This window comes from Panthera tigris, chromosome B2, assembly GCF_018350195.1.
Source record: "Panthera tigris isolate Pti1 chromosome B2, P.tigris_Pti1_mat1.1, whole genome shotgun sequence".
In the NCBI taxonomy this organism is placed as follows: domain Eukaryota; kingdom Metazoa; phylum Chordata; class Mammalia; order Carnivora; family Felidae; genus Panthera; species Panthera tigris.
The window spans coordinates 106552194-106790981 of NC_056664.1; the positions used below are offsets into that span (position 1 = coordinate 106552194).

Here is a 238788-nt window from a genome sequence, read left to right on the forward strand (position 1 = left end):
CAACTAATCTTTTTATTACCTCCATAGTTTTCCCTTTTCTAGGATGTCATATGCAGTTGACCCTCAAATAACACAGGTTTGAACTGCTTGGGTCCACTTATATGTGGGTTTTTAAAATAGTACTGTAAGTGTATTTTCTCTTCCTTATGATTTGCTTAATAACATTTTCTCTAGCTTTATTATAATAACACGATATATAAAGCATATTCAAAATATGTGTTGTTTATGTTATCAGTAAGGCTTCTTGTCAACAGGCCATTAGTGGTTAACTTTTTGGTGAGTCAAAAGTTATATGCGGATTTTTAATGTCTATGGGGGAGTCAACCCCAACCCCTGTGTTGTTCAAGCGTCAACTGTAGTTGAAATCATACAGTAGTTAGCCTTTTCAGACTGTCTTCTTTCACTTAGTAACATACGCTTAAGTTCCCTCCATGTCTTTTCATGGCTTAACAGTTCATTTCTTTTTGGTGGTGAATAATAATCCATTATCTGGATATACCACACTTTATTTGTCCATTTACCTACTAAAGGATATCTTGGTTGCTTCCAAGTTTTGCCAGTTATGGATAAAACCAATATGTACATCCATGTACAGGTTTTTGTGTAGGTATAAGTTTTCAGCTCTTTTGGGTAAATACCAAGGAGCATGATTGTTTATTGAATGAATCCTATGGTAAGGGTATGTTTAGTTTTGTAACTACCCCCAAAATGTCTTCCAAAGGGGTCGTACAATTTTGCGTTCCTGTCAGCAATGAATGAGGGTTTCTGTTCCACTTCCTCTCCTACATTTGGTGTTGTCTGTATTTTGGATTTTGGCCATTGTAGTAGGCATGTAGTGGTATCTCATTGTTGTGTTAATTTGTAATTCCCTGATAACATACGAAGGTGAACATGTTTTCATGTGCTTACTTTTCATCTGTATATCTTCTTTGATGAGGTGTAGGTTCAGGTCTTTGTCAGTCTTTAAATCAGGCTGTTTGTTTTTCTTATTGTTGAGGTTTTTTTCTCCTTTTTAAGTTTATTTATTTATTTTGAGAGAGAGAGAGGAAGAGACAGAATCCCAAACAGGCTCTAACCCTCAGCGCAGAGCCCAACATATGGCTCCATCCCACAAATCTGATCATGGTTTTGGATTATAACCTGAATCAAAGTCATGAGATGCTTAACTGACTGAACCACCCAGGTGCCCCGACTTAATTGAGTTTTAAGAGTCCTTTAGCAGATGTGTCTTGCAAATACTTCCTCCCAGTTCGTGGCTTTATCTACTTTTTCTCTAGACATTGTCTCTCACAGAGTAGATTTTTAATTTTAATTATATCCAGCTTATCAATTGTTTCTTTCATGTGCTGTGCTTTTGACATTGTATTTAAAAAGTTATCACCATTCCCGGAGTCATCTAGGTTTTGTCCTGTGTTTAGGACTTTTATAGTTTTGCGTTTTACACTTAGGTGTGTGATCTACTCTAATTTTTGTGAAGGGTGTTAAGACCTGTGTGTGTGTATGTGTGCATGTGGATGTCCAGTTGTTCCAGTAACATTTGTTGAAAAGACTGTTTTTGCTATATTTGTCAAAGATCTGTATTGCCTTTGCTCTCTTGTCAAAGATCAGTTGACTATATGTGAATCTATTTGTGGGCTCTCTATTCTGTTGCATTGATCTATTAGTCTGTTTTCCACTAATAGCACACTGTCTTGATTACTGTAGCTTTATAGTGAGTGTTGAGGTCGGATAGTGTCAGTCCTCTAAATTTGTTCTCCTTCAATATTGAATTGGCTATTCAGGGTCTCTTATTCTCCATATAAACTTTAGAATCTTTTTGTCAACATCCACAAAATAGCTTGCCGGGATTTTGATTGGGATGGGGTGAAACTATAGATCAAGAACTAATGTTTTGACAATTTTGAGTCTTCTTATCTATGAACATGAAATATCTATCTCTCCATTTATTTAGTTCTTTGATACCTTTCATCAATTTTATAGTCTTCCTCATATAGATTTGGCATGTATTTTGTTAGATTTATACTTAAGTATTCCTTTTGGGGGGTACTAATGTAAATGGTAGTATGTTTTTAATTTCAAATTCCACTTGTTCATTGCTCATATATAAGAAAGCACTTGACTTCCACATATTTGTATCCTGCAATCTTTCTGTAATCACTTATTCGTTCTAAAAGTCTTATATGTAGATTCTTTCAGATTTTTTAATAGATGATCATGTCATCTGCAAATAAATAGTTTTATTTTTTCCTTCTCAATCTCTGTGATTTTTCTTTTTCTTTTTTTATTGCATTAACAGTGCCTTCTAGGATGATGTTGAAAAAAAGGGGACACTCTTGCTTTATTCCGGATCTTAGTGGAAAATCAAGTTTCTCGCTAATAAATATGATGTTAACTGTAGAGATTTTTGGTAGATGTTCTTTATTGAGTTGAGGTAGTTTCCCTCTCTTTCTAGTTTGCTGAGAATTTTTATCATGAATGAGTTAGATTTTGTCAGTTGCTTTTCCTGCTTCTCTTTATATAATCCCATGATTTTCCTTCATTAGCCTGTTGATATGATGCATTACAGTAACTGATTTTCAAATGTTGAAAACAGCCTTGCATACCTTGGATAAATCCTACTTGGGTATGGTGCCTAATTCTTTTTATACATTGTTGGATTCAATTTGCAAATATTTTGTTGAGGATTTTTGCAGCTATGTTCATGAGAGATATTGGTATCTGTTTTTCTTGTAGTGTCTCTGTCAGATTTTGATACTAGGGTAATGCTGGCCTGAAAGACTGAATTAGGAAATATTCCCTCTGCTTCTGTGTTCTGCAAGAGATTTTAGAGAGTTTGTATAGCTTCTTTCTTAAATGTTTGGTAGAATTCACTGGTAAACTCAAGTATGCCTGGTTCTTTCTGTTTGGGAAGGTTATTAATTGTTGATTCAATTTGTTTGATAGATATGGACCTATTCAGATTATCTATTTCTTCATCTGTAAATTTTGGCAGATTGTATCTTTCAAGCAAATGGTCCATTTCTTCTGGGTTATCAAATTTATGGGCATAAAGTTATTTGTAATATTTCATTATTATCCTTTTAATTAACAGGGGATCATTAGTGATAGCCTCTCTTTCATTTTTTTTTTTATATTAGAAATTTGTGTCTTCTCTCTTTTTTCCCTTAGTCTGGCTAGAGGCTTAATGACTTTATTAATCTTTTTAAATAAGCAGCTTTTGGTTTTGTTGGTTTTCTCTTTTGATATCCTGTTTTTAATTTCATTGATTTCTGCTCTAATTGTTATTATTTCTTTTCTTTTGCCTACTTTGGATTCAATTTGCTCTTCTTCTTTCTGTTTACCTAAGGTGAAAATCTTAGATGACTGATATTAGATCTTTCTTCTTTTTTAGTATATTCATTCAATGCTATAAATTTTGCTGTAAGCAGTGTTTTTGCTGCATCTCACAAATTTTATTTTTTTCTTTATTTTTTTTCAATATATGAAGTTTATTGTCAAATTGGTTTCCATACAACACCCAGTGCTCATCCCAAAAGGTGCCCTCCTCAATACCCATCACCCACCCTCCCCTCCCTCCCACCCCCCCCATCAACCCTCAGTTTGTTTTCAGTTTTTAAGAGTCTCTTATACTTTGGCTCTCTCCCATTTTAACCTCTTTTTTTTTTTTTCCTTCCCCTCTCCCATGGGTTTCTGTTAAGTTTCTCAGGATCCACATAAGAGTGAAAACATATGGTATCTGTCTTTCTCTGTATGGCTTATTTCACTTAGCATCACACTCTCCAGTTCCATCCACGTTGCTACAAAGGGCCATATTTCATTCTTTCTCATTGCCATGTAGTACTCCATTGTGTATATAAACCACAATTTCTTTATCCACTCATCAGTTGATGGACATTTAGGCTCTTTCCATAGTTTGGCTATTGTTGAGAGTGCTGCTAGATATCTATTCTTTTAAATGTGTTAAAGTTTGTTTTATGGCTCAGAATGGGTTGTGTCTTGGTGAATGCTTCATGTAAGTTTGAGAAGTAACAGCAGAAATAATCTGTTGCTGTTGGATACAGTAGTCTGTAGATGTTCATCATGGTTTTACTGATTTTCTGTGGGCTGGAGCTGTCCATTTCTATAGAGGGATGTTGAAGTCTGCAATAGGATACACCCATTTCTCTTTGCAGTTCTCTCAGTTTTTGCCTCGTATATTCTGAGGCCCATACACATATGTCTTCTTGGAGTGTTGACCCCTTTATTGTTATGTAATGCCTCTCTATATCCCTGATAACTTCCCTTGCTTTGAAGTCTGCTCTGTCTGAAATTAATATCGCTACTCCTGCTTTCTTGTGATTAATGCTTGCATGGTATATCTTTCTCCATCCCTTTACTTTTTTTTTTTTTTTACTAAAACAATTTTTATTTATTTATTTATTTACTTATTTATTTTTAAATATAAAATTTATTGTCAAATTGGTTTCCATACAACACCCAGTGCTCATCCCAACAAGTGCCCTCCTCAATGCCCATCGCCATCCCTTTACTTTTAATCTATAGGTCTTTACATTTAAAATAGATTTCTTGTAGATAACATATAGTTGCATCTTGTTTTGTTTAATCTGCCCTGACAATCTCTGCCTTTAATTCATATATTTAGACCTCTGATCCTCAAAGTGATTATTGATATAATTGGATTGGAATCTACTATATTTATTAATCTTTTCTGTTTGTTGCCTTTGTACCTTTTATTGTCTTCATATTTTTTCTGCCATTTGTGGCTTTAATTGAGCATTTTATGTGATTCCATTTCTTCTCCTTTCTTAGCAAATCAATTATGCTTCCTTTATTTTTTTTAACTTTTTTTTTTGTTGTTGCCCTAGCGTTTGCAATATGCATTTACAGCTATCCAGGTCCATTTTCAAATAGCACTATATCATTTCTAGGGTAGTGCAAGTACCTTAACTGTGACAAAGTAATCCTATTTCTTCCCTCTCATCTCTTGAAGAATTGCTAGTCATTGATTTTGTTTATATAAGCTTTTAAGACACAAGCATACACAAATACATTGTTTCTATTATTATTTTTAACAAACTGTTATCTGTTAGATTAAGAATAAGAAAAATAAAAGTTTTAGCGGCACCTGGGTGGCTAAGTCAGTAAAGCGGCTGACTCCTTGATTTCAGCTTGGGTCATGATCTCATGGTCGTGAGATCCATCCATCCTCTCTCTCCCTCTCTCTCTTTACCCCTCCCCCACCTGCCACACACACGCATGTTCTCTCTCTCACACAATAAATAAACTTTAAAAAACAAAACAGTTTTTATTTTACCTTCACGTAGCCCTTCTTCAATGCTCTTCCTTACTTTTTAAGATCTGACTTTCTGAGCTATATCATTTTCCTTCTTACTAAAGAACTTCTAACATTTCTGACAAGGCAGGTTGGTGTGCAACAAATTCTCTCAATTTTTGTTTATCTGAGAACGTCTTTATTTCTACTTCACTTTTGAAGGATAATTTCTCAAGGTACAGAATTTGAGGTAGGTGCGGGCTTTTTCTCAATACCATAAATATTTCACATTCCACTCTTTCCTTGCTTGCATGGTTTCTGAGGAGGAGTTGAATATAGTTATCCTCTATAGGTGTTTTTTCTCCTCTGACGCCTATGAAGAATTTTTCTTTATGATTGACTTTCGATAGATTGAAAATGATATGCCTATGTGTAGTGTTTTGACATTTATCCTGGTTGCTATTCTCTGAGCTTTCTGGATCTTTGATTTGGTGTCTGACTTTAATTTGGGCAAATTTTCAGTCATTATTTCTTCTCATATTGCTTCTTTTTCTTTTTGTCTTTCCCCTCTTTTTGGTATTCCCATTACATGTATGTTACATGTATTGTAGTTGTCCCACGGTTCTTAGATATCCTGGGGGTGCTTTGACTTTTTTCTCTTTTCATTTTTGGAATGTCTATTGACATATCCTTAAGCTCAGAGATTTTTTTTTCCTCAGCTGCATATGATCTACTAATGAGACCATCAAAGGCATTCCTCATTTCTGTTAGAGTTTTTAATCTCTAGTATTTCTTTTTGGTGCTTAGAATTTCTATCTCTCTGCCTATGTTTCCTGTATGTTCTTGCATGTTCTCTATCCATTAGAGCCCTTAGGATATTAATCATAGTTATTTAATTTATTTCTTTATTTGAGAAAGAGAGAGGGCACAAGTGAGCAAGGGGTGGGGTGAGAGAGGGAGAGGGAGAGGGAGAGGGAGAGGGAGAGGGAGAGGGAGAGGGAGAGAGAGAGAGAGAGAGAGAGAGAGAGAGAGAGAAAAGCGGGGCTCATCTGGGTGTTTTTACCAGAAGTGGGACTCGTGTTCACCCGAAGCAGGACTCAAGCTCACGAACTGTGAGATCATGACCTGAGTTGAAGACTGATGAAGCTTAAGGACTGAGTCACCCAGGCACCCCAATCATAGTTATTTTAAATTCCCAGTCTGATAATTCCAACATCCCTGCCATACCCGAGGCTGATTTTAATGCTTGCTCTGTTTCTTTTCAACTCTGTGTTTTTCGTCTAGTATGTTTTCTAATTTTTTGTTGAAAGATGGATACGATGTGCTGGGTTAAATTGCCGTAAATAGGCCTTTAGTAATGTGGTGGTAAGGCATGGGGTGGGAGGGGGAGTGTTTGATAGTCCTATAATTAGGTCTTGGCTCTAGGTAGCTTTTTGCCTCTGGACTGTGAACTTCTCTTGTTCTCAGTCCCCACCTCCTGTAGGTGGGACAGCATGGTTACAGTGGGCTGGAGTTACGTATTTCCCTGCCTTCCTCTGAAAGGCTAGAGCCAAGTGGAGTTGAATGTTTCTTTTCCCCCAGGTCAATTAGGCTCTGATAAACCCCAACAGGTTAGGCTCTGGTTAACTAGTTTCACCTAGGGCAGAACTTTTTCAGAAAACAGAATGCTCTGGGGTCTTTCAAAATGGTTCCCTTTCCCCAAACCCCGTTGGAAGAACAAAGGGATTTTTCTCCAATATTCGCTGTGAAAACCTCATGAACTCTTAGATGTAAAACTCTCAGAAGTGTGAGTAGACCCCTCTGTAGTTTATATCTTTTTGGACTTGCCCACACTAAGCCTCCAGTAATTCATCAATTACAATTGAAGTTTACCTACCCTGGCATCCATTCTTGTGGAGGTTTTCAGCTCAGTTTCTGCTCTGGTAAGTTGTGATTCTCTGTGTCAGCCTGTTGTTTCTCCAGTTTGGGGGGCAGTAGTTTGCTCTGTGACTTCACTTTTTTTTATGGATCTAAGAAGAGTTGTTGATTGTTTTAGCTTTTCATGTTTTTACTTTGTAGGATGTAGTGGCAACTTTCAGGCTTCTTAAATGCTGACCAGAAACTGAAGGTCTCAATTATCTTTTAGAGAGAGTTAAATAACGAACAAGAAAGTAATCATGTATATTTACTGATGTAGTTATGATTTCCAGTGTTCTTCCGTTATTTCTTCGAATATTTTCTCTACCTCTCCCCTTTGGTGACTTCAATTACACATGTGTTTTTTAATGTAATTTTCTTTTTTTTAATGTTTATTATTATTTTTATTTAATTTTTTTTACCATTTATTTATTTTTGAGACAGAGAGAGACAGAGCATGAACAGGGGAGGGTCAGAGAAAGAGGGAGACACAGAATCTGAAACAGGCTCCAGGCTCTGAGCTGTCAGCACAGAGCCCGATGAGGGGCTCGAACCACAGACCGTGAGATCATGACCTGAGCCAAAGTCGGACGCTCAACCAACTGAGCCACCCAGGTGCCCCTAAATGTTTATTATTTTTGAAAGAGACAGAGTGCGAGTGGGGAAGAGGCAGAAGGAGAGGGAGACAGAATCCAGAGCAGGCCCCAGGCTCTGAGCTATTAGCTCAGGGCTTGAACTCACAGGGCTTGACACAGGGCTTGAACTCACGAACCATGAGATCATGACCTGAGCTGATGTCAGACACTTTAACTGACTGAGCCACCCAGGTGCCCCATTAATGTAATTTTCTTTTGTCTGTCTGCCATTGATATTTCTTCTAGTAGAGATATTTTGGTGATGAATGCATATAGCTTTTGTATGTCTGAAAATGTCATGTATATATTTTTTTCTTATTGAGGTATAATTGATATATAGTGTTATATTAGTTTCAGGTATACAACATGATTTGATATCTAGATATAACATACATCCTTTTAAATTATAGTTGACACACAATGTTATATTAATTTCAGGTGTAAAACAGTGATTGGACAAGGCTGCACATTATGCTATGCTTACCACAAGTGTAGTCTATTAACATACAATGCTATTACAGTACCATTGACTATATTCCCTATGTCATACCTTTAATTCTATGACTTATTCACTCCATAAGAGGATGCCCGTATCTCCCACTCCCCTTCATTGATTTTGTCCATCTTCCCCACCCTTCTCTTCTCTGGCAACCATCAGTTTGTTCTCTGTATTTATGGATCTGTTCCTGCTTTTTGTTTGTTTATCCATTTGTTTTTTTATTTTCCACACATAAGTGAAATCATATGGTATTTGTCTTTCTGTGACTTATTTCACTTAGCCTAATATTGTCTAGGCCCATCCATATTGTTGCTATGTGTGTGTGTGTATACACACACACATATATACACATATATACACATATATACACGTATACACACACACATATACACACACACACACACACACACACACGTCTTTATCCATTTGTCTACGCATAGACAGCTCGCTTCCATATCTTGGCTATTGTAAATAATGCTGCAATAAACCCATGTGTGCATGTATCTTTTTGAATTAGTGTTTTTGTTTTTGGGGGGTAAATACCCAGTAGTGGAATTCCTAGATCATATGGTATTTCTATTTTTAATATTTTGAAAAACCTCCATACTGTTTTCCATAGTGGTGCACCCATTTACTTTACCATGACCAGTGCTTAAGGGTTACTTTTTCTTCACATCTTTGCCAATGGTTATGTCTTTTGTTTCCGATTCTGACTATTCTGACATGTGTAAGGTGATACCTCATTGCAGTTTTGATTTGCATTTCCCTGATGATTAGTGATTTTGAGCATATTTTCATATCTCTTTTGGCCAGCTATATGTCATCTTTGGAAAAATGTCTATTCAGGTCCTCTGCCTATTTTTAATCAGATTATTTGGTTTTTTGGTGTTGAGTTTTGTAAGTACTATATATATTTTAGATGTTAACCCCTTATCAGATATATCACCTGCAAATATCTTCTTCCATTCAGTAGGCTGCCTTTTCATTTGTTGATGGTTTCCTTCAATGTGTGAAAGTTTTTTATTTTGGTGTAGTTCCAATAGTTTTTGCTTTTGTTTCCCTTGCCTCAGGAGATGTGTCTAGAAAAAAGTTGCTAAGCCTGATGTCAAAGAAGTGGTAACTCTTTTCTTTGAGGGGTTTTATGGTTTCAGGTCTCACATTTAGGTGTGTAATCCATTCTGAGTCTACTTTTATGAGTGGTGTGAAAAAGTGTTCTAGTTTCCTTTTATATGCAGCTGTCCAGTTTTCCCAGCACCATTTATTGAAAAGACTAGCTTTTCCCCAGTGTGTATTCTTGCCTCCTTTGTCATAGACTACTTGACCACATAAGCATGGGTTCATTTCTGGGTTCTCTATTTGGTTTTATTGATCTATGTGATTTTTTTTTCATTTTGAGAGACATTTTTTATTCATTTTGAGAGACAGAGAATGCAGGAGAGGGGCAGAAAGATAGGGAGAGAGAGAGAATCCCAAGCAAGCTCCATCCTGTCAGTGCAGAGTCCATTGCAGGGCTTGATCTCACGAACTGTGAGATTATGACCTGAGCCGAAATCAAGAGTCGGGCACTTAACTGACTAAGCCACTCAGGCACCCCTATGTGTCTGTTTTTATGCCAGTACCATGCTTTTTTGATTACCACAGCTTTGTTAGATATAACCTATATTTTTGAAAGACAATTTTACTGAGCATAAAATTGTAGATTAACTGATTATTGTTACTGTTTTCAATAGACCTTGCTGTATTGTCCTTTGTCTTGCACTGTTTCCAGTGACAGGTCTGTTGTCATCCTTATTTTACTTTATTTATAGATAACAGCCTTCTTGGGGTGCCTGGGTGGCTCAGTTGGTTAAGCGTCTGATTTCGGCTCAGGTAGTGATCTCATAGTTTGTGAGTTCAAGCCCAAGTTGGGCTCTCTGCCATCAGCACAGAGCCCACTTTGGATTCTGTGTCTCCCTCGCTCATGTGCGAACACATGCTCTCTTTCACTCAAATAAATAAACTTTAAAAAATGTAAATAAATAACACCCTTCTTCTTGGTTCCTTTGAAAATTTTCTCCTTATTACCTGTTTGAGCAGCTTATGATTTGCCTTGATGTATTTTTCTTCATATTTTTTTGTGCCTTGGATTTGTTGAGTTTCTTGGATCTCTGGGTTCATAGTTTTCATCAAATTTGGAGAATATTTTGGCTTTTATTTCATCTACTATGTTTTTCTACCACTTATACCTCAGTCCTTTGGGAATGCTCAATTATACATGTTTTTATCCTATTTGACATTGCTTTACAGACTCGGGGAGAATTCCGTTAATTTGTTTGGACTCCTTTTCCTCTTTTATTTTGGAAAGTTTCTATTTCTATGTGTGCATGTTTACTAATCTTCTGCAATGTCTACTCTGCTAACCCTAATCCGTTTATTTTACATCTCAGCCATTGTAGTTTTTATCTCCAGAAGTTGAATTTTGGTCTTTAAACATTTTTCTATCGTGTCTCTACTTAACATGTTTTTCTACCACTTGATCCTTCATATTGTTAATTTTGTGGTTTTGAATCCTTTACTTGGTTTTATGTCTATAAATTTCTAGTTGTATAGTTGGAAATTATTTTACTGTATTACAATAGTTCTTTCTGGTTTTGTTCTATTTTGTATCTTCTTGTATTCCATTTTATCTAATAACTCAAATTCTGCTAAAATGTGAGCAGGAATCTTTGTTACTTTCAAAGCTCTTAAAACACTGTCTTTCACATAGTAGAGACTGAATGTTTGTTGTATTAAATTTTTGTCCTATGACTAAAATATTTCTTTATGTAACTTTGCTTTAGTCTTTTATAATTTTTTTAAGTTTATTTATTTATTTGGGGGGGGAGATGAGAGAGAAAGAGAGAGAGAGAGACAGAGGGAGGGGCAGAGAGGGAAAGAGAGAGAATCTCAAGTGGGCTCCATGCTGTCAGCAGGGAGCCCAACCCAGGGCTTGAACTCACAAAACTGTGAGATCATTACCTGTGTAAAAACCAAGAGTCAGGCACTTGACCAACTGAGTCACCCAGGTGCCCCTGCTTTATTCTTTAAATATCTTTTTAAGCTTTTAAAACTTGCATTAATTTATTGCATATCCTATTATTCTCTTCCTGTGCTCACTCCAGTACAGCAACAGTGCTCTTCTTCAGATATTCCTGGTTCTCTTCTGCCTTAGCACTTTGCATTTTCTGTTACTCCAGCCTGGAATGGTTCACATCCCCATGGCCTACTCCACAGCCCCACTCCCTGCCTTGTACTCCTTTCTACCCTCCTTTATTTTGCTCCATGGAACTTATCACTCCCATATGACAATATACATTCATGCTTTTTCCTTATTTTTATCATATATATGCATGTGTATAACATTTTTACAAATATGCACACATACTCCCACAAGAATATAAGGTCCATGGAGCACACAGAGCAGGGATTCCCCTTCACCCCCACTGGTATATCCCTAGTCCTAAAACAGTCCTCAACACATTGTATGTGTACAGTAAATGATGGAAACATTGCTGTCTTTATAATATTTTTAACAATTTACGTGTGACTTTTGATTTTACAGTTTTTATAGTGAGACTAGTTCACAAGATTCACATGACCTCTTTTCAGTGTTTTGTGCTCTGCAAACTTAAACTATGCTGCCTAAAAGATTCTAGCTGTATTTTCAGAAAAGAACTGGACTCTATTTTTTTAAGTTTTTATTTTAATTCCTGTTAACATACAGTGTTATATTAGTTTTAGGTGTACAATATACTGATTCAACAGTTCTATACATTACTAGGTGTTCATCATGATTAGTGTATTCTTTTTAAAAAATGCTTATTTACTTTGAGGGGAGGGGGAGAGGGGAAGAGAGAGAGGTAGACAGACAATCCCAAGTAGGTTCCATGCTCATCACAGAGACTGTTGCAGGGCTCGATGTCATGACCGTGAGATGATGACCTGAGCTGAAGTCAACAGTTAGATACTTAACTGACTGAGCCACCCACGTGCCCAAGATAAGTGTATTCTTAATCCTCATCACCTATTTCACCCATTCCCCCCAACCTCCTCCCCTCTTGTAACCATCAGCTTGCTGTCAATAATTAAGAGTCGGATTCTTGGTTTGTCTCTCTCTCTCCTTTTTCCACTTTGTTCATTTTGTTTCTTAAATTCCACATATGAATGAGATCCTATGGTATTTGTCTTTTTCTGACTTATTTCACTTAGTATTATACCCTTTAGGTACATCCACGTCATTGTAAATGGCAGAATTTCATTCTTTTTTATAACTGAATTATATTCAGGGTAATGCTGGCCTCATAGAATGAATTTGGAAATTTTCCTTTCCCTTCTATTTTTTAGAATAGTTTGGAAAAAAATAGATATTAACTCTCCTTTAAAATTTGGTAGAATTCATTTGAGTACGATTCTGCTTCTTTGTTGGTTGTCTGTTCAAGTTTTTTATTTGTTTCAGTTTTGATAGTTTATATATTTCTAGGAATTTATCCATTTTTTCTAGGTTGTCCAATTTGTTGGCATATAGTTTTTTATAGTATTCTAAGTGTTTGTATTTTTGTGGTGTTGGTTCTTATTTCTCATTTGTGGCTTTATGTTTTTAAGTCCTTTTTTTTTGCTTGATAAGTCTGGCTAGAGGTTTATCAATTTTATTGATTTTTTTTTTTTTTTTCAAAGAACGAGCTCCTGGTTTCATTGATCTGTTCTATTGTTGGTTGTTGTTGGGTTTTAGTTTCTAACATTTATTTCTGCTCTAATCTTTATTCTTTCTGCTGGTTTTAGATTTTGTTTGTTGTTGTTGTTTTTCTAGCTCCTTTAGGTGTAAGGTTAGGTTTGAGATTTTTCTTGCTTCTTGGGGTAGCCTGTATCATTAAAATCTTCCTTCTTAGAACTGCTTTTGCTGCATCACAAAGGTTTTGAAGCATTGTGTTTTAATTTCCATTTATTTTCATGTACTTTTTAATTTCCTCTTTGATTTCTTGGTTGACCTATTGTTTAGTAGCCTGTTATTTAACCTCCATGTATTTTTCCATATTTTTTCTTGTGGTTGACTTCTAGTTTCGTAGCATTGTGGTCAGCAAAAGTGCATGGTGTCTCTTTGATCTTCTATTGTTGAGGTTTGTTTTGTGGCCTAACATCTGTTTTGGAAGATGTTCCATTTACACTTGAAAAGAATGTGTATTCTGCTGCTTTAAGATGGAATGTTCTGAATATATCTGTTAAATCCATTTGTTTCAGTGTGTCATTCAAAGCCATTGTTTCCTTGTTGATTTTTTGATTAGATGATCTGTCCATTGATGTTATTAGGATATTAAAGTACCCTACTATTGTTTTACTATCAACCAGTTCCTTTATGTTTGTTATTAACTGCTTTATATGTTTGGGTGCTCTAATGTTGGGTGCATAAGTATTTACAATTGACATTTCTTCTTGTTTGATTGTCCCCTTTATTATGATATAGTTTCCTTCTTTGCTTCTTGTTGCAGACTGTTTTAAAGTCTACTTTGTGTGCTGTAGGTGCTGTTGCTCTGGCTTTCTTTTGACTTCCATTTGTATGATAAATATTTCTCCATCCTCTCACTTTCAACCTGCAGGTGTCTTTAGTTCTAAAACGAATCTCTTGTGGACAGCATATAGATGGGTCTTGTTTTTTTATCCATTCGATCACCCTAGGTCTTTGGGTTGTAGCATTTAGTCCATTTACTTTCAAAGTAATTATTGATAGGTATGTACTTATTGCAATTTTGTTACTTGTTTTGTTGTTTCTGAAGATTTTCTCTGATCTTTTCTTGTCTTTCATGGTTTTCTGGTTTTCTTTAGTGATGTATTTGGATTTCTTTCTTTTTATTCTTTGCATATTAGTGATTCTTGATTTGTGGTTACCATAAGTTTTATATATTAACATCTTCTACATATAGCAGTCTATATAAATTGATGGTCATTTAAGTTTTAACCTGTTCTTTACTCCTCTCCTCCCCACATTTTAGGTATATGGAGTCCTATTTTACATCCTTTTATTTTGTGTGTTCCTTTACTGATTTTTTTACAGAAATATTCATTTGTACTGCTTTTGTGCTTCTCCTACCTTCATTCTCTCACTTTTGGACTCTCCTTTCCATTCAGAGAGTTCCCTTTAGGGGCGCCTAGGGGGCTCAGTTGGTTAAGCATCCTACTTCATTTCAGGTCATGATCTCACGGTCTGCCGGTTCAAGCCCCGCATCAGGCTCTGTGCTGATAGCTCAGAGCCTGGAGCCTGCTTCAGATTCTGTGTCTCCCTCTCTCTCTACCCCTCCTCCACTCACACTCTGTCTCTCTGTCTCTCAAAAATAAACATTAAAAAAAAATTTTTTTTTAAAGAGTTCCCTTTAATATATCTTGCAGGGCTGGTTTAGTGGTCATGAACTCCTTTAGTTTTTGTTTGGGAAACTCTTTATCTCTTCTTCTATTCTGAATGTTAGCCTGCTAGATAGAGTATTCTTGGCTGGAGATTTTTCCTAATCAGTACTTTGAATGTATCATTTCACTGACTTCTGGCTTGGAAAGTTTCTGCTGAAAACCCCCCAATAGCCTTATGGGGTTTCCTTTGTATGTTTCTATCTTCTCTTTTAAAGAGATTTTAAAATCTTTTCGTCACTATATTTTGCCATTTTAATTACAATATGTCTTAGTGTGGATCTGCTTTTGTTGATTTTGTTGGGAGTTCTCTGTGCCTTCTGCATCTGGATATCTGTTTCCTTCCCCAGGTTAGGGAAATTTTCAGCCATTACTTATTTAAATAAATTTTCTGCCCCCTTCTCTCTCTCTCTCTTCTGGGACTCCTATAATATGAATATTATTACTTTTGATGGAGTCACCGAGTTCCCTAAGTCTTTTCTCGTTTTGCATAATTTTTCTCTTTTTGTCAGCTTGATTACCTTCCGTTACTCTGTCTTCTAGGTCATTAATTCATCCTCTGCTTCTCCTAGTCTGATGTTCATTGCACAAGAGTGTTTCTCATCTCATTTATTGCACTGTTCATCCCTGATTTGTTCTTTTTTTATTTGTATTGAGGATGGATCTCCCTCATGTCTTCCATTCCTTTCTCAATATCCTTATAATCATTGCTTTAAATACTCCATCAGTCATGTTACTTATATCTATTTCACTAAGATCTCCAGCCATGCCCTAGTCCTATTCTTTCATTTGGGACAAATTTCTCTGTCTCTTCATTTTGTCTAAGTCTCTGTGACTGTTTCTCTGTGTTAGGACAGTCAGCTATATCATCTGTTTTTGAGGGTAATGCCCTATGTGGAAGGGGTTCTATAGTGCTCTGCAGTACAGTGTCCCCTTTTCCCCAGGACCTTGCACTTCTGGGAGTGTCTCTGATGTGTGCTGCATGTGCTCTGTTGTTTTCTCCTGGCAGTTTTATCCTTCAGACCAGTCATCTGCAGAGTCTCTCCTTGCCTGTTGTGGGTAATGTTTGGTCCCTGGCCTGAAATGTGGCACATTTTAACTAGGTATGCTCTGGTCTTTTGTGAAATAAGACCTATCGTCACTGCTGCCAGAACCAAGGCTCCACAAAACTCTGGGATCAGGGGGTGTGGGGGGAAAGGTTGTGTTGGTCTTCTTGGGGAGGGGGCCTGTAGTGCTGGGACTGAGGCAAGCATGACTGGGAAAGGAAGTTCCACCAGAGTGTGGTGGGCAGGTCTTGGTGTAAGCATGTTAGGTAGTGAGTGTCTGCGTGGTGCTGGTTCCTCCAGGTGACCGTGTGCCTATGCTGAGACACTAGGGAGGGAAATGACACCGGCCAGTTCCTTTGTTCCTGGAAGCGTTTTTCTGAATGTTGCCTCTCTAGGATGCACTCTGAGATGAGCAAGTGACCTCCCCACTATGTGCCACAGGTGCTCTTCAGATCCACTCTTTCCATGCTGTATGTCTGTGGACAGTTTGCCCTGCCTTCTCTTTAAGGGCAGCCCCAATGCCTCTGGGCTCTCCCCACACCATGCCCTCTGACCTTTAGTACTCCAGGCTTTAAGCCCCACCATTGCCAGAACTCATGAAATTTGTTCCCTCTCACATTCCAAGCCAATTGCTATGAGGAGTTGTTGTCCCCATGTGATCCCCTGTATGTTCGACTGACTTCCTTCTCTGTGACTGTGCTCCCTCCCTACTGCAGTGACCACAATCTATTTTTCTCCCAAATCCCACCTCTGCACTTCCCACCTTCTTTGTTGTGGCCTCTTCTTTACCTTTAGTTGTGGAATTTGTTCAGCCAGTCTTCAGGTTGATTTCTGAGGTATTTAGGATGATTTGATAGTTTTCTAGTTGTATTTATGGGATGAGGTGAGCCTAGGGTCCCCCTGTTCCATGGCCATCTGTTCCTTCTCTAGGACAGGCCTCATTAAACTCAAGGAGTATTAAGAGGACCATACTGAGCTTACAGATTCATTCTCACTAGATTTGGTTTCCCAGCAGGGATATTAGTATGCTTAATATTTACATCCTTTCTTCCAGAGGGCACATTTATTGCTTTGATGCTTGTTCTTAATTCAACAGTGATGTTCATATTTATCTCTGGTCATCTCAGTGCAAGGGTAGGCAGTGGTGTTGCTAAATCCTTTATAGAATGTGGGTTAGAAGAACTTTTCCCACGGATCACTTCTCAATGAACTAAAGAGAAAATTTTAGGCTCTAATTCTATTATTTGAAAAAGCAAGTTATGGAAGTCTTAGAGAAACTTTTGTTTGTAGTCTTGAGGCAGTAATGTTCAACCTCAGGGGGTGTGCAAGATGAACCACTGTAATGCAGAGACATTTATTGGAACTTCTATTTATATATATTCTTTTTTTTTTAGTTGAGAAGGTATATATTCTATTTTTGAGTCTAAAAATAAGACATTTAGGATTTATTATAAAAATTATCACTGGATCCTTGTCTATGTCACATACTTATTAGGTACAGTTCTTGAGTTCTTCTAAGGAAGGAGAGAGAGGTCTACAATGAAAGGGTTAGACAGTAACTCTATAACTCAATTTCTTTTGTTTTCTGTTGGGAATGTTTTGTAGTTTGCATATAGCCCCTACAGGTTATATATATTGTTCAGATATATATATTTAATTAACAAAACATGTTGATATATTGGGGCGCCTGGGTGGCTCAGTCAGTTGAACGTCTGACTTCAGCTCAGGTCATGATCTCACAGCTCGTGAGTTCGAGCCCTACGTCGGGTTCTGTGCTGACAGCTCGGAGCCTGCAGCCTGCTTCAGATTCTGTGCCTCCCTCTCCCTCTGCCCCAACCCACTCACATTCTGTCTCTGTCTCTCTCAAAAATAAATAAACATCAAAAAAAATTAAAAAAAAATGTTGATATATGAATATATAATTATTCAGATGTATGTTAAGTCACCCTACAGATTATATATTTTTCTTTTTTTTTAAGTTATTTATTTTGAAAGAGAGAGAGTGCTGGAGGAACAGAGAGAAAGGGTGAAACAGAGAATCCCAAGCAGGCTCCACACTATCAGTGCAGAGCTCAACATGGGGCTTGAACCTATGAACTGTGAGCCACTCTTTGTTGTGGTTCACAAGTGCCTGCTTGAGTGGCTGCTCAAGAGTGGCAAGAGTGGCTTGCTTAACTGATTGAGCCACCCAGGTGCCCCAGAGATTATATATTTCTCATTTTAACTAAATTAGCATTGAAAAACTTAGATTTTAATCATCCGCTGTCATTAGTCTTGAAGTATAAAAGCCATCAGCATAGTAATGGTTCATCTTTCTACATAATGACTTCCAGTAGCATGATAGATAGTTCTCCATCCCCTCACTTTCAATCTGAAGGTGTCCTCAGGTCTAAAATGAGTCTCTTGTAGACAGAAAATAGATGGGACTTGTTTTTTTTTATCCATTCTGATGCCCTGTGTCTTTTGGTTGGAGCATTTAGTTCATTTACATTCAGTGTTATTATTGAAAAATATGGGTTTAGAGTCATTGTGATGTCTGTAGGTTTCATGCTTGTAGTGATGTCTCTGGTACTTTGTGGTCCTTGCAACATTTCACTCACAGAATCCCCGTTAGGATCTCTTCTGGGGCTGATTTAATGGCAATAAATTCCTTCAGTTTTTGTTTGTTTGGGAAAACCTTTATCTCTCCTTCTATTCTGAATGACAGATTTGCTGGATAAAGGATTCTCGGCTGCATATTTTTTTCTCTTCATCACATTGAAGATTTCCTGTCATTCCTTTCTGGCCTGCCAAGTTTCAGTAGAGAGATCGGTCATGAGTCTTATAGGTCTCCCTTTATATGTTAGAGCACATTTATCCCTAGCTGCTTTCAGAATTTCCTCTTTATCTTTGTATTTTGCCAGTTTCACTATGATATGTAGTGCAGAAGATCAATTCAAGTTACATCTGAAGGGAGTTCTCTGTGCCTCTTGGATTTCAATGCCTGTTTCCTTCCCCAGATTGGGGAAGTTCTCAGCTATGATTTGTTCAAGTACAACCTCAGCCCTTTGTCTCTCTCTTCCTCTTCTGGAATTCCTATGATACAGATATTGTTCCGTTTGATTGCATCACTTAATTCTCTAATTCCTCCCTCATACTCCTGGATTTTTTTTATCTCTCTTTTTCTCAGCTTCCTCTTTTTCCCTAATTTTATCTTCTAATTCACCTATTCTCTCCTCTGCCTCTTCAATCCATGCTATGGCTGCCTCCATTTTATTTTGCACCTCATTTATAGCATTTTTTAGCTCCTGATGACTATTTCTTAGTCCCTTGATCTCTGTAGCAATAGATTCTCTGCTGTCCTCTATGCTTTTTCAAGCCCAGTGATTAATTTTATGACTATTACTCTAAATTCTTGTTCCATTATATTGCTTAAATCGTTTTTGATCAATTCGTTAGCTGTTGCTACTTCCTGGAGTTTCTTTTGAGGAGAATTCTTCCATTTCGTCATTTTGGATACTCCCTGGAGGGGCGTGGAACTGCAGGGCTCTTCCCCTGTGCTGTCTGGAGTAACTTGTGTTGGTGGGCAGGGCCGCAGCCAGACCTGATGTTTGTCCCCAGCCCACCTCTGGGGCCACAGTCAGACTGGTGTGTACCTTATCTTTCCCTCTCCCAGGGGCAGGACTCACTTTGGAGTGGTGTGGCCCCTGTCTGGGCTACTTGCACACTGCCAGGCTTGTGGTGCTGCTCTGATGGGATCTGGCGTATTAGCTGGGGTGGATCCGCAAGGTGCACAGGGGCGGGAGAGGCAGGCTCAGCTCTCTTTGCCATGGGTGGTCCCCTGCGGAAGGGGCCCTGAGGCACCTGGAGGGAGGCAGACCCGTTGGCAGGATGGATCCACAGAAGCACAGCCTTGGGTGTTTGCGTGGTGCATGCAAGTTCGATGACGGGAACTGGTTCCCTTTGGAATTTCGGCTGGGGGATGGGAGAGGGAGATGGCGGTTGCCAGCACCTTTGTTCCCCACCGAGCTGAGCTCTGTCTTCTGGGGCTCAACAACTCTCCCTCCCCGTGTCCTCTAGCCCTGCTGCTCTCTGAGCAGAGCTGTTGACTTTTAACATTCCAGGTGTTAAGTCCTGCTGGCTGTCAGAACTCACAGAGTCTGGCCCCTCCGCTTTTTCGAGGGGCTCTGCCTTGCCCAGCAGGCTGCCCCTCCACCGCCCCGGCTCTCTTCCGCCAGTCCATGTAGGTGTACCACCTCTCGCCCTTCCTACCCTCTTCTGTGAGCCTCTGGTCTATGCTTGGCTCTGGAGAGTCTGTTCTGCTAGTCTTCTGGTGGTTTTCTGGGTTATTTAGGCAGATGTGGGTGGAATCTAAGCGATCAGCAGGAGGAGGTGAGCCCAGCGTCCTCCTACGCTGCCAGCTTCCCGAAAGAAGGATCTACATAATGTACGTATCAATACAGTAATATATGTATCTATATAAGTTAGTTACTTTAGCTACTACTTTGATATTGTGTGCTCAGAAATGTTTTTGCTATGCGAGTGTGATAAAACATTGCTCTAGACTTTGCTGTAGGGTGAAAATTTATGAAAAAGCCTGTCCCTTTTTTTCTATTATTGAGGTATACTTAGCATACAATGTTATATTAGTTTAAGGTGTACAATAGTGATTCAACAATTCTATGTGTTATATAATGCTCACCACAATAGGTGTAATTACCATACAATGTTATTACAATATTATTGACTATATTGCCTATGCTGTACTTTTCATCTCTGTGATTTATTTTGTAACTGAAAGTTTATACTTCTTAATCCTTTTCGTCTATTTTGCCCGTCCCTGCACCCACTTCTCTTCTGGCAAACACCTGAAGAGTGTACATGGGTGTATATGGGTCTGTTTGATTTTTGTTTGCTCATTAATTTGTTTTTTTTTTTTAGATTCCAAATATAAGTGAAATCATATGGTATTTTTCTCTCTCTGTCTGACGTATTTCACTTAGCATAATACCCTCTGGATCTATCCATGTTGCTACAAATGCCAAGATCTCATGCTTTTTTATGGCTGAATAATAGTCCATGGAGAGTTAGGTTCTTTCCATTATGTTGTCTATTGTAAATAATGCTGCAGTAAACACAGGGGTGCATATCTTTTAGAATGTGTTTTCATTCTGTTTGGGTAATACCCTAGTGGTAATACCCAGTATTGAATCATATGGTTTTTCTATTTTTAAGGAACCTCCATGCCATTTTCCACAGTGATTGCACCAGTTTACATTCCCACCAACCACAGTGCATGTGAGTTCCCTTTTCTTCACATCCTTGCCAACACCTGCTATTTCTTGTCTTTTTGATACTAGCAATTCTGACTGATGTGTGGTGATATCTCATTATGGCTTTCATTTGCATTTCCCTGATGAGTAGTGATGTTGAGCATCTTTTCCTGCATCTGTTAGCCAGCCATATGTGTTTTTTGGGGAAAAAAATTCTACTTAGGTCCTCTGCTTATAATATTATTGTTTTTGGTCTTGAGTTGTATTAGTTCTTTATGTAGTCTGGATGTTAACTCCTTGTTGGATAGGTTATTTGCATATGTCTTCTCCCATTCATTAGGTTGCTTTTTTTGTTTTCTTGATGATTTCCTTTGCTGTGGAAAAGCTTTTTATTTTTGTGTAATCCCAATAATTTATTTTTATTTTTGCCTGAGGGGATATATCCACAAATATGTTGCTGATAATGATATCAAAGAAGATACTACCTGTGGTTTCTTCTAGGCGTTTTATGGTCGAAGTCTCACATGTAGGTGTTTACTCAATTTTGAGTTTATTTTTTTATTTATTTAAAAAATTTTTTTTTAATCTTTATTTTTGGGAGAGAGAGAGAGACAGAGACAAAGCATGAGCAGGGGAGGAACAGATATTGAAGGAGATCAGAATCAGAAGCAGGCTCCAGGCTCTGAGGTGTCATCACAGAGCCTGATGCGGGGCTCAAACCCACAAGCTGTGAGATCATGACTTGAGCCAAAGTCGGACGCTTAACCAACTGAGCCACCCAGGCCTCTGGCCACCCAGGCACCCCTTCAGTTTATTTTTAGATGGCATGAGAAAGTGGTCCAGTTTTATTCTTTTACATGTGGCTGTCTAGTTTTCCCAGAACCATTTATTGAAGACATTATCTTTTTCTCATTGTATAGTCTTGCCTCCTTTTGGTAGATTGTCCAAGGTAGAGAGATGTCGGTTTGTTTCTGAGCTGTCTATTCTATTCTGCTGATCTATGTGTCTATTTTTGTGCCACTACCATGCTGTTTTGATTACTATAGCTGTGTAGCATAACTTGAAATTGGAGATTGTGATACCTCCAACTTTGTTCTTTCTCAATTTTGCTTTGGCTATTTGAAATCTTTTGTTGTTTCATATAAATTTTAGTATTATTTGCTCTACTTCTGTGAAAAATGCTTTTTATAGGGGTTGCATTTAACTTGTAATTGCTTTGGGTATTATGGACATTTAACAATTTTAACTCTTCCAGTCCATAAGCATAATGTACCTTCCTATTTATGTTGTCTTCAATTTCTTTCATTAACGTCTTACAGTTTTCAGAGTATAGGTCTTTCACCTCCTTGGATAAATTGAGTCCTAGGTATTTTACTCTTATTGGAATAATTGTAAATGGGATTGTTTTCTTAATTTTTGTTTCTACTAATTCATTATTAGTGTATAGAAATGCAACAAATTTTTGTGTATTGATTTTTGTATCCTGCAACTTGACTTACTTCATTTATTCTAATAGTTTTTTGGTGGAGTCTTTAGGATTTTCTATACATAGTATTCTGGTATCTGCAAATAGTAACAGTTTTACTTCTTCCTTATCAACTTGGGTGCTTTTTATTTCTTGTCTGATCACCACGGCTATGATTTCCAATATTATGCTGAGTAGAAGTGGCATCAGTGGACATCCTTGTTTTGTTCCTGATCTTGGAGGAAAACGTTTATCACCATTGAGTATGATGTTAGCTGTGGGTTTGTTATATGTGGCCTCTATTATGTTGAGGTATGTTCCCTCTAAGCTCTCTTGTTGAGAGTTTTTACCATGAACAGATGCTATATATTGTCCATGATTTTTCTGCATTTGTTGAGATGATCATATGGTTTTTATCCTTACTCTTTTTAATGTGATCTATCACATTGATTAAATTTTAAAAATAGTTAACCACCCTTGCATTCCTGGAATAAATCTCACTTGATCATGGTGAATGCTTTTTTAATGTATTGTTAAAGTTGGTTTAGTAATATTTTGTTGAGGATTTTTGCATCTGTGTTCATCAGGGATATTGGATATTGGCCTATAGATTTCCTTTTTTTTTTTTTTTTTTTTTTTTTTTTGTAGTCTTTGGTTTTGCTATAAGGATAATGCTGGCTTCTTAGAATGAATATGGAAGTTTACCTTCCTTTTCTATTTTTTGGTATAGTTAGGAATATTAGGTATTAATTCTTTAAAGGTTTGTAGAATTCACCTGTGAAGCCATCTGATCCTGGACTTTTATTTGTTGGAGGTTTTTGAGTACCTATTCAATTTCATAACTACTAATTGGTCTGTTCAAATTTTCTTTTCTTCCTGATTCAATTTTGGAAGACTGTGTGTTTCTAGAAATTAATCCATTTCTTCTAGATTGGTTGTATTTGTAGGTCTTCTCTGTCCCTTTCTTATTCTCTTGCTCTCTTCCCTTGTGGTTTGCTAGTTTTCTTTATTGTTATATTACGTTCCTTTCTATTTTTTGTGTATCTGTTTTATGTTTTCAATCTGTGGTTACCACTGAGTTCTTCTATAACATCTTATGTGTGTAGCCATCTACACTAAGTTTATAGTTGTTTAAGTTTGAACAAATTCTTTTTTTATTCTTTATTTTAAAAAAGTTTTTTTAACAAGTCTTTTTGCCTAGTGTGGGGCTTGAACTCACAACTCTGAGATTGAGTCACATGCTCCACCAACTGACCCAGCCAGGCACACTGAACACATTCTAAAAGCATTAATTTTTTACTCCCCTTTTCCATTTTTTGCATATTGTGTCATATTTAGTATCTTTTTATTTTGTGTAACTCTTGACTAGTTTTGGTATATACTATAATTGATTTTACTATTCTTGTGTTTTAACCTTCATGCTGGTTTTAGAAGTGACTAATCTGCCACCTTTACTGTGTATTTGCTTTTACTTTTGATCTTTGTTTCAGTTAAATAATTCCCTTTAACATTTTTTGTAAGGCTGGCTTAATGGTTACAAACTCCTTTAACTCTTGTTTGAGGGGCTCTTTATCTCTCCTTGTATAATAACCATGAGATCATGACCTGAGCCGAAGTCAGATGCTTAACTGACTGAGCCACCCAGGCACCCCATAAATTTAAATCTTTAAAAAAAAATTTATTAAGTAATCTCTGTGTCCAATGTGGGGCTCAAACTCAACCCTGAGATCAAGAGTCACATGCTCTACTGACTGAGCCAGCCAGGTGCCCCTGTAAATTTAAATCTTAATACCAACTTGTCAGCTTCAACATTAACATGTAAAAGAAATGGCCTTGAGAGGGTACAGACTTACCTGGATTAATAAAGATAATGTAGTTATTAGTTCCCAGTGTACATCTTTTGAATGAGTTCTTGGTTGCAAGTAACAAAATAAGTCAAAATAGCTTAAACAAAATTATTGTAAGGATGGAGCCTTTTATGGAGGAATGAATTCAAGCCTCAGGGAAGGGCTTAACCAAGGAATTGAAAGCTGTTAGGGATCTCTGCATTCCCCCTCTTCCTTGTACTTATCTGTTCTATGGTTTTCTTTACTCTCAGTTTAGTTGGAGTTGGTAAACTCTAAGGCTTATATTTTACAGGTGCAGCTATCTGATAAAACTAACTCAACTTTTTTTGTACCCAATTCCAAATTCTTAATGAGAGAATTAGATTTGTCCAGTTAGAGCTCTGTGTTGATCTTTGGTCCACTTAGCTATCCTTAGGTTGGCCAAGTCATACAGTTAATGATGGCTGCCAGAGGCCAGCCCTGTCGATCAAGGAGTGTTTGTAGGGAGTGTTTTTAGAGAAAACAAAAGGGTTATTGATTTTCTAGGTGGGCACAGATCTAAGTGGGTTAATTCTCAGGTGCCTCCAAATGTCTGTAATTTTTTCGGGACTAGATATCCACTCACTTACCCAATTCTGGGACCTGAAACTCCTCTTGCCATAATTCATTTTATTAAATTTTATTTAATTTTTTATTAAATATCCAAATGGAGCAAATTACAGAGTAATGATCATTTATTACTTAAACACTTTAAAACCTATTCTGATTGCTGGATTATCTTTCTGGATGTATCAACCTGATACATGGCTAGCTGTCATAGTCAGTAAAAGCACACATTTGCCATATTTGCTGATAATGATTTTTTTTTTTTAACCTGGGATAGTTTATTTCTTTATTTTTTATTTTAATTCCAGTATAACATACAGAATTGTATTCATTCCAGGTATACAATGCAGTGTTTCAAGAATTCTATGTATTACTCAGTGCTCAGCATGATAAATATATTCTTAATCCCCTTCACCTGTTTCACCCATCCCCCCTCCCACCTCCCCACTGGTAACCTTCAGTTCTCTATAGTTAAGAGTCTGTTTTTTGGCTTTTCTCTTTTTTCTCCTTTGTTCGTTTGTTTTATTTCTTAAATTGCACATACGAGTGAGATCAAATGATATTTGTCTTTCTCTGACTTATTTCACTTAATATTATATCCTCTAGATCTATCCATGTTGTTGCAAGTGGCAAGATTTTATTCTTATTTATGGCTGAATAGTATATATGCCACCTCTTTGTTATCCATTCACCTGTTGATGGATACTGGGTTGCTTCCATAATTTTGCTATTGTAAATAATGCTGGAGTAAACATAAGGGTACATAGATCTTTTTGAATTAGTCTTTTCATATTCTTTGGGTAAATACCCAGGAGTGGAATTAAGGATCATATGATAATTCTACTTTTAGTTTTTTGAGGAACCTCCATAGTGACTTTTCCAAGTTTGCATTCCCACCAATAATGCATGAGGGTTCCTTTTTCTCCACATTCTCACTAACACTTGTTGTTCCTTTTTTTTTCTTTTTTTCTTTTTTTTTAGACATTCTGTCAGGTGTTACTTCATTGTGTTTTTGACTTGCTTTTCCCTGATGATGAATGATGTTGAGCGTCTTTTCGTGTATCTGTTGGCCCTCTGCATGTCTTTGGAGAAATGTCTGCTCATGTCTCCTGCCCTTTTGTAATCAGATTATTTGGGGTTTGTAGAGTTGTATAAGTTCTTTACATATTTTGTATGCTAACCCTTTATCAGATATGTCATTTGCAAATAGTTTCTACTATTTAGTAGGTTTTCTTTTAGTTTTGTTGATTGTTTCCTTTGCTGTGTAGATTTTATTTTGATGTAGTCCCAATAGTCTATTTTTACTTTTGTTTTCCTTGCCTCCAGAGAGAGATCTAGCAAAATGTTGCTATGGCCAATGTCAGAGAAATTACTGCTTGTGCTCTCTTCTAGGATTTTATGGTTTCACACCTCACATTTAGATCCTTAATCCATTTTGAGTTTATTTTTGTATATGGTATAAGAAAGTGGTGCAGGTCCATTGTTTTGCATGTTGCTGTTTAGTCTTCTCAATAACATTTGTTGAAGAAACTTTCCCATTGCACATTCTTATGCTTTGTTGAAGATTAAATTGACCACATAATCATGAGTTTATTCCTGGGCTCTCTATACTGTGCCATCAATCTGTGTGTCTGTTTTGTGCAAGTACCATAGTGTTTTGATTAGTACAGCTTTGTTGTATAACTTCAAATCTGGCATTGTGATACCTACCTCCAATTTTACTTTTATTTTTCAAAACTGCTTTGGCTATTTAAGATCTTTTATAATTCCATACAAATTTGAGGATTGTTTGTTCTAGTTCTATGAAGAACGCTGCTGGAATTTTGTAAACAAATCTCCTTCTGTATACCCCAGGCATTTTTCAAACTGCTACGTCTATGCTGTATCTCAGCTGTGCTGTCTCTTTAAGGGTGGGGACTCTACTTTTATGGTTCTCTTAGAGCTGAACGCGTTGATTTTTAAATTTCCAGATATTAAGTCCCACTGATTGTTAGGCCCCTCTGGTTTTCAGAGCCAAATGTTATGGGATTCATTCTCCTGTGCCTGGGGTGCTGGGTGTGTGGATCTGCTCCTCTCCCCTCTCTGCACCTGCTAGTCCTTCCTTCCCACAGACAGTCCCATGAGTCCATTTGGTTCCTAACCACATCTGGTTCTTTCTATCCTCTTTGATGTGGCCTCTTCTTTACATTCAGCAGTGGTGAGTCTATTCTGCCAGTCTTTGGGTCACTTTCTGAGTTATTTACACTGATGTGGGTGTTCTCTAGTTGTATCCTTGGGACAAAGTGAGCTTAGGATCCTCCTACTCTGCCATCTTCTGCAAAGGTCTCTCTGATTTTTAGGAAAAATGAATTGTGGTCCTATTTTTAAATTATTAATAGGAAAACGTGGCTCAACCCCAACACAGACAGTAACTGACACATAAAGGTTACTTAATGAATTTATTAACTGAAAAATAAAATCAGTGACTTTTGCACAATACATAGTTGGTTTATAGCGTTGCCACACAGCAAATTGAATTTTAGTTTTCTGGAAAGACATTTTGTAGTTATACACCGGGAAGTCATGAAGCCCTAAACAGATGCTTTAGGGATGCATGACTGAGGCTATTCTTTGGCTATTGTGGGTGATACCAACAGCTGCTTTGAAAGCATTTCAGCCAAAATTATTTCAGCTATGCCTTATGACATGGCACTCTGGAATTCCAGTAAAAGGTGATTTTAAGAACTAAAATAGATTCAATTAAGAGCAGCTTATTGAGGAAAATTTTCATTTTGCTCAAAATGAAATGGCCAGAGGAGGTAGCCATAACATAGTTTATCTCAGATTTCAGGATTTGATGTCCGTTCTGCCATTTCCAAAGCATATGGTTCTATCATTGGTCAGAAATAAAAACTAGCAGCATTCCAAGTCTTATCAGTAGTAGCTTTTGTCAGATTATAACCTCCTCCGGCTAGCCAAGAGCCTACATGAGAAAAATGGTATTTGAGGAACATTGTCTGAGGGACTTTTCAGTCTTTTATTCTCAGTTCTATCCTAGGATCAAGTTGTGGAATTTCTTACATTGAGTTCTTCTTAAATACTATAATTTTCCTTTTTATCAAAGTTTACTTCAAGAGAACAGTTTTGGGAAAGTCACCTGTTTTGTTGTAATAATAATTTAGAATATCATTTGCTTCTTTATCCAATTGTCTTTTATAATGAAGTTCTGTGAAAATTCCTTCCACAATTCAAGGTTAGGAAAGTTTTTTCTCCTCCCTGGAAGCATTCCTCTTTTCTGATAATAAAAATCAAATAACCACACATCTTATCAGTCTCGTGTAAAGATGCATGAGGCAAGCACTGAAGTTTAAGTCATTATATTGGCCTTCAATTACATGTTTCTATTCTCATTTAGTCCTGACTTTCCACTCCTATTTAATTAGTAACTTTAATAAAGAATAAATATTTTTATCCTATGTCTTCTTTTCAGTCACGTCTAATTACTTTTTTAAATGAAGCAGTGTGTGTATATACTTTTAACATATACATAAATGAAATATAAAATAGCAATGAATTTAGAATGTAGAAGAATTTATGTGTATGTACAACCACACACGAGTGTGAATATATGGATATACACAGAGTTCGTAAATACAGACCTATTTCATTTAATTTATTTGATAACCGACTAGGAGTTTGGTATTGTACCAGAAGGGAAAGGCCAAAGATAAATTATATGGTAATTGACTTTAAGACTATTTGGGGAGACTGAGAACAGATCTTTGCCCGTATATCATCTTTTAACGAGGCTCACCCAGACTATTCTGTTTAATACTGAAACATGCCCACCTTTTCCCATCTCCTGCACTGACACCCTACCATCCTTTTACTCTTTTCTGTATCACTTACCACTTTCTAACATTCAGTGGTTTTATTATGTTTATTGTTCATTGTCTATTTCCCCTGATTCTAAGTTCCATGAGGACAGGGATATTTGTACATTTTGTTCAATGACATATTTATCCCAATCACCTTAAGGAATGCCTGGCACATAGTAGCTACTTAATAAATATTTGAATAATTGTAATATAAATGCTATAGGTAGACATAGAAAAGAATGTCTAGTTCATTGTGAGGGCCTGAAAAAAACTTTCACAGAAGAAGTGACAACAGAGTTCTGTAGAAAGGTATTTCAGGCACAAGCCCAGAAAACTCAGGGATAAGAAGAGTAAATGCTTTGGTAATACTAAAGATAGAACTCATGTGTTGGTCTGTATGTGACCTCCTAGCATCTCAGGTAATCTTCGGTCCTTCTCCACTTCTCTGACTGTATGTTCTAAGCATCTTCTATTCATATATTGAGATTTAAACATATGCTGAGGTGCCAAAGGGCACAACATTCACATAGAAAATGGCATATAGAAAAAAGCAAAAGGAATGAATCTTTATTTCTTTTTAAATTTTTTAATATGAAATTTATTGTCAAATTGGTTTCCATACAACACCCAGTGCTCATCCCAAAAGGTGCCCTCCTCAATGCCCATCACCCACCCTCAGCTCCCTCCCACCCCTCATCAACCCTCAGTTCTCAGTTTTTAAGTTTTCACCATATATATACAAATATCTGCATTAATGCAGAGTCACTGGGATAGTACTGAACTATTTAGTCTTGATTTTTTTTTCAATATATGAAATTATTGTCAAAATGGTTTCCATACAACACCCAGTGCTCATCCCAACAGGTGCCCTTCTCAATACCCATCAACCACCCTCCCCTCCCTCCCACCCCCCATCAACCCTCAGTTTGTTCTCAGTTTTTAAGAGTCTCTTATACTTTGGCTCTCTCCCACTCTAACCTCTTTTTTTTTTTTTCCTTCCCCTCTCCCATGGGTTTCTGTTAAGTTTCTCAGAATCCACATAAGAGTGAAAACATATGGTATCTGTCTTTCTCTGTATGGCTTATTTCACTTAGCATCACACTCTCCAGTTCCATCCACGTTGCTACAAAGGGCCATATTTCATTCTTTCTCATTGCCACATAGTACTCCATTGTGTATATAAACCACAATTTCTTTATCCATTCATCAGTTGATGGACATTTAGGCTCTTTCCACAATTTGGCTATTGTTGAGAGTGCTGCTATAAACATTGGGGTACAAGTGCCCCTATGCATCAGTACTCCTGTATCTCTTGGGTAAATTCCTAGCAGTGCTATTGCTGGGTCATAGGGTAGGTCTATTTTTAATTTTCTGAGGAACCTCCACACTGTTTTCCAGAGTGGCTGCACCAATTTGCATTCCCACCAACAGTGCAAGAGGGTTCCCGTTTCTCCACATCCTCTCCAGCATCTATAGTCTCCTGATTTGTTCATTTTGGCATTTAGTCTTCATTTTTAAAGAAATTAATTGAAATTGAGGTATAATTTTCATATAACATATTAGTTTCAGGTATACAACATAAAGGATTTGATATTTGTATATATATGGTGAAATGATAACCACAACAAGTCTAATTAATTAACATCTGTCACCTTACATAGTTACAAATTTTTTTATGGTAACTTTTTAAAAACATTTGTTTAACGTTTATCTATTTTTGAGAGGAAGAAGATAAGCGGGAGGAGCAGAGAGAGAGGAAGACACAGAATCTGAAGCAGGCTGCATGCTCTGAGCTGTCAGCACGGAGCCTGATGCAGGGCTTGAACCCACAAACTGTGAGATCATATAACCTGAGCTGAAAAGTCAGATGCTTAACTGAGTGAGCCACCAAGGTGCCCTTCTTATGGTAACTTTTAAGATCTACTCTCAGCAACATTCAAATATGCAATGCAGTATTATAAACTAGTTACCATGCTGTACATTACATCCCCAACACATTTATAACTGGAAATTCTCAACTTTTGACCTCCTTCACCCATATTTCTCCCCCCATATCCCCTTTTGCACCCGTCTGCCTTTTGTTTTTTGTTTTTTTTTTAAATATTTTATTTTTTTTAAATTTTTTTTTTATTTATTTTTTATTTTTTATTTTTTAATATATGAAATTTACTGTCAAATTGGTTTCCATACAACACCCAGTGCTCATCCCAAAAGGTACCCTCCTCAATACCCATCACCCACCCTGCCCTCCCTCCCACCCTGCCCTCCCTCCCACCCCCCATCAACCCTCAGTTTGTTCTCAGTTTTTAACAGTCTCTTATGCTTTGGCTCTCTCCCACTCTAACCTCTTTTTTTTTTTTTTTTTTTCCCTCCCCCATGGGTTTCTGTTATGTTTCTCAGGATCCACATAAGAGTGAAACCATATGGTATCTGTCTTTCTCTGTATGGCTTATTTCACTTAGCATCACACTCTCCAGTTCCATCCATGTTGCTACAAAAGGCCATATTTCATTTTTTCTCATTGCCACGTAGTATTCCATTGTGTATATAAACCACAATTTCTTTATCCATTCATCAGTTGATGGACATTTAGGCTCTTTCCATAATTTGGCTATTGTTGAGAGTGCCGCTATGAACATTGGGGTACAGGTGCCCCTATGCATCAGTACTCCTGTATCCCTTGGATAAATTCCTAGCAGTGCTATTGCTGGGTCATAGGGTAGGTCTATTTTTAATTTTCTGAGGAACCTCCACACTGCTTTCCAGAGCGGCTGCACCAATTTGCATTCCCACCAACAGTGCAAGAGGGTTCCTGTTTCTCCACATCCTCTCCAGCATCTATAGTCTCCTGATTTCTTCATTTTGGCCACTCTGACTGGCGTGAGGTGGTATCTGAGTGTGGTTTTGATTTGTATTTCCCTGATAAGGAGCGACGTTGAACATCTTTTCATGTGCCTGTTGGCCATCCGGATGTCTTCTTTAGAGAAGTGTCTATTCATGTTTTCTGCCCATTTCTTCACTGGGTTATTTGTCTTTCGGGTGTGGAGTTTGATGAGCTCTTTATAGATTTTGGATACTAGCCCTTTGTCCGATGTGTCATTTGCAAATATCTTTTCCCATTCCGTTGGTTGCCTTTTAGTTTTGTTGGTTGTTTCCTTTGCTGTGCAGAAGCTTTTTATCTTCATAAGGTCCCAGTAATTCACTTTTGCTTTTAATTCCCTTGCCTTTGGGGATGTGCCGAGTAAGAGATTGCTACGGCTGAGGTCAGGGAGGTCTTTTCCTGCTTTCTCCTCTAAGGTTTTGATGGTTTCCTGTCTCACATTCAGGTCCTTTATCCATTTTGAGTTTATTTTTGTGAATGGTGTGAGAAAGTGGTCTAGTTTCAACCTTCTGCATGTTGCTGTCCAGTTCTCCCAGCACTATTTGTTAAAGAGACTGTCTTTTTTCCATTGGATGTTCTTTCCTGCTTTGTCAAAGATGAGTTGGCCATACGTTTGTGGGTCTAGTTCTGGGGTTTCTATTCTATTCCATTGGTCTATGTGTCTGTTTTTGTGCCAATACCATGCTATCTTGATGATGACAGCTTTGTAGTAGAGGCTAAAGTCTGGGATTGTGATGCCTCCTGCTTTGGTCTTCTTCTTCAAAATTACTTTGGCTATTCGGGGCCTTTTGTGGTTCCATATGAATTTTAGGATTGCTTGTTCTAGTTTCGAGAAGAATGCTGGTGCAATTTTGATTGGGATTGCATTGAATGTGTAGGTAGCTTTGGGTAGTATTGACATTTTGACAATATTTATTCTTCCAATCCATGAGCAGGGAATGTCTTTCCATTTCTTTATATCTTCTTCAATTACCTGCATAAGCTTTCTATAGTTTTCAGCATACAGATCTTTTACATCTTTGGTTAGATTTATTCCTAGGTATTTTATGCTTCTTGGTGCAATTGTGAATGGGATCAGTTTCTTCATTTGTCTTTCTGTTGCTTCATTGTTAGTGTATAAGAATGCAACTGATTTCTGCACATTGATTTTGTATCCTGCAACTTTGCTGAATTCATGTATCAGTTCTAGCAGACTTTTGGTGGAGTCTATCGGATTTTCCATGTATAATATCATGTCATCTGCAAAAAGCGAAAGCTTGACTTCATCTTTGCCAATTTTGATGCCTTTGATTTCCTTTTGTTGTCTGATTGCTGATGCTAGAACTTCCAGCACTATATTAAACAACAGCGGTGACAGTGGGCATCCCTGTCGTGTTCCTGATCTCAGGGAAAAAGCTCTCAGTTTTTCCCCGTTGAGGATGATGTTAGCTGTGGGCTTTTCATAAATGGCCTTTATGATCTTTAAGTATGTTCCTTCTATCCCAACTTTCTCAAGGGTTTTTATTAAGAAAGGGTGCTGGATTTTGTCAAAGGCCTTTTCTGCATCGATTGACAGGATCATATGGTTCTTGTCTTTTTTTTTGTTAATGTGATGTATCACGTTGATCGATTTGTGAATGTTGAACCAGCCCTGCATCCCAGGAATGAATCCCACTTGATCATGGTGAATAATTCTTTTTATATGCTGTTGAATTCGATTTGCTAGTATCTTATTAAGAATTTTTGCATCCATATTCATCAGGGATATTGGCCTGTAGTTCTCTTTTTTTACTGGGTCTCTGTCTGGTTTAGGAATCAAAGTAATACTGGCTTCATAGAATGAGTCTGGAAGTTTTCCTTCCCTTTCTATTTCTTGGAATAGCTTGAGAAGGATAGGTATTATCTCTGCTTTAAATGTCTGGTAGAACTCCCCTGGGAAGCCATCTGGTCCTGGACTCTTATTTGTTGGGAGATTTTTGATAACCGATTCAATTTCTTCGCTGGTTATGGGTCTGTTCAAGCTTTCTATTTCCTCCTGATTGAGTTTTGGAAGAGTGTGGGTGTTTAGAAATTTGTCCATTTCTTCCAGGTTGTCCAATTTGCTGACATATAATTTTTCATAGTATTCCCTGATAATTGTTTGTATCTCTGAGGGATTGGTTGTAATCATTCCATTTTCATTCATGATTGTATCTATTTGGGTCATCTCCCTTTTCTTTTTGAGAAGCCTGGCTAGAGATTTGTCAATTTTGTTTATTTTTTCAAAAAACCAACTCTTGGTTTCGTTGATCTGCTCTACAGTTTTTTTAGATTCTATATTGTTTATTTCTGCTCTGATCTTTATTATTTCTCTTCTTCTGCTGGGTTTAGGCTGCCTTTGCTGTTCTGCTTCCATTTCCTTTAGGTGTGCTGTTAGATTTTGTATTTGGGATTTTTCTTGTTTCTTGAGATAGGCCTGGATTGCAATGTATTTTCCTCTCAGGACTGCCTTCGCTGCATCCCAAAGCGTTTGGATTGTTGTATTTTCATTTTCGTTTGTTTCCATATATATTTTAATTTCTTCTCTAATTGCCTGGTTGACCCACTCATTCGTTAGTAGGGTGTTCTTTAACCTCCATGCTTTTGGAGGTTTTCCAGACTTTTTCCTGTGGTTGATTTCAAGCTTCATAGCATTGTGGTCTGAAAGTATGCATGGTATAATTTCAATTCTTGTAAACTTATGAAGGGCTGTTTTGTGACCCAGTATATGATCTATGTTGGAGAATGTTCCATGTGCACTCGAGAAGAAAGTATATTCTGTTGCTTTGGGGTGCAGAGTTCTAAATATATCTGTCAAGTCCATCTGATCCAATGTATCATTCAGGGCCCTTGTTTCTTTATTGACTGTGTGTCTAGATGATCTATCCATTTCTGTAAGTGGGGTGTTAAAGTCCCCTGCAATGACCACATTCTTATCAAATAAGGTTGCGTATGTTTATGAGTAATTGTTTTATATATCTGGGGGCTCGGGTATTTGGCGCATAGACATTTATAATAGTTAGCTCTTCCTGGTGGATAGACCCTGTGATTATTATATAATGCCCTTCTTCATCTCTTGTTACAGCCTTTAATTTAAAGTCTAGTTTGTCTGATATAAGTATGGCTACTCCAGTTTTCTTTTGGCTTCCAGGAGCATGATAAATAGTTCTCCATCCCCTCACTCTCAATCTAAAGGTGTCCTCAGATCTAAAATGAGTCTCTTGTAGACAGCAAATAGATGGGTCTTGTTTTTTTATCCATTCTGATACCCTATGTCTTTTAGTTGGCGCATTTAATCCATTTACATTCAGTGTTATTATAGAAAGATATGGGTTTAGAGTCATTGTGATGTCTGTATGTTTTATGCTTGTAGTGATGTCTCTGGTACTTTGTCTCACAGGATCCCCCTTAGGATCTCTTGTAGGGCTGGTTTCGTGGTGACAAGTTCCTTCAGTTTTTGTTTGTTTGGGAAGACCTTTATCTCTCCTTCTATTCTAAATGACAGACTTGCTGGATAAAGGATTCTCGGCTGCATATTTTTTCTGTTTAGCACACTGTAGATATCGTGCCAAGCCTTTCTGGCCTGCCAAGTTTCAAAGGAGAGATCAGTCACGAGTCTTATAGGTCTCCCTTTATATGTGAGGGCACGTTTATCCCTTGCTGCTTTCAGAATTTTCTCTTTATCCTTGTATTTTGCCAGTTTCACTATGATATGTCGTGCAGAAGATCGATTCAAGTTACGTCTGAAGGGAGTTCTCTGTGCCTCTTGGATTTCAATGCCTTTTTCCTTCCCCAGTTCAGGGAAGTTCTCAGCTATAATTTGTTCAAGTACCCCTTCAGCACCTTTCCCTCTCTCTTCCTCCTCTGGGATACCAATTATGCATATATTATTTCTTTTTAGTGTATCACTTAGTTCTCTAATTTTCCCCTCATACTCCTGGATTTTTTTATCTTTCTTTCAGCTTCCTCTTTCTCCATAACTTTATCTTCTAGTTCACCTATTCTCTCCTCTGCCTCTTCAAGCCGAGCCATTGTGGTTTCCATTTTGTTTTGCATTTCGTTTAAAGCGTTTTTCAACTCCTCGTGACTGTTCCTTAGTCCCTCGATCTTTGTGGCAAGAGATTCTCTGCTGTCCTGTATACTGTTTTCAAGCCCAGCGATTAATTTTATGACTATTATTCTAAATCCACTTTCTGTTATATTATTTAAATCCTTTTTGATCAGTTCATTAGCTGTTGTTATTTCCTGGAGATTCTTCTGAGGGGAATTCTTCCGTTTGGTCATTTTGGAGAGTCCCTGGCGTGGTGAGGACCTGCAGTGCACTTCCCCTGTGCTGTGGTGTATAACTGGAGTTAGTGGGCGGGGCCGCAGTCCGACCCGATGTCTGCCCCCAGCCCACTGCTGGGGCCACAGTCAGACTGGTGTGTGCCTTCTCTTCCCCTCTCCTAGGGGCGGGATTCACTGTGGGGTGGTGTGTCCCGTCTGGGCTACTTGCACACTGCCAGGCTTGTGTTGCTGGGGATCTGGTGTATTAGCTGGGGTGGGTAGGCAAGGTGCACGGGGGCTGGAGGGGCAGGCTTAGCTCGCTTCTCCTTAGGTGATCCACTTCAGGAGGGGCCCTGTGGCAGCGGGAGGGAGTCAGATCCGCTGCCGGAGGTTTGGCTCCGCAGAAGCACAGAGTTGGGTGTTTGCGCGGAGCGAGCAAGTTCCCTGGCAGGAACTGGTTCCCTTTGGGATTTTGGCTGGGGGATGGGCGGGGGAGATGGCGCTGGCGAGCGCCTTTGTTCCCCGCCAAGCTGAGCTCTGCCGTCCGGGGGCTCAGCAGCTCTCCCTCCCTTTGTCCTCCAGCCTTCCCGCTTTCCGCGCAGAGCTGTTAACTTATGACCTCCCAGACGCTAAGTCGCGCTTGCTGTCGGAACACCGTCTGTCCGGCCCCTCCGCTTTTGCCAGCCCGACTCGGGGGCTCTGCTTGGCCGGCGAGCCGCCCCTCCGCCCCGGCTCCCTCCCGCCAGTCCGTGGAGCGCGCACCGCCTCGCCGCCCTTCCTACCCTCTTCCGTGGGCCTCTGGTCTGCGCTTGACTCCGGAGACTCCCTTCTGCTAATCCTCTGGCGGTTTTCTGGGTTCTTTAGGCAGGTGTAGGTGGAATCTAAGTGATCGGCAGGACGCGCTGTGAGCCCCGCGTCCTCCTACGCCGCCATCTTCCCCCGTCTGCCTTTTGTAACCACCAATATGTTCTCTGTATCTATGAGCTGGGTTTTGCTTTTGTTTTTGCTATTTTATATATATATATATATTTAAAGTTTATTTATTTTGAGACTGATTAAGTGCACATGTGAATGGAGGAGAGGTAGAGAGACAGGGAGAGAGAGAATCCCAAGCAGGCTCCATGTTGTTCGTGCAGAGCCCCACACGGGGCTCAGTCTCATGAACCATGAGGTCATGACCCAAGCTGAAATCAAGTCAGACACTTAACCATCTGAGCCACCTAGGCGCCCCTGTTTTTGCTATTTTAGATTCTATATGTAAGAGAGATCATATGTTATTTGTCTGTCCCTGTCTACCTATTTCACTTAGCATAATGCCCTAGAGGTCCATCCATTTTGTGACAAATTGCAAGATTTCATTCTTTTTTTATGGTTGAATAGTATTCTGTTGTATAGTGTGTGTGTGTGTGTGTGCGCGTGCGTGTGTGTGTGTGTGTGTTCATTCACCCACTGAGGGAGAGTTAGGTTGTCTCCATGTCTTGGCTATTGTAAATAATGCTGCTATGAACATGGGGGTGCGTATATCTTTTTGAGTTTGTGTTTTGATTTTCTTTGGATGAATACCCAGAGTGGAATTATTAGATTATTTGATAGTTCCATTTTTTTAATTTTTTGAGGAACCTCCATACTGTTTCCATAGTGGCTGCACCAATTACATTTCCACCAACAGTGCATGAGGGTTCCCTTTTCTCCACATCCTTGCCAATATTTCCTATTTCTTGTCCTTTTGATAATAGCCATTTTGACTTGTGTAATATCTCTTTGTGATTATGATTTGCCTATCCCTGATGATTAGTGTGGTTGAGCATCTTTTCCTGTGTCTTGGCCATTTGTATGTCTTTGGAAAAATAAAAATGTCTATCCAGATTCTCTGCCCATTTTTTAATCAGATTTTTTTTTGCTGTTGAGTTGTATGAATTTTTTATATATTTTGGATATTAGCCCCTTATCAGCTATATAATTTGCAAATATTTTCTCCCATTCAGTAGGTTGCCTTTTTGTTTTGTTGATAGTTTCCCTTTGCTGCACAGAAGTTTTTTTTAGTTTGATATATAGTCCACTTATTTTCCTTTTGTTACTTCTTGTTTAAAAAAATTGTGATAAAATCTGTATAACATGAAATTTATCATTTTAATGAGTTTAAGTATACAGTTTGTGGCATTAAGTATATTCACAATGTTATGCAACCATCACTACTATCTTTGGAATTTTTTATCATCTCAAATTTTATACCCATTAGACAATAACTCTCTTTTACTTCCTTCTCTTCATTTCTGACAAATTCTGATCTTTTTTTCTGTCATTGTGAATTTATCTATTCTAGCTTCCTCACATAAGTGGAATCATAACATTATTTCTTCTTTTGTCTGGCTTATTTCACCAAGCATTTTTTTCAGGGTTCATCTGTGTTGTAGCACATGTGAGATTTTCACTCCTTTTTAAGGCTGAATAATATTCCATTATATGTATGTGGCACATTCTGTTATTGTAAGATAATAAAAAAATATATATATTGGTCTCTGCCCCAGATTCCTGGGTGCAAAGCTCCTAAACTCTTGTAATTTCCTAAATTATAAGAACACTATGAGCAATCTTGTTTTAATATTTGGTCTTTGACCTCATCTGTGACACAGGGCTCCTAAAACTCTTTTAAGTTCCTCAGTGATAAGAGCACCACCTCTTGGTCTACTAAGGTACCTTTAGGTGGGCTCCTGGATAGAGGACTGGTCACCAGAAAGACCAAGCCATGATTAGAGGCTTGGAATTTTCAGCCTTACCCTCCATCCTCCAGAGAGATGAGAGGGGCTTGAAATGACATTAATAATTGATTATGCCTATGTGAGAAAGCCTTCTTAAAATCCCAAAAGTATAGGGTTTAGACAGCTTCCAGGTTGGTGAACATGTCTATACTAGGAGGATAATGCACCCCAACCCTATAGGGACAAAAGCTCTTGCATTTAGGAACATCTAAGACCTTGTCCTATGCATCTCTTCCTCTGGCTTTTTATCCTTTATCCTATCCTTTAATCTGGTAGACATGTTTCCTGGAGTTCAGTGAGCCACTCAAGCAAATTAACCAAACCCAGGGTCATTAGAGCCTCCAATGTATAGCTAGTTGGTCAGAGGCACAGGTGACAACCTGGACCTGTCCCTGGCTTCTGAAGTGTGCATATGTGTAGGGAGTGAGTGAGAGGAATGGCCTGTGGGACTAAACTCTGAAGTTGTGGAAGCCAATGATGTCTCTGAGTAGATAGTATCAGAATTTGGTTAAATTGAAGGACACTCAGCTGATGGCAGAGATTTACTTGTTGTTGGCTGGGGAGGGGTGGGGAGGGGAAGAAAACACACACATTTGTTGGCCAGAAGTGTCAGAAATGAATGTTTTGTATGAGGAGATAGACTGAATTGAAGTATTTTCCTACAACAGAAGGGAAAGATTGGGTTTTTAATTTTAGTTATCTGTTCATCCATTGATGGACATTTGGATTGTTTCTACCTTGTGGCTATTGTGAATAATGCTGCTATGGCCATGGGTGTGCAGGTATCTGTTCGAGTTCCTATTCAAAATTTTGCCTTTGAATGTATACCTACATGTGGAAAAGCTGAATCATATGGTAATTCTCTTTAATTTTTTTGAGGAACAGCCAAACTATTTTCCACAATGGCTGTATCATTTTACATTCCTACCAGCAGTGCCAAAGGGTTCCAGTCTCTCAACATCCTTGCCAACTTATCCCTCCCACCTTTTTATTTTTTTAAATTCCATTATAGTTAACATGCAGTGTTATATTAGTTTTATATGTACAATATAGTGTTTCCAGAATTCTATACATTACTCAGTGCTCATCAGGATAAGTGACTCTTAATCTCCTTCACCTATTTCATCTAACCTCACTCCCACCTCCCCTCTGGTAACCCTCAGTTTATTCTCTATAGTTAAGAATCTGTTTTTGGGTTTGTTTCTTTTTGTTCATTTGTTCATTTGTTTCTTAAATTTCACATATGAGTCGGGGCACTTGGGTGGCTCCGTCAGTTAAGTGTTCAACTTCCACTCAGGTCATGATCTTGTGGTTTGTGAGTTTGAGCCCCATGTCAGACTCTGTACTGACAGCTCAGAGCCTGGATTCTGCTTCAGAATCTGTGTCTCCCTCTCTCTCTGCGCCTCCCCCCTCATGCTCTGTCTCTGTCTTGGTCTCTCTCTCTCAAAAAACAAGCATTAATTTTTTTTTAATTTCACATAAAAGTGAAACCATATGGTATTTGTCTTTCTCTGACTGACTTATTTCACTTAGCATTATACCCTTTAGATCCATCCATGTTGTTGCAATTGCCAAGATTTCATTCTTTTTTTATGGTTGAATAATATTCCATTGTATATATACTACATCTTCTTTATCCATTCATCAATTGATGGGCATTTGGGCTACTTCCATAATTCAGCTATTATAATACTGCAGTAAACATAGAGGTGCGTATATCTTTTTCAATTAGTGTTTTGTGTTCTTTGGATAAATGCCCAGTAGTAAAATTATTGGATCATAGGGTAATTATCTTTTTAATTTTTTGAGGAACCTCCATACTGTTTTCCATAGTGGCTGTACCAGTTTGCATTCCCACCAGTAGTGCAGGAGGGTTCCATTTTCTTGGAAAATCACATCCTTGCCAACACTTGTTTCTTGTGTTTGTTATTTTAGCCATTCTGACAGGGGTGAGGCGATATTTCATTGGGGTTTTGATTTATACTTCCCTGATGATGAGTGATCTTGAGCATCTTTTCATGTGTCTGTTGGCCATCTGAGTGTCTTCTTTGGAGAAATGTCTGTTCATGTCTTTTGCTCTTTTTAAAAATGGGATTGTGTGTGTGTGTGTGTGTGTGTGTGTGTGTGTGTGTTGAGCTGTATAAGTTCTTTATATATTTTGGATGCTAACCCTTTAGTGGATATGTCACTTTCAAATATCTTTTTTTCCATTCAGTAGTTTGCCTTTTAGTTTTGTTACTTGTTTCCTTTGCTGTGCAGAAGCTTTTTATTTTGATGTAGTCTCAGTAGTTTATTTTGCTTTTGTTTCTTTTACCTCAGGAGACATATTTAGAAAAATGTTACAACTGATGTCAGAAATTACTGCTTGTACTCTCTTGTACTCTTGCATTTATTTTTCTGCTATTCTGTGCCATTGATCTATGTGTCTGTTTTTGTGCCAGTACTGTACTGTTTTGACTACTACCGCTTTGTAGTGTGACTTGAAATCCAGATTTGTGATATCTCCAACTTTGTTTTTCTTTTTCAAGATTGCTTTGGCTATTCAGAGTCTTTTGTGATTCCATACAAATTTTGTAGGATTATTCTAGTTCTGTGAAGAATGCTGTTGGTATTTCAATAGGAATTGTATTAAATCTGTAGCTGGCTTTGGGTAATATGGACATTTTAACAATCTTTGTTCTTCCAATCCATGGGCATGGAATATCTTTCCATTTGTTTGTGGCCCTCCCACCTTTTAAAAATAAAAGTCAGCTTAATGGGTATGAAGTGGTATCCCATTATGGTTTTAACTTGACTTTTCTAATGACTAATGATGTTGAACATCTTTTCATGTGTTTATTGGCCATTTGTATGTTTTCTTTGGAGAAACATTTAAGTCCTTTGTCCATTGTTGAATTGGGCTTTTTGCTGCTGTTGTGTTGCTGTTGAGTCTTAGTAGTTATTTATATATTCTGGCTATTAATCCTTTTCAGATATATGCTTTGTGAGCTTTTTTTCCCCTTTTTGAGGGATTGACTTTTCACTTTGTTCATAATTTCTTTTGATGCACAAAGGCTTTTAATATTGATGAAGTCCTATGTGTGCTTTTGTTAGCTATGATTTTGGTGTTATAGCCAAGAAATCATTGCCAAATCTAATTTCATAAAGGTTTACCCTGTTTTCTTATAAGAGTTTTATAGTTTTAGCCTTTATGTTTCAGACTTTGATCCACTTTGTGTTAGTTTTTGTATATGGTGTAAGGTAAGGGTTCATCTTTTTTTTTTTTTTTTTTTTTTCTTGTGGATATCTGGGTTTTTCAGTGCTATTTGTTGAAAAAAACTGTCCTTTCCCCATTGAATGGTCTTGGCACTCTTGTCACAAATCATTGAACTATATGTGTGAGAGTTTATTTCTGGGCTATTTTATTTCAAAATTTTGAATACTAATAAAATTAAAATTATATTGTTAAAATTAAATATAACTACATTCAGAAAATTAGAGAGATATCGTAATTCCAAGGATTACCAGAGGTGGTTCATATGTAGTAACCTTCCAAACCAAAATTAAATGGTATAGTCCATTGTCACAGTGGTATCATGTAATAGAGAATATTAGAAAGTTTGTGATAACATAAAGGAAGTTATGCATATCATTATTTTAAAAGAATATGTCTATTCCAAAATATGTTGTTGTTCTCCATTTCATATATGAAAATAATACTTAAGAGACTTCTATAGATATTTTTTAGCTGGATCCAAAGCAATATACTGCTCTCAATATTTTTATATGCTTTTATCTGAATATTTAACTCAGAAGCTTGTTTGTGATATATTTCCAAATATCTTATTTGTATTGTTTTTCTTCCAAAATTTTGCATTTCGTTCCTGTGAACATGAATAAAGCATTCCAAGCATGTTATATTATAAACTTCTCCTTCTCTACCCCCTAATCCACATTAATACTCTCTACAACATGAAGAAAGACACAGAAAAATAAACCAATCATGGTTCAGCTGTTCAAGAAGCACTTCTCACAGCATGCCATATGTGTGCTCATGCTCTCTCTCGCTCTCTCATTTTCATTCATGTGCTCTCTGATTCTTTGTGATTCCCCCCGTAGGACCTATCTCTTTACTCCAGATTTAAAATCAGTGTTGGGGAAAAGCTAACAGCTAGAAGCATACTGTTTGATGATGAAAAGCCTTAAGTAAATATGTGAAGATATTATGTTAGGAACAGAAACAAGAGTTTTAATCATACCTACATACATGATTGGTTATGAAGGAAGTGACCAAATGAGATAAAAACTAAATATCTCAACCTGTATGTAAAAATCAGCTTGACCAAAGTAAAAGTGATATTGTGATTTATAATAAGAAATATTTGACCTTTGTCCCATTTCTGGCACAGAGCTTCTACAACTATTGGAATTTCCTAAGTGAGAAGAGGGTTGAAGGTGTCTTTTGTTATGTTAATCAGGTGATGTTTAGACCCCACCTAAGGATGGGTGCTCTGCCAGGGAGGCCAACCCTGTGATTACAGGGTTGGAACCCCTAGGCTTCCAGGGAGGGAAAAGGAATTGAAGATTGAGGTCAGTCACTAATGGCCAATGAAGCCTCCATAAAAACACAAAAGGACAGGGTTCAGAGAGCTTTCCGGTTGGGGAACCAGGACACTTCCATTTGCCATTGTGCCAGGCCCCAAACCCCAGGATCCCAAGAGGATCTTGTCCTATGTATCTTTTCATCTGGATGTTCATCTATAACCTTTAATATCCTTTGTAATAAACCAGCAATCTAATGTGTAAATAGGTTTCTTGAGTTCTGTGAGTGGCTCTAGCAAATTAATTGAACACAAAGAGAGGGTTGCAGGCACCTTTGATTTATAGCCAGTTGGTCAGAGGCACAGATAACAACCTAGCCTTGGGATTGGGGTATAAAGTGGAGAGCAGTCTTGTAGACTGAGCAGTTAACCTGTGGGATCTAATGCCATCTCCAGGTAGTTTCAGAATTGTAGGACACACAGCTGGTTTGGAAAATTGCTAAAATATGTGGGACAACCCCATCCCTATCTCTGACACATATTGGAAATTGGCAATCGGAACTGTTAATAAGGCAATTGGTGGTATATGTCCACTGTGGTTTTACTTCTAAACTCCTGGCATAAAAATAGTGTTAACATAATAAATAGCATTTTTATCATTGTTCTCACATCTCTGCAAACACTCTTCCTCCTTTGACCTCCCTCCTGTTGTACTTACCTAACAAAATCCTAATCCTGGTGAAGTATAATTTACCCATTCATATAAACCTGTATCCAAGTAGCTGAAGATGGCCAAAGAGCAAAATCATGCTGATGGGTTTCAATATAAATATATATAGCCTCTGATCTCAGTCACTTCTTGATAATCCTTTTATTCTTTAGTATATTTGCTCTTCTACTTTCGAACACAACTATTTACTCACCTATCATAATTTATATCTTTCCCAAACTATCTCATATTATCTTTGCAGGAAGGTAGGGTAGAAGGTATTTTATTACCCAGACCTGAAGACTGAGTCACAGAGGTTCTTTAAGATACTTGTCAGTGGCAGAGCCAGCACCAGGGAGCCTCAGAGGAGGTGAGCTTCCTTCACTGGAGTATCCAAGTTCAGTCAGGGTTGTTATAGGGGAGATTTAAGCATTCTGTCAGAGATTAGAACAGATGGCTTTTAAGGACTCTTCCAACTCCAAGATTCTAGGATTCCATGTTGCTTTTTCTATCAAAATAAATGTTTTGCTAAAACTGTTTTTCTTCAGTGATAGGGTTAACCCCATCTGTGGGGTGGGGGGAGAGCAAGAGAGAGGTAGAAAGGCTTTAATCTCATCCTAGGGTTCCTGTCACTCTGGAGACCAGACCTCAGAAAGGGAGGGCAAATCCAAACCCTATGTAGGACCTCTTTGGCAGAGTATCATGGTGGCATAATAATGGCTCTAGGTATATGATCAGCAAGGACAACATTGTCACTGCAGGAATGACAGGCAGTTCAACGGAGGTTTCCTGGACCTACCTTCCTTTGAGATGCAGTCCTATTTTTTATTTTTATTGTTTTCTAAGGAAAGTATTTATCTAATGTTTTTATTGGTGTATAGTTGATACACAATGTTACATTGTTTCAGGTATGCAACATAGTGATTTGACAAGTCTGAACATTATGCTATGCTTACCACAAGTGTAGCTATCATCTGTCACCATACAATTAACATACTATATTCTGGCATTACAATACCAGACTATATTCCCTATGCTGTACCTTTCATCTCCAAGACTTAATCATTCTACAACTAGAAAACTATCTCCTATTTCCCTTCCCTTTGTCATTTTGCCCATCCTCCCACCCATCTCCCTCTGGCAGCTATCAGTTCTCTGTATTTATGGGTCTGTTTCTGCTTTTGGTTTGCTTATTTATTTGTTAGATTCCACATAGAAGCAAAATCATATGGTATTTGTCTGACTTCTTTCATTTAGCATGATACCTTCCTAGGTCCATCCATGTTGTCACAAATGGTAAGACCTCATTCTTTTTTATGGCTGAGTAGTATTCCATTGTGTGTATATATGTGTATATGTATCATATCTTCCTTATCTCTCCATCTACTCATGGACATTTAGGTTGCTTTCATATCTTGGCCATTGTAAAAAATGCTGCATTAAACATAGGAGTGCATAGATCTTTTTTAATTAGTGTTTTTGTTTTCTTTGGGTAAATACCCCGTAGTAAAATTATGGGATCATATGGTAGTTTTGTTCTTTATTTTTTTGAGGATCCTCCATGCTGTTTCAGTAGTGGCTGCAGCAATTCACATCTCCACCAACAGTGCACAAGGGTTTCCTTTTTTTCCATACACTCACCAACACTTGTTTCTTGTCTTTTTGACTTGTGTAAGGTAATATCTCCTGGTGGTTTTGATTTGCATTTCCCTGGTGATTAGTGATACTGAACATCTTTTTATGTGTCCGTTGTTCATCTGTATGCCTTCTTTGGAAAAATGTCTATTCAGGTTCTCTGCCCATTTTTAATCAGATTATTTGTGGGGTTTTTTGGAGTTGTACAAGTTATTTTGGATGTTAGCCTCTTATTGGATATGTCATTTTCAAGTATCTTCTCCCATTCAGTAGGTTGCCTTTTTGTTTTCTCGATTGTTTCCTTTGCTGTGCGAAGGCTTTTTTAATCCCAATAGTTTATTTTTGCTTTTGCTTCCCTTTCCTGAGGAGACGGATCTAGAAAAATGTTGCTAAGTCTGATGTCAGTTATTGCCTATGTTTTCTTCTAGGAGTTTTATGGCCTCAGGTCTTATTACATTTAGGTCTTAAATCCATTTTGAGTTTATTTTCTTATATGGTGTAAGAAAGTGGTCCAGATTCATTCTTCTGTATGTATGTAGCTGTCCAGTATTCCCAACACCATTTATTGAAGGAGGTATCATTTTCTCATTGTATATTCCTGCCTGTCTTTTCATTGATTAATTGACCATAAAGCATGGACTTATTTCTGGACTCTCTAGTCTGTTCCATTGATCTCTTTGTTTTTGTGCTAGTACCATAGTGTTTTGATTACTACAGCTTTGTAGTATATCTTGAAATCTGGGATTGTGATACGTCCACCTTTCTTGTTCTTTTTCAAGATTACTTTGGCTATTTGGGTCTTTTGTGATTTCATACAAATTTTAGTATTGTATGTTCCAGATCTGTGAAAAATGCTATTGCTATCTTGCATTGAATCTGTAATTGTTTTTGTGTACATTTAAACAATATTCTTTTTTAAAAATATTTTTTAATGTTTATTTTTGAAAGAGAGAGAGAGGGAGGGAGAGGGAGGGAGGGAGGGGGCAGAGAGAGAGGGAGACATAGAATCTGAAGCAGGCTCAAGGTTCTGAGCTGTCAGCAGAAAGCCCCATTTGGGGCTCGAACTCACAAACTGTGAGATCATGACCTGAGCCGAAGTCAGATGCTTAACTGACTGAGCCGCCCAGGCACTCCTAAACAATATTCTTCTAATTCACGAGCATGGAATATCTTTCCATTTGTTTGTGTCATTTTCAATTTCATTCATCAATGTTTTAGTGTTCAGAGTTCTTTCTAACTAACCTCCTTAAGATTATTCTTTTTAAGATTTTATTTCTAAGTAATCTCTACATTGAATGTGGGGTTCAAGCCCACAATCCCAAGATCAAGAGTCACATACTCTATCAACTGAGCCAGCCAGGCACCCCTATTTTATTCTTTTTGGTGCTATTGTAAATGGGATTGTTTTCTTAATTTCTGTTTCTGCTACTTATTAGTGCGTAGAAACACAACTGACTTCTTTGTATTGATTTTGTATCCTACAAGTTTGCTGAATTCAATTATTCTAAGTTTTTTGTTGGTGTCTTTAGGGTTTTCTATGTATAGTATGTCATCTGCAAATAGTGAGTTTTATTTCTTCCTTATCAAACTGTATGCCTTTTATTTCTTGTTTGATTGCTGTGGCTATGACTTCCAATACTATATTCAATAAAAGTGGTGAGAGTGGACATCCTTGTCTTATTCCTAACCTTAGGGAAAAATCTGTTTTTCATCATTAAGTATGATGTTAACTGTGGGTTTTTCATAAATGGCCTTTATTATGTTGAGGTATGTTCCCTCTAAACCTACTTTGTTGGGAGATTTTGTCATGAATGGATGTTGTACTTTGTCAAATGGTTTTTCTGTACCTATTGTTGACATGATTTTTACCCTTTGCTTTGTTAATGTGATATATCATGTTGATTGATTTGCTAGGTTGAACTACCCTTGCATTCTTGGAATAAATCCCATTTAATCATGCTGTATGATTTTTTTTAATGTCTTGTTGAGTTTGGTTTGTTCATATTTTGTTGTGGATTTCTGCACCTGTGTTCATCAGAGATATTGGCCTGTAGTTTTATTTTGGAGTGTCTTTATATAGTTTTGGTATCAGGGTAATGCTAGCCATATAGAATGTATTTGGAATCTTTGCTTCCTTTTTTTTTCAGAATAGGTATTAACTCTTCTTTAAATGTTTGGTAGAATTCACCTGTGAAGCTAATCCTGGATTTTTATTTGTTGAGAATTTTTGATTACTGGTCAATTTTGTTACTGGTAGTTGGTCTGTTTCAATTTTCTATTCCTGGTTCAGTTTTGAAATGTTATATGTTTCTAGAATTAATCCATTTCTTCTAGGTTATCTAATTTGGCAACAAATTTTTCACATTATTTTCTCACAATCCTTTGTATTTCTGTAGTGTCAGTTCTTTCTCCTTTTTTCTTTCTTACTGGATTTACTTAGGTCTTTTTTTTCTTGATGAATGTGACTAAAGGGTTATCAATGTTGGTTTCATTGGTCTCTTCTTTGTATTTCGTTTATTTCTCCTGTGATTTTTATTATTTCCTTCCTTCTCTTAACCTTTGCTTTTCTTCTTCTAGTTCCTTTAGGTGTGAGATTAAGACTATTATTTGTTTCTTCAGTTAAGCCTGTATTGCTCTAAATTTCCCTCTTGGAACTGCTTTTGATGCATCCCAAAGATTTTGGACCATTGAATTTTCATGTTCGTTTGTCTCCATGTATTTTTTTATTTCCTCTTTCGTTTCTTTGTTGAGCCATTGGCTGTTTAGCAGCATGTTATTTAGCATCCATGTGTTTGTGTTTTTTTCTAGTTTTTTTTTTTTTTTTTTTTGGTCTTGTGTTTAACTTCTAGTTCCATACTATTGTGGTCAGAAAAGATGCATGATAAGATTCTAATCTTTTTAAACTAATTGAGATTTGTTTTGTGGCCTAACATGTGATCTGTCCTGGAGAATGTTCCATGTGCCCTTGAAAAGAATGTGTCTTCTGATGTTTTGGAATGGAATGTACTGTATATGTCTGTTGAGTCTATCTGATCTAATGTGTAATTTAAAGACACTGTTTCCATATTGATTTTCGGTCTGGATAATGTATTCATTGATATAAGTGGGGTGTTAAATTCCCATGCTATACTGGCAATTTTTCCCTTTATGTCTGTTAATATTTGCTTTATGGTTTAAGGGCTCCAATGTTGGGTGCTTAGATATTTACAATTATTGTGTTTTGCTGGATTGATTCCTTTATCATTATGTAATGTCCTGTTCTTTTTTTTTAATCTCCTGTTACAGTCTTTGTTTTAAAGTCTATTGTTTGATAGATGTATTGCTACTCTCATCTTTGTTTTTATTTGTATGGGATATCTTTTTCCATCCTTTCACTTTCATTGTCTGTATGTGTTTTTAGGTCTAAAGTGAGTCTCTTGTAGGCAACATATATGTAGGTCTTTTTTCTTTTTTTTTTGCAGCCAGTATGGCAATTTAAAATTCTAAATCAAATCATGCTATTTATTACATGCTCAAGATTCTAGAGGATTGAGTTGAATTCCTTACTAAGCATTTCAGGCCCTTTGTAGCACAATGGAAAGAGCACAGGTTTTAACCTTTACTAGTTGTATGCTTGTGTTTTTCATTTGAGTTGTTAATTAAAAATGTTGAATTCTAATAAAAGGCTAGATGCTCAAGGAATGGTTGCTCTCTTATGCCATGTTCTCTAGCCCTTACACATTGGACCCATAGGATTGCACTTAATTCTCTGGATGTAGCTGGCCCGTTCTTTCTTGACACTTGTACTAGTTTGTATGTGAAACAACCCCGTCCCAGGTCTGGTTAATTCTTACTCATCTTTCAGTATTACAGCTGGGCACCATTTCCATGTCAAGCTTTCCATGTCACCATTTAGGTAGAATCAATGACTTCCTCCTCTCTGTTCTCATGGTACACTCCATAAATCTTATCTGTGTGCCTTCTGAGGTTGCTTAAAAAAGAAAAAGTGGTCCTTGGCTATTTCAGCAAGTATATGGTTAGCTCTTTGAGAACAGATGTTCATCATCTCTGTATATCTGTGTCTAGCACAGTCACCTGCATGAGTACTAATCATCAATTCCTTGGTAAATAATCTCCAAATAGCAGATATATACAAGTTAGGTATGGGAATAAGTGCTTATAACTAGATTTGTTTTCTGAAATAAGCATTAACCACTTTTCTTAGAAAATTTATTCTCAGTTGAAGAAAAAAATTCAGAGCAAGTATTTTATATAAACTTTTTTTTCCAGGATAACTTATAAGAACATGCCAACTGTGCACACTCATACACAGTGGTTTGTTTCTTGAAGATTTGGTGAAGATTAAATAACATGATCTTTCTACTGCCCCGGAGCACAGTGTCTGACACATAGTAACCATTTAAAAAATTGGCCTTTGTTGTTGTTACAATCATTCATAGACCAGGTATTTGTATTTATCTTGTTCACCCAGATTTTTCTAAAATCCACATTGCTTAATCAACTAAATTTGGCACTCCAGTTGTTGAGTAGTAGTTGAGTCCATGTGTCAGTAACAAACTAATTCCTAAGACAAATTACGATAGAACTGTCTCTACCAAATAGCCTTTGGCCATAAATATTAATCATAGATACTAACTGTATTAGAAGCTCTAGATCCCCAACTATCAGAGTAGTAAAATACACTATAAATAAGTCAGCAGTATTTTCTATAGTTGAAAATCTACAATTTCCACAAGTGTTTTCATTATAGTCTTGTAAATTTATAGGACACAGTTTATATTACACATGGTAATGGAACAAATCAGTAGATTTACCTATCCTGATTTTGTTTTGATTATTGAAGTCAAATAATTTGATATTTTGTTATTATGCAGGAAAACTTTTTTCAGAAAACACTTTTTGGGTAAGTCTTACCTAGAATTAAAAAATACTTAAAAACTCAAACTTACTAGAAAAAAATGAAAAGCACTGTTTGTTCTAACAAAATTTATTATGCAGTAATTACAAAGGTTAAAGACTCTTCCATCTCAAATAAAAATAACTGCTATAATTACACACATAATATAGTAGAGTGATTCCAGTAAATATCACAGGAAATAGTGTATTTGCAAATTGGAGAGACAAATACTTTCTCATTCACAGTGTCTGACATAGGAAAGCCTGTTCACATAATGGTCTGTATAAGGTCATGCTCTTAGGAACAGTCCACACAGAGCTGTTGCCAACACTACTCTTTCAGAACGTGAAGTACCGGGCAAACCACTCCTGGCGCTGGGGATCGGGAGAAGCCACCGGGGAAGCTTCACTCTGAGGAGGACTGAATTCATAAAAAAAGAGAGACATGTAACCCAGCATTAAGCTGTTTTGCAAAACGAAGGGAAAAGCACAAAGAAACACCAGTGTAGATGACCACAAGTGGTTCCCTGCATTAGATGTGTTTTGTAGACCCCTCTACACTAGATTGGGTTCTCCACTCCATGAGAGCGTGAGAGTGCATCAGCAGCTCAGATGAAGTCAGTTAAGGAGGAGCCACATCAAAACAATTACAAAAAATTACAAAAAACCCCCCAAAATCCAGACAGTTGAGAAAAATAATGTCACCTTCTTTGAATAAAGAAAATTCAGGAGGAATTGTCAGAAATAAGAATAAGATAACATTCCTCTTTTTCAGCACCTTTTCTTCTAGTTAATTAAAATTTCAGAATCTGACAGAAGCATTTGGTTTTTACAGATGTATCCTCAAATATAACTAACTTAAGTAACTAAGCCATGGTTCAGTATTTTTACTACATGTATATTTATATTGAACTATCATAATTCCATAAGCAAATACTCTAGGGGGAAAGGAGTACCACTCAGAAGCCAGTTTCCCCTCCATCTTCAAAGTTCAAATTTATACTTAATTCTAACTAAAGAGTCTTTGGGCTAGTTGAGAAAATAAAAGAATCCCTACCGTCTTTGGGGGAAATTACAAGGCACGCAACAATGTGTAATGGAAACTCCAGTAGTCATGTTCCTTGAGCTCATGCACATGCATCTTACTGATACCTGAACATACCCATGCACAAGGGAAAATAAGCAACACAAAATATTTAGCAGGAGACACATTCAAAACGTATTTGACTATTTTCATTCTTGCTATTTTTTCTCTTTAAAATAATTTGTCATTAACTATGTAATCACTTACCCTAGAAAAAGATAGTCTACCTGTAAGGCTATTACTGGTGACACAGCTGAGATTAGTAGGAATAAGTTAAACAGTAAATTTAAAGCAGCACAGAATCAGTAATAGTAAGGTAAACATTTACCAAAAACCAGTACTTTCTGACTTTATTTAATGGATAAACAATTGGGTTTCATTCAAATTCTCCTTGTGAATGCATTTAATCAAGTCCGAGTTTAACTTAAAATTGGAATGTCAATGGTAAAATTTTTTTTTTATTTTTTGCTTACGTAGATCATGAAGTTCCCAGAGCTTACATATATTTTATTTTGGCAGTAAGCATATATATTTGTAAATAAGCCTGGCAAACAAGAGAGTGAAAAAATATAACAGAAATAAAAAATAATTTAAAGTTCTGTAATAAAGATGATTAGTGAAAAAATTGGCTACAATACTCAAAATGAAGCAACTATCCATAAATATTAAGAATTAGCACTTCTTTCAGTATATAGAAAAACTGACAAGAAATTTTAAAAAATCTTAAGAGCCAAAAAGAAGTTCTCTAGAGAAGTGATAAATATATTTTGAAAAGATTTCACAGTAATATGTTTTTTTCCCTAGGCTGTCCTTAAAGTAGTGAATTTCTGCAATGTAAGAAGGTAAATTTCTCAGGTTAAAAAAGAAAAGAGAAAAAAAATCATTGGTGAGACGGGGCTCACCTCAAAAACGTCTTGGGCTCTTTAGGTGGCACTGGCTGTGGAAGTGGTTTGCTGCTGTTGAACTCGGTATCGTGGACTGGAGAATTAGGAATGGGAGCCAGGCGGTTAGGATGTCCGTTGCCCACTCCACCAGATTCCAGAGCACTTAGATTGGGAACACTCACAAACCTGTTTGTTGGTGATTTATCATTCTTCTTCTTTTGCTGCATTAAAAATAATACATGTGAGGATAGTCCCTGTATAAGGACAAATGAGAAAATAGGAATAGAAGATATAAATTTGGCATGGAAAATTTTCGGAAGCTTTACATTAAATTGGGATGTTAAAATGAACCAGTGTCACCCAAAGTGTGGTCTGGGGATCCTTGGAGGTGTTCTTTATGTACATGGAATCCTCACAGACAGACATGCTCCTGGGCCAGAAAAGAATGAGGATTGGTGTTCATGGGGAGGGGAGGAGATGGAAAGAATGCCAAAGGGTAAAGAATACTGTGAGGAAATGGGGAAGGAGCAGGTCTTGCAGATACCACAAGGCTAAACGGATTTGGGCTCAAATTAGGAGAAGAAGGTATAAAGTTAAACAGTTTTAAAGAGATGTCCGTGAACTTTAGCCTTCTGTCAAAGGGAGGCAGTCCTTGTCTGGAAAAAAGAGGAAGTGAAAAAATACTTGGCACAATAGTTTGAGACATATTCCACATTTCCACTTAAGACCCAAAGCTGCCTTACGAGAGAAAATTAAGTCTGCATAATTAAATCTCATTTCCCAGTTGGTAGTATCACTAATTGGCTCATAATCTTTTAAAAGCATTTAAAGGATATAAAACAAAAGTGATCCATCTTTTTTTATTTTCTAGTTGGTCTTTAAAAGCAGATAGCAAGAGGAATATAATCGCAGAGTATCAAAACCTATCAGTTTACAAATCATTAAGTCTCTATTTTATTCGCACTCATCTTGCTGTGCAGAATAAAAATTCACAAGTTGCAAGATATTTTTAATACTCCCATCTTTTACTAAATGTGTACTAGTTAAATTTATGAACTATTTTTCTGCAAAATGATTCGAGTGTTTAAAAAAAAAAAAGCCTAATTGGCCTTTTTCCTTTATTTACAAAGTAATGATCTTGCTATCTACAGATTGCCCTCTGTCATATTCTGTCAGTCATGGAGTCTCTGACAAAGAGTCTTTAGCATAACTGAAAACAGAAAGGATATCTTCTAGAATCACAATATTAGTGAAAGGTGAAGTCATTCAAAAATTAACAAAGATGTGTGCATTTTCTTGTTCTGGTCACCAGAGGGCATTAAATAAACCCATTTAAGGTTACTATTTGAAGAAATAAAAAATATTATTATTATAAAAGTGTTATTGGTGTTATTATAAAAGTATTATTATAAAGTTCTACGGTAATGGTTTTATAGCTAAAACTGTAATTCCGCAAAATATATTAGAAATATTTTCCTTTTTATGATCTTGTTTCAGCAAGTCTCATAATCTTGCTCTCTAATTAAAAGCTTATTTCACCCTAAATTATGGACTTAAAAACTGAAACTAACTATATTAATTCATTCACCAGTTATTTACTGAGAACCTTCAATGTGCCAGGCAGTATTTTAGGCTCTGAAGCTATATGCCTCCCTACTTTAGTCATTCTGTTTCATAAAACATTTAAGTCACTCTATGTTAAAGGTTTAAGTTTAAAGTTTGGAGCACTTTAACTTGTGAAGGAAGGATAGAATCCCATGTTCTTAACAGAGAAATTTTTATGAGCTTTGAAAGCAAAAGTTTCTGGCTAAGGGCCTAATAGAAATTAGGCATGATGGGCAAATTAATTAAATCTGAATCAAAAGACAGCTTTACCACTAGTACTTTATTTCTATTACTGATGTCTTCCAGAAGATATATAAGTTCCTGTGAAGCCAATATAATTATTTATTCTTATTTGCTTTATTCACTTACCTGTGGTAGCTTATAGAATATGTGATAAAGTTTGCAACTGAACAAATATTTATTGATTACCTACTATACCCAAAGCACTATGAGGGGAGCCACAGGAAGCTGGGGTACAAAGATGTGTAAGACTTAGCCATGCCCATCTCATTTGTCTACAAGGCTCTTCTATCTGTCCTAAGAGAGTAACAAAGATGGCCCAAAAAATGGGTCATCTTCAATTTTAATTGTCATGAGAGGTCCTAAGACTGAGAGAAGTAAAGCCTTTTTCCAAAGACTAGTAGGCAACAAAATACATGTCCAATGCAAGGTCCATTAAGATGGCAGGCCTTAGGCTTTACGTTAGGGAGAGCTGTTGTGTCTACAGGGCTGGAGTACCTTTAGGATCCCACAGAGAATAGTGAACACCAAGAAAATGACAAGAAATTATCCTGAGGAGATTTAAAAGTTAGTTTTCTTTGGAGATATGAAAAACAAAATGGTAGAAACCAAGGGTTTATAATTAATAAAATGTTTTAAGGAATAAGAATTCTCAACAAAAATATTAGCCTCGTTCAGTGAAAATGTATACATAAAGAATTCATAGATTTTAGTCCTAAATATTAAATTGAAAACATTGTTTGTAAGCTTTATCCTATGCTGCTCTAAATATTAAAATTTTTAAAGCAAGTTTTAAACTACATCCCTATTTTATGGTGTTTATAGCACATACCTTAGTCAATGGATTAATAACACCAACAGAAGGGCTTGAGTTAAACATTTTGTTGAAGTTAGTTTCTCGATTGACTAATTCCAGCTGATAAAATTTATTATCCTCCTATGCAAAAGAATTATAAACGTCACTTAGACATTTTCTATTGAAAATTTAAAACTGTAATGTATAAATGCCATTCCATTCAAAATTTAATATAAAACCTGAAGATTTATATACCTTGTTCATCAAAGATTAAAAAAAATTTTTTTAATGTTTATTTTTGAGAGAGAGAGAGAGAGAGAGAGAGAGCGAGCATGAGCAGGGGAGGGGCAGGAGAGAGGGAGGCACAGAATCCGAAGCAGGCTCCAGGCTCTGAGCTGTCAGCACAGAGCCCCACGCGAGGCTCACTCACAAACCGTGAGATTGTGACCTGAGCCAAAGTTGGACGCTTAACCGATTTGGCTACCCAGGCACCTCAAAGGTTTCTAAATCTGATTGCCAGTGTCTTAAGGACTGCTGGTGGGATGGTTATCAAAACCTTTCAATACCCTATGCTTTGAGACTCTTCTCTACCCTTTTTTATTTTTTTTTTTAAATATGGAACGCTTCACGAATTTGCGTGTCATCCTTGCACAGGGGCCATGCTAATCTTCTCTGTATCGTTCCAATTTTAGTATATGTGCTGCTGAAGCGAGCACCTTCTCTACCCTTTAATAACTTTTCCCTTCAAGATTGGATCGAAATGGTTTCCTTGGTCCCATCTCTATTCCAAACTGCAGGCTGTGCAGTTTGAACATGCTTAACTTACATTCATGGAGTTGTGTGCATGGTTTTGTTGTTTCTATAAAGGTGATACTGATACAGCATTATCTTCAGTACTGCAAATACATTTCATCTTGCTTAATCTCCTCTCTGAAACCTCAATGTTCAGTTAACTTTTGAATAATACAGGTTTGAACTGTGTGGGTACATTTACACACTGATTTTTTTTTTATATAAATACAGTATAGTACTGTAAATGTATTTTCATAGTGACATTTTTCTTTCTAGCTTACTTTATTATAAGAATACAGTAATGATACATATACAAAATAAGTGTTAACTGACTTTGGTATCGGCAGGGCTTCCAGTCAACAGTAGTCTATTAGTAATTCAGTTTTGAGGGAATCCAGTTATATGTGGATTTTCAACTGTGCACAGAGTTGGTGTCCCTAACCCCTGCATTATTCAAGGGTCAGCTGTATTACAGCAATGGTAATCACTGACCAGAGAAACAGTGACCTACATAGAGATAAATCTTTGCCTTTCGCATGACCAGTATATGTCAACTGAACAACTAAACTTTAGGAAATAAATACATGAGTGTGAAATGCAGGACTGTGCTCTAGTAGAACTAGATTCTTCATTCCCTTCTTAGTTACCACTACCTTTTGTATCATTAATCTCAGCCCACGTACTTCAGAGTCCACAGAATCAAGGTATAGTGGAAAGCATGTAGAACAACCCTTAGCTGGATTCCTAGTCTGTCACCAACTAGGTGTTGCTTTGAGTTTGTTTTATTCTTTGAAGTCTGATACCTATCCTGTTGTGAGGATAAAATACAACTATATCTGTGACGTATGCTCACTAAGAACTGGAAAAGCTGTTTCTACCATGGATGAAATATACTTAATATATTTGCTAATAACTTCATGTGTGGAATGTAAGGTGATCAAAGCAATCTATGAGGGCTGTGCTCATGTTCACAATGCCTGGGAAATCTTGCCAATGTCTGCTCCTGGCTCCATAATGAACCCCAATCTATGACCTGCTGCTTTTGGCAGGAACTTCTAGTCCCAGCCAACAGGATAGCTTTCCTAGATGCTAACATAGATAAGTTAAAGAAAAAGGACTTCAGAAATAAATGCTTCTAGGCTCTCTTTTCATGCTAATGTCCATAGTTTTCAGTTGAAGAGATCAGTGAGCCAATAGAGTGATTAGCATTCTATTTTTAGTTTTACTCTGAAGGATTTTTCTTTTTTAGTGATAGTAAAAAACAATACTTTAATTATGGATCAGAAGACTCTAAAATGTTTCATGAATTATGAAACATTTGTGTATTTCTTATTCTTGAAGAATAATAGCTTCAATGAAGGCAGTCTATTTATTGTTAAATCTGTGTTTTCTTCCCTGATGGACTGGTCAGAGACCCTAACACCTCAGTTTGGACCGAGACTCTTAAGAGAGAGCCTGAAGCCTTTCTTAGAACCCTAACAAAATGGAACCCTTTTCCCATGGAATATCCCTTTGGATCAGGGTAAGTTAACATGACTAACTGGAAGTATACGGTACAGGATGATGCATGCATGTGTTGACTCTTCTTTCCTATCCAACTCTAATTCTACATGAACAATATGCATATTGTTCATATAGTATATTAGCTGTACATTGTATATAACTTCAAACGTATACTAACTGTACATTGGCAATGACATATTATTTAAACATATGTCCTAAAAAAGACTCTTAAAAAAATACTGAAAAGAAGCACAATCCCTTTACCCTAATACCAAATTTAAAATTTTTAATTACTTTGTATTTCTTAATTCATGAACATTTTAATAAACTTTCAATCACAATGCATATAGTTTATACTTTCAATTTTCACTTAGCATTACTTAATACTTTTCCATGTTTTGCCAACCCAGTCTATTGATTACTAACATGGTTACAACCTCCCCCTCCCCCCACAAATCTTACAATTAGTTTCTTTATGACTTGGTCTCTTTCTGTAAGCATGGCTTTTAATTCTGTAATCATCTGTATATCTTCTGGTTTTGATTCTCTCATTAGATATTTTTCTTCCATTTCTTCTAGTCTGAAAACAAGAAACCTTTAGTTCATTGATAGGACTCAGACACATCCTTTTTAATACCTGCAGTTTTCAAAATAGTCCAGCTGAACACATACAAAATTTAAAACCAAACTTTTTTCCTTAAAACTTTTCAGAATAACATGGTTGCCTCAATAGCTTATTAAAGCTATTAAAGCTAAAATATCTTATTAAATAGCCTTATTAAAGGCTCTACAGGGTAGAGGATGTTTATTAAAGACTTTGCAGGTTACTTTTGGAAGAATTCACTCATTGTAAGTCATTCAACAGTGTGTGGGGATGAGGTGAGGTAAGTTCTGTAGAAGAAATGATATATTGAATAATACCTCTAAATACAGGTTTGATGCTGGAATTGTAGGCTCACTATCAGGAGAACTTACCAAAATTATACTCCTGTGTGATGACATAAGGATTGGTAACATATCGAAAAGGGACAAGGGACAAGAAAAGATACAGAGGAAAGGGAAACAAAGGACACATATAATAACATCATTCTTTTCCGGTTTATGGGAAACTCAACTTAAAAATTCTGTATTATCAGCTAATACATTACACTCCAAAAAAGGTACATCAGATAATTTCATTTTTCCCTTTTTCTGCCCTGAATGAGACGAGAAGGCAACAGGAATGAATGCCACTGAAGACTCCAGGATAGAGGCCACCCTTTATGAGCAGAGGCTCCACAGACCATGCAGGGTCCAAAAATATAAGACAAGGCAGAATGAAGAGGATGCAAATGGAAACTGCTACAGAAGAAGTACTTTCAATTTTAGAAAATTTTAGTAGAACGACTTAAAAATTCACTCCTTTGAAAATAAAAGGATAGAAATTAAGCTCAATAAAATCATGGTGGATGAAGACACACAGAAAAACTTATTCACTCAACAAATACTGAATAACTTGTAGACAATCTGTCTTCTAGGATTCTGTGATCTACTCCCACCCCCTAATTCTAAAGGAGTACAAGAATCTCTGTGTACTTTAGGAATTTTAGTAAACTCCTACACTAACTCACTCCAAGCTAAAGTTCTAATCTAGAGGGTTTAGGGAGGTGTGTGGGTGAAGGGAAGTGTGGGGTTAGGAAGGGGCAGTCTCAGAATCAGTTGGTCTTTGTCAGTTCAGTTTGAGGTTAGTTTCACTGTCTTTACTTTTGTTCTTTTGTGACCATGCAGACTGAGTGAAAGATGTGATTTCACTGGGCTCACATAAAGGGACTTGCATTTTATAGTGATACGGTGTTTTAAGGGCAACAGTTTTAAGAAGCTTGAGAAACAATAATCCAGTCAAGGAAAAAGGCATTGGGTTTAACACTGGAGTAGCCACAAGATGTCACTGTAGAACTTTATCATTAAACACAAAATACAAGATTTTTGAACTGCTTCCTGCAGCTAAACAAGAATACTTGGCAGTAAATGGTCACTAAAAAACTCAACTTAACACCTTATTTAAAACTATTATGGAAAAAAAACCCCAAAACAGAACAAAATTAAAAAAAATAAAACTATTATGTCTATTATTTTAGTTCTAGTACAATGAGAAGTTAAGGAAAAGTGAGTCTAAATCACTTACAACCCGTGACCCATCTTTTTTGCTCTGAGCCTCAATTCTAGTGTAAGTTCTCATTTAGGTTAAGCATGCTTTACCTACAAAACGGTCATCAGTTAATCCTCTCCACAAAATGACTTTCTCTCTCTCTCTCTCTCTCTCTCTCTCTCTCTCTCTCTCTCTCTCTCTCACACACACACACACACACACACACACCTTTTAAAAGATACCTGGATATTAAAGGGAAAAAATAATTGATTAAATTGAAGAAACCATTCATATAAATATAAATGGGAAAGCATTAAAGGAGAGAACAAGTAAAATGATCTAGATTTAACTTGCAAATATATTTCCAGAATTACCAAGTCTTTCAAAATTCTAACAGGAAGAACCCTCGGTGTTACTCTGATCCATTTCAAGCCAACGCTGGTCAACAATCTCTTTCTTCAGTTGCCCCTGTGACCTCTAGGCCAGCACTGCTTCCTAAAGACTAGGTGTGAACAACTGGTGGTACAGGAAATGATCTTAGTTTATTCTCCTTTAATCTTTCTGGTCACAAGAAGGAAAAAAGTCACAGTTTTGTTCTATGTATCTTAAATGGCCTTTATAACATATGCTTATTACCCTACTTCATACCACTTGGGCAGGCCTGCAGCATCAAATAGCTAGCTAGGATCTAATAACATTGTGGTATTTTCACAGAATTTACATTTGTATAATTACAGCCTAGCTTCTATTTATTTACTTATTTTTAAAGTTTATTTATTTTGAGAGAGAGAGACAGACAGACAGACAGAATGGGTGGGGGAGGGCCAAACAGCTCTGCACTGTCACAGCATGGAGCCCAATGTGGGGCTCAAACTCAAGAACCCACAAGAATGGTAAGGATGCTTGACCAAGTGAGCCATCCAGGTGCCCCAGCCTAACTTCTATTTAGAAAAATGGATACGGGGCACCTAGGTGGCTCAGTTGGTTGAGCATCCAACTTCAGCTCAGGTCATGGTTTGTGGGTTCAAGCCCCCTGTTGGGCTCTGTGCTGACAGCTCAGAGCCTGGAGCCTGCTTCTGATTCTGTGTCTCCCCCTCTCTCTGCCCCTCCCCTGCTCACACTCTGTCTCTCAAAAATAAACGTTTAAAAAAAAAAAGAAAAATGGATACGATTTTTCAGTAGTGATAATGGTTTTACTGCAGAAATAATCAAGTTTTCCTGTTAAATTTTTTAAGTTATAATGAGTCAATTAAAAATATGAAAACCGTATCAAAGGTAGCTGGTAGCCAGAAATGACCAAATTCTGAAAGGTTAATAAAGCCTGGGAAACACTGCCTTGAGGGGAAATGTACAAGTTTGTATAGTCTTTTACTCAAAATACAGATTCACATTAAAAGTAATACTGAGAACAGAAGACTATGGGGGAGGAGAAAGGGGAAAAAAAAGTTAAGGGAGAGAGCCAAACCATAAGAGACTCTTAAAAACTGAGAATAAACTGAGGGTTGATGGGGGGTGGGAGGGTGGGTGATGGGCATTGAGGAGGGCACCTGTTGGGAGGAGCACTGGGTGTTGTATGGAAACCAATTTGACAATAAATTTCATATTAAAAGTTTTTTTAAAAATTAAAAAAATACTAGAGAAAACAGAATTAAAACATATATAATTACTAATTAGGTCACTGTTGGATTCTCCCCAGGCATGCATGCCCTGATTTTTTTTGGCTCTGAGAATATATAGGTCAATGTCTAGGGTTCATGAACAACACAAACCAAAAATATGAATACATAAAAAATCTGTATAAAACATATAAAAAACTTTTCAAGGTGGCAGTACTCCTATGCTTTATAAAAATAATTGACAAAGTCAGCAAATTGAGATTATAGGCCAAACAGTATTGGCACACATATATTTTAGAATCTTAACTATATAAAAATAAACTCTATTATACCATCCTTCTCTACAGTTTAAGGAAAGGAAATACAATAATTGAAGAAGTTTAATGTTGAACCTTTCTTTCCCCATAATTTATGGGCACAGACTACTATCTCCTTACCTCACAAAACTTATGAACACAACCTGAATGGTAATTTAAAAATCAAACAACAACAACAAAAGATGATTAGAGTAGTATAGATAAAAGAACTCTTTTATCAACAACTTTTAAAGAGTGGTAATTCCAATATGGTGGAGTGTTTTTTCAATTAGGGATTACTTACCTACTTAAAGGCCCCATACAGAAAACTCTGCTTCCCCCAAGAAGAAACTCTTTTTGATTCAGTACAGTGAGAAGTTAATGTAAACTTAGACAATCAATAATAATCTCTGAACTCCCCTTTTTGCATAATAAAGATGTCATGACCCCATCCACATTCTATATAGATTTAGATTTGGCTTAAAGTTCTTTAAAACAGCCATTCTCTCATTTGTTTCTAAAACAAACAAAAACTATGACATATTAGACACAAGGGTTTTACTACTATCCCACTCAGGAAAATAAAACAGTTTCTATAGAATATCAGAAAATCTAAGACTTGAGTACCTAGCACTAGAGAGGGGGTTTTCTAGTAATCATTCCATAACTACAGAACTCATCACCATTTCTACAATGTTTAGAGGGTACCTTTCCATTCTTTAAATTTCCATTCCCCTCTTCCCTGAAGTCCAAACAGGGTTTGGGGCAGGAACAGAAATAAAGCTTCCAGCTGCTCGAGAGGCCCTTCCACTTCAGGCTTCAGCCTGACCCATAATGCTGCAGCCCTTCCACTACCACCCACTTCTATGATTCCACAGGGCTTTTCCAATTTCAAAGACTTAAAGTTAGCATGCAGTTGATTAGGAACTTCAGTAAGGTGTCCGTAGTCCTTTGCAATAGGCTAAGAATAGTTCAAATGTTGTCCCCCCAGCTCCTTAACCTGGAATGCAGTCTCCCTGCTCACCACCACTGATGAAGGCATTCAGCAGATCCAAGCAGGCTGCATTTAAGGATATAAGGCAGAAATATCTCAACTGTCTAAAATTGTGCTTTCCAGGGGTGCCTGGGTGGCTCAGTTGGTTAATTGTCTGACTTTGGCTCAGGTCATGATGATCTTGCGATTTGTGAGTTCGAGTGTCGCATTGGGTTCTGTGCCAACAGCTCAGAGCCTGAAGCCTGCTTCGGATCCTGTGTTTCCCTCTGTCTCTATCCCTCCCCTGCTTGCAAACTCTGTCTGTCTCTGTCTCTCTCAAAAAAACAAAAACAAGAAACTGTGCTTTCCCAATATGGTAGCCACTAGTCCATATGTGGCTATTTACATTTAAATTAATTAAAATGAAATTAAAAATTCAATTCCTTGGTGGCACTAGCCACAATTCAAATGGTCAACAGCCATTGTGGCTAGTAACAACCGTACTGGGCAGAGCAGATACAGGACATTTTCGTTATCGTAGACAAATCTGGGCAGCCCTGGTCTAAATACATTTATTTGTGTGTGTGTTTGGTTTCAACTAAAAGAGTAAATACCTAAACTAGAGACTAGTTGTATGATAGCAACTAGTCTTTTTCTGGTGGAAAAAGAAATACAGTTGGTTAACATGGATCTAGCTGAAGTATAAAACAAATGGTAGACCTAGAAAAGCAGATAAAATATTTGACTCATGAGTAATACTAATTCAATTAAAAATTACCATAATTAGCAAAACTAAGTTATTTACTATCTACTGAAAATTCCTAATGTGTAAAACCCTATAAAACAGAATAAAGTAGAAACAAATCTTTAATCTTTGTAAATTAACATTCCTAAGGAGACAGGACACACGGATAGACACAGGTTATTTTTGTGAGCATGTTTTTTCAGACTGTGAAGAGGGAGATACCAGGATTTCAGCCTCTGCCCAATGAGTAACACTGAGGCCAGGAGAAGGGAAAGCCAAAAGTGGGGTTTACTGTAACTAATTTTTGCAAAATGCCTAAGGTGATGGATGCACTCTTCTACATGGAAGATACCTGAGCTCTTACTGTAGCTCAAAAGGATTTAAATATTACCTCCAAAACCAGGAAACACCAGAAATCATCGTGACTGGGAAAATGATCTCACAGGTCTCCTCATCATTTCAAGTATAACTTCATAATGTGATAAATGTTAGAATTCTCAAAAAATGCATTCAGGAAACATTCAAGTGCCTACTAATGCGAAAATCCTGTGTGTCCATTGCAGAGTACCTCACTTCAGAAGCCACCACTGAAGTAAATGCCAACAACTGGGGTCTGTTTTTTGTTTCAGCTGAAGTGAATGTGGTTGTATATGTTACATATACGTAATAGCAACTATGAAGCTTAATCAGTTAAATGAATAAAATGTGAGGAGATATTTAGATGGGGATAGGTAATCGGGTAGTAACAACAGATTATTCTAGACTGTAGAGGAAACATAACAGAATCTCAGAAGGAAACTGTCAGTGTGGTGGACACAGGTGAATAAGGCACAGTGACACTAGGAGTTTAAGTTTCACTTTGAGACTAAGGTTAACGGGATTAGTCACTATTTTGACTTTACTGAACTATGTGGAGATATTTACATATTTTTATTCAGCATTTTAAATTGACTGGAAGAAGATAGACTAAAGGTGAATAAACCATTTGCAGCCGCAGCAGTTTAGAGTAGATTAATTAATTCTAAAATAATTTAAGTTGGACCAGGGTTTAGGGCACAGAGATGGAGTGAATGTTATTTGCACATTGGCTATAAGAGTTTAGAAATGTGGAGAAAAGAGAAAAGCTATTAAATACTTTCTTAAAACATTAGGCAACAGTGATAAATCTTGGTTTTAACAATACTGGAGTTACTATGTATGAATAGTAACTATCTGTGATGTTTAACTTGCACTAATTTTTCAAATCAATATTAAATGTTTGTATGAATTCCAACAGTCTCTCTGTAGAGTATAAAATATTTTTATAGTTTTTGCTCTTCCCCACCTCCAATACCCTGTAATCCATTCTCTAGATGGAAGTACTGTCATTAAAATTCTGTATTTGTTTTTCAAGATTTTTTGATATTTGTATATAAAATATGTATTATTAGTTTATGTATAGGATCATAATATTCCTTTGGGCCACAATATGCCCTTTGTATTTAATATTATATAATGGACATCTTTGGAGTTTTCACCATGGCATGTCGGTTCAAGATCCTGAGGGACAGGCTTTAGGCAAGGACTGTCCTAGCAGAACCAGAACAGTGGCAGCTGAGAAACAATCATTCAATTGCCTTATGCTCATTAAGTAAAATATCATACTGCAATTACCATCTGGAATATAGCACTTATGTTTTCTTTTTTAAGTATCCCTTAATTAGATTTAAAAAGAATAGCTAATCTGAGGTTAGACACAGTCTCCTCAGTTTATGTCCCACATACGAATTTTCTTTAATATAATATGACTTACGACACTTGTAAAGCTGCATTTATTTCCTTGAGTAGCTCGTTAGTCTTATTAAAATCTGCCCGCATGATATTTTTCTCTCTGAGGTGGTCTGCTGTCATGACATCCAGCTCTTTTTCAAGTCTCTTGTTTAAATCTTGTTCATGCAACCTGTTTATTTTTGGTTAAGAAAATGTTATTCTGAAATCAAGCTTTCAAAACTTTCTATATTCTACAGATTTGAAATGGTTTTATGTATAATATAGAGAAAATTAATGGAAATAGCCTAAAATAACTTACTTTGCTCCTATCTTCGAGTTTGTTAAAGTTGTCTCCTTTAATGCTTTTTAAATTACATTTTATAAAGATTTTAGTTAATTGTATAGTTTCCAAAGTTAATGAATACATACCTATTATTCAAAATACCAACATTTTATCTATGTTCTAAATTACAGCCATCAACAAATAAAGGAGTGGTCTTCAATATCTATGAGAAGGCAGTCTAGTCATAAAAATAAGCATGTATTGCTAACTACTATTATAGCAGTCTTTCAGGTAACACTGTATATTATGTCTGTTATGATTAATGACATACCTCATCTGTTGGTTAGATTCACTTCGTATTCTGAGAATTTCTTTCCCCTTAAATTCCAATTCTTTGGTTAGGGCACTTATATTTTCATGAAGGTGCTGTACCTCCTTATCCAAGTCTGAGATGTGATGCTCTCTGTGCCTTAATTCCTCTTGTAGATCTGTTATTCTACACATATGTTCCTTACTCTGCAAAATACAAATAATTATTTTTTAAAGTAAGCTCTATGCGGAACTTGGACTCACAACCCCGAGATCAAGAATTGCATGCTCTACCAACTCGGCCACCCAGGTACCCCTACAAATAATTCTTAAACGTATTCTAGTATTTGCTTTCTGCATTTATCTAAAGGAAAGAAAATGACATACTGGAATGTCAAATGTAATGACACTGCTTCGAAACAAACTGCTGAAAAAAATCTAAAGGCTCTTCTTTTTCCATATATATATGAAGTGTTTATATGGATACAGTTTGTATGGATAATATCAGGGTGACAAGAGGCCCAAAAGACCATAAAATGCAATTTCCCACACATTTTACAGACAAGGAAACCAATACCCAAGAGATACCTGTTCAAGGAGGATGTATATGAATGGCAGAGCTGAAATTAGAATGCAGGGCTCCTACATACTCACCAAGTTACATGGGCTTACAGTAAAATGCTGGCACCACTGTCCTTTGATCTAAAAATTCCCTGCATCTAGGGAGGCCATCCCGACACACACATATCATATGGTTTAGAAAGCAGACTTTGTCTGCTTTGTGCTGATCTAACAGTTACCTTGTCTGAAAGATAAGTTCCCTTCCATATTCCTAGAAGTCACTGTTTTTCACAATGTCTACTAGATATTGTCAATTTCAGTGTTAGCATAGTTGAAGATAGAACTTCCCTCCATGATTATAAGGTGGCTCATTTAAAACTTCATAGCAATGAAGAGAAAATTTGAGCTGATCATTTAACATAGCTAAAGACTAACAAAGTAAAAGTCTTAAGTCTAAAAAATAATGGACTTCATTACACTATGCCTAGAAATCCATCCACCTGGATAGACATATATTCAAGATCATAAATTCTCTAATTAAAGGAAGTATACTTCATTAAAGAGCAAAGTTTAAAAAGCATAAATATTACCTGTGCTAGAGTGGTATGGAAATATCTTTTTTTTTTTTTTTTTTTTTGAGGACCTACTACTTCCCTAGCTATGCTATCCAGCATGACTATTTAAATTCAAGTTTAAATGATTTAAAATTAAACAAAATTGAAAATCCTGGTCCTCGGTCACACTAGACCTATTTGGCCCATGTGGCCAGTGACTATCACAGTAGATAGCAGATACAGAAGAGGTTCGCCTATAGACAATGCTGTTTTATAGTATTCTGTCTTCACTCTTTGTGTTATTCATATTTCATTGATCGCTTTCTCAGGATGCAAGTAAAATTCAATATATTCAATTAAAAAGTCATAAAATGTAATTTTATGACCGATATAATAAGTCAAATTACCTTATTTCCCTTTAAAAATAAAGCTCTTCAATATAGGTAGCAAATAGTAACTAATGTAAATACTAGTTATTACAAAATTTTCAGAAAATTGTGAACATTCAGATCTATCCACATTTAGGGAATCATCACATAACATGTTCTTCTTTACCTGTCTTCTGCTAATATCTACGCTTCGCTCTAATTCCATTTTAGCAGCTGCCAATTCTTGATGATGACTGTGCCGTAACAAATCAATTGCAGCTGCATGTTGATGGTTTAGTTCTGATCGTAAGGAAGCTGGAATCCGAGGGAAAAAAGAGCTTTAGTATATTGAAAAATATTACTGATACTTTACGTAAAAATTATAAAGGTCACAGAATATTATTTTTAAAATTAGGACACTTGTATATGCCCATTAAAATATCATAGACTGTCATAGAATGTCATGAATTTAAAGGTCATCCAGCTTTGATAAGAACAAGAAAATTTTCATCTGCTCAACAGATCAAGGAATTTCCATATATGCTTTGAGTTTGGCAGTAAGGTGCTAATGGAAATGAAATATTTTTAACTTTTCTCATTCACTACTGGAATAACATCATTTTAAAGCTGAATAATACCACAACATATATTCATTTAGGAAGCAACTTCCCACCCAGGTAAGAATTCTTCCACAATATTTCTGAAAGATGTTAAGCACTGGCTGGTGAGTGCTCTTAGTGATTTGTAAATCATCATTTTTATTTGAATTTGAGATTATTTGATACAATTCACATTTACTGAATGTCAGGTACTATACTAAGGGAGAACAAAATATGACCCTGTTCTAATAACTGCATAGGCTACAGGGAAAGGCATCATGCCAGGGAATTAAGTGGAATATCAGAAATGTATATTAGTTATAATGAAAGCACAGCAGTGGAAGCACCATTTCCTAGGAGAAGAAAATTAGGAATGCTATCACAAAGGAACTGTCACAGGGCCTCAGTCTATAGCACTGAGTAGGGGTTCTCCAAGTGGAGAAAGAGAAAAGCATAAATGAGAAAGGGATAAGATATGCAAAAGCAGAGAGAACCTAATTTATCAGGTAAACTATAGGAAGATGGTGTGGCAGATGCCCACAGAACATGTGGTCATACTGGAAAGAAAATGGAGCCCAGTCTGAGAAAGTTGTAGCATAAAATGCTTTTTACTTTATGTTTAGGTTCATGGTTCTCAGTCTGGGATACGTGTGGCAGTATATCTGAGCGACTTTTAGGGTATACAATATCATCATCTGAAACATGAACTGTACTTAAAGATTTAGGGGAAAGTCATTACTTTCATGTTAATACAAAGGAGATGTGAGTAAAATGCAAATTATATATTCTAAAGCTAAAACATAAGATGACTTCAAAGAAATGCTGTGCTTGTAGCTAGTCAATTTAGGCTCTTCCTGAGGCCTCCACATAGGGCATAAGTTTAGTCTCCCCTGGTATGAAGGGCGGCTTCAGTGGAAAAACTTGACAGGCAGTGAGGTGGTACATGGGAATCAGTGAAGGATTTAAAGTTGGGAAGTTACATGGTGAGATTTGAGTCTTACACAGATTAGCCAGACTGGAGTCTGAAGGATGAACTGAAGGAATAAAGATCAGCGAGAAGGTTATGACAATAACCCAGGTGAAAAATGATATGACTATGAAAAGTGGAGGAAATAACAGAATGTGGAAGCAAAAGAAAATAAGTTCTCCTAGCTTCCTGGCTTGGGCAACTGGGTAAACAGTGACACTCTTAGTTAAAATGGAAGGTACAGGAATGGCAATACACTTTGGACTTCAGAAAGATGGTAAGCTAATATTTAAAAATATAGAATATAATTTGCAACATCTAACTTTCTAATATGCAATATGAAATAGAAATCTAATTCACAAGGAAAGGAGTTCGGTCTCGAAATACATATTTGGAATCACTAGCACAATAGATAGTAGTTGGAGCCATAGCTGTGAATCCAATCAACCGGGAAAAGCCTGAAGACTGAAAAACAGACCAAAAGGCTGGGGACTAAAGATTGGGAAACAGCCATATTTAACAGATGCACAGAAAACAGGACCAGCAAGTGAAGATTCTTAAAAAGCAGAGGTCAGAATGCAGTGCGGTGAGTATATGATCATGGAGACCAATGGGAAAAGAAGATTCAAGAAGGTCAAAGAGGTCAAATGATGCAGACAGAGCAAATATGATGAGAGCTAGTGAGAATATATGAATTTGGAATTTCAAAGTTCAATGGTGACTTCAGGGACAGTAATTTTAATAGTATAAGGGGTGCAAAATGTAGACCTGAAGGATCCTGACAAAGGACTGGTACCTAGAATACACGAAGAACTCCCAAAACTCAACAGTAAAAATACAAACAATCCAGTTAGAAAAGATATACAGATGGCAAATGAATACCTGAAAACATGTTCAACATAAGTAGCCATTAGAGAAGTGCAAAGTAAAATTCACAATGAGGTAATACCACACTCCTATCTGAATGGCTAAAATACAAAACAGTGACATCAAATGCTGGTAAGGATGTGAAAGAAACTGTCACGCATTCATTGCTGGTGAGAATGTGAAAAGGTACAGCCACTCTGGAAAACAGTTTCTTAACTAAACCTACAATCATCATATGATCCAGCAACTCTCCTCCTAGGCATTTATCTCAGAGAAATGAAAGCTTACTCTTACACAAAACTGAAAACACCAGATGTCCTTCAATGGGTAAAGAATAACCATTGTCCTTCAGCAATAAAAAGGGACAAACTATTGATACATAAGACAACCTGGATGAATCTCCAGAGAATTATGCTGAGTGAAAAAAAAAAAAAAACAATCACCAAAAGGTGATATGTTATTCCATTTATAACATTTTTAAACGACAAAATAATAGAAATGGATAACAGATTAATGGTTACCAGGCATCAAAGGTGGGGAGGAAAGGGAAGTAGGTGTTGCTATAAATGGGATCCTTATGGTAATGGGAGTGTTCTGTGTCTTGACAGTATCAATGTCAGTATCCTGGTTGTGATATGAACTACAGTTTTGAAAGATGTTACCACTGGGGGAAACTGTCTAAAGTGTTCAGAGGATCTCTCTGTATTACTTCTTACAAGCTCGTATGAATCTATAATTATCTCCAAATAAAAAAGTTTAATTAAAATCACAAAAAGTCCTTTTGTCAACAAAGAGGCATTTAATCAAGTTTCAATGGACTAAACAATAGTGCTAACACTTGGCCTGTTTCTACTTCTTTTCATACAGTTGTGGAAAGTCTGTGCTTCCCTTGGGCCAGAATTCTCCAAAGGCTACCTCTGCATTGGACTGTATGCTCCTTGTATGTAAAGACAGAGCAGCAGTTTACTTTTTAGTTCTCCTTGCTCAGCAGTTTCTGTAGCATGTAAACAGGTATTCCACAAATGTTTGATAAACATTCTCACTATGATTTTCACCCTGGCTATCGCAGTGTCTTGTCACAGAGGAAGAGGAGAGAACTATGACGACCTGGCCTAGGACTCCCAGCAATAATAGAGATGATGTATTGGGTCAAATGGCTTTGCCTTTGAGGCCTAAAGTATTCACAACACTTTGGGCTTCTCTGTTTCCAATTCCTACTTGGAAAGCATATGCCACTGAAATGTGACAACATACAATAAAAACTTATATTAAGAGATTTTGGGGAAAAAAACAAACAGAAGGAAAATGAGATGGTAGGAATAAAGTTACCAAACAACACCAAATCCCCCACCCCCAAACTCTTTAAATACCTATGCAGTATTTCTTCAAAACTCAACTGATCTCTTCATAAGAAGGGTAGTGATTTGAACACTTCAAAGATTAAAATCCCAATAAAAAATATCTGAAAAATACCTAAACAAAAAGTCAGACCTAAAGAGTTTTCTCATACAAACAAAATCCTGAAGTGGAAAAAAAAAAAACAAACAAAAACAAACAACCCATATGACTATCATGTCTAAGGACGTGTGCCTCCATACTTATCTACTCCTTTCGGTCACTGGAAAGTCAGGGCAACTCCTTTTAGTCTCTTAATAGGTGGAAGCCCCAGTGAGTGCTGCTTACATAGCCAGAGTACGGAGAAAGGTGAGGGGACCTCACTTCATTGTGTTCTATCCATTCTACTCCTCCATACTCACCTCTTCATCTGGTAACTTCAAATATGCAAAACACTTAGATACTCATTTTGGTGTGTCAAAAATTAAAAATAAAACTTTGTCATTTCATGTTGAATTTTAAAGACGATACAAATAAATATGACAAGATTATAATCCTTTCAAAATACCAAGCATAGCCTTTCCTTCATCTTCTAATTCAAACCGAAGAGTCTGAAGTTCCTGTTCCATTTCTATCCGGAAGCCCTCCATTGACTCTCTATGTGCATCTTTTAATGACTGAAGCTCTGCAGAATGTTTTTGTTGTAAATGATTTTCAAGAGCCTAAAACAGGAGAAATGTATTCAATTTATTATGTTAGAATACAGGAAAGAAAATGAAAGCAAAATAAAAAATTGTGGGGGGAGGCAAAAAATAAATTACTAAAACTCAGTTATTTAAGAAAAACAAAGCATTTTTAATTCATCTTTAAGGATATTTTATATATAAGATAACAACCATTAGAAACTAAATTAATAGGGTCACTTCAGTAGAACAATCCTTATGAAACCAGTTGATCCAATGTATTGTGTTTAAATTGGGATGTCAGCCCTCTACCTAAGGTAGTTTTCCACTAAAGTCATTTTCTGAAGTTGTTGAGGGGTGTAAGGCACCTAAATGAATGAATATTTCCTCTGTGTGCACAAACTTAGGAAGAGAGGAGGAGGGCATTAACAAGAAAAGATCTCCTTCTGATCAGGAAAAGAAAGATGACAGATGGCTTTTACAACTCCAACCTTATCAAATATTTTGTAATGACTTTCTACAGGCATTTGGGAACAGAAGAAAATCTGTGAGAGTAGGGAACTGGAAAAGTAAACAAACCTCTCACATGATTAGTTCTAAAAGCCTAACCAGAGAAAACAGACTACATATATGTGGCTAAAACTAAGAGAAGTTATGTAGCCACGGGAGAAAAACAGAGCTCAGCGTACCTCAAGGATACAGACTGAACTGACAAGAAGGGTTTTTCTTACCATATCTGTAACATGAAAGGTTTCTGAGAAAGATACCATGTTGTAACTAGGGCTATATTTCCCTAGCCATTACTCTAAAATCCTGTTTTTATAAGTTAATATTTGGCTACTTATGCTCACTGTTTCTCAAGTGTTTTATTTCTGAAAAATAAAGCACAGGTTTCTTTAAATATAGTAAAATATGGAACTTTTAATCTAGACAACTTTAGTTACTTAGGTAGCTTAGGTACCTAGTGATGCACAACTTTTGAAAAATGATTAATGTTCTAAAGAGACTGAATGTGTAAAATTAAAGTACTGATACAAGAGGTTATATGTTATTCTCATTCACAAATGATACCAACAAAAAGATTATTTAACAATCAGGTCTAATTGTGTGTGTGTGTGTGTGTGCGTGCGCACGCACATGCACCTTTGTTAAGGTACAGATAACATACAATATTAGGTTCAGATACAACATACTGATTCAACATTTACGAACACTATGAAATAGTCACCAGAAGTGTAATCACCATCTATCACCATACAAAGTTATTATAATATTACTGACTATATTGCTTATATTGTACTTTACTACATCTCCAGGTCTTCTTTTATAATTGGAAGTTTGTACTCCTTAATCCCCATCACCTACTTTGCTCATTCTCACCACCCCCATCTCCTCCCATCTGGCAACCACAAGTTCATTCTCTGCATTTATTAGTCTGTTTAGGTTTTGTTTGTTCATTTGTTTTGCTTTTTGTTCACTACATACAAGTGAAATCCTACAGTATCTGCCTTTCTCTGACTTATTTCACTTAGTATAATACTCCCAGGTCCACCCATGTTATCACAAATGGCAAGATTTCATTCTTTTAATGGCTGAGTAATATTCCAGTGTGTGTGTGTGTGTGTGTGTGTGTGTGTGTGTGTGTGTGTGTGTGTATCTTTTCATACACACACACACACACCTTTATCCGTTCATCTACCGATGGACACTTAGGTTGCTTCTATATCTTGGCTATTTTAAATAGTGCTGCCATGAATACAGGAGTGCAGATATCTTTTCATTTTCTTCAGATAAGTACCCAGAAGGGAAATTGCTGTATCACACAGGAGCTCTATTTTTAATTTTGGGGGAACCTCCATACTGTTTTCCACAATGGCTGTACCAATTTACATTCCCTTTTCTCCACATCCTTGCCAACACTTGTTATTTCTTGTCTTTTAATACCAGCCGTTCTGAGAGGTGATATCTCATTGTGGTTTTGATGTGCATTTCCTTGATGATTAGTGATATTGGGTATCTTTTCCTGTATGCATTGGCCATTTGTATGCCTTCTTTGGAAAATGTTTATTCTGGTCTCCCACCTGTTTTTTTTTTAATCAGATTGTGGTTTTTTGGTGTTGAGTTCTATAAGTTCTTTATATATTTTGAATAGTAATTTTTTATTGGATAAATCATTTGCAAATATCCTCTCCCATTCATTGAGTTGCCTTTTTGTTTTATTGATGGTTTCCTTTACTAGCAAAAGCTTTTTTACTTTTAATTAAAAAATGTTTTTTTTCTTCTTTTTTTTTAGAGAGAGAGCAGGAGAGAGGGGCAGAGGAAGAGAGAGAGAATCTTAAGTAGAATCCATACCCAGCACACAGCCTGATGCAGGACTTGTTCCCATGACCCTGGAATCAGGACTGAGCTGAAATGAAGAGTTGTATGCTCAACTGACTGAGCCACCCAGACGCCCCAGGTCTTTAATCCATTTGGGGTTTATTTTTGTATATGGTATAAGAAAGTGGTCCAGTTTCATTCTTTTGCACATTTTTCCGAGCATCATTTATTGAAGAGACTGTCTTTTTCCCATTATATATTCTTGTAAACTAATTAACCATGGGTTTATTTCTGGACTCTGTATTCTGTTCCATTGGTCTGTGTTTTTGTGCCAGTACCATACTGTTTTGATTTCTATAGCTTAGTAGTATACTTTGAAACTAGGAAGAGTGATAGCTCCAGTTCTGTTGTTCTTTCTCAAGATTACTTTGGCTGTTCAGGGTCTTGCAGTAGTTCCATACAAATTCTTAGGATTATTTGTTCTAAATCTGTGAAAGATGCCATTGCATTTTTAAAAAATGAAATTGCTGTTTATTTTCAATTCACATTATATACACAAATATTAACTTCTGGGGAGAAGGGATTTTTTTTATTGTTTATATTAAACACTCAGTGCTCATCATGACAAGTGAATTCCTTAATCCCCATCACCTATTCCACCCATCTTCGAACCCATCTACCCGCCTCTGGTAACCATCCAGTTTGTTCTCTATACTTATGAGTCTGTTTCTTGGTTTGCCTCTTTCATTTCCTTTTGCTCATTTTTCTTTTCTTAAATTCCACATATGAGTAAAATTATATGGTATTTGTCTTTCTCTGATTGACTTATTTCACTTAGCATTATAGTCTTTAGCTCCATCTATGTCACTGAAATAGCAAGATTTCATTCTATTTTATAGCTGAATAATATTCCACTGGATATATATACCACATCTTTATCCATTCATCTATCAATGGACACTTGGGCTGCTTCCATATATTGACTATTGTAAATACTTCTGCTATAAATATAGGGGTATATGTATCCCTTTGAATTAGTGTTTTTGTATTCTTTGTGTAAATACCCAGTAGGGCAATTGCTGGATTATAGGGTAGTTTATTTTTTTTAATGTTTATTTTTTTGAAGAGGGCAGGGGAGAAGGAGAGAGAGAATCCCAAGCAGGCTCCATGCTGTCAGCGCAGAGCCTGATACGGGGCTCAATCTCACAAACTGAGATTATGACCTGAGCCAAAATCAAGAGTCAGATGCTTAACTGACTGAGCCACCCAGGCGCCTCAGGTACTTCTGTTTTTAATTTTTTGAGGAACCTCCATACTGTTTTCCATAGTGGCTGCACCAGTTTGCATTCCTACCAATAGTTCAAGAGGGTTCCTTTTTTTAAAAAAGTTTTTATTTACTTATTTTTGAGAGAGAGAGACAGTACAAATGGGGAAGGGGCAGAGAGAGAGGGAGAGAGAGAATCCCAAGCAGGCTCGCACTACCAGCACAGAGCCTGATGCAGAGCTCAAATTCACAAACCATGAGATCATGACCTGAGCCAAAACCAAGAGTCACTTAACCGACTGAGCCACCCAGGCACCCCAAGGGTTCCTCTTCCTCCACATCCTTGTCAACACCTGTTGTTTCCTATGTTACTGATTTTAGCCATTCTGACAGGTGTGAGGTCATCTCTCACTGTAGTTTTGGTTTGCATTTCTGTGAAGATAAGTGGTGTTGAGCATCTTTTTATGAATGTGTTGGCCATCTGTATGTCTTATTTGGAGGAATGTCTGTTCATGTTTTCTGCCTATTTTTAATTGAATTATTTCTTTTCTGGGTGTTGAGTCATAGAAAGTTCTTTTTATATTTTGGATACTAATCCTTTATTAGATATGTCATTTGCAAATATCTTCTTCCATTCAGTGTTTCCTTCACTGTGCAGAAGCTTCCTTTTTTGATGCAGTCCCGAGCTTATTTTTGTTTTTGTACCCCTTGCCTCAGGGAACCTTTCTAGAAAAAAGTTGCCATGGAAAGTTGTCAAGAGAATTATTGCTTGTGTTCTCTTTTAGGATTTTTATGGTTTCAGGTTTCATGTTTAGGTCTTTAATTCATTTTGAATTTATTTTTGTGTATGGTGTAAGAAAGTGGTTCAGTTTAATTCTTTTGCACGTTGCTGTCCAGTTTTCTCAATACCATTTGTCAAGGAGATATTCTTGGATATTCTTTCCTGCTTTGTCAAAGATTAATTGACCAGAAAACTGTGGGTTTATTTCTGGATTTTCTATTCTGTTCCATTCATCTGTAGGTCTATTTTTGTGCCAGTCCACACTGTTTTCATTACTACAGCTTTGTAGTGTAACTTGAAGTCTGAAATTGTGATCACTCCAGTTTTGCTTTTCTTTTTCAAGTTTGTTTTGGCGATTTGGGATCTTTTGCAATTCCATAAAAATTTTAGGACTGTTTTTTCTAATTCTGTGAAAAATGCTGTTGGTAATTTGATAGGGATTGCATTAAATGTGTAGATTTCTTTGAGTAGTATACATATTTTAACAATATTTGTTCTTCCAGTCCATAAGCATGGAATGTCTTTCCATTTCATTGTGTCATCTTCAATTTCTTTTGTCAGTGTTTTAAAGTTTTCAGAGTATAGATCCTTCACCTCTCTGGTTATGTTTATTCCTAGGTATCTTATTATTTTTGGTGCAATTACAAATGGGATTATTTTCTTAATTCCACTTTCTGCTGCTTCATTATTAGTGTATAGAAATGCAACAGATTTCTGCACACTGATTTTGAATTCTACAACTTTACTGAATTCATTTTCTCAGTTCTAGCCTGTGTGTGTGTGTGTGTGTGTGTGTGTGTGTGTGTGTGTGTGTGTGTGTGTGTGTGTAGTCTTTCAGGTTTTCTCTGTATAGTATCATATATATCATATCATATCTGCAAAGGATGAAAGTTATACTTCTTCCTTACTAATATGGATGTCTTTTATTTCTTTGTGTTATCTGATTGCTGTGTTTAGGACTTCTAGTACCATGCTGAATAAAAGTGGTGAGAGTGGACATCCTGGTCTTGTTTCTGACCTTATAGGATAGGCTCTTTTTTCCCCATTGGGGGTGATGTTAGCTATAGGTTTTTCACATAAAGGCTTTATTTAGTTGACGTATGTTCCTCTAAACTGAGTTTATTAAAGGTTTTTATTATGAATCAATGTTGTACTTTGTCAAATGCTTTTCCTCCATCTCTTGAAATGATCATATGTGATGTATCACGCTGACTGAATATTGAACCCTTGCAACCAGAGAATAAATCCCACTTGACCATGAGAATGATTTTTTTTACTGTATTGTTGGACTCAGTTTGTTAGTATTTTGTTGAGGAGTTTTGCATCTATGTTTCATCAGAGATACTTGCCTGTTGGTCTCTTTTTTAGTGGTGTCTTTATCTGGTTTTGGTATCAGGATAATGCTGGCACCATAGTATGAATTTGGCAGTTTTCTTTCCCTCTCCATTTTTTACAATACTTTGGGAAGAGTAGGTATTAACTCTTTAAATGTTTGGTAGATTTCACCTGTGAAGCCATCTGATCCTGGACTTTTGTTTGTTGGGAGTTTTTTGATTACTGATGCAATTTTTTTGTTGGTTATCAGTCTGCTCAAATTTCTTTATTTCCTCCTGTTTCAATTTTGGCAGGTTACATGTTTCTAGGAATTTATCCATCTTTCCTAGGTTGTCCAATTTATTGATATATAGCTTTTCATAATATTCTCTTATAGTTGCTCACATTTCTGTGGTGTTGGTTGTTATTTCTCCCCTCTCACTTCTGGTTTTATTTATTTGGGTCCTTTGTCTTTTTTTCCTTCATAAGTCTGGCTAGAAGTTCATCAATTTTATTCATTTTTTTTTCTTCAAAGAACCACCTCCTGGTTTCAGTGATTTTTTTTTTTTAGCTCTATTATCATTTATTTCTGCTCTAATCTTTATTATTTCCTTCCTTCTGCTGGTTTTAAGTTTTGTTTGTTCTTTTTCTGGTTCCTTTGTTGTAAGGTTAGGTTGTTTATTTGAGATTCTTCTTGATTCCTGAGGTAGGCCTGAATTGCTATAAACTTCCCTCTTAGAACCACTTTGCTGCATCACAAAGGTTTTGAACTGTTGTGTTTTCATTTTCATTTGTTTACATGTACTTTTAAATTTCTTCTTTTATTTCCTGGTTGACCCATTCATTGTTTAGTAACATGTTATTTACCTTCATGTGTTTGTGGTCTTTCCAGATTTTTTCTGGTGGCTGACTTCTAGTTTCATAGCGTTGAGGTCAGAAAAGGTACATGGTATGACTTCATTCTTGTATTTTTTGAGGCTTGTTTTGTGGCCTAATATGTGATCTATTCTGGAGAATGTTTCATGTGCACTTGAAAACAGTGTGTATTCTGCTGTTTTAGGATGGCATGTTCTAAATATATCTGTTAAATCTCTCTGGTTCAATGTGTCATTCAAAGCCATTGTTTCCTTGGTGATCTTCTGTTTAGATGATCTATCCTTTGATGTAAGTGCAGTGGTAAAGTTCCCTATAATTGTTCTAGTATCGATTAGTTCCTTTATGCTTGCTATTAACTACTTCATGTATTTGGGTGTTCCCATGTTGGTTGCATAAATATTTACAATAGTCATATCCTCTTGTTGGACTATGCCCTTTATTATTATGTAAGTATCCTTCTTTGTCTCGTTAATCTTTCTTCTAAAGTCAGTTTTGTTCAATATACGTATTGCTACGCCAGCTTTCTTTTGACGTAACATCCATTTGTATGATAGATGTTTCTCCAACACTTTCAACCTGCAGAGGTCTCTAGGTCTCAAATGAGACTCTTGTAGAATGCCATTGCAATTTCAATAGTGACTGCATTGAAGCTGGAGATTGCTTGGGTAGCATGGAAATTTTAACAATATTAATTCTTCCAATCCAGGAGCATGACATATCTTTCCACTTATTTGTGTTATCTTCAATTTCTTTCATCCATGTCAGTTTTCAGAGTACAAGTCCCACCTCCTTGGTTAAATTTATTCCTAGGTATTTTACTCTTTTGATGCCATTGTACATGGGATGGTTTTCTTAATTTCTCTGATAGTTGTTATTACTGTATAGATATCCAACAGGTTTCTGTATTCAACAGGTTTCTATATATTAATTTTGTATATTGCAACTTTACTGAATTCATTTATTCTAATAGTTTTTTGGTGGATTCTTTAGGATTTTCAATGTATAGTATCATGTTATCTATAAATAGTGACAGTTTTACTTCTTCCTTATCAATCTGGATGCCTTTTATTTCTTTTTCTTGTCTGATTGCTGTGGCTGGGACTTGGAATACTATGTTTAACAAAAGTGGTGAAAGAGGGCTTCTTTGTCTTGTTCCTGGTATTAGAGGAAAAGCTTTCAGCTTTTCTTTGTTAAGTATGATATTAGCTGTGGTTTTGTCACTGATAGCCTTTATTATATTAGGGTGTGTTCCATTTATACGCACTTTGTTGAGAGTTTTTATCATAAATGAATGTTGAATTTTGTCAAATGCTTTTCCTTGCATCTACTGAGATGATCATGTGATTTTTATCCTTCATTTAATAATGCAGTAAATTACACTGATTTGCAGATATGGAACCATTCTTGTATCCCTGGAATAAATCCCATGTGATCACGATGTATGGATTTCTCTAAATGTATTGTTAATTTTGGTTTGCTAATATTTTGTTCACAGTTTTTGCATCTATATTCATCACGGATAATGGAAATAAGGCCCAATTTTTAACCAATGAAACTTCCTTAACTTTCCAGATAAGATCGATAGACTATAATTTATTGGAGAGGCTAGTCAATTGTTTTTAATGGAATGTGATTTTGTTTTAACAATTTCTTTACAGCCTACTACTTCTTAAAATAGTTGCCTGCACCCAAATAAAGGATTGAAAACAACCTATATTGGGGCGCCTGGGTGGCTCAGTCAGTTGAGCGTCTGCCTTCACCTCAGGTCATGATCTCACCCTCCATGAGTTCGAGCCCCATGTCAGGCTCTGTGCTGACAGCTTAGAGCCTGGAGCCTGCTGTCTTAATACAGTGTTAAGAAATAAACTGAACCAAAATTAATCACACTACGACATGTCAAACTAGTGTCTTACACAGAAGAAGAATAATGTATCTATTTGATTTAAATCTCTTTTGTATGATCTTTCTGTATCACTACTTATTCACATAGCCTTTGGGGAGGTATACAGGGAATTGTACTATTTTAATTTCATTTTATTGTGAATTTTTTATAGGAGGGTCAGTAGTCTGAGGACAAAAATATGGGATAAAAAATATAAATTCCTTAGGTATTTGTGCCTTTTGTAGATCCAACCTGAGAGAGAAAACTGAAAAATTTGATGAAAGGCAATTATAAGTTCAAAACAGTATTAAGTGATTACAGTGGTTACAGCTCAGTAGGACCATGCTAAATTTATTTAACCACCATCAATTATATGACAAACCAGATGGTGTATCGGTCATAGCATGAATTTGGCATTATGGTGGGAAACAGAAATAAAATGTTGGCCCTAGTTTAATCTGTGTAACTAGTGTGTATGCTTAATTATTCTGACCCCCACAAGAAAAATTCTAGAAAACACAATGAAATAAAGCAATATATAATTTTTTGGAGGCAAAAAATGAATTCTTAAGAACATGAAGGCTTATAATAATATATTAGGCTGTCGGATACCTCAGAACATATATCACATTAAACTTACTCTTTGTTCCTTTTCCTTTTCTTCTTCCATAGTTTGAAATGCAAGGACATGTGCTTCTTTCAAAGATTTATGTCTCTGTTGATGTTGTTCCTCTAATTCTTCAAGCTCTTGTGTAAGTCGTTGTCGCTCTTGTGTGAACTGGGCTTGCAGTTGCTGCAAAGAAGTCTGAGACTGGGAAAGCTGCATCTCCAGATTCTGTTTCAGCAAGGAAATCTATGCCACAGAATGGTACACAATGAAGAATAAATACAAGGCATACTTCACAACAAATTTCCAATCTAAGGGAAAAAAGCATTTCCAAGATATTAACTAAAGTAAAATAATTGCCTTAAGTATCCACTTAAAATGTTTTGCAATATATTATAAATATTTAATATTTAGGTATCACCACTTGTAATTCTATTTATAATATCCTAAAAATAGACAGTTTTATTGGTATTTAGTTTGTGGACTAGCTAAAGAACACTCGACATTTAGAAATACAGTGAACACCTGTGTTATAGTGCGATAAAAATTCATAATATGAAATAAAAACAGGACAACTAATGTTAATGTATTTATTAGGTTACAGTCCTTCAAGGAGATAGTATAAATAGTTAAACTGCTGATTTGTGAGGTGGTAGAATTGAGTAGTTAAGAATGGGGGCTCTGAGTTAAAATCTTAGCTCTGTCACTTACTAGACCAATACCTCACCAGGCCGTGTGAGCTGAAGTGTGTTACTACACGTAGTTCACTTAGAACAGCCCCTGGCATGTAATAAGTGCTCAATAAATGGTAACTAAGATTATGTGAGGATTTAAAAAATTACTCTTTATAAAAGATTTTTCCATTTATGGTTTAGAATCCTTATGTAAAAAAAAAAAAGATGTTCACTTTTGAATTTTGATTTAATTCAAACAATTTGTAAACTTCAAGCTTTTTAAAACCACAAACATCCCACAGTCCTCTATTTATATCCTCACAATGTCAGGTACTTTTCTTTACTGATGGAAAACTGATTTGTCACTCCTTTTGAAACAGACATCACCCTTAATGTCTGCATTGCTTCTGAGTCCCTTTTAAAGAATAAAAGCACAAACGCATGTATACACATATATACATATTTCATTTGTTTGTTTGATATAACCATTTAATTTGATCTATTTCTCTTCTCATACACAGGAAAATCTAACTTGGAACTAGATAACTCAACCATATTGTAATAGAAGTTTGAAGCTAAGGAACATAGGAGAACCAGACAAAAAGTTGTCAATTGTATTCCATTAATTTAAGATGCTATATGTGTTTATATACAAGTAAAACAGTTTCTGTGGCCAAGAAGACTAAGGGAGAGAGGAAAGTGAGTTTTGTAAATGGGATAAGATATTCTTTTGACTGATGAAAGGCAGGTATAGGATGCCTCACATGTCTCACAAAGGAAAAGGGACCTGGGAAAGAAAAAGGGTGGAGAATCATCAGAGATGCAAAAAATAAGGAGAATGTTACAACAGCAGCTAAGGACATACTTGTAGAGTAGGAAGACTAAGACAAATTATACCATGTGACTTCTCACCATTTTATGCAAAGAAAATCAGGATGAAATGAATATTAAGATGAATATTAAGGACAGTCCAGAAAGAAAAAGTACATTACAAAAGGGTAAAATGCGTTGTTTGTGAACACTAACGTGTAACTGGTAGTCATTTTCTTCCCAGCTAGCTGGCCCTTGAAACAGAAAAGGCACCTACCTGCCCACTCTCTTTCCAAGTTCAACCCTTGTCTCATACCCAGCATGGGGACCCAGTGACACCCTTGTCTCTAGTGATAACTTATTAGAACATATATGGAAATGTTAGGAAAAGACCATGTTACATGTAGAATAATGACTGATATTTTCAAATCGATTAATTGGCCCCTGGCCAAGTAAGGACCAGTGAACAAACTGCTCACTAAGCTATCTGCCCTCGTATGCATCTGCATACACTCAAAGAAAGTGGGCATGTTTTTCAAACTTGCACACAGGTACCATATGGACTAGTAGTAGCCCTGGGTCCAGTCCTTTAATTAAGTGTGCACTTAGATTAGTAAGAAGCCAATCAGTTCATAGCAGTGCATCTTATTTTCTGCAATACCCACTTCAAAAATTCACTGCATCAAAAAGAGCTCTCCCATATGTTAATTGGACTAAAGTGGACTCACACTTAACTATTTAAGGATGAAACTTATGAAGAAATAGAGTATTTAAAATGAGAAACCACAGTAATAGAACAGTAACATATTTAAAATCTAAGGACACTTTTGGGGCACATGGGTGGCTCAGTCAGTTAAGCATCCGACTCTTGATTCTGATTCAGGTCATGATCTCTCAGTTCCCGAGTTTGAGACCCATGTTGGGCTCTGTGCTGTGTAGAGCCTGCTTGGAAGTCTGTCTCCCTCTCTCTCTTGCTCTCAAAAATAAATAAAGTTTAAAAAAAATTATAAAAGAAAAAAAAATCTAAGGACACTTTCAAACCTCTCTAGCTTAAAAGAAATACATTTAAATATTTTACAAAATAATATAGTTTACCTTGAAAAAATTCCAAAGTATTATTTTTCATTTTGGGATATAAGATCAATTTTTGTTATCTATATTCAATAAAATATAAAGTATATGCAAAAGACATTATCATGCAATTTAGTGTTCAAATATACTTAGATATTCTGTATTCTTAACTTTAAAAGCACACCAAAATAATATTAAGGCTATATAAAATCTCTAGATTCATGCTCAATACCATAAGATGAATCATATGCAGAAAGCCTTTATCATGCAGTGCAGCATCAAAACTTATTTCGCTCATTTTATAAATAAGTTAGTAGCATTGCATTAAATTATCAGCCTTTATTCAACGTGACAGTGACATGGCACTTTAAAACACAGAAATAATGAGCAAAGCAATGTAAAATGAACTAATGTTTTATGTATAGCTATAACTTAAACAGCTGAGTATATTTTATGAAAATACATAATTAATATGAAACTTCATTAATTCAAAATAAAAGAGAACAAAGATAGACTTCACATCAAATAGTATAGGCAATCTTTATCAGTACTTTTATTACAGAATTATAGAAAGCCATTTCTCATAAATGAATGAGAATGGTTCAAATTATATATTCAAAGTATCTAGTTATGTGGTATTAGTTTATTTACATGTGTTATAATTTTAAATTTTAATGCTTTTTGCTTTGTTGGTTTTAAATAAACCAAAAGAATCCTTATTTCAGAAAAGAATTTTAGTAATTTAAAAAATTCTTACCACAGGAGTTGGATATGAATTATATAGTATATTCTATTGATTAATAGCTACGAGATATTTTGCAAACAATTTTAAAGGCCAATAGAAATTGCTACCCTCGGACCTGTACCACTTAAAACGCTGATATCTTTTCAAATATAAAGTGTTGTAAACTTTTCAAAAAGACTAAAATTAAAAACATATGGATACATTTTTCTGGAGAATGGAAAGTTTTATCTATTTCCTAGGGGCAATTTCACAAGGATTCTGTACCTTCACAATGGTGTATGAAAAAACACCCTCAAAATAGAAAATGAATCAAATCTGAAGTACTGGATGTGATAGGATGTCAACATGGGATATGGAATTATGTTAGGCCAAAATACTTAACAATTTTGACAAGAAAAGTCAACACAAATTATAAGAAAGTCTAAACCATATGATATCAGTTCAATACTTTCAAATATATAAAGCAACATTAAAAACTGCTAACAGAGGCTTAGAGAAGACTTATTACTATATCAACAACTTCTATAAATGTTCATGTAAAACATTTGAAGGTCCCTGAATATTTTAACTCCTTTTTTTGTTTGTTTGTTTTTAACCACTAATTTGCTATTTTTGAAGAGTCTAGCTAAAAAAGTAAATTTAAGCTTAGGAAAATTATGACCATTCTGAGAAAATTCTCAATTGTTCATAATTTCTTGGTATTTTTCTAAGAAACCCTATAAACTGAATTTATCAATTAAGAACCCCAAAAATGCCTACTTAATGTCCTTAAGATATTTCTGCAGTATGTTCCCAATCACTCATTCTTAGTTGAAAGAAAGTAGACAGCTTTTATAAAGGACAAAGGTCTCAATAACCACTTGTCTTTTAGAACAAGACAGTATATAGCAGACAACTGTTTGCATGGAAGGCTGGGCAAGAATGTGTGGAGGGGGTGGGTAGGTGCTCACTCTGCTGAACAACACTGACACGGTCATGTTTTGTTTGGATGAGGACAACTTAGAAGAGCTGATCCTCAATGACTGATGTTACCAAAGGGAATTAATTAATGGGGATTTCATTGTGTCACCAACTCCTTTTACCTTTTATATGGATGAATCAAGGCATTCTCATTCTAGTTACTAATTGATTTAACTTCAATTTAAGGTTTTTCCATTTATACCTATTTAAGTAAAGATGACTATGTTGTCACAAGTATTCTGAAGTACAATTCTGACAATAATCTTACCTTATTTGGGTTCTAATCTCTATCCCAATCAGTATATTTGTCAAAAAGACTGGATTAATATAGTGATCATGCCCAAATCCTTATTAGGTTATATGTGAATTTCTAACTGTAGTCTTATTTCACCAACATTGGGATAAATATCTTTGTTGCTTATTTTTACATACATTTTTTAGTGGCACTAAGGTAGCTCAGTCGGTTAGCATCTGACTATGGCTCAGATCATGATCTCACAGTTGGTGAGTTCAAGCCCTGTGTTGGGCTCTGTGCTGACAGCTCAGAGCCTGGAGCCTGCTTCAGATTCTGTGTCTCTGCCCCTCCTGTGCTCATGCTGTCTCTTTCTCAAAAATAAATAAACATTAAAAAATTTTTAAAAATATAATTTAAAAATGATGTTCAATGTATTCATGTATTTCTAATTATGTTTTAGGTAGAAAGCAAAGTTTAATTTTTTTAACTTTCTATAATTTATTTATTTTTTACAATTTATATCCAAGTTAGTTAGCACATGGTGCAATGATGATTTCAGGAGTAGATTACTTAAGGCCCTTACTCATTTAGCCCATCCCCCCTCCCACATCCTCTCCAGCAAACCTCTGTTTGTTCTCTATATTAAAGAGTCTCTTCTGTTTTGTCCCCCTCCCTGTTTTTATATTATTTTTGCTTCCCTTCATGTTCATGTCTTTTGTATCTTCAAGTCCTCATATGAGTGAAATCATATGATATTTGTCTTTCTCTAATTTCGCTTAGCATAATACCCTCAAGTTCCATCCCTGTAGTTGCAAATGGCAAGATTTCATTCTTTTTGATTGCCGAGTAATACTCCATTGTATGTATATACCACATCTTCTTTATCCATTCATCCATCAATGGACATTTGGGCTCTTTCCATAGGCAAAGTTTAATTTTAAAGGTAGATAAAGTTGTCTTTTCTTGCATAGTAGAAATAATTTAGAAAGGTATGAGGAAATAGTTTCACTCCAGAAGTATCAAAATTTTATAGGACATCTCTAGACTCAAGCTTTGAGTCCTCTAGGACAGGAGTTGCCAAACTGCAGCCTGTTGTAAATTAAGTTTTACTAGAACACGGCCACACAGATTTGTTCACATATTGTTATGGCCACTTTCATCCTACAACAGCAACAGAGTCAAGTAGCTACCAGAAAAACTGCAGAGCCTACAAGGCCAAAAGTATTTACCATCTGGCGCTTTATAGAAAAAGTTGGTGAACCTCTGGCCTAGGATATCAAAAAAATATTCAAAGATCTTCAGCTCTGTTTTTTTTAAAGAACAATGTTGGGAACGGTAAACATAAATTTCATTTTTTCTTTTCATATTATATATGAAAATTTTTTAAAGAGGTGCTTATATTGGAATATTACTTTGAAGCTTAATTTCTGCATATTTAAGTAAAAACAATAGCTTTGGCAATTCCTAGGAAAGGGACTTACTTCATTTCACTTAAATCTTTTCATAATTACAACATCAAAATATAAAATATGTCCTGAATCTCATGAACCTTCACAACTAACACCTGTTAATTGATATTACTTTTTCAAAAAATAAACTAGTTTACCAAAAGAAAAAATATATTTACACTTATTTCCATTGTTTTGACAGTCAAGTAGTTAACAGTTTTCAAAAATATTTTTCAGAGTAATTTAAATAACGAATTCTATGTTTGAAAGGTAAAATCTTGCTCGGCTTTGTAATAAAAATTTGCTTATTAATACAATGTGGTAGAGGTATGCACATACACAAACAAATGGCTGAAAGTTAGAAGCTTTTGTTACCCATATATGAAACATAACTTATTGAATACCGAAGTGTATTTTTTATATTGTAAGTTAAAGCTGTAAAGCAGTGATGATATTTATGCAAAATCAAAAGTGCAACATGCCCTTGTGTACAAATTGTAAGTGCCGTTCACTTACATTGTTGATAGATTTATGCAAAGCTTCACCCAGAGAGTGCCGCTAGGAAGAAAAGATCAAAGGAATAAAGGGAAACATTCAGAAATCAACTAAGTGAAAGAAAGAGGAATATAAAAGGGAGAGTAAAACACAGAACATTAGTTATAATATGCTCAAGAAAAAATAAGTTGAAAACAGTTTTTCGGAAAGGAATTAGACCAAAAAAATTAAGACACACAATCTAAATTATCTGTAGTCCCTTAAGACAGTATCTGATGTTTGTGGGATGGCAGACTTACCTATGCAAAATACTGAAGGCCAGTACATATAAATCAGAATTCAGTTGGAAAGAGAATGGTTATTGAAGGATGTAGAAGAAATCTTACTGTTCTAAATTCCTCCCAGAAATCTACAATATAAAATGCTTCAAAGCATTATACTCAGTACTGATATAAGCTCATGAAAGACTTCTCAAGAGAAATGAGCAGATGAGAACTGAAACACTAACTTGATTGACTATATAATTTGGGGGCCAAAAATAAATATGAGATAATCATTAAAAATGTGAACATTTACTAATAATCTGATTTTATATTTAGGGGAAAGAAAGAAGAGATGCTTTTATATCTCTTCAGTCCTATTTTCTAGGATATATTTGGCAAAATTATTTATGATCTGGGTTCATTTTTCAGAAGTTCATTGAAATTTTCAGTGATATAAAACAACTGGAAATACCCACACCCTCTCTTTCCCCAAATATGAGAGAAAATGTGATTTCATTTTCAATTGCCTCATTTTTTTTTTGCTTTCTAAAAATACAAAATAGTATTTTAAATTTATATTAGTAATTTAAATAAGTGCCTGTGGAATACTTTCTACTTTGGACACTATAATTAAATTTTCAGACAGAAAATAATTCTCTCTTTCATAATGTGATTATTCCTTGGTGTGTCATAAGCTAAAACTAGTTTTTATTTGGTAAACAATTTATTTAGACTAATATAAGATACAGTTTAAGATACAAATATATCAGAGTTATAAAAATAAGCTGAGAAAAAAAAGATTAATTTCTATTTAGTTATTCCATAACTGATCAATTTAAAGTTTCTCATTGATTTAATACATAAAATTACATACAGAATACATAATATACATAATACATATTTTGTAAATGCATATATACTTTTTCTTTTATATACATGTCATATTAATTTTATTTACTTTTTCTTCATGCTTTCTCATACTCAATATTCTTTATATACTAAAAAGACACTTCTCCAGACTTTACAAAATTTACAAAAAGCTAAGGGACGTTTAATTGTTTTTCTTGTTTGTTTTACTTCTTTTATTTCTCAGAAGTGATGTTCTAGTACTAGAAGTTAATCTAAAATGTATGGCATTTACTTAGGACGTAGATTTGATTTTTCATTCTTTAAGATATCATCAGACAAAAATATGTATGTTATTTAGGATTCCTGAACTAATTGATAAGCTAGGCTAACACAACATATCAAAATAGCATGCCAGGTCTTCCCTTAGGAATTCTAGACTTTAGATTCTGTACAACAGAAGTGTATTTGAACACTTGGAATCTAAACTCACATGGGTACTGCCTCTGTCAACACACTGTTACAGGCCATGGAAATATCTAAACCAAAAGATATGGTCCCTGAGCTGTGACCTGGGGTGACTTACATCACAGACTTGGCTGCAGCAATGGGGAAACGCACTAGTGCTATTGGGTCACAATACCCTAATTGGTTAATACATAAATGAAGTAAGATTAGTTTTTCAACTAAAAAATCTTTATTGGGGTACTATTAAATTCCAGGAAATAATCTTAAGTACAGAGTGATATAGAGAGTTGAATAAGACCATAAAACAAACATACAAAAAACAAATTCAAAAATAAGAAGTTGATGACATTGTAGTATTCTACAATAAAAAAAAAAAAAGATTGCTGTGATAGGAAATGACTGGAAGTGATATTGGGTAGATGGTAAGGAAAGATCTTTTGAAAGAAGTGAAATTTGAACTTGAAATCAATGAAAAAGCCAGCCACAAAATGAGATAACTGATCCTGGGGAAAGTGTGTCCAGGCAAGTGGATTAGCTAGCACAAAGAGCCTGAGGTGGAAGTGAGCTGTGAGTGACTGGATGTACATGTGTATATGATATGTGTGCCGGGGGGGAAGGTTTGTGAGGATGACAAAAGATGGGTGATTTTTCAGGGGCCAGATGTCTTAGGGTCTTATAGGACAATAAAGGAGTCAGAATAAGAGCCTTAATTCAATGAAGCGCCTCGAGAGAATTTTAAGGAGGGGAATAACAAGATCTGACTACATCATAAAAGACTGCTTTGAGTACTTCTGAAGAAAAGTGACATTGGGGAGGCTGGATAGGAAGCTTGGCACAGTATTTACTAGGGTAGATAAAAGCTGATGGTATGTTTTAGAGGTGGAATAAATAGGATTGACAGATTACATGAGAGATAAAGGAAAGAGAAATCAAGGATGACTCTTCGGTTTCTGTTCTGAGCCACAAGCAGTGCCAAGAAATGAAGATGATGGGTTGGCAGACGGAGATTGGGAATCAGTATTTCTGAGTCAGGCAGGTGAAATTTGAGATGCCAATTATCCAATCAAATGATTTTGAGTTCAGGTGAAGATATCAAGGCTAGAGATTTAACTTTGGAAGTCACTGACACATAGATGGTATTTATGCCACAACACAGATGAGATTCCCCAAGTAAATGTCTGCTTGAAAGAATATTGGATGAACTAAAAGTCTGTATGCAAAGATGTTACTCAGCAAGCATTCTATATAAGCAAGATCCATGTTGATAAAAACTGATGCCCTATATAATAGTCCATTTGTTTTAAAACAACTTAAGCTTCTTGTTAGTTTTTGAGATGAGTAAAAAGGGCCTCAGGACATCCTCTTCCGCTGATAGCACTCTGATTTCTCAACATCGAAAGCCTAGTGAATGTGTTTCAGAATTTCTTTTCTTGAAAGATGAATATAATCAGACTTTCAGATAAGTGAGAAAGAAAACAAAATAAAAAGTTGCTGTGCTTAATAAGAAATTTAGAGCTTTGTATGTAAGAAACTATGCTCTTAGGAGTCATCACATTTATTCTAAACCTGAGTTTATTCATTTAGAAAATAGCACAAGGTTTTACATGTTTGCAATTTGTAAACATATTGGTATATAAATATTAAAATCCACTGAATTACAGGCTTTTGGAGGACAATGACTGTCTTATTCACAGTTTGTATCCAAAGTGCCTAAAGGTATGTGGCAAAATGTAAATGGATCAATGAATGCTTATTTAAAGACTGAATGATATGGAATTTTATTATTTAGTTTTTGCTACTCTCTACCTTACTTTTCCTTTCCCCCATAATAACATAAGCAGTAAAAAGAAAGCTTCAAAGTTAAAAAGAAAAAAGTTATTTAGAAAAAATACATACATCCAAATCATGCAGAAATCCTGTTGACAGAGGCCAAAAGATTCTAAGACTTCGAAACGTATCCTCTCACAGAAATGAACTAGTGAGTATACCAAATATACTATTTGTCCTCAAAATATTGATCAAAACAAAGACCGACAAGAGGGAACGATATTTGTTGAATGGCACCTAACTTGTCCCACTGTATTCTATTCTCCATTCTGCAGAATTTTGAAATTATAATACTTGAATATTTCATACTCCTGATTAAAATCTTCCAACAGCTCCTCATTGCTCTTTAGATAAACTCCCAGCCTTGGGGATCACAAGACCCCAAGTGATCCAACCCTGCTTACCTCCCCAGCTTCCTGGCTCTCTACTCTCCAGAGCAAAGGTGTTTGGGGGCTGCCTGAGGGCCTTTGCACATATGTCCCCTTCTGCTTAGGATGCTGTTCTTTTCCTCTTTCCCTGATTCCTGCCTCTCTTCCAGGTCTTAGGTAAAGGATCCTATAGGCAAAGAAACCTTCCCCAAGTTTCCAGACTATGTTAGGTTCCCATGGTACACATGTGTACTACAGTTATAATGAGTTAATGTATCCAACCGTTATTTCTATTTTCCTTCCTTTCTAGATTATAAGCATTGGGAAGGCAGAGATTATTATGACTCCATTATGGGTCTAGCACACTACATGGTGTTATCAGCACTAAATTTTTGACAGATGTCAAAATGTCATCAAATGTCGACAGAATAAAATTCTCATTACTAAAACAAGAAACGTCATTTATCAAATTTTTGATTACCTTGAAACAATAGGTACAATGATCTTACACTGCAATTCAAGTAAAATACGTTAAAGCCTAATGAAATGTTCCAAAATTCAATACTTAATATATAATATGGTAAATTTTTAAAGCAAATTATGTAAAGTCCTTTTCTAATATTAATTTCAAGTTTTACTAATATCTACAGAAAAGCAACCAACAACCTTAAGTTTTAAGAGTGAAAATCACAACTTTAATAATTATCCTAGGGGTGCTTGGGTGACTCAGTCGGTTAAGCATCCGACTTCGGCTCAGGTCATGATTTTGTGGTTCACAAGTTCGAGCCCCTCATCAGGCTCTGTGATGTCAGCTCAGAGACTGGAGCCTGCTTCAGATTCTGTGTCTCCCTCTCTCTCTGCCCTTCCCTTGCTCGTGCTCTTTCTCGCTCAAAAAAAAAAAAAAAAAAAAAAAAAAAAATAATTCTCCTAAAGCAAAAAATTGAAGAAAAATTCATGAATAATTGTTCAGTATTTAAACTAAAGTAGTAATAACAGGCACACAATAAATGAAATTAAAGTAGAGACAAGCTAATGTTAGATAATTTTTAACACTTTCCTCAGAGATTATCTTAAATAACTGTATAATCATATACCCATTGAAATTTTTCAGATCCAAAATGCTTTTTTTAGTACCTTGTCATATGAAATACAAATATATTAAGTTGATTTGTTACTACAGTGCTATCTCAATGTTCGTAAGTATTTTTCAGATGTGTTCTGGGTCCTGCTACCTCTGAAAGAGGCACAAACTGCTCTGCATTTCATCAAAGGTCTTACTATGGTATTTTGCAGAACTTATATATATGCTTAGTACACATTAATCACTACCCAGTATTTTAAGCATCTCTTTTTAAAGCCAGGTGTAGGCATCATTGTTCCATCTCTTCAGTCTCTTCTCCTAAAGGTACCAATTTAAGAACTGGATAAACTTCTAAAAAGGGAGGTTTGGGTAGGGAAAAGAAAATGAAACACTTTTAGATTTGCGAATTAATTCAGAAAACAATTTAGTACTATTTATCTTGGAAAAAAAATCTCAAGATGAAGAACACTAACAACTTAAGTCTGATAAAAGAGGATATAATATAGTTAAAATAATGTCATTATTATTTTTTTTTTAAAGAAAGAGAGGGTGCAAGTGAGCAACAGGCAAAGAGAGACAGAGTCCCACGAGGGGCAGAGAGAGAGAGAGAGAAGCGAGGCTCACCAAAGCAGGGCTCGTGTTCACCCACGGTGGGGCTTGAACTCACCCTGTGTGGGACTCGAACCCACAAACCATGCGATCATAACCTGAGCCAGTCAGATGCTTAACTGACTAAGCCACCCAGGGGCTCCAACATCATAAATTTTTTTTGACTGAAGAGAAACAAGCTTCCATATTTACTAAAGAAAAGACTGCATATTAACTTTGAATCCAGGAACTAAAAGTATGGAAGATAATGGATGTTGGCTGGGTTTTGGTAGACTTTAATTCCATTGCACATTTTCTGAGAAAGCAAAATTGGGTCCTGCCTGCTATTCTCACTCTCTATTCTAGGTGGCTTTTCTCTATGTTTTATTACACTTCGGTCTTCTGCTTTTTCCTTTGACTTCCCTTTTCCTTACTCCAGTCATCTCTTCTCCCCGGGCTCAAGCTAGATCTCTGATGTTTTTCTAAATAGTTTCCTGCTCTCCTAATTTCTAGGGAGAGGGTTCAGAACCTTCAGGGTCAGCTTCATTGATGTCCTATCACTGCTCAGGGCTCTGTCAAGGTCTTTGAGCTAGCTGGGAAGAGATGATTATTCCAGCTCTCTTTCTAATCTCTACCTCAGAAACTACTTGTATCTGTTCTTCCATTAAAAGGCAGTATTGTTATTCTTTTAAAACAAACATAAGGGGCGCCTGGGTGGCTCAGTCGGTTAAGCGTCTGACTTAGGCTCAGGTCATGATCTCGTGGTTTGAGTTTGAGCCCGACATTGGGCTCTGTGCTGACAACTCAGAGCCTAGAGCCTGCTTCGGATTCTGTGTCTCCCTCTCTCTCTCTCTCTCTCTCTCTCTCTCTCTCTGCCCCTCCCCTGCTAGCACTCTGTCTCTCCCTCTCTCAAAAAAATAAACATTAAAAAATTAAAAAAACATAAAAACTGATGTAAATATAATCTTTTTTTCAGTAGGCAGAAATGCAGTTTTTAAAGAGAATTCCTTCCTAATGTAAAACTTAATTTAAGAGTTAGGAGATGGAGCTAGCAAAATGAGCACTGAGCCAAATTTACTTTGAATTTTTGATCTAAATAGTCTAGACCATTGCTGTCTAACAGCATTATAACTGAGAGCCATGTGTGTAATTTTAAAAGTTTTCAGTAGCCAGAGGCACCTGGGTGGCTTAGTAAGTTAAGCATCTGACTTCAGTTCAGGTCATGATCTCACAGTTTGTGGGTTCAAGCCCTGGACTGGGCTCTGTGCTATCAGCAAGGAGCCTGCCTTGGATCCTCTATCCCTCTCTCTGTCCCTCCCTTGTTCTCATGCTCTCTCTCAAAACAAACAAATAAATGTTAAAAAATTAAATTTTCTTATTAAAAACAAAGTTTTCAGTAGCCATATTTTTAAAAAGGTTAGAATTATTTCAGGGTGCCTTGGTGGCTTAGTGTGTTAAGTGTCCAACTTCGGCTCAGGTCATGATCTCATAGTTCATGGGTTCGAGCCTTGCATCAGGCTCTGTGCTGGCAGGTGGAGCCTGCTTGGGATTCTCTCTCTACCTCTCTCTGCCCCCCACCCTCCAGCTAATGCTCTCTCTCTCTCTCTCTCTCTCTCAAATAAATAAATTAATTAACAAATTAATTAATAAATATCAGAACACAGTCTGCAACAGCCATAGGAAGCTGGCTTCTCAGTTGTTCTTGATCAACAGCACTTTTTTGAAATATTAAAAAAAATTTTTTTTAATGTTTATTTTTGGGAGAGGGAGAGAGACAGAGTGTGAAGGGGAGAGGGGCAGAGAGAGAGAGGGAGACACAGAATCCAAAGTAGGCTCCAGGCTCCATGCTGTCAGCATGTAGCCCGATGTGGGGCTCAAACTTAGGAACCACAAGATCATGACATGAGCCAAAGTCGGATGCTTAACCAACTGAGCCACCCAAGTGTCCCCAGCACTTATTTTAATGCTCTACTTCTCATTCATGTCATTGATCTTTCCAATTGAGTGTGAAGAATTCCAAAATTTCCTCTGATGGTAGAATCACTACATCTAAAACCAAACTGACCATCTCATCATCCCCCTTCTCCCCAGTTAAGGAGCTCATGACTTCCCTCTCTCAGATGATGCTTTTCCTTTTGATTATTCTGGCTTCAAATTCAGTCAACTTTAACATTTATTTCTCCTTTACCAAAGTATTCCATCAAATTACATGTTTTTTTTCTTTATAGTTTCCCTTGTGTTCTCAATGAAATAAACTTAATTCAGGTCCTAAATGGGTAGAATTATTTGTGCTTCATATGTTTGATAAATGCCTCTTCAGTAGCCGTGTCTGTTTTTGTTCACTCCATCAAACAACTATCAAGTGCTTGCTATATGCCAGGGAGTTTAAGCATCTGGGTGTGCAACAGTGAATAGCACAGATAAAGGCCCAGCTCTCATGGAACTACATTCTAACAGTGTAAATAATATGATGCTATACAGTAATAAGTGTTTTGAAGAAACACAAAGCAGAATAGGAGGACACAGAGTGATGGAGGATGCTATTTTAGAGAAAGTGGCTAAGGAAGATCTTTTTGAAGAGTTAAGATTGAGCAGAGAATTGAACAAAGTGAAAGAAAGCCATAAAGATCTAGGGAAAACGGGTTCCATGTGGAGGCAGGTGCAAAGGCCCTGAGATGGATTAAGCTTGGTGTGTGTGTGTGTGTTCCAGGAATTCCAAGTCTTCCAGCAGGACTGCAGAAAAGGAAGGGAAGGAATGGCAGGAGATGATGTTGGTAGGGGACAAATCATAAGGCTACTACAGGCCACAGTAAAAGTGTGGATTATAATCTGATGGTGGAAAGTGTGAAGCAAGAGAGTAACATGATCCAACTTAACATTTTAAAAGCATCACTCTGGCTGGTTGGGAAATAATATGTAGGCGGACAAGAGAAGCAGCAGGAAGACCAAGTGCAGATTCCATTTGCAGTGTAGGAGAGAACTGCAAGTGGCCTGGACTAGCTGGTAGGGGAGGGAATGCTGGGAAATGATCAGATCCTAGGTGTACTTTGAAGGGAGAGCAGCAGGAAATGCTGATGAATTGATTGGCGGCACAGCACGAGGAGTCAGAGATGGCTGAGCAGTGAATGGACAGCAGAGTCTAGGAGGAGGAGTCTGGTTTCTGTTGAGGGGTGATGGTTGGGTGCATCATGTGTATTCAAGAGTTCTGTTTCAGACACTGTAGATTATTGAGATGTTTCCATTTCATCCTCACTTCAAAATCACAACCACATTAAGCTTCCTAAAATGAAATTTTCAACATGGTACTCTCCTATCCATAAACCTTTGACAGAATCCCATAGCTTACTGAGTGAACTCTGAACTCCTATGCTTGGAAGTCAAAATTTTTCACAATGACCTATCTCCCCAGCTGTCCACACCTCATTTTTCTGTACTCCTTATACACTGTGCTTGGGAAATAATAGTATATTCAATAAAACATAGAATGAGTAAAAATATTTGTGTTCATCCTTTACCGTATTTGAAAGTCACATTAAAGCTGACCTCTTTAATGAAAATTTTCCCAATCACTTTGGCTATGTCACTCTTTCTCTACTCCATATTCCCACCAAGCAGTAAGCTGATAAGGATGTAGGCTCTCTGAAAAATAAAGCCCTGATATGTAGCACATGCTGATATTTGTGGTGTAAATACTCCCAGCCACCAACATGTCCCAGAATATGGAGCTGAGAAGGCCTGTACACAATCACAACTATGTGAGCTGGTAGGAGCCAGACCCAGCATATCATTGCTCCTATAGTACAGACTCTCCAGACCATTTATAGTCACTCACTGCAGTGACTTTTACTGTAGGTATCTGTATACAAATCTTCCTCTATTACACTGTAGATATGTGGAGGGTAAAAACTTTGTCATATACAATGGTGGCTATCACCAGCTAAATAACCTTGGGGCCTCAAAGTTCAAACTGGAGAGTCAGACCCAAACAACAAAGTTCCACAGTTCTATGTCTGAACAGTCCATGTCTCTCCCAAATTTCTCAGTCCACTGATCTGAATGAGAGAATTGGAATATAAAGTCATCAAGTTGGACCCCAAATAAAATCTGCCCTGAAAACAAGGTGAAATAAATATATCACGACATTTTAGGATCACAAATAGAAAAAATATGATCACAGATGACTCTATATAATTACTTTTCTTTACAGTTGAAGAGTAAATGTAGTTCTTTTATTTTAAAGGAATTTAAATGTACACACTGATTAGCCCAGGAAGCATACCTAGTTTTGGACTAAGGTGTAATCACTGGACAGAAAAAAGAACACCATGAAATATTAAAACTAAAAATATGAAATTAGAGCACAGAATAAAAATAATAGCTTTGAGAAATTTTGATAAAGTGAAAAACATCTGAAGAAAAGTGAAATTCTTAGGCCTTTCTTTACCCGTTTCTTGATAAGTTTAAATCATATTTAACTCTCAAGAGACTAAGTTCACAGGAAAGAAATTATTTCTTCTTTGCTCTAAGCAAAATGAAATACAGGTAAACCATGGCACAAAAATACTTATTTTCAGTTCACTCAGAAATAGTTAAAATATGTGAAAACACAGATCTCTGATACTTTTCACAATATATGTTTCTGCCTAAGGTCTGGCTGTTCCAATTCTGTTCCCCACTCTTACTCTTTAAATGTCACAAACCCCAAGGTGGGTCTGTTTTCCCTAAATGCAAAAGGTCCTGGCAGTGCTAGGGATAAGGGGATGAGTGAGGCCCGCAGAGTGAAATGGCTGTAGGGCTCAGGGCTGGGGGTGGAAAGTATGAGGAACAGGGCTTGGTAGGATCAGGCACGGGGAAAGCCGTAGAGCAGGTGTAGGGCACAGGCTCTAGGAATCCATCCAAAATAACCAACAGAACAAGATCCAAAGGGCCAAGAAGGAGGAAAAGGTTCTTTTGTCCATAACAAAGTTCCATTAAAAAGCCTGCTGGTCCTGGGGCGCCTGGATGGCTCAGTCGTTAAGCATTACAACTCTTGGTTTCAGCTTAGGTCATGACCTCACACTTCATGGGATTGAGCCCTGGGTCCAGCTCTGTGCTGACAGGGTGGAGCCTGCTTGGGATTCAGTCTCCCTGCCCTGCCCCTGCACTCTCTCTCTCAAAATAAATAAATAAACTTAAAAGAAAAAAAACAACTTGCTGTTCCTGCTAGAAGTTTTTGTCCTCCCACATAGCTGGAAAAAATGCAACTTTGATAGCATAATACCATTTTCACTTCAATGTAGAATCTTTTGTTCAATTGTTTTCTTAACTTTCTTCAGGCACAGAAGATCCTGAGCTGCAACAGCCATTTGCCAGTTTTACCTAGGGTAATGTGTATGCCCTTTGTATTTTAGAAGGGGGGAGAGGGGAAGACATTATAATTTTGGAAATGGACCGATGGCATAGAGCAGCACAGATCAGTTTCACCTTTGGAGGCAATTAATTCCTGGTTATATTGATATTTATGGTTAATCTGCTTTGAAAATTGATCAAAAAAATTCTTTCTGTAAAGCTGGCAAAAATTGGAGCCATTATGTAATAAATTATTTTATGATACACAGAACTAAAACCATATGCAAAGCATTATTTCCTTTCAGGGATAAACAACGCAGACCAGATATCGGGGTGCGGGGAGGGGAGAAAAAAATGTCAGAGAAGCATGCATGAAATATGATAATTATAAGAGAGATTATAGGAATAATAAAATAATAATAGAAAACAGGTGGGAGAAGTGGTAGGTCCTCTTTACATTGCTAAACCCAGCCAAAAAATGTCTATTAGTCAATACTTTGTGATTGAAAAACAAGGCAGACTTTCAGTGGGGGGGTTATTTTTTACCATATATTTGAATTAATTGCATCTTTTTAAGTAGAGAACATCACAGAGGGGTAGTACCACTGTACCCAGAATCTGTCCTTCTAGGTCTCTAAATAGGAATGTAAAATAAGTGTACAGAAGGTAGCCTAAGCAATGCTAACATGGTGCCCAACTTCTAGTGAGAGTTGTTTCCTTCTGAGTTTCAAAGGTTGCAAATTTATTCACAAAAACTCATAAATATTCATGTATATACTCCCTTTTTAAAGTAACATTACTAATTATGAGAGAACAGACACAAATTGGCAGGCCCCAAGAACTCTTGAAAGATACTATATGTATGTACCTATGTAATAAATTATCTTACAGAAAGCCTTTCCTGTTTCTTGTGAAATTCATCATGATCACAAATAGAAAGATAATAGTAGATTTCTAGCACTAAATTATGGAGCTGCTTCTCGTCTAAGCTCTGCACTTGCTTATCAACTGGTGACTCATGCAGTCAGTCTTATTTAATAACTGGCTTTGCAGGAGAATGCTAAGAATTCACAGTTAGAAGTTGTATAAAATGAGTGAAAATGTGCACATTCGTTTAATTATAGTTAAAAATGGAAATAAGTGAGCCTGACATAAGAAGATAGATTTAGGAATATCACTACCTTTTGTTGATAACATTTTGAAGCGTAACAGGCAATATCCTTTTAGTGAGAAAGAAGGAAATTGCTCACTTCTGGTATGGTTTTAGGCAATCAGGATGCATTTAATAAATTTTACCTTCCGGGACCCAAATGATATCTGATGGCTTAAAAACATTTTTTATACTCTCAAAATATGGGTAACCTTCCCATTTAAAAATTCCTGATGTGTTCAGTTCAAATATTAAACCAAAAACATGAAATTCTTTTCAGAATTTAGGGCTCCCGATGTAACATTATTTAACACAACATTTCACAAGTTAACGAATATGTCTCCTTGATTTTATACATTAAAAAATTTTTAAATTTGCCCTATAGAAAAAAACCCAAAATACAATGAAATTAACAAACAATATTTTTTTTTTTTTTTTTTTTTAACGTTTATTTATTTTTGAGACAGAGAGAGACAGAGCATGAACAGGGGAGGAGCAGAGAGAGAGGGAGACACAGAATCTGAAACAGGCTCCAGGCTCTGAGCTGTCAGCACAGAGCCCGACGCGGGGCTTGAACCCACGGACCGTGAGATCATGACCTGAGCTGAAGTCGGACGCTTAACCGACCAAGCCACCCAGGCGCCCCAACAAACAATATTTTACAATATTTCCCTAGCTAGGGAATGTCAAGGAAAATGAACTTCCATAATGTAAAGACTATTGATTACCTGGTTTAAGAGATCTTCTACTTTCTTCTGCCATGAATCCCTGGCTGCATTTTTCTCTCTCTCTTTTAATTGCAAAAGTTGAGACATTGCTGACTTCTTATCCTCTTCATGTTGTAGTCTTAACTCTTCACGAAGTTTAGAACACTCTTGTCTAAAATAAAACAAATACTTTTACTTTTTAAAGAGAATTATTCCTCTCAATAGCTATAATACAGTTGTTCGCAGGTTTTCTACATATTTAATTAATCCTCCTCAAAAGTCAACTCAGAATAAGAGTTACTAATGATTTTAGTCAGGCTTACAGGACTATACAGCAAGTTGGTAACTTACCCATGATCATTGATTTGTCAGTTAACAATGGCAGAACAGGTACTAGAATAAGATTTCTGACTTGAGGTTAGTATTTTACATTCAGGAAAATAAAATGAGAAAAAGTATTCAAGCAGAAAAAAAGAGTTCCAATTTCTCTGCATCTAATCATGAAAAAAATTCATTAAAAATACTGTCCCTATGATTTTAACAATAAGACAATGTAAGCCATATAACAGAAAAACATCTTTGCACATCGTTTTTTTTTTTTTTTTTTTTTTTTGAGAGAGAAAGCGAGAGAGAGACAAAGCACAAGCAGGGGACGGGTGGGGGGCAGACACAGAATCCGAAGCAGGCCCCAGGCTCCAAGCTGTCAGCACAGAGCCCGACGGATCATGACCTGAGATGAAGTTGGACGCGTAACTGACTGAGCTACCCCAGGCGCCCCTGCACATCTGTACTGATTAGATTACATCACAGAGTAAGAAATGTACCTAAGGTTTTCAGTCCATTTTACTTCCAAGTCATGGGCCATTCTGTCCACTCTGAGCTTCTCTTCCTCTTTCATGACAGCAAGCGTTTCTTCATGCTGTTGTCTTTCTTGTTCTAGCTCACCCTGAAAAATAAAAATTTTTCAATGAAAACAAGTGTTCAAAAGCAAGGTTATTGCTGGTTATTTCAAATAAGCAGCGTGCTTGCATCATCACTTTTAAATTCTTACAGCACAATAACTGATAGTGCCATCTATAACAATTACTCAAGATTTTCTGACAGTATGTGGCACACATTTTATATTTTAAATGTCCTTGTGCAAACTATGTTTTATCAAGGCTTCTAATTTTACAAATTATTTTAAATAGCTTAAAGTTAGCATAATTAATAATCTTTTTAAAAATGTTTATTTATCTACTTTGAGAGAAAGAGAGAGCTGGGGAGGGGCAGGGAGACACAGAATCCCAAGCAGGCTCAGTGCTATGAGCACAGAGCCTGATGCTGGGCTCATACTCACAAACCATGAGATCATGACCTGAGCCAAAATCAAGAGTCGATGCTTAACTGACTGAGCCACCTGGCACCCCAATAATCTTAACTAAACTTTCCATATCATGGGTATCTATTATCTTCATATATGTACACGTTACATAGATACGTTCTTCAAATTCATTCATATTTATAATCAAAAGTCTGCTATTTATCCAAAGCTGAAGCATTACAATTATACTTCACTGACATGATTAAAATAACTATAAGACATTTTGGCTACTATTTTTATTATGTAACTTCAAAACAGTGATCCATGTGTTTAGTGTTATGGAAACATAATATGCTATATATGAAATCCCTGCAGATTAGCATCAATCAAGTGGCTCTCCGGAGCCTAGGGCTAGACTGGACGACACTGGCAACCATCAGTCCCCGCCAGCAGTGGAGCTGCTCTCTGCCTCCCACAGAAGAGGAACAGATGATGGTGCTTCCTTCTGTTCTAACAGTGACCCTTTCTGGATCACCCCCTTACTAATGGCATGTGCTGTAACACTGCTGAGGGGCATGTCCAGATTAATGGGAGAGAAGCAAGTCAATGTTGAAACTGCCATTCTACACTGGTGACCCGGCTTATAGCAGTAAATTCCGAAAATTGGGTTTGGCCATCTTAGCCAACCGTCCTTTTCACTAAGTATTCTGCCTCTAGGAACTACTACTTTTTCCACCACAGGCAGCATTAAATGAGGTAGAAGTACTTAAGAAGTATTTCTTTTACTGACTGCAAAGTACTTTAGCAGACATTAGTGGGGTAAGAAAAGAAGTAAAGAAAATACTTGCTTTTTTCCCCCAACTGTTTTCACATCCATCAGCTCATGGGATCCTCATAGCAACATGGGGAGGTTACAGGTGAGGAAACAGGCTCAGAAAGATTGAGTAATGGGAGAAACTATAAACTCCCAACTACAGATTTACAAATGTTAAACTAATATTATCATCACTGTCATCAGAATCTTACTCCTTATTTCCCAACTGTGGCCTAAAATGTCCTAAGTGCAGAGAGTCATGCCTTATCCGTGTCTGGATCCCTCACAGGTTATCAACCAACAACTGGACATATACTCAGGGATCAATATCCATTTTATGATGGGTTCATTTATGTAATACACAACCGAAACTCAGCAGGGAGGAGGGGAAAAAACTCACATCCAGAGAAAACACCTGCTGTTGAAGAGCTTACCTAAAGCTGAAGTAAACTGTGATGCAGTATCTGTATTTTCTCAATCAAAACTGTCCAGCAGAACAAAAAAAATGGACAGTTGCTAAGGTTTTGCTTACAACACTTAGTATATTCCACTACTTGATAGAAGAGCAATGTAAATATGAGCAAGGACCTTAGAGAAATGAAACGGATTCCAATACTAAGCTACAAAAATTAAATTTGAAATAATATTAATAAAAGGCAATGTTTCCTGAATGCTTGATATTTTACTAAGCACTGTGCTGTAAATGGTTTACCTCATTTAATTATTACAGTAGTGGTGTGAGGTGTATTATTACCCTCTCCTGCAATATGCAGATGAGTAAATTGAGGCTTAGAATAAGTAACTTGCCCAAAGTGACACACTAAGCGATGGATCAAGAAATCACACCCAGCCAATCTGACTTCAGAGCCCACACTCTAAATCACCTCTCTGAAGGAAAAGTAAGAACTCTCTGGAAACTATACGCTTAGTTGTTATGGATTCTTTTCTCCACTTTCTGAGGGAATCTAAATATTTGCTCTGCTCCGTGAGAATGGAAGGGAGCAGAGCCTTTCAAAATTTGTAGGTGACAGAGCATTGTTTAGTTGCTACATATGAGAGTTTGAATGCTTACCAATAGAAGAATTGTGCATCCTGATTGTTATGGGTTGAATTGTGATCCTGAAGAGATATGTGGAAATCCCAACCCCTGTACCTCAGAATGTGATCTTATTTGGAAATAGGGTCAGTGAAGATGTAATTCCTTAAGAGGTCATAGGGTGAGCCCCTAGTACTATGTGATGGGTAGCCTCATAAGAAGAAGATGTGGGGCAAAAAGGGGGGAAGCCTGGGTGGCTCAGTTGGTTAAGCATCTGACTCTTGATTTTGGCTCAGGTCATGATCCCAGGATTGTGAGACTGAGCCCTGAGTAAGGCTCCATGCTGAGTGTAGAACCTGCTTAAGATTCTCTCTCTCTCTCTCTCTCTCTCTCTCTCTCTCTCCCTCCCTCCCTCCCTCCCTCCCTCCCTCCGCCCCTTCCCCTGCTTGCGCTCTCTGAAAAGTAAAAAAAAAAAAAAAAAAAGAATATGTAAGGACACACAGGAAGAATGCCACTGAACACCAAGGAGGAAACTGAAATCTGACACAAGCCAAGGAAGGCCTGGGGCTACCAGGAGCTGGCAAAGGTGAGGAAAGACCTGCTTTCTAGGTTGAAAAGGAAGAATAGTCTTGAGAACACCTTGATTTTGGACTTTCAGCCTCCAGACGGTGAGAGGATAAATTCCTGTTGTTTTAAGCCACTTAGTTTTAGTACTTTGCTAGGAAAGCCCTACAAAACTAATATACTATATATAATGTCTATTTACAAGAAACTTTAAGCAGAGTAATTAAATTATATTTTTACCTTGCTAATGTTTATAGCAGGACTATAAAATTACCTCAACATTCAGTAGCGCATCCTTGGTCTCCTTCAGCCTGCCTTTAGTCAAATCGAGCTCATTTTGAAGTCTTTCCTGGGAGTCCTGAAGACTAGCAATGAGTCCTTCTGCAGAGCCAAGACCTTGTTCACTTTTCCTTACCAGATCTTGGAGGCGGCCAATCTGCAAGTAAATACAGTACTTTTAATATACCTCACTGTTATCGATTAGCAAAAGTCACGTTTGTTTTCTTAAAGTCTTTTCTTTAATGGTAGTGTTACTGAATGGGTCTTTTTTGATGAATTTGGAAGAAGCACTTAAATAATCATGATAGACTTCATCTGTTGTTGTTTTTTTTGTGAAGACCTCCATATTTATGATTTCCCTTTTTTGTGACAACCATGGAAATAGGTGGATAATTCAAAGCCCTGTTTTAACAAAGAGAATTCCCAGTTCTATCAAAGGAACTGAACCAAGATGATTACATCAAAGACAGGGGAAAAAAGTATTTTTTTTAGATAAAAAAGTACTTTTAAAATTTCTCTTCAAAATTCAATCATTTATACTTCATTTGAACCCAGTTCTCCTACCATTTATAAAGTGACTGATTTAGGTCAATAGTGATAAGCTGGTAAATGTGTATTAGAATAAATTGTGATTTCTTTGTTTCCATACAGTATCTATAATTGTTAAGAGTTGATTTATATATACTCTTGAAATTAGGAGTTAATAAGACTATTTGTTGATTAGGAAGATCTATATCCTCGAGTTATGAGAACTAAAATCAATAAATGAAATACTTTAAATTATCTAGGAAACCAATATGAAGTAAAAATCTCATTTTTATAAAATGGCCAAGCTGATCAAAACTCGACAGAAATGAAAACTGCTAATTTAAAAATAACACCTGAATATTTCTCATTGTAAATACAGACACCATAAAGAAAATTATAAACATTTTCCTTCAACCTCCTCTCAATTCAGCACCCCTTTTCCTGTCCCCTTTCCACGCAGATGTTTATATACTGGACAATTCTGGTGATGGATACCAACTTCATAAAATGAGCTGGGAAGCTTCTATTTTTTTCTGTACTCTGAAATATTTTCATAGTTAAGATTTATTTGAAATTTTAAGTTTGTTTATTTGAGGTGGGGGAGGGTCAGAAAGGGAGGAAAAAAGACAGTGCCAAGCAGGCTCCACACTGCAGCGTAAGCCCAATTAGGGGCTTGATCCCATGAACCATGAGATCACAACCTGAGACAAAATCAAGACTCAGACCCTTGGGGCACCTGGGTGGTTCAGTCAGTTAAGCTTCTGACTTTGGCTCAGGTCATGATCTCGTGGTTCATGGATTTGAGCCCTGCATCAGGCTCTGTGCTGACAGTTTAGAGCTGGAGACTGCTTCAGATTCTGTGTTTTCCTCTCTCTATGCCCCTCCCCCACTTGCACTCTCTCTGTCTCTCAAAAATGAATAAATGTAAACAAAAAAAATTTAAAAGAAAAAAAAGACTTGGATCCTTAACCAAATGAGCCAGCCACCCAGGAGCCCCTCTGTTTCTTAAAATTTTTAATGAAATTCATCCATTAAAATCCTCTGGGCCTGGTGCCTCTCTAGATACATGTTGGAAGTCTTTATTTCGTGGTTATAATTAGTTCGGTCAAGTTAATCAACTACTCTGAGTCATTTCAGAAATTTAAAATTTTATACAAAGTCATCTTTTTTCCTAATTTAAAGAATAGAATATGATATTCATTCCATGTTTTAACATTTTCTCTGTCACTGAATTTATGCCTCCTTTCTCTAATCAATCTAGCTTATTTGTATCTTTACTTTTTGTGTTGATCCGGCTTGCCAAAAAAATTTTGTTTCACAATCCAGATAATTTTCAAATGAATAAGAGTTACATGCACAAATGGAATACATGAAAAAACTGATAGGGATGCTTGGATGGCTCAGTCAGTTAAGCATCTGACTCTTGGTCTCAGCTCAGGTCATGATCTCACAGTTTGTGAGATGGAGCCCCACAATGGGCTCTGTGCTGATGGTGCAGAGCCTGCTTGGGGTTCTCTCTCACCCTCTCTCTCTGCCCGTCCCCTGCTCACATGCTCTGTCTCAAAAATAAATAAATAAGGGGCGCCTGGGTGGCGCAGTCGGTTAAGCGTCCGACTTCAGCCAGGTCACGATCTCACGGTCCGTGAGTTCGAGCCCCGCGTCAGGCTCTGGGCTGATGGCTCAGAGCCTGGAGCCTGTTTCCGATTCTGTGTCTCCCTCTCTCTCTGTCCCTCCCCCGTTCATGCTCTGTCTCTCTCTGTCCCAAAAATAAATAAACGTTGAAAAAAAAAAAAAAAAAAAATTAAAAAAAAAAAAAAAAAAAAATAAATAAATAAATTGCAGAAAAGAAAAAGAAAAAAGAAAAAACTTAGTATTGTAGTTATTACCATAAAGAATAGAGAAGATTTGTTCAAGAAACTAAGAATATAATTAGACAGAATTGATATGTTTAAATGGACAAAAACCTTAAAATGCTGCACAATTAAACATTAGAAATAAATAATAACTGTTTATGGTTCACCAAGGCATTATAGCTTGTATACCAATATGACCCTACTTATACTAATCTTCATACCCATACCGTCTTTCATCATTCTTACAGCTGGAAAATTTACACCCACCTTTCAAAGACTACCTCCCATACCACATTTAAAAATTCTCCAATATCACATTCTCCAGAGTTTTTATGAACACTTAATGGTAGAGAATCACTCCCTCCTCTGAACTTTAAAAATACATTGTATTTATCACCAATTCATAACAGTCACTTGAAACTATGAGTTCCTTGACATTTTGTCAAAGTATCCCTACCATCTAGAAGATATCATGTAGTCAATAAATGTTTCCCAAATCATAAAAGATATACAATATTACTGATGTCACCGGACTGTAGTTCCAACTTTTCTGGAGACCAATTTAGTAATAAATAACTTGACGTATAACATTATTCTTACTCTGACCCAGTAATTTCATTGAGGGCAAGAGTTACACAAAAAGGAAGTAATTTTTAAAAATGAACAAAAGTATTAATAGAACTGATAATTTATCCAATTACCAGTAAAAATAAGACACTGATAAACAGCATTCAGAGAAGTCTTCTCTAATACCCCAGGCTCCTCAGGGTTTCAGGGCTGATGGCTGAAATACACCTTGGTTGGTCACTGATGAGGACAAAGTACTGGCCTTAGGAAACTGCAATCCTGCCATACTGGCCATGGCCTTTGCACGATCATCCTTTCTCCTCAAGTTAAGAGGGAGCAACTCCTTAAAATTATCTTTATAATAAAATATTTAAAACATTCAATGCTCAACAAAGAAAATGTTTAAGCAACTATGGTAAAGATATATAATGGAACACTATATGAATATTTTAAATGACTAACATGTAGACAAAATTAAATGTAAATATTTATATGTAAAAAAGTTTTATAAATCAAGTACACAAAGTACTGTGAATATAGATTGCAACCATACTAAAATGCACATACACATATTAAATACCATTAGAAAATCTGGAATTCTGAAAACATTCCTCATGTTCTTACTTTTTTTTTTTTTTGTAAAATTGCTTAAGTTCATAAAGAGCAATGTTCAAAACTTTAGCACATACCAATCAGTGCCTTTGAAAGGAATATATTATGGATATTCCAGAACAGACTTTAGAAACTCAATCCTGTTCTCTAAATCATCACAATAAATAACCTGTTTGTCTTCTATTACCTAAATGCTAGTGTAGCCACTACAGGAGCCAGAGAAATTAGTTATTTGTGTGTTGCAGTAGGCTGAATTCTAATATGACCCCTCTCTGACCCTCACTTTCCCTGGGACTTAGGCATATATGATGGGATTTGCTCCCATAATTGTATTATGTTATTTAGCAAAAGGGATCTTGTAGATATAATTAAGATCCTTAACTGTAGTTGACTTTAAGGTTATCCAAAAAGATACTACTCTAGGTGGGTCTGACATAATTGGGTGAGCCCTTAGGAGAAACCAGAGAAATTCAAAGCCACTGAAGTTTTCCTGACAGCCTTGAACAAGTAAACTGCTATGTTACAAGAGGAGGCAGTCATGTTGCAAGGGCTTGAGGGGGGCTTTTAGAAGTAGAGAGCAATTTCTGGTCAACAGCTATCAAGAAACAGGGACCTCAGTCATACAGCCACAAAGAAATGAATTCTGACAACAACCAGTAAGCTTAAAAAAGGATCCTGTACCTCAAATGGGACTGCAGTATGGCTATCACCTTGATTTCAGCCTTGTGAGATCCTGAACAGAGGACCCAGCTAACCCATACTTGGACTCCTGACCCACAACACCATGAGGTAATAAATATGAGCTGTGTGATGCCACTAAGTTTTTGGTAATCTGTTACACAGCAATAGAAAACTAATAATCTTATTTATTATTATTAAACTAAGTTGACTTAGTTTTCAATGAGTTTTATTCATTCAACAAATATTTCATTTGCAAATACTGATCTCTTATGTGTCAGGTAGTGTATCATCTGTGATACAACATTTTATAATAAAGCCAAATGATTTTTATTGTAACAAACTACTGTATGTATATGCTTAAAAATCTTATGTCCAGAAGAAAATCTACAACTTACATCAGAACATTTAAAAAGACTGTAACAGATTTTATTGACCAGTCTAGTATTTTGTCCTCAAAGGTGACCCCAAATAACATTTGATAGGATAACAGGATTATCCTCCCCCTGAGATTTTAGACTCACTAGCTTCCCTTAATATATCTTCATATGATTTGGGCATTCATGAATTTATCACTGAAATCCCTAGCTGACCTACTTATGTTTTTAGGTTTTATCAATTCTAAGAGTATCAAGATCCATCTTATGAAGATAATACATTCATTAATTTTTTTTCTAAAACAATCACTCTCAGTCTTTATGAAGTACCCCTTAATTCTTTCCCCCTATCTTTCCATAGATATATCTACTTTCCATACAATAAATGTAAATGGAATAAAATCTCTATTTAAAAGGTACAAACTTCAGGTGTGCCTGGGTGGCTCAGTCAGTTGGGCATCTGACTCTTGATTTAGGCTCAGGTCATGATTCTGCTGTTGTGGGATCAATCCCTGTGTTGGGCTTTGTGCTGAGTGGAGCCTACATGGAAATTTCTCTCTCCCTCTTTCTTTCCCTCCCTCATGTGCACTCTCACTCAAAATAAATAAACTTTAAAATAAAGTAAAATAAAATAAAATAAAATAAAATAAAATAAACTTAAAACTAGATAAAATGCAGCTATATGTGGTTGGCAAGAGGCACATGTAACCATCAGTAGATGGAAAAAGATATACCAATCATAACAAACCAAAATAAAGCTGGTGACACAATATCAAACAACACAGACCAAACCACAAATCATGATTCCATGATTTGTGTAACCATGAGGATGCAGAAAAACAAAGGGTCAGTAGATGGAAAAAGATATACCAATCATAACAAACCAAAATAAAGCTGGTGGCACACTATCAAACAACACAGACTAAACCACAAATCATGATTCATTAAGTAGCTAAAAAAATTTTATATTTGTATGCACATAACAAAACTTTTAAATATTTAAAGCAAAAATTGAAAGAATATAAGAAATAAATCCACCATCAAAGTATCAGTTTTTAGTAAATGATATATAAAAAAGATAAAATTCAAAAAGAATACAATATTTGGAACACAGAATATTGAAGAAAATAACTTAAAATCTTGTTTAATGAACTGGGATACAAGACTACATTGAAAAATTGGACACACCCAGAATATTAAATTTCTCTGATGAATTTAAAAATTTAAAAATTGCTTTCATACAAACAATATTTAACCATGATGCAGTTAAAGTTTAAAAAGCATGTCAATCTCACACAAATCTCCCATAGAACAGAAAAGGATATAAGTCTTTCATTTTAAGAGGCTAATAGGACCTTGATTTCAAAACTAGAAAGGACGGTATTAAAAGGGAAAAGTACAAAGCAATATTAGTTGAACCTAGGCTTAAAAAACTCCCAAAATGAATATTAATAAACTGAATCTAGTTATTATACACAAAAAGATATATAGAATCTATTATGACTACCTTGGGCTTACTTTAGAAATCCAAAGTTGATTTAATACTTGAAAATTAATACAAGGTACCACATTAACAAATTAAAGAAAAAAAGTATGATCTCAACAGATGCAGAAAAATCAACATCAATTTGTGATTTAAGTTAGGAAACTAGAATTATAAGAGAATTCCTAAACCTGATAAAGAACATTTACAAAATAAAATTTTAGAGAAGCATGATAACTACCTATAAGATGTTGACATCCTTCACTTTAAGAGCAGGAAACAAAACAAGAAAACTTATTATCTCTAGGCATTTTATCCAGCAAAGTAGGACAAAAAAAAAAAAAAAAAAAAAAAAGATGTCCAGGCTGAAGGAAAGGGTAGGTACATACAGAGGGATGAGCCAGGCAAATTCTTGGGGAGTGGTTCTTTTTTTATTTTATTAACTTAAATACAAGATAGTTAACATATAGCATAATAATGTTTTTAGGAACAGAATTTAGTGATTCATCACTTACATGTAGCACCCAGTGCTCATCCCAAAAAATGCCCTCCTTAATGCCCCTTGCCCATTTAGCCCTTCCCCCTATCCAACACCCTTCCAGCAACCCTCAATTTATTCCCTATATTTAAGAGTCTCCTGTGATTTGTCTCCCTCTCTGTTTTGTTTTATTTTTGCTTCTCTTCCCTTATATTCATCTGTTTTGTATCTTAAATTCCACATATGAATGAAATCATATGATATTTGCCTTTGACTGACTTATTTTGCTTAGCATAATACACTCTAGTTCAAGCCACATTGTTGCCAATGGTAAGATTTCATTCTTTTTGATCATTGGATAATATTCCATTGAATATATATACCACATCTTCTTTACCCATTCATCAGTCAATGGACATTTGGGCTCTTTCCATACTTTGGCTATTGTCGATAATGCTGCTATAAACATTGGGGTGCATGTGCCCTTCGAAACAGTATACCTGTATCCCTTGGATAAATACCTAGTAGTGCAATTGCTGGATTGTAGGGGAGTTCTATTTTTAATTTTTTGAAGAATCTCCATACTTTTTTCCAGAATGGCTATACCAGTTTGCATTCCCACCAGCAGTGCAAAAGATCCCTCTTTCTCTGCATCCTTGCCAACATCTGTTGTTGCCTGAGTTGTTAATTTTAACCATTCTGACAGGTGTGAGTTCATTGTGGTTTTGATTGGTATTTCCCTCACGATGAGTGATGTGGAGCATTTTTTCATGTGTCTGTTAGCCATCTGGATGTCTTCTTCGGAAAAGTGTCTATTCATGTATTTTGCCCATTTCTTCACTGGATTATTTGTCTTTTGGGTGTTGAGTTTGGTAAGTTTTTTTTTTATATAGATTTTGGATACTAACCCTGTATCTGATATGTCATTTGCAAATATCTTCTCCCATTACATTGGTTGCCTTTTAGTTTTCCTGATTGTTTTCTTCACTGTGCAGAAGCTTTTTATCTTGATGAGATTCCTATTGTTCATTTTTGTTTTTGTTTCCCTTGCCTCTGGAGACATGTCAGGTAGTAAGCTGCTGGTAGAATTCTCCTGGAAAGCCATCTGGCCCTGGACTCATGTTTGTTGGGAGACTTCTGAGTACTGATTCAATTTCTTTACTGGTTATGGGTCTGTTCAAGTTTTCTATTTCTTCCTGTTTTGATAGATGTTTCTAGGAAATTGTGCATTTCTTCCAGATTGCCCAATTTGTTGACATATAATTGCTCATAATATTCTCTTATTATTGTTTGTATTTCTGCAGTGTTGGTTGTGATCTCTCCTCTTTCATTTGTTATTTTATTTATTTGGGTCCTTTCCTTGTTGATAATTTGGCTGAGCTTTATCAATTTTGTTACTCCTTCAGAGAATTAGCTCCTGGTTTCATTGATCTGTTTTACTGTTTTCTTGATTTCGGTATCATTGGTTTCTGCTCTACTCTTTATTATTTCCCTTCTTCTGCTGGTTTGGGCTTTATTTGCTATTCTTTTTCCAGCTCTTTAGGTGAAAGTTTAGGTTGTGTATTTGAGACCTTTCTTCCTTCTTTAGGAAGGCCTAGATTGTTATATATTTCCCTCTTGTGACAGCCTTTGCTGCATCCCAGAGGTTTTGGGCTGGTGTGTTTCCATTTTCACTGGCTTCCCTGTACTTTTCAATTTCCTCTTTAATTTCTTGGTTAACCCATTCATTCTTTAGTAGGATGTTCTTTAAGTATTCAAGACCTTTCAAAATTTTTCCTTGTCATTGATTTCAAGTTTCATAGTGTTGTCTGAAAATATGCAAGGTATGATCTCGATCTTTTTGTACTTGTTAAGGCTTGATTTGTGTCCCAGTATGTGATCTATTTTGGAGAATGTTCCATGTGCACTCAAGAAGAATGTGTATATGCTGCTTTAGGATGAAATGGTTTGAATATATCTGTTAAGTCAATCCAGTCCAGTGTGTCATTCAAAGCCTTTGTTTCCTGTTGATTTTCTACTTAGATGATCTGTCCATTATTGTAAGTGGGGTGTTAAGGTCCTCTATTATGGTATTATTATCAGTGAGTTTCTTTATGTTTGTGTTAATCACACAATTATAATAAAACATATGTAAGTTTATATATAATGTAAATATATAAATGTGATTTATATATTTGGGTTCTTCCACATTGGGACATAAATATTTACAATTGTTAGATCTTCTTGGTGGATAGACCCCTTAATTATGATATAATGCCCTTCTTCATTTATTGTTACAGTTTTTATTTTAAATCTAGTTTGTCTAATATGAGCATGGCTATTCAAGCTTTCTTTTGATGACCACTGGCATGATGGATGGTTCTCCATCCCCTTACTTTCAATCTGCAGGTGTTTTCGGTCTAAAATGAGTCTCTTGTAAGCAGATATAGATCGGTTTTGTTTTCTTATTCATTCTGATACCCTATGTCTTTTGATTGGAGCAATCAGTCTATAGACATTTAGAGTGAGTACTGAAAGATATGAATTTAGTGCCATTGTGGTGCCTGTAGACTTGATGTTTCTGGTAATGTTCTCTGGTCCTTTCTAGTCTTTGTTGCTTTCGGTCTTCATGGTTTTGTTTCATCTTTTCCCCAAAGAGTCCACCTTAAAATTTCCTGCAGGGCTAGTTTAGAGGCCACGAACTCCTTTAGTTTTTGTTTGTCTGAGAAACTATTTCTCCTTCTATTTCAAATGACAGCCTTGCTGGATAAAGAATTCTTGGCTGCATATTTTCCCAATTCAGCACGTTGAATATATCCTGCCACTCCTTTCTGGCCTGCCAACTTTTTGTGGATAGGTCTACTGCAAACCCGATCTGCCTTCCCTTATAGGTTAAGGACTTCTTTCCCCTTGCTACTTTCATAATTCTTTCCTTGTCTGTGTATTTTATTTATTATTTATTTATTTTTGAGAGACAGCGTGTGTGCAAGCAGGGAAGGGGCAGAGAGAGACAGAGACAGAATCTGAAGCAGGCTCTAGGCTCCGAGCCACAGAGCCCTACACGGGGCTTGAACTCACAAACTGTGAGATCATGACCTGAGCCAAAGTCAGACGCTTAACCAATGAGCCACCCAGGTGCCCCCTCCTTGTCTGTGTATTTTGTGAATTTGACTATGATATGCCTTGGTGATGTTTGGTTTTTGTTGAATCTAATGGGAGTTCTCTGTGCTTCTTGGATTTTGATGTCTGTGTCCTTCCTCAGAGTAGGAAAGTTTTCCACTATCATTTGCTCACATAAACCATCTGACCCCTTTTTCTCTGTTCATCTTCTTGGCCTCCTATGATTTCGGTGTTATTCCTTTTTAATAAGACTCTGAGTTCTCTAAGTCTTTTATCATGTTTTTTCACCTTTGTTTTCCTCTTTTTTCTGCTTTGTTATTCTCCATAATTGTGTCTTCTATATCACTGATTTGTTGCTTTGTTTCATCCATCCTTGCTGCCGTGGTATCCATTCAAGATTGCATCTCAATTATGGCATTTTTAATTTCATCCTGACTAGATTTTACTTCTTTTATCTCCAGAGAAGGGGATTCTATGCTTTTTTCGACCGCAGCTAGTGTTCTTACTATAGTGATTCTAAATTCTAGTTCAGACATCTTGCTTAGATCTGTGTTGATTAAGCCCCTGCCTGTCATTTCTTCCTGTTTTCTCTTTTGGGGTGAATTCCTGCTGAGTTCTGTGGCTCAAGTTATGCATATCATTGTGTTAATCCTCATATCAATTTCCTAGGTGTGCAAAATGGTTTGGTGCTGATCTACCTGTGTTTCAGGGATGAGATGAGCTGAGGGTCTCCATGCTGCTCCACCATTTTCAATTCTTTCCTCTTGGGGCATATTCTAATATGGTACCAAAACATTACCAGGGTACTAAAGCATAATTGAGAAAGTATCTAAAAGGAAAATCAATTACATGTTTATTATAGCTCTTCTCAGTGAGATTACAGTGTGTAGACTGCAGGAATGCTTAAACCATTTGCAACTGAGAGGAGACCCTGGGGGAGCTTAATGAGAAACACAGATGGTCACTAAACTGCCTTCTAATGAGAGCAGGACACCATAACTGCAAGGATCATATCCTGCCAAGAGAAGTATGCAAATATGGAGTAGCAGTGAATTATCTTGGACACGAGAAGAGAGGCTGACCTAATCTAATATAGCTAAAACACCTGCTTTTTGAAAGTTCATTTTATGCTACTTCACTTTCACAAAATACCTACAGTAGTACCTATTTTTGCTAACAGAAATAATCTGGAGAGATTTTCACTTTTACAAAAAAAAAAAAGGCAAAAAATAAAATAGCATTCAGCATCTGTTTTGCAGTGAACCCTCACAGAAACAGCACGCACCCCAGGAAGTGAGAGGGCCCCACCTAGTTCCTTCCTTCGGAACTGCACTCAGCATTTCAGTATCACACTACCATAGCTTTGAACTGTGTCTGTGAGCATCTGTGCAGTTGCTGGATATTTTTTGTGTGTATCTGTTAGCAAGATGGGTCCTAAGGTATCAGAAAAGCCTAAGAGAGGTTAATTTTGGGGTCTTGGAATGCTCAATTTTCCATATAAATTAATCATAACTGCTTATTCACCTTACACCATTTCAGCTTACAAAAGGTTTCTGAGGACACTCTACCTACAGATAAGCAGGGGAAACCCGCAACAGTCTTAATTCTATCATTCCCAAACACAGTGATTGGTGCCTTCTCTGAATAAATGTTTAAAGATAAGTAAAGAAGACTGGGTGCAAATGATTAGCATGCCCAGGGGCACTCCTGTGTTGGCATGGTTTCTGTGAGCAGCAGCTGAGTGATGAGAAAGCAGGACTTAGACAATCTTGGGAGAGATGACGCTATTGAGGCAGGAACAGCTGACAAGATGAGAAATGTCAAGACAAGAACTTGTCTTAGGAAGAGCACTCTGCAAGACAAGACTGTCCACACACATGAAGGATGAACTGGAATGGAAGGGAAAAAAAAGACAACAGATGTGGCTATTCTAGGGTACAGGTGAACCTGGGCTACAGAGAGAAAGGAAAAGAACAAACAATATTAGAATTTTTAAATTGTCTTTACATTTATTTTATTCACAACAGAATTTGTGAATTCACATTCTTTTTATACTCTTAGCCTTTTCTAAGCTAAAGAATACTATTTTCTTATAGCACTTAAAAATTATTTTAGATGTCACTCTCCAGATGTTATAAAATCTCTCTTTTTAAAATGGAGATACAGTGTAGAGAATACTAAGTCTGTGTTTTACAAAAGGGTGTATAAACCTTTTCAATTATCTTTCATATGGTGACATTATCCTTTGTTTTGCTTTTCCCCACAAAAGCACCTGGGTCTAATGTTTTGGGTAGTAAATTTTTACCTGGTAAGATATAACCAATGTATTATGAAAAATTCAGCATGAAGCAAAGTGATTATTTTTACTCTAGATATTTTACCATCTCTGGTACAACATTACCAAATAAGGATGTTATGGATAAAACATAACACAGGTGATAAGGCTAAAGAATTCTTGCCTCTTGATTGGCTGTATTCAGCTTGTCTTCCAGCTCTTCCTTCAAGTTTTCCAGCTCTCGTTGAAGTTGACTTTTATCCTCTTCCAGGTTTAGTTTCTCCTTTTTATACTGTTCCTCTAATTCCTTAGGAAGAGACATTTTTAACCATTAACAAAATTGCAAACATCATATACCTCAAAGACCTCAAGAAAAAGACTACTATTCTGTTTTATATTTTGATATTTTGCTCTTCAAATTAGCCTTATTGTTAATTAATAATACTGGAGTTATTAGTCAACCTAACTAATCCTAAGGGATTAGATTCTGTCATTCTGAATCACTTATGATGTGGTTAAATAATTATTTTTTTTAAATGATAAGAATATTTGACTTGTCTAGATCAAGCTGAGTCAGTAACAGGAATGTATGCTATATGTGATAATGTGGGGAGATAAATAAAAATTCTAACTATCTCTTGAATACAGAATTTTTTATATTTATATAAAAAGAGCCAAAATCCAGTAACATTTCTGGAACACGAGAACATAGTCAAGAGTTACCAAGTACAAAATTAAGGCATCTAAAGAAACAATGCCAGTAAAACTGATACTTACTGAAGAACACCTACTATCTGGCATGCTACTTGGGATGTGTACTTGGGATACACAGGTATTAACACATGGGGCCTGCCCTTAATAAGTTCAAGGTAACAAGCAATTAAAGAATATGTGATTGGGGCGCCTGGGTGGCTCAGTCAGTTGGGTGACCGACTTTGGCTCAGGTCATGATCTTACAGTTTGTGGGTTCAAGCCCCGCATCGGGCTCTGTGCTGACACCTCGGAGCCTGAAGCCTGCTTCAGGTTCTGTGTCTTCCCCTCTCTCTGCCCTCCCCTGCTCATGCTCTGTGTCTCTCTGTCTCTCTATAATAAATAAACGTTAAAAATATTAAAAAAAAAAAAAAGAATATGTGATTAAAATTAAATATCCATAGGGACTACAGGAGTGCATGGATGGAGAACTGGTAAATTCTATCTTGGTGAGGAAACCTTCACAGATAATGCAATTCCTAAGTAGAGTTTGAAGGAGTGTACTAGTTAGGAACAGAGGTGAAGCAAGGGGGAAATATAACATGTTCAGCAGAAGAAACCCGTGCAAAAACCATGGAGGTGCAAAAGAGCCTGGTATGTTACAAGCAGTTCAGTATTTCTATAGTGGAAGGTGAGAAGAGTAATAAATGCAGTTCTGTGGAGCTCCCAAAACAAACTCTGGGTTTGATGATTTGCTGGGATTACCCACAGGACTCAGAATATAGTTGTCCTCACAGTCATAATTTACTTTATAGTAAAAGGATACTAAGCACATTCAGCAAAGGAAAAAGGCATATGGGGTGAAGCCTGTAGGAAGCCAGGTACAAGCTTCCAAGAGTCCTCTCACACAGGACTCTCTAGCAAGTTGTGACAATAATGTGAAATGTTGTCTTCTAGTAAAGTTCATGAGAGACTCATTGCCTAGGTTTTTTATTCGGGGCTAATCACATAGGTACTTGATTACCATGTGCCAAACACCCAGACTTCATGAAGGAAAGTGGACGTTCAGCAGAAACCATATTGTTTGCATAAACACCTTAGGCATATGAGCTGTTGTTATCAGGGAATGGTGGAAACCCTCCCGAAATTCAAGTTCCCAGATACTAGCAAGGGCCAACCTTGCACCATGTGCCTTTCTAAGGATAGCAGCTTCAGGCCTGCAATGGTAACTCTTTTCTGCATGTATTCTCTATATAGTCACTTTCAAATGGGGTGGGTAAACTCAAGTTATGAAAAAAAATATAATCCTTTTTGATAACTAAGTAATAAGGAATGAAGAAGTCACCTTTAGGTAAATGTTCTTTAAAAGACAATGTGACATGAGGCGCCTGAGTGGCTTAGTCCTTAAACAGCCAACTTCAGCTCAGATCATGACCTCGCAGCTCGTGAGTTCATGTCCCGCATCAGGCTCTCAGATGACTGTGCTGACAGCTCAGATGGAGCCTGGAGCCTGCTTCAGATTCTGTGTCTTCCTCTCTCTCTGCCCCTTCCCTGCTCATACTCTGTCTCTCTCTGTCTCTCAAAAATAAATAAACATTAAAAAAATAATAAAAGATAATGTGACATTGGAGAAAGACTATTCTAAAAGGAGGCTGGTCTGAGCTGAGGCTCAGACATGAGCTAGCTAGGCAAGAGAGGAATGAAACAGCAAGTGATGAGTTATTTTGAGAAAAGGGAAGGGGATAGATAAAGCTATCATGAGTTTTGACTATGTTCACACACAGGAAATGCATGTCATGTGTTTTATAGCAACCACATTTTAAAGAAAGATTGCAAGAAATGTAAGTAGCTTAAAGCAGATTTTTAGGTGGCTCAGAAATTGAAATTCAGTGGGCAAGGGTATAATTAAGAGAGAAGTAATGAGGTAAAAATGATATTGATGAAAGATGCCTAGATTCTAGCACTTAGAACTTAATATAGAGGAGTAAAGAGAGGCAAAAAGCAGAACACCTGCAGGTTAAATATCACAATAAGGGAGAAGGCTAAGGTGAATAAGGGATGTAGAGATGAAAAAACAAAACAAAAAATAGCTATGGAAGAGCTTACTGAAGCAGCAGTTACCACTGAATACTTCACTATAAATCCCTGAACAACTGACACAGACATACAGAGTCAGTAAGCATGTACATGCACCACGTAATTAAAGCTGTACAAATTCGTTCTGGAATAGTGAGCTGGCACACAGAAAATAACAACCACAATTTTGAGAAATGACATGTCATTAAGATTTGTCTCCAGCTACATAAACATATAGTAGCAGGTTTGAACAGAAATAACATTTTAACAGGAAGTTTTATTTGAATTTTTAATTAAGTTCAAGTGTTGAATATTTTTTCCAACTAGTTGTGTCACAAAAGGAAGAGACATAGAGGTGAATCTCTCAATTCATATCCTGCTTCTTCTATATACTAGGTTGGTGGCACTGAATACATCATTTAGGTTTATTAAAACTATTTCACCACCTGTATAATAAAAATGACATTAATCTTCAAGCCTTAAGTAATGAGGAGTATACAAGAAAGCTCTTAATAAACTTTAAAAAGCTATTATGTAAAACATACAACAATCATCATTAATACATGCTTTTATGTGGTGGTTAAGTGCCTTAGAGTTTGACATCTGAAACCTGAGTTCAAGACCTGACTGATTCTTACTAGCTGCATGTGATTGAACAAGTGTTTCACCTCTTTCCTCTATCTCCTTTTCAGTAAAGCGGGTGCAGCAATTAAACCTATGAGTGTGGCGGGAATGAAGTAAAAAAACAGATGGAAAACACTATTGCAGTGCCTGGCACACTATAAGAAATACTAAAAACTAACATTTATTTATCACTATATGCTAGGACATGTCTGAGTTCTTAACATTTTATTTCACTTAACCTTCACAGGAACATTATAAGATGGATCTCCTCTTCATCTGTCACACGAGGACAGGCATGGTTTTTGAGGCCCAAATTTAGGCAGCCAGTAAACAAAGAGCTCAGTGTAAATCCCAGATCTGTCAGACACCTTGTTTCTTCTACTATGCAAAAGGAAACATCTACAGGAGCGTAAGTGCTTCAGCTAGTTGAGGCTTCCCGAGGAGCACACTTAAGACAGTGTCTCATGAAGAAACAGCTCAAGATCAAGGGAGTATTACCATGGCTCATACAAAGTAGGAATGCCTCCTATCAATCTACACACAGGAGATATCAAGAATTTTTAAGTATATTACTCTCTGAATCATGATTTACAGATTATGAGAGAGCAGCCATCAGAATGAAGTAACCCATTACTCTACAATATGGGTCATACTGGATCATTACAGAAACCCTTCCAGTTCACGATGCAATGCTACCTTGAATTTATACTCACCACTTGTAGTTTTTTCTTATCCTTAACTGCATTACTGTGGACAGCTTCAATTGCCATGTGGTGCTTCCAAGCTAATTCTTCCAAAGTCTTAGAATGAGCCTCATTTAATTGAGCAACCTCTCCTTCCAATCTATTTTGCAGATTTTTTAGCTCCATCTCATAATATTCTTGCTGAGTTTTCTTTGCTTCATTTACTTTCTAAAATTAAAGCAAATAAAGATCAATAATTACACCTGCTTTTTTCATTACTGCTATTAGTATTCTGAATACTCAAGAAATACATACATTTGAATGAACTGAGTACTATGGAATTTAGACTTTGGACATGAGATTACATCATTGGTGTTCTCAGAAAATGACAGGGTAGCACAGACAAAATTAATAATTTTAACACAAGTAATAAAACAGGCTAGGTCAGAACCAAGTGTGAGTTAGCACATCTGTGAGCTTAAGACAGAAAGCCTTCCTGTATGTCAAAGCTGTACACAAAATGGCTTACCAATTTACCACTCAGATGATATTCAATACAATTTCACTGAGTGCCAATTATATGCCTTTTAAGCAGTCACAGTCTGGAAAAAGGCAAAAGACAATGGAAATATAATTTTATACATTCTATGAAAGGAGTGTACATCACACATTGTAAGAGTATACAGGAAAGGAGACTAACCTGGATGGGGTGGGAAAGGGTGTGTGTGTGTGTGTGTGTGTGTGTGTGTGTGTGTGTGTGTGTGAGAGAGAGAGAGAGAGAGAGAGAGAGACAGAGACAGAGAGAGACAGAGAGAGAGACATACATACATACATACATACATCAGGGAAGGCTTTCCAGAAGAGAAAACATCTAGGCTGCTGATGACACGTTCTCATTTAATTCTCACAAGTCCATCAGGAAATGAAAGAGGAGAAAATTTCAAACCTAGATCTGGTGTCAAAAACCTGCATTCAAAACCATTTCCAGCATTTTGAAAAATGAGCAGTAGCCAGCCAGGTGATGAAGTTCAGATAAGATAGGAAGACCATGTAGCTGAGCGGTGTGGACGGAACAGCAGATATGAGGCTGGCAGTGGTAAGGAATGGGGCTCAGCAGGGGGCACGAATCAAATGATGAAAAAGGGTCTTTTATGCTAAGGACTCTGACTTTTATTCTGACAGGAATGAGAAATCACTGCAATTTATGTAACTGACATATTTTTAACAACAGTCATGTTGACAGTAGGCTAGTGAGCTGAGGCAGGGAGAGCACTGAGGAAGCTGTAACTGAAATCCAGGCAACAATGATCTAAACCTAAACCCAGAATCCGCGAAAGGGTATGAAGGGATATGATGGAATAAAAATATATTAAGGGAGCAAAAAGCCAAGAGGACTCCATAACAGGTAAGAGGGTTAAGGAAACAGTAATCAATAACGACCAATTTACCAAGCTACACACACAGTAGTGCTATTGGTTGAAAAAAGGAATGGGGAAAAAAAAAAGTACTTCTGAGGGGAGAAAGTTCTAGGCATGCTGATTTGACACGTTTGTGAGAAACCAACATATCTTGTGGGAGTTAGACACACACGGCACAAATTTAGGGAAAAGATGGGGCCTAGGCCAACAGATTTGGGAGGGATCACTTAAGTGACAGCTGATGTTACCAGAATGGAAAAGCATATAGAATGAGGTGAAAATGCTGGGGAACGTAAATGGTAAGGGAACAGACATAAGGAAAGCTCACAAACAAGACTGCAAGGCCGGGCAGGCAGGAGGAAAATGTGGGAGAATGTGAAATACCAAAAGGGAGATGTTGTAAATCAGAGAGAAATAAGTAACACTGTTGGATGAGATTCATCAAGTGCAGCAACCAGGATGTCCCCGGAGGCTGGGGCAAACACACATTCTGTGGAGTCGTCATAAGAGAAACCACATGGCACTCAGGTAAGGCGTGAATGGGAGGTGAGCAAAGGGCAAGGAGATCAGACTTATTTTTAATATGCCTGGTTGTTGAGGGAAAGAAAGATTCCAAAACTCCCATTTGATATCTGAACAACTGCAATAAATATTCAGCAATTACTCTACAAATGATAGGTCTTATTTGTTTAATCTAGAAATTCAATATGTTGGTATATGAATTTTCAGAGCTCAATGATTGCCAAAAGTTTTACCGAAATTTCCTAGGTGTATAGGCAATAATACATTTCATCAGTACAAAAACATATGATCAACCACAATGTACATTCCACTGAAATAAGAGTTTCACAGTTTCTGGTTGAAATACGTTGAAATGTCTTAAGTTTTTACATTATAAATTGTTAATAATATTCTGAATACATGGGAATGCCAGCTGGTGCAGCCACTCTGGAAAACAGTATGGAGGTTCCTCAAAAAACTAAAAATAGGACTACCCTACGACCCAGCAATTGCACTACTAGGCATTTATCCAAGGGATACAGGTGTGCTGTTTCAAAGGGACACATGCACCCCCATGTTTATAGCAGCACTATCAACAATAGCCAAAGTATGGAAAGAGCCCAAATGTCCATCAATGGATGAATGGAAAAAGAAAATATGGTATATACAGATACAATGGAGTATTACTCGGCAATCACAAAGAATGAAATCTTGCCATCTGCAGCGACGTCGATGGAACTGGAGGGTATTATGCTAAGTGAAATTAGTCAGAGAAAGACAAAAATCATATGACTTCACTCATATGAGGACTTTAAGAGACAAAACAGATGAACATAAGGGAAGGGAAACAAAAATAATATAAAAACAGGGAGGGGGACAAAACAGAAGAGACTCATAAATACAGAGAACAAACTGAGGGTTACTAGAGGGGTTGTGGGAGGGGGGATGGGCTAAATGGGTAAGGGGCACTATGGAATCTACTCTTGAAATCATTGTTGCACTATATGCTAACTAATTTGGATGTAAATTTTTTAAAAATCTGAAAAAAACATTTTGAATACATGTACAATAGATAGTCCAGCTTTATATCTTTTTCCTCAAAATAAAGACAAAAACTTACTAGAATTAAGAAATGGACTGTTATTGGAGCTCCTGGGTGGCTTAGTTGGTTAAGCATCTGACTCTTGATTTTGGCTCAGGTCATGATCTCACAGTTTTGTGAGTTCAAACCCCATGTGAGCTGCTTAGGATTTTCTCTCTCCCTCTCTCTACGCACCACCCCCACTCTCTCTTTCTCAAAATACATAAACATTAAATAAAAATTGACTGTTACTGTGAAGTAGAAGTAAACACTTTTTAAATCAAATCTGAGAAAACCGAACTTTTTTTCTTTTCCTTTCTTTGTTGTGGGACAGCGGGTGGGGGGCAAACTCTACTGCTTTTTACCTTCTCTAGTTCCAAAATCTGCTGCCTCTGCTCTTCATCCAGACTCTGAGTTTTGCTTTGCAAAAAAGCTCTTTCTTCTTCAAGCTGAGATAATCTCTCGTTGGTTCTTGATTTTTCTGATTCTAGATCTTTAATTGTAACCTCTTGGGTCATCTGAGTCGCTTGAAGCATTCCAATATGACCTATACCCCAAAAAGAAAAACTCTGCAATTTAAAATTTGTTGCACTGAGTGTAAAAGTTTATATTTAATGACACAATTGTACTTAATACCGGAGTGAAATAAATAGTCTGCATGTACAAACAGTACTTTGGTTTGTTCACCGTATAAAATGGAAATATTTACCATGGGAATGTTTCTTATCCAAGTAGAATAATTTAAACGAGGAAAAGGTGTATTTTCACATCACTACATCACTGTACCCAGGACCCTTTTTTAAGATTGCACACTAAACAAGCTGAAGTAGAAGCAACTCTCAGAGATGCATGTAAAAAAAAGCCTTGGGAGTCAAACAAAGAGGATGGCACTACAGTGCCAAAATGAGCAATTTGTTCTTTTCTAATCTCTTTTTTCAAATTCTCACATAAAGAGAAAGAAATTTAGGGGCGCCTGGTGGCTCAGTCGGTTGAGCATCCAACTTCGGCTCAGGTCATGATCTCACAGTCTGTGAGTTCAAGGCCCGCATCAGGCTCTGTGCTGACAGCTTGGAGCCTGGAGCCTGCTTTGGATTCTGTGTCTCCCTCTCTCTCTGCCCCTCCCCCACTCATGCTCTGCCTCTCTCTGTCAAAAATTAATAAACATTAAAAAAAAATTTTAAAGAGAAAGAAATTTGTACACGGGTAGTAAATATGGAAGGCAGTGGTTTGGTTGAAACTGAATTTGTTTTAGACAAGAAACCTGATAAAGAACTAAGGTGGATTAAGAGATTAAGTCAGCAAGTTATCAAAGAATAAATAAATGACAACAACAAAAAAGGGGGACGGGCAATAAGAGAGACAGAGAGATGAAAAATGAGTGTGAGATAAAGGTCTCAGAAAGCATGTGTTAGGTAGGCCAGTGGTTCTCAAATTGCCCTGGACCAGCAGACCTGGGAACTTGAGCCCGCAGTGAAGATCATCTCAGACCTGCTAAATCAGAAGCTCTGAGGCTGGAGCCCAGCATCTGTGGTTGCACAAGCCCTTTGGGTGATTTTCATACACACTAAAGTTGAAAAACTACTACTTAGGAGAAAGGTCATCTGGGAATTCACAGATGAGCCAATCAAATCAAATGACATTCTCAAAGAATTACTTCAAATGGCTTCATCTGGCACACTAAACACTTGGGCAAAATGTAACTTCAGAACTGACATGAATCACCCACTTCCTCTAGTACAGGTTATAAAATGAGAACGTTAGCCATATTAGGATAGGCAACTCAGCTTTAGTATGTAAATGATCCTTATTAATAAGCCAAATGAAATGAGGCACTATAATTCACATATAGTTCCACTAATTTAAATACTTTAAAACATGTTTTTAAAGAACAAAAAAACTTCTTAGAATGCTTCTTTGTTCTTTTAGTGAATGATTTATTGGTGATAAAATACCTGCTCTTAATTTTTGTATAAAAATATATATCTTAAAAATAAGTTATTATTTGCTTATCTTACGATTAAAAAGAAATTAGAGTCCTTTAAAATATTTAGAATCTAAATAATGTTAAAGTATGAGAAGAGAAGGCAAATTTTGTCTTGAGTAAACATTTTAGTGTTGGTTTTAGCTAAGGAATACACCAAGAACTGTGGTCACACATACTAGCTTTGAGGACAAGGTCTGAAGCCTGTTGTTGTAAACGTTCTCTGGCCGCTGCTAGCTCACTTTCCACTTCCTTGTGCTTGCTTAGTAAGTCCATCTCTCCCTCCTTGGCATCATCAAGCTGTTTTTGAAGAACCTAAGAATGATCAAATAGCCATTACTAATATGCAAGAATGATGCGAAGCTAATTAGCTAAGCTAATGATGCCAATTCACTTAAATTACAAGCATCAACTTTCTCATATTCAAAAGTTGCAGTTAATGATACCTAGTTTTAAATCTGTTTTGATAGCACTTAGAACTTACCTTCATAAATCATATGACCCAATCATGAAAGGCTATTCAACCTTTTTTAATCCACTCAAATGCTACAGATATTAAAAACAGCTACGAAATTTTCTATACCTATTTTCAGGTTTAGAAAACAAATTTTTGATCACTGTGCAGACCATTATTAATGAAGGTAAAGGAGAAAACATAATTAAAACTAAAGCCCAGTATTTTAACTCTCCCAAGTCACTTGTGAAAAATATCAACACGTTATTTCAATAGAAACCTTTCTTTATCAGGTTTTAAGTTATCTTTATGGGCCTTTAGTATTTGAAATTCTAGTAGTAGATAATAACTACAGAGTAGTAAAAATTGCCCCTTTATTGATTTTTCTCACAAAGGAAAAGCAGAAGAAAGCAAAATGGAAAAAAAAAAAGTTAAAGTAGTCTAATTGAAAAGAAAAAGACAAAACTGGGGAGGGAGAGAGAGTGGGTATCCATAGGTTGAAAGTGAGAGGCTTTACTTACCTGAACATTGTTCTCTGCTGTAACAAGTGCTATCTGAAGCTTTTGGCATTTGTCGCGAAGACTTCCAGCTTCATCCTGTACCATCTGTAACTCTGTCTTCAATTTTCCTATAGTTTTTCTTAAAATTGCTTCTTGTCCCTGAAATTCTTTTCTAAGATCAGCTTCCTTTTCTTTGCTAGCCTGGAGGCTTTCTGCTGTAAAAAGCTGTGACCTTTTCAAAGTATCAAGCTCGTGCTCATAAAAGGACTGAGCTTTATTCAACTTGCCTTCATAATCCTCAATTAGCTTTTTCCGTTCAAGTCTTAGCTCCTCCAGTGTTTTGTTTAATGTCTCTACCTCCACCCTGTGCAGTTCCTCTGCCTTCTCCTGCCCTTTACTGACCGAGGCACTGTGATCCTGCTGGGACTTCAACAGCTCTTGGATTTCCCGTCTATGAGCAGTTCGCAAATCTTCCAATGCCAACCGTTTGTCTTTTTCAAACTGTACTTGGAGTTGCCCAAAACTCCGTAATCTTTCCTCAAATTTCCTTCTGATCTCTTCAACCTCTCTAGACATGGTTACTATGCGTTGGACATGCTGGGCTTCTGCACAAAGTTGCATGTCCTCAACTCTGTGCTTATAAGCTTCAAATTCTGTCAAAGCCTGCTGCTTCATTTTTATGTGGTCTTCTAATGATGCTTCTAAAACCTGAATCTTTCTCTTCAGGTCTAACTCCTCTGTTACTTTGCTTTTATATTGCAATATTTTTTCTCTTGTTTCTGCAAGAATCTGTTGGATTTCTTCTTCATGAGCATCTTTGAGGGCCTGAATTGCAGATTCATGCTCATCATTTTTAGTATTTAAAGCATATATTACCTGCATAATTTAAAAAAAGGGAAAGAATTGAGCAAACCATGTTCTGTTCTTACTGGAAGTTAATTCTTCCATTTGGATTGATATTTTTCAACACACAAAATTGGGTATGGTAAATACTAAATACTGAGCTTCATGCATTGTTTTAGATTCATAGATTGATTTACGTAGCAAAGTTTTACCTTAGCACAACCTGAAAAGTTGCATCTGAAGATTCCACTATAAATGAAACAGTGAGGAGAAAAGAGACAAAGGAAGCCTAGAAGAAAGGAGTTCTCCATAGGGTCCAGTCTAGTTTGGGGTGAGGATCAGCAGAAAAGCCTCAAAGTATCTGCCTTACTCTAGTGCTTTGCATGAGTGGAAGTTCTAGGCCTTAAGTCTTCTTAAAGGCTCTTTCATCTGATTAATGTCCGGTACGTTCTAAATTTAGAAATTTCCTCTTCTAATTCTCCTATGGTCAGTTTTTAAAGCTGATCCTCTTCTCTCCAAGTTCCTAGAGGTCTCCTTACAAAATCCAGTTAGTACTTTTCTGCTCACATATTAAACACTATAGTTTTACTCACTGCCTAATTTTCCCTCTGAATCCAGGCAAGCCAGGTTTCTAGAGCCAGAGTATCTGGGCAAAGGTCTTTATTTTCATTTTAGTCCTTGGATTTTAATGATTCCATTGACATTTCCCCAACCTTAATTACAAATGACAACATACTCCCTTTGTAGTGATGCTCCCATTCTTGTATGTTCTTTGATACCCTCCATCATACCACTGTGGCCAAACAGTACAATATTCATGACTATTACTTAAGGCTTACAGGTTCACCCACTTTCTTCTGAAGTAAAAAGAAATGAACACTCTCCAATCCAAAAATCCAGAAGCTAAAAAATCAGTGTCCTGGAGCTTTGCTCGTTTCAATGTGATCTTATTCTGGCTTTAGAAATGGATTCCAGCCCCAAAAGTCAGAGGCAATTAAGATGCAAACGTGTTGCAATTTTTGTAGAGAACTTGTTCATACAGTCTGAGGCAACAGAAACAAACTACCTGGCTCTTCACACATCCTGGTGACACCAGATGCTATTGCTAAATCTAGGTGGTCACCTGCTAGGCCTGTAGCTGTACTTGTGGAAGGAGAAGACACACTGGAGGCTTACCCCACTGAAGACACATTGGAGGCTTACCCCACTGCAGGGGCTTCACTCTCTCCACACAGGGCTTTGTCTTCCAGAATCAGGCCCCCATTCATATACTCACTTGGTCTGCTCTAACTATTGAGAGATGTAATCATAACAAAGGTGAAAAGATTGAGAGATGGCAGGACTCCATTTGTCTTGCCAGCTACTTCACCTGCTAGCTACTGCCAAAGGGAAATATGTGCACAGAACAGAAATAAATGCTCACTTCCAGTTTCTCCTTTTTTAAATAACCCTAATTCCAAATCCCAGGTTATGTCCCTAATGAGCTAGACAAGATCGCCATAGAGGACTCCTTTCATTTACACATTTAAACCTAAAGGTAGCCTATAACCCAAGAAAGTTGGTAGACTCCTACAACCTTCCTCCAGGGTCTTACCTACCCATCATGTTGATGCCCACAAAAGACTGAAAGAGGCACTAAGGGAAAACAATGCCAACTATCTGGAGAGAAGTCCATTTGTAGAATGCTTAGAGCAGAGCTGGTGTAGGCCACAGGTCTCAGACCTTCCCAGGGAATCTGCACAAATCCCCTAACTATCTTACTAAGCACATGGAAGGAAAAGAAATGATACAAGAGATGGAATCCCTAGAGAATAATAAGTGACACTTTTCATCATTTTATCCCAGTAAATGATCTTGAAAAGGACCACTCCATGGTGGGATTTCATATAACAAGGGATGAAACACTATGGGAAGATGTGAGCTTCCCCTTGTCAACAATTTCTCAACAATACTCTTCTCTTTTTTCTAATACTTGATTTCCCTGCAGTTTTTGAAGCATCAGCTCAAGTCCTGTATCCTTTAATAAGGCTTCCAAGACCACCCAAATTCACGGGAGTCTATCTTTTCTTTATATCCAGCACCTTCATTTCCTTACCACTATTCATTCTTGTAAATCAGTAAATGTTCAACTGGTTAAAAATGGGGGTCTTGACAACAATTTTGGCAAGCTGGGTTAGGATGTTAGAGAGCCTAGAAAAGTAGCTGAAGATATAAAAGCACAGTAACATACAAAAGTATGGATTAAAAGGTGAAATTAGAATAGAATTTAAGAAAAACAAACTAAATGTCTGACCAATAATAGGGAAATATGGTGAGGAACTCTATTTCACTTGATATTCTATTCCAGACATCAGCAAACTATGGCCTGCAGGCCCAATATGGCTGCTGCTGGTCTTTGTAAATAGTTTTACTGGAGCACTGCTCTGCCCCTTTGTGTATGTGTAGTGTACAGCTGCTTTCCTACTACAACAACAAAGTTGAGTAATTACGGAAGAGACCTTAGTAGTGACTCCTGTTGTGATGTACACTTGACAATTTATCTTTCAAAAAAATTTTTTTAGGGGCGCCTGGGTGGCTCAGCCAGTTAAGTGTCCGACTTCGGCTCAGGTCGCGATCTCGCGGTCCGTGAGTTCGAGCCCCGTGTCGGGCTCTGTGCTGACAGCTCAGAACCTGGAGCCTGCTTCTGACTCTGTGTCTCCCTCTCTCTCTGACCCTCTCCCCATTCATGCTCTGTCTCTCTCTGTCTCAAAAATAAAACATTAAAAAAAAAATTAAAAAAAAATTTAAATGTTTATTCATTTCTGAAAGACAGAGAGATACAGAGCACAAGCAGGGGTCGGGGTCGGGGGGACACAGAATCTGAAGCAGGCTCCAGGCTCCGAGCTGTCAGCACAGAGCCCCACACAGGGCTCAAACTCATGAACTGTAAGATCATGACCTGAGCCACAGTCAGACTCTGGACCGACTGAGCCCCCCAGGCGCTCCGCACTTGACAACTCATCAGCCAAAGTTGGCAGCCAAAAATAAAAAATATTTGCACTAGCTTTGTTTACCCTCTAATAAATAGTCCAGGGTTCTTACCACTACAGCTTCTTAAGACATTAAGAAAACCAATTATTTGATTCTGAAAGTATAAATATAAAAGAAAGAAAATATTATACTGGCCATATAATAGTATCTTCCAAGACAGCAATGTTAAAATAAAGTTTCTAAAATCTTAAAAAACAACAATAACAAACTAATAGTGTCTTTAAATAGCCATTTAAAATATACCACTATAAATGAGAATGCTATATATGAATTTTCAACTTGACATTAACAAGATATCCCGACTGTTCACTTTTCTACATAATTACAAAGGTAACCATTTTAAAGTATCTTTCTCTGATTAATTACTCTTTCTCAGACCAAAGAAATAGAAATATTCTATGTTCTTTGAACACACAGAAAATATGACTTGAAGTAACAGAACTGATCCAAACTGGATTTCTCATTCTATGTAAAATAACTTAATTTCTCCAATTTCTTCAAGTTTCTCAATATTAAATAGAGATCATATTTATTCTATCCTAGTGACATCATTATTATAAGATCAACCTATCATTGACATTTAAAAAATACTATATAAATATTTTTCAAAAAATATAAAGCACTATGAAATGATAAATCTTTTTTTATTCATTGTATCATTTATTTATGGAGAAAATAGGAATAGCTTTAAAATTTGTCTTTAATGTTTATTCTTTTTTTTTTTTTTTTTTTTTTTTTTTGAGAGACAGAGGACAGAGCACCACAAGGGCAGAAAGAAAGGGAGTCACAGAATCTGAAGCAGGCTCTAGGTTCTGAGCTGTCAGCACAGAGCCCGAAGCAGGGCTCAAACTCACAAACTGTGAGATCATGACCTAAGCCAAAGTCGGACATCTAACCGAGGCTGCATTTAACCTGAGCCGCCCAGGTGCCCGAGAATAACTTTAAAAGAAACTTTGGTGAGTGATCATAATCACCCATAAAATTGGCTATTATTTTCCACATGGGAAAAGGAAACTCTCTAATATCTCTTTTCATAAAGTATTTTTAAAGACATTAAGAGCCATTTGCAGTTTTTCTGGGACTATAAGCACTCAGAGAATGGGAGAGCACAATTATTACCACAATTTCATGTAATTTCGCAGCTCCAGCTTATGCCAACAATGCACGATTTAACTACATATTCCAGGGTGAAAAAGGAATAGTCAGTAATTTTTACTTTTTCTATGAAGATTTTCAAATAATCTTACCCACTAATAAAATGAGAATAAGTCTAGATCTACTCTTTAAAATGCTACTTAGGTAACAACAAACAGTCTCTGAAATAGTTCTTGTTGTTGGCTGCTATAGACTGTATTGTGTCCCTCTCCTTCCCCCAACAAAATTCATCTAACTGAATGAAGCCCTAACTGCCAATATAATGGTATTTGAAGATGGGGCCTTCGGGAGATAATTAAGTTTAGACAAGATCATGAGGGTGGTGCCCTCATGATGGGATCAGTGCCTATAAGAGACATCAGTGAGCTTGCTTCCTCACTCTCTTTTAGCCATGTGAAGATACAGTGGAAAGATCTACAGTACTTTGTTTTGGCAGACTGAAACAATACACTGGCAATATAAAAATATATTCCCACTAAAATCTAGCTCATTAGCAATAAAGTACATTCATTGAAAAGTATGTGTGTATTAGCTTAAAATATGTTAAGCTAAATTGTTGCATATTATACCACCAGTTTTAGCAACATTAAAGTTGCTAAGGGAATCATTGAATAAATGATGCTAAATTCATACAATGTAATATAATGAAACCACTAAAAAGCACATCTCATTTAGGAGAATATTTCATAATATAAGAAAAATCTTGTAAGAGAAGACAAATACACAATACTATATCAACAAGATCCAATCTTACAGAGAGAAAAATGTAAGTGTGCATGTGTGTGCGATACATACTGAAGGTATATAAAGAAATAAACCAAAAAAAAAGAAAGAAAGAAAGAAAGAAAGAAAGAAAGAAAGAAAGAAAGAAAGAAAGAAAGAAACCAAATTTTAACTGGGGATATTCAGTATTTCTAAACCTTCTATAATGAATGTATGTTACTATTACAGTCAGAAAACATTAAGCCCTTTTAAAAGATTAACACTAACAATATTAAAAAAAGAATATTCAAAATGCCTTCATTTTAGGAAAAAAACAATCAAAATTCAAAAAGAAAATTAAAGGAACATTCATTAATTACCAACAGACACCCTGAAAGTTTCCTTTAAAATCACTCAATAAAACATTTATAAAAATCACACTAAATATTTTAAAGAATTTTACTTATGAAATAATTTTACTTATGAAAAAGATCACATATTTTGAGAAAAAGTTTAAAAATCTAGTTACTTAGTTAAAATTTGATAACATACTGGCAAATCTATAATGGTCAATTCCTACTTCATTTATTCTTCCCTTCAGCAAAAATATATTGCACACCTGCTATGTGCCAAGGTCTATAACTGGCAGAGTAAACACAACTGTGAGCTGGATGCATATACATGGTATCTATTCTCATGCAACTTGGTGGAGACCAATCTTAAATATTTACTCCATTAGTCAAATAAAATTTTGATAAGTTACACAAAGGAGAATAAAGACAAAATGAGTTTTTGCAAGGGATGGGAGTGACAGTGGTAATGTAGGGGTTTCCCCTTATTCTCAATGAAATGCTTACTTTATCTCAACCAGAATCTCTTCATTTAGTCAAAATGTTATGGATAAAGTACAGAGAGAGAATTGTGAGCTGAGGGCTAAGAGTAGAAGGCACAGAAATGGAAAGCACAGGATTCTGTGAGGGGAAAAATGGGTTCCAGAGCTACAAAGGTAGACATGCAACACACTGCAGAGGTACTTGCATTGTAGCTGTTGCTCTGGATGGGATCCAGAAGGGAGAAACTACTTAGAAAGAGTGAAAAAGACTGAGGACAGGCCTTGGGCAGGGTTCAGGGGCAGCAGGGAGGATGAGGACCCACAGACAGAGGCAACATGCTGGACAGATGAGTAAGAGTGGAATGGAGGCAGAGCATCAAGGTCTAAGATGAACAATACATCTTGTCAAAGGCTGAATAAAAATCAAGAAAAATGAAGACTCAAAGACCCTGAATTCAGAATCTAAATCTCAGAAGTAGGTCTTTGAGAGCACATTTGGTAGAGTGGTGAGGGCAGAGCTGGAAGAAAAATGGCAAAAGTGGGTGAGTGGATGGTAAGTGAATGGAGGCAGTCCATTAGTAGAGAAAAACTCCAAGAAATGGTGGCAAAAGAAAGGAAACAACTAGGGACAACTAGGATAATGGCTTAGGAGGCATCAAAGTCCAGGGAGAGTACTTTTCTTAAAAGAGAGATTGAAAATGTGACCCAGAAAGGGTCAATTGTAGAACCGAAGTGATGAAGAAAGTCTGAGGCTGGGCTTGCCTGACGCAGTGGAAAGACTGGTGCTGGCTGACAGTAGGAAAAAGTCCTCCCAAGAGAGCAAGGCTGAAGACCGAGATCTTTAGGTAAAGAGGGAAGATGGACAACTCCTGTCTGAGTCATAGTTCTCCTTAATAGGGAGATGAAATTATCCTCACAGAGTGCAGTAGGGGTGCTCTTCTCCACTGGACATAAACAATGCTGCTAATGTTCGCTGCTGAGGCCAGCCCCAGCCTTCTCAGCATGTCCCACTGAAGACAGCCTCAGACACACAGCAACCATGTGCAGACCCTTCTCATCACTACTCCTCCAGATGTTTCCCAGCCAATCTCAATCTTTAGTTTTTGCTTATTTGAAATTTCTGGGAACTTGTTCACTTTCCCTTTCTTATCAATGTCAGAGACACATAGACTAATAGCAGAGAGAGAAAGAGAGAGAGAGAGAGAGAGAAGGAGGGAGGAAGTGTGGATTTACCCTCAAGTACACAAGTACTATATGAGGCACAAGGGAACTTACAAAGTAATAAAGGAACAATCTCAGATTCAATATTTTTTTTAAAAAAGATCCTGTATAAGGAAGAATAAAATATATTTTTACTATTAAACACTCAGTCCTTCTAATTGAGCTACTCACCAAAAGGTTACTTTGGGCCTTAAAGCACCAAACTTAAAGAATACTGAAAAGAGACACTCTAACTTCTCAAAATTAGTGGGTTATTGACCTCTGCCATGTAGGTTCTATTCTATCTGTTCTAGAGCAATAACACAGACCATTGCTTTAAACCATAACTTATATTCAATAGTACTCACATACCAGTCTTATAAGTAACATTTTCACATATTATCAAGTAACATTGATGAGCTCTAGGTGGCTTACCTAGGGAATCTAATGTTTCTATGAAATGGTTCACCTTTTTGGAGTCGGTATAGTATTAGCATACTTGCTACATAAGAGCATGTTAATAAAATGTGTTTAAAACATTTTCTTAGAATCTTGGGCTCACCTCCTCCAGGACACTCTTGATATAGCAGCTACATATGTGCAACTAACTCTGAAAACTGGAAGAACAAACCTTCCACAACTAATCTTAGAGAGGAAGCCACATTGAAAAGGGTAGGAGGGGCATAGACATGACTGGGAACCAAACTCCCTGTGAAACTAACCACAAACAGGAGGGACATCATAAGCACAAAGAAGCAAGAGGATAGACCCCACACCAGGCAGCCTAGGCACTAGGGACCTGAACTAGGAATACAAGTCCCCATAACATCTGGCTTTGAAAACCAATAAGCCTTAACTCTGAGAGTTTTAAAAATCAGTGGGGTTAACTCTAGGAAATCTGAAAGGTAGTAGAAAACTGAGTCCCCACTCTTAAAGAGCCAGCATAATAATTAACTCAACCAAAGACACAGGACCTAGGATGTATGTGTAGATTTATTTACTAATCTCAGAATGTGCACTGGAGCAGCAGGAATATTCAGATATCTCCAGGAATAATAGTACTGACAGGCACCATTTCTCTTCCCCTCCCCAGCCTAGATAGCTGGACACTTGATGGAGTCAGAGCTCACACTCTCCATCTATGTTGCTAGCACTACATTCTCCTGTGAATCCACCTTAGCAGGCATCCTCCAAAGCAGCTTCTGTCCCACCACTTCCTGCAACCAGCCCCAGCAGGGACATGTGCCACTCCAAACTGACTCTTGCCCAGAGGAGAAGGTGAGATAACCCAGATCCAGCAGTTGACCCTTTTAGCTGGCTGCACAGGGAGCAAGCCCTGTTATTCTATGTACCTGTAGTTATGGCAGAGAGGCTGACTGCAGATAAACAGCCTGACCCCAACCTCGCCCACCAATGAGCCCTAGGCAACCTCAGAGAGACCTCTCAACAGTGCAGGGAGCAAACCCTGCCCAGTACACCCACAGGAGGAAAAGCAGGTCAGTGCAGCCAGCTCGGCTGCAGGCAAATATGGCTCAGTCACAACAGCAGGGGGAACGTAGCCCACACAAGAGATACCCAGTGGAACACCTGGTTCTGGTCACCAGGGGGTAATGCATTACTGGACAACACAGGACCTCTTTTACATAAAGCCACTACTTTCAACACCAGGAGGTGTAGCTGACCTCTCTAATACACAGAAACACAGAGAGTAAGACAAAATGAGGAGACAGAGGAATACTTTCCAAATAAAAGAATAAGACAAAATCACAGTATAAGACCTAAGTGAAATGGAGATAAGCAATAGGCCTGATAAAGAATTCAAAATAATTGCCATAACAATATTCAGTGGACTTGAGAAAAGAGTGGAGAATCTCAGTGACAACTTCAACAAAGAGAAAATATAAAAAAGAACCTGTCAGAGAGAAAGAATTCAGTAACTGAAAAAATACACTGGAGGGAAAAAGCGGCAGACTAGAGGAGGCACAAGAACGGATCCACAGTCTGGAAGACAGGGTATGGGAAAAATCAAGCTGAACAGCAAAAACAAAAAAGAATGATAAAAAATGGAAACAGGGTAAAGGAACTCAGTGACAACATCAAGCATACTAACATTCACTTTACAGGGATCCCAAAAGGAGAAGAGAGAAAGAAGGGGTAAAAAATCTATTTGAAGAAACAATAGTTGAAAATACCCTAATTGGGGGAAGGAAACATTTAGGTCCAGGAAGTACAGAGAGCCCCTAACAAGAGGAACCCAAGGAGGTCCACTTAAAATGGCAAAAGGTAATAATAAAGAGAGAATTTTAAAGCAACAAAAGAAAACAGTTACATACAAGAGCAATCCCAAAGGCTATCAGCTGATTTTTCAGCAGAAACTTTGCAGGCCAGAAGGGAGCAGCAAATTCAAAGTGATGAAAGGAAAAAAGCCTGCAACCAAGAATACTCTACCCAGCAAAGTTATCATTCAGAATAGAAGGAGAGATAAAGAATTTCCCAAACAAAAGTTAAAGGAAACCATCACCACTAAGGCAGCCTTACAACAAACATTACAGGGTATTATTTGACTGGAAAGAAAGGGCCATAACTAGAATAAAATTATAAAGGGAAAAATCTCATAGGTAAAAGCAAACACAGAGGAAAGGTAGTAGATGAATCACTTATAAATCCAGTATGAAGTTTAAAACACAAAAGTAGTAAAATCAGTTATGTCTACAAAAATTAGTCAAGGGATACAAAAAGTAGAAAGATGTAAAATATGACATCATATATATAAAATGTGGACAGTGGGTAGTAAAAATTTAGAATGTGTTCAAACTTAAGAGACCATGAACTTAACACAGACTGCTATATGCATAACATGTTATATACAAACCTAACGGTAACCTCAAACCAAACTCTGGTAGTAGGACATGCAAAAAACAAAGAGAAAAGAATCCAAGTGTATCACTAAAGAAAGCCAACAAGCCATGAGATAATAGAGCTAGATAAGAAAGGAATACAGAAGAACTATAAAAACAACCACACAGGGTACCTGGATGGCTCGGTTGGTTAAGCATCCAACTCTTGCTTTCAGCTCAGGTCATGATCCCAGAGTTCTGGGATCAAGCCCAGCATGGGGCTCCATACTAAGTGTGGAGCCTGCTTCTCTCTTTCCCTCTCCCTCTGCCTCTCCCCCATTTGTAAGTATGTGCGTGCCACACGTATGCTCTCTCTCAAATAAAAAAAAAAAAAAAACAAAAACCAGAAAACAACTAACAAAATGGCAGTAAGTACATACCTATCAATAATCACTTTAAATGTAAATAGACAAAATGCTTCAATCAAAAGACATAGGTGACTGAATAAAAAAAAAAAAAAAAGACCCATCTATATGCTGTTAACAAGAGACTCATTTCAGACCTAAAGAAATATACAGACCTAAAGTGAAGGGACAGAAAAACATACATCATGCAAATGGAAGCAAAAAAAACAAAATAAAAAAAGGTGGAAATACTTATTTCAGGCAAAACAGACTTTAAAACAAAGACCGAAGCAGGAGACAAAGAAGGGCATTACATAATGATTAAGGGATTAATCCAACAAGAGGATATGACAACTGTAAATGTCTATGGACCTGAGATAAGAGTATCTAAATACATAAAGCAATTATTAATAGACATAAAGGTAGAAATTGACAGTAATACAATTAATAGTAGGGATGGTACATTTACATCAATGGATAAATAATCTAGATAGAAAATAAATAAGGAAACAGTGCCTTTGTTTTCTTTTTCTAATTTTTTTTTTTAAGTAGGCCTCATACCCAATGTGGAGCCCAAACTCACAACCCTGAGATCAAGACTTGAGCAGAGATCAAGAGTTGGACACTTAACCGACTGAGCCACCCAGATGCCCTGGGAAACAGTGCCTTTGAATGACACATTATAACAGATGGACCTAACAGATTAATGTATAGAACATTCCACCCTAAACAGAAGAATACACATTCTTTTCAAGTGCACCTGGAACATTCTTCAAGATAGATCACATGTTAGGCAATAAAACAAGCTTCAATAAATTTTAAAAAAGTGGAATCCCATCAAGCATCTTTTCCAACCACAAAGGTATGAAACTAGAAATAAATTACAAGAAAAAAAAAACTGGAAAGAACACAAACACATGAAAGCTAAACAACATGCTACTTAACAACCAAAGAGTCAACCAACAAATCAAAGAGGAAACCAAAAAAAAAAAAAAACCCAAAACATGGAAACACACGAAAATGAAAACACAATGGTACAAAATCTTTGGTATGCAGCAAAAGTAGTTCTAAGAAGGAAGTTTATTTTTTTTAAGTTTATTTATTTATTTTGAGAGAGAGAGAGAGAGAGAGAGAGAGAGAGCGAGCATGCACATGAACATGGAGAGGGGCAGAGAGAAAGAGAGAGAGAGAGAATCACGAGCAGGCTCCATCCTGTCAGTGAGGAGGCCAATGTGGAGCTCGATGTCACCAACTGTGACCTGAGCCAAAATCAAGAGTCAGCTGCTTAATGAACTGAGCCACCCAGGCGCGCCCCATAAGAGGGAAGTTTATAACATTACAGGCCTACTTTAAGAAACAAATCTCAAATAAATAACCTAACCTTACATGTAAAAAGAAGAAACACAAAGGCCAAAGCTAGGAGAAGAAAGGAAATAACAAAGATTAGAGCAGAAATAAATGAAATAGAAACTAAGAAAAACAATAGAAAAGATCAATGAAACCAAGAGCCAGTTCTTTGAAAAGATCAACAAAATTGACAAACTTGTAGCCAGCCTCATCAAGAAAAAAAGATAAATAGATAAAACAAATAAATCAGATACAAAGGAAGAGAGGTAACAACCAACACCACAGAAATACAAAGGACTGTAAAAGAATATTATAAAAAAGTATATGCCAACAAACTGGACAATCTAGAAGAAATGGATAAATTCCTATAAACATACAATCTTCCAAAACTGAATTAGAAAAAAACAGAAAATCTGAACTGACCAATTACTAGTAACAAAATTGAATTGGTAACTAAAAATTTTCCAACAAACAAAAGTCCAGGACCAGAAAGCTTCACAGGTAAATTTTACCAAACATTTACAAAAGAATTAATACCTATTCTTCTCAAACTATTCCAAAAAAATAGAAAAGGAAGAAAAAGTTCCAAATTTATTCTAAGAAGACAGCATTACTTTGATAGCAACACCAGTACAAAAGAAGAAAACTATAGGCCAATAGCTTTGATGAACATAGATGCGAATGTCTTCAAGAAAATATTAGCAAACAAAATTCAACAATACACTAAAAAAATCATAAACAATAATCAAGTGAGATTTATTCCAAGATGTAAGAGTGGTTCAACATTTGCGAAAGTGATCAATGTGATATATCACATTAGCAAGAGAAAGAATAGAAACCATATGATCATCTCAATAAATGCAGATAAAGCATTTGACAAAATTTAACATGCATTCATGATTAAAAAAAAAAAAAACTCTCAACAAAGCAGGTTCAGAGGGAATATACCTCAACAGAATAAAGGCTATGTATGACAATTCCACAGCTAACATCATACTCAATGGTGAAAAACTGAGAACTTGTCCTTTAAATCAATAACAAGGACATCCACTCTCATCACTTTTATTCAACATAATACTGGAAGTCCTAGTCACAGCAATCAGATGAGAAAAAGAAGTAAAAGGCATCCAGATTGATAAGGAAGAAATAAAACTGTCACTATTGCAGATGACATGATACTATCCATAGAGATAAGACCAAAAACCTACTAGAACTAAAATATGCATTCAGTAAAGTTGCAGGATACAAAATTAATACACAGAAATCGGTTGCATTTCTATATACTAATCACAAAGTAGCTGAAACAAAAATTAAGAAAACAATCCCATTTACAGTTGTGCCAACAAGAATAAAATACCTAGGAGTAAATTTAACCAAAAAGGTAAAAGGCCTATACTCTTAAAACTGTTCAGACACTGCTAAGTGAAATTGAAGATGACATAAACAAATGGGAAAGTATACTATGATCATGGGTTGGAAGAATATCATTAAAATGTCCATAGTACCCAAAGCAATCTACGGATTCTATACAATACCTATCAAAATACCAATAAGTATTTTTCACAAAACCAGAACAAATAATAGTAAAATTTGTATAATACAAACAAAAGATCCCAAATAACCAGGGCAATTTTGAGAATGAAGAACAAAGATGGAGGTATCACCATCCCAGATTTTATGATACACTCAAAGCTGCAGTAATCAAACCAGTATGGGTCTGGCACAAAAACAGGCTTGTAGACTAATGAAACAGGATAGAGATCCCAGAAATAAACCCATACCTATATGGTCAATTAGTATAGGACAAAGGAGGCAAGAATACACAGTGGGAAAAGACAGTCTCTTCAACAAATGGTGCAGGGAAAACTGGACAGCTTCATGTAAAACAATGAAACTAGACCACTTTCTTATACCATATACAAAAATAAACTCAAAATGCATTAAAGACTTAAATGTAATACTGAAACCACTAGATTTCTAAAAGAAAACATGCAGTAATCTCTTGAACATCAACCTTAGCAATGTACTTATAAATATATATTCTCAGGAAAGGAAAACAAAACAAAAATAAACTATTGGCATTATACCAAAATTAACAACTTTTGCACAGAAAAGGAAACCATCAACAAAACAAAAACATAACCTACCAAATGGGAGAGGATATTTGCAAATGACATATCTGAAAGGGGTTAATAACCAAAATACATGAAGAACTTATACAATTCAGCACCAAAAAACAAACAATCCAATTAAAAAATGAGCAGAGGACCTGAGTAGACATTTCTTCAAATAAGACAGACTGATGGCCAAGACACAGAAAAGATGCTCAACATCATTTGGATCCTCAGGGAAATGCAAACCAAAACCACAATGAGATATCACTTTAAACCAGTCAGAATGGCTAGTATTAAAAAGACAAAAAATAAGTGTTGGTGAGGATGTGGAGAAAAGAGAATACTTGTACACTCTTCGTGGGACCGTAAATTGGTGCAGCCACTGTGGAAAACAGTACAGAGGCTCCTCAAAAAATTAAAAATAGAAATTACATGTGATCCTTTAATTCTACTATTGGGTATTTACCTGAAGAAAACAAAAACACTAATTTGAAAAGATATATGTACCCATATATTTACTGCAGCATTATTTACAACAGCCAATATACATAAGCAATACAAGTATCCACTGATAGACAAATGAATAAATAAGATGTGATATATGCACACAATGGAATATTACTCAGTGATAAAAATGATTAAGATCTTAAGATCTTGCCATCTGTAACAAGAATGGACCTAGTGGGTATTGTGCTAAACAAAGTAGTTATACTATATGATTTCACTTAAATGTGCAATCTAAAAAACAAATGAGGGCACCTGGGTGGTTCAGTTGGTAGAGCATGCGACTCTTGATCTCAGTATTGTAGGTTGAGGCCTATGTTCGGTGTATATTACTTCAAAAAATTAAATCTTAATAAAAAAATACTAAGAAACAAATGAATGAACAAACAAAAAACAGACTCAATACAGACAACAAACTAAACTGGTGGCTGCCAGAGAGGGTAGAATGTTAGGTGGATAAACAAAATAGATACAGGGGATTAAGAGGTACAAACTTACAGGCATAAAATAAATAAGTCATGGAGATGTAAAGTACAGCATAGGGAATATAGTCAGTAATATTATAATAATATTGTATGGTAACAGATGGTTAACTACACTTGTGGTGGGCACTGAATAACGTATAGGATTGTTGAATCCGAATGTTGTACACCTGAAACCAATATAACATCATCATGTTAATTATACTTCAATTTAAAAAACTTTTTCTTTTAGAGGTGATGAAATTGCACAAATCCTTCCATATTTTCTGACCTATTCTGTTGGTAATCAATAATAGCATGTATTTTTGCAACCTAGATAACAGGATTAATCATTGCAATGTAAGAAAACAAACAGTTTAAAAATAAATTCTAGGTTTCTAGAACTCAATTCAAGAACTCGTCCCAAGTAGCTCCACACTAGCAAAATGGACACAAGGGAAAATAACAATTAGGAAGTCACAAATGAGCACGCATCCTAAAGAAAAGAAAGCAAGAGGCAAAACCCACAGGACATCACTTAGCGTAAAACAAATGTATGAAAGAGAAAACCCCTCTTTCAGCACTAAGCATGTGCACTCACGTATGTGTGCATACACACACCCACACACACCCACCCCATACATTTTCTTTTCTTGAACCATCTTGAAATAAATTGCAGATATCAGGACTAATCACCCTTAAATACTTTAGTATATATTTCCCAAAATCAAAGACAACAGCATTATCACACCCAAGAAATTTAACCTAATGAAACACACAACTTGTATTCAAGTTTACCAAATTATTCCAATAGTGAAATTTATAGCAGCCTTTCTCTACGGATGCAGATTCAATCAAGGATCCCACATTGTACTGAGCTTATTACTTTAATATACAGAAGTCAAAATATAAAGAAGACAAAAAACAAAACTAAGCCTTTTTTTTCCCCCATGGCAGTGACTTTTTTAACAGACCAGGCTAAGGTTGTCTTGCGGAATAAATATGAGAAACTTTTGGGGAACCTGAATGGCTCAGTCAGTTAAGTCTTGACTCTTGGTTTTGGCTCAGTTCATAATTTCGCTATTTGGGAGTTCAAGCCCCGCATCGGGCTCTGTGCTAACAGCACAGAGCCTGCCTGGGATTCCGTCTCCCTCCTTCTCTCTGCCCATCCCCTGCTTGCTCTCTACCTGTCTCTCTCTCTCACAAAAAGAAATAAACATATGATAAAGACTTTCATACAATTACATCAAGTTCCTCTTTGGGGAAATTTTATGTTGTGTTTTCTCAACCCATCCCGTTAGATTTTATGGTAACTAATGCCACAATACAAGGGCACATTTGTCAGTCTCCTTTTTGTTCCTCCACCCTCTTCCAATGCAATCTCCCTTTTTGATGATGTCCTACTCACAGTTTAAAGGCCATTTAGAAAGGAGGAAAATAATTACAAAACAAATTTAATTTTGTTTACAAACGGTTGAGTCCCTAAGATAAAGCATCTTACCTATATGTGGCAAGCCCTTCAAGGGGGCTTGTGTGAATAATAGCTACTCCCGTGGGCTCCTTGTCCTTTCTTTTCCTGAGTAGAATTTGTAAACCAAAGGCCAGGCTTGAATTACTCAAAACAGTGGAGGGGATTTTTCTAAGAGTCTGTGAGAGTGGTGAAGAGATAAACAGGCTGGGTATTTAGAGAGGATCTTAACATGAGATGTTATATGATATAATTGATATGCAATATATATATTGAGATGCAATATACAATGTGATGCAAACCCTCTTTTTTAAAAAAAATTTAAAAGTTTATTCATTTATTTTGAGACAGAGACAGCACAAGTGGGGGAGGAGCAGAGAAAGAGAGAGAAAGAGAGAGAAAGAGAGAGAAAAAGAGAGAGAGAGAGAGAGAGAGAGAGAGAGAGAGACAGACAGACAGGAGAGAATCCCAAGCTGACAGTATGGAGCACAATATGGGGCTCAAACTCACGAAACTGTGAGATATGAGCCAAAACCAAGAGTCACACGCTTAACTGACTGAGCCACCCAGGATTCTTAAGATGCAAACCCTCTTATTCCATCTTCTCACAAAATATTCTGCCACATAGCATTTGACACTAATGACTATAGAACTAGGGAAATACACTGAAGTAGTAGAGTTCAAGGTGAGCGGAAAGGGAAGAGATGCTATCTATTCAAGAGTAGTTTTGGTCCTGGCAATCAATTACTTCCATTTTTTCCCCCTTTTTTTGGTCCAGGTTCTTTTGTTTTAAGTTAGAAAGAAAAATAAAAAACAAAACAAAAAACAAAGGCTATTCTTCATACATTATGTAATCAAATTAATTCCAGCAACGACTTATGTCCAAATGAAACATTTATAAGGCAGTTAACAAAAAAAGCTCATTTGGATTTATTTAAGCCGAGGGCACTATAAAACCCTAATTTAAAAAGAGCTTTAGAATCCAACTGCTTTGAGAAAGAATTACTTTTAGAGATATGTTTGTTCTCTATGATATCTGTAATTATTGTTGGAAAAGTCTTTTGAAAAATATTTATAAAGTCTAGAAACAGTAGACATATTTTTCTCTATGGTAATGTAGAATATATCTATTTCCCCAGGAGATTTAACCTGACTTCTGAAATAGCAAATAGCAACTCTAACAACCCACTGTAAGGTTTATTGTTTAGGGTTTGTGCAATGGGATCTGTGCTACTGAACAAGAACAACAACAAAAAAAAATTAAAAATCAACAGACTCTTACTCAATATCTTGCTATGTGCTCAGTACATTTTTTATATGTATTCTGGCAAAGAAATGTATATGTGTTCCTACTTAATCCTAAATAGAACTACTTAAAATAAAGCATACATAAAATAATGGCAGACAATTTTAGATAATATGTATTCAGTGTCAAGCTACAGAGTATAGAATACCACGTACAGCAGGAGAAGTTTTGGGGGGAGGAGTTTCACTACATGAAGGCTGCAGTAAATGGGAAGAAAGCAGCCCAAGTTAAGGCACAAGACAGGAATGAGGGTAACTCATATCATGGAAGGTATGGTCAGATCCTGAAGAGAGAGAATGGTGAGTGGTAGGGAAAGCCAGTTAAAGTTAAAAATAAAAAGTTCCTGGTGATTAGTTTTCTCCCTGAAATTTAATTGGGAAATAGGTCTCTCCAGTAAATTTAGATTTAGAATCTATACATAATTTTCTGTTTCTATGTTCACTATAGTGCTGGACAATGGTTCCAAGACATACTTTTTTTCCCACACACTTAAACATCTAAGTTGGGATGAATCTTGCAATCAATTTGCATCATAGTTGGACAGTACATTTTTTGCCCCCCTTAGTGGTACATAAAAACAATAATGCATCTTAAAAATCAACCATTACTATGAACTGAGAGCACTATGAAGCCATTAGGAAGAATGGATGAGGGGGGGGAAAAAGTGTTTTATGTTTAAAGTAGAACATGATCAACTTGCAACTCTATAAAAAGTTGCAAATTCTTACTTCTTACTCACAAGAAACAAATGACCAGAAGATCTACAGCAGGAAGGGGTAGGAACATATCTAAATTGAATCCCTACAGAAAGTGAAGAGTTCACAACAGAGAGACCAGAGGATAGAAAGCAAATGTAGAAATGATAAATTATTTTTCAGAGTAGAAGTTGAAAACTTTTCCAGAGCAGAGGTCTGGAAAGCATGGGGTAGAATCATGGTATGATGATAGGGAGGTTGTTTCCAAGTTTGTCAAGAGCAGTTAAACCCCCAAGTCATCACTTGGATCAAGCAAACAGTTAAGTCACTTCTATACTGGTACAAAATAGAAGGGAATTGGGAAAAGTGAGCTAGAACAGCTCCAGACTGGGGAACACTGGGCACAAAAGAGGGCAGGGATGAGGCATAAAAAAATCTAACAACCCATCGACCAGAAGACAATCTTTACAAAAGACATACCTGATGAAGAAGATGGTTATCCAAAATATACAGAGAACTCGTAACAGTAAGAAAATGAATAACCTGATTAAAAAATGGGCAAGGGGCACCTGGGTAGCTAAGTCTGTTAAGCATCTGACTCTTGGTTTTGGCTCAGGTCATGACCTCACAAACCATGAGGTCAAGCCTCGAGTCAGGCTCTACACTGACAGCACAAGACTGCTTGGGATTCTCTCGCGCGCTCTTTCTCTGACCCTCCCTCCCTCTCTCTCTCTCTCAAAATAAATAAATGAACTCAAAAAAAATAAGCAAAAGATCTGAACAGACACCTCACCAAAGATATGCAGGAAGTAAATAAGCATATGAAAAGATGCTCAACATCACATGACATTTGGTAATTGCAAATTAAATGAGATACCACTGGGGCGCCTGGGTGGCGCAGTCGGTTAAGCGTCCGACTTCAGCCAGGTCACGATCTCGCGGTCCGTGAGTTCGAGCCCCGCGACGATCTCGCGGTCCGTGAGTTCGAGCCCCGCGTCAGGCTCTGGGCTGATGGCTCGGAGCCTGGAGCCTGTTTCCGATTCTGTGTCTCCCTCTCTCTCTGACCCTCCCCCGTTCATGCTCTGTCTCTCTCTGTCCCAAAAATAAATAAAAAACGTTGAAAAAAAAAAAAAATAAAAATAAATGAGATACCACTGCAAACCTGTTAAAATGGCCAAAATCCAGAAAACTAATAACAACAAATGCTGGTGCTAATGTGGATCAATAGGAACTCTTCACTGATTGCTGGCAGGAATGCAATATTGTATAGCCACTTTAAAAGACAGTATAGACTTCATATAAACTTAGTATCACTTAGTATAAGCTTGGTATAACTAAAGTTTAGTACAGACTTGTGCAATCACAACATTGCACACCTGAAACTAATGTAGCACTGTGTGTCAACTATATTAAAAAAATTTAGCAGTTTCTTACAAAACTAAACATGCTCTTAACATGATCTAGCAACCTTGCTCTTCAATATTTACCCAAATGAGTTAAAAATATGTCCACACAAAAACTTACACACGTTATGTTTATAGCAGCTTTATTTATAACTGCCAAAATTTGGAAGCAACCAATTAATACTTCCATAAGTGAATGGATAACCCAGTGAAGTGTATACCCAGACAGGGGGGATACTACTCAGTGTTAAAAGGAGATAAGCTATCAAACCATGAAAAGGCACGGAAGAACTTTAGATGCATATACCTAAGTAAAAGAAGCGAATCTGAAAAGGATACATAGGACGTTCTGGAAAAGGCAAAACTATGGAGACAGTAAAAAGGTCAGTGGTTGCCAGGGAGAAGTGGCAGATGAACAGACGGAGCACAGGGGATTTTTAAGTCAGTGGAAGGATTCTGTATGATACTGTAATGATAGATACATGTCATTACACATTTGTCAAAATCTAAAGAATGCACAACACCAAGAGTTACACTTACCTACTGTAAACTCTGGAATCTTAAGTAATTATGATGTGTCAGTGCAGGTTCATCAGTATAACAAATGTACCACCCTAGTGCAGGATGTTTATAGTGGGGGGTGCTATGTCTTGTATAGGAATGGGGTACATGGGAATTCTGCACTTTCCACTCAGTTTTTCTGAGAACCTAAAACTGTTCTAAAATATAAAATCTATTAAAAACAAAATCCGCATCCTGAAAAAGGAGTCCCAGTTTCCCTGTCCTTCCCAGATTCCAAATGCCAGGAGTCAGACTTACAGGTCCCTGGCAACAGATTAAAGAATCCTCTGGAGGGGCATCTGGGTGGCTCAGTTGGTTAAGCATCTGACTCTTGGTTTCGGCCCAGGTTCTGATCTCACAGTTGTGAGGTTAAGCCCAGTGTCAGGCTCCTGGCTGAGCATGGAACCTGATTGGGATTCTCTCTCTCTCCTCTCTCTCCCCCCTGCTCTCTCTCTTAAAAAAAAACAAACATTTAAAAAAATTAAAAAAGAAAAAAATCCTCTGGAGAACACAAACTACTCAAAGAAAAGTCATACTGACATTGGGTGTGTTCAATTAAAAAAAAATATTTATATATCTATCTATCTATCTATCTATCTCATCTGAAGGACTTCCAGTTTCCACGTAGGATATAGAAAGAGAGAAGGAGCAATGTACACAGTAACAAAAAATACCAAACACCTACAAAATCACAAGTTTTCCTGAACCTTTTAGACAGCTGAGGTCACTCTAACAACACTCTCATAGTTTTTCATCACACGAGTGCAGAAAAAAAAATCCTTTTTTGTGACCTTCGAAGTTGTACCTGATCTGGTCCCTACTCCTAACCTAAGCCTAAAGCCAAATGAATCAACAAATATACCCCCAGAGACAACAGAGGAAGCAGCACAAGCTGAGACCAGTACTACACAGGCTGTGTTGAGAGGCACGGGGTGCAAAACTCATGAGGAATTTGAATTTCTATGTGCGTTTTCTTAAAGAAAGTACCCCCAGCATAATGAATGAATCAAAAGCCAAGGTACCAGTACCTTCTAAGGAGTTCAATAAATATGCCTTTCTTTGTAAGTAATGGGAGAAGTGAAGGCTTTTAAGCAGAAAAATAACTTGATCTTTCATTTTAGAAAGTAAAATTCTGACTGCACTGTGAAAGATACATTAGATGGGGTAAGACTAAAAAACAGCCAAAATGTATCAAAATAACCTGAGGTTCCTAACATAAACTTTGGCAGGGAGAGACGAGACCTGATTGTTTAGAGGTATTTAGGAAATCATACACAGCAAGGGAATCTGGTGGCTGATTCAAAGTGGGAGGAGAGATACCTCTCCCAGTTTTCAGTCTGTCTGGGAGGTTATGTACCTCTATAAATTTCATTCTATCTTCACAGGGTTCATTCATACCTGATGAGTTACTGGGGACTTGTATAGTGCCTACTGAGATTACTCACATGTCCCACCCCTCTACCACCCACCCTTACCCCCAGACAGTGACCTGCTGTTTCAAATAGACCTGGGCTGATAGAACTCAGGAGCCTCTGACTCCCAAGTCTACAGTTCTGTTCTTTGCTTCTATCTTCCCAGAAGACCAGGCACTTCTAAAAATGCATCATCCCAAATTTCTGTAGCCTTCTCTTGGGCTATTTGTGCTTAATCATTTTTCGGCCCCATAACCAAGAGGATATTACACTCCCATAAATAACATTTTTTTAAATGTATTTTATTTTTCATTTTTATTTTTGAGAGAGAGAGAGCACACAGCCACAAGCAGAGGAGTGAGGGGGGGAGAAGGGGAGGGGGAGAGAGTGAGAGTGAGAGAGAGAGAGAGAGAGAGAGAGAGGAATATCTTAAGCAAGCTCCATGCTCAGTGCGAAGCCCAACAAAGGGCTCAATGAGAGAGAGAGAGAGAGAGAGAGAGGGAGAGAGAGAGAGAGAGAGAGAGAGAGAGAGAGAGAGAGAGGAGGAATATCTTAAGCAAGCTCCATGCTCAGTGCGGAGCCCAACAAAGGGCTCAATCCCATGACCCTGGGATCATGACCTGAGCCAAAACCAAGAGTTGCATGCTCAACTGACTGAACCACCCAGGTACCCCAACTTTTTTTAAGAGAGAAAGCATATGCACAGACAAGTGGGGGAGGGACAGAGAGAAAGACAGAGAATCCAAAGCAGGCTCCAGGCTGTCAGCACAAAAACCCATGCACTGTGAGATCATGACCTGAGCTGAAGTCTGATGCTCAACCGACAAAGCCACCCAGGCGCCCCTCATTTGATCACTACGGTAGACATTCTTACTTTGCTCTAGGGATAGGATGCAATCAAGAATCACCAAGTGGCCTTTTAAAACTACACACTCATTCCCCTCTCCCTTTCTGACGGGTACCAACACACTCACCAAGGGGTGGGATTGAGTGGAAACAAGATTAAGAACCACCTACTGCTTTCCTAACCTGTTTTATAAGAATAAGATTCGGATATATAACAGTAGTGTCCCAAATTGAATTCTAAGAGAAGTTACTCTGTGGTTTTTGAAATATCTTCTCTGTTGTTTCCTATGGTGATAAACATTTTCAGGTCTCAATCTACTTCTCAGCAGGAACTACACATAGTTTAACGAGATGAATATTATGATGCTCTCCCTACTGTGAAAATCTCAGTGCCATTCTGAGAGGATCTGAAGTTAAGAAAGGTAATGAAATTTTAGGAAAGAGCTTTAATGCTGTCAATATTCAAATTCTTTAGAGAAAAAAATTAGCATTTAATTTAGTGACCAAAAACAAACAAAAAAGCACCTACTCCTTTACTAAGCCATGCATCTTTACTTTTGTAACAGAATTTTTTACTTTTTTTAACGTTTATTTATTTTTGTGACAGAGACAGAGCATGAGTGGGGGAAGACCAGAGACAGAGGGAGACACAGAATCTGAAGCAGGCTTCAGGCTCTGAGCTGTCAGCACAGAACCCGACATGGGGCTCAAACTCATGAACTCGGAGATCATGACCTGAGTCGAAGTTGGATGCTTAACCAACTGAGCCACACTGGGGCCCCTTATTTTACTTTTTGTTTGTTTATTTTTGAGAGAGAGAGAGAGAGAGAGAGAGATAGAGAGAGCGCGCGAGCGAGCGCACACATGAGGGGGATGGGGGGAGGGTGGGAGGAAGAGAGAGAGGGGGAGAGGAGGAGAGGGGGAGAGAAGGAGAGAAGGAGAGAAGGAGAGAAGGAGAGAAGGAGAGAGGGAGAGAGGGAGAGAGGGAGAGAGGGAGAGAAAATTTCAAGCAGACTCCATGCCCAGCGTGGAGCTGGACACGGGGCTTGATCTTACAAAAGTGAGATCATGACCTGAGCTGAAATCAAGAGTTAAAGAATGCTCAACCAACTGGGCCATCCAGATGCCCCTAACATAATTTTTTTAAGAAAATACTGGGGGCGCCTGGGTGGCTCAGTCGGTTAAGCGTCCGACTTCAGCTTAAGTCGCGATCTCACGGTCCGTGAGTTCGAGCCCCGCGACGGGCTCTGGGCTGATGGCCCGGAGCCTGGAGCCTGCTTCCGATTCTGTGTCTCCCTCTCTGCTCCTCCCCCATTCATGCTCTGTCTCTGTCTCAAAAATAAATAAACGTTAAAAAAAAAAAAAGAAAGAAAATACTGTATGTAACCCTGAAAGGGAAACTAAGCTAAATGAGTGAATTACAACAAAATAAAGCATGCTAGCTTTCCAACTGCATGCAATAATCCAGATTTTCCCAAAATGGGGCACAGAGGATGACTTTAAGGAATCAATACATTTACTTTAATGGTCACTAATAGTAGCTCATCAAACCTGTGAAGTCATACATTTTGTTTTAGGCAAGACTAAAGCAGGAGGAATTCACACAGACTTCTTATAGGCCCTATGTTCAAAAATGGTCTTGTTGAGCCCTGAGTAACTAAACATTGTGACTTTTTTTAAAACAACTGCTTTGAGATATAATTCACATACCATAAAATTTACCCCTTTTAAAGTAAACAATTCAATTGCTTTGAGTGCATTCACAAGGTTTTACAACCATTACCACCATCTAATTCCAGAACATCTTCATCACCCTAAAAAAAACCCATAACCATTAGTTATTCCCACTCCCCACTGGCCCCTGTCAACAACTAATTTACTTTATGTCTCTATGGATTTGCCCATTCTGAATACTTCAGAGAAATGAAATTATACAATATGTGTCCTTTTGTGTTGGGCTTATTTCACTTAAATGTTTTCAAGTTCCATCTGTGTTTTAGCATGTATCAGTACTTCCCATCTTTTTATGGCCAAACCACATTTTGTTCCCCTGTATCAGTTGATGGACATTTGGGTTGTTTCCACTTTTTAGTGAAAATAAGTAATGTTGCTATGAACATCCATGTACGAGTTTCTGTGTGGACATATTTTCAATTTTCTTGGGTATATACCTAAGAATAGAATCGATGGATCATATGGTAACTCTACATTAGCCTACTGAGAAACTGAAAAACTATTTTCCAAAGTGGTTGCATCATTTTATAATCCCATAATATATAAGGCTCTGATTTCTCCACATCTTTGCCAACACTTTCCTATTTTTGTAAATTATTATACCTGTCTTAGTGTGTGATCTCACTGTAGTTTTGATTTGCATTTCCCTAATGACTAGTGATGGCAACTAATTCTTTGTTAAATATGCATGGTACAGATAACATATCTCTAGTGTCAAATCACATACTACATTTCTTTGGGCATTATGACATGATTTTTTTTTTTTAATTTCTTAAATGTTTGTTTATTTTTTGAGAGAGAGTGAGAGACAGAGCATGAATGGGGGGCGGGTGGAGAGAGAGAAGGAAACACAGAATCTGAAGCAGGCTCCAGGCTCTGAGCTGTCAGCACAGAGCCCAATGTGGGGTTCAAACTCACAAACCGTGAGATCATGACCTGAGCTGAAGTCAGATGCTTAATCGACTGAGCCATCCAAGCACGCCTATGACATGCTTTTTTATCCTCTGCTACTGTCTGGAGTGGGTGTGATTATTATGAGTTCCTTCCTCCCTTTCAGCTCCTGTCTTGGTAACCTCCCCAAAAAGCCATGCTCTTTGTCTATTACCCTGTTCTCTTCTTTCTCCTACAAAGCCTATACTCTCCACTTCATCTCTGAGGCCTGGTCCTCATCAGGTTCCTGCTCCCACTTGGACAACACATACTTAGCTTTCCTTCACACAGCCTTGCCCTCATCACAGCAGCCTCTGTCAGCCCTACCTCTGTAAACTTCAGCTTTTCCCTCTCTCTCAATTCCCTCTTCTGTCTCCCACTCTCACATTCCACACTTCCAAAGTCCTTCGTAATTTTTCCACATTCTAAACCACCTCTCCCTTTGACTCCAGCCTCCTCTCTGCCCCTCCAATCCTCTCCATGTTCCTCCTTCCTAATATGCCTAGGCTACAAGCCCTCCAGACCTACTCCTTCACCTATGGTTTGTCCTGGCACTATTAAATGTTGTCCCATTCTCTTTCTCTATTCCTCAGTTTGTCACTGTAGTCTGCAGTCTGTCTGCCATTTGATTTGTGAGTAAAAGCAATGACAGAAGAAAACCTTTCCAACTGAAGAGCTGTGATTGTGAATTTTATGTGTCAGCTTGACTGGAACATGGGGTTTCCCAGGTGTATGGTCAGACATTATTCTGGTTGTCTGTGAGGGGGTTTCACCATGACTTTAACATTTGAATCTGTGGGCTGAGTAAAGCAAACTGCCTCATCAATCAAAGTGAAGATCCAAATAGAACAAAAAAGGCTGAGTAAAAGGGAACTGCTTTGTCCATTTCAACTGGAACATTGGTCTTTCCTGCCATGGGGCTGGAACTACATCATCAACTCTCCTGGGTCTCCCACTAGCTGACGACAGATATTGGGTCTTCCCAGCCTCCATAACCACATGAGCCAATGCGTCCTAACAAATACTTATGCTTCCTCACACACATCGCTATGGCATATTTAAAATTTTAAGAGTTTATTTGAGCAAAACCTAATTCAAATTGGGCAGTGTCAAACCAAATGTGGTTAACAGAGCATTCCACTGACAGGAGCTAGTGATGACTTTGATAGAGAAGAGGTGGAAGCAAAGTAAGGACATTATCTGATTGGCTACAGCTTAAACTCTAGTTGGCTCTTTGTGATTGGTTTTCTGTGTGTTTTGATTTCATAACCTTGACATTTACAGGCTTAGATTTTGGTTTGCTTACATAGAGTATATACATATATGCAGACTCACACACACACACACACACACACACACACACACACACACACACTCTATGGGCTCTGTTTCTCTGGAGAACCTGACTAATACAGATGTTTAAGCCATAGAACCCCTTAACTCACAAATAGGAAGATAAGCAAAAGTCATGGAGAGGAATTTAGATTTGGTCCAGTGAACAAAAAAGAGAAAATGACTATTTGTGCGGGGGTTATGTTTATTAATAGTACAATAGACTAAACAAGGCAAATTGAAATAGGGACAAAAGTCAAGAGACTACAAAAATAAGGTCTACATGGATTCCTGCCTGGGGAAATGCAAATGAAATGAAATACCAAAGAAACAAAAATGCAAGAAAAAAGAAATAGAAAATTTAATTCCAAAGTTCCACTCTAAAAGGAGAGTAGGGTCAGACAGAAATGCTATAGTTAAGAAAGGAAACTAGGTTTTTGGTTTATTTCTTTATTCTTTGGCATGTGGGAGAGGTCTGATGGAGAAGATGATTAATTCAATTTTGGACATGTGGCATTTGAGGTGATGGCAGACATCCAGGTACAGATGACAATCTTAAAAGATGAAATGGACAGAAGCTTCCTAAAATTAATTTAGGCTTCTACCATCCCACAGCAACATTTTACACTCACCAGAATATATCCCTTGTCTTATTCAAGGGCATCACTTGGCATTGGACACCAAAGTAACTGGTTAATGAACCTTGGTTCTATGATGCAGTTAGTTTCAGTTCTATCACTAAAATCTTCAAATATCTCCCAAACTAATGTTATTCATATGATCTACTAAGAACTTCCTTCCTCTCCAAAGTGATGTAAATTTGAGCACTCACACATGCTGGTCATTTACATTGTGATAAAAGGAACCCAAGAGACAAAAACTATCATAAATACTCAGGATTCAAACCACAAGATCACTAAAATCCCCTTAAATCCTCCTAGAAATAGGACTACGTCCTATGTAGGTCTGGTCTGGAGGGCACTCACCAGTGTGCTAAAGATTTTGATTTCTTTCTTCCTGACACAGCCACTACATCTGTCACCATATGCCCCTCTCTTAAAGGGGCTAAGAGGATAGAAACAAGAGCTTAGTCAGAGGGAGAACTTCTTTCCACAATATGGTTAAAAATTAATGTAGCATAACTTGAAACCAGTGAACGCTGTTGCCCCAATATACACATACACTATTATCGCTGAAGCAAAGATCCAAAATCCCAAAGATCTCAAATCCAACATCTCAAAAAGTCTTAAAATTATGGTCCTCTTGCTTACTGTCCCAAGAGGCAGAAGATGACAAGTGGTTAAGCAGTGACAATATCCAAAGTACACACCATTACATAGTGTAAGCTCTAACTTTCTGCTATGCTTATAATAAAAAAGCTTTTCTTATTACCATATATTACCATAAATCTAATAATGCCTTTTTAAAATGCTGCGGGGAAGTGTCTCTGCTAATCTGAGGATTCTCGATTTGTGTTCAAATGGCAGGAAGAGCTCTTTCCTAATAATTTATATTAGGTAACCATCTCTCTTATTTTTTACACCCTTAAAAGTCTGTGGCTAATTACTGAAAAAGCTATAAACGTGGATTACTTTTCTCCCCTATTCCCAGAAAGTATACATTTTAGCAGTCTGTGTTTTCCCAAAGTGGTCACAATATTTCCCATCCCACATGCTCTTCTGCAATATGACCTTGCCACTCCCCTACCAAGGAGTCCAATTCTCTCAAATCTAGGCTGGCTTTAATGATTCACTTGTAACCGACAGATGTGGCAACAGTGATAATGAATGACTTCTGAACTTAGATCTGTAGAAGCCTTGCAGCTTCTTCCTCAGTCTCTGGAAGACCCAGGCTGTCATGCTGTGAAAAGCTAACACCACATGGAGAGGGCATATAGGTCCTCTAGTTAGATTCCCCAGATGGGCCCAGCCTTCAAGTCACCCCAGTCCAGGCACAAGGTGAAAAAAGAAGTCATCTTGCAAGTAGATTCTCCAAAGCCAGCTGTTTCAACTCCCAGCTGAGCAAATCACACTCATCCATTCTAGTCTTCCCATCTGAAAACCCAGACATCATAGAACAGAAAAACCAACGCTTCCATCTCTTCTCCGAATTCCTATCCCAAGAATTTGTGAGAATAAAATGACTGTTGTTTTATGCAAAATTTTTGAGTGGTGTGAAAGGCAGATGGATAACCAGGGCAGCAACAAGTAACTGGAATGTATATGCTGAGCAACGTGGCCATCCCCTCACTTTAGTGACCATATTCCATGTTTTTCTTCCTTCGTGTTACTGAAACTTCCATTCTTAAAGAAATTTTTTTTTGCCAATTTTGTTAATTTCCCCATTTATTTTGACAGTTCAACTTTAAAAACCATCATATCCAATAAAATAATTTCCTAGTGTTTGATTTCCAGCTTATTGGTTTTAAAATCTTATTTCTAACATTCTCTCCAGTTACTAGACTTAGTCTTTTTCACCCTTTTATTACAATTTATGTTTGAATTAGGTCATGTCTAAAGACATAATTAGTTGAAGATGTTGTGCACCCAACTATAACCATGATAAGTAAACATTCTGTCAAGCACAAGAATTATTCGGCACTTATCATAAACAAAGAACTATACCAGTACTTCAGGTTTTACCATTATAAACGCTTTATTAATGAGTTAGCTATTTTGAATTCTATATATCTACTCTCATCCGAAAGCCTTATTTTGCCAGAAAAAGCTCATTTTACTGTTTAACAAAAAGAGTATCCTTTATATATAATATTAATATGAAATCTTCAAACCACTGAATTTTCATAAATATAGTCTATTTTATAACTTGCTTTTATATTTAATAAGTACAAATTGGTCACTCACAAACCATAGCATAAAAAAATCGAGCTCTTCATTTTCCCAACAGAACATCTTTTTTCTTTTAAAACTTTTTTTCTTTGTTCTTTTTTCCCTTTTTAAATCTAAATTTTAGTTAACATACAGTGCAATATTGGTTTCAGGAGAATTCAGTGATTTGTCACTTACATACAACACCCAGTGCTCGTCACAAGCGACCTTCTTAGTACCCATCGCCCACCCACCTACCTCTATATGCTCCCTACAAGAGAGTCATTTCAGACCTAGAGACACATGCAGATTGAAAGTGAGGGGATGGAGAGCCATGTACCATGCTAGTAGACGTCAAAAGAAAGCCAGGGTAGCCATACCTATATCAAAACAAACTAGATTTTACAACAAAGACTTTAACAAGAAATGAAGAAGGGCATTATATCATAATTAAGGGATCTATCCACCAAGATCTAACAATTATAAATACTTGTGACCCCAATGTGAAAGCACCCAAATACATAAATCAATTAACCACAAACAAAAAGAAACTCATTGATAATAATAACAGTAGGGGACCTTAACACCCCACTTACAACAATGGACAAATCACCTAAGCAGAAAGTGAACAAGGATACAATAGCTTTTTTTTTTAATGTTTTTATTAATTTTTGAGAGAGAGAGAGAGAGAGAGAGAGAGAGAGAGAGATGGGGAGGGGCAGAGAGAGAGGGAGACACAGAATCTGAAACAGGCTCCAGGCTCTAAGCTGTCAGCCCAGAGCCCGATGCAGGGCTCAAACCCACCAACCATGAGATCACAACTTGAAGTGGAACACTCAACCAACTGAGCCACCCAGGCGCCCCCCCCTTTTTAATTTTTTTTTAATGTTTTTATTAATTTTTGAGGGGGGAGGGGAGAGGGAGAGAAGGAGGAGGAGGAGGATAAAATAGCTTTGAATGACACAGTGGACCAGATGGACTTAACATATATATTCAGAATTTCATCCTAAACAGAATACACATTCTTTTCTAGTGCACATGGAACATTCTCCAGAATAGGTCATGTGCTGGGTCACAAATCAACCCTCAATAAGTACAAAAAGATCAAGATCATACCATGCATATTTTCAGATCACAATGCTATGAAACTTGAAATCAACCACAGGAAAAAATTTGGAAAGCCCTCAAATACATGAAGGTTAAAGAACATCCTACTAAAGAATGAATGGGTTAACCAGGAAATTAAAGAAGAATTTTTTTTTAAAAATACATGGAAGCAAATGAAAATGAACATACAGCAGCCCATAACATTTGGGGTGCAGCAAAGGTAGTCCTAAGAGGTAAGTATATTCCAATTCAGGCCTTTCTCAAGAAGCAAGAAAGGTCCCAAATACAGAACTTCATTTTCTTTATGAATTTGCAACTACTTGGTAGAGAAAAACTTAGTCCTGTTGTTTCTAAGTATTTAGTCATTTCTAATTAAAGTTTTTTGTTTGCAGAAGATATTCAGTTAAAATCAGATATTATCATTCCAGTTACAGTTGGAAACTCCATCCCCTGGACCTCACTTGCGTCATCCAAGCATTCCCACCTAGTGTTTCTTCTGTTTTCACCCCACTCAGCTGGGCCCTTCTAGGGGCGCTTACATGGACATTCTGCTTTCTTATTGACATATGCTAGGTTGAACAAGCTGCACATCTGGCCAATATTATCCTCTTGCTGGTCTGGAAAGTGTAGTGGAAAAACACTGGGCAAGATAGTGGCAGCAGTAATAATACAAGCAGTCTATGACAGATAAAGAACAAAGTGAAGCAACGAAGGGCTGATGAATAGAAAGAAAATGAAGACACAAAAGAACCACAGGGTCTGGAGAATGGGTAAAATGTGAAAAAGGAAGGGAGAAATGAAAAGTTAAGAAGTCCATCGATTTAATCAACAAATTTTTACAGTGCCATCCATTTGGTTATTCTGGACTTTAAAACTGAGAGGAAAATCTATCAAGTAGCTTGAGTAAAGTTAAAGACCACAGAATCTGCAAAGGTCAAGAATGTGAGACTAGGATGTTAGATGGGTCACCCATGGACAGCAACTCTCTGCTAGCATGGGAAGCAACAAAGAGAGAGGTGCAGGAGGAAGAGACAGCTGTCCTACACCTCACGAACTGTATTTACAGAAGAGTCTAGGAGTAATGGTTTACAGGCTGCAATGAGAGCTAGAAGAAAGATGTCTTCAGGACCTTCGGTTGATGAGGTGTGTGAAAATGAGTAGTGGTCACCTACAAAGGCAGTGGGAAAAGCAGTATCCTAGGGAGAGAGTCAGGTTTTCAAATAAAGCAAGCAGATAGAGTATTTGATGACAAGATATGGCTGTAGAGACGTTTGTTCAGTAGGGAGCAAGAGTTCTAGACAGCAAGTATAAAAACCCAACAAGCATCCAGGAAAAGGAAGCACACAATTGCCTGAGGATAAGCTAGGTGACCCCGGGACCTGCATTTGGAGCTAGGGCCCAGGGACAGAGATATGAGGTAAGATAGAATGAGCTGGCTTGAAGCTTCTATATGTGCTCTGTTCTTATTCTGAATCCACAGGATTTCCAGAATGTCAGAGACAGGTAACCAGGGTTAGCCTTACTTACAACTAACTTTAAGAAAGTTACCTTAAATATCTCTAAGCCTTAGGTTTCTTTCCTGTAAAGTGAAGAGAATAATATCCAGTTGATGAAGTTAAAATGATGAAACAGAATAGTGTATCTAAAATGCTTAACACAGTGCATGACACACAGTATTGCACATTTTTCAGTTTAATTGTTTTGCTTATTGATATGTCCTTCCAAGAACCAGTAACCCGTATGCACGGGACAAGCGGCTTAGGCCCACCGTCTCCCATCTTGTAAAAACAGTTGTGTTCAGTAGAGGAAATGAAAGGATCAGAAGGCTCTTCTTACTGATCTGGCCAGTTTTGCTCAGGTGACATGAAACATGAAGAGGGTTGCCAAACACTGCTTTGTCTCAGGTATGTTCTGTTTCAGGTATGTTCTTGTACATCAGTTAGCTTATATAAGCTCCTGAAGGATGAGCTCCTTGACCTATGTGTGTCCTCCACAGTGTCCAGCACTTATTAGACCCTCAAAATGGCTACTGCATGACTACCCATATAGGAATAAAGTAAAACAGGCAAAGTTCCATACCTCAGACATGGAATTCCAGAGGTTATATTTGGCACGATTCTCTTCTTTTGTTTAATAACTTCTATTCTAGTTTTCTAAAAGATGTTTAGATTGTGTAAAATGTGATTTTCAAGTCTAACCTTTAAAACTTTTTTTCAACAAAAAGGCAAAAACCTGAAAAAATACCCATATTTATTTTAGTAAATAAAATATTGGTATTTTTATTCATTCCTTAATTAAAAAAATTAAGGATGACAAACTATGCAGAAATTTTATATAAATTAATAATCAAGTTAGAAAAGACAGTTTGGTCAAATAATTCACAAATATATCACTTTTTTCTTAAAAATTCTAGTGTCTTGTTTAATATTTATTGAAGACCTATAGTGTTCTAGTTGCTAATAAAAAAAGAACAAGCAAAATAAGATTCTGCATTCTAAGACAACATATTCCACCTTATTTAGCCATATGACTACAGAATAGCTGCAAAAGCTAAATTCCAGTATCCATCTTCACCCCCTGGTTCCTCCACCACTGCCCATATTATTATACTCTTTGCAATCCCTGAGCCGATAATTAAATATCAGATCAAACACCTACTACCCACCCACACAAATAAAACTAATTCTTAACATCCTCAGAACCCCTTTCTGCCCTTCTCAGCCAAAGACATAGATTCTCTTCCAACAGAAGCCATATCCTATGCTGCACCCAACTTATCATGGGATGTGGAAGTGATCTGGGCATTCACCTAGCTACTCAATGCTGCCTTCTAAAAAGGGCAACATGCCACAGTCAGACAAACTGTTCTATTAGTTAGCTTCATCACTGCACCTGCCTCATGATAGTAATAAACCAGCCTCCAAGTCACTGCCCACATTTAGTATATATTTAGGCATGGGACTCATAAATTTCCCTCCTATCCCAAATGTCATTACATTTGGAGATTTCAAAAATTATCTAGAATTGGGATGCCTGGGGAGCTCAGTCAGTTAAGCATCTGACTTCAACTCAGGTCATGATCTCAGAGTTTGTGGGTTCAAGCCCTGCGTCAGGCTCTGGGCTGACAGCCCAGAGCCCTCAGCCCAGAGCCTGGAGCCTGCTTCAGATTCTGTATCTCCCTCTCTCTCTGCCCCTCCCTCCCTCCCTATCCCTCTTTCAAAAATAAACGAACACTTTTAAAAAATTTTAAAAATTCACGTAGAATCTGAAAGACCAACTCTAACAACTGTCACTCCGCTATAAACATTCTCAAGACCGTACTCTGCATCTCATTTTAACTTGTTCCACCTCAGAAATAGCCCCCCTCCCATGTTATAACTCCTTGCTGTAAACCTTCAACTTCTGGGAATTAACTACATTCACACCAATGGTCCTCTCAATTCCTAAATTTTCCTTAATCTATCAGCTCCGTCCTAACCCCACTTCCTTCTCCGTGCAGCATGCAGCCCAAGGGTAGATTAACTGAACTACTATCTATCAAAGCTTTTTTTTTTTAATTAAAAATTTTTTTAATGTCTTTATTTATTTTTTAGAGAGAGAGAGAGAGAGAGACACAGAGCATGAGTGGAGGAGGGGCAGAGACAGAGGAAGACACAGAATCTGAAGCAGGCTCCAGGCTCCAAGCTGTCAGCACAGAGCCTGATGCGGGGCTCGAACTCATGAACCGTGAGATCATGACCTGAGCCAAAGTGGGACACTTAACTGACTGAGCCACCCAGGTGCCCCATGAAGTTAACTCTTTTAACCTCAGTTCTTCCGTTATACCCATCAGTCAAAACAAAGACTCTGGATTAATCATTTAAGAACTGCCTTCTTCTCTTCTACATTTGGTGAACAATGGTCTTCTCCACAGGACTGCATAGGACTTTACAGAAAACTGTGATGCATTTAAACTGAGACCAAATACCACATCTAATTTCCTCTTGGGACAACAACACATCTCACTGGATCCTTTCACTTGTCTCTGGTCAGTGATTTTCTCCTTCTTCCCCCAGCAACTATACTAAATATTTTCTATTCTGCTTAAGGCCCCAATCACTAATGATTTTAACTACCACCTATATGCTAATGACTTGTAAATGTTATTTCTAGTATTGATCTCTCCTTTTGGCTTAAAATGAATATCCAAATGTTTGCTCTTTCTATCTGGATATACATGGCCATCTCAAACTGTGAACTCATTATCTCTCTCCCATCAATTCTGCTTCTCTCTTGGGGTAACCAGCCACTAAAATGGCCCCCACTGATCTTTGTCTCCCAATATTCAAATCTTTGTGTAGCTACCACCTCTAGTATACCATGGTTGGTGTAATCAAATAATATATGGCAAAGGTGGTGATATGTCACTCTATGATTATGTTACGCAGACTATAGCTTCCACCTTGGTCTCTTTCTCCAATCCCCGTGGGTCACTTAATGTGGAGAGGCCCACGTGGTGAAGGACTAAAGTCTCCTGCTAACAGCCATAGGAGTGAACTAAAATATGAAGCCTCCAGCCTCAGTCAACTCTTCAGCTTCACTGTAACCTGAGAACCACCCAGCTAAGTGACCCCTACATTCCTGAACCTCAGAAACCGTGAGATAATAAATGTTGTTTTAACCTGCTAAATTTGAAGGTAACTTGTTACACAGAAATAGATGTCCTTCCCATATTCTTATCTCAGTTGACGTTAATATCTATCTAGTCACTCAATCATTAACATTCATTCACGAGTACCTACCATGTGATGAAAGACCTATTATTCTTAATCTTCCACTACAACAGATTGTCACAAAGTCCCGACAAGTTTACTTCCTGTTTCTTTAATCTGCCCCTTAAGATTTTCCAAATCTCTCTGCTCTCTCTACTACCACAGTCCCAATCCAGGTCCTCATAATCTCTCATCAATACTATATTCCAATACCCTCCCAATTAGTTTCCTTGATTCCCATCTGTCCCTGTCAAGAGTGAGCTACTTAAGACACAGAAAAACAGCATATACATGACAGTTAAAGTGGCAGGACCAGGAGAAAGTTCTCTCAAGGAATGAATGACCCCAGTATCCTTATAGACAAGTAACTGAAGTTTGGTAGTCTTGGCCGTTTTAGTAAAATAGAAAGCAGCTTATCTACATGATGTGTATACATTAAGAGGAGAAGAAGCAACGGTGGGCAATTCAGAGAGACAGCAACATAAGTCAGCAACACAGTGTGATCAGGTAAAATTGGATCATATGATGTTGCACAGAGCTATCAATGTCCAAGCCTTAGTTTCCTCTAGCTGCTATAACAATTTGTCACAAAACTAGGGATATAAAGCAACATACATTTATTAATCTTACAATTCTGGAGGTCTCAAAAGAGTTTCACTGGGCTAAAATCTGGAGGCTCTTGGGGATAATTTGTTTTCTTGCCTTTTCCAGCTCCTAGAGGCCACCTGTATTCTTTGGCTCATGGCCACCTTCCATCTTCAAAGTCAGCAATGGCTGGCCAAGTCTTTCTCATGTCCCATCACTCTGGCACTGATTCACCTACATCCCTCTTTCACTCAGAAGGATTCTTATGACTATACTGTCCCGATCCAAATAATCAAGGATAATCTCTCCATCTCAAGATCCCTCACTTAGTCACATCTGCAAATATAAAGTAACATATTCAAAGATACCAGAGATTGGGCTGTAGACATCTCTGGGGTAAGGAAGTGAAGGGTAGCATTATTCTGCGACAGTCCAGTTCCAAAATTTCTCTGGCAATGCTCCACAATCCAGAAACAGAGAAAACAAAGAGGAAAGGTGACTCGGGATTGAAATTAAAGATATGCAGGGTCAAGAGAACAATATCAAAATGGCAGGCGTGGCTTGAATTCAAAGTCTTACTTTTTCTAGGCCAGTTAACTTTGCTAACTCCTTCAAAACCACAGAGTGTTCTTATCTGGGCTCCTTTCTCACCGGTAGTTTCTGATAATCACGAGGGGATTGGGACAAGAAGGTATGGATAAATATGAACATACGCTACTATTAACAACATTGCAAATACACATATTCTAGGTCATTTAAGAAAGGTATAGGTCAAGATAAAAAAAAAAAGTCTAATTATATGCCAAAATATTCTATATTTGAATAGTTAAATTTTCTGCACATTGTATAGTTAATTCAGAAACTTCCAACCAAATGTGCTGAATCCCAGAGAATATAAAATTTGTAGTTATCTTTAGATACCTATACAAAGGCTTTTAACAAAAACAACTCCCACACTGACAGTTTATGCTGAGAAGGAAGTAACTGCAAACATATTTTAAACAATGAATATAAAAAAAATAAGACTATTTTAATTAAAATAAGTCAACATTATATTTTCAAAGGTTTCACTCCATGCCATAGAATATTTTTTATATTTGATTCCTTTTTCTGACCTAGAGCAATGTGGTAGACTCAAGTTCAGATTGTGAAGATCACAGTTTATATACAAGGAGAATCTCTGGGTGCAATTTTGTCCCATGTTTATGATTATAGGCTGGCTACTAGGTGACTGGCAACTCACACAAAAGATAAGTATTCCTGCCCCCACTATCCTTTCTACCCCTTTCATCTGTGGGTGCTTAGAGGGATAATAAAAGTCAAAGTCATACTCATGTGAGGGTGTTCAGGGTGTTAATAAGAGTCATAGTCATACAGGCCCAAAACAACAGCTGAAAACCCAGGGCAGGGGCTAAGTAAACAGCAGATGCAGTTCTGTATCCATTCTTAGATACAGTAGATGCTCATCATTCATGGATTCCATATTTCCAAGTTTGTCGACTTGCTAAAATTTGTATGTAACCTTACAATTTAACACTCACAGTTTGTAATCTTCATTCACACGTGAGTTATACACTGTTGCCTATGAGTTCACTGTTAATGAATCAATTAGGTGTATTTAAAAAAATTTTTTTAATGTTTATTTATTTTTGAGAGAAAGAGAGCCAGACAGAGTGTGAGCAGGGGAGGGTCAGAGAGACAGGGAGACACAGAACTCAAAGCAGGCTCCAGGCTCTGACCTGTCAGCACAGAGCCCAACGTGGGGCTCAAACCCATGAACCACAAGATCATGACCTGAACTGAAGTTGGGTACTTAACCAACTGAGCCACCCAGGCGCCCCAATAAGATATATTAAATAAGGTGCCGTTAAACAGAAACACACATAAAACAAGGCTATGTGTTGACTGGTTGATGAAAATGTGACCAGAGGGTGTCAGGAACATAACCCTATATTTCCCCTAGAACATAACTTCATAGAATACAACCATCTCAAATAATAAGAACCAACTGTATTTTATTTGCTGTTAAACCTTTACTTTTGATAGCTGTGGTCTCTAATAATGTAGAATATATCTCCATCAAAAGAGAAAATATATACAAAAACATACTCATTAAAATTGTATCAGCAAACGCTAAGCCAAGGGGTAGGGGTGTGGAAAATGGGTAGAAATTGGCATTTACTGACCTCCTCTCCTACACAAATTATTTCATTTAATCTCTACAATAATTCTATGAGATAGGTTTTGTTATTCTCATTTTACAGATGAGGAGACTGAGGCTCTAACAGGTTAAAACTTATTAAAAGTAAAACACTAATACATAGTGAACCTGAAATTCAAACTGGGGTCTGTCAAACCCACTGAACCACACCTCTGACCTATAATGATGGGCACTGCTGCTTCACTGGGTCATATGGCTATGGGACTGTGGCTCTCTGGCCTGCCCATGAGAGACCTAAAGCTAATACAGTCCCATTAACTCCTGGGTTTCAGAAAACTGAAATTTCCCTTGCAAGTCCTCTACCGCCTGGACAAATATGTTATAAATCTGTAACCAGAGAATGTGTTGATGTTACTCTTTAAATTATTATTAAAAGCCTTATTAAAGAGGACACTGGAAGGGACTAGCTTAGTTTATCTAAGAAAATGAGATCTATAAATTCTACCCAAAACAAACCAAAAAGCTGCCCATAATTAAGCATTTAAAATTATCAGATTAATCTGTTGATTAAAATGTTCACCTATTTCATTCTGGTCATATTTTCTCACAGATCTATTGGAACAAAATTAAAAATATATATAGTCCAAAAGTGGAATGATAAATGAATAGTATCAAATAATCAATAGTACCTAGCACAGCATCTTTCATGGACGAAGCATTCAACAAAAGTTTACCAATCCTATGGATCTATATGCTCTATTTTAGTCGTATTTAAGTAGATCTTCAGGGGCGCCTGGATGGCTCAGTCAGTTAAGTATCTGACTCGATTTCAGCTCAGGTCATGATCTCACAGTTTGTGAGTTTCAGCCCCATGTCAGCCTGCATGGGATTCTCACTCTCCCTCTCTCTCTTAAGATGAATAAATAAACTTAAAAAAAAAAATTTAAGTAGATCTTCTTTTGTTATTGTGGGTAGACCATTATATCAAACATACATACGTACACACACAATTTCCCCTCAAAATTACATATGCTTTGTTTTTAAAGTGTTTCACTAGGCAAAACATCTAAGAATAAGATTGAGATGGTATTTAGTGTTTCAGTTATGAAATGTTTTCTGAAAGACAGGACATTCTGTTACCACCATGCTTAAGAAAAAACAGGATGAAAAATGCAAATACCTGTGAGCACACAGACGCACATTCAGCAGAATAAACAACATCTTCCCAACCAGAAAGCCAATGTCTAGAATTTGTGCACAAACTTTGCACTTTGTTTTATGAGGAAAACAGGGTAAATAAAACAAGAAGTAACAGAATTTATTCAGAAATAAAATTTCAGGGGCACCTGGGTGGCTCAATCGGTTAAGCATCCGACTCTTGATTTTGGCTCATGTCATGATGTCATGGTCATGAGGTGGAGCCCCGCGTCAGGTTCCATGCTTAGCACGGAGTCTTCTTAAGATTCTCTCTCTCCCTCTGGCCCTCTCCCCTGTTCTCTCTCAAGAATAAATATTAAAAAAAATAAATAAATAAAATTTCAGTATTTGCCACAGGATTAGTATAGGTTTAGCCTAATCTTCTATGCATATACTGAAATTGTAACACTGATGGAGAGGTAATAAAGGACTCTGTGGAACTTATGAAGGTATGGTTTAAATGTAAATATATTATTTTGGAAGATGGAAAATTATTAATCCCTATGGTAACTTCTAGTTAACTAAAATAACCCCTCCAATAATTTTGAATAGGGGGTTATCTTAATATTTTACTAAAATTGTGAATTTTAGAGATAACTTAAATATTAGCAATGTACTTTGTATACCAAATTTTCATTTTTAAATCTCAAAATAGAAATGGTACATATAAATAAAGAAATATAGATTCATAATTTTTAGAAGTCATTAAAAATACATCTCCTCGGGGCACCTGGGTGGCTCAGTTGGTCAGATGTCTGACTTCGGCTCAGGTCATGATCTCATGGTTCATGAATTTGAGCCCCACATTGGGCTGCTGTCAGTGCAGAGCCCACTTTGGATCCTCTGTCCCTGCCACCTCTCTCTCTGCCTCTCCCCACTTGCACTCTCTCTCTCTCTCTCAAAAATAAATAAACATTTAAAAAAAATACTATATCCTTTGTAATAAATTAGGTGGCATATTAGGACCTGAATCTAAACTGTTCAAATCCCAAATATTCTGGTTGACCACTAAGTCTTTTGTTTTTCCATCTACTATAGGTCCTTTGGTAGTTTCAACCTCCCTTTATATCTCAAAATGAAGGTAAAAGATATAGGACAAAAATTTACATATTCAACTTCACTAATTGTGTACATTCTCATTAAGGTTTAGTGGGAAAGATGTAATCAGTAATGAAATAAGTTTGAGACCTACAAATGACAGTATTCACTGTTGTAGTTTAACTTTAGAAAGCTAAGAATAAAAAGTTTATTTTCTAAAATACTTGCTTTGGTCTCAAATGTTAAGTATACCAAAATACGGACCATAATTGGTAATCCCCAACTTGCAAAGACCGGTGTTTCCAAAATTCACCTTTATATATTAATTGATTGGCAGTCAGAGCAGTCAGAGACTATTTTCAATACTTCAAAGAACTGTTAAGTTCCCAGTTCAATCTAAAAAAGCCTCTGTGGCTCAGATCACGCTTGGGATATAAAATATAACTCTGATAATAATATTTCCCCACATCAAACTACCATTTTTAACATCGCTTTTATTTACCAAAAAAAAAAAAAAAGTCCTGAATTAATTTAGCAATTGTCTCCCACCTTTCCTCAGATGTTTATCTGCAAAATAGACTGAGGGGCATACCAATTCTGACTGGCTTACTTAATGTCCTTCTCGCTCATAAGTGGTCTACAAAATAGAAACTTCCAGTGGTGAAAAAACAAATACGGCATTACAAATTTTCATTTTTCACATCAATCCGATCTCATGGCATAATATTCAAGTTTATTTGAATGCTCAAAGATTAGAAACTTTTTCCATCTCCCAAGATAAGCTGAAAGGACAGAAAATAAGTTGTTGGTTTTCTTTTTTTATTCCTCCATTCCCCCTCCCCCCACCAATTACCTCCTATTATCATTCAGAAGCTAAATGATTTTACAGACCCAACTTACTCTGCATTCTCATCTCAAATTTATGAGGTACAACATTTTCAGAAATACTAATAATTTTCAAAATTAAAGTATAGGGTTTTACTTACTAATTCAATTAAAATGACCAGACTGTTTCACTAACATTTTGCTGAACCTCCTCTTTCATACCATTTTTTAAGAGGTTGGCAATTAAAAGACAGCAAATAATTTTCATAAACAAACAACTAACACAGAGAGAGGGGTGAAGGGAGAAAAACTGGTAAACTTCCAACTTCCTGCCTTCAGGAATGAGACCTAAGCAACAATCCAATTAAGAAAGCAAGCAGTGTAAGGAAAAAAATTTAAAATAACCCCCTAGTAGTAACTTTGACACCAAGCATGACAGTCTCCAAATCAAAGTAATTAAAACATTTTTTAAGTCTGGAATGACTAAAGCTGTTAAAGAAAACATAAAAATATTATGACATTTACCTGAGAATACAAAAAATAGCTCTGTTACAAATTTGCCAAAGCCACAGTTGCAAACTGTACAACCTGTAAATACGGAGAGACAGCACATCACATGGGTTCACTGTCCCAAGAAATCTGTGATTCAGATGGTGGACGAAACATGGTTCCAACATGACAAAACCACCACCAAAACAAGTCTCCAGCTTCTTAGAAAATGAGTGAGTAGTATTAGTTAGAAAGAAGGAAGACATAGGGAAAAGAGACCTGCTAGCACAGCTGCCCTTCTCTCTGGGTTGGTGTTCAGGTTCTGCCGGGGGCAAGCTGTACAATCTTCAAATGACTCCGGCCCTCAACTCCCACACCTATTAAATGAGAGGGTTAGGCTGGTCAGAATCTGTGGTTTCTTCCAGCTCTAAATTTTTTTAACTCTAAAGGCGTCCCTTTATAAAAGTTTGGACAACTGATAAACAGTATATCAAGTTTTTGTGCCTATTAATAAAATACAAGAAATCAATTCAAACCACTCAAATATGACTAACATTCTTTGGACAAAGAATGAATGCTCCCCATGGACCAAGGTGGGTCCTATGGGAGACAGAGTAAGCTGGGGTGGCGTCACCTAGGTGTATCCAAGAGGGTTACCTGAAGCTTGAACAGACCTCAGCAAAATAAACATGAAGACCCTGCAACATCCAAGAGGCTGAGGAAGGAGTAAGCAACAAGCCAGAATACAGATGCATTCTCACTGTCAAGCAATCTGAAGTGAGGAATCCTGAGCAATGGAGGCAGGAGGTAGAAGACACAGGAGGAAAGAATGAGCTTTAAATGTGTGCCAAATCTATAACAGCACTGAAGCTAGATCACCATGCACCATTCAAGTGAAGTTTGCTACTAGTCTTTCCTCTCTTCCCTTCTTCCTTTTCCAACAGGGATGGGAGGGTAGAGGGGGTGTTAAGTCAGGAACAGCAAGACAAAGCAAGAGTAGAAAAGCCCAGGCAGAAGAAAAAAAGTCATGATGCCCCCCTTCCTGATTATTGGCTTCCCGCTCATAGTGGGCAGAGCTGGGAATGGGCATGGGGGAGAAGCACTGTCCTTAATTTAGGTTTGGTTTCGGGTCTTTATTTGTTGGCACTGAACATTTTAATAATCAAATTGAGACTTCTGCAATTAGTTACTGAAAGACAACTTGTATTATCTAACAGCCACCAGAAAAGTCAAGTTTATCTACAGGCAGATGAGCCAGCCTCACAAACTGAAAGGGACAATGAGTAACACACAAAAAAAGCTGTTTGATAATTACATTACATATATTGCTTTTCACCCTAATACAATAAAGAGGCAACACAGCAGAGAGTAGAGAAGCACACAAATGTGATCCTATTAAACATAACTCAACCCACCCAGCTTCTCTGCCTATCCTAAGATGGTTCAGCCACTAACAATCCCAGAAACCTGCCATAACATGACTCAAGAATCTAAAACTGATTCTTAAAATTTGCTGGAGTGGCCTGAATATAACAGATTCACTTTAAAAGGCAGAGACTGTGTCTTGCTCCATGCTATATCTCGAATGTTTAGGATAGTGCCCCTTATATAAAAGGTGCTTTAAAAACTACTGTTCTTCTTTCTAGGAGATGGCTGCTATGTTAGGTTCTAGGGAAATAGAATCTGAACAGATATGTCTGCAGCTGAGCTGGCTTTTTAGTTAAAAACATATTGAGTCTTACTATGTACAAAATTATAATACAGAGGGGCGCCTGGGTGGCTCAGTCGGTTAGGCATCCAACTTCAGCTCAGGTCATGGGCTCACGGTTTGTGAGTTCGAGCCCCGCATCATGCTCTGTGCTGACAGCTCAGAGCCTGGAGCCTGCTTCAGATTCTGTGTCTCCTTCTCTCTCTCCGCCCCTCCCCAACTTGCGCTCTGTCTCTCTATGTCTCTCAAAAAATAAATGTAAAAAAATTTTTTTTTAATTATAATACAGATTACTTTCATCCTTATCCTTTCATAACTAGTCAAGTATTTGAAAAATGCATGTATTTTCAATACTGTTCTACAACAATGCAGAATACATGTGAAAAATTTAAACTCGGCGATTCCAATAGAATTAATGTATATATTTTTAAAAACTTAGCAGAAAACCCTCTAAATAAATACAATATAATAATACTACTAAATGCAAACTAGTTTATTTTAAAAAGAGAGGAAGAGTTTAAAAATATATTATCCACTATTTTATTAATATTCTGTTGGCACAGATTCTCTCTTTTCAGTGACAGCCAGAATTAAGAGCCTACTATCTTAGAGAGTTATAGTATCATCATCCCTCTCTTAAAGATTAGGAAACTGAGGTCCAGAATTTAATGACTTGCCCAAGGTCATATTACTAGTAATCAGTAGAGCAGGAGTTTTAATTCAAGAAAGTCAGATTCCCAAGCCACGCTAATTATAATGCTGAAGAGCTGAGTACTACTGACTCTCTCCAAAAGATAGAATATCCTATTTTAATGATTATAATGTTTAATTCTGAAATATACGCTAAGCTTCCAACCTACTTCTACTAATGTGAATAAACCCTTCCTGAGTGAAAATTCTATGTAGCAGATACCAGTAAAGTTTCTAACAGTTGATATATTAATCATATTGTCCTGATTGTACAGTATTTACAAGAAGTGTTTGTGACTGTAAAATTGGACAGTTTCCAAAATGGTACATAAGGGATGCATGTCTTACTGTAGGTTTCAAGAACTAAAGGATGTTGGCTCCGGTAGAGTCCTATTATCTTATTATTTCATTGTCACATCTTATCTTAGTAATAAATGCAAGAGACAGGGTGGGATAGATATTCCAGTATAAGTCAGTGCTTCTCAACATGAGAGGAGTCCCCCCACCTCCCGGGGACATTTGGCAATGTCTAAAGACATGGTCATTGTCATGATGGTGTGTGCAGGGGGGGAGTGCTACTGGAATCTACTAGGTAACAAGAGGAATGCTGTTAAACATCCTATAATGCACAGGACAGCCCTGCCTGCTCCCAACAAGGAATTAGCCAATCCAAAATGTCAACAATGCCAAGACTGAGAAACTCTAGTGTAAGAGATTAAATGTCCGAGGCACTTAGCAGAGAAGGTGGTGTGGGTGTTTAGAGACTGTAACTATAAACACTAAATCAGAGAGTCCAAGTAACACTCAGTAAAGATTATGAATAGTACTGGAGCCTTGAGGAGCAATGGTATGGGGGCAGCTTCCTGCCTCATTAAAGTAAAGGTGAGTAATCAGAGAAGGTGATAGCAGCTTCTATCAGTACTCTCAGCTTTAATAGTTGTACTAATATTTTTGTCTGATAAAAGAACAGAAAATCGAAAAAGGTAGGTAGTAAAAATAAAAGTAGTTTACTGGAGAGATGAGAAACTTTTTATTCAACTGCACACAGTTCCACTACCAACTTGTTTCTATTACATACGGCAGGAACCTAGAGGGTTACAATCTCAAATAAGAACAATGGGTGTTGTGGACATACCATAAGAAAAGCCAGAATAAATATATAACCATGTGCTTCATTCTGAACATCAGTATTCTGAAGACCAAACATGATTTCAGGAAACCCGGCTTTGAGCTCCCAAACGTATAAATGCCCTGATGGTATACTATTGTTTCTTCCTGGGCTTTCCTTCCTCTGAATATGGGAATCATCTGTCACAAGATTAGGCAGTAAAAACTGGGCACATAGTAAGCTCTGAGACAGAGTGGACCTAAAATGAAAACCAAAACACAAAATTTCCCCCAGTGTTGCCCTGCTTTGCGTGGCTGACTTTTACCATCATGTTCTTGCTCCTTTTTCCTTGAATGCTCTTCTGTAGGAGACCTCCTTCGTCATCCTATCATGTTAGTTTTCTTTCTACCCTCAATCATACTTCTTCACCAAAATCATTTTACCCTCTTTTCATTCCCATTTCACTCCTGTTTCCTTTCTTCCAGCTCTGTCTTACTCTACCTTCTCAATAGTGCCAACTAGTACTGGAATTATAAAATGAGAAGTTTGGAGTTGAAAGAGTCAGACTTACTATTAGTACTTACTATTAGCTCTTACTATTAGTAAACGCCCATGATACCCACCTCTCTTCATCATACCCACACTACTAACAAGTGGTTAGCCAACTCAGCTTAAACACATTGAGATCACCTCTACTAACTTTCTGAAACCACGAATCACTTGTTCTCATTAACAGGTATTGAAAGATTGCTCATGATACCTAAACAGAGCAATAGAATTGGTCTGAAATTGCTCTTGCTTCACAGATATCAACTTCTCATTATCAACATTAACTAGAAAAAAGCTCACCATCCTAACTACAGTTGGCCAAATTTGCAGACTTATGCGCTTTGAAAATTATCTTTTGATAGACTGAAACATTTAACTAAGCGCAGACACATGATTCATCTAACAAGCCGTGTTTGACATTTTGTCAGGGTAAGGAATGACTCATTAAATCCCCAAAATGGCACGCAAGGTATGTTTTACCCTCCTACATTGTTCAGGTTTATTCTCCCCTAAGTACGTATCCAACAGAAGATACTGATTAATTGGGAAGATTCCGGGTCTTGTTGGGTAAATACGGTACTGTACTTAATACAGTAGTATAAAGGCTCGTGAAGTCTGGGCAGATACATGAGAGCAAAACTAAAGTGATTTATTATTGTGCAATAAAGGAAGTAGATCCTAATTTGTTCTGTGCTGGCTTACCCCCTAAAGGGCAGCGGGGTGCGAGTCCCATGAACCCAGCCGTGCGGGTGAGTTATCTAGTTTAAATGAACGTCTCCGGCGTTCCACCGAAGTTTGAACGGTTCTTGGAGCTTAGTCTCTGGCTGTTGCTTCCCCACAGAAGCCCCCTTCAACTCGCCCCGGGCGCGAGGCTCGCAGCCTCCCTGCCTGGCAGCTGAGCCCGTCGCGGCCCACATGGGGTCCCCGCCGTGCTGACCCCGCCGCCGCGCTCTTACCTTGGTGAGCTGGGCGATTTTCTTGCTCATTTTCAGGTGCAGGTCCTGGCTGTAGTCCATGCTGTGCCCCGCCTGCTGCGCGGCGGCCGGAGAGGGCACGAATTTGGCCGCCCCGGCCGCCGGGCCGCCGTAATAGTGCTGCTGCCAGCTCATGCCCGGGGTCGCCATCTTCCCGATAGACCCCGGCCCGGGCACCCGTCCTCGCGCTCCGGGGGCGGGCCGAGGAGCAACAGCGTCTGGGAGGCAAGAACCCGGGCGGCCGCTTCCGGACCCGACCCCCGGCGTTTGACAGCCGCGGCCGCAGGCGCCCTCCGGCCCACGACCCCCCCCTCCCCGTCACTCCCGTCCAGGGACGGGGCAGCCCAGCCGGCTCGAGGCCGCGGACGACACCGGCGCGGGGCAGACGCCCGGGGTCCAGCGGCGGCGGTTCCGGGCCCGACCCGCTCTTGCCAGCTTTCCAGCTGGCTCCTGGCGGGGGCGTCGTGGGCAGCGTGGCCCCGTAAGTCCCGCTCCCACCCGCAACCAGGGACCTGGCAAGACGGCCGCCGCCGGGGCTGCGGAGGGAGGAGGAGAGGGGGCGGGCTGGTGCGGGGGAAGGCGGGACATGGAGGAGGACGCGGGAGCCGCGGAGCCGCCGTTACCAGGGCGCGCGGCCCGCGGAGCGCGCGGGGACGACTACGTCATTTCTCCGCAGCCAAGCCCCGCCCCGGGCCGCCGCCACCGCCAGCCCCGCAGCCTCGCGGCGGGTAAAAGGCGCCTCGGGAGGGCCCGCCGGGACCGCGCCGCCAGGTGCTTCACCTTGCCGTGGGGATCCCTGAGCCCCCAACTGGGCGGCGAGCCCTGTGTGCCGTGCGTGGGGCTCTACGTAAAAATTTCTGCGAGAGTGGATGAAGCTGTGGTCCTTTCGACTTGCAGAACGCGTGCCGATTTACTGACGGTTTTCCACGTGTAACATCGCGTGCGCTTGGGCTAACTAGCTTTTCCCCAAGAAGGGCGTCAAGCTCACATCCAGTTCCCTCCCAAAGCTGGCCTCAGCACCGCAGAACGTGGGTAATGAAATAGCTGGGAATGGAATAATCCCTCCCTTAAACCTTTCAAATTCATGCAAATATGATGGTTACAGTGTAGTTGGCCGACCTACTAAGTGCCAGGCATTTGTCCTTCATTCAACGTCAAGTATGTGTGTGTGGAGAGATCATACCTCATCAGTCAATAGCAGAGCACTGCACCCTTACTTTTTCCCAGTCTTAATGGAGCCCGAGGCAATTATATATGGAATCTACTTTACTTCCAGACAGCGGGGAAAAACAGAAGTTGGAACAAGATGCCAGCTCCTTAAGGTTTTGGGGCTGCGCCAAAATGTGTCATTACTTGTGCATTTTCACCTCTCTAAATGTGTTATTTCCTACTGATTTTCTCCTAACATCTCTACTCCTGTAGATCAAGTGATTTTTTTTAAAAAAAATTTTAAGTGTATCCTGTGTTAAAGTAAATAACTCGTTTTAGGGCGATCTTAACAGAAACTTTAAAAATGTAGAATTGTGCCTATTTTAGAAACTCTGTTCTCTGGGCAGTTTTGCAGAACTGAATTCCCCCACATTATAGTATGTAATTTCTCTTTAGGATGCAACTAACCATTGTATAAACTTGAAATTATTAACAAATCCGACTGGGGACAAGATTATCGCAAAGTATCTGACTGTAACAAATCTAAACCAACAAGGTGAAGATTGAAGAGCATCATGAAATAGTTCCAGAACTGTTGGAATGCCAGAAAAGAAGACTGAAATTGGCTACATCTTTTCCCAGGTGCTAGGTACTCAGCCCACCCCACCCCAAGTCCCCCAAAATAAGTGGTCTAGTTCCAAGGTCTGAATGGAGCAGATGCCCAGAAACAAATATCATGTAAATTTTGCTTTGCTCTTAAACTCTAATGATTCAATGAAATTAAAGAGAATTAGGAGCTAGTGCTATTTCATCAAATTCTAGGCATAGAAGATGAACACTCATTTTTGAACTCCTATATCCTTTACATGCTAAGCAAAAATGTATGCTCAAAAGACTCCCCATTTCCTTAAATTTTTATAATTAAGTCTTGCTAGGGCAAAGAAGGTGTTTTTAGTTTTGTCTCTATAATATAGTGGAAAGTGTATTATAAGGAGATCAATGTATAGCCTCAGCTGAACCTGTTTGCTCCTCAAATTCCTCCTCTGAAAAGAGACAGTATTTATCAGTCTCTTCGCACTCTAACTGTGCAGTTAGAGGTTGCGGCCCTGGTTTACGCTGAACCCTATCACATGAGATCCTGGCGTCACTGTACAGCATAGCCCAAGAGGAGCCTTATCCTAAATACTATGCTCACAAGACATCCAGTGTCATTCCATGAATTTAATATTTTTGCCCTACCACAATGGGATAACACAGGTCATCTTGTATAGGATTCTATGCAATTATAAATAATATAAACATAAAGAATAATATAATACACCCATAATCCTATTACCCAGAATCTCACTTTTTAAAAATCCAATAAAGGAGGTATGCAATAGGAGAGAAAACAGGAAAAGCTAGTTAGGCAAGAAATCTTTATTTAGTACCTGTTTCTCTCATGAGATGGTTTATGCAGAAATATTTATTGAATACTTATTGTGTTCCAGGTGCTGTTAGGTGCTGAGGTTGCAGTCATGACTAAGAATCAGTCTCTGTCCTCAAAAAGTTAGCAGTCTAGCGGGAAACACAAAGAATAAGGTGCAATGCAATGTGGTGTTAAAGGAACTCACAAGAGGGGCACTTAACCTCGCTTGAGGTGTCAGAGAAGACTTCACACACACACAAAGGCAATAATTGAACAGACTTCTGAAGGATGAATTTTTCAGATAAAAAGGGTAGGAATTTTTCAGATAAAAAAAAAGGTGGACTACAAACTCTGAAGGTGAGAGAGAACATAATCCACTTAGGGAGCAGCAAGTGGTATGGTATGGCTGGAGCAAAGAGCTTGATGGGATGTCAAAATATGAGATAGAGCAGATATCAAGATCATGCATGGGGGTGGTGCTTGACCATTCATAGGGGTGGTATTTGCCTTGATAAATAGTTGGGACTTTATTCTGAAAGCAATAATGAACTAATGAAGGGCTTTACACAGAAAATGAAACAATCAGATTTGCTCTTTAGTAACATAATTCTTGTGACTGTGGAAAATGGATTCAGAGGCAACTTTATAGGCAAGGAGACTAGTTATGAGGCTCTTGCACTTATTCAAGTGAGAGAGGATGGAACATTGACCTAAATTATGACAGCGAGAATAGAAAGAAACGGATGTATGTGAAACATCCCTAAAGTAAAACAGGACATTGAGGCCGAGGAAGAGAAAGCAATCAAGAGCTCCACCTGAGATGGCCTAGAGGAGAAGGGACAGGTGGGAGAAAGTGATAAGTTCAGCGTAGAACCTGTTACTTTTGAGGTGCCTATGGGACATCCAAATGGAGTTGTTCAGTTGCAATCCAATACAGAGTAGAAGAGGTAATATGGTAATCAAGTTTGAATACAATAGGAGAAGGTTGCTTACAAAGAGGAAACCAGAAGCTATTAGTATATGAAAAGAAGCATCTGTCTAGGCACGGTTGTTATCTATGGTATCCTCAAGCTTCTCTCTGAAGAAGAGTCATAACCCATGGATGGAAGCATCAGGCCAAAGGAAACAATGCTGGAGACATGGGCTCATAGTAAAGCAGAGGTAGAGGCTGGTACAAGGGAGCAGTCACTGAAAACAGGTAGAGGAATAAGCTGGAAGTAAGAAGAATTATTGCCTGTTAGAGCTGGAATAGAAGTTCAAGTCCAAACCTATTACTTTATACATATTGAATATAAGAAAGGTAGAGTTGTGGGGTGCCTGGGTGGTTCAGTCGGTTAAACATCCAACTCTTGATCTTGGCTCAGTTCATAATCTCACAGTTCTTGAGTTCAAGCCCCGCTTTGGGCTCTGTGCTGATGATGCAGAGCCTGTTTGGAATTCTCTCTCCCCCTCTCTCTGCCTCTTCCCTGCTTGCGCACCCACACTCTCTTTCTCTCAAAATAAATAAACTTAAAAATTTTTTAAACAAAACATTAAAAAAAAAAGAAGGGTTAAGTTGCACAGATTTTCAAAACCAATTAATAATAAAGCTAGAAGACAGACCTAGATATTTTATACCCAGTTCTTTCTGGTTTACTAAACAATAGTTTAAAGCTATTCATAGGAGAATCTCTGCTCTGATGTTCTTTGACTAGAAATTTCTTATTCTAAAACCTCCAAGCTCTGATTTTTCAATTATGATTTATATTTGGAATGATGCCTCCCAGGCTCTCAAATTCCCTACACACTTTCTGAATTGTTAGAAATGGTAGGGGGAGGGAAGAAGAAAGTGGTAATGGGGGCTGTAAGGGCTGATTAATGAAGCTAATGCAGTGTCCATGTCTCCTTCCAGGAGGGGTCCTAACTAGTGATAACATGGTTAAAAATTTACTAAAAAATTATGAAAATAACTTTTTTGTGTTTTTCTCTCAAGACTCCCAAATTGTATATACATCAGACTCCAGAAAACCTAGATTAACCCAAGCAGCAGTACCTGAAGTTAAGAATTAATATTAAGATTGGGGTGCCTGGGTGGCTCAGTCGTTAAGCATCTAACTCTTGATATTGACTCATGTCATGATCTCACATTTTGTGAGATTGAGCCCCATGTAGGGTTCTGTGCTGACAGCATGGAGCCTGCTTGGGAGTCTTTCTCTCTCTCTGCCCTTACTTCCTTCTCAAAAATAAGTAAACATTTGGGATACCTGCGTGGCTCAGTTGGTTAAGCGTCCAACTTTGGCTCAGGTCATGATCTTGCAGTTCATGAGTTCGAGCCCATGTTGAGCTCTGTGCTGACAGCTCAGAGCCTGGAGCCTTCTTCAGATTCTTTCTCCTTCTTTCTCTGCCCCTCCCCCACTTGCACTCTGTCTCTCTCCCTCTCTCTCTCTCAAATATAAATAAACATTTAAAAAATAAAAAAAAATAAACATTTTAAAAAAAGAATATTAGGATTTAAATGTGTCTTAAAAGTTAGGGGGCGCCTGGGTGGCTTGGTTGGTTGGGCGGCCGACTTCGGCTCAGGTCATGATCTCGCGGTCTGTGAGTTCGAGCCCCGCGTCCGGCTCTGGGCTGACAGCTCAGAGCCTGGAGCCTGTTTCGGATTCTGTGTCTCCCTTTCCCTCTGCCCCTCCCCTGTTCATGCTCTGTCTCTCTCTGTCTCAAAAATAAATAAACGTTAAAAAAAAATTAAAAAAATAAAAAGTTAGTAGACCAAAAGCAACAACAACAAAATAGCTGCACTGGACTTCATTAAAATTAAAAACTTTTGTGCATTAAAGGACATCATCAACAGAGTAAAAAAGCATCTCATGGAATGGGAGAAAATATTTGCAAGTTATATATCTGATAAGGGAATAATATTCAGAATTTATTTAAAAACCCCCATAACTCAATAACAACAAAACAATCAGGTTAAAAAATAGGAACAGGCACCTGGCTGGCTCAGTCAGTAGAGCATGCAACTCTTTTTAAAATTTTTTTTCTTTACATTTATTTACTTTTGAGAGACAGAGACAGAGCACAAGCTAGGGAGGGGAAGAGAGAGGAGACACAGAATCCGAAGCAGGCTCCAGGCTCCAAGCTGTCAGTACAGAGCCCAGTGTGGGGCTCAAACTCACAAGCCGTGAGATCATGAGCTGAGCCAAAGTGGGACACTTAACCAACTGAGCCACCCAGGCGCCCCTGGAGCACACAACTCTTGATCTGGGGTCATGAGTTTGAGTCCCACATTGGCACAGAGACTACTAAAAAAAAATGGGTAAAGGACGGAAGTACACATTTCTCCAAAGAACATATACAAATGGCCAATAAGCACATGAAAAGATGATAAGTTGCTCCAGATCACTAATAGAGTAACGAAAATCAAAACCACAATTAAATACTGCTTCACACCCATTAGAATGGTGATTATAGAAACAAAAGAGAAAATAACAAGTGTTATGTGGAGAAATTGGGACACTTGTACATTGCTGGTAGGAATGAAAAAATGGTACAGCCATTGTGTAAAACACTATGGTAGCTCCTCAAAAGATTAAACATAGTATTACCATATGATGTAGCAATTCTGCTTCTGGGTATGTACCCAAAAGAATAAAAAGCAAAGACTCAAAGAGATATTTGTATAGCAATGTTCTTAGGAGTATTATTAACATAGCCAAAATGTGGAAGCCAAGGTGTCCATTAATAAATGAATGGATAAACAAAATATGGTATATACATACAATGGCATATTACTCAGCCTTAAAAAGGAAGGAAATTCTGACACATGCTTACCACATGGAAAACCCTTGAAAACCTTATGCTAAATGAAATAAACCTGTCACAACAGGACAAATACTGTATGATTCCACTTATATGAGGTGCCTAGAGTAATCAAACTCAGAGATATAGAAAATAGAAGGGTTGTTGCCAGGGGCTGGAGGGAGATGGGAATGGGAAGTTATTATTTGATGGGCACAGAGTTTCAGTTTTGGAAAATAAAAAAGTTCTGGAAGTGGATGGTGGTTATAGTTGCACAGCAATGTAAATATACTTAATGCACTGAATGGTACTCTTAAAAGCGGTTAAAATGGTAAATTTTTTGTTATGTGTATTTTAACACAATAAGAATATTGACACTGACTTCTTCAATGAAATATACTCTCATTACCTTTGGGAAATCTATTCCAGAGAACAGATAAACAGAAAATACTGTTCCATCAACCAAGAAGTATCTATTGAATGCTTCCTTCATGGAGTGAAATAATCATTTCCTATCCCAGGTCATGGTTAGCTATAGAGGACATCTAGATATGAAGTTTGAAAGAAGAACGAGGTAGGGGAATGTTCTTCTTTCTCCATTTTTCCTTTCCCATCCTTCCCATCTGGATCAGAAGGGTCATAGAATTCAAATCAGAGAGTAAATTGAGAGTGGAACCAAATATCTACACAAAAATGCCTGGTTGGGCAGGTGATCTCTAAAGAACCTCCTAACTCTCCTCTCTTCTGCATCACATTGTTAAGCCTCTTAGGAACATTCAGTACTTGAATGAAACTTAATCTAAGGTTTTACAACAAAGCTTAATAGCATAAGGAACTCAGAATTAATAAAGAATGTGTACAAGCAACTGAACTCCAGTGGTACCAATAAACACACCAGATCTCTGTAAAACTTGACACATGTACAGAACTTTTTTTGTATTAAACATTTTCCAAATGACGTCCATTACTTTGGTGACAGTCTCTAAGGATAATGGAATCCAAATCCTTCTTCTATTCCAGGACTGATTGTGGCACTAAACCACCTCTTTTTCTTCATCTGTAAAGTTAGGATATTGAACTAAGTGATCTTGAGGATTTTCTGTATTTCCCATATATTACATGTTGAATTATTTCATATTTTTAGAACACATAATTTGATTATATTTATTTGGATATACTACAATCAGTCATATACCAACTCTTGTGTTTACTTCCTAACACATCCAAATAAGTGGTAAATCCATTTGGCTGCAAACTGGTAGACATTACTATAAAGGAGTATGACTCCTGTTAACTGTTATTTGTTGATGTCTGGGACTGTGTTCCTTTCTCTTTCTCTCTTTCTCTTTTTTCTGTTCCTTCCCCATGAATTTAGAAAGCTCATTGCTGTCACATCAATCATTTGAAAGTGGTATATAATACTTCTAAAATGTTTGATGCACAAAAAAATCCTCACTAAATGTTCCCAAATTTTAGTTAATTTTACTTTCTCCACCAAAACTATAATTAGCTTTTCCTTTATGAACAAAGCTAACCCTTTCTATAAAACATAATCAACGAGCAACTAACTAGTTTATCCATCCACTTTGTTTGGATTCCTCAGAAAGCAGACTGAATCAGGTAGTTTACTTAATAGGTAATCTTGGGAAGCAGAGAAACTGAGAGAGATAAGAAGGAAAAGGCATTTGACAATACATTATTGAGCTGGCTACCACATTGATCAGTTGGGACTCAGTTTTACTAAGGACCCTCTAAGAAACCATATAGAATGCATCTCAGAATTTTCCTGCCCAAGGACAAAAGGCTGATGCATTTATCAATTGACTCATTTAACTCATTAATTGAGGGCAGCTTCCAGAGGAATAATCCTCTCATATGTCTGGTCATTCAGTGTAGGCTTAGTGAGCTCCTGTGGGTTTGTAAAGAGAGGTGAGTCAGAAAGGCAGAAAGATGCAGCAGACACTTGAGTAGGAACTGTGGCATGCATGGGAACTGTCCAACACCTCTGCAGCTGAAATCAAATGAAGTGCCACAGGACACCAAAAGTATCTGCTACAATCTATCACTGAAACTTTTCAGATCCATTTTTGCCCTATATAAAATCCATTCAGTCATCAATTCTTTAAGGTCACGGCTGGCTTCTCCAAAGGACTTAAGGCGACAGAGTTAGTGTAGCAAACAGATGTCCCATGCTGCAACTGGTCAAAAGACCTCAATTTGTATTCATCAGGTCCCTTCTCCACCACCCATTATAGATTTTCCTTACTCTTGGCAAGCACGTTAGCTGGTCTGAATTATTTGTTTGATGGATAGACCCAGGTTTCACCCCCTGAGGAGGCTATGCCCATGCTCAGGTCAGGCGGAGGTTGCTACAGTTTTTCATTCAGTGCTATAGGGGAATCCCAGTGAATCTTTTGTGATCTAGAAATACTTCTCCTTGTCCCCATTATTTAGCCAGGTGCTTATGACAACATATAAATTTACCTTCCAGTATAAAAAATGCCTTTATTTATCTGCATGTACCCTGGCATAAAGAGCCAAAGTGAACAGGTGGCAGTCATAGCTATCAATTTTGTGAGACTGTTGTAGTACTCCCTGGTAGTAGAGATTTTCTCCTTCCCACCAACAGTAACCAAGATCTGTAAATTAACAGAGCCTAAGGATGTGAGAATAGGAAGCACAAATTCTATAAGAGGCTTACTGGGTATGATGGTGAGAGGAGTCATTCCTACTTCCCTAGTTTGGTGTCCAGGCTCATGTATTCTAACTATTGAGTACACAGCACCACGTATTTGTCATGGGCTCAGCGCATATACCTCCTCATGTAGGACAACTCCCAATCATATAGGGTGTTGTCCCCAAACTAACTGAACCCTTACTAGTCCATTTTAACACTCTATCAGATCAAATTCTTCTAGATAATATGGTGTATGGTAGGAATAGTGGATCCTATTGTCTTGTGTCCATTATTGTCTTGTTGTATCTCTTTTACTATGGGTCTTTTAGTCCAAAGTGATGTTATTAAGGATACCATGTCAGTAAATAAATCATTCTGTAAGCCCTCAGATAATAATCCTGAAAGAGATGCTATGGGTCAGGAAGCCAAGAACATATCCAGAATAGGAGATGCTTCCTGTAAGGATGAATCACTTCTTCCCCCAGAGAGGGGTGAGGGATCCAATGCAATCAGCTTGCCATTAAGTACCTGGCTGGTGTCCTTGAGATTTGGTACTTTACTGAATGCTCAGTATTGGTCTTTGCTGCTGACAAGTCAGAACTTCTGCAGAAGCAGTAGCTATTTCAGTTTAGTGAAAAGGAATCGATACTACTGGAGCCATGCATGGCCTCCATACCTACTAATAGGGCTACTGTGTGCATGGGCCTATTGTACTAGCATTGGGGTAGTAAGAACAGAGGCTGGTTGACATTTACATGAACAGAATCTTGTCTACCTGGTTGCTCTCTGGGAGACAGTGTAAGACACAAGGATGTGCATGTTCGTTTCTACTCCTACACTTCATATGCCTCTCTCCCAAGCTTTATACTTGATAGTATAGTTTTATTCATCCTAGGCCCCTGATCAATCAGCCAAGTAATTCACCACTGCACAGAAGAGCATATATATCCTTATATCAGGCTAGTTCTTCTTCCATATACCAAGTGCCCGCTCCAATCTCTGCCCACTATGAGACTTTATTTTTAGCACAGGCTTTTAGTGGTAGTAATCCTATGAATGGGATATAGTACAATAGCAGACCATTTTCACTTGTACCAACATATAGAACCAGGCCATGTTTAAAATAGGCTTAGATTTTTTCCGTTCTGTCAGTTGGTCACAGGGAACATTTCATGAGGCCATAGGTGTGGAATGACAGAGAATCACTGATGCAACAGAAGGTGGTGATGTGGGAGTCCGGTCATCTGTTTGTGAAATTTACTTGTGCCCTCTGGACTTCCTCAGACCTGATCCTGTATGTATCATTTCCATCATATGATGGATTACTGCTGTGCAAGCTCACCTTTACTTAGATTATTTGACAATATACTTCCATTTGCAGTCACTTGATGTCTCATAGTCAGGTGCTCAGTCTCAACTAGGACCCTGTAGTATAAGGAAACTTATTTTCAAATGGTGGGTGGTTCTTTGTAGCAGGAGGCATACCTTGACTCAGAATTATAGAGCTCTGAATTGTCATCTCTGTTGGATACTTATAGCACCACTGAATCTATTGGGTTGTATAGTCCTAGCAACAAGGAAACTTGTATTATTGCCTGAACTGCTGCAGAGTCTTCTCTTCTTTGAGTCTCACTAGAAAGTGGAAAATTTCTGCATCACTCAATTTGGTTTGGGGCAGTATCTGTTGCTTCTAAAATTAAGAGACCAAACTTGTGCTGTACTTCTTGCCAAGTGTTAGGAATGCGAAATTTAAGAATGAAGCATATCCATCCCAGTTATGCATTTGGGGCTTGGGAGAGTACCATAGGATGGCCTGCAAACACACTGGAGATGTCATGTATCCTGGTACTCCATTTATCCCCTGGCTTCTTTAAGCCTCCACTTTATTGAGGAGGGCATGATGGCATTTGGGCCCCCTGTTATGATTGGCATCTTATTTTTTAATATAATTTATTGTCAAATTGGCTAACATACAGTGTGTACAGTGTGCTCTTGGTTTTGGGGGTAGGTTCCCGTGGTTCATCGCTTACATACAACACCCAGTGCTCATCCCAACAGGTGCCCTCCTCAATGCCCATCACCCATTTCCCCCTCTCTCCCACCTCCCATCAACCCTCAGTTTTCTCTGTATTTAAGAGTCTCTTATGGTTTGCCTCCCTCCCTCTCTGTTTGTAACTATTTTTTCCCCTTCCCTTCCCCCATAGTCTTCTTTTAAGTTTCTCAAGTTCCACATATGAGTGAAAACATGATATCTTTCTCTGACTGACTTATTTCACTTAGCATAATACCTTCCAGTTCCATCCATGTTGCTGCAAATGGCATGATTTCATTCTTTCTCATTGCCAAGTAGTATTCCATTGTATATATAGACCATATCTTCTTTATCCATTCATCAGTTGATGGACATTTAAGCTCTTTTCATAATTTGGCTATTGTTGAAAGCTCTTCTATAAACGTTGGGGTACATGTGCCCCTATGAATCAGCATTCCTATATCTTTTAGGTAAACTCTCAGTAGTGCTATTTCTGGGTCATAGGGTAATTCTATTTTTAACTTTTTGAAGAACCTCCACACTGTTTTCAAGAGCAGCTGCACCAGTTTGTATTCCCACTAACAGTACAAGAGGGTTCCCGTTTCTCCACATCCTTGTATGATTGACATCTTAGATTCTGTATCTAATAGTCTTTGAAAAGTCTGAGTAGATGGCTATAGGTTCCCTTGTTGGAAGAGTTAACGTATATACTTATGATGGGGCTGCATGGTCTTTCCTTGACGGAATTAGGTTTCCTTTTCAGTCATTGCGTTCTTGGGATGGGAACTACCTCAGATCTGGAAACTCAATGAAGCATTATGATTTTCTATGATCAGGATGTTGACCCCAGCCTGCTGTTCACCTGCTTTTGATTTTTTTCTATTTATGAAAGTCAAGTAATACTTTCATAGGCTGCCTATCTATCTTATCTCTAGTAATATAAAGGTCTATTAGCCATTACCCCAAATCTCTAGTGTAGAGGAACCCTGAATTACCCCTCTAGTTTTGTTGCCTATTACAGTAATTATGCCTTTGATGTTTAAGTACAGCTGCCTGTCCTCTAATGTCATGAAATTCTTTCATTCTCATGGACCCTCAGAACCAAATTCTATGGTAACATTTTCTTCTGTGAGCCCTGGTTCATAGAGTATACTGCCACCGAAATTTAAAAAATGCTATCACATTTCTTATTGCCCTAGTAAAGAGAATAGTCTAGGAAATATAGCCAGGCAGGGGGTCTCACATAAAAACCAAATTCTAATATATATACCTCTTTGAGGCTTCTGATCTGTTCCCTAATACTGTGATAGGCAGTTTTGGCATCTCTACATTGTTGTTATGTCCTAACTTCAAGGCACCATTTCAGCAGTGTGTTGGGACAATCCAGGTGTCCCTGACAGGATATCAATCCCTGAGTCATGTTATATATTCCAACAAACTCCCCCCTATTCTGCTTTATATCCCACTCATCCTATTTTATATAACACCTTCAAATCCATTCCCATAGATCTTTCCCTCATTCCTGTCAGTATATATTAGCCAGATTCTCTAATTCTTTCAGTAAGTTATTTCTTCCCATAGCAGACTCTACCTTCCCTCATATAGTACTCTGGGACCTGACTCTCATTATTAAGCTGCACAGCAATCAGAAGAGTTAGTGGAGAAGATCCCAAGGAGGATAAGCATCATGTTGCCAGGCATTCAGCTCAGGGCAGTGCCCATCCTCTCAAGGCAAGCGAAGACTGCTGTTTTCTAGTGGGGGGGGGGGGAGAGACTGGCTTCTACAGCCTCCATTATTCAAGAGCATCCAGGGTGTAAGGTCCTCACATATCCTCACAGATGCCTTCATCCCAATTCTCAGAGTCCCTGTCTTTCTCTGTCAAAGCCATGATGTGAGCACAGATCTTAGACCTGCACGTTCAATCTCATTTGTCATTCTGCTACTTTTAAGATTACATTCTGAACCTGATTTTTAGCACAGTCTGCTCTTTTGCTATAGGGTCTCTTTACTTTCTGTCACAGAGGACGTCTGACTTTCACAGAATTCCTTGAGTTGATAATTGGGTGAAATAAATTTGTCTCTCTTTCTTTAAGGCATTCGTTAAGGCTTCTAAGGCAGTTTACAAAAGCTACCCAATACTACTGCTTGTATAATTATCATAGACTCTTTTCATTCCAGTATTAGAGATACTGGATAAGCAAAGCTTTCCCTTCTACCACATCCTACTGCAGTTGAAAGTTTGATATTTATGCCAGAGGTATGGGCATCACAATTATCACCAGCAATGGGGTTTTTGTCTCCATCTGTCTGGTGAGTAAACCATTTCCAGAATACTTTTTGGGGTTCACTTTTTAGGGTTATACCTGTCTTAATTTGAGTCCCTTCAAGAGCAGAGCCTTAAGTAAGGACATGAGTTTAGGTAATTTATTTGAGAGATGAATCCAGAAGTTTGGAGAGAGGAAGTGAGCTTCTCAACAGAAGGAAGATGGAAAAACCAGAAAAGGGTATGCTATTGATCCAACTACCACAGAGGGCAATGGCACTCAAGTCTTCTGAGGATCCTCTGAGGAACCATGTAGGATATACCTCAGAATTGCCCTTCCAAAGAATGGGAGGCTAAAAACTAATACCCTGGCTTCCACACTCCATTGTTCGAGGCATGCCTGGAGGCCTTTCTTCCCTACACTTTGGGCTTGCCCTGCACACAGCTATAGAGGCTCCCACTGCTTAAGAGAAAGACTTAGAAAGAAAGTCAGAGGGATGAGATGATGGGACTCTGTCAATATGCATGGGAAAGCACACTACAGCTGTAGCAGAAAGCAAAGGTGGGCTAAGTGGAGGCAGCACAGGTTAACAAGAGCATCTGCTTCATCACCAAAGCCAATCCCATATACCAGTGAATGGTCTCCTAGTGTCCTTTAATTAAATGTCCCCATCTCCTCCTTGTTAAGAACCCTAAATTATAGGCCCTATCCATTCTTACCAGAATAACTTTTATCTCCTCACAGGCAGTGAGTGAGAAAAGAAACAATCTACATTATTAAGTTAGTGCTAAAGTTAGGAAAGATCCTAGCAATAAGATTTGTGTGATTGTGATTTCCTGTCAGGTATATATGTGTGTTTTATGTGTGTCAAATTACTGGGGGAAAAGATCTAAACAAATTACCAGTTGTTCAGTCCTCACCTCTGGCTCCAACATCGAGTGCCCAGGAGATAGAATTTTGTCTTACTTTTCATGGCATTCTCTGGGAGGGTCTCTGTAAGAGAAGATATTAAAACATCTAGAGGAGTAATACTATACATTCTTCTACTGTTTTGTGAACTTCTGGTGCATCCGTCCAGATAATGGGAAGACTAGGAAGAAAGAAAAAGGTAATATTTAAGGGTATTATTAGTATTGATATTCTTTGCAAGGCTGAGGTTCAGTATGGGAGTGATAGCACACTGGGTAAATGTTTGGGTACATGTCTATCTCTCCCCTTCCTCCTTCAGTCCCCTTACCCCCCTCCAACTTGCTCTTCTCAGGTACCAGCATGTCATTGGCATTGGTTAATATGGGCTGGTCTCTAGACAACCCATTGAGGTCCAGAATTTAGAAACAAAACAGTGCATTTTGGCACCATCCTGCTTGAAGCTCCCTCTCTTTTCTCATTTGAAAATTTTATTGTTTCACTCTGGAGGATGAGAAATGGGGTTAAGAAGGAAGAATTCAGGGAGAACAAAGAGTGGGGGCCAGATGAAGCAATAACGAGAGGAGTCCAGATTTAGAAAAGTTACGTCTAAAGGAATATTGGGGTCAGAACAATGACAACATTATTTTCTATCCTTTCCATCTAGTGCTTGACACTTTTTTCTCTCACCTCTGCCTCATGATTGGTTTTATTCACAACTTGAAAAGTGCTACTTCCTTTTTTTCAAAACTGTTTATTCACTTAAGTAAATGAGCTTAGCTTTCACTTCTCAACCTCTTTTCCTCTTTTTTCTTCCTGTCTTATTCTTTAATTTCTCACACTATCTTTATAAAAGAACAGTGAAAAGCAAAAACTGAAACAAAATATGAGGCATCATCAATATACACCTGTAAAACAAGTTTTATATATCCACATAACTGAACTAATAAAATGAATAACTGAGATGTCTTCCTTTAGGTTTCACCCCAAAGTTAAATCTGCCACAAGGATTTGTGTACAAGTAGTTTATTTGGGAAGTGGTCATAAGAAGCACAGGGGAGGAGGGGAAGCAGGACAGGAAATGGAGGGAGACACGCCACAGGTGGCACATTATTACTAGGCAGGTTATTGCCATGAGCAACTAGATCACTACCACTGTAGACCTTCTGAGAGATTGTGTAAAACACATCTGATGAATGGATAAAGAAGAGGTGAGGGGTGCCTGGGTGTCTCAGTCAGTTAAGCATCTGACTTTGGCTCAGGTCATGATCTCACAGCTCATGAGTACAAGCCCTGCATCGGGCTCTGGTAAGCTCCAGCTTAGAACCTGGAGCCTGCTTCGGATTCTGTGTCTCCATCTCTCTCTGCTCTTTCGCCCACTCATGCTCTCTCAAAAACAAATGAACATAAAATAAAGAGGTGGTACACACACACACACACACACACACACACACAGTGGAATATTACTCAGCCATAAAAAAGAATGAAATCTTGCCATTTGCAATGGCATAGATGGAACTAGAGTGTATTATGCTAAATGAAATGTCAGTCGGAGAAAGACAAATGCCATATGATTTCATTTATATGTGGAATTTAGGAAACAAAACAGATGAACATATGGGAAGGGGAAAAAAAGAAGAGAGAGGGAGGCAAACCATAAGAGATTCATATACAGAGAACAAACGAAGGTTGATGGAGGGAAGGAGGTGGGGGGATGGGTTAAATGGATGATGGGTATTAAGGAGAAAAGTTGTTATGATAAGCACTGGGTGTTATACATAAGTGATGAATCACTAAATTCTACTCCTGAAACCAATGTTACACTATATGTTACCTAACTAGAATTTAAATAAAAATTTGGAAGAAAACAAAAACACCTCTGAAATGCTCCCAACAAAAGACAAAGAAGCAGGAGTATTTACCCATCAATATTCACCCATTACAGTGGCTCCCTTTTTAGCTGTAGGGGACACATTCCAAGACCGCAGGTGGATTCCTGAAATCAAGAATAGCACCAAACCCTAGATACACTATATTTTTTTCCTATACATAGGAAATACATACCTGGGATAAATTTCAATTTATAAGTTAAGCACTGTAAGAGATTAACAACAATAACTAATAATAAAACAGAATAATCATAGCAATATACTGTAATAAAAGTTGTGTGAATATGATCTTTCTCTCAAAATATCTCATTGTACTGTACTGACCCTTCTTATTGTGATAATGGATTATCTGTTTTACTGGGGTTGAGTGCAGGTAACTGAAACCATTGAAAGTTAAACTTTGGGTAAGCGGGCACTACTCTATGGGTTGAAGTTAGCTCCCAAGGCATTTACTCCCCAGAAGCCTTCAAGCAGAGAAATCTTTAAAGTTAAGGTAGTCATTGGAGGTAAGCAAATTTTCTACCCAAATGAAGCTGACCTCCAGAATGAGCTGAGGAGATGTGAGCAGAGCATTGATGTCGGAGTTGCATATTTTTGTCTCAAAAACCATATGATAATTTAGCCTTTTTTTCTCTCTGTATTGACTGTTTTAGTTTTCTTAAAACATTAAAAGTACTTTTCTATATTATGTTTTTGTAGGCTCCATCATAATAGTAATATTCTATAATGTCTCATGTTTCTCACAATACACTTCCAATTATTTCTTTTAACCTCAAAATAGCTCTTGAAATGAATATTATTAGCTTCACTTTACTGTAAAAGAACTGTGGCTAACATAAGTTAAGTATTACCCCATAGGGCCATCAAGTAAGTTGCTGATACTCAAACGTGGCTCTCTCGATTCTAATCTTGGTGCTTTTCCCACGATACTCACTTGTTTCCTATAATAGCACAGAATTTCTTGAACATAAGCATAAGATGTACTATACTAATAATGCTTAAACATTAAGTAAAAATCATTTTACCATTCTTTATGTGACTCTCTCTTACTCATATCCCTAGCTGGTGTACCCAGAATACATAATAGAAGATAAGGAACCACCATAAAGATACAAATGAAGTTAAAGAATAAAGGGTGTGAATGGAAGCAACACAAGTGCCCACAGGCAGATGAATGGATAAAGAAGATGTGATGTACACACACACACACACACACACACACACGATAGAATATTACTCAGCCATAAGAAAGAATGAAATCAATGACCTGGATGGATCTAGAGGGTATAATGCTAAATGATATAAGTCAGTCAGAGAAAGACAAATACCATATGATTTCACTCATATGTGGAATTTATAAACAAAACAAATGAACAAAGGAAAAAGAGACAAACATGAAAAAAGACTCTTAACTATAAGAGAACAGACTGGTGGTTGCCAGAGAGGAGGTGGTTGGGGGGCCGGGGGAAATAGGTGAAGGGGATTAAGAGTACATTTATGCTGATGAGCACTGAGTAATATATGGAATTGTTGAATCGCTATGTTGTACAGCTAAGACTAGTATAACACTGTGTGTTAATTATACTGGAATTAAAATTAAAAAAATAAATGCAAATTAAAAAAGAATAAACAGTATGAATCCGTTATAAATACAGCAATACTAGCAAGAAACTGAACCAGAGTCTAACATGGATTGGGTGTCAGGGCACAGGAAGGAAGCTGCGCATCATTGTCCTTCCCACTTCAGAAGATCAAGAGTGTCATGTTCATGAAAAGAGTGAATTTGATTATACACATAAGGTACCAGTCACTTAGGATTTGCTGTAGACCAACAGTGGAACTCTTAATTCCCCCAAGTATTATTGACAAGGTGGGGAGAGTATTTCTGGGGTGATAATTGTTGAGGATGAGTAGACTTCATAGGCAACAGAGCCATTTCTGTTCTCAAGATGACTGTGGCTTGCCTACATTGAATGTCTAAGGCAATGTCAAGAAAGTATACAAATTTAAGAAGGTATATATAGTGGTTTCTGAAAGCATGTAACAATAAAGGGTTTTATGTTTCACTGTTGAACATCCAAAACACCTCTCTCACCCCAGATTGGAAATGTCCAATGCGTCTTTATCTATCAGTTCTGATCATAGTAGTGGACTTTGTGGAAGACAGAACACAGAGGGGGTGGGTCTCATCTGTGAGAAGTTAAAGAGAGTTGGCTCCATAGGGTAGGTACTTTTTTTTGAGCTAAAGTGAAGGGGAAAAATTACCCAAGAAATTATCAAAGACCCAGAAGGCACAAGAAAGAAGGCCTATGCCTAAAATAATCTCTATTTGGAGTCAGGTTTACAAAGTAAAAGGAACTATAGCAAAATTGAACTCCAGTATGTAACAGGAAAGCAGAGAGCTACTACCCTGGAGAAAAGCATGATTTAACAAAGTCAGAGAAAACAAATATGAGCTCTAAAAGCAGGCTTAAATCAACACATCTGCCAGGAAATATTGGGAAGAGGACATAGCAGTTCTTGGGTTGCTATAAAAGATCCATTCCCCTATTCTCTCTCAACAGGACCTCAGTTTTGTTTAGATATTCATCTATTCCACATGTGATTCTGGAGTAATCCTCAGCACAGGCGTCAGTGCTAATTGGTCTGAGTCAGTTATGATATCCCTATTCTCCTGCCAGGAACTGGTTTATGAGTATGTGGTCCAGGGACCTGATACCCATGAAGAGGATGGGCAAGAGCTTCTGGGTGAGGTTGCCTGTGCTAAAACACAGCCCCCTTTCCACCTCTCGACCTTGCTGTGTCTGTATGTGATGCTGAAACTGCTACAGCCATCTAGTCACCAGTCTGAGAATGAGGCCAAGACACTGATCATATATTGGGAAGTGGAGAGATGAAAAGAAGCTGGGTCCTTCATGACATTAGTGGGTAGCTATATCAATCTTCTGAAACCTGTTTACTGTTTCAGGACTTTCTGATATACGAATTGATGAGTTTCTATTATTTAAGTCAATTTGGGATTTATGTAACTTACAACCAAAAACACCTTATCTTATGTAAAAGTGAGAGCAGTGGTGGTATATCTTCCATCCCAGCATGCAGACTTTGCCCTTTCAATTATATAAGAGGAGCAGGACAAAACTAGGAGGCAGTGCAAATAATATATTTCTACTTTATTTGTTAGAAAAGATTCAGGGAAAGTCTACTTCCAAGGAATCATAGCTATGATTTCCTGAAGCAGGAAAAAAAAATTTTTTTAAAGAAATGGAGAAAAAAATAATTAAAAAAGAGGGAGAAAGGTTAATTCTTTTCCCCAGTAATAATGCATTATGCCATATATTTGAAAATGAGAATTTTTTTTTCTCATCAGATTTATTGGTATATAATTGACGTATAACATGGCGTAAGTTTAAAGTGCATAACATAGTGATTTTACATATGTATATATTGTTAAATGATTACCACAAAAAGATTAGTTAACACAGCCACCACTACATAGTTATATACTTTTGTGTATGGTCAGAACCTTAAAAATCTATTTTTAGCAATTTTCCGATATAAAATACTGTATTGTTAACTATAGTCATCATGCTGTACACTATATATCCAGGACTTATTTATCTTATAATTGGAAGTTTGTGCCCTTTGATCATCTTCACTCTTTCCCCAACCTCTCACCCCCTTCCCCTGGCAAGCATCAATCTGCTCTGTTTTTGTGAGTTTGTTTGTTTTTTTTAGATTCCATATGTAAGTAAGATTCTTTAGTATTTGCCTTTCTCTGACTTAATTCACTTTGCAATATGCTCTCAAGATTCAACTATTTTCTCACAAATGGCAGGATTTCCTTAGTTTTTATGGCTGAATAATATTCCATTATGTATATATATTTTCTTTATCCATTCATCCACTGATGGACACTTAGGTTGTTTCTGTATTTTAAGTATTGTAAATAAATCTGCAGGGAACATGGAGATACATCTATTTCTTCAAGATAGTGATTTCATTTCCTTGGGATATATACCAAGAAGTGGGATTACTGGATCATATGGTAGTTATATTTTTAATTTTTCTGAGAAATCTCCATACTATTCTCCACAGTGGCTGCACCAATTTACATTCCCACCAACAGTGCACGAAGGTTCCCTTTCTCCACATCCTCACCAGCATTTGTTATCTCTTGTCTTTTTATAACAGCCAGTCTAATATGTATGAGGTGATATCTCTGTGGTTTTGATTTGTATTTCCTTAATGACTAGTGATGTTGAGCACCTTTCCATGTACCTGTTGACCACTTCAGGTCTTTGCCCATTTTTAATTGGATTATTTGTTTTGTTATTGAGTTATATGAGTTCCTTGTATATTTTGAATATTAACCCTTATCAGATATATATGGTTTTTAAATATTTTTTCTCACTCCATAGGTTACCTTTTCATTTTGTTGATAGTTTCTTCAGTTTAATAGGAACTTCTTTACTTTGATATCATAACACTTGCTTATTTTTGCTTTTACTGCTTGTATGATATCCATATGCACTGTGAACACCAATGTCAAGGAACTTTTCCCCTGTGTTTTCTTCTAGGAAGTCTATGGTTTCAGTCTTATATTTAAGTCTTTAACCCATTTTGAGTTAATTTTTGTGAATGATATAAGGTAGGAATTTAGTTTAATTCTTTTGCATGTGAATATGCAGTTTTCCTAGCACCATTTATTGAAGACATCATCTTCTCCATTGAGAATTCTTGGTTCCCTTGTCAAATATTAGTTAATAATATATGCATGGGTTCATTTCTGGACCTTCTATTCTGTTTCATTGGTCTATGTTTCTGCTTTTATACAAATACCATATTGTTTTAATTACTATGGCTTTGTACGAGTTTGAAATCAGTAATGTGATGCTGCCCATGTTGTTCTTTCTCAGGATTCCTTTGGCTGGCTGTTTAGTCTTTTCTGACTCCATATGAGTTTAAGATTTTTTATCTATTTCTGTAAAAAATATTCTTGGAATATTGGTAGGGATTGCATGGGATCTATAGATTGCTTTGAATAATATGTACCTTTTAACAATATTAATTTTTCCAAATCATAAATATGGGATATATTTCCATTTATTTCTGTATTCTTTAATTTCTTTCATCAAGGTATTATTATTTTCAGTGTACAGATCTTTTACATCTGTGGTTAAATTTATTTCTAGGTGTTTTATTGTTTTTGGTGATATTGTAAATGGGATTGTTTTCTTTATTTCATTTTTGGGTACTTTGTTGTTTAGGGTATAGAAACACAACTGATATTTGTATGCTGATTTTGTATCCTGCAACTTAAATGAATTTGTTAGTACGAACAGTTTTTTGGTTGAGCCTTTAGGATTTTCTTTTTTTTTAAGTTTTTAGAAGTTATTTATTTATTTATTTTGTGAGACAGAGAGAGAGAGAGAGAGAGAGAGAGAGAGAATACATGAACAAGTGGGGGAGGGGCAGAGAGTGAGGGAGAGAGAGAATCTCAGGCAGGCCCTGCACTATCAGTGCAGAGCCTGATGCAGGGCTCGAACTCACAAACCATGAGATGATGACCTGAGCCAAAGTCAGATGCTTAACCAATTGAACCACCCAGGCACCCCAGATTTTCTATATATAAGATTATGTCATCAACAACTCTACATCTTCATTTCTGATTCAGATGCTTTTCTTTCTTTCTTTCTTTCTTTCTTTCTTTCTTTCTTTCTTTCTTCTTTCTTTCTTTCCCTGATCAGTCTGGGTAGGACTTCCAGTACCATGTTGAATAGGAGTGGTGAGAGTGGGCACTCTTGTCTTGTTCCTAATCTTAGAGGAAAAGTTTTCAACCGCTCCCAATGAGTATGATATGAGTTGGGGGCTTGAGGATAATTAGTTTTTAAAAATATTTGAATTTACAAATATTCCAGATACTACAGCCAGAGAAATGAGGAAAGTATTTGCTTTCAAGGTATGGAATCTTTAGAATGGGAACTTAAACCTCTTGAGGGCTAGGAGGATGCCTCAGATTTGCACTACCAGAGTCTAGCATAGTGCCTGATAAATAAAGGTTTACCAAATGAGTAATCTGAAAAACTGGGAAAATTTGGTAACACAGAGAGGATCCAAATGGTCTATTACAGAGAGTATCCCTACAAAGATTCCAAGAATGATATCTTAACTGTGTCGTTTCAAGATGCCAAAACTCATGAAGACTTTCATTATTTCATTTTTCAAAAAATAGTGCATGCTTTCAAAATTATAAATTTTATTTTATTTACATGTAAAAAGCACATAGCTATTTATTCCGTAAGTGTCAACTCCATACTTCTTCCAAAGAGCACTACGAAAAGAAGGGAAAAGAGTAACTTTAGAATGCAGAAACTGACAAACAGGGGCTCCTGGGTGGCTCTGTTGGTTAAGTGACTGACTTTGACTCAGGTCATGATCTCCTGGTTTGTGGGCCTGTGTCCCATTGGGCTCTGTGCTGATAACTCAGAGGCTGGGGAGCCTGCTTCAGATTCTGTGTCTTCCTCTCTCTCTCTCTTTCTCTCTCTCTCTCTCCCCTACTCATGCTCTGTTTCTCTCTCTCTTAAAAATAAATAAACATTAAAAAAAATTGTGAACTACACCAATAGATAAAAAAAAAAAAGAAACTGACAAACAATACCTTAGTCAGGTGATCAATATCAGTTGTGGTAAGTTATTTTGATAGCATGTACCTTTGATATGATATGATGTGTTGTACTTTAGCTCTGGGGTCTTCTTCCCCCAAACTCATAAGCCCTGTCTAATTATGAGAAACACATAAGGCAAATCTCAGTTGAGATGCTCTGCAAAATATTGACCAGTACACTTCAAAACTGTCAAGGTCATCAAAAACAAGGAAAGTCTAGGAAACTGTCACAGTCAAGAGGAACCTAAGGAAACTTGGCTATTAAATGTAATGTCATATTCTGGATAGGATCTTGGAACAGAATAAGGACATTAAGTAAAAACTAAGGAAAACTGAATAATTATGGGCTTTAATTGATAGTAATCTATCATACATTAATACAAAATGTTAATAATAGGGGAAACTGGATGTGGGATATTGGGATTTCTGTACACTATCTTTATTTTCATGTAAATCTAAAATTTTTCAAAAAATAAAATTTATTTTAAAAAACATATGGGCTACAAATAGTTAAAACAAAACTATTAACTTTCTAGTTATGTTTCCTGTTTTTCTAATAATTTCCATCTAATACAAAGTTGTTTTTATCATTTTGATAGTAGAAATATACATAATAGCATATTCACATCATAGAAATTCATTATAATATATACTTTGACAGCAAATATCAAGTACACTTATTGCTAAGACACATAATAAGGTAGTTGGCAAACGTTAATTTTAATTAATTAACTCTGGGTAACTAACTTAAAGACATCAGTCATGAACAGCCGAGTGTCAGTGAGTTACCAATTCTATACTTAAACAAATTGCATCACTATCCAAGGTCAGAGAATTGTCTTGGATTTTTGGCATGCTTTTTATAAACTGTCATTTTTGAATTGGATATCACCAGGAAGAGAAATGCTATTAGAGATCACACTGATTTATTTCAAAAGAGAACATATCAAAGGGTAATTTGTATAGCTATTACTCAGAGTGGGACCTTTGTCTTCTCATCTGTTTTTGCAGTCTTATGACTTTGAAAAAAAGTAAGCCAAGAACTGACTATGCCATTAGGTTCTTTTGCTAATTTAACTGTTATAATTAGAGGTCATATGAATTATTTGGAGCAAACTCAGTATATCTACTTAATTACTTGGCTCTCACCTCAGTTTTGAAACTAATTAACTGGATAGACTTTGGTAAATTAACCTTTTTGTGTCTAAGTTTCCTTATCTCTAAAAATAACAAATAGTAATTATCACATATGACACAAATTTGTTGTAATGATGATAAGTAAAGTAATAAGGCATGAAAAGTACTTGATAGGTAAGGTACATTTCAGAATACTAAATGTTCTTTGTAAACACAAACATTCACCGAAAAAAAAAATCTCTGAGTAGTTATGATGAATGGGGGAAGATTCTGTAAGCACAGAGATTAGTAATTGAGAGTAATGTTTTCCAGAAATGAGGAAAAACCACATATCCACTTGTTACACTCATTTATCCAGGTTGCTTACTTCGTGGAATATTTCTGTAGGCCATATATTTCTCATTCATAGCTCTCAAATGAATCTCAAAATTTGGGGGGTAAATCTATTATCCTGAAGCTGTGATAAAAGTTAATTACTAGGAAAATACCACTTAACATATAGTAGACACTAAATGTAAAAATTGCATATGGAAAATAATTTCTGCATGATCTTAGTCTGCCAAAGCCAATAACCTCTCACAGATATTTATGTCCATACTGTTTTCCTACCTTGCCATGAGATTGTAAAGTTTTTAAAAACTCACATTTATTAATATTACCCTGAATGTGAACTCAAGGTTTCTGAGGCAGAGCAGATTATTATTTGTTTATGAAAAATAACTGTGTTAGTTTCCCTTTGCTCCAATTGTCCCTACAGTAACACAATAAAAGGTAGATCCAAATTATACACACCAGAGTTTGTAATGTAGGCGAAGAATCTGGAAAATATAAATCTGGGTGTTTGTATAAGAAGAAACAGCTGTCTCCCCTCCCCTCCTGAAAGGTGGGGACAAAAACCTTTGTTCCTTGAGAAGGATCCTAGGTTCTCACTCTAACCCTTTGAAATATAAGTAAATCTCTCCAGGGGAAGATAAGACTATCTCCAAAAAGGGTTTTATAGCAATTTTATGGCTGGCCCAAAAGTGTTGGGCTAAAATATGAAATGGTAAGCACTCCATCACTGCAGGCTACAATTATCAATTTGAAGGGCATATCTTTAAAAGGATGTCATAGATGGAATTTTTATATCAGGAAGGATGATTGAATGGAGAATCTCTGAACTTTCTTCTTTTGAGTTTGTGATATAAATAAAAAGGGCATTGATTTTTTTTTCCTGCTATTAGTAGTCTGAGGAAATTTAAGACATATTCATTAGGTAGCAGCATTCTTTACAAATATCATCTGAATTGGAATAAAAGGTCGGTCAGGCCAGGTCCTCCAGAGATCAGAATCAGGATTTCTGGGAGTCAGGCCCAGAATCTATGTTTTAATGAGCTCTCCTCATAATTCTTACGTACTCGAAAGTGTGAAGAGCACTAATGATGCTGACGATTTTTGGTGTAGAGTTCTTGCATGATTGCCATGGCATTCCTTTTCTTCTTATTTGCAGTTAATATACGTTGTTCATCCAGACCTCTGATGCCTTGATGTAGGGTGGGTGAATTGTCCTTGACACCCTTACCAAATAGTTACTTTTTTGTTGAATGACTATGGGTAAGTGGAAAGAACTGGAGAGCTTGCCTAGAGCAGAGTAGAACCATCGCCAGCACCCTAGGGTCTCTTTTCTGTTTTGAAACACCATTAAATGCCCTATATCCCATCCTGGCTGTATTGAAATCCTCTGGACTTCAGCTTGCTTTCTCTAATCAGTGGCTCTAGAATTCAGCAAGCCCTGGTGGCTATCTTTGCCTCTGGCAGTGTTCCATAGTAGTGTTCTGGGTCTGCTACTCTTGAGAACAATTTCTTGACTTTTTTCTTTCTTTTTTTTTTTTTTTCAAGTCTCTCTACCTTTTCAAATTGTATACTTCAAATTTCAGAAATCAGCTGGTATCCCAGGCCCTCTCCATGGATTGAAAGTGGCAATACCTCCAGAGATTGGGTTGGCTTCTTTGGAAGGAGTTACCCAGGTCTTGATGGATCATTTGGTGGAGAGCGAAGAGAGCTGCTGGTCCATGAGCTGAGACTTAGTACTAGCTTGGCACCCTCGGATGCTGCTAGGTTTTCTAATCATCAGGGGTCTGAGTGGATTTGGGAATGCTGGGACCGATCATCTCTATTCTCCAGAAAATAGGATTGACCTCTCCTAGTAAACTTTAAAAGTTTTTCTTCCTAGTATTTGAGTGCACACATGAGCTGACCCAATACTACAAATCCAAATCTGTTCCCCACTATTTTCCAAAACAGGCTTTCCTCCCCATCTCACAAGGAAGTCAATTGTGTTCTTACCTCCTTGCCTTTCCTTACTTTCTACTTGGAATGTTCTTTTTCTTTTTTTAACCTTCTCCCTTCAAAAATTCTCCCTATTCCCATCTCCTCCACAAAACTTTTCTCCACTTTTCTTTGTCTTATTTCTCAATTTCTGTAGCACTTATCCTCTGAACCACATAATTTAGCCATTAATTACATACTGTGCCATGTTATTTGCTCTAGTGTTAATGTGTCTTAGTTTTTTATTCTCGAACTAAATTATAAGTATCACGATGACATTTCACATCTCTTACTTTACAAATGCAAAAACCCGCTCCTAGTGTACAGAAGAAATTAAGGTCACAGATTTAGAACTGGTTTTAGCACTTAAGCCCCACCCCCTTTCCCCACTCCCTCTTCCTATATACTTCCATTCCATTGTGTGCTGTGATTCTGGAATATTTTCTTTAAATCCTCTCATTGTATTTTTTTTTTTTATGAATCCTTCTCTTTCTCTCTATTGAATGTTGATAAATGGTCATTTCACAGGATGAATATATTAGCTATGTACACAGACCATCACATATCCTCATAAAATATAATAGGATATGGATGGAAACAGGATTATCTTGATCTTGTGGCATTTTACACGAGTTTTTATAACATTGTGGTAAAATCTGACAAATTGAACTCTTTAATGAATAGGGATGCCCACATTCCTGAGGATTTTTATGAGAAATTTTAGGAAAATCAGCTCTATTTTTGTTATTTAAAAAGTCATTCCTGGGGTACCAGGGTAGCTCAGTTGGCTAAGCTTCTTACTCCTGATTTCAGCTCAGGTCATGATCTCATGGTTCCTGAGTTCAAGTCCTGCATGGGGCTCTTCACTGACAGGGTGGACCCTGCTTGGGATTCTATTTCTCTCTCTCTCTCTCTCTCTCTCTCTCTCTCTCTCTCTCTCTTCTCCTCCCCTGCTCATTTGCTCACTCTCTCTCTCTCAAAAATAAATAAATAAATTTTTAAAAGATCATTCCTTCTCACTATTTCCACCATTCCTAACGCCATTTCTTTGTTTATCTAAAAGCCTATTAATTCATTATTTTAAATGTTACACAATAGCAGCCTTAGTTCATTATTTTCAGGTGCCCATCTGATTAAAATGTAATTCTTCACTATATTTTAGGCACATTTCTCAATTAAAGAACAAATATATTTATTATTTTTGTCTTTAAACACACTTTTAACTCATCTCGCCATGTCAGAGAGTGTCCATCCATCTCACTTAGGGAAGGGGCTCCTGACAATCCCTGGGCTCCAGGGATTGTTTCACCTGACGTAAACCTGACTCTGATGATTTAGCCAAGTGAGAGAGATTTTTCTTATACAACAGGAAGTAGGAAGTCCTACTGGAAAGTAAGTAGCCCAACTAGAGGTAGGTCACCCAGGGATGGTTAGCACCTCACTAAGGTCATCTTTCCCAGGCTGCTTTTTACTTTGCAATGTTGAACATGTGGCTTTTCTTTTCCTGGGTCTAATGGTTTCAGTATAGCTGCCCCATATCTTGTTTCCCATCCAAGTTTTAGATATGAAACATAAAAATCAAACACACAAAAAGAAAACAACAGCAACAAAAGCAGTAAGGAAGAAGAGCCTATACCAGGAAAGTAAAACTCTAGATCTGTAGAGGACTTGAGCTTGCATTTGAAGGGCAGAGCTGCGTCACATGGTCACCTTTGGCTGCGACAGAAGTAAGGAAATGTTTTTTTTTTCATGTTGTAGGGTATACTGTGGGACTAATAAAAATTGGAGTTTTTATTATTAGAGAAGAAGATATTAGAGAGAAGGATATTGAGTAAGCAACTAGCAGTGTGTATCACAGAAAAGCCAGAAGCAAATTACTCACAATTAAAACCTACTTTCAAAGTTCCAAGATGTGGCAAAAAGATTATTAATGTATGTGTGGTTGCCTGAGACATTTCAGGCAAGACTGTTGAAAGCCCTGAGCAGAATTTCAAGCACTCAGGTATTGCTTCCACTGATTAATTAGACTTTTATATTTCACAATAAAGTACTCTTTATTAGTTAAGTTCAGATAAATCCTTCAAGCGTTTCTTACAATGAATGTAGGAGACCTAGAGAAAAATGTTAATTCCATTTTGTTTAAAGGGACAAAATTTAACACTGTACAAAATTTAACACAGGTACAAAATTTAACATCTGTGCTTTTGCTCAGCATTATGTCTAGTTTATGGATATTTGCTGCCACCTGCAGTTTAAACTTGATATTCACTCTGGCTGTCCCCTGTAACTGGAACATAAGGACCCAGGGAGTAGAAAGGAAGAAAATCGCAATAATAGTATTCTTGCCACTGCTGCAGCTTATTCAAAATGAAATTCCCTATTTGCACACCCACATTCATAAGCAGCATTATGTATAATAGCCCAAAGCTAGAAGCAACCCAGGTATCCACTGACAGATGAATGGATTAACACACTGCGGTTGTATATATACGGTAGAATGTTATTCAGGCTTACAAAGGAAATTTTGACGCTACAACATAGATGAATGTCTTTGAAGACATTATGCCAAGTGAATACGCCAGTGACAAGAGGACAAATACTGTATGAGTCCACTTTACATGAGGCTCCTAGGACAGTCAACTTCATAGAAACAGGAAGTAGAAGGGTTGTTGCCAGACAATGGGGGGAAGGAGGGATTGGGGAATTAATGTTTAATGTATAAGAACTTCAGTGGGGAGGAAGATCAGAAAGTTCTGGAGTCGGATGGTGGTGACGGCTGCACAACTATTGAATGTACTTAATGTACAGGACTGTACGTATAAAAAATGGTTAAAATGGTACATTTTATGTTATGTCTACTTTACCATGATAATCTTTTTAAAATATTGAATTTCCAGGAAAATGAGTAAGCTGGTTCTGTAGAATACAGAAACCAGGCATACTCTAATTTATATTACCAGGTAGTAACAAATTGGCATGAAGTCTTTTGGGTTTCTCTACTCCTGAAAAAGTAGGTCCCTTGCGGTCGATGAATATGCAACTTGTTTGGGTATAGTATCAGGGATGCAGCGATTTAATGTACTAATGTGCTACAAAAAAGGCATGTAGCAGACTCAGCTCTAGGTAAGAAGGCAAATAAGGGTAATTTGGGCAATTTATATTTCTCTAAAAAAGCAATTTCTTGGTATGTGGAGCTGAATATTTTCATTACAAGAAATAGTGTTTGGACTGCTTAACAGTCCTAGAGAAATTATTTCTATGGTCTTTTGGTGATTTTAGAATATAGCAAAATAACATAGCAAAATTACAAGACTATGTGTATGTATACATTTTTTTAAGAGTTAGAAACTATATAATTCCTGAGTGTTATTTATGCTGGAAAGAAAGCATGTGAGGACCTCCTATGTTCATGAAATCATTACAAAAATCTTTCGCTGGAAGTTTATTGGATTTTACATAAAGCAGCGTTCTTATTCCTTTTCCTCTCTCAGTTTCATGGGCTTCCCCTCCAGCACCAGCAGTTCAGAGAAGCTGCTACCTCTTATACCCTTGAAGAGTGACCCCCCTGACAGGCTTCACTCTAAAGAAAAACTGAATTTTATTCTTTCAGGAATAAAATAGGGAAATTGACTGAAGTCCTTCTTCATGTCTTGAGATGCTCATGCTATTTTTTTTAAAGGAAAAATGTATAAAAAAGCTGGAAACTGAATTGAGAAAGATATTTGAAATATCAGAAAAGATGAAAAAGGACAGTTGTAGAGTTGAGGACATCCAGGGAAGATTTATGCATGTGGGGTCGAAGAAGAATGACTTCTGCAAAGAACAGCAACAGCATGACTGTCAGATAGGCTATTTGAAAGACACATTTCCTTTTTCGAAATGCTCTGTGCAGCAGTTTGAGAAAGGACAAGGGGACGTTTGGGGACTGTCTATTGCAACAGAGGGACGTGCAGTTGGCTGACAGCCCCCTGCTGCTCCCCTGGGCCCACACTCCCCAGGTTGGCTCCAGCCATTGACTTTGTGGGGCAGAGGTGCATTCCCTGTGGGAGGGGATACTGCTGTTTGGGGCAACTTTAGCTGGGCTGTTTGGGGAATTTCTTATGACTGTGCTGCATCTGAGACTCCTACAGGATTCCAGCTCTTTCCCTTTGTGCTTCCACAGGTGTGGGACCTGTCTCGCCATAGTGGGAAGCCTCCTCCCTTCCACTGCTGCCTTGGGCACTTCCCCTGATAAATCTGTTGACTGTCTAATGAATCTTGGTGACAACTTCTCAGAAGTCCCAGTTTACATACCAATAAACACAGCAATTTACGGAACTAAGTATTCAGGACAATCATGCTGGAGTCTGCCCTTCCTCTGAGAGAACAGACCCAGTTATCAGCCCTTGCTTCCTTACTCTCTTCAGCCCACCTCAAAGCCCCAGTCCCAAAACACTCCATTTCAGCTTACTTTCCTCAACTTTTCCCTTTTTTTTTAAAGTTTATTTATTTATAGAGAGAAAGAGCGCACATGTGCATGCATGCATGAGAGCAGGGGAGGGGCAGAGAGAGGAGAGAGACAGCACACAGCCTAATGTGGGGCTCAGTCCCACAAACTGTGAGATCATGACCTGAGCCCAAATGAAGAGTCCGATGCTTAACCTACTGAGCCACTCAGGTGCCCCTCAGCTCTTCCTTCTTAAACACACTCACTGTATCCCCTGAAATTCTAGAACTGTGTGATCAACAAACTCTTGCACACATTCAGCCTGCCATACATCCTCCCAAATCTCTCTGGACTCTCAACATCTTTCCCCTTCACTATCATTAAGAGGCCTGGCGGAGTCCTGAGGGCACTGGTTCTCCTGCAGCCTTCTCAAATGCCTGTGGTGCCAGCACGTGGAGGAAGAGTCCTCCTCATTCCCACTCACACTTCTGAAGCCATTTTTCTTCCTTTCTTTTCTTTTTTTTTTAATGTTTATTTACTTTTGAGAGAGACACAGATAGAGCGTGAGCAGTGGAGGGGCAGAGAGAGGGGGAGACACAGAATCCAAAGCAGGTTCCAGGTTCTGAGCTGTCAGCACAGAGCCTGATGTGGGGCTCAAACCCACGAACTGTGAGGCAAAGTCAGACACTTAACTGACTGAGCCAAGCAGGCACCCCTTTTTTTCTTCCTTTCTTTCCTCCACCCCCATCATGGTCCTTTGAAGTTCATGCCATACAGTTATACCTTGTTGCTATCATTTCTTATTCACGGAAGACTTTAGTTTCTAGTTCAGTATCTCTCTCCGCCTACCGTTGTCAGATTAAGCAATAAAAATACAGGATGCCCAGTTAATTTGACTTTCAAACAACACATACGTTTTTATATGGCAACCCTCATTCCTCCCTTACTCTCCTTCTCAATTTCAGTGGTTCAGTGTCTGTGCGGGTCACTGGCCTCTTGGTTACTCACCTCCTAACCTCATATGATCTTTCCTTCTACTGTACTCTAGCACCGTGTCTATAGTCACACTCAGGAACATTACCTCCTCCAAATCTCAGTTTAAAACATGGGATTTCTGCCTTCTAGTCTTCTACCTTACATTCTCTAGAACAGGGGTTGGCAAACTATGGCACACAGGCCATATGTGGCCCAAGGATAGTTTTTTTGTGCAGCTTGCAAACTGAGAACAATTTTTACATTTTAAAATAGTAAAAATAAAAACTGAATAATATGCAACAGAGGTTGTATGCAGATCACAATGCCAAAAACATTTACTATCTAGTACTCCATAAAAAGTTTGCTGACCTTGTTCTAAAACCTTCACTCATTCCATTTTTTTTTTTAAACTTTTGAGGCCTCCAACTCATTGATCTCACTTTTTTCTCAACATCAATCAACTCTCCTGATTTACTTTCTCCTTCGTCCAGCTTGGAGTTCCTGACTTTCTCCTTTTATCACTCACGTATGCCTAACTTAACCAAGTTGCACCCAACTCTACTTTTTGTGCTTGCACCCCAGAAGCTGGGTTTTGCTCAAGAAAAATCAGAAAATCAGGTTGACAAGGACCACATGATCATAGAATGCAAGGACCATATGATTATAGAATGCATATTCAACTTGCCCAGTAATTCTACCATTTGTGCCCATTCAGGACTTTCCTACACTCTGGGGTCACCACTTCCTAGCTTCTCTCTCATCAGTGCTCCTGCAGAGTTGCCCCATTTCCCTCTTGCTTTATACCTAAACTTCTCAAAATAGTTGTCTACACTCACTCCAAAATGATTCTTGAATTTTGTCCACAAATCTGTTTCTTTCCATGTCAGTAGAAGCTCACAAGTAAACAGAGCCTGTGGCAAGGTTTAATGCTAATGCTATGAGGTGAACACAAAGGAAAGCAAGGCAGGGAGGCATTGGAAACCATGTAAGGTGACATGCTACTGCCCTGGCCAACGTAAGGACCTGAACTTGTGGGTTCTTTGGGCAGGCCAGATGGAGAACAGACCAATTTCAGGAGAAGGGTAATCTGTCTGCACACTTCCTCTTCCTTCTTTGTCTCCCATTTTCAAGGTGACAGGAACAGCCAGAGACCCTGGGTGGGGGTTGGTTGGTCAATCTCAGGGTCAGAACAGTGTTTGACCACAGTGCTGGCTGAGGCAGGACACAATACCAGAAGGTCTAGGAGATAGGTAAGGCTGAGGAGATCTAAGGAAGTATATAAGATATGTCTATGTCTTAGTCAGCTTAGGCTGCTATAATAGAAGACCACAGACTGGGTGACTTAGACAACCATGTTTTTCTCACAGTCTGGAGTCTGGGAGTTTCAGGATTGAGGGGCCAGCAGATCTGGTGTCTGGGGAGAGCACTCTTCCTGGTTTGTAGACAGCTGTCTTTTCATATCCTCATATGGTGGAGAACAGAGAGAGCGAGGAAGCAAGCTCTCTCACATGTCTTCTTGTAAGGGGATTAATCCCATCCATAAGGGCTCCACCCTCATGACCTAATTACACCCCAAAGCTCCCACATTCTCATACCATCACATTGGGGTTTGGCTTCAACATATGAATTTTGGGGACAATGACATTCAGTCCATGGCAGCCCAATGTATTCTCTCAGTTTCCCTTTTTTAGAAGATCCATACCTCCTCCAACATATTTTTTTCCAACCAGAAACCTTAGACTCCTCCTCAATTTTCTCTCTTTCATTAGGCTCATTCAATAACGTTGCAAGTATTGTGAGTTCTACCTTCAAAAGATATAATCAATTTTCTGTCTCCATTGACAGCACATCACTCGTATTCTGGGTATAATCTCTTAGTTTGTCTTTTGTTTAGTTTTGTTTGTTTGTTTTTTTTTTTTCATTTTATAACCCATTCACCATATAGCAATGGAAGTTGTCTTTTACAATGTAAATTAGATCACATCAATTACCTGCTTGAAACTCTCAGTGGTTTTAGTTTCACTTAGAATATAACCCAAATACTTCACATGGGTTACAATTCTAAAACTGTTTACTGAGCCTATATTACGTGGTAGATATGGTCTGTAAACACTCGAGGTACAAAAGCAAACAAAACAGGAAATGATAATCCCTGATTCATGGAATTTATATTCTGACAACAGGAGAACATTAATAAGCAATGCATTTAATAGTTCAGATAAGTGCAATGCTACCAATAAAACGTAGGCCAGGGTAGAGGGGTTTGGGAGGGCTGGGGAGGTGAATGGTGATTCTAAATTTGGTCATTAGGTTTGGAAGAAAGTGATACTTGATTAGTGAGTTAGAGGAGGTGAGACAACACACAGAGATCTGGGGAGGAGGGAGAACACCTAGGAAGGTCAAATGCTCTAAGGCAGAAATGTGTCTGTGTTTTTAAGACCCAGCAAGGAGGTCACTACAGGTGGAGCCTAGTGAGTGAGGTTGGCAAGTAACTGGGTACCAGGTCATCTATAGCTAAGTAGGCCAATACATGGCCTTGGGCTTTTCTCTGAGGAAATGGAAAGCCACGTCAGTGATTTGAGCAGATGAGTATCACGATCTAAGTTACATTTTGAAAGCATAGAAGTGTAAAAGCAAGGACATCTTTTGGGAGGCTGCTGCAATAATCCAGGCGAGAGAGGTTGGTAGTGGGCATGTGTCAGCTTCTAGCAGAGGTAAAGGCATTTCTTAGCAGACTGGCTTGAGAGACAGAGAGGGGTTAATGATGACATCAAGGATTTCAGCTGGAGAAACTGGAAGGTTGGAGTTGCCATCAGCTGAGATGGGCAAGGATGCAGGTGGAGTAGGTTCAGGAAAGAAGAGTGAATGACAGTGAGCAAGGAGCTAAGATCACTGGAAAATAGGATGATGACAGCTACAATGACAGCTGGCGGAAGATGTGATCTGATGGCACAAGATTGAAAGTAGGGGGAAGATCAGGCAGAGGGAAGGGAAATAAGACTGAAGGCAACATTAAGAACTCCTGACCCAGCTCCAGGTCCTGTGGTCTGTGGGGTGTGGGAGAAAAGCACTGCAGAAATGTAGGGTCTTCACATTACAGCCAGAAAAGGAAGAGAAATATTCGGAGAATAGTGTGAGCATGCAGGGGATTTTGCTGATGATGAGGGACTGTGAATCCCAGAAGTCACAGTAGGAAGATTTCAGGAACTGGGGAGATGTGGGCAAAGGGGGCACACGAGGGACACAGGGGGCCTATGGGAAGTGCAGTTCAGCATATGAGGGGGGTGTGCGCTTCCTGTGAGTGACAGACATAAACAGAGGTAAAGGCTATAATGATGCAGTGAAGGCTGAGAGTGGTGGTGAGGCTGTAAACGCTGAGGAATAGGGCAGTCTGGGGAAGCAGGGTCTTCGTCTTGTGTACAGATCTCCCTTCACCCCACTCATGAGGGTAGGTCTTAATGCAGGTGTAATGTTGGGCCCTGCCCACCTCATTTACCTCATCTTGTATCAGGTTCCTCTTCTTCCTCTTCTGTGCTGTAGCCATCCTGGCTGTCTGGTAACTTCCCAGAACTGAGGTCTTTGCAGCCTCAGGGTCTTTGTACTTGTGGTTTCCTCCACCTGAAATATTCTCCTGTCAGCTGTTTGCATGGGTGGCTCTTCTCCTTCCTCAGCATTTACCTAAAATATAACTTCCTCAATGAGGCCAAGTGTAGACACCTCCTGCTATTCTTGATCATAGTGCCTTTTAAATTCCCGTCATAACATTCATTAAACCAGCTGTTCTTTTATGCATTGTGCTTAAATGTTTATTCAAATTAAAGATCTGAGGACACTTGGCTATGTCTGTTATGTTCCCTATTGCATCCCCACTGACTAGTACAATATCTGGTATAGTAAGTGCTTAGTAAGTAATTATTGAATAAATGGAACTCAGCCAGGGTAACAAGAACCCAGAGGAAGAAGGTTATTTCTGCAGAGGGATAAAGCAATTAACTGTTCATCTTATCCCCAGCTGATCAGTTCTGTAGAATGTTTATTAAAATCTGCCACCTTTGGGAGGAAGGAGTGGCAAACCAGACCAGGAAACGGTGCATCCTTGGACTGGTTTGTTGGCTCCTTTTGTTGTTGGCTAGAAAAGCCTGTTGGAAATGGTGGCCCAACTCTCCAGAATGTCACAGAGCAGAAGGTGAAGAACCACAGCTCTTGAGAGCAACATTTGATCATTGCTTCTGTGTTCCCCTTCTTTTTATTGGCTTACGGAGGGTTTGGTGGTGGCCGCAGTGAACTATAGACCTGACACTTGTTTTGGATTGGTTCCCAGAGTATTAGTGGGGTGGTTCTTGGTTCAAATACACAAAATTAGAGGCTAAGAGGAAGAAGGCAAAATTTTTCGCTTTGCTGACATATAGCTCTGGGTTCAGATGTCTCACTCATGGAAAGAATGGAATAGAATTAAAAGCAAAAACAGAATAAAATAAAACACACAAATCATTTTCTATCCCCCTTTCGATAATTGTCCAATATTAGAAAATAAGGATACATGAACATAATGAAATGTTATAGATTCCTTAATATTACCAATGTGTGGATTATATATAAAAATGGACTGATGCTTATGTTCTGATATGTGAAAATAGAATATATGATTAATATAATGTATTTATATAGAGAATAAAATTAAATATATACTGTAATTTCTAACATACAAATGTTAATATGCATAAGGATTTAAAGTAACATGTAAATGAAAAATGTTATATTGGAGTGGTAGATACAGAAATGGTTTTTTTTTAACTGTTCTTTTATACTATTGTATTCTTAAAATGAAAAGCCCTCAAATCCCTGGAAAGAGCCCATATGTACATGAGCAGCATTATGAACAACGTCTTTCATCGTACGTTGTGTTCAGCTTAAAGAATCATATGTTAAAGAATCCTATGTTGGGACTTGGGTTAATAGAAGCTCCTTTTATAGCACATTCTCACGGCAATTTGTTCATTTACAACATGATGAAATTAGTTTTGCTAAGAATGTCTCTGAATTTACACTTACATTTGTCAGTGTTTATATAGGTATAGCCTCTGAGATGATTTGGAGAGTCAGGATAGAATCACGCATGTGCTTGAGTTTAAAAGGTCTCTATATTGGGGCACGTGGGTGGCTCAGTCGGTTGAGCATCTGACTCTTGGTTTCGGCTCAGGTCATGATTCCAGGGTCGTGGGATCGGGCTCTGCACTGGGTGTGGACCTTGCTTGGGGTCCCCCTCCCTCTGTCCCTCTCCTCTGCTTACTTTCTCTAAAATTAAAAAAAGAAAGAGAGTTCTCTATATTAATTATATATTAATTATACTGAGACAAGGAGCTGGGGAAAAGGTTCTTGCAAAAGGAAAGAGCCATCTTCATTTCTAAACAAAGTGGGTAGACCCAGAGACCTCTCCGGAGTTGATTCTTATGATCGGTGCAGTCTTCTGAGAACTCTGCGATTCTTCTGCTCATGAATTGCTGTTTCCCTCAAAGTAGTTTAGTATTTCATTGTTTATTCAACATACACTTCATACTAGAAGATCTGGCAGATTCTGCGAACACAGATAAGAAAATATATGGCTCCTCCCTGCAATGAGCTCATCATCTAGCAGTTTTTTCCTACAGCTTCTCTCAGGTGGGTGTAGTTGACATCTCCTACTGCCCAAGAGCGGAAATGATCTGTTGGCAAAAGGACTGAGCTTCACTTGTTTTCATAGGGCTGGGAGTTTTTTAAAAAACTAAAGTTATATAATTAGTTTATATTCATTTATTCATAAAGTTATATCATTAGTTTAGTTGCTGAAGACAGTTTACTAGGAGACCTCTAGGACCTAATCAGAGAGACCCAGGAAGTGTGATCTTCAGCATTCAAGAACAATTCTTATTGCTTAAAATAGTGAAAAACTAAAAAGAACTTAAATGTAAAACAATATAAAAAATAGTAAAGGAAACAATGAGGAAGGGGCAGTGGTGACTTTGTGAGTCAAACTTTGGGGCCCTGGAGCCGGGTTGCCTCTATTTGAATGCTGGCTCTGCCACTCGTTAGCCATAAAATTAATTAAACCTTGATTTCTTCCTACATAAAATGAATTTCTATGTGAAAATTAAATCTATTCCATAAAGTTGTTGTTAGTATTAAATTAGATAAAGTATATAAATGACTTAGAACAATGCTCAGGGCACATTAAGCGTTTAATAATAGTTTTCTTTATATTGTGGTAAATGATCTTCATAGAAGATTGTGTAGCCCTTAACACTCTGTTTCTGATGAGTTCGTAAGAAGGCACAATTTTAAAATTATCAGTGAACACAGTATAATCACAACTCTAAAAGATAAGAGACTAGAAGAAACCTCAACATGGCATCAGTTTTTCATTTTCTTTCAAGTGTAAAGTTTCTGTTTTTATTTTGATTCAGAAGTCTATCTGTGGTTTTCTTTTCCAGCTGTATTGAGTTATACTTGGCAAATAAAATTGTAATGTGCGATGACCTGATATATGTATACATGCATCAGCAATAGTCACCGCATTATATATTAGATCCGCAGACTTTATTCATCTTACAACTGAAAGTTTGTACCCTTTTACCAATCTCTTTCTACTTCTCTCACCATGCAACTCTGGCAACCACCATCCTACTCTCTGTTTCTAGGAGTTCCACTTTTTTTTTTTTTTTTTTTTTTTAGATTCCATGTATAAGTGATATCATGTCATTATATGTCTTTCTTTGTCTGGCTTATTTCACATAGCACAATGCCTGGGAGATCCATCCACGTTGTTCCAAATGGCAGAACTCTCTTATTTGCTAAGGTCAAATAATATTCCATACCATATCTTCACCTGTTTATTCACTGATGGGTGCTATGTTGTTTCCATACCATGGTTATTGTGAATAATGCTGCAATCAATATGGGAGTGCAGATATCTCTTTAAGGTAATGATTTTGTTTCCTTTATAAACATACCCAGAAATGGGATTGCTGGATCATAGGGTAGTTCTATTTTTAATTTTTTGAGGAATCTCCATACGGTTTTCCATACTAGTTTACATTCCCACTAACAGTATACAAGTGTTCCCTCTTCTTCACATCCTCGCCTGCATTTGTTATTTCTTGACGGAGAGAGACAGAGCATGAGCAGGGGAGGGGCAGAGAGAGAGGGGGACACAGAATCTGAGGCAGGCTCCAGGCTCTGAGCTGTCAGCACAGAGCCCGACACGGGGCTCGAACTCATGGAGTGTGAGATCATGACCTGAGCTGAAGTCGGATGCTCAACCGACTGAGCCACCCAGGCACCCCTCCCCAGCACCATTTTTAAAAGATGTTTATTTTTGAGAGAGAGAGAGAGAGCAGGAGCAGGGGAGGTACAAAGAGAGAGGGGGACAGAGGATCTGAAGTGGGCTCTGTGCTGATAGCAGTGGGGCTCAATCTCATGAATTGTGAGATCATGACCTGAGCCGAAGTTGGATGCTCAACTGACTGAACCACCCAGGCGCCCCTCTCCAACACTCTTTGTTGAAGAGATTATCCTTTTTCCATCGTATATTCTTGGCTTCTTTGTTGAAAATTAGTTGGCTGTATATGTATGGGTTTATCTCCAGGTTTTGATTCTATTCCATTGGTCTGTGTGTTTGTTTTTATGCCAATACTATATTGTTTTGATTATAGGTTTACAGTATGGTTTGAAATCAGTAAGTGTGATAATTGCAGCTTTGTTCTTTTTCAAGTTTGCTTTGTTTTATAGTTTTCAGTGTACAGATCTTTTTCCTCCTTTGTTAAATTTATTCCTAAGTGTTTTGTTCTTTGTAATTCTATTGTAATTTCTCCGTCTGGTAGTTCATTGTTAGTGTATATAAACAACTGCTTTTGTATACTGATTTTGTATCTTGCAACTTTACTGAATTTGTTTATTCTAACATCTTCCTGGTGAGGCTGTTGCCATTTTAAAATAATTTTATTGAGATATAACTTTCACATCCTGAAGTTTGCCTTTTTAAAGTGTACAATTCAGTGATGTTTGGTATATTCACAGCTATGCAAGCACCAACACTAATTTTAGAACGTTTCATTTTCACAAAAAGAAACTGTGGCCATTAGTTGTAATAGTCCTCATTCCCTGGCTTCCCCCAGCCACTGGACAGCCATTAATCTACTTTCTGTCTCTATGGATTTGCTTATTCTGGACATGTAACAGAAATGGAATCAGAATATGTAGCCTTCTGTGTCTGGTTCCTTTCGCTTAACATAGTGTTTTCAAGGTTCATGCATGTTTTAGCACTTCGTTCCTTTTTATGATCAAATAATATTCCAGCATATGAATATACTACATTTTGGTTATTCATTCATCATTTGATGGACATTTGGATTGCTTCTATTTTTTGAGTATCATGCTGCTATGCACATTCATGTTCAAGTGTGTTTTCAATTCTTGGGTATATACCTAGGAGTAGAATTGCCATGTCATGTGGCAACTCCATGTCTAACATTTTTAGGAACTTCCAAAGTGTTTTCTAAAGTGGCCGCACTATTTTACATCTTACCTATGAGAATTCAAATTTCTTCATATTCTGATCTACCTTTTGGCTCAATGCCGTCTCAGTAGGTGTGAAGTGGTATCTCATTGTAGAGTTGCTGTTATTTGAGTGGAGAACTATATGACATTTTTAATAGAAAAGTACTTTTTAAAAAGAGAACTTCAGATAGATGAGCAGTACAGGAATTCCAATTTGAGTGCCATTTCATTTTAAATAGTTCCAGGAATTGCCTGATCCAGAATTTCTAAAACTCAGTGATGTTAGAAAATCTGGAGTGGCATTCGTACATTTTAATATTTTAGCAGCACCAACATTCTAGTGCAGACCTCTAAGATATTTGCTGTCAGTTGAGTGATTATTTGATGATATCATTTTTGCTTGGCTTCATGCTAACTAGTTTAGAAGGCTAATTGGAGTGAGAATAAGGCAAAGTGATTTCTCAAAAAGGCATGAAGATCTGAACTGTCAATGAAACAGTGTGGTACTCTACTTTGCCAAGAAAGTGATGGAGTACCTAACAGAATTTGGCTCTATTTATTATCCTAAGTAGACTATTTGTCACTTTTTTTTCTTTGAGGGTGAATTAATTGACCCATCCTCTGGGAACACTAGTGCTCTTTCTGTTTAGGGTTGTGGATGTTTATAGAAGCACCCGATGGTCAGCCCTCTGACATTTCAGCCTCAGTCACCAGAGCAAAGTGGGAAAAGAACCCTGAAGGGCTTATCTTACATAGAGAGGGCTTCTAGGGGAATTCAGGTATTGCTGGGCTAACAAGATCAAGCTCCTTAAACCTCTACTGTTTATGGTGACAAGTTCATTGCTGCTTACACTGGTCATAGAATGTGTAGATGTTTTGGTCACAGAATCTTTGCTGAGAAATATAGGTATTTAGGAAATAAATATAGGCAGTAATTTTTTTAAACTCTAGAGAAATACAGCTGGAGACATTTGTTTCTTCCCTACTCTATTTTTAATTCTGTCTAAATTACCCCTTTGCTGATTGTAGAATTAGATTACAGTTGTCATATATAGATTTAAATAAACCTCAGACACAAACATTTACAAAGCACACCCCAAAATCATATTCACTATCAATTACTATTTATGGAACCCTATATTACTGATAATAAGTAAAATTGGCCTTGAAAATTCTCATTTTATTTCTTTTGTAAAATTTAAAGTGTTCTTGGCTATTCATAGTCTTAGCTAATCAGTGTTTATGGAGTTATAGGTTGTAGTCAAAGAAATTTTTCAATCCGAAGGATTTTTATCTTTTCATTTCATTTGGTTTAACTACTTGGTCTATAAATGACTTGAATTCTGTCAGAGTTACTCTGGTTTAGCCACAGCATTGACAACTTCTTATATGTGTTAACAATGAAAAGAGCTCTATAGTATCAAAGTTTATCTTACAAGTTTAACAATTTATTGACCAGCAATATTTTATGTAATTTTTTTTAGAATAAATTATGTTGAAACTTATGCTACCAACTCTTCAATTTTTAAATCAAGGCAATAATTATGATTATAACTAGACCATTAGGTTTAACTTTATGCCAGCAATTATGATTACAATTTAAAAATCTACATCTATTTATAAAAATTTTACCTGGGGGTGTAAAAGCCTTCTCATACTCTATTAAAAAGATGATAGTTTTATACGCTATTAAAATGAGTCATGCTGAAATCATTGCTTACGAGGGGTTCATCTAAATGATAATGGCTGCAAAAAGTAAGTTATACCCTGGTAGTAGAGGTCTTTTTTTTCCATCTGGCAACTCTAAGAATACTTGAAAAGATGTTAGTCATGAACAAACTAATAGTCTAATTAGAAGATCAAATAAACCCTGCCCCAGTGGTGTACTTTATTTTACATCTTTAAAGTACTTTCGTTAACAGTTAAACCTATATATTCTGAATAGATACAACCCCAGCACCCTTCGCAGCAGAGCAGTTATTTTTAGCTTTCTTGGGGTTATGTGCCTGACAAAAGCAATGATCCCTTTGGCCTAGGAAAATACATATGTGTATACTTATTCATAAAAATTCCTGGGATCCATAGAGTTTTCGAATTTCTGTTCAGTTAGTCTCAGAAAATATTAACTGCAAGTAAGCTAATTTTATGAATGTTTTGAAAGTGCTTTGAAAGGTGTTATAAATTATTCTTTATAAGCATTGTTGTGGCTTAATAATTTTTGACTCATTTCCAGGCCATAGCATTTATTAATGGTTTTCTGAGGATACGATTTCAGAAAATTTATATACAAGTCTGGTCTCAGCTGGCTTTATTAATCAATCAATCAATCGATCGATCAATGTATGTTAACAATTACTAATGTGGCCATCTTTAAGCAAGTCCAATAATGAAATATTATCTTTTATTTCAGGTTTATTTCCTTACATTCATTGAAGAGCTAGTTATAAACCTAGATGGCTGCACCAATTTGCTAACAGTATTGAAGATTTTGTATTTTCTGACATATAAGTTCTGCATTCACAACTTTGCACCCACAACTGGCAAACTACTTTGAATTCCCAAAAGAGCTGGTCTAATTTCAGAGTGGGTCTCTAGGTCAACATTCCAAGAGGAAAAGTTCTTAATGTCTTGCGCATAGTGTGCACCTCAGGGAGGTTGTTAGAAGCAACTAGTAAGCCAGCAAGTGGGGGTTTTCCCTGAGGTGCACCAAGCAGGGGGGAGTTTGACAGTGGAAGCTAGGATGTTACCTTGAAGGGAGAGCTTCTCAACAGTGGATGCCTCACTCAGGGTCCCAACAGAAAATAGACAGCACATTCAAATTAGGATAATTTGAGAGAGGTCCATCTGTAAAGAGATAATTTCGAAAATGGGGGTGAGGTAGGGAAACTATTACAGTAGCACAGGAATCTGGTGAGGTTGTCACCACCCCTAGGTCTAAAGGGCCAAGACAGAGAGAGGTTACCAGAAGCTAGAGGTTACCAGAAGCTAGCAGTTACCAGAAGAGTGGTAGAGAGCAGGCCACCTTCTGTCCAGGGATACGGTCAGCCCAGGGTGACCTCCCTAGGAGACAGCCAAGGGGGTAAATGCCTCTGTCACTTTCTTCCCACCTCTGATCTCTTGTCGGGCTCTCTTTTGGCAAGAACCCAATAAGAGTGTATACTGGTCAGCCTCCTGTGGCAGAAAGTGCTAACAGATGACAGGTAGAGAGGGTTTTTCCTGACAACTCTCAACCTAGAAGTTAGATGTTTGAAATACCTTCTTTTTCAATCATGGTGGCATTTTTAAAATTGTAGTAAAACACCGTAAGGGTAGAAAAATTCTCCCTTCTTCATTTCTAGATTCTTTGGCTGGTCTAATAATTAAGTTGACATAAGATATATCAACAGAAAAAAAAAACAGATATAATTTTATACATAGAAGAGCCTCATAAAAATATGAGGCTCGAAGAAGTAACCAAAACAGGAAGCTTTCAGACAAAGAATTATTTGTGAAAAATTGACAAGACAAAGGGATTTGGCTTTGGGGTAGTAAATTGGTGAAGAAGTAACCAGGTTTGTTTATACAGCTTTCTCAGTCCTAAAGCCCCTGTCTCTGGTGATAAGGATGCCTTCTACCCTCCTGCTACAGGGAAGGTAGCTTTCACATGGGAGATTGATCTTCTGCATTCAGGGAGACAAAGGAGGCTCAGAGTATCCTTCTTGTACTTGTTCTTTCTCAAGCACTCTTGATTCAAAATAATCAATATGCCAAATTGGTAGATTTTGGGGTGACATATTCTGAACCCCTGTAATATACATCTTATAAAATGTATCATATTAACCATTTCTAAGTGTGCAGTTCAGTAGTGTTGAGTATATTCACATTGTTGTACAACCAGTCTCCAGAACTCTTTTCATCTTGCAAAACTAAAACCCTATATCCGTTGAACAACTCATTCTCCCCACCCCCTTGCTTCTGGCAACCACTATTCCACTTTCTGTCTCTATGAATTTGGTTACTCTAGATATCTAATATACGTGCAATCATACAATACCTATTTTTTTTGCATGGATGGCATTTTTTTTAAACGTTTATTTATTTTATTTTTGAGACAGAGAGAGACAGAGCATGAACAGGGGAGGGGCAGAGAGAGAGGGAGTCACAGAATCCAAAACAGGCTCCAGGCTCCGAGCAGTCAGCACAGAGCCTGACGCAGGGCTCGAACTCACGGACCGTGAGACCATGACCTGAGCCGAAGTCGGACGCTCAACCAACCAAGCCACCCAGGCGCCCCTGGATGGCATTTTTAAGGTTAGTGTTCACAGGCGTTTTGTAGACACGTTTAGTTGTAGTCATTAATAGAACATTTTCATTTTGAAAGAATGTTCCACTTCCTGGAGATTCCAAATGTCACAGATTTGTGAAATAACAAATAACAACAGAAATAGGGCATTAGAAATAGAGTTGACAAAAATAGGTGTACTTTAGGGTAGAGAAAAAATTTTTAATAGGTCAAATTTGATACAAGGATGTGACAATCAAGTATTAAAAGGTATGGATCAGTATAGAATACAAAAGTATATCAGTGGAGAACATGTAGTTTGCACACCAAAGGAGGAACTGGGTCAGTGGTCATGGACCTGAGAGTTATTTTGCATACTGCCTGCTATGGGTTTCACCAGTGTCCTCATGGGGAGGTAGAGGAGTTTAATGTAAGAGTCTCACTCTAGTGATGCTTTAGATAGCTGCATTTTATTGTAGAAGTCATAGATTAGTAAACTGCATGTAATTGACACTATAACATGGAGACTAGTGCTTCTTTTTGAGCTTTTACACAGCCTCTAATTTCAAACCCTTTGTGTATTTATAAAGAGTCCATTAATTATTGATCCAAAGTATTCCCAACACCTTTCCACAGGTGTAAGGGAATCTCACTCTTGTGAACACCTTTCTACACTGTGCATACCCTTCTGTTATAGATGTGTACAGGGTGGGGAGTGGGGCACACATTTGTGTGTCTGATTATTTCCTCTACCAGCCCAAGGCAAGGACTCTGCTTTTCCATTCCTATCTTTTCTATACCTGTTAGCACTTGGTGCAATGCACATAACATAGTAAGTGATAAGTACATTTTTGTTGAAAAAAAGGAAAAAGTGACACAAATATTTAAAGTAACCATTGAAAGAAATCAGAATATGTCACTCCCAAATACACTTCGACTTAAAAATTATTTTGAACTGAAGGCAATTAAGGAGCAGCAAACGCATAAAAATCCCCCCTTTTTCTGCCTACAAGCAAAATATAAATTTTTTTATAAAAAAATATATATTTTATATATATTTTTATATATATATAAATATATAAATTTTATATATTTATATAATATATAAATTATATATTTATATATAATTTATAATATATAAATTATATATTTATAATTATATATAATTAATTATATATTATATTTTATATAATTTATATAATATATAATATATATATATAATAATTTATATACTCCTCCTGTATAAAGGAGTTTTTCTCCTTTTACTAACTCTTATCAGCCCCAAGAAAGCACCAGAAGAATCTTCAAACAAACTTTACTCCGTTAGTTCTCTTCCATATATTTATGTTTCCACAATTTGCTGTCATTAGAAGCCTAAAACTCCATTGTAAAAATCAGCAATGGAGAACCACCATTGCATCAAATCTCCCTCATGCTTTGAATCTCTTTCCAGGGAGAGCCCAATCCCTTTAATGGCTCATCTGATTAGGTCAGGCTCACCAAGGATAATCTCCCTATCTGAAAGTCAACTGATTTGGGACCTGCAAAATCCATTCATGGCAGCACCTAGGTTAGGGTTCCATTGAATAACTGGGAAAAGATGTATGCACACTGGTGGCAGTGGGGAGTCTCAGAATCCTCTACCATGGGGTAACAGTGAGAGGACAAGATCTAGGGTCTCACAAGGGAAACAGGTAGCTAAGACTGTTCTCCACTCTTCAGAAAAAAATAACACATGCAGGCCATGGGAGGAAATATTCTGGGTTTCTCGTGATGTCATTGAACCTCATAGAAAAGGACTTAGCCTAGCAGTTAGGAGACCTGCCCTTTCCACTAAGTAGCTATGTGATTTTAGTCAGATCTTTTAACTTCTCTGGGTCTGGAGCTGAGGGGATTGAATAGATCAGGAATTCCCAACAAGATGGGGAAGCAGGAGTAAGACAACTACCCTGAAGTTACCTGGGGTGCTTTTTAAAACCAAGCCCTTCCCCTTCTTTCCTAAGCTGTAACGGTGCTGGGAGGTGGGAAAGAAAGGCTGACAAAGAAGCAGGACGGGCATACGAAATATGGAATTGTTCCTCAGGTCATTCACTCACTCACTAGTTCATTCCACAAATATCCATTCAAGACCACCTACTATGTGCTAAACACTGTGCTAGGCCCTGGGGAAGTTAGAAAAAAGCATACAGGCTCTTTGCTCACCTACCATCTAGCCAGGGAGACAGAGGCAAGTGAGTACAAGATGGTGAATGTTACTGAGTGGGGACCCTATGGGCCTGAAAGCAGGGGTCCTTCTTGAGGATGCTTAAGGAATAGGCATTAGCTGAGAGAAGAGATTGGAAATGCAATAGAGTGAGGAAGGTGGAGACATTCAGGCAAGGAAAAAGCATTTATGAAGGGGTGGAAGCCTAAATGGCTAAGGCACATTTAAGGCATTATAATCAGCCCACTGTGACCTGTTTTGGTATAGGCCATAACTGGCCTTATAAATCATGTTAATGAATTTGGATTCTTATCCTAAGTGCAATGGGAAAACATCAAAAGGTTTTAAGCAAGAGTGACTTAGAGATTAGCACTTTAAAAGTATCATCCTGATTATAGTTTGAAAAATATAGTGAAGAAGGTGGTTATAGCAGAGTCAGGAATACCACGGCAAATGGGTAGGGCCAGGATGGTGTCAATGGGTTTAGAGAGAAGGCGGATATGAAAGAGATGCCGAGTTTATATAGTTGCATTTAAGGAGTGATCCGTGTTTCTCCAGATATAGGAGCCACAGGATTAAAGGTGGTTGCATGTATTTTAACTCACAATTGCCCCTTTATACTACTCAAGTTGGCTTCTCCATTCACAAGATGTTTAGTTACAATAAGACAGAAGATCTTCTGTATCCTTTGGACTGTTTATTCCATTGGTTTGGAATATTCTACTGTCAATAAGTATTTAAGCAGGATACAGAAGATTTGGGTTCCAGTGCCTGGTTTCCTTATCTGCTCAGCGAATGGGTTGAATTGAAAACCTCAAAGACTAATTCTAGGGCTAACCCTTGTGAACCCATAAAATCCGCTTGGAGACGCTGGGCAGATTCCAGTTCCTTCCCAGGCTCTCCTGAGTTGCTGGCTGCAGTAACAGAAGAATCAGCAGAACTCCCTGAATGCAGCTCACATTTGGATCAAGGGATACCCCAAAGGAAGAATGTTTGTAGTGCTCTTGTCCCAGGAATATTGCAAAGTTAAGGGCCAGAGACAGCCATGCATATAACTTTGGCTTTATAGCCTGGTATCTCTGGAATTTGCCCAATGTGACACATGGTAGGTATCTACCTTCGGCACATGGAGTATGCACCCAGATTCAGTTTCCCTTTAATTTCTCCCCTCTCAGTGAAAGAAGATGCATTGAGTACATATTCAACATAAAATGCATGGAGTTTGAAAACTTAATTTTGCTCTGTAATCAGAAATTCCAATCAGCAGTGGAGCTATGTGCCTGGGCGGACACCTGAATGCAATTTGCAGGGGATGGCCATGAGAAAGTTCTTCCTGTGGCTTATTTACTAGGGTCGACCTGGGCTCCCCCCACCCAAGGCAAAACCAGCCATATAGCAGATATTGTGGGACATTTCCACCCTGTTAGGGCCCAGACCCATTTAACTGGGTGCATATTGCCTTTTTCTGGCTATATCTCAAAATTTCTCCTTATGTGCATTTTAATCTAATTTCATTCTCATAACTGCCTGGATGATTTGTAGAAAGTGTGTGTTATCTTAGTCCACTAGAGGGAACCAGAGGGATTTAGACATTATTGCCAATGAGACTATCTAAGCTTCTTAGTGTCAGTATTAGAGAAATTTCCAGGAGTTCTTAAATTGGACTTACTGTCAGAATCACTGGGGATTGGTTTCTTTCTTTCTTTCTTTCTTTCTTTCTTTCTTTCTTTCTAATGCATCTGCATTAAAAAAATAGGCTTTATTTTTTAAGAGCACTTTTAGGTTTACAGCAAAACTGAGTGGAACAGGAGTTTTAAAAATATGTAGGTTTCCAGGCCCTGCTCTAGATCTACGAATTCAGAAGCTTTAGGGATGAAGTCTGGGAATCTCTACTGAAAGGGTGGTTGGAACCCCTGCCTTAAACCAAGAATGGGGCAAGAGCACACTGAACATTATGTAGCACACGGCAAGATGTAAGAAGAGAGGCTCACAAGGATTAAAAAGAAAAGACAGAGGTTAAACACTTGGAGATTGTCAATATTTAGAATATGAGTAATATTTCTCCAAATAATTTCATTTGTTAAGTAGAATTCACGTGATTTATTTAGAGCCAGAGGAAGAATCCAAAAACCACCATTACAGCAAGGCTTATAGGTCCAGAAATAAGATTCTAGGGAACCCCCAAATCATGAAACGTTATTTCTGAAATAAGCATTTCATGAAAGACTGCCAGATTCCTGTGGATCTTATCCAGGGAACAGAACTAAGGGCTCAAGATCCAATTGCCACCAGACACAGATGTTCCCATAGTATCAAATACATTCTGGCAAACTGGCCAAAAGACACAAGCTGCTTAAAAAATTACAGCAAGAAAAGAGGGCACATGGATCATCACAGAAGATTTAATTTTTTTCACCATAGAAAACAGCTTAAAATAAAATGAAAGTAGTCTTATTGATTTATAGGAAAATATGTTACAAAACCCAGATGATATGAAGGAAATTAGCAATCTAGTTTAAGAAACACTGGACTGCCTGTCCCCATGGGTGCTAAGAGCCTGTGGAAATTTACAAATTTGTTTTTTGGTGTCACACACCCAGAATCCTGTGATAAGAACTAGTCTTTATAAAAGGTCTCTGAAACCTAGCTTGACTATCAGATCAAAACTCACAGTAATGCTCTTACACACTGCCCTCTGCCCAGGTCCACCCTGACTGGGAATTTGCCACAATGTCATGATCAGAATTGTAGTTACTGATGGCCAATGTTATTTCCTAAGCCAAAGGTAAAAAGGAACGCCTCTTGATTTATTGCTCCTTTTAAAGACATAAAGATTCTGAGCACAAACTTGAAATATTTCTCCTTAAATATTTTTTCTGGATTGCCAGGCTCAAAAGGCCCAACAGACCCTGATAAGTATGGAAACAAGATTCCTCACTTTATGTGTTTGCCTGAGGAATCTGGGCAGACTGGCAGCAATTTTAGAATTCTTTATTATTCTTTTTTCAAAGGTTTGTTTACTATGTGTGAAGGGCCCTTACATGCTTCTGTAACCTAACTACTCAATCATAAAATACAGTCCTGTATGATGTTTTATGTTACGGATATATTTCAATACAGAAAAACATCAGAGTATTGGGAGATGAGGTGTGTGTGTGTGTGTGTGTGTGTGTGTGTGTGTAGGGGATCATTGTATGGGTAAATCTATTCTTCATTAATTTATTTTCAAACTAGCATTTGGAAGGGAAATCATGTGAAGGAGAACAATATGGTAATTTACACTTAACTCTCCCAAGTAAAGCATAAAGAATAAAATGAATAAAATTTCATTTCTAGCTAACTTGATTATCTATCCTTTCCTACATAATCATGTCCCATTGTGAGAACAAAATTTTGAGGTTTATTTCTCCTCATTAAAACATTCCACTTTTTTCTGTTTTGAAATAAATGCCAAGTTCCTTGTAGATTTTAATGATATTAAGTATCAGGATATAGAACATTTTTCTCATAATAAAGAATGAATCTACACTGTTAACCAGTCCCTAATAACTGCAGGATCAATTTCATTTCTTTGCCTGTGCCTATCTGCTAAATATTTTTCCTCCTATCAGCCTATGGTTGCGAATGCAATACAATTTGCAGTAAGTTAGCTGGTTGCAAATGCTGGTAACTCCTACTTGGCTGGCTTGGCTAGAGGACAAGAGTTCTTGTTTGAGGTTCTGATGCAGCTCCAACCCCAGGAGACCATTAAAATTGTCATCTGGTGCTACAACAGCTGCCTGGATCCCAGTTTCAACAACTCATGTGCACTCCAAACCTACATTTTTGAAGAAAAAGGTAACTCCAACTGTAAATGCCACTTCTTGTTCACTTGCAAATTTCTTTTTTACTCAGTCTCTTATTTTTTCACATGTTCGCCACTCCCCATTTTTCTACCCTGTTAATCCCGCTGGTGACAGATATATCTGATGGATTACAGCTTGCTTTTCCTTAGAATGGGATATAGCCCTCTAATACTTTACAACACAGTGATCCAAACAGTTCCTACCAATTGTTGGAAGTGGTCACATGAGGTGAAATCTATTTACTACTCTGGCTTTAAGTTCTACCTTTCAGATAACATTAGATTTCAATTAATTTTACACGTGGTAGTAAAAAGCTTAGAGGATGGGTAGAACTGGGACCCAGATGTTCACATAATGCTCCCTTCATTTTAACCAGCCCGTAGAGTTGAAAATATTAGGGACAAAGAGCCAAACTAGGCAATAAAGACAGGCTTTGTTCATAAATATTGCTGGTCTAAGACTTGTCATTGAGTTGAAATACTGAGTTGTAGTAAATCTTGTTTGATGGTGCTTGTTTATACTCAATTGTGGATATTTTTGTGTGACCAAAGAGTGATCATCTCATCAGAGGTTTGAGAATCAGTAAATTCTCAGGAGGAAGCATGTATTCAAAGGAGAAAGTTTGGCAAAGTGTTTGGCACATAAGAAAACACTACTAATTGGTTGTTGCCAACTGCGTTCAGCAGCTCAGTTTCTATGCAGTCTTTTCCATGTGGGTTTTAATTTATTCTGGATTGTTTTACTAAAGAATTCTGAAATATCTTGATCACAAAATGCTGGAGATCTAATTTATATTTTTATTTCTGGTAGTGCGGTAGACTAGCTATCCAAAATGAGATTCCTACTTGAAGTACAGAAATCTTAGATAAATAAATTTTTAAAGCCTTCCTTCATTTCTTCCTTCATGCACTGGAAAGTCTGAAACAGAACTGAAAGCAGGAATTATGGAAGTTAAGATATTAACTGTAGTTTTAAGTATGTATGTTAAAAGAGGTTGGATTACCATTAAAAGGCTAGAAATGATATAACTTCCAAGCAAACAGAGGAGGGAAATGGAATGGGGAAAACACAGTCAATCTAAAAGGCAGCATGAAGAGGCATCCATATTGGTGAGGAAGAAGTCAAACTGTCAGTATTTGCAGAAGACATAATACTATATATAGAAAACCCTGAAGACTCCACCAAAAAACTTTCAGAATAAATGAATTCATTACAGTTGTAGGATACAAAATCAATACCCAGGAATTGGTTGCTTTTCTATACACTAATAATGAAGTAGCAGAAACAGAAATTAAGAAAACAATTCCATTTACAATTACTCTCAGAAGAATAAAATACCTAGTAATAAACTTGACCAAGAAAACTTTGAAAGACTTTCAAAGACTTTGAAAACTATAAAACACTGGTGAAAGAAATTGAAGGTGACACAAACAAATGGAAGAAAATTGTATGTTTATGAAGAACCAATATTGTTAAAATTTCCATACTACCCAAAGCAATCTACAGATTCAATGCAATTCTGGCCAAAATACCAAGAGCATTTTCCAAAGAACTAGAATTTGTACAGAACTATAAAAGACCCCAAACCGCCAAAGCAATCTTGAGAAAGAAAAACAAAGCTGGAGGCATCACAATCCTAGATTTCAAGAAAAATTACAAAGCTGTAGTAATCAAAATAGTGTGGTAGTAGCACAAAAATGGACACATAGATCAATGCAGAGAAGAGACAGCTTAGAAATAAACTTATGCTTATGTGGTCAATTAATCTACAACAATGATGGCATGAATACACAATGGAAAAAGACAGTCTCGTCAGTAAACAAAAGCAGAAACAGACCCATAAATATAGACAACAAATAGACAATTGCCAGAGGTGAGAGAGGTAGGGGGATGGGCAAAATGAATAAAGAAGAGTGGGAGATACAGACTTCCAGTTATGGAATGAATAAATCACAGGAATGGAAGTACAGCATAGGGGATATAGTTAATGGTATTGCAATAGCGTTGAATGGTGACAGATGGTAGCTACACTTGTGGTGAGCACAGCACAATGTACAGACTTGTTGAGTCACTGTGTTGTATACCTGTAACCAATGTTACGGTGTGTCAACTATACTTCAATAGAAAAATAAATAAAAGAAGGCAAGAAAGCTAAAAGAAGAAAATATAGTAAAATAAATAAAAATCACATGATACAGATCTAGAGATAAATCCAAATAGGTAATCATAATAATTCTCTAGCTAAAGGCAAATTTTATCAAACTAAATAAAATTCCGCAATATGCTCTTTGTAAGAGATATACATAGCATAAAAAAAACACACACAAAAAATTGAAAGTCAAAGGACTGAAAAGGCATATGGGAAACATCTAAATGAAAACTAGTATACCTAAATTACTATTAGACAAAATATAATTTAAGAGTTAAATATGAAGTCACTTCATGATGGACAAAGTTAAATTCATTAGGAGGATATAAACAATTAAAACTTGTATGGACTTAATGAAGTCTCAAAATATAAAAAGCAAAAATGGGCAGAACTATATAAAGATAAATAAATCTATAAGCATAGTAGGAGATATTAAATATCTCTCAGAGTAAATGATAGTAGACAAAATATCTGTATGTATATAGAAGATTTAAAGAGCAAAATCAAGAAACTCAATCCCTCAATTTGGAGTGTATATATATATTTTTGAAAGTACACATGAAACATTTTGAAAATTCACATTGTGCCAGGTCATAATCAGAGCTTCCTCACTCACTGTATATAAAGCCTCAAGTCAAAGGAATGGTATCATATAGATCACTTTTCTAACACAATGCAACTAACTTAGAAATCATTAAACATAACTAAGAAAATCCTATATATTTAGATATTAAAAAACATATATATAAGGTTAAAAAATCATGGAAATTGGAAAACATTAAGATCTGAACAAATAAAAGTACTACCCATCAAATCTTTGGGGATTCAAATAAAGTGGATTCAGGCAGCTCACCTGTGGATAATGAAAAGTTTTGTGGTCAACAGGAGTCCTAATAATAGCTTCATTCCAGTAAACTGTTGAGTCACACATAGAACTCCAAATCTCACTCAAAGCCTCTCTTCCCCAATTAAGGCTGCTCCAAACTGATGCTATGGGAAAAGAGAGCATGATGGCTTTTTTTTTTTTTTTTTTTTTTTTTTTTTTACTGTATCTGAGCTTCTGACCATGCCTCTCTGTCCTCTGTTCATGGGGCTAATCCTGGATCCTCACAGAAGGGGACCCAGGGAGAGACAAGGGTAGGAGCAGGACAGTTACTGCCTTCACTTGTGGCAAGGAACCTGGCACTTGTTTCCTCCAGCTGGAAGAGGTTTAAAGCTGGTATTTCTCTGGTGTGTGTTTGTGGATCTATGGAGGCTCCACCTGGAATATATCCCTCCATTGCTCCTGAGATAGGGATGATATTTTTCTCCATTCAATGTCTTCCCTCAACCCCTGGGACTTGGAAATCCACTCCTTCTGTTAAGGTCACAGCCTGCTTTAAGAAGACTATTGGGCAGACTAACTCTCTCTCCATTGTGGCCACTTCTAACCCAGGGAATATCAAATAAAGTGGGTTCAAATACAGAAAAATTATATTAAAAAAAGAAGAAAGGCTCAAAATCAATGAGTTAAATATCTAACTGAAGAAATTAGAACAATGGAATAAACACAAAGAAAGTAAAAGGGAGAAAAAATGCAATTGCAGAGTAGAAACAATGAAATATAAAACACACAGTAGAGAGGATCAACATATTTCAAATTTGATTCCTTGAAAAGGCTACAAACAGCAAACCTCTGGAAAAACTAAGGAAAAAAGGGAGAATATTCTCAAAGCATATCATGAATGAAAAGAAGGACAAAAATAAAGATATCAAAAAGTCATTATGAGAAAAATCAATAAATTATAAACCTCAATCGAATGAATACATTCATATGAAAATATGACTTGCTAAATCTATCCCAGGAAAAAATAGAATCTGAAAATTCCTATAACCATTAAAGACATAAATTAGCTAAAAATCTTTGCACAAAGAAATTTTGTTCTTCAGATAGTTCTAATCTTACACACTTACAGAGAATAGAAACTGAGGGAATATTCCCCAACTTATTTCATGCAGTCAACATTACCTTGATGCCAGATCTAGACAAGGACATTACAACCGAAATGAACAAGCAAAATACTCTCAATCATGACCATAGATACAAATCCTTAAAAAAATTCATATTAGCAAACTGAATCCAAAAAGGCATAAAAAGATTGTATATTATGATTAATTACATTTATCCCATGAGCGTAATATTGGTTCACTTTTAATTTGTTTACTACCTCATAAATTGAGAAAAAAATCATGAGATTATTTCAACATTGTGCAGAAGAAAAACACTAGAAAAACCTCAACATTTATTCAGATTTAGAAAAATTCTTGGCAAACTGACAGTTATTATCACAGCTTGGGTTCCTCAGTAAGAAGAGTCTGAGATGGAGATTAACATACAGGAGGTTTGTTAGGGATTGTTCTTGGTATCTGTACCTCTTGAGGGAAAAGAAAGAAAGTAGAGGTACACAGAGGGAGGAGAAGTTGGGTTGTAGTGTAGCCTCAGGGAAAGCCTCAGCCAACCCTAAAGACAGCTCTGAAATGAGGCTGGCCCTTTGGAATTGCCCTGATTTGGAATGAGTAGGTTGGGCCTTACCTCATGTCAGCCAATCACCTGAGGTAGGCTGCTCCAGGAAGTAGGTGTGACATAGGTGAGGGGACTCTTCTCAGCTGAAGAAGGCAGACAGCTGAGGATTATCTGCTAGCAGGACTCCTACCTGCTGGGAAGAATTACTTCAGCTCAGAAGGGGGACCTCAGAAGCACACACAGTGTCCTTTACAAGTACATACAAAAAGCATATAGCAGATGTCAAATTTAATGGTAAAATGTTGAGAGATTCCCTTTAAGATTAGAAAATCAAGACAAGGAGGTTCATTATCACCATTTCTATTCAGCATTGTGTGGGGAGGCATGAAAAAAGAAAAGGTTTAAGGATTAAAAGATAAACAAAATGAATGTGAATTGCAGGTGATGTTACTTTCATCACAATCTACAAATAATTATAATAAAAAACAGTTTGAGTTTTTGGATGCAAAGTAAATATATGTAGGTATCTGTATGTATGTGTGTCAACTGCATTTCTATATTCAAGAAATAATTTAGAAAACCTTATTTAAAAATACAATTTACAATGGCATAAAAATAACTGGAAATAAATCTATCAAAAATATGTAATACCTTCATGGAGAAAATGATAAAGCTTTATCAAGAGATGTTAGAAAATGTGTAAATAAATAGAAAGATATATAATATTTATGGATATAAGACTTTTTAAAATTTTTTATTTATTTTGAGAGAGAGAGAGTGTGTGCGAGAGAGTACAAGCAGCGGAGGGGCAGAGAGAGAGAGGGAGAGAGAGAATCCCAAGCAGGCCCAGAGCTGTCAGCACAGAGCCAGATGTGGGACTGGATCCCAGGAACTATGAAATTATGACTTGAGCCAAAATCAAGAGTCAGACGTGTAACCAACCGAGCCACCTAGGCACTCCTAGAAGACTCTTAAATAACTATATTAGTTCTCTCTAAATTGATTTATAGATTTGATGAAATTCCAATAAAGCAAAAATACCGCTGTGGTTTTTGTGAAATTTAACAGGCTGATTTGAAAATTTATATGGAAGAATATAACACCAGGGAGGAAGAAGAAATATGGGAAAACTTGCATTACTGGGTATAATGACTTATTATCAGACTACATAATTAAGAATATAATGTTGATACAGGATGAGACAGACAAATGGAACAGAACAGGAAATAGAGTCCAGAAAGAAATCTGTGCATATATAGAAACTTGATTTGTATAGATCTGTGGGAAAGAGCAGATTATTTCATAAATGGCTTAAGGACAATTTGTTATCCATATATTTTTTAAAAATCTGAAGATAGATTTTTATCTTATAAATCAATCTAGGTGGTTAGATACCTAATGTGAAAGGCACAACCATACACTTTTAGAATAGCATATAGGAAATATCTTCAAATTCTTGAATAAGGAACAGTTTCTTAAAGAAGACACAGAAATGAGAATTACACAGGAAAACGTTAACACACTCAACTGTCTTAAAATTAAGCATTCAGGTGATAAAAGACACAGTAACGAGAGTAAAAAAAAAACTCAAAAATTGGAGAAATTATTTACAACTCCTATTATTAACAAAAGATTAATATCTAGAATATAAAAACTTAGATCAATATAGGAAAGGCAAAGAAACCAAATTAAAATGAAGAAAACATATGAGCTAGATATTTACAAGAAAGGAACACAGTCTATAACCAGAGGAAAAGATGTCAACCTCATGAGTAATCAGGGAACTTCAAACTAAACTAAAAATGAGCAGTATAAGTTATCAGTTATCTTTTGCTCCAGAACTCAACAGCTTAAAACTACAATAAGCATTTATCACCTCACATAGTTTCTGTGGGTCCAGAATTTGCAAGTGGCTTAGCTGGGTAGTTGTTGCCTGGGGGTATCTTCTGCGCTTGCAGTCAAGAGGTTAGCTGGGCTGTAGTCTTCTAAAAGCTTCACCGGGACTGGAAGATCTGCTTCCAAGATAGCAATAACCAACATCAACTTGCTAGCCATGCAAGTGGCCCTTGTGGAGAAATAGCTTAGTGTCCTTTTAACATGGCAGCTGGCTTGTCCCAGAGCAAGTGATCCAAAAGAAAATCTGGCAAAGCTGTGATGTCCTTTATGAGCTCACCTCAGAAATAAGAGCCTTTCATTTCTACAACATCTTATTGTTTATGTAGGTCAGCGGTATTTATTGTGGGAGCACAGTCTGGAAGGAGAGGAATATCAAGAGGCAAGATTCACTGAGAAACATCTTGGGTGCTAGCTACCTCAGGCATAATTGCACATCTAACAGAATGCAAGAACTTAGACATCCACCACTCCCTGTCATGAAAGGGACAAAATTATACTCACTAGGACCACATGGGAAAAACTCAAGGCAGGAGAGTTATTGTGTTCTATAGGCCCCCTTTCTTACTATTTTTCTGGCAAGAGAGAGGAACAAGGACCATTAAGACATGTCTCTCCTTAACCCAAGAGGCTAGAGCAATAGAAACTCTGTCATCTGCATGTGCAAATATAAACAGGCACAACCATGTTAAGGAATATTTGCATTTCCTAGGTGATATGAACTCATTATGAGTTGAACTCATTTGAACAACCTGTGATCCAGCAACTTCACTCCTGGTATATATGTTAAAGATAGTTGTACACATGTGTCCTAGAAAAGATGTTCACAAAAGCCTTGCTCTAAATAGCAAAAATTCATAAATAATCCATTAGCAAATAAACTAATTATGGTATATTTCCTCAAGTGGAATACTATACTGTAATACAGAATGAATGAACTAAGTATATGCATCATCTTAGATAATCTCAAAGACAATGCTGAACAAAACACAAAAGTCACAAAGGAAAATGCACAATTTATTCTTTAGAGATCTATGTATAGGAGATAAAACTGTAAAGACAAGAATGATCAATACAAAATATCGGATGGTAGCTACTTCTGTGGGAGAGGGATACTCCTGGGTAAGGGAGGGGCACTGATAATGTTCTATTTCTCAATGCCATGCAAGTTTACTATGATTCTTTAAACTCTACAGATACATGTTGTACAGCTTTTTTTGTAAAGATGATATGCTTCACAACAAAAAAATTGCAAATTAAAGTATTCTTAAAAAGAGACATAGCCCTGGCATTTTAAATTATTTCAGTGAGCAAATTGTTCTAAAATATTCATCATTACACATCAAGTATCTATCCAACCTCCATTCTCCTTCATCAAAACAGAAAAGTATAAATATATCAAGCCTGAAAAAGGGAGCGGAGTTTCCTCAATTCACAAATGTTACCACAAAAGTCATGGTAATTTGCCCTCAGAGCTCCTTTTGATTCATTGTCTGGCTCCAGATCTTTGATGTGTATTTTCAGGAGAATAGCTAAAATAGACTGAGAATAATAAGCCCAAACCTAACCCTCATGCAAAAGAAAGATTAGAATTTCATTGAAATTGATTCACTGTGTGAATCCTACTCCTTTTCAGGTCTGTGGCATCCATGCCATTTTAATATTAAAATACGTATTACTCTCTTTATTCTTCTTAATGTTCTGCAAATATTTCAGCGTAGAAATCTCATCATCTCCAGATGAGTTACCCAGATGGCCCTAAATATTAGGATTCTCCTGTTGATAAAAGAATCAACAGAAAAAATATTTCCAGAAATACAGTACAATTTTTCAAACATGTATGTTAATCACTAAAAATATTTTTAAATTCATTCCAAGTTGCAGACAGTTTTCAGTAATGTATATTCATTTTAGCTGCATAATTTTATCAAAAACAATTCATTGGCATTAAAAAAAATCAGCACAGATTTGATAGACTGGACTATCAGCAGGGTTTTGGGTTCTTGGTTTTTTGGGGTTTTTTGTTTTTTTTTTTTTTTTTTTTTTGCATTTGACAGTTCATATTTTCCTTGATTTGTCCATTAACAATGACATTCAGAGTAGAGCTACAGATCACCAGACAGGTGTGGCATCACACAAGCTTCTGTTTCCTGATCCATTTGTGGTGGCAGTGCCCATGGACAGGCATACAGGAACTCATGTTTAGTCCCTGTCTCTTACATTACTCCTTCCAGAGTTGTGGTGAGGAAACCAGAACTATAGAAAACCCAAGTGTTGAAAGCTATCTTTTACTTCCTTTGATTCAGGCAGTAAGTGCTGCATATGACCACGCAGTAGTGTGAAAGCCATAAAACATCTAAGATCGGCCTTGGGCACTTCTTAAAGTGAGTATCCTGAAAAACAAGGGAACTTCATCATGGAGCTAAACATACACACCTGGCCCAGGAGTCTAAGAGGCTGAGGGATTACGGGAAGGTGGATAGTAGCAGGTCTGGCTGTTGCTTTACACCCAGGAGGTGAGCCAGCAGATAAGTGACAATGGATGTGAGCTACCAAAACCAAATCTGACTGATTGAAACTATAAAAGAATTTACTGGAAGGACTTGGGGTACCTAATTGAAGTGAAGAAATAATTGACCCATCAGACTTTGGAAAGGGCAGGAATTAGGGTAGATCCAGGAATCTAGATAGTGGGGCCTAGACAGTATTTTTTTCCTAGGTACTATCATAAAAATAAATTCACGTCAGTATTTCTAAGTTCTTGTATCACTGTGCTTAACTTTCAAATTCCTGTTATAGTCTGGCCTGGTTTGGGTCATAGGATTCTTCTTGACAAGACGAAGTTATGCTGTGATGGAAAATTTGACCTAGGTTTGCTACAGTGATAGGTTTGGGATGGGATGGGAAGAGATCCCGTGTTTTCCAAAGGAAAATCAAGGGTCGTTCCTAAAGAATATGGGCATTGATGTTGGGCTAGAAAAATAGCAGATATCCACTAGAACCCTTTGATCAGAAATTAATTTTGCTGTATTCTTACCTAGAACCACTGTACAATTTAAATGAATGCTATAAACGTTTGGGCCTTAGTCTGCTTGGACTGCTATAACAAAATACCAAAAATTGGGTGGCTTGCACAGGAGAAATTTATTTTCTCACAGTTTTGGAGCCTGGAAGTCTGAGATCATGGTACCAGCACGGTTGGGTCCTGGTGGGAGCCCTCTTCCTGTTTATCGATGGTCACCTTCTCCTTGTGTCCTCACAAGGGATCTCCTGTCTCTCTCTTCCTCTTATAAGGCCACAAATCCTATAGGATTAGGACCCCACCCTTGTGACTTCATTTAACCTTAATTATGTCTTAAAATTCTCATCTTCAGATATAGTCATATTGAGGGTTAGGGCCTCAAAATATATATTTTGTGGGGACATAATTCAGTTCTTGGCAGGTGCCCACTATGGGGCTCACAATTTGCCAAATAACTCACTTTGATAGTCCTCTTGTCCTCATGCACAAATTTGATGCAATGTCTGCTGAGTGAGCGCCATTTCCTGAGCAATCTGTCGGGGTTTGCCAGGCTCTGTGGAGAGCCCTTCCTCTACTCCTGGACCAAGAGTGAGCCCCCGATGTGAGAGGCTCTGCCTCTGATGGCTCATCTGACTCTACTACTTTTTTGCAGTTCAGCTCTATGGCAGGCACTGCTCCAATCTTGGTAGTGTCTCCTCTTCTGTTTTTCTGACACCCCACCAGAAATTACTAAGAGAGGCCATGTGGAATTGTGAAGATGTGAAAGTCAGAGCACCTGTGTTCTATTCCCAGCTCTAGCATTTACAAGCTGTGTGACTTTAAGGAAATCACTTAACTTCAGTAAGCTCACAGATGCCACAAAAGTGTTGCTTTCTTACAAATTCAGGGCTAGGTGTTGAGAAGCCGGTGATGTGTGCTACGAAGAAAAAGTGTAGGATGCTATAGAACATGTGGGGAGGGTGGGCAGCTACCAACTAATCTGATAGCGTAGGTCACTGAAGTCTTTCCAGAGGAAATGATCTTGGATAAGAAAAATGAAAGAGGAGCAGGAGTTGCCTGGGAGCAGGGGAGGGGGCAGTGAGGGGTAGGGGTGGGGGAACACACAAGGCAGAGAGAAGAGCATGTGTCCAGGCCCTGAAGTGGGAGGGACCTGGCACATTGAGCTTTGCCTGGATCAAAGAGAGGTGTGGCAAGAGTCATGCATGTAAGGAGAAGGTGGGCAGGAAGGCAGACGTAAAAGCATACAGCCATTAGCCCTGTCAAAGATTGTGTTCTCTTCGGTGCCTGGGTGGTTCAGTATTTTGGCTGAGGTCATGATCTCATGGTTCGTGAGATTGAGCCTTGAGTCGGAGTCTGGGCTCATAGCATGGGGCCTGCTTGGGATTCTCTCTCTCTCCCTCTCTCTCTGCCCCTCCCTCGCTCACACTCTCTCACTCTCAAAATAAGTAAATAAACTAAAAAAAAAAAAAAAAAAAAAAAAAAAAAGATTTTGTTCTCTGTCCCAGGACCTAAGGTAGGAGTAGGGGAGAGGCAGGTTCCAATATGTGTTTTCAAAAGATCATTTGGACTGGTGATTCTATTGGGTTTGGTGTAGGATCAAATGAGATATATAAACTACTCATGTGTGTATGGTTACTTGGGATCTCTAGTTCCCTGATTACTAGAGAATATGATTTTTCAACTTCCTTCCTGTATTAGTTTTTATATGGCTGCTGTAACAAATTACCACGAACTTAAAACACTACAATGTATTACCTTCCATTCTGGAGGTCAGAAGTCCAAAACAGGTCTCACCGGGCGAAAATCAAAGTGTAGGCAGGGCTGCGTCTCTTCTGGAGGATCTTAGGGAGAATCTGTTTCCTTGCCTTCTCCAGCTTCTAGAGGCCATCTTCTTGGCTCATGGCCCTTCCATCTCCAAAGTCAGAAACATCCAGTCAAACCTTCCTTGTTTCCTGTCACACTCACACTCTCCTTCATCTCTTTCTCACTTACGAGGATTCGTGTGATTACATTGGGTCCACGTGGGTAATCCAGGAAACTCTCCCCATCAGATCTTTTGCTTAATCACATCCGCAAAGTCCTTTTTGCCACGTAGGGCAACACACCCACAGGTTCTGGGGGTTAGGACATAGACACCTAGGGTGGGGGGCATTATTTTGCCTACCACTCCTTAGTGTAGCTTTACCATGTCCAAATAATGGATGGAATTGTTTTCTCTCTTTTCGGTTTTGTTCTCAGTGTGTTACTGAACAGTAAGGTGAAACACAGGGGACATCCAAAGTTGGATGAGTCTTTTGTTTGTTTGTTTTCCTTGTATCTGAGAGATTTCAAGAGAATCCCAGAGAGCTTCCTCTTTATGAGAGGGTCAGGTGTCAAAACCACAGCCCTCTCTCAGCTGCTATGCAGAAGAGCTCAGCAGGTTGTTTCTGACTCTCACAGCTGACTCACTGTTCTCAGACTATTCCAGTCAGTATCTGGAAATCTTTAACTATGAGTGCTCTGTTGAGCAAGATTTCCTCCCTACAGGGTTACTCGTGGGAGGGGTGGGGAACGCTTTAAAGAATATGCCCTGACACCTTTTAGAGCAGAGGTAGGAAAAGATTCAGGTAAATAAGAGAAGATAGGGACCTTGTTTCCTTATGGGGGAAAAGACACTGAGCAATTCCTTAACGTATTATACTTTCCCATACTGCTGCTATGAAGGTATGAGAAAAAACACCACTGGGGATTGTTAGTGACCCACTTAAAACTAAATTAATTGGCAGGATGTAGTTTTGGAAGTCCCTCCAGTGGCGGCTCTGGAGGAGTTCTGAAAAGGCAATTAAGGGTTGTGTTCAAGTTCTCTTTTTCCCTTCAAGCAAATGACTAGGGTTTCCTGATTCCAGGTGAAAAAGTGAGCATTTAGTCATGGCAAGTGAAAACTTACTCCCTTCAGATGCACGGTTGTGTGAGACATGTGTGAGTCTGTGGTGGCCTCACTTTGCTGAGACTGCCAGGTTCGGTTTGGGTGTCAAGCCCCAGCAAGTGACAGAGGTTAAGGACTGGCGGTGGGGGTGCTCTAAGCTGTGTGGTGAGAATGGGCTTGAGGAGGAGGAGGGTGGATACTGGAATGTTTAAGAACACAAGGCCATATCCGAAAGGAAAATGGTGCAGTCTGCCCTCTTGAGTTGCCTTCTGTGTGACAGGGACAGGAGTTGACAATAAAAAGGTATGCTGACAAAAGGGACAGGAGAATTAACTTTCTGGCCAAGTGTCTTTATTGTTTGCCATATGCCACACTAATGGGTCGTCTGGTCAGATTTGCTTCTTCAGGGAAAATGATTCTCCATTCCTCCCCCCAACCCCCTAGCCGCCTGGTGAGAAGGCCCTTGGGGGAAGCAGCCAATGGACTTCAGGCAGGGTGGGCCTCATCTTTGAAGGACAAATGCCCGTGGCACCCAATACGCAATATCCACTTTCCCGGACTCACAGGGCATCTCTTTCTTCCTTTCTCAGCCATTTTCAGGACTGTGCTCTCTGCTTTCCATCAGTGCCTGTAATCAGCACCATCTCCTCCTCACCTCTCCTCCGTTTGCAACACAATGCCTGAAACCTGGTTCCCTCCCCTCTGTTCTCTGTGCTGCAGTCTCAAGTCTCAAGGGCACTAGCAGAAGAACAGAGAGGCTCCTTTTGCCAGAAGTTGAGTCTCCTTTCCCACACTCCAAGAAGGAACATGCGAGAAGGGTGGGGGGGGGGGAGGGTCTTTCTTTCCCTTTCAGAATCCTGGCATCAACACCCTGCTGGGATTTGTGCGTGGAGCTTCATGGTGCATTGCGGTCTAGGGCCGATGTCTCTATTAAAGCTAGAATTGATTCACTAGGTAATAAATTGAAGAATCCTCCCCAGGCTTTCCAGCAAAATTACTTATGCTATTAGTAGCATTAAACAGGCTTTTACAAGTGGAGATAAGCTCTCCTGAAGTCCTGTCTGTCTGGATGCGTGAAATCCAGGGCTACGTTTCATGGCTGCGAATTGGTGGCAGGACCAGAGGAGAATGTGGACTTTTGCGTCTTGAGTCCCTTACTTAGATTTGTTCCTATGATGAATCAATCTTTAATGCGTTCACTAGAAAGCCATAGCTCATTAAAACTGACTAGATACAGAGGACAAAAAATAACAACACTTTTAAACTATGACTTTGCCTTAGGGTTCAGTGGCCTGCCTACTCAAATTGCCCTGGTGTTGATCTTAAAGCAAATCTGCCTCTGTCAATAAATCACCAGGTGGCCCCGTCCAAGTCTCTGAGCGGTCTGTGTCACCAGTCTGTCACTTCTCCCTCTGGCTGCCTGCAGTTTTGACAGTTGGGTGCAGGGCTGGTGCAAATCTAAGCAGTCTGGTTGCTGAGCTGCTGAGCCGTTGAATACGGATCAGCTGGACTCCTTTAAATAAAGTCCATCTCAGGGCCCCCAGAGTTACAGGTCCTGGAAGGAGGCTGTGTGATAGATGATCAGGTGACATTTTCCAATAGAGGAGCTCAGAACAATTTTAAGTAAAATCTTCTATTATTGTTATTAGGCCATCTCCTTTAAAGACCCATGTTCACGAATCCTTTTTAAATACAATCATCCCCTAATTTTATCTCTTCTAGAAGTGCAGATTTTCATATGTTGGAAAATGATTATTCCTCCAGAGGAACAGGGCACATGGGTGAGCGAGCCATTTAGCAGCAATATAGTTAAAGTGTGGAGAGTTAATCATTTCTCTTCCTACTCCCACTAAATCTGTTTTGTGTGTCCCAGCTTGGAACGTTATGGAGGACACGGAGGAACATCTGAAGACAATATATCAGTGAGGCAGCACGGGCCTCCCTGGGGTGCGGTATTTGTGGATGTGGGGACTATTGAATGGGCCGGGGAAGGACGCAGTGACCTTGTAGGCCTGATGGTTTCACTTCCCGACAGTGTCCCAGGCACATCGTTTCTGCCTGTCCTCCGGGAAAAGAGGGTAATGAAAAGCAGCAGAGGACATGTTCTTCAGAGACCAAAAGCAACAAAAAATACAAAGGGTAAGGAGCCAACTTTATCTACTGAAGCCCGCACTTAATGTTCTTCCTCCTCTCAGGGACAAAAACGACATTGAACATTTAACAACACACAGCGAATGCAGTCCCTGCAGGAAACCAGAGGGCCACTCAGTAAACAAGAATGGACTTAACACTCTAAACCAAGCAGCACGGAGAGAAGGAGTTGACTGTGATTACAAGGCACACAAACTGTCAGCCTAGCCATAATCATCACTCCCTTCCAACGTGATGCCACAGGATTTACAAAATACATCTGCTGCTCACAGAGATCCTGCAGGGTGGGAGTTACAGGTTGAAGTATATCTCCCTGTAAGTAATGTTGAAGTCCTAACCCCAATGCCTATAAACATGATCTTATTTGAAAGTAGAATCTTTGCATATGTAATCAAGCTAAAATGAGATGATACTGAATTAGGATGGGCTCTAATCCAATGACTGGTGTCCTTATAAAATGAGGAGAATTTAGATGCACACAGAGAGAAGAATGCCATGTGAAGATACAGATACACCAAGGAAGACAGCCATGGAACAATGGAGGAAGACATTGGAGTTATGCTGCTATAAGCCAAAGATGCCGAGGATTGCCAGAAACCACCAGAAACTAGGAGAGAAGCATGGAACAGATTCTCCCTGTGGGCTGCCAAGAGGGAACCAATCTTGCTGACATTTTGATTTGGGGCTTTTAGCCTTCAGAATCGTTACAGAAACATTTCTTTTGTTTTAAGCCATGCTAGTTTGCAGTATTTTGTTACAGCATCCCCAAGAAACTAATACTGTGGGTATTATATTTTTATTTTATAGAAGAACACAGGTTTCAGAGATGTTAAGGAAGTCACCCAAGATTGCATAGCCAATAGAAGGTTAACATGGAGACTTAAGAAAACCCAGAGCTGTGTCTTCAAATCCCGGGCCCTTCTCCCCACACCACCTCTGAAAGTAGTTGACATGGAGGTGAATAAAAAAGAGATGTGCAGCAATTTCATTCTGAGTATATACTCAAAAGAATTGAAATTAGAAAATTCATACCCCCATATTTATAGAAGCATTATTCACAACGGCCAAAAGGTAGAAGCAACCCAATGCCCATGGATGGATGAATGAATGCGTGACGAAAATGTGGAACACACATGCAATGGCACACATGCAGCCTTAAA

The 238788-nt window shown here is 37.6% G+C and overlaps 1 protein-coding gene, 1 long non-coding RNA gene and 1 other non-coding gene across 5 annotated transcripts; all 3 read right to left on the minus strand.

Annotated features, from left to right (window-relative positions):
- Positions 1 to 50506: 50506 nt before the first annotated feature.
- FAM184A (family with sequence similarity 184 member A) lies at positions 50507 to 172786 on the minus strand. Of its 3 annotated transcripts, XR_006217840.1 has the most exons (19): positions 172532 to 172786; positions 125445 to 126299; positions 124649 to 124784; positions 122854 to 123035; positions 119519 to 119716; positions 115600 to 115722; positions 103461 to 103622; positions 100294 to 100415; positions 99491 to 99641; positions 80439 to 80651; positions 71248 to 71401; positions 67099 to 67226; positions 65451 to 65635; positions 64880 to 65026; positions 57792 to 57909; positions 55071 to 55175; positions 52412 to 52647; positions 51483 to 51577; positions 50759 to 50846 (listed from the first exon to the last, which is right to left on the minus strand). XR_006217840.1 is itself a non-coding variant. In XM_042987087.1 (18 exons), exons 1-18 carry the CDS (start codon positions 172697 to 172699, stop codon positions 50765 to 50767), a joined length of 3432 nt encoding a protein of 1143 aa, XP_042843021.1. In that variant the 5' UTR covers positions 172700 to 172786; the 3' UTR covers positions 50507 to 50764. The 3 variants fall into 3 exon arrangements, 2 of the variants coding, with proteins under 2 accessions (XP_042843021.1, XP_042843020.1); XM_042987087.1 differs by lacking the exon at positions 51483 to 51577 and having other exon boundaries at positions 50507 to 50846; positions 52412 to 52614; XM_042987086.1 differs by lacking the exon at positions 51483 to 51577 and having other exon boundaries at positions 50507 to 50846.
- On the minus strand, positions 55644 to 55750 carry LOC122238993. The gene has a single exon (XR_006218114.1). It is a non-coding gene; the product is annotated as a U6 spliceosomal RNA (small nuclear RNA).
- A 34523-nt stretch (positions 172787 to 207309) lies between the features above and the next one.
- Positions 207310 to 234804, minus strand: LOC122238725. Its single transcript, XR_006217841.1, has 3 exons — positions 234328 to 234804; positions 215444 to 215540; positions 207310 to 207782 (listed from the first exon to the last, which is right to left on the minus strand). It is a non-coding gene; the product is annotated as an uncharacterized LOC122238725 (long non-coding RNA).
- Positions 234805 to 238788: the final 3984 nt, after the last annotated feature.

What these genes read in the sequence shown, in the direction of transcription:
- FAM184A (XM_042987086.1), bottom strand. Translation starts at nt 172,699, where the DNA reads ATGGCGACCCCGGGCATGAGCTGGCAGCAGCACTATTACGGCGGCCCG. An exon ending in TAGAAGATCTCTTAAACCAG is followed by an intron (nt 80,652 to 99,490) that starts GTAATCAATAGT and finishes TCTGTGGCATAG; the next exon opens with ATTTCCTTGCTGAAACAGAA. An exon ending in AAAAGGAAAAGGAACAAAGA is followed by an intron (nt 71,402 to 80,438) that starts GTAAGTTTAATG and finishes CTCCTGTTTTAG; the next exon opens with GCTCTTGAAAATCATTTACA.